We start from the raw sequence: 262,258 nt of genomic DNA, 5'->3' as shown, positions 1-262,258 counted from the left end.
ATACTAAAATAGAAACACTAAATCTACTGGAAGACAAGGTAGGCAGAAATCTTGAAGACATGGGGGTAGGCAAAGAGTGCATGAACAAAACTCAAACTACACAAGAAGTACTTCCCAGAATCAACCACTGGGATCTCTTCTTGTTAAAAAGATTTTGTGCTTCAGAAGAAATTACCAACAGAGTGAAAAGAAAACCCACAGATGGGGAAGAATATTATCCAGCAGTCTCTCAGACAAAAAAACTTATATCTAGAACTGAAAAAAGACCAGCCCCCCAAATTCAAAAGCCCAGTCCAAAAATGGCATATGAAATGAACACACATTTCTCACATGAAGAAATATGAATGGCAAATAAGTACATGAAGACATGCTCAACATCACTGGTCATTTGAGAAATGCAAATTAAAATAACATTGAGATTTGATCTCACTCCAGAAAGAACAGCTGCCGTCAACAAATCAACAGATACCAAATGCTGGTGGGAGTGTCGGAGGGAATGAACCCTTCTCCACTGCTCATGGGAGTGTAGACTGGCCACTGTGGAAATCAGTGTGGAGATTCCTAGTCCCGTTTCATCCAGCTATTCCCCTTCTAGGTATTTTCCCAGAAAAATTGAAAGTGTCATTCCACAGCAACATATGTGCACCCATGTTTATAAGAGCACAATTTGTAATAGCTAAATCCAAGAGGTAACCTTCTGAGAAAGAGAAAGGGGAAAAGTGGGACTGAAATTGTTTAAGATACATTGAATGTAACTACCAGCTTTCCTAAATAAACCCCATCATCCTGTAATATTAATGTGCAGAAATAAAATATCATTTTATAAATTAAGTACAAATTAAGACTTTTTAGAATGACACAAGAAATCAAAATCACATGAAATACAAATTAATAAAAGTGTGTAGCAATCACAATTCTAGAATTATTAAATTTCTAGTAACTTGAAACTTTAATCGATTAAATGACCCAAACATCATTAAAAATATTTTCTATATTACTCTACCTTCTTGATAATAATATAAAAATACCTGATTTTTTACTTATGTTAAAATTGACACAATTACTTTTATTACATTAGTTTACTTAAATTCTTTTACTTTCAACCTTTTGAAATCTTGTTTTTACTCCTCTTGTTAGTCTACAGGAATAGCTGAGTAGCACTCCATTGTATACAAATACCACATCTTTTTGACCCATTCCTCAGTTGATGGACACTTAGGTTGTTTAATTTGTCCTTAAAAAAAAAACTTTGTCTTCTAACCGCAGCACTTTGTCCATTTACATTTAAAGAAATGATTGATTTGACTGACTCTGTTTTGTTACGTCACATTTGGTTTTATTCTCTTCAAAAAAAGTAATAAGAACTGTGGGAGTAATAAAACTCAAAATGTGTAATTGTTATTGTAAAAAAGAGAGGAAAAGAAAGTGCTCTAAAGGATACAACTGCAAGTATGTTTAGGTGTGTAAGATAGATAACCATATTACTGAGTTTTTGTTGGATCATTGACAGAACTGTTTGCAGTCTCACTGTTTGAATGTCCACTTTGTATGCTTTAATTTTGTAACTTGAACAACTCTAAGATGACAATATGCAATCTATTAACTAGTGATTTCTTACTGTTTATTTTTTTGAAATTCTGTATTACTTGCACCCTTTTTCTGTTTTTTCTTTTTCTCTTTAAATAAAATTTTTTTAAAAATGATTAATATATTTGAACTTAAATCACAGTATTATGCATTTTTATTTAAGCTATTTGACCTATATAACTTTTTTGCTCCTAATATTAAGGAGATAAGTTTTAATGTCATTCATTAGTACCAATTACACTGATGAGATTTTTTAAAATTTTATTTGGAATGTAGTAAAAATACAACAAGACAGAACAAAGCCAATAGAGACAATGTAGTGACACTGATACAGAACTTAACAGCAGGATACTGGGATGGTAGTAATAGGTACTATAATATATCTTGTTATCTTCATAATAGTTGTCCATTCAATCAGGTATAACGAAATCAAACCAATAACAGAACATTGTAAGACCAATTGAAAGAGAATATTGAATAGAGCAAAACAATCATTACAAAACATAAAAGTGAAAATAACCTTTGCCTTCAAACAGAAGATAGAAGGAAATCCCCCACATTTGCTATATTGCATATGGTCATCCTCCCAAGAGATGCTCAGACCTCTATCCCCAGTTGCTGGGGGGGGGGGCATGTTTGATTCTGAGCATGCGCGCTGGTAGGCTCACGGGAACAGCTGACTGGTTTTTCTTCCGGCCCACACCAGGGCCTATGGGAAGCCCTGTAATTGGCTGCCACCTTACATCTGCAGGCAGCAGCCACCTTAACCTCCTCTAGGAGTTAAGTCTCCATTTGGTAGTTAAGCTTCTCTCCTTGTCTAGCCTGTTTGGCCCATTCAGGGATTATGCTAATCAGCCCACCTTATGAGCCCACACACAGGAGATTTGAATTACCCTATAACCCTAGGTCTTGCCACTGTTGCTAAGTTACCTGCTGACATCTCAGAACCCAACTCCCTCCTCCCCTAAACCCCATATATTCGTTACTCTTTCTTTGAATAAACGAGACTTGATCAGAGCACTGTCTTGTCTCCATTCTTCACATCTCTTGTGTCTTCTCATCCCCACTCCCCCTCTAGTATCTACACTGATTCACCCACGGGCCAGGACAAGTGGTGCCTAAAATGGGGCACGAGAACTGAGGACTCTGTGAAGGATGCTATTCATGGGCCCAAAGTATAAAAAAGAAAAGGAAATAGAGGACCTGACAACATAGGAACCTGCCACACCTTGCTGAACCTCAGTAAGTGAATAGAGATTATGGGACAAGAAATTAGCATGAGATTTTTGTTGAAAATTTAGTAAAAACTTTAAAAGCACAAGAGGTAAAGGTGAATATTGAGCAATTGTGCCAATACTTTGATTTTATTAAAGAGGTTTGCTCTTGGTTTCCTACTCAAGGCACTATTAATCCCAAACAGTGGAAACAGGTTGGCACAGCACTTAAAGATCATTGCAACTTCTTTGGACACAAAAAGGTCCTGGAAATGGCCTTTACTTCCTGGGATTTAATAGATGAAATTTTATCTCAGGAGCAAAGTGACCCCATACTTGCTAATGCCCAGCCCCCCTCCAGGCTTAGCACACTGCAGCCCCGCCCCACATCCGGCGGCGCAGACAAAGCCCTCAGCACAGTCTCTACCATGCTCCCTCCCCCATCCTGTACCACCCCCGCTTCAGCTTTCAATCCCAGTAAAGAACTAAGGAAAAAATTGAACTTTTAAAAGAACAGATTGAACTGGAAAAAGAACATCAAGATTTGATTGCTCAATCAGAAAGGCTAAAATAGCAAAATTTAAAATGAAAAGTGAAACTAATCCTGAAATTCCCTCCAGAACCTCTCCCATTCAGCAACACCTCTTGGCTTGACCCCGTATTGGAGTTAAATGCTTTCCCTGAGACTGAGACAACAGGTGCAAAAGACCAGGTTATCCGCCACTACACCACTTTTAATTTCAGACAGTTTAAAAGAATTAAAAACAGCGGTGGCACAATACAGCACTACCGCTCCGTATACTCTTGCTGTCTTGGATTCTTCGGCATTGGCAAGGATTGGCCTGAGCAATCTTATTGGGTGGGGACTATCTTTTGTGGGAATCGGAATATATAGAAAATTGCAGAGACCACCAGGCACAATACACAAGCCGACAATAGGTGGGACCTTGATATGTTAATAGGGGAGGGCACCTATCCAGAGAGGCCCAAAAGCAATTTAACCCAGTGCTTTTCACTCAAGTTCAAACAGCAGCTACTCAAGCATGGAGAAAACCATCTACAAAGGGTGATGTGAGTTCCTCTCTCATGAGCATTAAGCATGGCCCCGATGAACCTTTCTCAGAATTTGTCAATCATTTGATTACCACCGCTGGCAGAATCTTTGGCCACACTGACGCAGGCACAGATTTTGTAAAGCAATTAGCTGTTAAAAATGCTAATGCTCCCTGTCAAACCGCTATTAGACTTCATAAAAACAAAACAGACCTCACAGCAATGTCACATTGCTCTGACATTGGAACTGCTTACCAGCAAGGTCTTGCTATGGCTGCTGCCTTGCAAGGGTTTACAGTTAAACAATTCTTTTCTCAAAAGCATAAACAAAACTGCTTTACCTGTGGAGAAACTAGTCATTTTGCAAAGAACTGCAAAAAAGGACTCCAAAGATAGGCCATCTTAATATTCACCATACAAAAGGCATAATTAAAAGGGCACATCTCTCCCTGAAACTCACTGTTGATAAAATAAAAAAGGGGGGAATGGTATCCCACAAGGGGGACACCTAGAAATATTCTGTCTCATGCCTTATTCATCCTTAATTTTTTTAAATTTGGATGCTGGTGGACAATCTGCAGCCACCGGTTTTTGGCATACTGAAACACAAAAACAATTTGCCTCTGTACTATGGAGAGAACTCCTGACTAACTCATGGCATGGTCCAGACCCAGCCCTTATCTGGGGATGAGGACCAGTATGCATATACTCTAAAGAGATGAAATCTACGAGATGGCTACCAGAACGACTGGTTAAACAAATAGATCAAATGCACCAAATAGAGGATAATGTTACAGATGACTCCAGGAACAAAAATGACCCCTGAGAGATTTTTCCCAGCTCTTGTTTTTCAGATGATGGAACTGACAGCCTGGATCCTGTCCCTTGGAATGATGATGATTCTACCCTGCCAGAAAAGGGAGGCTTTGGACCCCTTGGTTTGCAAGGGATCTGAGTGCCACTCTGTTTGGTTCCCACGTGATTGAAAGGGAGGTATAGTTAAAACTAAGCCCACCTCTTACACTAGAATGACAGATTACAATGATAAGATGGCATACCTTTGATATAGCTCAAAAGTGGGAAGAGGCAATGCACAAAAATGGGTATGTCTCCCCAAGCCTCCTATAACCCCCCAAAATAAGGATCAGTTAGACCCGTGTCCTGACTTAAAGTGTAGTGCCAGCCTTCCCTTTAGAGTGCAGCCTATAGATTTCAGAGGTTTCCCTTACCTCCAGGGAAGTTCTCATAACCATACCTCCGACATTGATATTGGGTTTGTCACCCTCGCTAACTGCAGTTCTATAATTAGTTGGACCATTGTTTGGACTGTTGGTTTTACTCTCATTAGGCCCTTCTCTTTTTTAATAAGTTGATGGCTTTTGTCAAATGACAGATGGATGCCATAAAAATGCAACCTATACAGGTGTATTGCTACAGACTTAAAATGGCTGATAGAGAAATTATGCAGAGCCTGCAAAACCATATTATGATAATGCTTTGTGAAAGCATGCTGCCTGCTCCATTTCTCTTACCTTAGTGTGACAGACTGGATAGACAGAGACAGGCAACTGGGCCTCACATGGGACGCCCACCACCACCTAAGACAGGAACTGGGCCTCTTGCTGCCCTGCCTTCCAATGATGGGTAAGGTTAGATTGGCCCCCATGTGGAGGTGCCCAGACCCAAGACGGGCACAGTCTCCTCAAGGACGCAGCCTCTTATAAACCTCTTATATTTTAAAGTAAAGGGGAACCTGTGGGAAGCCCTGTAATTGGCTGCCACCTTACATCTGCAGCCTGCACCACCTTAACCTCCTCTAGGAGTTAAGTCTCCATTTGGTAGTTAAGCTTCTCTCCTTGTCTCCTTGTCTCCTTGTCTAGCCCGTTTGGCCCATTCAGGGATTATGCTAATCAGCCCGCCTTATGAGCCCACACACAGGAGATTTGAATTACCCTATAACCCTCAGCCCTGCCACTGTTGCTAAGTTACCTGCTGACATCTCAGAACCCAACTCCCTCCTCCCCAATACCCCATATATTCGTTACTCTTTCTTTGAATAAACGAGACTTGATCAGAGCACTGTCTTGTCTCCATTCTTCGCGTCTCTTGTCTCTTCTCATCCCCACTCCTCCTCTAGCATCTACATTGACTCATCCGTGGGCCAGGATAAGGGGCGCTTACCAAGATGGGGGGCAAACTGCCTTCTTGTGCAGCAGCCTAAGTCCCACCAAGGCTGGATCTCAAGTAGCCTGTGGTTCTCCTCCCAGCCCGCACCAGGGGCACTTACCAAGAGGGCTAGCCCACTGCTGAGATTTTTAAGTACTGATTTTGTAACTCCATGACTGTAATAAACATAGTACTTCTATAATCTATAATCTGATAGTTTCAAATCTAATATTTCTGTGGGTCAATTTATTCTGCTGATTCTGGTTTAAAATTACTTTATCTCGTGTATCACATTGTATCTGATTTTTCTCTGGCTGTTTTATTTTTAATTACTTAAAAACAATTTGAGTCCTTAGATGGTATTAGTTTCCTTCAGAGAGGTCTTTGCCCTCTTACCATATATTTGAGGGTCTAAGGGGGTGGGAGGCAAGATTTTCTGAGTCAAAAACTTGGCTTTATGATATAATCCTTATTCCCATTTCCAGAGCACATCTATCTTGGTTCAAATTATTATAGCAAATTACCAAAGACTAGATGACTTAAACAACAAATATTTATTTTTCACAATTCTTGAAGACAGAAAATCCAAGACCAAGGTGCTTGTGGAACCAGTGTCGCGTGGGAGACCTTTTTCCTGGCTTGCAGATAAAATATTGTTTTTGGAAGGAAGCGTCATTATCAAAGCCAGAAGATTCCAATCTTCATTTCAGTAATATAGCTCTTGAAGTAGTAAATGAAGGAGTATTTTTCTTTATAGACATAATCTAAGTTTTAAAAGAATGGAAAATTCTAAATGTTATTGCTTTCAGCATCTAATGAAATTATGAATTAATGCCTACTAATAAAAAATACAGGAAAGTAGAAGGTAGATGGCTGAAGATGTGGAGAGGGATTGGGGAAGGGCAAAGACAGACACAGACAGTAATGGGGATGAAAGCAGTCAACATATGTTTTACAAATACACCAGTATGCCAAAATTAATCATTGCTATGTATTACTAATATGCAATAATAAAAATAGTTGCAATATCACAAAAAGACAATCATACGTCACAAGCCTCCTAACAGAAATATGCAATGCTCCTTATGAAATAATCATTTCCTGAACTACCAAGCCTGAATCTAGTCAAGTTTCTAACTGAATCAATTAATCTATTAGAAATACTGAAGAAAAGGGGACATGTTAAACCACAGAGAAGCCTCAAGCAAAAACTAGACTGTGAGACGTCCAGAAGAAAAATTCAATTTGTTTAACAACTAAATTGCAAAACTAAAAATAGAGTTAGGGGGACCTAGAACCTAAAGTCCAGTTATAGTTATTATAAAAAAATTACAATGCAGAGATCTTGTTTGAATCTCAACATTTTAAAAACTGTTAAAATTATGACATTTATGGTATGGTTCAGAACTTGAACACTGACTCAAACACAGTTAATATTTCAAAATATTAAAATTTTAAGGGCAATAATATTACAGTGGTTGCATTCACCAAAAAGGAATATGTATATATGTGTGTATATATGTATCTATACACACATATTTAATATTATATAATATTTATTATACTATATATGCCCACATAGACACCCATGTATAGTATCATAGTTAGAGATAAAAGGGTTTAGATGTCTGATGTTTGCTTAAAACTGACACAGGAAAGTAGGAAGTAGACGAGAGAGTGGATCCAGGGCAGGAAAGACTTATTTAAAGAATGAGAACCTGGGTTGGTGGGAAAAAACAACATGAACAAGGAAATCATTTAAGACACTGTGTCCAGATGAACTGGACTAAGATACTGAGGAAGTGAAGGTGAATTTTAGACATTTTAAAGGTAGGTGTAATAGTGAATTGAATGTCTAGGTCAAGGAAAGGAGGAAAAAAGACTACTTCTAGGTTTTCCACTTGAATAATTGAGTAAATGTGTCTCTGACAGAGCTAGAGCAAATGCAAAGGTAGGCATTTTAGTTACTTTTCTCTTTGCCAAAACAAAATACCTGACACCCAAAGTTAAATGAAGGAAGGTTTACTTAGCTCACCATTTGTAGAGGTTTCAGTTCATAGTTGGCTGGCTCCAATGCAGGATGGCATGGCAGAGGGCATTGCAGAAGAGAAACCATCTATGGCAAAGCAGGGCAGGCAATAAGCAACAAATGACAAGCTACAAGCAATGGCAAGCTACCCACCAGAGAGCAGGTGGCACTCACACTCTTAATCCTGGTATAGCACCATGAATCGATCTTAGCATCACACACCCTAGATCCAGCCGTATTCAAAATGCCCCACCTATGACTGCAGGAGGCTTTGGGGGAATGTCTAGATACAAGCCATAGTATTAGGTGTCGGTGTTGCCTGTCTGCCTAGGGTTCTTTGGCTTAATTCAGATGCAAATCATGAATCAACAAAGTGCAGACATCATCTTGCAGTGCCAGTTTGTGCCAGATACCATAGATCAACTCTACCAGGTACTGGCCTCTTGCAGCCACCACTTTCTGGTGCCAGCTTGTGCTGGACACTGTATGTTAACTCTACGAGGTGCTGGTCTCTGCTGATGCCAGTCTCCACTTTCCAGTGCCAGTTTTTGCTGATACCATAGGTCAACTCTGCAGGGTGGTAGTCTATGTCACTGGTCATCATTGGTCTCTGGAGCTCTTCAGTGCTAATGGCTCTAAGTGTTTATTGCTCTTTCTTTAGAAACATCCACTGTGTCCGTACTACTCAGGATTAAAATCTTAAATAGATTTACAGGACTTTTGGAGCTCACATTATGAGAGAAATAAATCACAAGCAGGTTTCCAGAAACACCAAAATGAATCTTTATTTCAACAGGGCCTGTGTTGCAGTACAAGGGTTCAGTACAGTAGAAAGCCCTTCTAAACTAAGTCCAAGAAGTGGCTGGAGACTGCTGCTTACCTAGCAGCTGCAAAACCTGTGTCAGTGAGGGGCAGAGCTAGAAGCTTACTGTGAATGTTAGATATGCAAATAAGGAGTACAGATCCTGCTTTCTGCATCTTAGCCGCTCCAGGGTACCCCCTCCTTTAAAAAAGCAACGTTGTCTGAGGCAGGGGCACCATGCTAACTGTCCTGCTGTACTTACATCGGAATGAAGAATGGCAGTTTTATAGCCAGGGACAACACTGAAGCAAGCTGTCCCAGTCCATTGTCGCCTGGAGGAGGTCTGAGGCAGTACAAAGGGAGACAAAGAAGAGGGTCATGCTGGCCACTAGCCAAGCAACATCTCCCTCTCACTGCAAGGAAAAATGCAAGTCAGGCCTTCTCCTCTGATCTTTCTCATCAGGAAGGGCAGGTGAGTGAAGATAAATGTCTGATGAAATGTTTGGCATTTTGCTTTTGAGATCTGTATGAAAGATCAAAAATATGTCTAATAAACAATTACCAAGGAGATATCATATAATTTGAGAAAAAATTAATTGACAAAGGATGATGTTTTAATGAAAAGATGATTTTTAAATCTAGGGGAACTGATGAGCCCACTCAAGTAGAGTATATACAGGTGAAAATTTGTTGAACCCAAATATACCAGACACTCAATAAATTTACAGTCTACATGGAGGAGACGAATCAAAGGCCAACATTCTGATCACATAGGGCAAAGTAGAATGCAGGGTGGGTGCAGAAGGAAAATATCTCTCTACTCTTTCTACCCAATCACAAAGAATGGACCATGAACCAGAGTCAAGAGGCTTACACTAAATGACGTCAGAAAGTCAATGATCATTTTATTCATAACATCATGCTTCTAGCCTCCTCTTCTCAAAGAACAAATTAAAGGGCTTTGAGCATTGGACAAAATGCCATATCTAGTATCTTGGGGGTCCCCTAGATGAGGCCTGAAGTTGTTTGTCCGAGCAGCCATCAACAAACTAAAATTATATTGGTAGAGGGACCCTGGGACAGTCTAAGGAGAAAGGCCAGGCCTAAAGGTACTCACTGGCTTTCAAGGACTATTTATTCAACTCCTCGGTGCTCTTCAAATTTTCTCTCACCCTGAATGGGCAGACTGTGAGTAAGCATAAGTTTATAGGCATGGTTGATTCCAATCTCTTCTTTGTGCTAATGTTTTACGATGTGTTGAGAAGACTCCTGGCAAAAAAAAAGACTGCATAAATGCCTTTTATTATTTTCTTCTTTCTGATACATAAGGCCAGAGAATATGTGTAACCTGATCAACCTAGTAAAAAGTTTAATCTCTTCAATTTTATGGCCTTCCAAGGGGGAAAAAAATCCACTTAGGGGAAAAGTACATAATGATTTTCAGAACTAATGCTCAACATCCAAACAACATTTAACCAAAAATGAGACCTAGTCCTGTCAGGAGTCTTAACTGATCTGAACATTTACCCTAATAGGTTTTGTGTGGAGAAAGGCACAATTCAAGTGCTTGGAAAGGCTCAGGCAATGGAATGGATGGAGGGTTACTAAGAGGGTGTGTATCGTATGCAGGAAGCATGGGGGTGGGGAGATGTGGGCATTAAGTTTATTTAGTACACTGCTGGGATGCTATTTTCCAGTGCTTTTGGCCCACGAAGACTAAAGGTTTTGCCAGGTCTCCCAAATAGTAGTCACAGCTAAACTCACAATCTTGGCTGTTTCTCACAATAAGCCTATGCAATAAGTATACCACAAACTGTATTCCCATTTTGCAGACAGTGACTATGACCGGAAAGAGATAAGTAATTTGCCCTAGGTTCACCTAGCTTAATGGGAGATAGCTTTGACCTTCTTGTATGTGACCCATCTGTCTTCTTTGTACCCAGATGTAGATGCACACACACACACACACACACACACACACACACACACACCTACACACCTCTTTTTAGAGAACATGGGAACCAAAAGAGAGGAGATTTGGGAGCAACACATACACACATTATGAAACCCTTCTGTATAATGTCCTCAGAGCAGTGCATCTTACCTTGCTTCCAGCCTGTTTTCCTAATAATGAATGCACACCTAGTAGACTGCAGCGTTGGCCACCTATAGCTCCACTTTTTCCCTCTCACTTAAAAAGGAACATATTGGAACCCAGATAAGAGCCATTTTATATTTTCCTCCAACTCATTTTTATGTAAGTCACTTACAACCATCCCATTATTAGTATAACAGATTATGAGTAGCACAAACTCCTTGCGATGTGCTTTCAAACTGTCACTGGAAGTCACAGCTGCTACTCCATCTCTGAGCCAACCTCCTCTTTCTCCTTGAAGCTACAGTTGTTCCCTTCTCCTAACACACCACATTCACCTGTGTCTACTGACCTCTAAGCATTTCATAAGTATAAAGAGCACAGGATTTGGAGTTAGACACACTTGGGTTGGCAAATTGGCTTTGACCATTAGAAACTTCATCATTTGGACAATTACTGGGTTTCTCAAACTCAGTTTCCTCAAAAATAAAATAGTAGTATCACACCTTCTGAGAATTGGTCATGTTGAGACTGGGGGGACCCACCAAGGAGCCAACTAGCAGCCTTTCTGGTAAGCTGTGCAAGCCATGCCGAGTCCAGGAAGAGAAAGGTCAGCTCCTCCAGAGAGCCTACTGGCCTGCAGGCTGAGAATCAGCACACCACACACATCCCCTCCTCCTGTAAGCAAGCAGCTGGTCCAGAGGACAGGCTGGGTAGATAGCAACTGAGGTATAAAGAGCAACTGAATGCTTGTATTGTTTGGTTGATTTAGCAGGCCTGGGGCCAGCAGTCTGAGCATCTATTGGGAGGATGACAGTATGCAATATAGCAAATATGGGGGGATTTCCTTTTATCTTGTCTTTGAAATCCAATATTGTTCTCACTATTTTGTTTTGTTCTGATTAATTGTTTTGCTTTATTCTGTGTTGATTGGTTTTATTCTGTTTTGTTTGGTTTTGCTATATCTGATGAAAGGGACAATTATTGTGAAGATAACAAGATACACTTTGATGACTATTTCTGTTTTCCTAGTATCCTGCTTCGAAATTCTGTACCAATTTCACTGCTTTGCTTTGCTGTTTTGTTTTGTTGGATTTTTTTATCTTCAAAATAAAATAAAACAATAGTATTGGCTTTTATATACTACTGTGAAAGATGGATGATGTATTAGATAGATTGATAGATATAGATAGATGATGGATAGATAGATGATAAATAGACAGATAGATGATAGATAGATATGCATACAAGTTATCACAATGTCTGGCATATACCATGAGTAAATATTAACTATTACTTTTATTACTTTATTCTAAATATCTGTTTCACATTCTCTCTTCCTTTTTCTGTCAAGTTTTCATGGGCCTGTGTTTTAATGTGGAGAGCAATTTTCTGAAATCACTAATAAAGAAAACAATAGCTGTTATAAACAGAATTGGAAGAGGGGCCTCAAAGTATCACCATTATTTAATTCCTCTGGTGATCTAACCATCTTAAACATGTCCAGTTTAACAAGAAATGTCGTAGTAGGAGGAGTGGGTTTTACTTAATCATCAGGCTGCATTTGCGGTATAGTTAAAGCACTAGCTCCTCAGGTCATTTCAGAGATGACATCCATTTGGTCGTCCTCTGGACTGTTTCCCTACACTTTGGACAAAGACCACCCAAAAACCTAAGCCAAGCCATGTTTTGTTTACTCTCCACTTGCCAGCACCTGCTCTCTGGGTCTAGGCTAAACATTTTATGAACTACTCTCCAAGCAAAGAGAAGCTTCTCAGCTATCAAGAAAGTACTTTAAAAACCCTGAGGGGGATCAGATCACATATCGATATCATTCCAAGAGGGAAAAGAAAACTGTCCGAGGAGGAGGCTGTGCACAGATGTCAGAGGAACCACAAGGGTAAATGATTGACAAACTATTGATCTCAACATGCAGGGCAGATAAATCAGTGCTGGGCCAGGCAAAAGCCCAAGGAAGAGTAAGATCAACTCAGAGTTACATTAGTGGGTCATCAAAGGTGACAGGACTGCAGAACTGTAGCCAGTGCATCACCTGTGAGTCCATTTTTAAAGTCTTAAATCCACCATCAACCTTCAGTGCTTACTTAACATCTGTATGGTATCAGCATTTTATAAGGAATTCTCTGATGTTTTTGTATTAAAAGTGCAGATACGCAGAGCAGCCTCAGAAGGGCTCCAGGGCCGCCCCCCTGCACCCCCTAACTCTTTTCCAGCCCAGCTATTTGATCACCACTCCAGACTCCCCATTCTCTTTAAACCCTCAAATAGCAAGCAGCACCCCACTTCCGTATATGCCACCTCACAGTCACCTGTTGGGAGGTTTAATAAAGCCTGAAATTCATACAATGTGAAGAGAGTTCTTCAAGGACAATAGTACAACATTATGAATATAAAGCTTTATGCTTTTAAGAAATAAAAACAAAGCAAAATATCTTTCAAAATTACAAATACCATAATATGACATGATGTAGTGATTTTAGTAATTAACTGCCTGGCATATCTCTATATTATTTCTTAAAAATTCTTCTCCCACATACTCTTTGATCATCTCTTTATAGGACAATAATTTTATATCATTTTCTATGGAAACAACATTTGCTTCCCCATCTCCAGTCTCTCTCCGCCTTCTGCAGCCAGCAGAGTGGACAACTGCTTCTTTTGTCTGCTTGTATTTATCCTTCCTTTCTTATTTCCAGTAAAAACACTCTATTCTGTTGTTGTAGTTAAAGATTTACCTTTCTCACACACTCAGTTCATCCATGGGCATAAGGACAAATGTAAACAATGTCTTTTATTTCCCTAGTCATCAGTTCAAACATGGGTATAAATGATGTAAGCCATGCCAGTAAAACTCCATTTTGAGTTTTGTTTGTTTGTTTGTCTGTTTGTTTGTTTTGAATTACTGGAAATGAAGAAATAGTAGGGATAAATCTTACCAGTTCTTTCCTTTATTAGTGAGATAAATCAGATCTGAGATGCATATTCATTTTACATTTGTATTAGTCATGATTTTACCATTTTTTATTATCTCTTTGGAGGTCTTCCACTAAAGCGACCAATTAATTCACCTGACAGGAGCCAGGAAGCTACACTGCCAGAAAAGTGGGACTAATGGGTGATTTGAGTCCACACATCTATTTTCTTAGCTCCCAGAGACGAATGCTAAGTAACAACATTAAACTTTAACTTTGCTCACTGTCTATTTCTCTCAGTTTCTACTAACTGGGAGGCGGGGTTCCCTGGGAACTTCATTCATCTTTGATAAATTTCCTCCCATTGGTGTCTGCAAAGATTAGAAACTTGGTTTAATTCATACAGAGATTGCCAAAACTGAGTCAGTAAACTATGACTATCTGTTTGTTTGGGTTTTATTTAAGTGAAAATACAGAGAATTGGGTCTTTTTTGTTTATCTGTCTGTTTCGAGCTCAGACTAGTTAAGATCAGGCTCGCTGGAAAGAGAATAGCTCTATGATATCTAGACTAGCAAGTTTTGGTATTTCTGTATCAACTCTTATCCTGTGGGTGAGAATGCAAAACCGAAGCCTTAAACTCTCTGTGTGTATGTGTATTTGTCATAATTCCCATAAAGTTGGACCTGTATTTGTGACTTTATACTGTTTTTCTATTTATCAGGAATATCTCTAAATTAGATTATGAAGCCTCTTAAATTAAAAGGTCTGTTTTGATTAATTCACACAAGAGGTAAATACACACTTAGGTAAATAGGATATTCCTAAATTGCATGAAAATAAGAATACAAATACATTATACTTAAATAAGTTACTCTTACCAAAAGTAATTCAGAAATATATTAATAACCCATGTACATATAATTACGGTAAATCTTTGGCAAACAACATGAGGTTAGTTTTGGTTCAATAGAAAAAGCTCTGTTATCTCTAACTTACTAGTATAAAATAGAGTTCAAGTATACTTGTCACTCACTGGGGTATGTTTTTCCTAAATTTATACAGGTTTGCTGACCAAACAAACTAAAATTACTTCTATATGATACTTGGGATAAGAAAAGTGCAAATCAAAGTTCAACTGTATCAGATCATTCTAATTGTACGCAAACGATTAAGTTTTATTGTCAGATAACTTGAAGTTAACTTCCAGTACCTTTAGCTAACTTAAAACCCTGGACTGATACTAACTTGCGATAACTCACAGAAAATCGTTAAACAAAAAACGTTAAACAGAAGACTGAAATATTGATTCTAAGTATAATTGTAGGCTTACTTTTATTTTTATATGCTATAGAAATGTGTGTTTCTTTCCCAGCTGAAGAAGACATAAAAATGCTTGCTATTTTAAGATGCAAAAGGAATATGGAGCTATAGAAAGTTTTACTGTGTAGCGCCTGCCTTGCAAGCAGGCAGTCGTGAGTTCGATCCCCGGTACCGATAAAAAGGAAAAAGACAAAAAAAAAAAAAAAAAGAAAGAAAGAAAGAAAGAAAGTTGTACTGTGAACTTTACGAATCTGCTAAAATTCTAAATATTACAGAAGAGTCTCAGTTATCTACCCCCCAGCACTGTTAGACAGTGTTAAATCATCCTCCTGACCACCTGCTGTGGTTTGAATGTGGGTCACTCAAAGGTTCATGTGCCAAGAGGTTAGTCCTCATGTGCTCATTCTGGGAGTGGCTGAACCTTCAAAAGATGGGCGTAGTGAAAGATGATTAGGTCCTTGTGGGTGCTCCCCTCAGAAGGGATTAATGTGCTTCCCACAGGACCCCAATTAACTCCTGTGAGACAGCTGTTATTTAAAGAGCACACCTGGCCCCTGCATTCCCTCTGGCCTCCTGTCTCACCACACAGCCTGTCCTGCATGCTTTCCCAGCAGTGATTCCAGCACCCATGAGGTCCTCACCAGAAACTAAAGACATGGACCCACTCCATCCTGAACCTTCAGCCTCAAAAACTGAAGTTAAATGAACTTATTTTCTTTATAAAGTACCTAACCTCAGGTATTTTATCAGAAAACATATTCAGATACCTCCCTCCTTCTGAATTAATAAACTCTTACTGTTTCTTTACTTTCTATGGCAAAGTAGTTATTTGCATAGGTATAAGAATTTTTTCCCATTTTACCAATATATAATGAGCTAATTAATTATGAAATCAAGTCTGCCTTAGAATGTCACATTTTGAAAATCATGCTTGTTTAACCAGATAATACAAGCCTTTTAAAAAATACTTCTCTTTTGTAGTACCTACAAAATCCTCTCAAGAAAATAGGCTGGCCAGGCAAGGCAGCACACGCCTATAATCCCAGCACTCTGGAGGCTGAGGCAGGAGGATTGTTGCAAGTTGCAGGCCAACTTGGGCTACAAAGTTAGCTCAAGGCCAGCCTAAACTGCATAGTGAGACCCTGTCTCAAAAATAGCAAGAATAAAAAAAAAAGAAAAAGAATGAAAGAAAGAAAAAGAAAACTGGCTGGTCCCAGCCTTAAAGGCACTAAGAAGTGTTCTTTCTGACTTGGCAAGGAGACTTAGACTGGTTTGGGATCTCAGGAATAGAGAAACCCCTGAAAATTATAAATACTTCAAGCAATGTCTTAAAATAGCCAGTGCCTGGTTCTGTAAATTCTAGATGACAAAAGTGGCTTTTTAAAAGCCATCTCAGGGGCTGGAGATTTAGTTCAGTGGCATAAGCGCCTGCCTTGCAAGCAGGCAGTCGTGAGTTTGATCCCCAGTACTGATAAAAAGGAGAAAGACAAAAAAAAAAAAGCCATCTCGGTATTAATTTTAAAAATCTACAAATGAAAATTAATTTTGTAACACTACAAAAGAAAATTAATTTCTTTAACACTATGTGTTTCATGATTTGGAAAAATAAGTTTAAGGAGATCTATATAATAAACTAACATCTTGTCTTACCTATAAAAAATAATCGAGCCAAATCTAACAAGCCATAATTATTTTGGGATGATCTCTTTCTTCTCCATAATTATTATTAATTATTATTATTATTATCATGGTCACAGGTGGAGATGTAAGGAGAATGGCAGAAGAAATCATGAAGATTTAGAAATGGAAAAAAAGATAATAGATATTTTGCCTTGCTCACCTATCCAAATCGTCTCAGCCTTTTTGTATCTTTTGCTATCTTATTCTATGTTATAAATAACAAAGAGCAATACAGACAATGTTTTTCCATATTCATGCAAAGTCTATGTAGTGGAGGGATGATTGGTCCCCAGCATGGGCCACTGCCCCTCTGTTAGAAAAAAATCAGTTTTCAAACTTCAGAATTTTTTTTCTAGCTGTTTTTCCATGTCTCCCTTTCCATCTAAACATTAGACTTAGTATGTCTGGTTTTTATAAGTCTTTTTGGCGTTTCCATTGAAGTTTCACTAAATTTATAGATTGATTTACAAAGTTTATATCTTCATGAAATTGAGTCTTTATATCATATCTAAGAACAAAGTATGCCTTTCCATTTATTCAAGTCCCTCGGTAGCATTTAGAATTTTTCTTTTTATGAGGCTTCTACAGTCCTTGTTAGGTTTATTTCTTTGTATTTGATTGTATTTCTGCTACTGTAAATCAGACCTTTCCCTTCCATCCTTGGAGATATAAGTCATAGTTTAAGCCAAGCAGGATGGTCCCATTTCCCTTCTCAGTTTATACCCATTTAACCAACTGAGATATGGAAATAGATCAGGGGGAAGTTTTGCTTACTGATTTAATACAAAGCACATGGAAAGAAAAAGATTCCATTTTATAAAAGTAGAGTGGATTTTTCCCCCATAACTTGTAGCTGAGCATATCTGACAAAATAACTAAATTTTTATGAATATACATTGCCTTTTGTCTGGCCTTGAATGCTATCTCTTTAAACAAGACCTATACTATTCTTCAACAATGACATTAGTACATTTCCACTAAGGCTTGGTATTCAAATATATACACTGCGTAAATGAGAATAGGCAAACACTGTTCAGAATATGTAGTAGCAAGGGCTTCTGCCATCAACTCTTTTCCTCTGGCAGAAACTCAAAAGCTGTCCTGGTTAGACACCATTGGTCAGGAAATCTGTGGGTGGGCTACTAGCAATGGAGTAGCTTATGGGATTGGCTAGGGCTGCTCATTTGGCTTCCTCTGATTGGTCCTAAATTGTAAGTGGGAACAAAAACCAAGGAGGCTGTCAGTGATTAACTAAGTCTTGGTTATTTTAGCGCTGTTACAGGGGTTATTGCTGGGTTCCAAGGCTGGTTACTGTAGGTAATGGGTTGCTTTCTTGGGCTGTTTGCTGAAGATCGTTTGTCAGAGTCTATGTTTTATATGTGGTCTGGTCATTGTATAACCTGCCTCTCACTGCTATAACTATCATAGTGGTTCATGGTGTATACTTTCATTACAGCTCCAGAGTATCATCCCCACCACTCAAATTACCCTGTTGTTTTTCCTTAGTTTAGGGACTCTAGACTTTCCCCCACAACAAAAGCACATGGTCTCAAGGATCCTACTCTAACAATGTCAAATTGTTACCATTTACTAGATAATATACAACTATGGGATTGGCTAGGGCTGCACATTTGACTTCCTCTGGTTGGTCCTAAATTGTACTGTTAGGATTTAAAACACTTCAACAAGTAAACAATGCTGGACATTGTCCAGGTAATGGTAAGAATCCAAATGTTAATTACAATTCCCGTCACCTTCCTCATTATTGTTAAGTAGAAATATTTGAATGCTAACCATGAACAGCACTGCAGTAAATCCTGTTACAGTTAATCTGCATTGATCCATGTTAAAATCTACTGCACCCAATAACAGTAAATATGTAGGTGGAGCAGGGAGAGGAGAGAGGAAGACAAAGTCAGATCAACAGATGGTTGTAAGACTATAACTGCAGATCACGGAGTGAATGGTGAAATTTTTTTATTTTGTGTCATTCTGTTTCCAGTTTACTTAAAAGCAAATGTTTAAAATTTTCCACATGGTCCTGGTTGCTGGTATGTGAGGGTTTAAATTACACTTATTGCAAACAAATGCAATCAGGAGAGTGTAATGCCTGTCCAACTAGACCAGTTCTGATTGTGGAAAGCCCTTTTTCATGTGTCTGCTTCTCTGCTTTAGTAAACAGAGCACAGAGAACATAACAGAAGATATGATGACTGAAAATCTCAAAATGGCTCTGATTTCTCATGCTGAATGTTAATTCTCACCACACAGCCCATAGGCGTGCCTGTGATTACAGACACTTTAATGGCCTTTAAATGCTCCCCTAAGGTTTCTACTTCCCCTTACTCTCTAAAAATTAAAAATTTCTGGGCCAGAGATATAGCTCAGCAGCATAGTGCCTGCCTGGGAGACATGAGGTCATGAGTTCAATTTTGAGAACAAAATATTTTTTTAAATTTCACATTAATTAGCTCAGGTTTTCTTTGTACATTTTTCTTTACCTGATTGAGTTTTGGGAAATTTCATTTAATATTTTTTAAATGAGATTCATTCTCTCTCTCTCTCTCTCTCTCTCCCTCTCTCTCTGTCTCTCTCTCCCCTCCACTGTCCCTCCCTGTGTCCTTCCCTTCCCACATAGAATAAATAAAATTTCTAAAATCACCTAATTCTGTTTTCTATTCCTCCTTCCATTTTCCACTACCAAATTTTATATCATATTATTTTGCTTGACTCTTATACTGTAGCAGACTGGCCGAATTCATGGTTCAATTCCTCACCTCCCTTTGCAGGCACTCCCTTCACCTAGGAATACAGTTTGTTCACATTAACAAGTCTATGTTTCCTTCCCTTTAAATCTGGGATTGGCCATGTGATTTACTTTAGCCAGTAAAATGTTAGCAGATTTCACACAAGTAGGCAAAGTACTTGTGTGTTTCTAAGCTCTCTCTGCTTCTGTTCATTTGCTACAAGAACCATGACCAGGTTAATCTGCTGGCAAAAATGCTGGACACAGGTACATTGAGTAATCCTATCCAAGACTTTCTAGATCCTCCATCTTCCCACCCACCAGCCAAAGGCAAAAGGCAAAGAGAAAGCCTGCCCACATCAATAGAATAACCTAGACAACATATAGATTCATTCATAAGATATCATAAATGGTATTTTAAGTTTCTAATCTGTAAAAGATTGTGTTGTACAGCAGTGATTCCCCAAACTTTTTGTCACCAGAAACTGGTTTCATGGAAGACAGTTTTTCCACATACCAGAGAGGCGTTAGGGGTGACTTCCAGGTGACTTCAATGCATTACGTTTATTGTGCATGCTATTTCTATGATCATGACATTATAATATATAACAAAATAATTATACTACTCATCATAATATAGAATTACTGGGAGTTCTGAGCTTGTTTCCCTGCAAATAGATAGTCCCACCTGGAGGTGATGGGAGACAATAACACTCGAAATGTGTTGCTTATGTCCCATCTGGGCTGATGTCAGCACAAAACCCTGCTTTACAAAGATAGGATATTGTAAACAGAAAAAATCTTTTCAGTGCTTTTGTGACATCTCAGGATGCTCCACTTTGACTTTAATCCATGATGTATAGATATTTGAAGCTATCTCAAACATACTTTTAAGGATGACATCATTTATAATCCTAAACAGTTGGTCCTCAACTAGCGTGAACAAATAGTTTACCCTTTTCTAGTACAAACATCTAACAAGTGAATCAATTCAGAGGTCTTGTGTGGTTGAAAAGTAATGTTTACATTCTTGCTTGAAAGTGGAGGTAGGTGATGAAGCACCTTATGGGAAAAAGAAGACTTTGGCTCAGTCTCTTTAAAAATCTCTGGTGATGTTTGAAACATATCAAAAATACCAGTGTTCATTGATTTTAAGCCTGCCACGAGATGTAGTTTGTCACATGCCATTCACTGACAAGGTTTTTATATGAGTCTCTGGGCAATTGACCTATTAAAGGTCTCTGTGCAGCCAAACCTCTCTGCTAATGTTAATCTGTATTTTCAGCCATACCTTAGCACTAGCATCACAGCCTCAACTCCACTAAAGATCATCAAACCCTAGATTCTCATAAAGAACATACGACCTAGATCCTTCACTCGGGGAGCTCATGGTAGGGTTCACACTCTTAATGCTTCCCTGACCTGCCAGGAGACAAGCTCAGGCAGTAATGCAAGTGACAAGGAGCAGCTGAAAATACATGTGAACATAAATATACAGTACTAGTCTATGGCCTCGGGTTTGAGGACCCCCATTACACAGCAATAGCACTAAATATATATGCCTTTATTTAGACTCTGTTTACCAGACATGAGCATACTTTTTGATCCCCTAATATAAAAGATTAAGAAGTTATATCTACAGTACCTCCTACCTTTTATTCCTGGACTTTGGTTAGTTTTATCAGTTCTATCATTTCACAAATTTTACCTAAGCATAAATGCTCGTATTTTCTTTGAGCATTGTGAGCACTTGAATGAGTTCTGTGAAATCTTGTGATATGTTGGTCATGATTTTTAACTTTAAATGTCAAAATTTCTTTTGAATGGGTTTCATCTTTCATGCTTTTCTTCTTTCATCATTTTTTTCTTGTATATGTTGTGTGCTGTTCCTTTAAAGATTACTCATTCTTTTTTTAAATTTTATTTAAAAGTAAAAAGAGAAAAAACAAAACAAAACAAAGCAGTGTAAGGGTACAAGTAATACAGAACTACAAAAAAAAAAACAGTAAGAAATCACCAGTTAATAGATTACACATTATCATCTTAGAGATAGTTGCTCAAGTCACAGTATCAAAGCATACAAAGTGGACATTCAAACAGTGACACTGCAAACAGTTGTGTTCAATGATCCAACCAGAAACATTAATATAGTCATCTATTTAACACCCCTAAACACACTTGCAGTTGTATTCTTTAGAGCACTTTTTCCCCCCTCTCTTTTTTACAAAACAATTTACACATTTTGGGTTTTATTACTCCTTGGTTCTTATTACTTTTTCTTGGAAGAGAATAAAGTCAAATATGGCAAAACAAAGCTGTCAGTCAAAACCAAGGATAGACATAGCACATGATGTAAAAACAGAGTACAAGGTTATCAACAATGGTTACCATAATGCCTCTTACTCATTCTAAACACGATGAGTTCTTCCTGGATTAGTAACTTGTGAGAAATTTTACCTGAAAAGATTCCAAGGTAGTCCTGAGTTAACAGGTACAGTATTTACCCTGAATTTCAATATAACTTTTTGTTATCCAATATACATAATTATGAACGTGTTGGGGGGTGGTCTGGGTGTGGACATGAGACTTGCTTTAGCTTTTATTTCTCCCTTAACAACAGAGATGCACATAAGAGAATCTCTTTTTTCTATTTTGTCTCACTAATGTTTGTCACAAAAATGTGCAGGCTGTTTCCTAATCGATTCCATATCCCCTCACTTCTTTCTCTGTAGCTTACGTACTTACACCGTGGTGTTCAATGAGATTCTGGGACTTTTCTCTCTCTGGGTGAGGAATCCCATTGCCAGTCTTCCAAGTAGGTATGCCTCACTTTGTCGTCCACATTGCTCAGCTATTCTGTGAGATCAGCCATGGTATGAGATCTGTAGCTAGATATGTCCACTTTGAGAGTCTTTCTGAACATCTGTTAATATTTTTTGTTTTGGGGGGTTGTTTTTTGGTTTTGTTTGTTTTGTTTTGTCTTGTTTTTCTTGGCATCAAGGATCAAACTCCCGACCTCATACTTGCCAGGCAGGGCTCACATCACTGAGCTAAATCCCCGGCCCTGCCTGTTAATATTTTAACAGTTTTCTTTAGGTATAGTCATTGTGAACCTCAACATATTTGAAATTAATTCTACTACGTTGCTTTTGTGCATATATTTTCTTCCACTTTTTCTGTACTTCACTTCTTTGGCCTCTTTCAGCAAGGAACCACCCCCAAAAGCACACTGAGCCTCTGAACTCACAGTGAATGAACACGCAATGAGTATGGCACCCTCATGATCTAACCACCCTCCAAGAGCCCACCTTTGAGCACATGAGAGTTTTGGGGGACAATGCAGATCCAAATTACACCTAGTAACATTATGATTGTTTCTTTGTCATTTTAGTTTATTAATATATGCGTGTAGTACATAATGCTTACATTCCTTGTGTGGAGTTGGAACATGTATAACAATCTTAATTCCTTTCTTCATCCCTTTTCCCTTCTCTCTTTCCCTCCTAATCACTTTCCTTACTGCTACTGCTGCTGGCTTAGTGGACCTGTGATCAGCTTCCCAAGGTATTAAAGGAACAATTGTACATTTTTCTATTACTTTTCAGCATCTTTCTCAACTTTAAAGAACAGTTTCCTCACTCTTCAGCACTCAACTATTAAGCCAATAATACACACTTTAGGATTTTGTAATAGTGGTAACTGGCCTTTTGCCTTCATGTGATAAGCTAAGCTCTATGATGGCAAAATTAAACCTCCAAGTTTCAGTGTGATAATACATAAAACTTTTGTTGTTGTTTTTGTGTTGCTACACAAGTAATGTTGTTGTTGTCATCCAATTGCATTCATGCAGCTCTCCTCAGGCTTACTTCATGCTATGATTCACCGTTTGTGACATGCACATGACAACACATGACAACCACAGAGTGAAAAATGAGAAGACTCGCTCACGCTTAACTGTCTTGGTCTGAAAATGACACGCCACTTCTGCTCACACTTCACAGGCAAGAACTAGTCATCATCAGTCCCACACTGAGTGAAAGGCCCTGAAGATGCAGTTTACTGATGGATCTAGGAAAAGCAAAGCAATGTAGGAGGACTTTTATGCAGTATGTTCCATGCATAAATTTCTAGTATAACCTGAAAAGTCAGATACCAAATACTCATTAACATACAATTTAGGAATGCCTGTTCCCAGGTTAAATAAATGAGCAAAATGAGTCATCCTGACAGCCACCCAGATATTTCCAGGCCTTTATTAGCACAATTTGAATCTGTTCGGTCCCAGCTGTGGTTTAGCAGCCATGGTTTGCAGATGGTAATTGTCTTCTCCACTATAAAATGATGGGAGTTTTGAGAACAAGGAGGGAGAACAGAAAAAATCATGTTATATCCAAATTCGTGTTATCCACAGAATATGTTGTCAAGGAGTTTTGCAATATTTTGAAAATGTGACTCACATGATTCTAATACAACATTCCAATATTCCTTTCCTTCAGGAAAAACGTGACTTTTTCAAAGTACAGATCTATTTTGAAACATATTTCAGTTATTATCACAGCATTAAAAAAATTCCTCATAAACTTTAGTGGTTAAAAATGTGCAACAGTTGTTTGGCTTATAAATCTAAAATTTGGGGAGAGCATAACTACAGATTCTAGTGAACCCATCGTGTGCAAGAGTCCAGTGAGACTCACACAAAGTACAAGATAAGTGTGTAATATCAAAGACTTAGAAGACCACACCGTTCAGTCCAAAACTTGCTCTCATGCAGAGTGATGACAATGACCTTCTAAGAAACACTAACAACCACTGAACTCTATCACAGGTTTTCTTATTCTATATTAAACAACTATTTGTGCTGAAAGATGTATGACATTGAAAGAAAATGAAAGATAAGACGACACATAATTCCTCATCCTTTCAGACTTTCCTTTCTGACTGACCTGTCTTACTTATCAGTAAGTCACAGATAGAAACTATCTCTGGAATGTGCACATATTATGAAATAAATCAGACAACTGAGTTTGTGCATCATTTTTCACTGTCCCAGTAAAAACTAAATGCATACACAGGAAAGAGCTACAAAATAGAAACTGCATGATTTTGGTGATACCATATATGTTAAATGTTTTTATGTTCATACTAAAATAGTTGTTGAACAACACAAAAACAAATGGTAAAATTCATGGTAGCAATTTAAGTTTCTAATTTTTCTTTACTTACAAAGACATTAAGCAGCAAATTAAAACTCCATGACAGGTTGAGAAAAAGATTGTGGAAAAAAGAAAAATCACTTTTTTCTTTCTTTCTTTCTTTTGAGACAGTGTCTCATTATGTAGTTCAGGCTAGTTTTTTAACTCACTATGTAGCCCAGGCTGGCCTCAAACTCAGAGATCTCCTGCTTCGGCCTCCGGAGTCCTAGGATTACAGATGTGCATCACCATGCCCTGCTGTTTTTTTAACCTGTATTTTGAGTTTTTAATTTCCTGGTGGTCTCTTTGTATCTGCTTCATGTGTTCTATATTTTTTTATATTCTTCAACAAATGGTTCTCTCCTTTGTTTGAGTTCCTCCCTTCTTCCGTCTGTGTCTGCTTGAGGGGTGCTTAGTATCTCTTTTATTAATCTTCTTATATCTTGCTTTACTTAGCTAAATATTTCACTTTTGAACTCGTCTATGAGGTCCTGAAGATATCTCTTTATGTCCACTGGTGCCGTGTCTGATATTGCATGTTTGCTGTTCTCATTCTCCTTTGTATTTACCTGTTCCAGGTCAATGTTCTCAGGGTTGGGACCTGGGGACTTTTTGTTGTTGCTTCCTCTTCCCGTCTTTTTTGATTCTTCCAGGAGGCCCCAGTTTCTTTCTTTGTTGGTTACAATTCTTCTGAAATGTGCTGGCTACATTACCCTTCACACCGCTGTGTGCTAGTGAGTTGCAGACAGGGACAGTGTATGCCAGCCCCTCCCCTCCAGATCAGTCAAGCTGCTGTGGCCTGCACCGTATTACTTTGTGCTGCCTCCCCTCCAGGTCAGTCAAACTTCTGATGCTGGGTTATTGTGGTTAGTGTGTGCCACCACTGTAGGGACTTGATTTCGGATAACCTAGTGGGCCTCAGCCAGGTCACGTGACCCGGGCCTAGCTCACTCCACCAATCCCGTTCAGGAAGGAAACAACTGACTGAAGCCACTGCTGAACCTTATACTTGCCAGTCCTGCCTGGTCCCAGATGTCATCTGCCGAAGGCCCCCTTTCTATGGTATGGCTCCACTCCCATCACTCACCACAGGTTGATGTAAGCACTCTGCCATCTCAGCTCTCTGTTCAGCCCGCCAACCCCGAACTCAATGTAACTACACCTCTAGTGAGTTGAAGCACGGGACCTAGGATGGCTTGGTAAGTCACTGCAGGACCTCGGCAAGTTGTGGCGGGACCTTGGCAAGTCACAGTGGGACCTCAGATGGTCAGCAAGTTGCCTGCTGTGGCGGGAACACTGAACCTTTAGCTGTTCCAATAATAGCACCAGGACTGTATGTTTGGTTGGTTCTTCTCACTTTGATTTCTCCTTAGGACAAGAGAATTCATATCCCTTTGTTTGGGGCTCCCCACTCTGTATTATGTTGAATTCTAAATTTACTATCTCAGGGAGCCTCTGTAGCTGGTTGTTATCTATCCACCATCATGGCTCCTCCCCCTCACTTTCCTTTTCACAAAACCCCGTACATCAAGGTGCTGATTTCCAATCTCAGTTCTAGCCCCAGAGGACGGTTCATCACTAATGAGAACCTATTATCTGGTCCCTTCCCTACTGCTCTCCACCCAGCATGGCTTATCCATCATTCTCATTCTATTTTATTTTATTTTGAAAATATACAACAGAACAAGACAGAATAAAACCAACTAAGATCATACAGTGAAATTGGTACAGAACTTCACAGCAGGTTACCGGGATAACAGTAATAGGTATTACAGTATATTTTGTTATCTTTATAATACTTGTTCTTTCAATCACATATGTCAAAATGAGATGAAATATAGAATACTATAGAACTTATCAAAACAGAATATTGAATAGAGCAGTACCATTAATCAGAAAAGATCAAAACAGTAATAAAAATATTTGCCTTCAAAGAGATGGTAGAAGGAAGTCCCCCTTATTTGCTATGGTCAACCTTCCAGGAGATGCTCAGACTTCTGGTTCCCATTTGATAATGGGGGACAGAAGAAGGAGGGTAGGGGAAGTGGGATATTTGACTCTTGGCCATGCATCAGTAGGTGCACTATCACTTAGCAGGGAGGCAGGCTGATTGTTTGGTTTCACAGCATCCTAAGTTCCAACATGGTGTGGATCTCAGGAGCTGCTGCTGGTTCTCCCCTGGAAGGGCCACAGTCTGCCACACTGCCACCAGTTACCAGGGAGAGGAGGTGCTTGCTTGGCTTCCCAGTGTCCTAAGTTCCAACATGGCATGGATCTCAGGAGCTGCTGCTGGTTCTCCCCCTGGAAGGGCCGCAGCCTGCCACATTGCCACCGATTATCAGGGAGGGGAGGTGCTTGCTTGGCTTGCGTGTGTCCTAAGTTCCAACATGGCGCAGATCTCAGGAGCTGCTGCTGGTTCTCCCCATGGAAGGGCCACAGTCTCCCATTCTATTTTTATTCCAATAGCATATGTCACTATCTATACATTTCACTCATTTATTTCTTCCCACTAGACAATAAGGTCTGTGAGTTTTGTCTGTTTTACCATCTTAGATTCCCCAGCCTTTAGTGACACATAGTAGATTCTCAAACATGCAAACAGCTGGACAAGTGAATTAATTCCTCTTGCCAATGACTGACTTTGGACAAAGAGACATGAAGATGTTACTGTGGCTTCTGGGAAAGATTCTATTATTGAATAAGTGGGGCCTGGTGGCGTACTCCAGTCATCCCAGCATTCTGGGATGCTGAGCCAAGAAGACAGCAAGTCTGGCACCTTATTAAGACCCTGTCTCAAATTTTATAAAAACTGCTATGGATGTAGCTCAGTGTGAAAGGTCTGTGTTCATTTCCCAATGCCAAAAGAAATTAAAGAAATGCAAGAGAAGTGACAGTCACTTTATCTCCACTGGCTACACAACTACCATTTTTGCATAATGTCACAGATATGAAATAGCCTCTAATGACCACACAAGGAGTCTACAAAAAATAAAATTATTTTATCAATTGTAATTTTTTCCTATTGTATGTAATTGAAGCATAAAATTGGTTGTGGAAGCAAATAAGAATTTAGTATTCTTTTTCTCTTTTCTGCATTGCAGAAGTCTTTGGTAGACCACCAAGTTTGGCATGCAGCTCCATCTAGGATCCAAAACAATTTCTCTGCCCCTGGTCTCAGCCACCTCATGCCCATAAGATAACTGCTGCATTTCTCTACATCACATCCACAGCTCATGCTAGATAGAGTGGGAAAGTGAAGGGCAAAATGACACATAAGCTGAATTTCCCCTTTTCTATTAGGAAAACTATACTTCTTAGATTTTGCAGTCAGTAAACTACTACAAAAATGTTTAGTTGCCAGAACTGGACACATAACCGTCATTAACAGCAAAGCCACATATGGGTGAGTGTTGTTAGCTCCCATTCGACCTCAGGCCTGGGATGGCTTTCCTTCCAGAGCCTCCAGAAGAAGCCAGTCTCTTAATGCCTTGAGTTCAGAATTCTGGGTCCCTGTCTCTGGACATCTTCTGCTTTCTTTTCTGTATACACTAAGACTCAGAGGAGTGAAAGAGGTTGGCATGGCAAAAGGAAATAAGAACAGTTGTTAGTTAGTTTGTTCTTTTGTGCCATGTAATTAGTACAGTTGGGACTAGACACTGCACTTTTACAGAGCAGGAGGGAGTAGTGAAAAGTATGCCAGAGAAGCAGACAAGGTGCAGCCAGAGAGGAAAGACATAAATGCAGCCTGTGAACACTACAACTTGTGTAAAAAGACATTATTTTTTTTCCTGAGGAAAAAATTCTTTTTATTAAGTCTGGAAAAGTTGAAATAGAATACAAACTATGTTACAGCCCTTTTTAAAATTTTTATTATTTTGAAGGTAGTAAAATACAACAGAACAAGACAGAATAAAGCCAACTGAGACAGTGCAGTGAAATTGGTACAGAACTTCACAGCAGGTTATGGGGATAACAGTAATAGGTACCATAGTATATCTTTTTATCTTCACAATAGTTGTTCTTTCAGTCAGGTATAACAAAATCAAGCCAAATACAGAACATTGTAGAACTTATCAAAACAGAATATTGAATAGAGCAATAATCAGAACAAAGCAAAACAGTGATAACAATATTTGCCTTCAAAGAGATGGTATAAGGAAATCCCACCTATTTGCTATATTGCTTATGGTCAACCTCTCAAGAGATGCTCAGGTCTCTGGCTCACATTTGCTAACAGAGCGAGGGTCAGGGATGTTTGACTCTCAGCCCTTGAGTCTGCAGGCTCACGGCTGCTTACCAGGGAGATGAGTGGGTTGCTTGATTTCCCAGAACCCTCTTCCAGCCCTTTTTAAAAATTCAGTGTATGTTGGCATAGATAATACTTTTAAGTGCTCAAAAACTAATAAATGAAACTATCATTCTTCTAATCCATTTTTTTTTATTTTATGGGGACAAGGTAAAACAAAACTTCATAACATGATGATGGAAGAATAACAATAGTTAATATATTACATATTATTATCTTTAAGGTAGTTACTCAGAGTAAAACATATGGGCATAACAAGTTTTCCAACTTTAGCGTAAAAAAGAGAGAAAGGAAAGTGATCTAAAGGATATAACTGCAAGTATATTTAAATGTGTAGGATAGAGAACCATATTGCTGAGTTTTTCTTGGATCATTGAACAGAACTGACTGCAATCTCACTGTATTACTGTCCACTTTGTATGCTTTAATTTTGTAATCTGGACAATTATTTCTAAGATGACAATATGTGATCTATTAACTGGTGAATTCTTACTGTATATTTTTTCTCTTGAAATTCTGTATTACTTCTAGCCTTTTACTGTTTTGCTTCATTTAGTTTTGTTTTTCTCTTTAAGTTAAAAAAAAAAAAAAGAACAAGAAGTCACCTACGAGCAAGCCCTCCTGCAAATCAGCACCATGCATGGGCTGCTGGGGAGACAGCCAGATGCCGGCTCCCTCTGGTGCACAGGCTGGGAAATAAGAAGAGCCAATCCCCTTCCCCCGCCATAAGTGACCAGCTAATCTGGAGAAACACAAAATGCAGTGACAGCTATTGAGGTAAAATACAATTTAATGCTTGTCGTATTTACTGTTTCACTGACTTGCAGGTCAAAAGCCAGAAGTCTGATCATCTATTCAGAGGATAACAATACACAATGTAGGACCTATGAGAGATCTTCTTCTGAAGGTGAAAGCCATTGTGAATTCCTTATCATCTTGTTTTCAAGTCCTGTATTAAAATTTTCACTGTTTTGTTGGGTTGGGTTTTATTCTGCTTTGTTTTGTTTTATATTCTTTATACCCCATGGCTTGGGCAGCTATTTCAAAGATAACAAGATATTTTATGGTAGCCATTTTGGATTTACTCTTACCTTGTTTTGAAGTCCTTTATTGTGTTCATTGTTTTGTTTTTATTGGTCCTATTCTGTTCTGTTTTGATTTTTACTATGTCTGAAGGTATTTTCAGCTATTTTGAAAACAACAAGAGGTATTATGGTAACCACTGTTGATTTTTTATTGTTTTGAAGTCCTGTGTCACATACACTGCTTTGTTTTGATTGACTTTTTGTTTTGTTTGGTTTTATTCTCTTTAAAATAAAAATGGAATATAAATCATTCTGGTAGCCTGAGCAGTTACTTTGAGGATAACAGCATGCAGTATAACAAGCATTGTTAAATTCCTAGCATCTTGCTTTGAAATCCTATACTGCCATTGTTTTTATTGTTTTGTTTTGCTGCTGTCATTTTTTTGTTGTTGTTGTTTTTTAATTGTTTATTTGCTTCTTGATTTTTCTGGGTTTGTTTGGGGTTTTGAGGGTTTTTTTTTTTTTTTGGTTGGTTGGTTGGTTGGTTTTTTGTTTGTTTTTTGTTTTTTGGTACTGGGGATCTAACTCACAACCTCGTGCTTGCCAGGCAAGCACTTATGCCACTGAGATAAATCTCCAGCCCTTTCTGGGTTTTTTTTTCTTTAAAATAAAATTTAAAAAAAGAATGACCTCGAGTTTCATCCATTTACCTATAAAAGTCTCAAGTGTACCCTTCTTTATGGCTAAGTAGTGCTCTATTGTATTAAAAGGCCACAACTTTTTATCCATTCCTCAGTTGATGGACATTTGGGTTATTTCCAAGATCTGGCTATTACAAAAAAAAATGGGTGCACATATATCACTGTGGCATGATGTTTTAATCTTTCTGGGAAGATACTCAGGAGGGGAATGGCTGGGTTAAATGGGACCTCTAATCCTAGATTTTGAGGAATCTCCACATTGATTTCCACAGTGACTACACCAGTTACACACCCACCAACAGTGGAGAAGAGTTCCTTTTTCTACACAGCCCCTCCAGCATTTATTATTGATTGATTTCTTGATAGTAGCCATTCTGTCTGGAGTGAGATGGAATCTCAGTGTTGTTTTAATTTGCATCTCTCAAATGACCAACGATGTTGAACATCTTGTCATGTATTTATTTGCTGCTTGTATGTCTTCATCTGAGAAGTGTGTGTCCAGCTCAGATGACCATTTTTGGATTGTATCTTTAAATTTAGGGGGTCTGATTTATTTTTAGTTTTTTATATAGTGTAGAAGTAGTGCTTTGTCTGAGGAACACTTAGCAAAAACTTTCCCACACTATGGGTTGTCTTATAACTCTGCTGGTGGGGTTTCTCTTGCTGTGCAGAAACTTTTAAATAAGATGGAACCCTAGTTCTTGGTTCTTTGTGATACTTCTTGTGTGATCAGGGATTTGTTCATAAACTCTCTGCCTTACACTAATATCTTTAAGAGTTCTACTTATTTATCTTCCAGAAGATTATTTCTGTTTCAATATTTAGATCTTTGACCCATTTTGATTTTAGTTTAGTGGATGGCAAAACATATGGGTATAGTTCTAATCTTCAGCATGTGAAAAATCAGTTTACCCAGCCACATATATTTAAGAGGCTATCTTTCCTTCAGTGAATGTGTTTGGCATCTTTGTCAAAGATAAGGTGGCTTAGTGTGTCTGGAGTTGTTTGTGCGTCTTTCAATCTGTTCCATTGATCTTTGGGTCTTTTTCCAGCATTGGGCTGTTTTTATCACAGTAGTTTATAGTATAATTTCAAGTCAAGGGTTGTGATGTGCCCCACCTCGCCTTTGTTGCCCAGAATTGCCTTTGCTAGTCTAGGTATCTTCTGGTTACAAATGAATTTTTGGATTATTTTCTCTAATTCTGTGAGATATGCTGTTAGAATTTTCATAAAGATTGCAATAAATCTGTATAACAATTTTGGAAATAATGACATTTTAACTGTATTGGTTTTCTTACCCAAGAAATGAGATACTGTTCCATTTTCTGATATCCTCTCCTTTAAAAGAGTCCTTCCTTCTTAGACTGATTCCTAGGTATTTTGTTTTATTAGGTGTTATTGTGTTTTGTATTTAGTTTTAAAGACACTGAAAACAGTAATAACACAGTAGGAAATCTAAATACTGTTGTCCTCTAAGTAGTTGCTCAGCTTTAGGCTTGCAAAGTCAATCAAACAGTACAGTTACTCTAAGTCAGCTGGTTGCTCACCGGGAGAGAGGGTGAGGCTGGGAGAACTGTTCTCCTCTCCCCAACCCATGTGCCAGCAGGATCCTAGGTGGGGGCTTAGCTTCCTTCCTTGTCCTTCCCAATTGGATGTTATTGTGAAAGGTGTTGTTTCCTAAGTTCTCTCTCAGTGAGTCTGTTATTCATGCACAGGAAGGCTTTTGATTTTGAATGTTGACTTTTTATCCTGATATGCTGAACTTGGTTCTTAAATACAGGAGTCTTTTGGTAGAGTTTTTGGATCTTCTATGTAGAATATCATGTCATCCCCAAATAAAGATAAAGCTAACGTCTTTCTTTCCTATCTTTATTTCTTTTCTCTCTCTCTCTCTCTCTCTCTCTCTCTCTCTCTCTCTCTCTCTCTCTCTAATTGCTCTGGTCAATGTTTATAGAACTGAATATGAATAACAAATAATGGACATCCTTCCCTTGTTCCTGATTTTAGAGTGAAAGCTTCTGGGTTTTGTCCATTTAATATGATTTTGGTTGTTGGTTTGTCACAGATGACTTTTGTCAGATTGAGAAAAAAAGATCATCTATTCCAATTTTCTGTAGGGTTTTACCATAAATGGTGTTTAGACTTTATCAAAAGCTTTTCATGAATCTGCTGAGGCAACAGTATCAATTTTGTTCTTGGCTGTGTTGATATGGGATATTGCATTTATTTATTTGTTTGTGTTGAACCATTCATGGATGAATCACACTTGGTCCTGGTGTATAATCTTGTGATTTTGTTTACCAGTACCTTACTGATAATTTTTGGGGGAGTTTTTTGCCTTTTTATTTTTTTAAAAAAGATTAAGATAAAAAAGGACATAACAAAACAGGTCAGAACAGAACAATTTAAGCAACATAGTGTTTCACCACAAGACAATCCGACATAACAGTAGCTACCACAGTGTCTCTTTCCTTGAAATATTTGAGTATACCTTCATATACTATGAAACATAAAAAGACAATGTAAAACCATTCAACAGAAAGAAACTATTACAGGGTACTCAGAATCAAATAACATAAAACTAACAAAGGTTACTAGATTATCTCCTTGTCTATATTACTGATAATTTTTGCATCTGTGCTCATTGAAGAGTTTGGCCTGTAGATGTATTATGTGGTTGGTTTCTCTAGTTTTGGTTTCATGGTAATGCTTTTTTTCCATCAATAAGTTTGTGAGTGTGAGTTTCCTTCCAGTTTAATTAAAGAGTTTGAGGAGCAGCAACATAATAGGTCTTTCCTAAATTTCTTGTAGAATTCAGCAATGCATTCATCAGGTCCTGGGCTTTTCTTTGTTGGTAGGTTTTAATTATATCTTCTCTTTTTTATTTAAAGAAAAAAAAAGCAAAAAACAGAAAAAAAGAAAGCAATAATACAAAACTACAAAAAAATAATAAAATGAACACTAAGAAATCACTAGTTGACAAATTACATACTGTCATCTTAGAAATAGTTGTTCAAGTTACAAAATTAAAGCACACAAAGTGGACATTCAAACAGTGAAACTACAAACAGTTCTGCTCAGTGACCCAACAAAAACTTAGTAGTATGGTTATCAATCCTACACACTTATACACACATGCAGTTATATTCTTTAGAGCACTTTCTTTTCCTCTCCTTTTGACAATAGCAATTACACATTTTAGGTTATTACTCTTACAGTTCTTATTATTTTTTACACTAGAGACACAATGTGATATTTATAAATATGATTCTTATTTACTTCATTTATGAGAATAGGCTCAAGTTGCCACCATTTCAACATGAAGACCTCAAGACCATCCTTTTTATAGCTAAGTAATATTCCATTGTATAAAAATACCACATCTTTTTCTTTTTTTAATTTTATTTAAAGAAAAAAAACAAATCAGTAAAAGGGTACAAGTAATACCTTTGTATTACTTGTATACAGTAATACAGTAAGGGTACAAGTAAATACCCTTGTATTTTGAATACAGAATTTCAAAAAAAATAAACAGTAAGAAATCACTAGTTACTAGATTGCATATTATCATCTTAGAAATAGTTGTTCAAGTTATAGGATTAAAGCATACAAAGTGGGCATTCAAACAGTGAGACTGCAAACAGTTGTGTTCAATGATCCAACAAAAGATTCCTAATATGGTCATCTATCTTACACACCTAAACACACTTGCAGTTGTGTCCTTTAGAGCACTTGCTTTTCCTCTCTTTTTAACAATAACATTTACGAGTGGGGATTTAGCTCAGCGGCAGAAGTGCCTGCCTTGCAAGCAGACAGTCGTGAGTTTGATCCCTAGTACCGATAAAAAGACAAAACAAAAACTAACATTTACACATTTTGCGTTTTATTACTCCCATAGTTCTTATTACTTTTTTGGAAGAGAATAAAACCAAATATGACAAAACACATCAGTCAGTGATGGATATAGCACAAAGGATGGATATAGCACATGATGTAAAAACAGAATACAAGGTAATCAACAATGGTTACCATAATGCCTCTTGCTACCTTAAAAAGAATTGCCTATATCATTAGGTATAATAAAGTTGAACAAAACAGTACAGAACAAGACCAATAAAACTTAAACATTGGCGACATTACAGGACTTCAAAAGAAGATAATAGTCAAACCAGAATGGGCATCATAATGAATCTTATTGCCTTCAAAGTAGTTGCCTATACTCTCAAACTTGATATTATCAAATAGAACAGAATAGAAAAAATCAGTCAAAACAAGATGGTGAGAGAAATACAGGGCTTCAAATCGAGTTAATAGGAAATCAAAAAGTTACTATCATATATCCTGCTAATTTTTTAAACACTTTTCCCTTAATTAAAAAAAAATAATAAAATAATAAATTAATTTTAAAAGGGGGGAATTGAGATAAAAAAGGAAATATCAACATAACAAATACAGGTCAGAACAGAACAATTTAAGCAACATAGTGTTTCACCACAAGATAACCCAACTTAATAGTAGTTACCATAGTGTCTCTCTCCTTGAAGTATCTGAGTATAACTTCATATACTATAGCATCAAATATATCAAGACAGTGTGAAACCGTTCAAAAGGATGAAAGTATTACAGGATATTTAGAACCAGCTAACAGAAAATGAGCAATGGTTTCTATATTATCTCTTTGCCTATAAAAACTTTTGCTTATACTATCACATATAATAAAATCCAGTAAGATACAACATGATAAAACCAATGGAGACAGAAGAACAACAGTTTGGTGGGATTCAAAACAAGATGATATTAAATCAGCAGTATTATGATGTCTTGTTTTCTTCAAAATAGCTGTTCATATCATCACAGACAATAATATCAAACAGCGCAGAATAAAACCATTCCAATTAATGAGTGAAAACTTTATAAAGCTTTAAAGCCACATGATGGGGAATCATGATTACCACATACTTTTATGTATTTGTATGATTTGTTACACTAGGGAAACTATTCGGTATTCCTACATGTGAGTTTGATTTTTTTTCACTTATGAGTATGGTCGCAAGCTGTGCCCATTTATTTATAAATACCTCAATGTGGTGATTCTTTATTGCTGAGTAGTACTCCATTGTATAAAATACCACAACTTTTTATCCATTCCTCAGTTGATGGACACTTGGGTTGTTTCCAAGATCTGGCTATTACAAATTGTGCTGCTATAAACATGGGTGCACATATATCACTGTGGTATGATGCTTTTGGTTCTTATGGGAATATGCTTAGAAATGGAATATCTAGAACAAATGGGACTTCCAATCCTAGCTTTTTGAGAAATCTCCAGACTGACCTCCACAAAGGTTGCACCAGTCTACACTCCCACCAACAGTGCAGGAGAGTTCCTTTTTCCCCACGGCATCTCCAGCATTTGTTGTTGGTGGTTTACTTGATCCTGACTATTCTTTCAGGAGTGAGATGGAATCTCAGGATGGATTTAATTTGCATTTCTGTAATGACTAATGATTATGAACATTTTTCATGTATTTATTTGTCATCTGCATTTCTTCATCTGAGAATTGTGTATTCATCTCAAATGCCCATTTTTGGATTGGATCTTTGAATTTTGGGGGTCTGATTTTTTTAATTCTTTATATGTTTTAGACAGAAGTCCTTTGTCTGAGAGACAGTTCACTAAGGTTTTTTCCCAAGTTTGTGGGTTTTCTTTTCACTATGCTAGAGAATTCTTTTTACATGCAGAAAAAGAAGAGGTGATTCCAGTTATTGATTCTGGGAAGTATTTCCCATGTGGTTTGAGCCCTGTTCATGAATTCTCTACCTACCCCTATGTCTTCAAGATTTTTACCCAATTTGTCTTCCAATAGATTTAGTATTTCTTTTTAATATTCACATCTTTGATCCATTTAGATTTTAATTTAGTACATGGTGATAGACGTGGGTCTAGCTTTAGTTTTCAACATATTGAGAGACATTTTTTCCAACACCATTTATTAAAGAGACATTCATTCTTCCAGTGAACCTGTTTGACTCCTTTATCAAAGATAAAGTGGTTGAGTGTATTTGTAGTTGTTGTTGTATCTTCTAATCTATTCCATTGACCTTCGGCTCTGTTTTGGTTCCAGTACCATGTTGATTTTACCATGGTTTCTTTGTAGTATAACTTCAAGTCAGGGATTATGATGCCTCCTGCCTTGCCTTTGTTGCTTAGAACTCTCTTTGCTTTTCTAGAACTCTTCTGGTTCCAGATGAATTTTAAGAGTGATTTCTCAAGATCTCTGAGGTATGTTGATGGTATTTTTATTAGGATTGCATTGAATCTGTATAAGAGTGTCAGAGAATGGCCATTTTCACAATATTTATTCTTCCTAACCCTGAGAAAGGGATGCCTTTCCATTTTCTGAGATCATCTTCAATTTCTTTTTTCAGTGTATTATAATTATCTTTGTATAGGTCTTTCACTTCTTTTGTGAGAGTAATTCCTAAATATTTCATAATTTTTTTGGTTGCTAGTGTGAAGAGTGTGGCTTCCCTTATTTCTCTCTCTGTGATTTTGTTGTTAGTGTATAGAAATGCTATTGATTTTTGAGTACTGATTTTGTATCCAGCCACATTACTGAATTTATTTAGTATATCTAAGAGTCTTTCAATGGATTTTTGGGGGTCTTCTATGTAGAGTATCATGTCATCTGCAAACAATGGTAATTTAACTTCTTCTTTTCCTATCTTTACCACTTTTATTTCTCTCTCTTGTCTAATTGCTCTGACTAGTATTTCCAGTACTATACTAAATAGGAGTGGTGATAAAGGACATCCTTGTCTTGTGCATGGTTTTAAAGTAAAGACATTCAATTTTTGGCCATTTAGTGTGATACTGGTTGTTGGTTTGTCATAGATGGCCTTTATTATATTGAGGTAAATACCATCTATTCCAACTTTCTGTAAAGTTCTTATCATAAATGAATGTTGGACTTTATCAAAAGCTTTTTCTGCATCTATAGAAATGATCATGTGATTCTTACTTTTGGCTTTATTGATATGGTAGATTACATTTATTGATTTACATATGTTGAACCATCCCTCTATGCCTCGAATGAATCCCACTTGGTCATGGTCTTGGTCATAATCTTCTTGACGATTTGCTGCATCCTATTTGCCAATATTTTATTGAGGATTTTTGCATCTGTGTTCATTAGGGAGATTGGTCTGTAGTTATATTTTTTTAGTTGGGTCTTTCTCAGGTTTTGGTACTAGAGTAATATTTGCTTCCAGGAATGACTTAGGAAAGATTGCTTCCTTTTCAACTTCATTGAAGAATTTAAGGAGTGTCAGCATTAAGTCTTCTTTGTATTTCTTGTAGAATTCTGCAGTGAATCCGTCTGGGCCTGGGCTCTTCTTTGTAGGTAAGGACTTAATTACGTTTTCAATTTCATTAATAGAAATTGGGGTATTCAGCAGTTTTACATCTTCTTGACCTAGCTTTGGTACTTCATATGTTTCTAGGAAACTGTCTATTTCTTCTGTGTTATCAAACCTTTGAGAGTAGAGGTTTTCGAAATAGGTGTTGATGATCTTCTGTATTTCTATGGAGTCTATAGTGATTTCACCTTTTTCTTTTCTTAATGCATGAATTTGAGCTTTTTCTTCTCTTTTTTAAATAAGGTTGGCTAGGGGCATATCAATTTTATTTATTCTTTCAAAGAACCAGCTCTTTGATTCATTGATTCTTTGGATTGTTTTCTTAGTCTCTATTGCCTTGATTTCTGCTCTGATTTTTATAATTTTCTCTCTTCTTTTTGCTTTGGACTTGACTTGCTCTTCTTTTTCTAGATGTTTGAGATGTAACATCAGGTTATTTATTTGTATTCATTCTGTTTTCCTGATGTGGGAACTCAGTGCAATAAATTTTCCTCTGAGGACGGCTTTCATTGCATCCCACAGATTCTGGTAAGTTGAATTTGTATTTTCATTTGCTTGTAGGTATTGTTTAATTTATTCTTTAATTTCCCCCATGACCCACTGATTACTCAGGAGTGTGTTATTCAGTTTCCATGTGGTTGTGGGATTTTGCAGTATCTCATCATTAATTTCTAATTTCATAGCACTATGATCCAATAACACACAAGAGATAATTTCAACTCTTTTTCATTTATTTAAATATGTTTTGTGAGCTAATATATGGTCTGTTTTAGAGTACACCCATGTACTGCTGAGAATAATGTGTATTGTGATGTTGTTGGATGGCACACTCTGTATATGTCTATCAAGTCCATTTGTTCACAGGTGTGATTCAGTTCTGTTATTTCTTTGCTGATTTTCTGTCTGGCTGATCGTTCCCTTGGTGTCAATGGTGTGTTAAGGACTCCTGTTATAATTGTGCTATTGCTTATTTGATTTTTCACTTCTGTTAATACTTGCTTTGTATAACCGGGTGCTCTGGAATTTGGTACATATATATTTAAGATTATCTCTTCCTCTTGAAGTTTTCCCCTAACAGTATTTAATGACCTTCTTTGTCTCTTCTGATCATTCTTGGTTTGAAGTTCATATTGTCTGCAAACAGAATGGCTACTCTCACTTTTTTGGGGGGATCCTGTTGCATGAAGTATTGTTTTCCATCCTTTGACTTTCAGTCTGTGAGTATCCTTTTGGGTTAGATGAGTTTCTTGTAGACAGCATATGGTTGGATGTTGTTGCTTGATCCATTCTGCCAATCTGTTTCTTTTAATTGGTGCATTGAGATCATTTACATTAATGGTTATAACTATTATATATTGTTTTATTGTTGACATGTAATCTTTCTGCTGTTGCATCTTTATCTTTCCATTCTGTTTAATTGTCTGCTTTGCTTAGTGGTTTTTTTTCCTAAGTGTATCAAAACTGTCTTTCAATATTCTTTGCAGGGTTGTCTTGGTGTTCATGAAGTTCTTCAGCTGTTCTTTGTCATGGAATTATCTTATTTCCCCATCCATTTTGAATGACAGTTTTGCAGGGTACATCAGCCTAGGTTGGAAATCATTTTCCTTTAGGATCTGAAATACTTCACTCCATGCTCTTCTTGACTTTATTATTTGTGCTGAGAAGTCTGCTATGATTCTGATAGTTTTTCCTTTACAAATGATCTGTCTTTTTTCTCTGAAAGCTTTTAATATTGTATTCTTATGTTGGATTTCTGGGGTGGTGATTGTTATATGTCTGGGTGTAGTTTTAGTTTGGTTATGACTATTTGGAGTTCTATATGCTTCATGATCCTGATATCGGTTTCCGATCTCATGTTTGGGAAATTTTCAGCTATTACTTCTCTAAATAACCTGTTGACATCCTTTATGTTGTCCCCTTCTTTTTATTAATCCCTATCAATCTCATGTTATTTTTCTTTGCTTCATCTTGAAGTTGTTGAATTGTTATTTCTTGATTCTTGTTATTTTTAAGATCTTTCCTTTCCTGTTCACTAGCTGCAATCCCATCTTTGAGGTCTGAAATTCTGTCTTTACTTCCACTGAAGTGGTTTTTACAGCTTTCAGTGGAATTTTTGATTTCCTGTATATCTCTGTGCATCTGCTTTATGTATTCTGTTTGTTTCTTATATTGCTCATCCAGGGATTCTATCTTTTGTTTAGTTCCTCCAATTTTTTAATTGTGTCTTTTTCTTTTTTTTTTTTTTCTTTTTTTCTTTTCTTTTTTTTTTTTTTTATCGGAACCAGGGATCGAACTCATGACTGCCGGCTTGCAAGGCAGGTGCTTATACTGCTGAGCTAAATCCCCAGCCCCTGACTGTGTCTTCTTTAGATATATTCAGCATCTCCTTCATTTCTTTTATCATTTCTTCTTTTGCCTGGGAGATTATTTCTAGTTTGAATTCCTTTAAAGCTTCCCAGAGTTGGGGCTGGGGATTTAGCTCAGTGGCATAATTGCCTACTTTGCAAGCAGGTAGTCATGAGTTCGATCCCCGGTACCAATAAAAAAGGAAAAAGACAAAAAAAAAAAAAAAGCTTCCCAGAGTTACTTCTTTATTTCTGTTGCTATTATGTCTGATATTTCATGTGTAAGGCATATATTTTCTTCTATATACATCACTCCTAAGGTTTCTTGGGATGGTCTGGAGGTTTGAGATTGTAATTTGGTCTTTCATTTTGTCATTTTCCTATATTTCTGTGTTTCAGGTGTTATTCTAAGGCTTCCCCCAGGGTCTGTTGGAAATCCTCCTCTTCTATGCTCTCAGCTCCTGGGACTCTGCCACCCAGTTTCCTAGATTGATAGAGGGTCACTGGGGGTGGAACAAGCCAGCTCAAGCCCAGCCTTTGGAACTGATGGCACCCACTTGCTTGCTTAGAACTCCAGAGTCCACCAAGCACAGCCAGGATTGGGGAGGCCAATGCAGGCACTCAGGACATGCTGTGCTGCTGCAGTGCACCCTGAAGCCATGAAGTTCCCTGGCCCAGGCCAATCGAGGGTCCCAAACTAGCTGAACTTGGGAGAAAGTACGCTGGGCACATATACCAGGTCACCTGACCTCTGGAAGCAATGGCACCCGCCTGCTTGCTTAGAACTCCAGAGTCCACCAAGCACAGCCCATACCACATCTTTTTCATCCACTCTGCAGTTGATGGGCATTTTGGTTATTACCAAGATTTAGCTATTACTAATTGTGCTGCTATGAATATGGGTGCACATACATCACTGTGATATGCCCTTTTCATGTTTTCTAGGAAAATACCCAGGAGGGGGATAGCTGGGGTGAATGGAATTTCCAATCCTAGTCTTCTGAGAAATCCCCATGCTGATTCCCATAGTGGCTGCACCAGTCTGAACTCCCACCAACAGTGGAGCAGGAACAAGTATTCCTTTTTCCCCCAGTCTCGCCAACATTTGTTATCAGTTGATTTCTTGATGGCAGCTATTCTTTCCGGAGTGAGATAAAATCTCAATGCTGTTTTAATTTTCATTTCTCAAATGACCAGGGATGGTGAACATTTCTTCATGTATTTATTTGCCATTTGTATATCTTCATCTCACAACTGTGTGTTCATCTCAGATGTCCATTTTTTGGAGAGGATCTTTGAATTGGAGGGGCTTGATGATTTTCAATTCTGAATATGGTCTGGATATAAGTCCTTTGTCTGAGGGGTTGCTGGCCAAAATTCTTTCCCATTATGTGGGTTTTCTTTTCACTCTGTTGGTGATTTCTTTTAAAGTGCAGAAACTTTTCAATAATATGAGATCCCAGTTGTTGATTCTTTGAAGTGTTTCCCATGCAGTTTCCATTTTGTTTATGAATTCTCTGCCTACTCCTGTGTCTCCAAGACTTCTACCTACCTTGTCTTCCAGTAGATTCAGTGTTTCTGTTTTAATATTTAGATGTTTGATCCACTTCAATTTTAGGTTTATGCATGGTGATAGGCATGGATCTAGTTTCAATCTTTGGCATGTAGAGAGCCAGTTTTTCCAGCACCATTTATTAAAGAAGCTATCCTTCCAGTGAACATGTTTAGCCCCTTTGTCAAATATCAGGTGGCTAAGTGTCTTTGTAGTTGTACTTGCATCTTCTAATCTGTTCCAGTGGTCCTCAGGTCTATTTATTTGCCAGCTGATTTTATCACTGTGGCTTTGTAGTATGGTTTCAAGTCAGGAATTGAGATGTCTCCTGCCTTGCCTTTGTTGCCCAGAATTGTCTTTGGTATTCTAGGTTTCTTCTGTTTCCAAATGAATTTTAGGAGTGTTTGCTATAAATCTGTGAGGTATGTCAATGGTATTGTGATTGGGATTGCATTGAATCTGTATAACAGTATTGGGAGTATGGCCATTTTCACAATGTTGGTTCTTCCTAGCCAAGAGCAAGGAATATCCTTCCATTTTCTAATATCTTCTTCAGTCTCCTTTTTTATTGTAGTTTAATTTTCAGCATATAGGTCTTTTACATTCTTAGGTTGATTCCTAAGTATTTCATTTTTTAAAATGCTATTGTGAAGGGCAATATTTCCATAATTTCTCTCTTGGTGAGTTATTTGTTTGTGTACAGGAATGCCATTGATTTTTGAGCATTGACTTTGTATCCAGCTATACTGCTGAATTTGTTTATTACCTCTAGTAGCATTTTTATGGAGTTTTTATGGGCCTTCTATATAGAGTATTATGTCATCTGCAAATAGTGATAATTTAACTTCTTCCTTTACTATCTTTATTACTTTTATTTCTCTCTCTCTCTCTTATTTGATTGCCCTGGTTAGTGTTTCCAGAACTATATTGAATAGGAGTGGTGATAGTGGACATCCTTGTCTTGTTCCTGATTTTAAAGTAAACTTTCAGTTTTTGTCCATTTAATATAATGTTGGCTGTTGGTTTGCCATAGATGGTCTTTATAAGATTGAGATAGACACCAAATATTTTGAGTTTCTGAAGGGTTTTTATCATGAACAGGTGTTGGACTTTATCAAAAGCTTTTTCTGCATCTTTTGAGATGACCATGTGATTTTTGTTTTTGGCTCTGTTGGTGTGGTATATTACATTTATTGACTTGCATATGTTAAACCATTCCTGCGTTCCTGGAATGAATCTCACTTGGTCATGATGTATAATCTTCTTGATGATTTGCTGCATTCTATTTGCCAGTATTTTATTAAGAATTTTTGCATCAATGTTCATTAGTGAGATTGTCCTATAGTTCTCCTTTTTGGTTGGGTATTTCTCTGGTTTTGATATGAGAGTAATACTTGCCTCCAGGAATGATTTAGGGAAGATTGCTTCCTTTTCAATTTCACTGAAGAGTTTAAGGAGTATTGGCATCAAATCTTCTCTAAATTTCTTTTAGAATTCAGCAGTGAATCCATCAGGACCTGGGCTTTTCTTTGTTGGCAAGTTTTTAATTACATTTTCAAATTCAATAGCTGTTATTGAGTTATTTAAAATTGCTATATCTTCTTGATTGAGCTTTGGTAGTTCATATGTTTCTAGAAATCTGTCCATTTCCTCTGTGTTTTCCACTCCAAGTGAATAGAGATTTTCAAAGTAGGTATTCATGATCTTTTGAATTTCCATGGGATCTGTAGAAGTTTCCCCCTTTTTAGTTGTTATTGCATGAATCTGGGATTTTTTCTTTCTTTTTCTTTATGAGGTTAGGTAGAAGTTTGTCAGTTTTGTTTATTCTCTCAAAAAACCAGCTTTTTGATTCATTAATGCTTTGTATTTTTTTAGTTTCAATTGCATTGATTTCTGCTCTAATTTTTACAATTTCCTCTCTTCTATGAGCTTTGGGTTTGACTTGTTCTTCTTTTTCTAGAAGCTTGAAATGAAGCATTACGTTGTTTATTTGTGCTCATTCTGTTTTCTTGATATGACAATTTATTGCTATATATTTGTCTCTTAAGACTGCTTTCATTGCATCCCACAGATTACAGTATGTTGTTTCCACATTTTCATTGAATTGTAGGCATTGCTTTATTTCTTCTTTAATTTCATCTGTAGCCCACTGGTTGTTCAGAAGATTGTTATTTAATTTCCTTATATTTATATAGGTCTTGCAATTTGTTTTGCCATTAATTTCCAATTTCAGTGCACTATGTTCAGATATTACACATGGGATAATTTCAATACCTTTGCAGTTACTTAAGAATGTTTTATGGGGTAATATATGGTCTATTTTGGAGACTGTCCCATGCACAGGTGAGAAGAATGTGTATTCTGATGTGGTTGGGCAGAACACTCTGTAAACATCTTCTAAGTCCAATTGCTCACAGGTATGGTTCAGTTCTATTATTTCTTTGCTGACTTTTTTGTCCAATTGATCTATCTCTTTGTGACAATGAGCTGTTAAGATCCCCTGTTATAACTGTGTTCTTATGCATTTGGATTTTCATGTCCATTAGTATTTGTCTACTCGTTGGGTGCTCCTATATTTGGTGCACATATATTTGTAATTGTTAGTTATTCCTCTTGAATTTTTCCACTATTGAGTATGTAGTGACCTTCTTTATCTCTTTTAATCATTTTAGGTTTGAAGTTCACATTGTCTGCAAATAGCACAGTTACCCCTGATTTTTCCTGAGTTCTTATTGCATGGAATACTGTTTTCCATCCTTTGACTTTTAACCTATGAGTTTCCTTTTGGGTCAGATGTGTTGCTTTTATACAGCATATTGTGGGATCATGGTTCTTGACCCATTCCATCAACCTACTTCTTTTGATAGGTGAATTGAGGCCATTTACATTTATAGATATCACTGGTATGTACTGGCTCAACTTTGCCGTGTTATGTTCCAGTTGTTTGTTTTCTGCTTTTCTCCCTTGTTTAATTGCTTGTCTTATCTGGTGATTTCTTTCTGTTGTTGTTCTGAGTATTGTGGTCATTTGTATCTCTACCTAGTATGTCTTTCAATATTCTTTCTAGGGTTGGATTGGTGGACATGAATTTCTTCAGATGTTCTTTGTCATGGAAGTATCATGTTTCTCCATTACATTTGAATGAAAGTTTGTTGGGTACATTAGTCTGGGTTGAAAGTTGTTTTCTTTCAGGGCTTGAAATACTTCACTCCAAGCTCATCTTGACTTGAGGGTTTGTGTGAAAAGTCTGCTATGATTTTAATGGGCTTTCCTTGATAAGTGAGCTGTGTCTTTTCTCTAACAGTTTTTAGTATTCTGTTTTTATGCTGTATGTCTGAGACCTTAATTATTATATGTCTGGGTGTAGATTTATGTTGATTGTGACTATTTGGCTTTCTGTATGCCTCCTGTATCTACATATCAGATTTTTTTCCTCATGTTTGAGAAATTTTCTTCTATTACTTCTGTGAATATTTTAGTTATGTCATTTGCATTGACTCCTGCATCTTCACTGATGCCTATTTCTTATACTTTTTCTCTTGGCATCATCTTGAAGCTGCTGGATTTTCACTTCATGCTGCTTTGTTATTTCTAAAAGTTCTATCCTTTCATGATCACTAATTGGAATTCTGTCTGCAAGATCTGAAATCCTATCTTCAGGTTCATTTAAATCGTTTTGCCAACTTTCAATAAAATTTTTTGTTTCTTGGATGTCTCTTTTAGTTTGTTTCATGAAATCTGCATGTTTTCCGTATTGTTCATTCAAGGTTTCAATCAGTCTCCCATGCTCCTATACTTTTTTCTCTATTTCTCCTTTAGCTGCACTCAGCACTTCCTTTACTAAGGTTGTTATTTCTAGCTTTACATGAGAAAGTACTTCTATTTTGATTTCCTCTATAGCCTCATGGAATTGGTTTTTTTCTCACTCACTATCTTCTCAGAGATTTCCAGTATGTTACTTTTGAATTCCTCTATTTCCGTGTCTCCTGTATTTGCTCTGGTGAACTAGATGTTTGAGATTGCATTTTGCTTTTTCATTTTGCTATTTTCCCCTTTTGAGTTAATAGTTGGTCATTCAATCCCACTAGTATCAACTGTTGGTAATGTGTATCTTGAGGTTCTAATGTAAGGTTGATGTTTATCCAATTGCTGGGTCCCACAATGAATAGGTGGGCCAGTCACCTGACTTCCCACTGCAGGGCCTGTTGTGTCAGTATTATATACTTCCTGGGTTGTCAAGCCTAGTAGTATTGATGTAAGTTGACTTTTAGTTTCTGCTATTACTTTATCTTCAGGTTATTCCAGGTCACCAAATCTCCCTGTCTATAGTATTTGTGTCAGCTGAGGCTCTGCTGTGTCCCTATTGTGTGCCTGTGTGTCTCATATGCCCTTTTGATTTTTTCCAAGTCAGGGGAGTCCTTATGGCACACTCCTCACTCTGCCTGATGTTTTCTGTGTGCAGGAAAGAGTCACCCACACTCTTGTCAGACTCACAAAGGTCTTACAGTTAGTTGGAGAGAGCTTTACTACTGGCCTATTTACCCACTGTACACCTCTATTTTGGGGGCATACTCACTGCACTGACTGGAACCTGCCAAGATCTTCCATTTGAGTGAGGCGGTCACTTAATCTCCCCTCAAGCTACCAGTTAATCCACTGTAGTTCAAGATTCTGGGAGAAAGTATAGGCGCTCTGCTGGAGTTCTCAAGTGCCAACAAGGTGGTCTGCAGAAAAGGTGGAGTCACAGGAGAAGACCACATGGAGGCTGGCCTGGGCGTGCCCTTGGCTGGAGTTCCAGGGGCCGTAAGGTGGTCTCACATCTCTTTCATCAATATTGGCTTACTTAAAATTTTTCTATCTTCTTGATTTAGCTTTAGTAATTCATGTGTATCTAGGAATCTGTCCATTTCTTCTGTGTTTTATATCTTATTAGAATATAAGTTCTTGGAGCTGGGAGAACATGGTGGACAAATAACAGCAGCCACTTTCTGAGATTACCAGTTTAGAATCCAGGAGCGGTGCCATGTGAGGAGTCCTCAGCGAGGGGAGATGTACCCTGCCAACCCAGGAATGAACTAAGCTGAGAGAAACCAAATGGAAATGCAATCCTGATGCTATAACAGGAACAGATAAAATCTCAGTGCGAAAGCTGGATCCCATGCCATTGGAAGCTGCAATTTGAATTGCCTGCTGCCGATACTGCATCCCAATCCGCATGGCAGGGAGACACACGAAAGCTCTGAGAGCTGGAATTGGTGAACCAAACAGCATTGAGAGTGGGACTGGCAGGGAGCCCTGCATCGACCTGCAGTGACTGAGAGAAATGGGGACCCTTTCATAGACTAGGAGGCTCCACCAGAGGACATTCTGGGAATGAGCAGACTAGCCAGAACAGGGCCCTGCAGTGACTTTAGTCACATATTCCCCTCTCAAGCGGGAGTGGTGGGGAATGCCTGGCCTGGTGACGCCATGGACTAAGATACAGTAGGCTAGCCCAAATCAGGTCCCTGCACCTAGTGGTGCACCCTAGCAGTGAAGCATTCAGTAGGTTGACCTGGAGGGGCGGGCCCAGCACAGGCTGCCCAGGTCTGTGTCTCCCTAGTACACTGCAGTGGGCAGGAACACCTAGCGGGCAAATTCAAACCAACTGTAACAGACAAAGAGAAAAAAAACTGGGCCTCATACATACGTTTGCATGGAAGGAACAAAAACTATGGGAAAAGGGAGCAACAAGAAAGGGTCCTCAGTCCCCAACCCTGAGAACACAGATCCAGGAAAGATAAATGCAAAAAAGAGAATGAAGACAGACAACACACAATATCCAACACAGCACCTATAGACATAAAGTGGTATCTCCAGAGCCTCATAGACGAGTTCAAAAACGAAGTATTTAATTAAATAAAGCAAGAAATAAGTCCAATAGTTAGAGAAATGCTAAGCACCACCCAAGAAAAAAACAGATGGTGGAATGGAAGAACAGAAAAAAAGGGGAGAATTGTTTGATGGAGAAAATAGAGAAAACATAGAATACGTGTAGCAGGTTCAAAGAGATTACCAGGAAACTAAAAACTCTATTGAAAGCTGGCATAACAGCTTGAAAGAAACTAAGGATAGATTATCAGAACTGGAGGACAGACTTGTAAGGTGGGAGCATGAAATGAAAAACTTCTTTAAAATAACAAGAAAAAACAGCAATAATACAAAGACTAGAAGATGGTAAGAGGATCTATAACTTAAGAATTAAGAACATAAAAGAAGAACTAGGGACTCAAACAAATGAACTACAAAAGCTATTCACAGAAATAATCCAGGAGAATTTCCGTAATTTAGCAAAAGGTAAAGATACTCAGATGTATGAGGCATTCAGGACCCCAGCTTCCTACAGCCCAAACAGGCATATAATAATCAAAATTTCAGAAATCCAATATAAGAACAGAATATTAAAAGCCATCAAAGACAAGAAACAGATCACTTACAAGGGAACACCCATCAGAATCACAGCAGACTTCTCGGCACAAACCATCAAATCACAAAGAGCGTGGGGGGAAATAATTCAAGATTTGAAAGATAATAACCTCCAGCCAAGATTGATATATCCTGCACAACTGTCCCTAGAAATTGATGGAAAAGCAAGGTGCTTCCAGGATAAAGAGGAACTAGGGGAATTTGCAACCACCAATTCAACTCTACAGAAAATACGGCAGGACATTCTAAGAGAGAAAAATACCAAGATTCCAGAAACAGTGGCAGAGAGGCCACAACGAGTGGAGCAGAAAGCGAAATGAAGAGGACAAACTGATAATTAATGACAGAAAAGGAGCTCAACAGAAATGAGGCAGAGAAGGTTGGATGATAGAAACAGCCATTTTGGAGAAAACAAGACATCATAATAGGTAGTGCTGATTTAATATCCTCTTGTTTTGAAGTCCCATCAAGCTTTTGTTCTTCTGCCTCCATCGGTTTTACCGTGTTGTATCTTATTGCATTTTATTATATGTGATAACATAAACAAAAACTTTTATACACAAGGAGATTATACAGAAACCATTGTTCATTTTCTGTTAGTGGATTCTAAATACCCCGTAATACTGTCATTCTCTTGAACGGTTTTACATTGCTTTGATATGTTTGATGCTACAGTATACAAAGTTATACCCAAACATTTTAAGGGAAGAGACACTATGGTAACTACTATTATGTCGAGATTATCTTGTGGTGAAACACTATTTTGCTTAAATGGCTATGTTTTGACCTGTGCTGTTTTGCTGTTATGCCCTCTTTTTTATCTCAATCTCCATTTGTTATCTACTTTTTCATTTTTATCCTTTTAATTAAGGGAAAAATAAATAAAAAATAGCAGGATATATTATAGTAACCCACTTTGATTTCCTATTAACTTGATTTGAAACTCTGTATTGCTCTCACCATCTTTTTTGACTGATTTTCCTCTATTCTGTTGTGCTTGATACTACCAAGTTTGAAAGTATAGGCAACAACTATGAAGACAATAAGATTCATTGTGACACCCATGCTGGTTGACTATTATCTGCTTTTGAAGTCCTGCAATGTCTCCAATGTTTCGGTTTTATTGGTCTTATTCTTACTGTTTTGTACAATTTTATTATAACTGAAATTATAGGCAATTCTTTTAAGATAACAAGAAGCATTATGGTAACCATTGTTGATCACTTCGTATTTTGTTTTTACATTATGTATTATGTCCATCCTTTTGATTTGACTGACTCTGTCCTGGTATGTCACATTTGGTTTTACTTTCTTCAAAAAAAAAGTAGTAAAACAGTGGGAGTAATAAAACCCAAAATGTGTAATTGTCATGGTACAAAAGAAAGGAAAAGAAAGTTCTCTAAAAGATATAACTGCATATATATTTAAGTGTATGAGATAGATAACCATATTACTGAGTTTTGTTGGATCATTGAACAAAACTGCAGTCTCACAGTTTGAAAGTCCCCTCTATATGCTTTAATTTTGTAACTTGAACAACTATTTCTAAGATAACAATATGTAATTAACTAGTGATATCTTACTGTTTACTTTTTCTGAAATTCTATATAACTTGTATCCTTTTTCTGTTTTTTTTTCTTTTTTCTCCTTAAATAAAATTTTAAAAAAAGAATATAAGTTCTTCAAGTGAGCATTAATAGTCTTCTTGATTTTTTTTAATCAGGAATCAAACTCAGGACCTCATGCTTGCCAGGCAGGTACAGCACCACTGAGCTAAATCCCCAGCCCAATTTTTTCTGGATTTCTGCAGGATCTGTTGTGATTTCAACCTTTTCATTCTTAATTACATGAATTTAAGCCTTTTCTTTCCTGTTTTTGATAAAACTAGCTAAGGATTTGTCAATTTTATTTAACCTTTCAAAGAACCAATCCTCGAGTTCATTGGCTCTTTGTATTACTTCCTTTGTCTCCTTTGCATTAATTGCTGCTCTAAACCTCATAATATAAGCTTTGGGCTTGACTTGCTCTTCTTTTTCTAGAAGCTTAATTTTCAATGTTAGGTGTTTTATTTGAGCTTGCTCTGTTCTCTGATATGGGTATTGACTTCTATAAATTTCCCTTGTAAGGCTGCTTTGTGTTCTATAAAGTCTAGCATATTACATTGGAATTATCATTTAATTGTAGAGACTGTTTAATTTTCTTTCATGTGTGACCCATTGTTGTTCAGTAGTATGTATTTAATTTCCATGTATTTATAAGGTTCTCATGGTTTCTTTTGTCATTGATTCCCAATTTCATTGCACTATGATCTGATAATATACGTAGGACAATTTCAATTCTTTGCATTTCCTTAAATATGTTCTATGATATAGTACATGGTATATTTTGGAGAATGTCCTAGATGCAGTTGAAAAGAATATGTAGTCAAATGTTGCGGGATGGAACACTCTGTAGACCTATAAGTTAATTTGTTCAAAAGTTTGGTTCAGTTCCAATATTTCACTTTTGATTGATTATCTAGTTATTCTGTCTGTTTAATAGCGTGGTATTCAGGTCTCCCATTACAACTTTATTAGTGTTCATTTCATTTTAAATGCCTGTTAATATTTGTATTAAGTAGTTGCATGCTCTGGTGTATATATAGATATATAGATATATAGAGATAGGTAGATAGATAGATAGATAGATAGATAGATAGATAGATAGATAGATAGATAATTGTTACTTCTTCCTCTTGGATTATTCCTTTTACAAGATTTGGTGACCTTTGTTTCTCTTAATCAATCATAGCTTGAAATTCATATGTCTGCAAATAGTATCGCTACCTCACTTTTCTCTGGGTGCCTGTGGCATGAAGTATTGTTTTCCATCCCTTAACTTTCAGTCTATCACTATTTTTATTAATTAAATGTATTCCTTGCATACAACATATTGTTGGATCTAGCTTCTTGATCCATTTTGCTAGTCTGTTTCTTTTGAGTGTTGAATTAACCATTATCGGTGATGGTTATAAGTGATATGTACTGAATTATCGTTGTCATGTTATTTTCCTGTTGTTGGCTCCTATTTTTCCCCCTCTATTTAATTCTTTGCCTTGCCTGGTGGCTTTAATCTATTGGGGTTCATGGAGTTGTAATCCTTGTTATCTCTTTTTTTATTTTATTTAAGGAGAAAAAGAAAAAAACAGCAAAAGGGTACAAATTATACAGAATTTCAAAAAACACTAGGAAATCACTAGTTAATAGATTACATATTGTCACCTTAGAATTATTTGTTTAAGTTACAAAATAAAAGCATATAAAGTGGACATTCAAACAGTGAGACTGCAAACAGTTCTGTTCAAAGATCCAACAAAAACTCAGTAATATGGTTATCTATCTTATATGGTTAAATATACATACAGTTATATCCTTTAAAGCACTTTCTTTTCCTCTCTTTTTTACAATGACAATTACACATTTTGGGTTTTATTACTCCCACCGTGCTTATTACTTTTTTTGAAGAGAATAAAACCAAATGTGACATAACAAAACAGAGTCAGTCAAATCAAAAGGATGGACATAGTACATAATGTAAAAACAGAATACAAGGTGATCAACAGTGGTTACCATAATGCCTCTTGTTATCTTAAAAAGAATTGCCTATATCATCAGTTATAATAAAATTGAACAAAACAGAAATGAACAAACCAATAAAACCAAAACATTGGAGACATTATAGGTCTTCAAAAGAAGATAATAGTCAAACCAGAATGGGCAACATAGTAATCTTATTGTCTTCACAGTTGCTGCCTATACTCTCAAACTTGCTACTATCAAGCAAAAGAGAATAGAGTAAAATCAGTCAAAACAAGATGGTGAGAGCAATGCAGGGTTTCAAATCAAATTAATAGGAAATCAAAGTGGGTTACTATAATATATCCTGCTATTTTTTATTTATTCTTTCCCTTAATTAAAAAGATAAAAATAAAAAAGTAAATAATAATAAAGGAGATTGAGATAAAAGAGGACATAGCAACAAAACAGCACAAGTCAGAACATAACCATTTAAGCAAAATAGTGTTTCACCAAAAGATACCCTGACATAAAAGTAGTTGCCATAGTGCCTCTTTCCTTGAAATCTTTGAGTATAACTTCGTATACTGTAGCATCAAACATAGCAAGACAATGTAAAACCATTCAAGAGAATGACAGTATTACAGGGTATTTAGAATTAACTAACAGAAAATGAACAATGGTTTCTGTATTATCTCCTTGTTTATAAAAGTTTTTATTTGTATTATCACATAGAGTAAAATCCAATAAGATACAACATGCTAAGACTGATGGAGACAGAAGAACAAAAGCTTGATGGGACTTCAAAACAAGAGGATATTAAATCAGCACTACCTATTATGATGTCTTGTTTTCTCCAAAATAGCTGTTCCTACCATCCATCCTTCTCTGCCTCATTTCTGTTGAGCTCTTTTTCTGTCATTAGTTGTCACTTTGTCTTCTTCATTTTGCTTTCTGCTCCATTCATTGTGGCCTCTCTGCCACTGTTTCTGGAATCTTGGTATTTTTCTCTCTTAGAATGTCCTGCAGTATTTTCTGTAGAGTTGAATTGGTGGTTGCAAATTCCCCTAGTTCCTCTTTACCCTGGAAGCACCTTGTTTCTCCATTAATTTCTAGGGACAGTTGTCCAGGATATATCAATCTTGGCTGGAAGTTATTGTCTTTCAAAGCTTGAATTATTTCCCCCCACGCTCTTTGTGATTTGATGGTTTGTGCCTAGAAGTCTGCTGTGATTCTGATGGGTGTTCCCTTGTAAGTGATCTGTTTCTTGTCTCTGATGGCTTTTAATATTCTGTTCTTATACTAGATTTCTGGAATTTTGATTATTATTTTCCGGGGTGTAGTTCTGTTAGGGTTGTAGGTGGCTGTGGTCCTGTATGCCTCGTACATCTGAATATCTTTACATTTTGCTAAATTAGGGAAGTTTTCCTTGATTTTTTCTGTGAATAGCCTTTGCAGTTCATTTGTTTGTATCTCTGCTTCTTCCTTTACATTCTTAATTCTTAAGTTATAGATCCTCTTATCATCTTTTAGCCTTTGTATTGTTACTGCTTGTTTCCTTGTTATTTTTAAGAAGTTTTTCCTTTCATGCTCCCACATTACAAATCTGTCCTCCAGTTCAGATAAACTATGTATAGTTTCTTTCAAGCTGTTATGCCATCTTTCAATAGAGTTTTTAGTTTCCTGGTAATCTCTTTGAACCTGCTTCATGTATTGTATATTTTCTCCATCAAACAATTCTCCCCTTTCTTTCTGTTCTTCCATCCCACCATCTGTTTTTTCTTGAGGGGTGCTTAGCATTTCTTTAACTTTTCTACTTATATCTTGGTTTACTTGGTTAAATACTTCACTTTTGAACTTGTCTATGAGGTCCCAGAAATATCGCTTTATATCTATTGGTGCTGTGCCTGATAGTGCATGTTTTCTGTCCTCATTCTCCTTTGCATGTACCTTTCCTGGATCGGTGTTCTCAGGATTGGGGACTGCGGACCCTTTCTTGTTTCTCCCTCTTCCCATACTTTTTGTTCCTTCCACACAAGCATATATAGGAGGCTCAGTTTCTTTCTTTGTCAGTAACAGTTTGAATCGCACCAGCTAGGTGTTCCTCCCTACTGCAGTGTACTATGGAGACACAGACCTGGGCAGCCTATGCTGGGCCTGCCCTTCCCCGTCAGTCAACCTGCTGAAGGCTTCCCTGCATTAGGGTGCACTGCCAGGCATGGGGACCTGGTTTGGGCTAGCCTACTGGGTCTTAGTCCGCGGTGTCACCCAAGTCAAGCACTCTCCACAAATCCCACTTGACAGGGAAATATGTGGCTGAAGTCACTGCAGTGTCCTGTTCTGGCTCGTCAGCCCAGTCCCAGAATGTCCTCTGTTGGAGCCTCCTAGTCGATGGAAGGGTCCCCATTCCTCTCACTCACCGCAGGTCGATGCAAGGCTTCCCACCAGCTCTGCTCTCAATTTGGTTTGCTGATTCCCACTCTCAGATTTTCACTTCTCTATCCTTGCTGTGCCAATTAAGATGGAGCAGTGGCAGCAGGAAATTCAAGCAGCAGTTTCCAGAGGCACGGGTTCCAGCTTCAGCACTAAGACTTTAGCTGTTCCATTTGTAGCACCGGGATTGCATTTCCAGTTGGTTTCTCTCAGCTTCATTCATTCCTGGGTCGGCAGGGTATGTTTCCCCCTGCTTAGGACTCCCCACACTGCACCATTCCTGGAATCTAAGCTGGCTATCTCAGAGAGCCTCCATAGCTGCTGTTATCTATCTGCCATGTTCTCCCGGAAGTTCTGTTATCTCTTTTTAGAATGTCCTTCAGGCATTTTGGAGTACACTTTCAGTATTCATGAACTTCTCCATATGTTCTTTGTCATGAAACTATCTTATTTCTTCACCAATTTTGAGAGACAGTCTGGAGGCATACAGTGATCCAGGTTAGAGGGATTTTGGGAGGAAGGGGTTTGAAATACTACAAGCTCCTCTTGACTTGAAAGTTTGTGGTGAGAAATCTGCTGTCATTCTAATGAGCTATCCTTTATAGGTGATTTATTTCTTTTCTCTATTAACTTTTGATATTCTTTTCTTGTGTTGAATTTCTGAAATTATAACTATTATATGCCTTCATGTAGATTTTTATCATAATTAATTGCAGTCCTATATGTGTCACTTATCTGTATGTCAAATTCTTTTTCCCTGCCAGTGAAGTTTTCTACCATGATGTCTGTGAACAGGTTTTTATGTCATTTGTGCTGTCTCTTGCTCTTGTATTTACTCCAGTAAATTTTATGTTACTCTTCTTTGCATCATCTAGCAGTTGTTGGATTGATTTTTCATGATCCCTGATACTTTTAAGAAATTTTTATTTTCAAGATTTCTAATCAAAATTCTGTCTTCTATATCTGAGATTCTGTCCTCACATTGGCTCATTCTGATGCATATACTTTCAATGGAATGTTCATTCTCCTGGATATCTGTTTGAATCTGTTTCATGGATTCCATTTCATTCCTATGTTAGGCTTTCATGGTTTCCATCATTTTCCTAAACAACTATTTTTTATCTGTATCTGCTTTAGAGTTACTTACAATGTCTATCCATATGGTCACCATCTCTGTAATTATCTGAGAAATTATTTCTGATTTCATTTTTTCTAAAGCTTCATTCATTTGCTTTGCTACTTCTGGTGTTACCACTTCAGTGAATACAGAGTATCTTTTGGGTTGTCACTTCCTTGCCACTTGGTTTACCTTTGTGAGCTACAAGTCTGAGGATATATCTTATTCAAATGTCTTTTCAATTTACATAATTTTTTAGTTTAATTCCTTGGTTTATGGTTGTAAATTGCCTGTAGTGGGTAGCTTTGTTGCTAGTATTTAGAACCCTTAGGAATCAACTACTTCTCAGAGGTATCTTTCAGAGATAGCTGGCTTTGGGTTTTGAGTCTGTTGCAAGAGCCTGTCTCTTCAGTTTACTGGGGATGAAAAGTTACTGCTTGCTTGGCTCATCCCATGTTTCTTCAACACTGGTCTATAATATTGTTTCTGACCCTTAGGCAGTTTCAATCATGGTACACCAGGAAAGACAACTGATTAGAACTATTACATCACCTTGGCTAAAGTGGTACCATCAACAATAACAATAGCATCAAACAAAGCCTACAAAGTGACAGACTATGGTAACTATTAATTTGCTATCTTTAAATGTGGCTACAAAACAAAATCTAAAATGAACCAGAAAATTACATACAGTAAATAAGCAACTCCTTGATGTGGAAATTTTACTGTCAAGGGAGAAAATTTTAAAAAGCTTAGGCAAAAATGGAGAAAAAGAAAGCAAGTCTGGAGGACAAAGGAAAATTATGCAAACTTTGAAAATCTGGTGAAAAAGATAGATGGGAAAGAGAAGAAAGAAATAAAAATATGAATACAACATCAGCAACAGAAACTAGAAAACCTATCACATTCATTTAAAATTAATATTGAATCAATAAAAAAAACAAAATAAAAACAAGGGAAAATAAGAAAAATGAGTCTTCAAGGTGTGTCTATGCTGTCACCAGTAAATAGTATAAGCAGACAGAATCCAGATCCAAGTTGATTAATCCCAGCAAGCTAGCTGCAAATTTATAGTAGGCTGTGGATAGTCCTAGAAAATCTGAAGTTCAGGTCAGTTTCTAGATGTGAGGCTAGACCACAGTTTGATCAGCCTGTAATACTCCATGTGCCTCCTGCTGGTTTAAACTCAGCCTCTTGACCCTCTGCCAAATTGGCAGCCTCATCCTGACCCTGAGGGTTGCTAAATGGAGCCACTCTATGGTTTTTCTGAGGTTTGAGCTCAGTTGACCCCACTCCAAGATGACTACCAGCCAATTGCCCTCTCCTGGGGGAACATCTGAACCCAAATAACTCACCAGCCACTGCTGTCAGCTGCACCACTGCTCTGTTTCACTGATGCGTTTCTCTTTGGAGGCCTCTGAGGTTGTCTGTAGTCATCACACATCTTCAGGTTTCAGCCACCCTCCCATGCATTGTCTGGGCTCAGGAGAATGTGCCACCTGCCACCTCTTTCTTCATTAAAGTTTCTCTCTTCATCCTCCCCATGGGCTTCAACTCTCATTTGAAATCCTTCCTGGGTTCCAGGGGCTCACTTCCCTCCTTTTTCTCTACTTTATGTTGCTATATTCTAGCAACTGGACACCAAATCTCAGAGAGGCTCTTTCTCTGCTGTTCACCACTCACTCTGCCATCTTCCTGGAATTTGAGCCAGATTTTCTTTTGTATAATAGATATTGTGAAATTGGAAGAAAATGTTCAAGAGGGAAGGGATACTAGGAAAGGGAAAGAAGGGAAGAAAAATGATAAAGTAAGGCAAAATGGAAACAAAGCTTTTGTAAATAAGTCAAGAAAGAGGAGTTGAAGAGAACATAGAGGAATGGGAAAAAGCATCAAGATATATCATGCACAGAAACAAATTCTTTATGATGAATGTGATCATTATATATATATCTAAAGTGTACCAATAAAATTAATTGATTTTTTAAAATTGTGTAAAACTGATCTTTATATCTGTCTTTATAGAAGTGTCATATTGTGCTGCTACAAACATGGGTACCCATATATCACTGCGGTATATTTTCAATTCTTCTGGGAATATGCCCAGAAGCAAGACAGCTGCATGAAATGAGACTTCCTATCCCATCTTTTTGAGGAACGACTACACTGATTTCCACAGAGGTTGCTCCAGTCTACACTCCCACCAACAATGGAGAAGCATTCATTTTCTCTCACAGTTCCTCCAGAATTTATTATTGCTTGATTTCTTGATGGTAGCCATTCTTTCTGGATTGAGATGGAATCTCAGTGTGGTTTTAATTTGCATTTCCCAAATGACCAATGATATTGAACATTTTTTCATGTATTTATTTGCCATGTATATTTCTTTAGCTGAAAAGTGTGTATTCATCTCAGATGACCATTTTTTTTATTTAAGGAGAAAAAGAAAAAACAGAAAAAAGGGTACAAGTTACACAGAATTTCAGGAAAAAATAAACAATAGGAAGTCACTAGTTAATAGATTACATATTGTCATCTTAGAAATAGTTCTTCAAGTTACAAAATTAAAGCATAAAAAGTGGACTTTCAAACAGTGAGACTGGAAACAGTTTTGTTCAATGATCCAACAAAACTCAGTAATATGGTTCTCTATCGTATACACTTAAATATATATGCAGTTATATTCTTGAGAGCACTTTCTTTTCCTTTCTTTTGTACAATGACAATTACACATTTTGGGTTTTATTAATCCACAGTTTTTATTACCTTTTTTTTTGAAGAGAGTAAAACCAAATGTAACAAACAGAACAGAGTCAGTCAAATCAAAAGGATAGACATAATAGATAATGTAAAAACAAAATACAAGGTGATCAACAATGGTTACCATACTGCCTCTTGCTAACAGATGACCATTTTTAAGTTGAGTCTTTTAATTTCTGGGGTCTGATTTTTTAAAATTGTTTATATGCTCTAGGTAAAAGTCCTTTATCTGAGGGGAAGTTGGCTAAGATATTTTCCCAATTTGTGGGTTTTCTTTTCAGTTTGTAGGAGATTTCTTTTGACATGCAAAAACTTTTTAATAAAATAAGATCCCAGTTGTTGATGATGGGAAGTATTTCTCTTGCAGTTTAATTTCTGTTTATGAACTCTCTGCCTACACTTACAGTGTCAAGAATTCCACCTACTTTACCTTTCAGTAGATTTAGTATTTAGATCTTTGATCCATTTTGACTTTAGTATAGTGCATGGGGATAGACATGGTTCTAGCTTTTAATTGGTATATGGAAAGCCAGTTTTTCCAGCACCACTTATTAAAGAGACTATCTTTCTTCCAGTGTACATGTCTGGTCCCTTTGTCAAAAATGAGAGGGCTTAAATGATTTCCAACCGAGACTGATATATCCTGCAAAACTATCATTCAAAATAGATGGTGCAATACGATACTTCCATGACAAAGAACAGCTGAAGAACTTCATGAACACCAAACCAACCCTGCAAAAAATATTGAAAGACAGTTTAGATACACAAAGGAAAAAACCACTAAGCAAAGCAGAAAGATAAAGATGCAACAGCAGAGAGATCACATGTCAACAATAAACCAGCATTTAACAGTAATAACCATTAATGTAAATGGTCTCAATGCACCAATCAAAAGAAACAGACTAGCAGAATGGATCAAGAAACAAAATCCAACCATATGCTGTTTACAGGAAACCCATCTAACCCAGAAGGATACTCACAGACTGAAAGTCAAAGGATGGAAAACAATTCTCCATGCAGCAGGAATCCAAAAAAAGGCAGGAGTAGCCATTCTGTTTGCAGACAACGTGAACTTTAAACCAACAATGACCATAAAGGACAAAGAAGGTCACTACATACTCGTAAGAGGAAAACTCCAAGAGGAAGAGATAACTATCTTAAATATATACGCACCAAACTCCAGAGCACCCAGTTATATAAAACAATTAATAACAGAAATGAAAACTCAAATTATCAGTAACACAATTGTAACAGGAGACCTTAATACACCACTGACACCAAGGGACAGATCAACCAGACAGAAAATGAGCAAAGAAATAACAGAACTGAATCACATCTGTGAACAAATGGGTTTGATAGACATATACAGGATGTTCCACCCAACAACATCAGAATACACATTCTTCTCAGCAGTACATGGATCATTTTCTAAAATAGACCATATATTAGCTCACAGAACATATTTAAGCAAATGCAAAAAAGTTGAAATCATCCCTTGCATATTATCGGATCATAGCGCTCTGAAATTAGAAATTAATGACAAAAGATACTGCAAAAATTCCACAAACACATGGAAACTAAATAACACACTCTTGAGTAATCAGTGGGTCACAGAAGAAATTAAAGAAGAAATTAAACAATACCTAAAAGAAAATGAAAATGCAGATACAACTTACCGGAATCTGTGGGATGCAATGAAAGCCGTTCTGAGAGGAAAATTTATTGCACTGAGTTCCCACATCAGGAAAACAGAACGAATACAAATAAATAACTTGATGCTACACCTCAAACAGCTAGAAAAAGAAGAGCAAGTCAAGCCCAAAGCCAAAAGAAGAGAGGAAATTATAAAAATCAGAGCAGAAATCAATGCAATAGAGACTAAGAAAACAATCCAAAGAATCAACGAATCAAAGAGTTGGTTCTTTGAAAGAATAAATAAAATCGATAAGCCCCTAGCCAACCTTATTTTAAAAAGGGAAGAAAAAGCTCAAATTCATGCAATAAGAAATGAAAAAGGAGAAATCACTACAGACCCAATAGAAATACAGAGGATCATCAACACCTATTTCGAAAACCTCTACTCTCAAAAGTTTGATAACACAGAAGAAATAGACAGATTCTTAGAAGCATATGAAGTACCAAAGCTAGATCAAGAGGATATAAAACTGTTCAATAACCCAATCTCTGCTAATGAACTTGAAAATGTAATTAAGGCCTTACCCACCAAGAAGAGCCCAGGCCCAGATGGATTCACTGCAGAATTCTACAAGAAATATAAAGAAGACCTAATGCCGACACTCCTCAAACTATTCAATGAAATTGAAAGGGAAGCAATCCTTCCTAAGTCATTCCTGGAAGCAAATATTACTCTAGTACCAAAACCTGAGAAAGACCCAACTATAAAAGAGAACTATAGACCGATCTCCCTAATGAACACAGATGCAAAAATCCTCAATAAAATATTGGCAAATAGGATCCAGCAAATCATCAAGAAGATTATACACCATGACCAAGTGGGATTCATCCCAGGAATGCAAGGATGGTTCAACATAAGCAAATCAATAAATGTAATCCACCATATCAATAAAGCCAAAAATAAGAATCACATGATCATCTCTATAGATGCAGAAAAAGCCTTCGATAAGAACTTTACAGAAAATTGGAATAGATGGTCTTTACCTCAATATAATAAAGGCCATTTATGACAAACCAACAGCCAGCATCATACTAAATGGCCAAAAATTGAAAGCCTTTACTTTAAAATCGGGCACAAGACAAGGATGTCCTTTATCACCACTCCTATTTAATATAGTACTGGAAGTACTAGCCAGAGCAATTAGGCAAGAAAGAGAAATAAAAGGGGTAAAGATAGGAAAAGAAGAAGTTAAATTATCATTGTTTGCAGATGACATGATACTCTACATAGAAGACCCCCTAAACTCCATTGAAATACTCTTAGATACAATAAATAAATTCAGTAATGTGGCTGGATACAAAATCAATACTCAGAAATCAATAGCATTCCTATACACGAACAACAAAATTACAGAGAGGGAAATAAGAGAAACTGGACTATTCACATTAGCAAGCAAAAAAATGAAATATTTAGGAATTACTCTTACGAAAGAAGTGAAAGACTTATACAGTGAAAATTATAATACACTGAAAAAGGAAATTGAAGATGATCTCAGAAAATGGAAAGACATCCCTTGCTCATGGATAGGAAGAACAAACATTGTGAAGATGGCCATTCTCCCAAAACTGTTATACAGATTCAATGCAATCCCAATAGAAATTCCATCAACATACCTTATAGATCTAGAGAAATCACTCCTAAATTTCATCTGGAACCAGAAGAGACCTAGAATCGCAAAGGCAATTCTAAGCAGCAAAGACAAAGCAGGAGGCATCACAATCCCTGACTTGAAGTTATACTACAAAGCAACAGTAGTAAAATCAACATGGTATTTGAATCAAAACAGAGCCGAAGATCAGTGGAATAGATTAGAAGATACAACCACAACTACGAACACACTCAACCACCTTATCTTTGATAAAGGAGCCAAGCAGGTTCACTGGAAGAATGACAGTCTCTTTAATAAATGGTGCTGGAAAAACTGGCTCTCCATTTGCCGAAAACTAAAGCTAGACCCATGTCTATCACCATGTACTAAATTAAAATCTAAATGGGTCAAAGATCTGAATATTAAAACAGAAACACTAAATCTATTGGAAGACAAATTAGGTAGAAACCTTGGAGACATAGGAGTAGGTAAAGAATTCATGAACAGGACTCAAACCTCACGGGAAATACTTCCCAGAATCAATAACTGGGACCACTTCTTATTAAAAAGTTTCTGCATGTCAAAAGAAATCTCCAGCATAGTGAAAAGAAAACCCACAAACTGGGAAAAGATTTTAGTGAACTCTCTCTCAGACAAGGGCCTCTTGTCTAAAACATATAAAGAATTAGAGAAACTCAGACCTCCAAAATTCAAAGATCCAATCCAAAAATGGGCATCTGAGGTGAATACGCAATTCTCAGATGAAGAAATGCAAATGGCAAATAAATACATGAAAAAATGCTCATCATCATTGGTCATTAGAGAAATGCAAATTAAAACCACACTGAGATACCATCTCACTCCTGAAAGAATGGCCAGGATCAAGAAAACCAACAACAACAAATGCTGGAGAGGCTGTGGGGAAAAAGGAACTCTCCTGCACTGTTGGTGGGAGTGTAGACTGGTACAGCCTTTGTGGAGATCTGTCTGGAGATTTCTCAAAAAGTTGGGACTGGAAATCCCATTTATTCCAGCTATTCCACTTCTAGGCATATTCCCAGAAGAACTGAAAGCATCATACCACAGTGATATATGTGCACCTATGTTTATAGCAGCACAATTTGTAATCGCCAGATCTTGGAAACAACCCAAGTGTCCATCAACGGAGGAATGTATAAAAAAGTTGTGGTATTTCTATACAATGGAGTATTATGCAGCTATAAAGAAGGATCACATTGAGATATTTATCAATAAATGGGCGCAGCTTGAGACCATACTCATAAGTGAAATAAATCAATCTCGCATGTGTGAATACCGAATAGTTTCCCTAATGTAAGTAATGATTCAAATATATAAAAATATGTGGTAATCATGATTCCCCATTAGGTGGCCTTGGAGCCTTATAAAGTTTTCACTCATTAATTAGAAAGGCTTTATTCTGGGCTTCTTGATTTGAAAATATTTGAAGCTAGAGTATATGAAGTTTTATCCAAATATATCAAGGAAAAAGACACTATGGTAACTACTATTAAGTCAGGTTATATGGTGGTGAAGTACTAGGTTGTTGAAACAGTCATGCTGTGACCTCTATTGTTATATTGTTATGTCCTGTTTTATCTCAATCTCCCCCTTATTGTTTTAAAAAATTATTTAGTCATTTATGTTTGTCTTAATTAAAGAAAAAATTCAAAACATTAGGATATATAAATAGTAACTCTTTTTGATTTCCTATTAACTTGTTTTGAAGTCCTGTAGTACTCCCACGATCTTGTTTTGACTGATTAGACTCTGTTCCATTCTATATGGTAGTATCAAGTTTGAAGACATAGGCAACTACTTTGAAGACAATAAGATTCACTAAGATACCCATTCTGGTTTGACTATTGTCTTCTTTGGAAGTCCTGTAATGTTTACAATGCCTAAGTTTTATTGGTCTTGTTCTCTACTGGTTTGTCCAACTTTATAATATCTAATGAGATAGACAATTCTTTTTAAGGAAACAAGGGACAACGTTGATAACCATTGTTGATAAACTTGTACTCTGTTCTACATCATGTGCTATGTCTATCCTTGGTATTGACTGACAGCTTTGTTTTGCCATATTTCACTGTATTCTTCCCCCCCCCCCAAAAAAAGTAATAAGCACTAAGGAGTAATGAAATCCAAAGTGTGTGAATTTTGTTGTAAAAAAGAGAGGGGAAAAAAAAAAGAAAAAGAACTCTAACGGATATAACAGCAAGTGTGTTTAGGGGTGTTAAATAGCTGACTGTATCAATGTTTTTGGATCATTGAACACAGCTGTTTGCAGTCTACCTGTTTGAATGTCCACCTTGTATTCTTTGATACTGTGATTTGAGGAACTATTTTCAAGATGATAATATGTAATATACTAACAGGTGATTTCTTACTGTTATGTTTTTTTTTTGTTTGTTTGTTTTGGGTTTTTTTTGTTTTGTTTTGTTTTGTTTTGTAGTTCTGTATTACGTGTACCCTTACACTGCTTTGGTTTGTTTTGTGTTTTTCTCTTTTTCCTCTTAAATAAAAAAAAAAGAAATTTGAAAAAAGGGACAATTCAGCAGCCAAGAATTTCTCAAATGCCCTTGGCGTTTTAAAAAAAGTGACATAAACTTGAGCGTGTCATGTCCATGTCTCTTTACAAAGATTTTACCTCCTATTTGATAGGAATTACTGTTTCTTTGAAAGGTCAACCTGCACTGAAATAAAGATAATCCCTCCTTTCCTCAAAAAAAAAAAATGAGAGGGCTGAATGTATTTGTAGTTGTGGTTTATCTTCTAATCTATTCCATTGATCTTCAGGCCTGTTTTTATTCCCATACCATGTTGATTTTATCACAGTAGCTTTGTAATATAGTTTCAAGTTGGGGATTGTGATGCCTCCTGCCTAGCTTTTGTTGGCCAGAATTGCCTTTGCTATTCTAGTCTCTTCTGGTTCCAGATGAATTTGAGGAAAATTTCCCCTAGATCTGTGAGGTATGCAAATGGTATCTTTATTAGAATTTCATTAAATCCACATAATAATTTTGGGAGAATTGCCATTTTCACAATGTTTCTTCTTCCTATCCATGAACAGGGAATGTCTTTCCATTTTCTGAAATCCTCTTTTATTTCTTTTTTCAGAGTAATGTTATTTTCCCTGTATAGGTGTTTTACTTCCTTTGCTAGATTGATTGATTCCTAAGTATTTCATTGGGTTTTTTTTTTTTTTTTTGGATGCTATCGGGAAGGATGTGGCTTTCCTTATTTGTCTCTCAATGAGTTTTGTTTGTGTACAAGAATGCTACTGATTTTTGAGTGTTTATTTTGTATACAGCTACATTACTGAATTTGGTTATTACATATAGAAATCTTTCAATTGAATTTGGGGAGTCTTCTATCTAGAGCACATCATCTGCAAATAATGATAATTTAACTTCTCCTTTCCCTATCCTTGTTCCTTTTCTCTCTCTTGTCTAATCACTCTGGCTAATGTTTCCAGAAGTATACTGAATAGGAGTGGTGATAATGGACATCCTTGTCTTGTTCCTAATTTTACACTGAAAACTTTCCATTTTTGACCATTTAATATGATGCTGGCTGTTGGTTTATCATATATAGATTTTGTCAGATTGAGATAGAGACCATCTATTCTGATTTTCTATAGGATTTTTATCATGAATGAGTGCTGGATTTTGTTGAAAGCTTTTTCTGCGTCTATGGAGATGATCATGTGATTCTTGTCCTTGGCTCTGTTGATGTGGTGTATCACATTTATTGATTTGCATGCATTGAACCACCCCTGTAACCTGGGATAAATCCCACTTGATCATGGTGTATAATCTTCCTGATGACTTTTGCATTCTACACGGCAGTATTTTATTGAGGATTTTTGCACCCATGTTCGTTAGAGAGATTGGTCTATAATTTGGGGAGGAGTGGAGGTTGGTTTTTCTCTAGTTTCAGTATCAGGGTAATACATGCTTCCAGAAATGAGTTGGGAAGACTTGCTTCCCTTTCAATTTCATTGAAGAGTTTGAGGACTGTTGGCATTAAGTCTTTCCTAAATGTCTTGTAGAATTCAGCAGTGAATCCCTCAGAACCTGGGTTTCTCTTTGTTGCTAAGGTTCTAATTATGCTTTCAATTTCATTAACTGAAATTGAGTTATTCAGCAGTTTACACATTCTTGATTCAGCTTTGGTAATTCATAAATATCTAGGAATCTGTCCATTTCTTTGTGTTATCAAACCTTTGAGAGTAAAGGTTTTTGAAGTAGGTATTGATGATCTTCTGTATTTCCAGAGAGTCTGTAGCAATTTTACCCTTTTCATTTCTTATTGCATTCATTTCTTATGGATTTGAGTTGTTTTTTCCTTTTTTTTTTTGATAAGGTTGGCTAGAGACATCAATTTTATTTATTCTTTCAAAGAACCAACTCTTTGATGCATTAATTCTCTGTATTGTTTTCTTAGTTTTAATTGCATTAATTTCTGTTCTGATCTTTATAATTTCCTCCCTTCTTTGGGTCTTGGGCTTGACTTGGTCTTCTTTTTCTAGAAGGTTGAGGTGCAGAATTAGGTTGCTTATTTGTGTTCATTCCATTTTCCAGATGTGGGAGTTTAGTGGTATAAATCTCCTTCTTAGGATTGCTTTCATTGTGTCATGCAGGTGGCAGTAATTTGTATTTGCATTTTCATTGGATTGTAGATATTGTTTAATTTCTTCTTTAATTTTTTCTGGGCCCATTGTTGTTTAGGACAGTGTTATTTAATTTCCATGTGTTTATGGGGTTCTTGTGTGGATTTTTGTTGTTAATTCCCAATTTTATTGTACTATGGTCACATAATATGCATGGAATTATTTCAATTCCTTTGCATTTACTTAAGCATGTTTTCTGGGCTAGTATATGGTCTATTTTAAAGAACAACACAAGTGCAGCTGAGAACATGTGTCGGGGTCGCTCCCGGCCGGCAGGAAAGACACACGACAAAGTCTGGCGGTGTGCAACCTTGCCTTTATTTATCTCCGCGTGGGCCCCGCGAGGCCTCCACTCTGCCACCAGCCCTTTCTCGCCGGTGGACTTTTTCTATCTCTCTCTGTGCTTTCTCTGTGCTTCCTTTCGTGGCGGGAAAGGCATTCACTTTTATAGGGCAACAGTAGCCAATCAGTTCAAAGCGCGCGATGCGGGCTGACTGGCTAACATCAGCTGTTGCTAGGCAGACTATCTTACAGAGCGGGTTGTTTAAGTCGCCAGCACAATCAGGGGGCAGGAAGCAGGCGCCAACTTGACTCACTCGATGGGAGGGGCAATCTAGCTCAGGCTCCGCTCCCACCTACAGGCCCTACGTCCGCCAAGTAAGGCGACCAGTGTAGGCCGCGGCTCCCAACATCTCCCCCTATTTTATTTACTTTGAATGAATGTATGCATCGCAGCCCGCCCTGGATCGAGTGCAGAGGCTTATGCCCTGTGTTGAGGCCCACCGTAGGCCCTTGGCTTGGACCCTGGTCGGCCGCCCCCGGGTCTGCCAAGGCCTTGAGACCCTCGTCCTTTTTCCAGGGCCAGGAGTGAACTAGACGGAACCTGGATGCACATAGGCATGCACTCATGCCCCTCCGTGTGATCCCCTCGGAGAGGCATCTAGATCTGGGCAGATTCTAGTAATCCAGTGGCTTTCGTGCAGTATGGGGTAGGGCCTGGCTTAGGTCGAGTCGTGCTGGGGAGGCACGCTCTTACCCGTCATTGACTCACCTACCCTGCTGTGTGGTGTCAATAGGGAAGGAATGCGGAAGACCCGCCACACCTAGACCCAGTCGTAGGCCAGTCGAGCGAGCCATGCGTAAGCCTGGGGGTCATTGTGCCCATCACGGGCTGCTGCCAGGGCCGCATGGGCAACCAGGCGTACTTGACGCCAGGCCGCCGCAAGGCGCCCATTAATAAATGATGTAACCCATCGGAGCAAGAATGGTCCTACAAGTAAGAACAGAAGCAAGGAGCACAGGGGACCTAACAATGGTAAAACATAGGGGAGCAAGCCATTCCAGGCTCCCCAAAAAGGGATTGTCCTGCAGTTCTTTTAGGGCTCATCTTGTTGTTGGGTCTGCGGTTGGCCTCTGGTGGAACAGGCCTGATCTTCAGTCGAGGGACTTGTCGCATGTCAACCTCTCTGGGACCCACAGTGGTTCTCGTCCCGATTCCTGCAGAAAAACACAAACCGCGCCTCGGTTCCAGCTAACCACCGGATCCGGGCCCATCCATTGTCATGCCATAGATAACCGTGCCTTTGGAGGCAGGCCTTGGCTTACTCCCCCTTTTTATTTTTTATTTTTTATTTTTTTTATTTTTGGTCTTTTTCGTTTTTTTTTTTTTTTTTTTTTTTTTTTTTTTTTTTTTTTTATCGGTGCCAGGGATCGAACTCGTGATTGCCTGCTTACAAGGCAGGCGCTTATGCCACTAAGCTAAATCCCCAGCCCCCGTTTCCTCAACCGGCGTTTTTCTCAGCCTGCTCGGCAGAGTAGCCGCCCATGAAAATACCGTCCGCCCCGCGGCGCAACGTCATAGGACGGCGGTCGCGACAGAGTGGAACGGGGCGTCACTTCCTGTGCCGGCTGAGAGAAGGGAGGGTTCCCTGTAGCGGCCTCTCGGCGGGGAGCCGCTTCTGGAGAAGAGCTCCAGGGCAGAGCGGATGGCTCTCTATCTCCTCCCCGCCAGAGAGCGCTCGGGGGCCCTTTTTCCTCTCTCTGCTTTTTTCGAGCGGCGCACGCACACAATTCGCGGCGCAACTCGGCATAGGAGTCAAGGCACGCATGTATCATTTCCCACAGGGGGCGAATAGCCGGCGAAATATCGCCTCCCAATTCCGCCGAGGCGAGGTCCCCGCCTAACTTCTCCCATGACGGCAGGTTTAAATGCCCTGTGGGTAAAAACCAGGGAGCCACCCTATCTACCTCTGCTATGAATAGTTTCAGTGTTTTTTGACCTACCCTGAGGTCTCTAGCTTTTAAAAGCTTCCTAAGGGCCTTTACCAAGGGCCGCACCTCTGCGCTCGGTAAATTACCCATCCTCAACCTCTAAGGGCTGTAACTCACCGCGTGTGACTTAGAGAACCCGTCACCTACGCGTGAGCCTGAGGGGAGTCTAAAAGCCCTGTAGGTGCGCGCCACCCAGAGCCCAGGCTTATCCCCAACTCACCTGTCCGGCAGCACCACGCTGGAGCGTTGCACACCACCGCCGTGTCTCGGGGTTGATCAGTCCCCGTACGGGCCACCAAATGTCGGGGTCGCTCCCGGCCGGCAGGAAAGACACACGACAAAGTCTGGCAGTGTGCAACCTTGCCTTTATTTATCTCCGCGTGGGCCCCGCGAGGCCTCCACTCTGCCACCAGCCCTTTCTCGCCGGTGGACTTTTTCTATCTCTCTCTGTGCTTTCTCTGTGCTTCCTTTCGTGGCGGGAAAGGCATTCACTTTTATAGGGCAACAGTAGCCAATCAGTTCAAAGCGCGCGATGCGGGCTGACTGGCTAACATCAGCTGTTGCTAGGCAGACTATCTTACAGAGCGGGTTGTTTAAGTCGCCAGCACAATCAGGGGGCAGGAAGCAGGCGCCAACTTGACTCACTCGATGGGAGGGGCAATCTAGCTCAGGCTCCGCTCCCACCCACAGGCCCTACGTCCGCCAAGTAAGGCGACCGGTGTAGGCCGCGGCTCCCAACAAACATGTATTCTGATGTTGCTGGGTGGAAGACTCAGTACACATCTACTGGGTCCATTTGTTGACAGGTTTGATTCAGTTATTTCTTTGCAGATTTTTTTTTGGTTGATCTCTCTCCGTGGTCCCCATTATAATTGTATTTCTGCTTATTTGATTTTTCACGTCTATTCATATTTGTCTTACATAGTTAGGTGCTCCTATGTTGGTGCATATATATTTATGATTGTAATCTCTTCCTCTTCAAGTTTTCCCTCAACAAGTATGTAGTGGCCATCTTTATCTCTTTTAATCAGAAGACCAACAGACAACAGAATAGCTACTCTTGCTCTTTTCTGAGTTCCTGTTGCATGGAGTATTGTTTTCTATTGTCTGAATTTTAGTCTATGAATTTCCTTTTGAGTTAAATGTGTTTCTTGTACACAGCATATTGTTGGATTTTGTTTCTTAATCTATTCTGCTAGTCTGGTTTTTTATTGGTGAGTTGAGACCATTTACATTGATGGGTATAACTGGTATCTACTGACTTATTCCTGTCATGTTACCTTTCTGTTGTTGTTCTTCTACTTTTTCTATTTAATTGCTTGCCTTACTTAAATAGTGGTTTCCTTCTGCTGTTGTTCTTGGAACTGCTGTTATCTTTGTTTCTTTCTGGAGTGTGTTTCAGTATTTTTTGTAGTGTTGGTTTAGTGCTCATGAATTTCTTCAGTTATTCTTTGTCATGGAAGTATATTACTTCTCCAACTATTTTCAAAGATAGTTTTTCAAGATACATCAATCTGGGTTGAAAGCTGTTTTGTTTAAGGACCTGAAATACTTCACTCCAAGCTCTTCTTGACTTGAAGGCTTGTGTTAAGAAGTCTGCCGTGATTCTGATAGGCTTTCCTTCATAGGTGATCTGTTTTCTCTGACAGTTTTTAATATTCTGTTCTTGTGCTGAATTTCTGAGATCCTAATTATTACATGTCTGCATGAAGATTTATTTTGGTTATGGTTCCTTGGCATCTGTATGTCTCATTTATCTGCATATCAGATTTTCTTCCCATGTTTGGAAAATTTTCTGTTATTGCTTCTGTTAATAGTCTTCATATGTCACTTGTGTTGACCCCTACTTTTCCGCTGACACTTATCAATCTTACATTGTTTCTCTTTGCATCATTTTGCATCTGTTGAATTATTGTTTTCTGGTTCCTTCTTATTTCTAAGAAATCTTTTCTTTTGTAATTGTAAGCTTCCATCCTGTCTTCAAGGTCTGAGAGTCAATCTTCAGCTCCATTCAGGAGCTTTTGCCAGCTTTAAATGGGATTTTTAATTTTCTGAATATACATTTGAATCTGTTTCATGCATTGTAATTCTGTCTTATACTGTTCATTCAAGATTTCCTGTCTTTTTTATGTAGATCTTCTTTAGATACACACAGCATTTCTTTCATAATGTTTGTCATTTCATCTTTTACCTGAGAGATTATTTCTGATCTCATTTCCCCTGTAGCTTCATGGAGTTGTTTCTTTATTTCAGTTGCTATCATTTCAGAAAGTTCAGTTGTAATTTCCAGTGACTTCCATTTCAGCATTTCTTGGGTTTGTTCTTGTTGGGCTGGAGGACTGAGCTGCATCTTGCTCTTTCATTTTGTCATTTTCTGCTTGGACCTTTGAGACTGGCCAGGTACCTTCCCTAGGTGGCTAGGCAAAAGACACTCCCAGAGTGTGAAGCTGCCAGGGAGCAGCTTCTGGCTTGTATATGGCTGGGAAGAGTTCAGAGCCTCTCGATTGCTAGGCTAACTGGAATATGCCCCCAGGATATGATGTCAGGGCCTTGTTCCTCTCTGGGTTGAGTCTGAAATCTCCAGGACCCACCACATTGTTAGCTGGACTGCACCCCTGAACTATAGAACAGGAGCCTTGTGCTCTGATGGGCAGAGATCAAATTCCCCAAGACCCATTGGCTAGGCTAGTCGCTCCCTGATGGGCAGCTCTGGGCCTCTAGGCTAGGCTGGCCTTGGTATCTCTGTGACCTGTGAGGCTGGCTAGGTATTCCCCTGATGAAATGTGCTGGGACACTGGGCTGGGCAGAGCTTGGATCCTCTGTGCAGCTAGCATGGATGCACCCCTGGAGTGTGGTCTCTCGCTAGTATTTTGGAGAATAATTTTTGTGTCTGCAGTCAGAAGATCTGTTGACTTTGTTATGGCTTGTAAATAGACATCCTCCTCAAAAGCCTCATGCACTCATAAGCAGAGATTTTGAAAGGTGATTGAGGGCGCTCGGGCCGGACCCGGGGGCGCGGACGGAGCTCGTGAGGGTGCCGGGCGCCGGGCGTCAGGCTGCGGGCTGTAAAGCGCGGTTGCGCCGCTGGGACGGCGCGGCTGGACTTCCGGGAGAACATGGCAGACAGATAACAGCAACTACCGGAGGCTCTCTGAAAAACTAGGCTCAGAAGCCAGATATGGTGCGGACTAAAGAGACATAAAGCAGGTGGAGTTATGCTCTGCTGACTCAGGAACGAACTCGGCTGAGAGAAACCAACTTGGAATGCAGTCCTGGTGCTAAAACAGGAACAGAAAAGTCTCGCTGCTGAGGCTGGACCCTGCGCCATTGGAAGCCGCGATTTGGGTTTCCCGCCGTGCGGCAGCTGGCTGCCTCTACATCGGCTCGGCAAGGAGAGAGACGCGCGGAAACTCTGAGAACAGGAGTCTGCGAACGGAGTCGAAAACAGGACAGGCAGGGAGGCATGTTCTGACTTGTGGCGAGGTGAGTGAGAGAAACTGACACTCCACCACAGTTTGACTCCAGCGGACTTTCTGGGCCCGAGCAGTCCTGCGGGAGCAGGGCGCGGTGGAGACTCCAGCCACACATTCCCCTCTCGGGTGGGATTGGTGAAAAGTGCCTGGCCTGCGTGACGCTGCCGGCGGACCCCGTAGGCTGGCCCAAACCAGATCCCAGAGCCTGACGGAGGCCGGAGGGGCGGACCCCCGCGTAGGCTGCCTGGTGCGCAGCGGTGAGTGGGAACACCTAACCGGCGCAATTCGATCAGGCTGTGGCTGACAGGGAGAGAAGCTGGGCCTCTCATATAAGCTTGCATATATAAGGAACAGAGAATATGGGAAGAGGCAGCAACAAGAAAGGCTCCTCGGCCCCCAATTCTGAGAAACAGGCAATAGCGGACACCGCACCAATACACATAAAGCACCATATAGAGAGCCTCATAGACCAATTCAGGAATGAAGTTATCAACGACCTGAAGCTAGAAGTATGCAAAATAGTTAGAGAAATGCTAAGCCCCACCCAAGAAAAAACAGATGGTGGAATGGAAGAACAGAAAAAGAGGGGAGAATTGTTTGATGGAGAAAACAGGGAAAGCATAGAATATGTGAAGCAGGTTCAAAGGGACTACCAAGAAACTAAGAAGTCTATCGAAGACTGGCATAACAGCTTGAAAGAAACTAAGGACAGACTATCTGAACTGGAGGGCAGAATAGTAATATGGGAGAATGAAATGAAAAACTTCTTAAAAATAACAAAGAAACAAACAGCAATAATACAAAGACAAGAAGATGATAAGAGGATCCATAACTTAAGGATTAAGAACATAAAAGAAGAAGTAGGGACACAAACAAATGAACTACAAAAGCTACTCACAGAAATAATCCAGGAGAATTTTCCTAATTTAGCAAAAGGTAAAGATACTCAGATGTATGAGGCATACAGGACCCCAGCTACCTACAACCCTAACAGAGAAACACCCAGGCATATAATAATAAAAATTCCAGAAATTCAATACAAGAACAGAATATTAAAAGCTGTCAGAGACAAGAAACAGATCACTTACAAGGGAACACCCATCAGAATTACAGCAGACTTCTCTGCACAAACCATCAAATCACGAAGAGCGTGGGGGGAAATAATTCAAGCTTTGAAAGATAATAATCTCCAGCCAAGATTGAGATATCCTGCACAACTGTCCCTGGAAATTGATGGAAAAACAAGGTGCTTCCAGGATAAAGAGGAACTGGGGGAATTTGCAACCACCAATTCAACTCTACAGAGAGTATTGCAGGATATTCTAAAAAAAGAAAAATACAAAGAATCCAGAAATAGTGGAGGCCACAACTAATGGAGCAGAGAACAAAGTGAAGAAGACAAACTGACAGCTACTGACAGAATAAGAGCTCAACAGAAATGAGGCAGAGAAGATTGGATGATAGGAACAGCTATTTTGGTGAAAATGACATCTTAATAGGTAATACTGATTTAGATCATCTAGTTTTGAAGTCTCATCTAGCTTTTGTCCTTCTGTCTCCAATGGTCTAAATAGGTTGTATCTTACTGGATTTTATTATGTACGATAGTATAAGCAAAAACCTTTTAAAGACAAGGAGATTATACAGAAACCATTATTCATTTTCTGTTAGTCGATTCTAAATACTCTGTAATGCTGGCATTCTCTTAAATGGTTTTACATTGTTTTGATATACTTAATGCTACAGTATACGAAGTTGTACTCAAGGATTTCAAGGAAAGAGACAATATGGTAACTACTTTTAGGTCAGGATTATCTGGTGGTGAAACACTATTCTGCTTAAATGGTTATGTTTTAATCTGTGCTGTTTCGTTGTTATGCCCTCTTTTATCTCAATCTCCACTCCATTATTTACTTTTTTAATACTTTTTTAAAAATTTTTATCCTTTTAATTAAAGGAAAAAAAATAACAGGATATATTATAGTAACCCACTTTGACTTTCCATTACCTCGATTTAAAGCCCTATATTACTCTCACCATCTGGTTTTTAACTGATGTTCCCCTATTCTGTTTTGCTGGATAGTATCAGGTTCGAAAATTTAGGCATCAGCTGTGAAGATAATGAGATTCATTATAACGCCCATTCTCGTTGACTTTTATCTACTTTTGAAGACCTACAATGTCTCCAATGGTTTGGTTTTGTCGGTTTTGTTCTTTACTGTTTTGTTCAATTGTATTATAACTAATGGTATAGGCAATTCTATTAGAGATAGCGGGAGGCATTATGGTAACCATTGTTGATCACCTTGTATTATGTTTTCACATTATCTATTATGTCCACCCTTTTGACTTGACCAATTCTGTTCTGTTATGTCACATTTGGTTTTACTCTCTTCCAAAAAAGTAATAAGAACCGTGAGAGCAATGAAACCCAAAATGTGTAATAGTCATTGTACAAAAGAGAGGAAAAGAAAGTGCTCTAAACTATATAACTGCATGTATATTTAAGTGTATAAGATAGAATATGATATCACAGAGTTTTATTGGATCATTGAACAGAACTGTTTGCAGTATCATTGATGGAATGTCCACTTTACAAGCTTTAATTTTGTGACTTGAACAATTATTTCTAAGATGACAATATGTAATCCATTAATTAGTAATTTCCTACTGTTCATTTTTTTTCTGCAAATCTGTATAACTTGTACCCTTTCTCTGCTTTTTTTTTCTTTTCTCCTTAAATAAAATTTAAAAAAAAAAAAGAAAGGTGATTGAGTCATGTGAGCATCACAGCTACATATGATGTTAGGAGGTAGGGCCAGGTCAGGTGTGACCTGAAAAGGTATGTATTCCACCCCAGCTTTTCCTTTCTCTCTCTGCTTCCCAGCCACCATGGCTTCAGCACCTTTCTTCCACAACAGCCATTCCCAACACCCCTAGAGGAACCAGCTGACTGTGGACTGAAACCTTTAAAAGATGCAAGGAGCTGAAGATACAGCTCAGTGGCATAGTACCTGCCTGGCAAGTGTGAGGTCGTGAATTCGATTCCTGGTACAACAACAACAAAATGTGAGCCAAAATAAACCTGTCTTCCTCTAATTTGTTGGTGTCAGATACTAAGTCCCAGGAACAAAAAAATAAAATAAAATAACTAAAATCTGTGGTTTTCTTGTGATATCTTTGGATTCATTATCAGGTTAATACTGGCCTCAGAGAATGGGCTAGAAAATGAGCCCACCTTTTTTAATTTCTAGAACACTTTGCCAATGAAACTCTAACCTGCCTGATATTAAGAGTAAACATTTCATTTTGTTTATGTTTGAAGTGCTTGCATTTTTGCCCATTCTTTCATTTCTAATCATTTTGAAATACTTTATTATAAAATATCTCCTATTAAGAACTGTCTTAGTTACTTTTTACTCATCACTGAGACAAAATACCTGAAGCCCAAAGTTGGGAAAGGAAAGGTTTATTTCTTACAGTTTTTGGAGGTTTCAGTCCATACTCAGTTGGCTCCAAGGCAGGCTGGCATGGCTGGGCCCCAGTTAGTGGTGGCTGCAAACAGCAAGCAGGAATCAGCAAAGAGCAAGACACACCTTCTTCCTGCCATTACATCATATCCTGGCTCCACCCCTATGTGGGTGTAGCACTGACACCATCAATCCAAGCACTAGACAATGAACCATCACAAATGCACAATGCAAACTCTTGAGGCCTGAGGGACACAGACATAAACCATGACAAGAACACAATTAGGCTTTATTTTGTGATCTAAATAACAATCTTCTGTTCATGGTTAAGTGAAGTTGAAAACTATTGTGAATAAGTTGCATGTCAATTCAGTTTTGAACAGTGAATGTTTGGCATAGATTTTCCACATACCACTGGATGTCACTGTGTTAATCAGCTTTCTATTACTTTGTCAAATACCTGCGATAATTAACTTCAAAAGAGGAAAGGTTTATTTTGGCTCCTCATTTCAGAAGGTTGCAGTCCATGGTCCACTGACTCTTCTTTTGGGGCAGAACATCACGGCAGGAGCATTTATCTGAGAATATTTCTCACCTTGTGTCAGACAGGAAACAAAGAGCTCAACAGTGAGGTTCCACTATCTCATTTAAGGTTACATCCCAACAACCTCAATTCCTACCACTAAGTCCCACCTCCTACAGGTTCTACCCCTTCCTAACAGTGCCACACGCTGGGGACTAAATCTTTAGCACACAGGAATCTGGAGAAACAGCTATCTGAACTCTAGAATTCACATAAAACATTGATTCAAAGAAAGAGACTAGAGATGGCTTTTACTGATTTAGACATGCCTGCCTCTTGTGAGTTCTGTCATGCCACACTAAAATAGAAATCACTCTAGTGAAAAAATGGGAGCTAAAGAAATTTTCACCTAGAGTTGAACATGCTGTTAAGCTAAGTAGGTACAAAATAGGGGAAAGGACAGAGTAGATGTATTTATACCTGTGACAGTCCTGCTGTCTGTCGGGTGACTTGCCTCACTGACACATTTAATAATCCTACCAATCTTCCCAGTAATGATCACCTATTTTCTCACATATTTTACAGAAGAGGAAATTAAGACTCAGATAAGATTTTGGTTTTTTGTTTGTTTTTGTTTTTGTTTTTCTATCACTCACTGTGTATATAAGCATCATCAGGGAGCTTGTTAAAAATGCAGAATCCTAGCCCCAATGCAGACCCTACCAAACCTGAATCTATATTTAATAAGATTCCCAGGTGATTTGTCTGTGCATTAAAATTGAAAAGTCTCTAGTGAATTTCCAGATGCCACCAACATAAACAGGAGAGGTTAACTCCAAAACCTGAGGTGATTTCTTCACAACTGCTAGAGACTCCAGTCACTTGGAAGTCAACTACACTCATAGCTTTGGCTAAGTAGAGAAGTTCATGTCATAACACGGGTCTCAATTTTCTCATAGGTTGAAGAGTTAATTACCATCCCAAAAATTGACTCTGTCTCTCAGAATAAATAAGGTGCTTTGAACATCTAGAACAACAAATAAATTCTAAAACAATAAAACTTTGTCGTGTTAATACCGTTTGAAATTTAAATGCCACCATAAATCCAAAACCTTGTTATACAAGATTTATATTGGTTGCAATGATATAAAAGCTTACTTTTGAGAGTTACTGGCAGCTTTATATGTGGTACATATCCATCCAAGTTTCTACATACATTCAGACTGAACCGAGGAGCTTGTTGTACCAAATACTGAAATTAAATGCAGATAACAAAGGAGAGCTTGTTTCATAGAATTTTACAGGGCTTTACAGTAATTCCTTGTGACCTGGGCTTAGTCTTTAAATGTAAGTGAAAGTTAAAACTGATTTGAGTTCAAATTTTGATGAAAATTCTGTCTGTATCTGTCTGTGTCTGTGTGTGTCTGTGTGTGTCTGTGTGTGTGTGTCTGTGTGTCTGCGTGTGTGTGTGTGTGTGTGTGTGTGTGTGTGTGTGTGTGTGTGTCTGTGTGTGTGTGTTTACTGGGCATTGAAGCCAGGGCCTTCACATAACCAGAGCCCCACCTACCAGCCCTTTTGTATTTTTTATTTTGAGATAGGACTTCACTAACTCACTAAGTTGCTTAGAATTTCCAAACCTCAGTCTCCCAGAGTGCTGGGATTGTAGGCATAGAGTTCAATTCTTTAAAACTCCACTTCTTTTTTATCCTATGTATCAGATTATTTCCCTCCTTAACTTTTATTTTTCAATTTTAGAGAAAATATTTATTTTTGCCTTGTTTTGCTAAAAATTAAAAACAAAAGGTAATGCAATTTTGATCTAGCCCTGGTGCTCTCAGATAAGCCAGCTTGTTCTACTCTGTGGGCCTAAAAGAACTTTTTAAGAGTAAAATCATAAAATAACTCAGCATCATAATGGCTCCCAATGAGACCTTCTAACTTGAGAAGATCGGATCGTCAACTTCAGAGAACAGTGCATACTGTACCTCTCCTGGCTTCCTTTGGAATTTTAGAACTGAGGACCACTTCAGTATGAGACTCATAGATAATTAATGCAACTCTATTAGTTTAATTGCAAAAATTGTCCTTGATTTTTGTTATTTAATCCCCCCATAAAATTTAGCTGTTTTTGAAAGCACCGGTTTTATGAGTACACAGTGTACTAACTGATGCTATGGGGTCTTTGGCAGAGTTTCCTCAATGACATGTTAGGGATGAGACACTTAGACAGATCACATCTCAAGATTTATATGGGAAATAAATCCTTTAAGCATTTGCCCAAGGCTAGAATACCTTTTGAGCAAGAAGGCAGCGGTGAAGGAAAATATAGGAAAATATGATTGAGAGACAAAATGTTTAACAGGTCTTAAGTAAAACATACTTGGGTTCCAATATTCTGTCATTAACTCTGTTGCTTTTTTGCAAGTCCTAAGACTTAATTAAGTCTTACTTTTCCAACCTGTAAAATAGTATCTTGCAGGGCTGTTCTGAGAATTAAATAAGTTAGTAGATTTAAAGCACATGGCATGTATCTGCTTGTGACACACACTATGGGGTTGGTTATTATTTTATGGGACAGTTTAAATTTCCCCTGAAAAAAGAAACCTGAAATTTAGAGGCAAAATAAAACTGAAGCAATTCCTCTTGTCATCAGACAGTGATGAGTCCTAAAGCTACAGAACAATCCTTCTTCTCCTAAAAGAGGGTGGGACATCAGCAGACTCATGCAGAGGACACTGGCCTGAAATAACAATGGTACTCTCTCTGAATTGGTTTAGAAACATCTGTAAACACTGGCTCTGAGTTCCCGTGTACTTTTCTGCAGTACACCTTTTACTGTATCATCCATGATAGCTGGTTATTAGCACTTGGCTTCAGCAGAGCCCCAGAAAATATGGTCGGGGTATAGAATAGCAGAAAAGGAGCCAGACAAGTCATTCTCCTGGCCAGCTCACAAACACACAACGGAACCTCTTTGGGTTCACCCTGCACAACGGTACACAGAATAGAAAGCGCAATGAAGGCTACTGGAATATCCTTGCACAATTACATAAGCTGTTTGCTTGCACTCTAAATTACGAGCCCTGGCTATTCTCTGAAGGAATGTGGAAAGTTACAATCACTTGTGCATCATGTGAGTGAGGAACTCGCACAGATCACCTTGGCCAACCCTCACCGTATCTCTACAGAAAAGGTGAGCACTATAATTTTTCTTACAAAGAAGACCCAAGGCTCAGAAAGACAAGTCAGTCCAAAACCACACTAATATCAGAGCCAAAACAGAAATTGAAGCACAAGTCTGTTTGATATTTTACAAACTGGTAGGTACAGGCTGCTCTATTTTGATGTGCACAGTATTTTTATTGGTGTAAGTTTGTGTTTCTGTTTGGTCAGGAGAGTTTTCTTTGATTCTTATTCTCCCCTAAACATTGTTAAAATAAATCATAGGCATTAAATACAACCCACTGCTTTCTAAAGACTTTCAATAAGATAATTTAATTGAGTTTGATGTTAAATCCTTCCTGGAAAGTCTTCATGTAACTAGTTCTTTATTATTTTAAGAAATCTTTGGCATTCAAGGAAATAGAAGTTCTAACACTATTGGGTTCTTGTCAACAAATGCCTCATAATTCTCTGAAACAACTGACTAACTTCTCCATTGTTAAACTATATATTATTAACCTAAGAACTGAGAAGTCTAGAAATTATCATCTAACCCTCCAGGCTGGACAGAGGAAAAGCTGCAAGGAGTCTGTAGCCAGGACATTCATTTAAAGATGAGATGTGTTTCTATATGCTTTATGTTTCTTCTTACCCTTTTTATATCAAATTAAAATTTTTTTCACCCACAGCAGGAGACAAATTGCCACATTCCTTTTTGTTTGGTTGGTTGGTTTTGGTTTTTTTGTTTGTTATAGGGCCTTGTTTATTTGGATTTTTTGTTTTGTTTTGTTTTGTTTGTTTGGTTTGGGTTTTTTGTTTGTTTGTTATAGGGCCTTGCTATGTAAGTTAATCTTGAACTCTTAATCCACCGCCTCAGCCTTCCAAGAGGTAAAAAATAACAACATGCACCACTGGCCACACTTCTTTAAAGGCTTTCAGATTTCCACGTAGTCTAAATCATGAAAACAAAAAAAAATGAATGCACAAGGCAAATGACATTGTTGAGAAAACTGAATGATTTCACATGAAATGGGCACTACCTGCTAAGGGCATCAGTTTGAAATGTAGTTTTGTGTCATCTGCAACTAATGATAGTTCAACTTCTTCCTTTCCTATCATTACTCCTTTTATCTCTTTCTTTTATCTAATTGCTCCAGCTAGTGTTTCCAGAACTATATTGAATAGGAGTGGTGATAGTGCACATTTCTGTCTTGTTACTGATTTTAGAGTGAAAGCTTTCAGTTTCTGTCCATGTAGAATGGTGTTGGCTGTTGGTTTGTCACAGATGGCTTTTATCAGATTGAGATAAAGACCTTCTTTTCCAATTGTCTATAGGGTTTTTATCATGAATAGGTGTTGGACTTTGGAAAATGCTTTTTCTGCATCTATTGGTATACTCATGTGGTTTTTGTCCTTGGCTCTGTTACTGATTTGCGTGTGCTGAGCTATCCCCACATCTCTAGGATGACTCCTACTTCGTCAGTGTTATAATCTTCTTGATGATTTGCTGCATTCTGTTTATCAGTATCTTATTGAAGATTTTTGCATCTGTGTTGATTAAGGAGATTGGCCTGTGGTTCTGGTTTTGGTGTCATGGTAATGCTTGTTTCCAGGACTGACTTTGGAAGTCCTGCTTCCCTTTCAATTTCATTAAAGAGTCTGAGGTGTACTGGCATGAGATCTTCACTAAACTTGTAGGATTTGGCAGTGAATCCATCAGGACCTGGACTTTTCTTAGTAGTCTTTAAATTATTACTTCTCCTATTTCATTTACTGAGATTGTTGTAGCCTAGTTCTAACCAATGCGCCTCCTTCCTGTTCTGTATGAGCCGTTTCAATAGAGATTAAAATTCCCTCTCCAGTAAAGACTTAAGTCTCAGCTCTTTGTAAATCCCCCCTCCCCTCCCCATTCTTTTTAGGTTAAGTCTCCATTTCCCATAAAAGCCTTAAGTTTCAGTTTCTTGTAATCCCACCCCCACCCCCTTCAGCCTATCTGTAATAAAATGTGCTGCTCCTTAAGAAATGTTTAACTACAAGGAACTTACAAGAAATACCAAGAAGCCCAGATGTTATCAAACTGTGTCAAAGTTCACAACATTCCTGTGGTTTTTCGGTTTTAAAAATCCAACCCTTTAGCTGTAAGGCACACAGTCTTCCATATTGGCTCCCGGAGGCTGCATCACCAGGCCTGGCCTATAATAAAGCCTTTGCTCCCTAAATTTTAATTTCTTGCTTCCTTGGATTTTATTCCGGGGTCCGAGCTATCACAAGATCAGGCTATTCAGGATATTTATATTTTCTTGATTCAGCTCTGGTAAATCATATATACCTAGGAATTTATCCATTTCTTCCAAATTTTCTATTTTATTAGAATATAGGCTCTCAAAATAGTTATCAATGATCTGCATTTCTGCCCAAACAATTGTGATTTTTGACTTTTTCATTTTTAATTGCATGAGTGGATCTTTTCTCTCCTTGTTTTAACAAGCTTTTGACAAGACTAAAGGTTTGAAAATGGCGGCGAGCTAGGGGATCGAGCGAAGAGTCTCTTCAGAAAATTCAAACTCAAAGCTAAAAAAAAGACAGCATGGAGAGGACCAGACAAATTGATAGCGATTCTTATTAACCAAGACAGTACAGCTGGAGGATTTAAAGTCGTGCTGAGACCGGAGGCTGCAAATCCCGCGCCCTTAAATCAACAAACAGACTCGTGGACCCAGCATGAAAAGCTGAGTTGCTTTTGGGGACTGCGGGAAACTGAGACCCAGATCGAGACTCCAAGTAGCAGCCAGTTCTGCACCGCTGCACCAGAGCGGATGTACAAAGCTCTGGCATTTCAAATCTAAACGGTGCACAGAAATCTGACCGGTCAGCGCTGAGCCGCGAGTGGGGGAAAAGTGGACAGCTTGATGTGCGGCGGTCCCGGAATGAGGACTTGCACCGGACTCTGGTGAGTACAGAAAACCCCGCGGCTGCTGGGTTTGGCCAGAGAACAGCTGGCCCGCCACCACGGGGAAATCAATAACACAGAGTCTGGTGCAGACATATTAGCCTGGCGGCAGAAACCGCAGCTTGGTGACATCACCAGGTCCCCCTGTAGGGAGGGCTGCTGGAAGACATCTTGAGTCCTGGCAGAGCCTGATTACTTGCTGGCTTCAGCTCCACACAGAGAACTTAGTGGGAGCCATCTTGGTTTTGGGCAGAGCTGCTTTTCTGGTGCTCCTGTCACAGAGAGGTTTGCAAGAGAACGGCTGGGACTTGGGCAGAATCCTGTGCCATTACTCAGCTGCTTCTGATTCAAAGAGAACTGGCAGGAGCCACTGGGGCTAAACCAAGCCTCTGCTTGGGGCCCAATAAGCGGATACAAAATAGTCACAACTCAGTGACAACCAGAAAGTACAGCCTAATTTAGGAACTAACTGGCACAGAGGCTAGAGACTAGACTGTACCGCCCCTGCATCCCAGCCTACCCCAGATAACAGCAAATTGGGGAGGACAGCAAAAACTCAAGCCAGCATGCTTCTGAGAGGCCCTAAGCAATTCGGAGAGGGCCAGAGAACTCCGGGACAGTCTGAAAGAAACCAGAAACATGACAAGAGATAAAAATTTAAAAAAATCTCCAGCTGTTCAACAGGAGAAAATAAACCCAAGAGAACTAAACACTGAAGAGAACAAACACAGTAACCATCCTCTACTCCACACAGCATCAGCCGAAATTAAAAAGTACTTACATGATCTCATAGAGGAATTTAAAGATGTACTCCTGATCCAAGTGAGGCAAGATATAAAGAGATTAATTAAAGAAATGACAAGCCCCGCCCAAGAGAACACAGATGGAAGAACTGAGGAATTCAGAAAAGAAAGAGAAGCATCTGAAGAAGAATTTAAGCATAACTTAGAATACATGAAACAGATCCAAAGAGAATATCAGGAAACTAAAAACTCCATTGAATATTGGCAAAATGCCTTGACAGAAACTAAAGACAACCTTCTGAAACTTGAAGAGAGATTTAGGGCTTATGAACGTGAAAGAAAAAGCCTCTTAAAAATAACAAGGAACCAGAAAGAAGCAATTCTAAAACTGGAAGATGATAAAAAGATACATAACCTAAGAATAAAGAATGTGAGTGAGGAAGCAGGAACATCCAAAAATGAAATACAAAAAATATTTACAGATATAGTAAAGCAAAATTTCCCACGTATAGCAAAAAGAAATGATATCCAGATAAAAGAAGCATACAGAACGCCAGCTACCTACAACCAAAACAGATCTACGCCTAGGCATATAATAATCGAGATCCCAGAAATCCACCAAAAAAACAGAATATTAAAAGCAGCCAGAGAAAAGATGCAGGTTACCTATAATGGGAAATCTATCAAAATAACAGCAGACTTATCAACACAAACTCTTAAGTCAAGAAGGGAGTGGGGAGAAATATTCCAAGTCCTGAAGGAAAAAAATATGCAACCAAAGTTCATATATCCGTCAAAACTCTCTCTAAAAATTAATGAAGAAATAAGATACTTTCAAGACAAGGAGGAACTGTGGGAGTTCGTGGCCACCAATCCAACCCTACAGAGAGCGCTGAAGGACATTACAGAGAAAGAGAGGAAGAGAAATCAGGATTACAGCTACAGTGGCAGAGAGGCCTCAGTGAACGGGGCAGACAATGGAATGAGGGAATAAGGTGGACAAATTATAGCAGAAAAGTGGAGTAGCAGACATGAGGCAGAGACGGTAAGCTAGTCTTTGGTAGAGACAGCTCTGAAACTATATGTAAAAAAAAAAGCAGAGGTCATTGCTAATGGTGTATAACGATTTAAAAGACACAGTAGTCCTAGTGCCATATTTAGATTGAATTAAATTTGTTCTGGTCTGTCCACTCATGTCAGATTTGAGGACACAGACCTCTAGAACCAAAAATAGCAGGTTATACCATGGTAACTATCCTTACTTTCCTATTGACTTAGGCTGAAATCCTGTATTACTTACATTGTCCTACTATGACTGATCTTAATTGTATCTGAATCATAAGACTATTGGTTGGCCTTGACTGATCCTATTTGAAATCGGTATGTGTGTTAGAATCAACCCTAAAAGTAGAGGAAACTACTCTGAGCATGACAAGATGTAAAGGATATCCATACTGGTATGAATCAGTAACAGCTCTCAAATACTACAATGCAGTCAAAGATAAGTTTTTATAAAAATAGGTGATAGTATGTTTAACTATAATAAGCCAGTGTTGTGGACAAATCTATTGAAAATAACAAGAGAAAACATAGTAGCTATGGAAGATCATTTATATTATAGTTTTATAAGTCTTATCCATTGCATGTTTTTCTAGGAAATTGTTTCGCTGTCTTGTTATGACTTGGTTTTCCCTATAATACAGAGAGGATAGGAACAAATACTCTGAGGAAGAGACCTGAAAAACCCAAGGCTTATTTTGTAGCATTATAATATAAATTCTAGCAATCTATTGCTTGCTGATTAGAATGACATTGGACTGGTTTCTTCAGCTCAACTTCAGCATATGCAGAGATGGGGACGGCTATCTCAAAGAGAATGAGAGATGCGATGGTAGTTGCTATTGTCTTCCCTAATTTGGAACTTGAGGACCTAAAAAGACTCCATCATCCTGTAATGATTTGATTAGTTCTATAATATGCAATAAGTATATAAAGTGGGTGAAGTTAGGGACAACTATTTGTGAGAAGCTAGAGACAGTTAGATAAGGTAGATCTCCAGTGGACTTGCTTTGAAATCTGTATTTCTTTAAATTGTTTTTTTTTAATTTTTTTTAAATGTTCTGTTCTGTTTTGATATGGTTAACCTTACCCTCTTAGAGATGTAAAACAAATAGGTGGGACTGATAATCATATTACGGAGCTTTTGTTCGACCATAGAGCAGAATGGTTTGTAGGGTCACTTTTTTGAATGTCATTCTAAATACTTTAATTCTATAACCTGAACAGCCATTTCGAAGATGACAATTTGTAACTTATCAACCGGCAATTTCTTACCTTTTGTTTGTCTGTAATTTAGTATTATTTCTACCCCTTTTTTTTTTATCTCCATGTATTTTTTTTCCTTTTTTCGTTTCCTTTTCTTTAAATTAAAAAAAAAAAAGACATCATTTTCTCCAAAATAGCTGTTCCTATCATCCAATCTTCTCTGCCTCATTTCTGTTGAGCTCTTTTTCTGTCATTAGTTGTCAGTTTGTCTTCTTCATTTTGTTTTCTGCTCCATTCATTGTGGCCTTTCTGCCGCTATTTCTGGATTCTTTGTATTTTTCTTTTTTTAGAATATCCTGAATACTCTCTGTAGAGTTGAATTGGTGGTGGCATATTCCCCTAGTTCCTCTTTATCCTGGAAGCACCTTGTTTTTCCATCAATTTCCAGGGATAGTTGTGCAGGATATATCAATCTTGGGTGGAGATTATTATCTTTCAAAGCTTGATTTATTTCCCCCCACGCTCTTCGTGATTTGATGGTTTGTGCCGAGAAGTCTGCTGTAATTCTGATGGGTGTTCCCTTGTGAGTGATCTGTTTCTTGTCTCTGACAACTTTTAGTATTCTGTTCTTGTATTGGATTTCTGGAATTTTAATTATTATACGCCTAACTGTAGCTCTGTTTGGGTTGTAGGTGGCTGGGGTCCTGTATGCTTCATACAACTGAGTATCTTTAACTTTTGCTAAATTAGGAAAATTCTCCTGGATTATTTCTGTGAGTAGCTTTTGTAGTTTATTTTTTTGTGTCCCTACTTCTTCTTTTATGTTCTTAATTCTTAAGTTATAGACCCTCTTATCATCTTCTAGTCTTTGTATTATTACTATTTGTTTCTTTGTTATTTTTAAGAAGTTTTTCATTTCATGCTCCCATATTACAAATCTGCCCTCCAGTTTAGATAATCTGTCCTTAGTTTCTTTCAAGCTGTTATGCCAGCTTTCGATAGACTTTTTAGTTTCCTGGTAGTCTCTTTGAACCTGCTTCACGTGTTCTATGCTTTCTCTATTTTCTCCATTAAACAATTCTCCCCTCTTTTTCTGTTCTTCCATTCCACCATCTGTTTTTTCTTGGGTGGTGCTTAGCATTTCTCTAACTATTCTGCCTATGTCTAGCTTCAGGTCATTAATAACTTCATTCCTGAACTTATCTATGAGGCTCTCGAGATAGCGCTTTATGTCTATTGGTGCTGTGTCAGCTGTTGCCTCTTTCTCAGGACTGGGGGCCGAGGACCCTTTTTTGTCCTGCCTCTTCCCATATTCTTTGTTCCTTATATATGCAAGCGTATATAGGAGGCCCAGCTTCCTTCCCTGTCAGTCACAGTCTGATTGAATTGTGCCAGCTAAGTGTTCCTGCCCACTGCAGCACACCAGGAAGTTGCAGACCAGGCAGCCTATGCAGGGCCTGCCCCTCCAGGTCACCTTCAGGAGCTGGGACCTGGGCTGTGCTAGCCTACTGGGTCTCAGCCAGCAGCGTCATGTGGGCTAGGCACTGCTCACCAATCCTGCTTGAGAGGGGGATTGGTGACTGAAGTCACTGCAGTGCCCTGTTCTCACAAGTCTTCCCAGTCCCAGAATGTCCTCTGTTGGAGTCTCCTAGACCATGGAAGAAACCCAGTTTTCCCTCACTCACCGGAGGTGGATGCACGGCTCCCCGCCCGTCCCGCTCTCAACTCCATTCACTGATCCCCGTTTTCAGAGCTTCCGTGTGTCTCTCTACCTGCCGAGCCGATGCAGATGCAGCGGGGGCGGCAGGAAACCCAAATCGCGGCTTCCAATGGCGCAGGCTCCAGCTTCCACACTGAGGCTTTCTCTGTTCCTGTTATAGCACCAGGATTGCATTCCCAGTTGGTTTCTCTCAGCCCAGTTCGTTCTTGGGTCACCAGGGCATATCTCCTCTTGCTTATGATTCCTTACTCAGCACCATTCCTGAATTCTCAGCTGGGTGTTTCAGAGAGCCTCCGTAGCTGCTGCTATCTGTCCACCATGTTCTCCCAGAAGTCTCCCACTTAGTTTTTAAACCACAACCCCAGTTTCTATATGGTAATTTGCAAAGCCAGGTAATCAATAAACTTCCATAGTAATTGATTAATGCTAGGTCTTCTAGAAGTATGCTAAGAGGGAGCTAGCTTCATGCTCATTACAAATCAAGTATCAGCTAATCACTGAGAAAAGATAATTCCATTGTTATTAAAAAATACTCTTTATTAATGGTTACATGTTGTTATAGTTTAATACTGTTTATTGAAATTTTAGTTTATAATTCATATCAGTCATGTTTATCTCACAGACTCAATATGAATTTGAGTAAATCCTGTTTGAGTAGACAACTTTTGGAGTTGTGGAATCTACATCATCAGTTATATTTACCCCTGCTACTAACATTACCAAAATTTCCCCTGCTTGAAAGCACATGTGCATGTGTGTGTGTGTGTGTGTGTGTGTGTGTGTGTGTGTGTATTCATCTGGCGAAAAATCTCATAGAATTCCCGTCAAGTTTCCAGAATTTATTAACTCAACATTAAAGACTAAGGTCCACTGAACAAAATATTCAAGGGGAGAATTTTAAACTATGAGAGGGATTAGTGTACCCACCATATCCATGAAGAGAGGCTGAGGGTTCTATGGCCCAAGAGGGAGCCCAGCGCCTGGATGGTGAAGATCTCAGTTTCCTTAGTCCAGGCCACAGTCCAGGCTGTGAACAAAAGGAAACTGCAGCCGACACATGCTGCCCTCATGCTGACACCTCTTGCAGTAAACAAAATAAAACAGCCTGAGCATGTAGATTTGCAAGTTGGTGTCCAAACCAGGGGCTTGTGATGGCCTTTCTTACACACTGGAGTCCACAAAAACAAAAGGAGATGCTGATGAAGAAGTTGTTCAAGACCGAATCAGAGTGTTCATTGCAAAGAAGGCACGGTGGACACTTTTAGGAACAGAAATGGACTATGTTGAAGACAAATTATCTAGTGAGTTTGTCTTCAGTAACCCAAACATCAAAAGAACCTGTGGCTGTAGAAAAAGCTTTAACGTCTGAAACCTTAGGACTCTTCAGGCTCTGAAGTGCTCCAGGCAAACTCCCAGGAGCTTTGCAGCTTATTGAAGAAATCATGTAACTGTCAGTGCTTAAGGCTTATATCGTGTGGCCACCAGGTGGGGAAATAAAGTGATGCATTTTAAAAATAAATAAACTAAGAGAGGAATGGGAAGTAGTTTAGTCTTGTCCTTGCTCAAGAGATTTTCGTGTTAACTGAATTATGAAATCCCAGAAAGAGCAAATTAACATTATCTTTCTTATGCTTCAGTTGTCTAGATGCACTGTTGTCTTAGTTACTTTTTACTCATTGCTGAGACAAAATACCTGATGCCCAAAGTTGGGAAAGGAAAGGTTTATTTCTTGCAGTTTTTGGAGGTTTCAGTCCATATTCAGTTGGCTCCAAGGCAGGGTGGCATGGTGGGGCCACAGTTCACAGTGGCTGCAAACAGCAAGACAGAAACCAGCAAGAAAGAGAGACATGCCTTCTTCCACCCATTACATTGTATGCTGGCTCCACTCCTAGGTGGGTGCAGCACTGACACCATCAGTCTAGGTGCAAGACAATGAACCAATAACAAACGCACAATGCAAATGCATGGGGCCTGGGGACCACAGACATAAACCATGGCAACTATGCTCACCCAATAGGCATTTACAGAGCAACTATGACTATTAGTTAAGTCATTAAAGTAAAATAGTTTGCAAGCATAGCATTTGGAGTCAGGTAGCTGTGTAGGAATTCAGTTCTGTCACTTAATGATAATGAAAACTCAGTAATCATGTTGACATCATTTGCTTATTTTTATGACTTTTTTCTTTTACTATTCTTCCCCTTATTCACTCTAATCACATTGTTCTTTTTAATCTTTTATTAGTGAAGCCTATTAATTTTATAAAATATTGGGTTTCAATGCATATATTTCAATAATATTCATGCCCCTTTACCTTGCCTTGTGTGTCACTTCTGCTTATTACCTTTCTCATATCTAATAATAGCATTCTTTCTATTTTTTGTCATCTTCTTCAGTATCCATATATCAGGAAGAACATGCAGTGCTCCTCTTTCTGAGTCTGGCTTATTTTACTTCACTTGATATTCTCCAATTCCATCCATTTTCCTGAAAGTGACAGAACTGCATTCTTTCTTTAAGACTGAATCATATTCCATGTGTATAGATACATCTTCTTTATCGTTTCTTCTGCTGGTGGGCACCTTATGCTGGCTCCATGTGTGGCTATCATGAATTGCACCACGATAAATGTGGGCATGCAGGTATCCCTATAGTATATTGATTTTAATTGCTTGAATTATGTACACAGTGGTATATAACAAAAAAATAGCTACTTTTTGTTAGAAACCTTTATACTGATTTTATGGTGGCTGCAAAAATTTACGTTCAGCAGCAGTGTATAAAGGCCTCCTCCCAATCCACATCCTCACCAGTACTTACTGTTTTCTGCATCTTTGATGATAGTCATTCTGGCAGAAGTGAGATAAAATCTCAATGTGGTTTCCATTTACATTTCCCTAATGGCTATAGATGCTCTCTTTATTGAATTTGTGTGTGTGTGTGTGTGTGTGTGTGTGTGTGTGAGAGAGAGAGAGAGAGAGAGAGAGAGAGAGAGAGAGAGACCAGGTCTTGCTGTGTAGTTCAGACTGGCCTTGAATTCACTACAGAGCCCAAGCTGGCCTCTAACTAACTCATGGTATTTCTCCTTCCTCAGCCTCCCAAATGCTGGAATTACAGGTGTGTGCCACCATGCCTGGCTTGAAATTGTTGAAAACACCAAGAAGCATCCCTTCTCCAGAGTTTTGTTCTTGCTATCTGTCGATGTCGCTCCCGGCCGGCAGGAAGGACACGACAAAGTCTGGCAGTGGACAACCTTTTCTTTTATTTTCTCTCCGTACAGCCTGCCCTGGGATCGCTCCCAGCCGAAGCCTCCTCTGGTCCGCTCCCCGCGGCTCCTTCCGTGCTTCGCTCCGAAGCCTCTACCGGTCCGCTCTCCGCGGCTCCTTCCGTGCTTCGCTCCGAAGCCTCTACCGGTCCGCTCTCCGCGGCTCCTTCCGGGCTTCTACTTCCCCCCAGGGGTGGCACCAGTATATATACGGATACAGTGTCCAATCATATTAAAGTAAGCAAGGCAAGCTGATTGGCTAACATATTATTGAGCGGGTTGTTTACGCGGTAAGCAGGAAACTAACGTGCTCGATGGGAGGGGTAATCTAACTCAGGCTTTACTCTTTACCACAGGCCACATGGTCGCTATATGCGGCGGCTCGGCAATGTGGTGGCTCCCAACATCTCCCCCTTTTTTATTTTAAATAAGTCTACGCATCGCAGCCCGTCCTGAATTGAGTGTAGAGGCCTATGCCCTGATAGGAGGCCCACCAAGGGCTCTCGGCGTCGGCCCGGGTCGGCCGTCCCCGAGTCTGCCGAGGCCCCGAGGCCCTCGTCCTTTTTCCAGGGCCAGGAAGGAACCGGACAGAACCTGGATGCACACAGGCATACACTCATGTCGCTCCACATGATCCCCCCGGGGCGACATTTGGTTTGGGCGGAACCTAGTAATTCAGCGGCTTTCGTGCGGTATGGGGTAGGGCCTGTCTTAGGTTGAGTCATGCTGGGGAGGCATGCTCTTACCCGTCATTGACTCATCTACCCTGCTATATCATAATTTTTTAGAGGAGGAGTGTGGGAAGCTCACCGTCCCTAGACTCGGTCGTAGGCTAGGCGAGCGAGCCATGCATATGCCTGAGGATCTTCTTGTCCATTTCGGGCTACCGCTATTTCTATTCATCTTGTTGGTTGGTCTGTGATGGATCTCCGGTAGGGCAGGTCTGATCTTCAGTCGAGGGCTTTGTCGCCCGTGTCAGTCTCTCCGGTACCCACAGTGGTTCTCGTCCCGATTCCTGCAGAAAAACACAAACCGCGCCTCGGTTCCAGCTGATTACCGGATCCGGGCCCATCCATTGTTATGCCATAGATAACCGCGCCTTTGGAGGCAGGCCTTGGCTTACTCCCCCTTTTTGTTTTTTATTTTTTATTTTTTATTTTTATCTTTTTCGTTTTTTTTTTTTTTTTTTTTTTTTTTTTTTTTTTTTTTTATTGGTACCAGGGATCGAACTGGCGATTGCCTGCTTACAAGGCAGGCGCTTATGCCGCTAAGCTAAATCCCCAGCTCCCATTTCCTCGACCGGCGTTTTTCTCAGCCTGCTCGGCAGAGAACTCTGTGTACCAGGCTCGCCAATCCAGGTAACTACCCGAGGGCAGACACGCCTTTGCCAGCTGAATCCAGTCCGCGGGGGTGAGGGGCCCAGAAGACAGGTTCTCCAGCATGGCAATGGTGTAAGGCGCAGTCGGCCCAAAGGTTGTAACTGCATTTTTAAGTTCTCTAATCTGCTTTATCTCAAAAGGCTCCCATGCATTACGTCCCTGGCCCATAGCTACTTGTACAGGAAATATCCCGTAGGGGCCACTATCTATCCCAGGTGGTGGATGTACCTCATGAGACAAACGTCCCCCCTGCCAAAGCCGCCTGTAAAAATACCGACCCACCGGCGGCGGAGCATAAGACGGCGGCCGTGATTGGGCGGAAAATGGGGGCCCGTGCATCACTTCCTGTTCTGGCGAAAGGGGAGGGAGCTCCCACGCGGCCGCCTCGTGGCGAGGGATCGCTTCCGGGAACAGCCCCCAAGGTGGGGGCAGAAGGCTTCGCCTCCCTCTCGCGCCAGGGGGCGCTCAGGAGCTCTCTACTCCTCCGCAGACCAAGTTGAGTGGAGCGCAATTCGCGGCGCAACGCTGGGAAAGAACCCTGCGACTCCTTATCGAGCGGCCTATCCTCTTGGCATCTAGGCTCCTTGGTCTCATCGTTGTCTAAGCCTTCCTCGTTCTCGGAGTCAGACGACTCCGAGGCCTGAGCCCCGTCTTCCTCCTTTATATCTTTGTCTCCTTTGATGGACCCCTCCCGGGAGCTCCCTGACTGGGCCTGTTCGAATGCCCTACGCACTTTAATGAGCTCTTGAGAACCTTCCCTACAACCACCCTCGCTCTTCAAGCATGCATATATCATTTCCCACAGTGGCCGAGCGAAGACCGAAGCCCCGCCCTCCCTTTCCGCTAGAGAAAGATCCCTGCCCAACTTCTCCCACGAGGGCAGGTTTAAGTGCCCTGTGGGCAAGAACCAGGGAGCGAAACTATCAATCTCCTCAAAAAAGCTCTCCAGCGTTTTGCGTCCCACCTTGAGGTCTCTGGACTTTAAGAGCTTCCGGAGGACCTGTACCAAGGGCTGGGTGTCGTTACTCGGTACGTTACCCATATTTAATATGTTACTCACCGCGTGAGGCCCAAAAATCCGCCACTTACGCGTGAGCCTGAGGGGAGTCTAAAAACCCTGTAGGTGCGCGCCACCCAGGGCCCAGGTTTATCCCCTACTCACCTGTCTCGCAGTGCTGTATCAAGGAACGTTGTCCACTACCACGTCTCGGGGGTGATCAGTTGTTCCCCGTGCGGGCCACCAAATGTCGATGTCGCTCCCGGCCGGCAGGAAGGACACGACAAAGTCTGGCAGTGGACAACCTTTTCTTTTATTTTCTCTCCGTACAGCCTGCCCTGGGATCGCTCCCAGCCGAAGCCTCCTCTGGTCCGCTCCCCGCGGCTCCTTCCGTGCTTCGCTCCGAAGCCTCTACCGGTCCGCTCTCCGCGGCTCCTTCCGTGCTTCGCTCCGAAGCCTCTACCGGTCCGCTCTCCGCGGCTCCTTCCGGGCTTCTACTTCCCCCCAGGGGTGGCACCAGTATATATACGGATACAGTGTCCAATCATATTAAAGTAAGCAAGGCAAGCTGATTGGCTAACATATTATTGAGCGGGTTGTTTACGCGGTAAGCAGGAAACTAACGTGCTCGATGGGAGGGGTAATCTAACTCAGGCTTTACTCTTTACCACAGGCCGCATGGTCGCTATATGCGGCGGCTCGGCAATGTGGTGGCTCCCAACAGCTATCTCCTTTGCCTGTATACTTTTTCTTTGAAATCCTGTGCCTAAATGTCATCACATCAGAGGACTTTTTCCTAGTCACTTTTTCCTATAAAACAACATTCATTCACATTTCCCTTATTCCTTGTCCCTTCTACCTCACTTAACTTTTCTACATGGAATTGACATAGATTTATAGTTTTTATTGTTTTTAAAAAATAACAGTGACAACTTAAGCACCATGAAAATAGAGTATTTGTTCAGTCCACTATGTATCCCCAATAGTGGATCAAAATAAGACATCAATAAATACTTATTAAACAATAGATATTGAATTAATGAAACAGCATATCTTCCTGTCTGGCTTAACTCACTATGGACCCCAAGTTGGTGTCTAGCTCACTTTTGTAGAATTATAAAAATGAAAATATTTATAACACTTTGTAGAGTGCTACATAAATGGTATATACTTCCTATTTTAAAATAATATTTATGTCAGTGTGGATCATTTTCACAATGCCAAATAAAATTTTCAACTTAAAACATCAAGAAGAAATTCACATTTCATATATTTAATCCTTAATATAGAAACACTGATTGACTAGGAGATTAAAAGTCAATTACATAACCCTACATAACTGAAGATTTTCAGAACTTTTTAAATTTTTAATATCAAAGTTAATGTTACAAAATTAGCTTTTTCTCTATTCCAGGATAAATGTAAATTTAAATAGCATCTTAAATTTGTTATAAGAACAAAGTTACATAAGTGATTATAGGTGTGAAAAGCCAGTATTCATGCCAGTCCAATTCTTATATTGGTATCTAATTTCCATCACTGCTACTCTTTAAAAAGTTTATAGAATCATCAAATATTCTAGATAGTACAATTTTTTATTAGGTGAGTGAACAGCTTTAAACTTTACCTCTTAATTTGTTTTGGCTATTCATTGATTCCAGAGATCATGAAAATTAATACTACCTTTCTGACACTCTCAGCAGCATCTAAAGAACAACATTGCAGTAAAACTAAAAACAAGTTTAAGCTCCCTTTTAACTTCTTGTGTCAATCTGCAATTAAATCTTTGTACTTGCATCTTAAGCCATAAGAATTATTCTAGACTAGCTCTTCTAGACTAGAAGAGCTACTACTTTGCATGCAAAGTAGTGAGAAAATACATGCAAAATTCAAAAGTCCATATAAAAATGCTACTTTAAGTATTACTGCAATTAGACCAAATATTCAGATTTATATTAAATGATTGAAAGTCTGATTAAGGGAGTTCAAAGTTTTTTTCCCCCAGACTCATCCTAAGAGGATCAGCATATACTATGAAATATAATGGATTATGTACTCTAGATTAATCCTATCTTGCGATAGGATCATAAATGGTATTTAAATAGACACAATCAATTCACAATAAGTTTTACTCAAGGATAATTTTCTTTTTAAAAATTGAAGTTTCAAATCAGCTAAAAATATGCTCAGTTCTTTCATTCTTTAACTGTGTTTCTCATTGTTTGCTGAATGTATAGAATCATAATAATGGCTTACATTTCAGTAGTCTCTTTTAAAAATATGTATTTCTCAACTGACACTCTGATAGATGACCTTGTTTAGATAAGACTGGTATTATCGCCATGACTAATAGGTAGCAAAGGCACTACTCAAGCACGGTTCTTCCTGGAAAATACTTCAACTGACTTCAAACCTAAAAGTAAGAAAAATGCTGGCATCCTGGACAAACACAAGATTGGGCTTAATTTCTGATACAATGAACTTATAAAGATCATTGGTGTGTAGTAGCCTAAGCCAGAATAGTGTTAGGCTCTTCTTTTGCGATTTTAGGCTTCTGACTATCCCAGTGCTGCTTAAGAATCTTTCTGCTCCAAAACAGATCATCTTGAGTACCCTCTACATAACTCAGGGTAGGCATTTTGTACACTTCATTTGAAGCACAAGACTGACACCTAGTGTACTGACTGATTTCCTTCTTTCTTTCTTTCCTTCATTTTATCCTGCCTGGAAAGATTGTTAAGGTATAGTTAATAAAAAAAAATTCGATGGTAACTTAAATGCTAAGTATTATTCTAAGCACCTTAAATGTACCATCTCATTTATGTTCATCTATGAAGAACACCTTATTATCATCCCTACTTCACAAATAAGGAGGATTTTCAAACTTGATTTTTGAAAAAGATAGGATTCAAAACCAGTGCCTGACTCTGAAGCTAATTGCTCACTAGTTTTAAGCAATCAACAAGAATTGTTTGGTTAGATGGTTAAATTAGTACATACATGTTCCCTTTGAAGAAATGTTTGTAAAGAATGCCTGTTAGAGTTTGGGTAGAAAATATAACATATCTGAGGCTATAGCTTTAAGCCAGCCCTTTTGTGGCCCTTTTCTACAGCAGAATGTCAGCCTCAAAGTTGTCCAGGTCCAGACTTCTGGGAAGATGGCAGAACAGTAAGCAGCAATAAATCAGCCTTTACAAGATTCAGAATCCAGACATTGGAAAACACAACTTGGAGAAGAAAAACAGGATCCCTGGGACCCAGGAAGACGCTGACGGGAAATTGAAGCCTACAAAGAAGCTGAAGAGAGAAACCACAGTGCAGAAAAGGAGGAGCAACCTGCACGTCCACCAGGCTCCTGGGCAGGACAAAGAGAAAGGAAGACTGAATCTGTAGAGACACAGTGAAAGCGTGATGCTGGAGGCCTCTGTGGAGAAACACACTACGGAACAGAACATGGATGCTATACACAGCAGCTGGTGAGTGACTCCAGCACCAGTGACTTCTGTGCCGAGCATGGTGTTGTGTGCCTACAATCCCAGCACTCAGGAGACGGAGACAGGGGACTGCCATGAGCTCAAAGCCAGCCTGGCTACATAGTGGGTTCAAGGCCATACAATTACCCAGCAATGACCTGTCTTTTCATAAATAAATAAATCACAAATGACAGCCATATTGGCGGGAGAGTGTGCTTGATCAGATGCTTTTTAGGGAAGTGCTAAGTGAATGTGAGGCTCAGAGCAGCTGCAGGCTGGTCTCATCTCAGGACTCCAAGTATTAAACTCCTACAGTGACTGGACGAGGTGTAACCATGGGAGATGTCCCTGGTCAAGGAGCCATGGTCAGTCTCACAAAATTCACACAGAGTGCTATAAGCTAAATGACTCAGGCCTATCTGAATGACTGAAGGCCAGGTTCAAGTGGACCTTCTGTAGGTTTGAAAGTCCCAAAATCAGTGTCATGACACTGTCTTGTAGCTAGTTTTCTGATCAATATCCAGCATGGAGCTGGGCTCTGATGGCCTCCCTTGTCTACAGTGAGAGCAGAGTCATGCCTTAATTGAACACTGCCACAAAACTATAGGCCCAAAAAGATAACAGGCTTGAAAATGCAGAGGAAAACATTTTTTTCTTTGCTGTTGATCTTCTTTGGTTGCTGTTCATTTGGGGTTTGTTTGTTTGTTGTGGGGGTTTTGTTTGTTTGTTTTTAATTACTTCTTTTTGGGGTGTGTGTGTGTGTGTGTGTGTGTGTGTGTGTGTGTGTAAGCATTCTTTTTAGTTTTTAGTTTTGTTTTGTCCCCGTTTTTGTTTTTTCTCTCTTTCCCTCCCTCCTGTTATTTTTATCAGTTTCCTGAGGCTTGGGGAATCTTCCTTTGTCATTCAGTTGTTTTTCTAATCTCTTTTTCTTCTTCCATTTCTCTATTTTCCTTCTTTTCCCTTATAAATTTTCTCCCTTTACGGTAAAATTGCTCTACTGAGTGAATATTTATTGTATATAATTTCTGATTTTTCTTAGCTTTTGTTACACAACTATAAATATTTTACTTAGTATTAAAGGTGGCAAATTACTGGTTATCACAGTTTGTCGTTTTCCATTGTGTATTTGATGCCATTGTTGTTACTGATTGTACTATGTTAGTCAAGGTGACATAGTTTTTGCGATCAATTGATCTTAGTTGTTTGTGAATACCTAGATTGTCTGATCATAAGAAATATTACAGCCTAGTACCAAAGAACAGGGCTGTAAGTCAGATAGGCCACTATTGTTCATCCCTAACAAACAGAAGAGTTGGGTTACTGGGACAGACTCAAAGGCCAAAAGCCAACTACACTAGAAGTCATCTCTGAAAAATAATCATTTCCTTAAGTGGTCTTGATACTAGTAAAAAAGGTACCTACCATAAGCAATTGACAAAAATCTAATTTTAAAAAATAGAAAATTAGAAGACATGGGAGCAAAGTACAACCCAATTCTCCCAACTTAACTCAACACAGATCCAGGGGACACTGAGGTAGATGGAAACAAAAACTACCCTGCTAATTTTCTAAAATAGTAGTAGAACAAGTAACAGATGAATATGTCTCTGAACAAAACCAAAACAGAAGTAATCACATATATAAGTAAAAAGATGATGACCATCATGAAGGAGATGGTTAGTGAACATAGAGAAGTTACAGATTTTAAAAATAGAGGAGCATAAGAAAAACACAGAAACTATGAATGTCCAATATAGGAAAGAACTGGGGTTCGCAAAAGAGATTCAAATTAAAATCTAAAAGATCGAAAATTTTGTTGAAAGTAAATGCAGCAGAATCAGCCAATGGGGAGGCAGAATATTGGGTCTAGAAAACAGGGTTGTGGTTAGTGGGCATCAAACGAAAGATTTCTTAAGAATAGCAAGAGATTCAGGGCTAGAGATTTAGCTCAGTGGTGTAAGTGCCTGCATGGCAAGTGTGAGGTCGTGAATTCAATCCCCAATACCAAAAAAAAAAAAAAAAAAAAAACAAAAAAAACAAAGAACACCTGGAAAACTTCATGATCACCAAATCAGTGTTCCAGAAAGATGTGAAGGCATTTTAAAAGACAGTGAAGGTCTGTTCGGAGTGATATTAGTCTAGTCTCTTATGTTTAATTTCAGCATACGTAAAGGTATGGACAGCCACTTCGAAGAGAATGAGAGAGATTATAGCAGCCATTGTTGACTTCCCTAATGTCAGGTCTTGAAGACTTAAAAAGCCTTCATCATCCTGTTCTGATTAAATTAGAACTATAATGTTCAGTATGTAATCACTGTGTGTGAAGAGGGAGACAACTATTTGGAAGAAAACAAGAGACATTATGATACACAGTGAAGATCTCCAGTTGACTTGCTTTGAAACCCGTGTTTCTTAAAATTGTTTCCTTATGATCTGTTTTGTTATGTTTAATCTTACCCTCTTTAAAATAAAAAAAAAGAATGTCAGTTACCTTGAAAAGTTACTGGAATCAATGGAACTTACAGAACAATAAGTAAGTATTTTAAATTAGGGTGCATCAAAAATAATATGAATTAGTCACTTTGTGTAATTGTTCTAACCATTATTAATGTGGGAATGGAATGCACACATTGTCGTATACTAAAAACTTACCAAGGTGGCTATTGATATTTTATGAGTGATTTTTGTGTTATGTCAGGCCAAAATCACTTTGTTTTTTACTTTAATCTTAGTTTTTCAAGATTGGATATGAATATAATTTAAATGCAAAGGTCATACAATTCTTGTTAGCAAAACAACATTAACCCATTTTTCCTTTTCCCTTATCCCTTGGAGTAACCATTTTGATCTCCTTTAGATGACACATATATTTCTAAAGATGCTATTAAATGTTACTCTCTGATTTTTCATTTTGCCATTCTTTATTGAATTTACATTATGTACAATAAAGCTTTTCTTTCTCTCTCAACTATGATTAACCTCCCCAAATATTGTCATTTTGCTCATATGAGTGTTCAGTGTTTATACTATGATATGTACAAAATTAATTTGCAGCTGAATCATGTATTAAACTATTATTTTTTTCTTTTGCCCTACAAAAAAAACAGTGAAGGTGACAATCCCAAGAATCCCAATGGAATGAATCAACCAGGAAAGGCAAGTAATTAAATAGAAGGGAAAGAAAGGGAACCAAAAACAGGAAAATTATATTATAACAAAGATAAGTCAATACTTATCAGCTATAACCAACATTGTGAATGGTCTAAATTCACCAATCAAAAGAAACACATTGGCAGAATGGGTCAACAAAAAAGATCCAACAACATGCTACATAAAAGAAACATTTAACTGAAAAATAAATTCAGAGACTGAAGTCAGAGGATGGCAAATAATACTCAGTGAAACAAGAACCCAAAAAAAAAAAAGCAGGGGTAGCTATTTACACACAAACTTAATTTAAAGCTAAGACAAACTTAATTTAAAGCTAGGACTAATTAGAAGAGACAAAGAAGGTCAGTACATACATACAAGCAAGAGCAAAACATAACAGCCATAAATATGATCACCAACCTAATGTTGAACTTCAAGGTTCTAGAAAGAAAAAAGAGAAAAGACTCAAATCCACACAATTAGGAATGAAAAAGGCAAAATCACAAAAGATCCTGCAGAAATCTAGAAGATCACCAATACCTGCTTGGAGAACCTGTACTCTAATAAGATGAGAATCTCAGAAAAAAATGGACAACAGATTCCCAGGTACCATGAATTATTAAAACTGAATCAAGTAGATATAAAAATTCTAAATAGCCCAGTATCCATCAATGTAATGAAGATGTAATTAAAAGCCTACAAAGAAAATCCCAGATCCTGAAAGATTCACTGCTGAATTCTATAAGAAATGTAGAGAAGATCTAATGCTGTTACATATTGAACTCTTTAATAAGAGGAAAACAATACTCCCAAACTCATTCCTGGAAGCAAGAATTATCCTGACAGCAAAACCTGAGAAAGAGCCAATCAAAAAAGACAACTACAGACCAACTTCCCTAATGAATGTAGACACAAAAGTCCTCAATAAAATACTGGCAAACAGAATGCAGCAAGTCATCAAGAAGACTGTACATATTTACCAATTAGATTCATCCCAGCGGGGAGCAGGGATGGTTCAACATACACAAATTAATAAATGTACTTCACTACATTAACAGAAACAAAGACAAAAACCAAATGATTATCTCAATAGATGTAGAAAAAGCATTTGACAATGTCCAGCACATGTTCATGATAAAAGCCCTACAGAGCCAGGTATTTAGCTCAGCGGCATAAGCGCCTGCCTAGCAAGTGTGAGATCATGAGTTCAATCACCGGTACAAAAAAAAAGCCACCTTACCGAAAATTGGAATAGAAGGTCTGCATCTCAATGTGATTTTTTAAAAAATCTACAACAAACCAACAATAAACATCATTCTAAATAGTCAAAAATGGTAAGTTCTACTCTAAAATTAGAGTACAAGGATGCCCACTATCACCACTCCTGTTCAGTGTAGTTCTAGAAACATTAGCCAAAGCAATTATATAAGAGAAATAAGAAAAGAATATGGATAGTGCTATGGATTAAATGCTGGTGGTCAATTTAACACCAACTGAATTAAATCAGCATGATGTTGAATGTAGATGGCCCACCTGAGGACTGTCACCAGCAAAAAAGGAGATGTGGAAAGGAAGAGTTAGACATTGTGGGTTCTCCTGAGAGTTGATATTTGGAGCCATTGGTTCTCCTGGAGGAGCTTGTCATGCTGGCTTCCCTGATATGAATTCAGCCATTATCATTGGAGGAGCTCAGGACCTTGACACTGAGAGTTCACTTTAAGAGAGCTCTGGTCCTTACATTGAGCATCACTTCTTTGCTCCAGAGGGGAAGATGTTTGCTGTTTACTCTCCAGGAGAAGCTTGTCATGCTGGTTGCCTGACATGTACTCTACTTCTCATCATCGGAGGAGCTCGGGACCTCATTGTTGCTGAGGATGGCTGTGGTAGTTTTCATGGGAGCCCTGGTCCCTATCTTGAGTATCATTTTTTGGCTTTAGTGTAGAACCTTCAACCTACTGGCACAGCTCCTACACCATGCTGGCACAGACTTTCTACCTTCCACTGCTGACTTTTGGGCCTTCCCTGCACAGATCCATAAAAAGGTTTGTCTGAGTCCTTGTTGTGGGCTCTAGGTCTCCAGTTGGACTCACAGGAGGCATTGTCATGGGCTCTAAGTCTTCAGCTGGACTCATGCAGGACACTGCTATGGGATTCAGGCCCTTGACTGAATTTTCTAGGTCTTTAGTGTTGTGAACAGATTTCCTACACTTTCTTATATTTAACACTGGTTGAATGTCATAAAATAGTATTATAAATTCTGTGTCCTGTATGTAATTGTTCTTCCTATAATCCCTGACAATAACAGATAGGAAAAGAAGAAGTTAAATTATCATTATTTGCTAATAACATAATACTCTATATACATAGAAGACCCCAAACACTCCATCAAAAGACTCCTAGAATTAATAACCAAATTCAGCAGCATAGAAGGAGACAACACTCAAAACTCAATAGCACTTCTGTACACCAGTAACAAACATTGAGAGACAAATGGGGGGGGGGGGGAAGGCCAGCTTTCACAAGAGAAATGAAAACGTAGGAATCAATCTGAGGGAAGTGGAAGACCTTTACTTTGAAAACTACAGTACTCTAAAAAAGGAGATCAAATAAGATATCAGAAAATGGAAAGATATCTCCTGTCCTTGAATAGGCAGAGCCAATATAGTGAAAATGGCCATGCTTCCAAAACCGTAATACAGATTTAATGCAATCCCCATTAATATACCTCATAGAACTAGAGAAATGAAGCCTAAAATTCACATGGAACCATAAAAGCCTTAAAGTAACAGGAGCAATCTATGGCAACAAGGGGACGGCAGGGGCCATCAAAATCACTGATCTGAAGTCATACTACAAAGCTACTATGATAAAAACATCATGCTCCTGGCAAAGAAACAGACCGCAAAGATCAATGGTACAGAATAAAAGATGCAGAAACAACTCCAAACATAGTCATCTACCTCACCTTTGAAAAAGGCACCAAGTGTTTTCATTGGAAGAAAGCACTTCTAATAAATGGTTCTGAGAAAACTGACTTTTCACATGCCAAAAAAAGATTAAACCGAGGCCAAATCTCTCACTATGCACTTAACTAAAATAAAAATGCATCAAAAATCTAAATATTAAAACAGAAACAATATCCTGGATAATGATCCAAAGGTAAAACTCCCAGACATAGTTGTAAGTAAGACTTTATGAACAAAACCTCAACTGCATTGGAATTACTACAAAAAATCAACAACTGAGATCACATCAAATTAAAAAGCATTTGCACAGCAAAAGAAACCACCAGAGTGAAGAGACAACCCACAGAATGAGAAAAAAATTTTACCAGCTACTCCTAAGACAAAAGACTAACATCTAGAATATACAAAGAACAAAAAAATCAGACCCTTCATATTTAAAGACAATCAAAAATGGGCATCTGAAATGAACAAATACCTCTCAGATAATGAAGTGCCAACAGCACATAAATACATGAAAAAATGTTCAACATTCTGGGTCATTCAAGAGATACACATTAAAACAACACTGAGATTCCATCTTACCCCAGAAAGAATGGCTGACATCAAGAAATCAATCCAAAACAAATACTGGTATGACTGTGGAGAAAAAGGAACTCTTCTCCATTTTTGGTGGGAGCATAGGCTGGTGCCACCACTATGGAAATCACTATGGTTATTCCTAAAAAACTTAAAACTAGAGGTTCCATTTGACTCAGCAATTCCCTCTCTCGGTATCTTCCTAAAAGAGTTAAAATCATCATACCACTGTGATAGCGTACCCATACCCATGCACACCCATGTTAATAACAGCATAATTTATAATAGCTAAATATTGGAAACATGTCCAGATGCCCATAAACAGATAAATGGATAGAGAAAATATGGTATTTACATATGATGGAATACTACTCTACCATAAAGATACATATACCTCATTCATTCTTAGGTAAATGGATGTGCCTCAGAGGCCAAAATCTTAAGTAAAATAAATTAGACACACACGTGTAGATATCACACTGTTTCTCTTGTGTGAGAAAGCCAAAGGATAAAGAGCAAAATAGAAGGCAGATATCAGAAAGTAGAAAGAACAGGTTAAAATGGAAGAGGATTGAGAGGGAGAGAAAGGGTAGGAAAGAAATTAGGATTTCTTTAAAAAGAGAATGGAAGGGAAAACATGGAAACTGAGGTTTTACAAACGGGGAGGGAAAGAAGGGTTAGAGGAGAGAAGTGGAATGGAAAAAAGAATTAAGACATTATGCACAGGTATGAATTCACTGTGATGAATGTGATCATTATGTATGGCAAATGCATGCTAGTTAAAATAAAGTTATCCTGGTCCTTTGTCTTCTCATCTCCTCTGAAGGCAGAGCAAAGTCAGTCTTCTGGGTGGATTCCAGTCACTTCTCTAAGCAATACAAATCTTGGTGAGTAAGCTACCTTAGCTCAAGTTACCTTGTTTCCTCTTCTACCCCTCGGGGAAAGTAAACTGGGTGTCATTTTCATTTTTAAGACAAAATACTTGGTATGGAATGGGTACTCAATGATGTGTTAAGTACATTAACAAGAACCTGAATTTGTTCTCTTATATTATTTTCTTGGCACCTTTTAAGATACACAGATATTTGAGTTAAGTTGTTTACCCTAAAAAAAAAGGGTATGGCTGTGACTTAAGTGCCCAAGAGGGCCGCTTAGAGTTTTTGTGTGAGAAAATACGGCTTACAAGCTGAACAGCGTCTCCCTGCTACCCCACTGTCTCGCGCAAGGAATTTCTCAAGAGGCATATTTATTTATTTATTTATTTATTTATATTTCTTTCTTTTCTCCTATAGCATATTTCCTTCCTTCTCAGCCCCACCGCTTCATAAGATAGTGTTAAGGGAAGAGACAGAGACAGAGACAGAGACAGAGACAGAGACAGAGAGACAGAGAGAAAGGATGTGCCTTCAGGCAGGAAGTTGGATAAGCACCAAAGTAGCTGTTGTACTAAATGAGGTCTCAGGTTACATTTGTATGATTCTAATTCACCTAATTCTTTCTCGGAATATACATTCCTCAGAGGTCACTGTTCCTGTACAAATAAATGGGCTGTGTTTACCTGTTTCAGAAAGAAGTAGGTCCCTGGTCACTAATTAGATGCATATCTCTGTTAGGTTTGTTTTGAGATCCTGAGGATTTTCTGACCTCTGACCCATCATCTGGACTTTGTACAGGCTCTGGACCTTACTTAGCAGACTTAAAGGCTATATCCTTTTGAGCTGAAGTTGGAAACCACAAGCTTGAGTGGATCCTATCTACAACTAATGATTTAAAAAGTGAAAGAAAAAAGATCATGTTTTGCTTTTCAAGTAACCTATCCCCAGCCACCTGTTTCTAGCCCACTAACAACTTTTTGTCTAACATAATATAAATAGATTCTCAGTGAATGCTAGTTTAATATTAGAATAATAAAAGCTGACATCTGACATTAACTGAATACTTAGCATGTGTAGGTTCTTACCTGTACACACATTATCTCTTTTCAAAACACAAAAAGAAAATTATTGATTATTTTAATTTTACATTGTAAGACTCAGAGAAATTACTTCAAATTACTTCCAAAGCCAGGTCCCAGATTCACATCCTGCTCTAACTCATCACTCATAACTTAACACTCATCACAACAATGAATTCCAAGGACAAAACTGTTCCTTTTATTTTTCTTGTTTGAAAGAAATAAGCCCGTGGGAATGTCAGGGGTGGGCTACAGTTTGAAATTGTTCTCTTATTATCCACTTGAAACCAGACTTACATAGTACGACCGATTTAGACTCTATTCAAAAATTTCCCCCAGGGGACTTCTGGGAAGATGGTGGATTGGTGAACAGAGAAAGAGCCTTTCCAAGATTTGGTGTCCAAACACTGGCGTATAGCAACATGAAGAAGAGAAAAAAGATGTAATTCCAGCAACTCAGGGAGGCTGAGGCAGGAGGATCGTTGTGAGTTCAAGACCAGCTTGGGCTACAAAGTGAGCTCAAGGCCAACCTAACTGCATGGTGAGACCTTATCTCAAAAAGACAAAAAGAGAGAGACAGACAGACAGACAGACAGATAGAAAGAGAGAGAAGGGAAGTTGGTCCTCTGGACCAAGAAAGAATTTGAAGTGAGACTTGAAGCCCATGGATAGACATAATCAAGAATCCAGCAAAAATAAGAAAACCAGGCCTGCTGCCACAAACTCAAGGAAAAGCCATGCCTCCCAGGCACAGAGAGGAAGTCTCACACACACACACACACACACACACACACACACACACACACACCATCCCTGTGAGTCAGTCACGTAGGCCTGGAGAGGAAGACCCCAACATCACCACCCACCACCACCAAGACCTAGACATTGCAGGCCTAAGGAGAAGACGCCATGCCCCATGGAAAGCCCCACTCAAAACAAGTCCAGGAGAGGTAGACACAAAAGAAGTTGTAAGTCACACACCTGAAATTTCTGAAATAATAGTAACACGTGAAAAAACAACTCAGTACTTATATTGTTTGATTAACTTTGTGTGTCTGTATCTAGTAGTCTGAGCAACTACTCAGAGCATAACAATGTGAAGTATAAAAACTATTGTTGATTTTCTATTGTCTTGTTTTTGAAATCCAAGGTTATTCTCCTTGTATTGTTTTTTTTCATTCTATTGTTTTATTTTCTTTAAAATAAAACATAAAGAAGTTTCTCCCCTTTTATGCTGGATGCATAGCATCCTGAACCCTTCCTAAAATCTCTGTAATAAATTAACTCAAATTAAAACTTGTGACTGGTGTGTTTGCTTGGTTTATGGATCTTTTACATAAAATAGAAAAACATTTAAAGATGGTTTTAATACTATTTTATGTAAGAGACAAGCCCAGTGCATTAGTCAGTTTTTTGTTGCTGGGATGAAATGCCTGATATGCATAATTTAAAGAAGAAAATGTTTATTTTGGCTCACGATTTCAAAATATGCAGTCCATGGATGGCTGGCTGGAAGGCAGTAAAAACACTGTGGTTCATGGTGTGATGGGCAAATCTGCTCACTTTATGGCAGCCGGGAAACATTAGAGGTGAAACGGACCAGGTACGTGGGCCCTAGTATGACCCCAGTGACCTGCTTCCTGAAACTAGGCCTCCCTCACACACAACACGTACAGCTATGAAATTATCACAGAACTAATCCATTGATGAGGTTAAGCCTTTATGATTTAATCACCTTTCAAAAATCTCATGTCTAAGTCTATGAAGATTTGGGGGGACTTTTTTTTATCCGAGCCACAATAGTCTCATCCAGAAATATGGCCTCTGCTCCTCCAACACAAGCACTGGAATTTTGACACTCCATGTGGGCAAACAGGCCCATGTAGGACGCACACACACACACACACACACACACACACACACACACACATGACCCAAAGCCAAGACAATCCACCAATTTCAAGCCTGCTCTACATTTTTTCCCCCTTGGTACAGAACAGCAGAGGCAAAAACTAGCCAATCAGCTTGATCCTGGATGAGAACAACATCTTGGGGAAAGAATAGATCAACCAGACCTTCCCTGTGGACATGAAGTCCAGAAATCCACTTGAACACCCTGCTCCATGATCTACACCTAGCAGAGGCCCAAGGACTGGTCATATTTTCCATCTATCAATAGGAACAAAGACATACCTGACTTGCACAGTAACCACAGTCTGACGTAAATGAACAGGGAGGCCTCCAGTACAGAGAGAGCACCTCAAAAACCCATTTGCCCTAAAACTAAGCAGAGAAAAATTCTGACTTATTCAAACCACTCATTCAAAAGCACCGTAGTTTTTTTCTTTGATGCAATTTTTTAATTTTATTTTACTATTTTTTATCTTTCTTCATCAAGTTTTTTAGGGGAGACTAGTTTTTCTCCCTTTTTTCTTTTTCTCCGTCTTTTACATTCTTTTCTTTTTTCAATTTTTTCTCTTCTTTCTAATCATTTCCAGGTTTTTGTACTGTGTATATCTTTTTTAACTTTTTCTTGTTTTTTTCATACTCCAGTTCCCCACCCCTCTCCATTTACTAGTGTAACTACTAAACTCTGTTAAACTCTTGATAACTAGTTAACATTACACCTTTGATGTTGAATACTGTTCTGTTGTTAGTAAAGTTGTTCATTTAGTAGATATTTAGAGTAGGTCAGTATTTTATTTGTCTTAGTATTTATACTACAATTATAAACCCCTTTTCTATGGCTAACAGTGATAAATTATTGGTCCTTAAGGTTTGTCAATACTCAGTTTGTATTTGATGCTATAATTGTTGGTAATTTTATTACCATAGCCACGGTAGCATAGACGGTGCTACCAATTGATTTTTTGGGGGATGCTAATCCCTGAAATGCCTTCAGGTTATTAATGATACTGTGGCCCAATCCTGCATAGATGTGTACTGGGCTAAATAGCCTGAAGCATCTTAGGAAAGAGGCAAAGTACAAGAATTAGTTGTGTCCAGGAGACAATATTGAAAAGTAAGCATTAACTAAAGATACCTCTATAAAAAAACACATTCTACTACAATCAACCTATAAGTCTCAACATAAAAACCAAAAAGTAGAAACATGAAGACAAACCAACAAATGTCCCTCCAAAGTCCCAACTCTATCAAACCTGATTCATGAGATGTCAAAGAGGAAAAAACAAAAGTCACACACGAAGATTATTTGAAATGGTATCAAGGCAGACAACAAAACAGAGCAATAAGGCATTGGGCAAGTTCACAGAAGACACAGTAAACTGATATTGAGCCAAAAAAAAACGCAAAACAATCAGTGAGTCTATAGAAGACACTAATAAGAAGCCAGCAGAGCTAACAAAATGATGAAAAACATGAGTCACCAGCAAAGAAAAACTTCAGAGTCCATGAACACGCTCCAAATAGCTATACAGGAAATTAAAAATTCTATCAAAAGGATAGAAGCAGGAACAGCAAGCAATGCAAGAGCTGAGTGTCAAAACTAGGACAGGGAAGTTGTCCGCAATTAATGAGAGAAAATGTAAAAATCAAGAGAACATGAAAAATGGACCCAACAGCTCATAAGGAAGGAAGACTAAGACTAGTTGGAATTAGTGAAAAAATCAGAAGACAGTGTAAATGACAGTAAAAAAGTTTACTAAAATAATACTAGGAAATTTTCCACGTAAGAAAAAGATAAATGAGGCATATACAACTTCAAATAGCCATGATCAGATAAGAACTTCTCCATGACAGATCACAGTCACAATTCCAAAATCCCCACACAGGAATAGAAACTTTAAAACCATTAGAGAAAACCAATGAAATTCTTCAAGGGAAAAGCACATTAGAATTATAGCAGACTTCAAAATACAAACCTTGAAGACCAGGAGAGATAGAAGTAAAGTGCATTAAGCCCTAAAAGAAAACAGTTTCCAACCAAGACTGATTGATATATCCTGAAACTATCTTTAGAAATTCATGGATAAATAAGAAATTGTCATGATAAAAAGCATCTAAAGAGATTCATGACCACCAAATCAGTACTCAAAAAAATTCTGAAAGATATTCTAGAAAGAGACAGTGAAGCTAATAATGACAAAAAGTCTAATAGAAGCCAGCATGGTGGGGCACTCCTGTAATCCAGCACTCAGGAGGCTGAGGCAGGAGGATTGTTGTAAGCTCGAGACCAGTCTGGGCTACAAAGTGAGCTCAAGGCCAGCCTGAACTGCACAGCAAAGATCAAAAGTCAATTAAATTGGGACCCAAAAAAAGCCAATATAAATAATCAGTGAATCAGAGAGTAAGTTTTTCAAAAGAATAAACAAAATAGACAAATCTTCTGCTAAAATAATCCCCTAAAAATGGAATGAAATGTCCCAAATTGATGCAATTAGAAATAAAAAAGATGAGATCACAACAGACGATGCCAAAATCAAACAGATTTTTAACAACTATTTTGCAAACCTGAATGGCAGTAAGTTGGAAAATTCACAAGAACTGGATAGAGTCAGAGACACATATGAATTACCAAAACCAAACCAAGATTATAAAACCCTAAATAATCCAATTATTGGCAATGAAATTGAAGTGGTGATTTTAAAAAATCTATCAGCTAAGAAAAGCTCAGGTCCAGATGGATTCACTGCTGAAATCTACAAAAACTTCAGGGAAGATCTACACTAATATTCAATATCTTCAATGAAATTAAAAGGAAAGAAGTATACCAAAAGTCATTCCTAAAAGTTAACAGACAAAAAGAGAATTACAGACCAATCTCTTTAGTACATAGGGATGCAAAAATCTTCAGTGATGTACTGACAGAGTGCAACAAATCATCAATAACACTCTATATCTTGACCAAATAGCCTTCACCCCACAGAAGCAAAGATAGTTCAGCATATCCAGATTAATAAATATAATATATCGCATATACAGAAGGACAAAAATCATATGATCACCTTAAGAGTTGCAGAAAAAAAAAGTCTTTGAGAAAATCCAACATGTGTTTATATCAAGAAGAAAATAGGTATGGAGAGACCTTAGCTCAATCTGATAAAACCCACTTAGGACAAACCTACTGCCAACATCATATTAAATGGGGAAAAACCGAAATCCTTCATACATCATACTATTACAATATGCTATTAGTATGCATGTATGAAAATGCCACAGCAAACCCCAATTTTGATCAGATCCATTCCCCCATAGTCCTGCCATACATCTACACCCCTTTTTCTTCCCTTCATCTTGTTTAATAATCTCCTTTCTACTTTCATACAAACTTCTTGTTTGTAGATTGCACATATTAGGGAAAACATTTGAACTTGTCTTTCTGAGTTTGTTCTACTCAATCTGATGATTCTCATTTCCTGTTTTCTTAATAATGACAACATTTCATACTTTTAGCTGAAAAATATTCTTTATTCATTCATCCATTGATGGTTCCATAGGCTGGTTCCATATCTTGGTTATTGAGAATTATGGGTATATATGCAAATATCTTTATAATTACTGACTTTATTCCTTTATAATATATACCAAAGAGGGCAACAGCAGGATGATATGATAGCTCTACTTTTAGCTTTTTTAGAAACCTTCATACTGAGTTCTGTAGCAGTTATACTAATTAACATTATCACCAGCATCCTCACAAGTATTTATTGCTTTTTATACTGTTGATGACAGCCAACAGGGGTGAAATAAAATAATGTAGCTTGGAGTTCCATATTCCTAATGGCTAAGCATGTTGAGTATTTTTCATATTCTTATTGGCCTTCTACTTTTGAGAAGTGTCTGTTTGATTTTCTTGCCCATTTACTGACTGAGCTAATTTGCAGGTTTTTTATAAAAAAAAGGTAAAATAAAATGCCATAACAAAATGATAGGAGAATAACAATAGTTAATACATTACATGTTATTATCTTTAAAGTAGTTGCACAGGTACAAGATATGAGCATAAATTTTCTGCAATCAATATTAACACAAACCTTTCTCTTTTTTTGGTACCAGGGATCAAACTCACCACCTTGTGCTTGCCAGGCAGGCACTTAGGTCATTGAGCTAAATCCCCAGCCCACAAACCTTTCTTTTTAATAAACTAAAAGATACTAATATTACTACTGATGTCCATGTTTTTCCTTTGCCCTACTATTTTTCCCCTTTCGCTCATCCTAGTTTTTTTTTAATCCTTTTGAAAGATTTCTTTCCATTTCACAATATTTATTGTACATTTTAGAACTTATTTATTTTTTCAGTTTCTCACACTGGGGAGACAATACAATATTTACACATGTTCAGGTTTTTTTTGTTTTTTTGGGTTTTTTTTTTTTTTAATCAGTACCGGGGATCGAACTCACGACCACCTGCTTGCAAGGCAGGTGCTTATGCCGCTGAGCTAAATCCCCAGCCCTCATGTTCAGTTTTTTATATTGTAGATATTAATCCTCTGTCAGAAAATTAACTGAGGCTCTCTCCATACTGGTGTGCATAAGCTTTTTAATTTGATATACTCTCTTTTGTTCAGTTTTGCCATTATTTCCTGTACTATTGGAGTTCTATTTAAGAAGTCTTTTCCTACCTATGACTTTGAGCATCTTCTCTATATTTTTCTCTACTGATTTCAAAGTTTCAGATCTTATATGTAGGTCTTTGATCCATTTTGAATTTTTTTTACAGGGTGAGAGGGATCTAGCTTCAATATTCTACAAATGGATATCCAGCACCCAGCACCATATATCAAAAGGATATTTGTTTGTTGTTGGTGGTGGTTTATTGTTTGTTTGTTTGTTTGTTTGTTTTTTACTTCCAAAAGTTTATTACAAAAAATGTAGACTTTTTTTTAAAATCCCCACTGTCACGAACAGAAATTGTCAGCTAGGGTAAAGTTGAATCAAAAATAGAAATGAAAAAAAGCCCAATAATGTGTTAACATCTTTTCATTCATTTGCCCTCCTGACAGTGCAAGTACAAATCTGGTCTAAATGCACAGATTCCCAAGCAACAATGTACAGCTTTTTTCATTCTCCATACTAAGATGTAAAAAGCTTTTTGAGGGATGGAACTCATCAACTTGCGCTTGCCAGGCAGGCACTTATGTCACTGAGCTAAATCCCTGGCCCAGTGATATAAAAGCTTACAGACCAAACAATACCAAATGTAAAAGCTTCAAAAACCAACTAAATTAATGTCACTTGTTTTAACAAAGACACATCTGAAACACTGATAAACGATCACTGACATACAATAATTTGAAGTAAATTTTTTGAAAAATAAACTTTAGTGGAATAATTCTTAAAGGTACACCAGAGGAATGGCAGGTTATCAGTTTCAGGTGTCAAGTAATTTGAGCCTATAAATAAAATCTAAAATTTAGTTATCTTTTGCTATGCTGAGAATTTTCTATCACGTCAGTAACTATGTTATGAAGTAAGACAGACTTGGGTGAAATTTTTTTTATTACAACTGCTGTATCAGTTTCCTAGGACCTCAACAGCTCATGAAAATGTGGAACATGTTCATGCATAAGGATAATGCCTCAGGTGGCTTAAAATTGCTCATATGATTGTACATTATCTACCCTTAGTGAAGCCTTAAAAAAACAGATTGGAAAAATGAGTTAAATGAGGCAAATACAGCATCCAGCTTTACAGCTATCAACTCAGGAATCCTCTCAATTATGAAATCCTACAGCAAAGTTATTTTCTTTTTCAAAATTCAAGTGAGGACATTTGCTTACTCCAGATGTGGCATTTTTCATCATCACTGTCCTGTGAATCATTACCGGCTCCATCTACTTCCGGTAAATCTACACCCTCCTCACCACCCATGTTGTTCACCATCTCAGAGAAACAAAATGAGCTTCAGCGGAATCATCCTCCCAGTCTTTCCAAATATCGAAGTTCACACTAAGCCAATTAACCTTTGCCACTATTTGGGACTCCTGCACCTATTTGGGACTCCTGCACCTCACCATCTATGTGCATAGGAGGGGCTGGGCAGATCTGGGGTGCCTGCATCAGCCTTCCCGTGTGTCTAGAGGACTGTGGATATCTCAGCAAGCAGGGGAGAATCGCAGGATCCAGAGGCCCTGCGGGCTGTGGTAAGTGCTCAGCGCACTCTGCCCAAAGCCCAGACTGTTCGGGACCCTCCAGGTTTCCGGGTGCAGTGAAGTGGAGAAGTGGGTTTAAGGCACCTACATCCACCTCTCCATCCCGGCTGCGCTTGGAGAACTGTGGAGCTTCCAACAAGCAGGTGGATGCACAGTGTCCCTGAAGCCCAGCTTATCTGGAACTACAGAGTTCTAAACAGGCAGAAGAGGGCCATTGGTTCTACAGGCCCAGTGACTTGGGGTAACGGGGTGCCAGAGTCTCAGGAGCTGCGAACATAGAAGGGGATTTCCAACAGACCCTGAGGAAGCTTTCAAATAACACTTGAAACACAGAAATATAGGAAAATGACAAAACAAAAGACCAAATTACAACCTCAAACCTCGAGCCCATCTCAAGAAACCCTAGGAGCGATGTATATACAAGACAATATATGCCATTCACCTCAAATATCTGACACAATAGCTACTGAAATTAACAAGCAACTCCAGAAAGCTTTGAAGAAATTCAAACTCGAAATAATCTCCCAGGTAAAGGAAGAAATGATAAAAGAAATGAAAGAGATTCTGAATATATCTAAACAAAACACAGTTAAAAAATTGGAGGAACTAAACAGAAAGATAGACTCCCTAGATGAGCAATATAAGAAATAAACCGAATACATAATGCAGATGCACAGAGATATACAGGAAATAAAAAACTCCACTGAAAGTTGTAAAAACCGCCTTAATGAAAGGGAAGATAGAATTTCAGACCTTGAAGACAGGATTGCAGCTAGTGAACAGGAAAGGAAAAATCTTTTAAAAATAACAAGGAATCAGGAAACAACAATTCAACAACTGCAAGATGATGCAAAGAAAAATAACATAAGAATGATAGGGATTAATGAAAAAGAAGGAGACAACATAAAGGATGTCAAGAGGATATTTAGAGAAGTAATAGCTGAAAATTTCCCAAGCATGAGATCAGAAACTGACATCAGGATCAGTGAAGCATATAGAACTCCAAGTAGTCATAACCAAAATAAAACTACACCCAGACATATAATAATCACCATCCCAGAAAGCCAACACAGGAACAGATTGTTAAAAGCTGTCAGAGAGAAAAGACAGATCACTTATAAAGGAAAACCTATCAGAATCACAGCAGACTTCTCAGCACAAACAATAAAGTCAAGAAGAGCATGGAGTGAAGTATTCCAGATCCTAAAGCAAAATGATTTCCAACTGATGTATCCTGCAAAACTATCATTCAAAATTGATGCTGAAATATGATACTTCCATGACAAAGAACAGCTGAAGAAATTCATGAACACCAAACCAACCCTGCAAAAAATATTGAAAGACAGTTTAGACACACAAAGGAAAAAACCACTAAGCAAAGCAGAAAGATAAAGATGCAACAGCAGAGAGATAACATGTCAACAATAAACCAGCATTTAACAGTAATAATCATTAATGTAAATGGTCTCAATGCACCAATCAAAAGAAACAGACTAGCAGAATGGATCAAAAAACAAAATCCAACCATATGCTGTTTCCAGGAAACCCATCTAACCCAGAAGAATACTCACAGACTGAAAGTCAAAGGATGGAAAACAATACTTCATGCAGCAGGAATCCCCAAAAAAGCAGGAGTAGCCATTCTATTTGCAGACAACGTGAACTTTAAACCAACAATGACCATAAAGGATAAAAAAGGTCACTACATACTCGTTAGGGGAAAACTCCAAGAGGAAGAGATATCTATCTTAAATATATATGCACCAAACTCCAGAGCACCCAGCTATATAAAACAACTATTAACAGAAATGAAAACTCAAATTATCAGTAACACAATTGTAACCCGAGACCTTAATACGCCATTGACACCAAAGGACAGATCAACCAGACAGAAAATGAGCAAAGAAATAACAGAACTGAATCACACCTGCGAACAAATGGATTTGATAGACATATACAGAATGTTCCACCCAACAACATCAGAATACACATTCTTCTCAGCAGTACATGGATCATTCTCTAAAATAGACCATATATTAGCTCACAGAACATATTTAAACAAATGCAAAAGAGTTGAAATCATACCTTGCATGTTATCGGATCATAGCGCTCTGAAATTAGAAATTAATGATAAAAGATACTGCAAAAATCCCACAATCACATGGAAACTGAATAACATACTCTTGAGTAATCAGTGGGTCACAGAAGAAATTAAACAATACCTAAAACAAAAATGAAAATGCAGACGCAATTTACCGGAATTTGTGGGATGCAATGAAAGCCATCCTCAGAGGAAAATTTATTGCCGGGGTTCCCACATCAGGAAATCAGAACGAATACAAATAAATAACGTGATGCTACACCTCAAACAGCTAGAAAAAGAAGAGCAAGTCAAGCCCAAAGCCAAAAGAAGGGAGGAAATTATAAAAATCAGAGCAGAAATCAATGCAATAGAGACTAAGAAAACAATCCAAAGAATCAACGAATCAAAGAGTTGGTTCTTTGAAAGAATAAATAAAATTGATAAGCCCCTAGCCAACCTTATTTTAAAAAGGGAAGAAAAAGCTCAAATTTGTGCAATAAGAAATGAAAAAGGTGAAATCACTACAGACCCAATAGAAATACAGATCATCAACACCTATTTTGAAAACCTCTGCTCTCAAAGGTTTGATAACACAGAAGAAATAGACAAATTCTTAGAAACATATGAAGTACCAAAGCTAGATCAAGAGGTTGTAACTGTTGGATAACCCAATCTCTGTTAATGAAATTGAAAATGTAAGTTCTTACCTACAAAGAAGAGCCCAGGCCCAGATGATTCATTGCAGAATTCTACAAGAAATACAAAGAAGACCTAATGCCGACACTCCTCAAACTATTCAATGAAACTGAAAGGGAAGCAATCCTTCCTAAATCATTCCTGGAAGCAAATATTACTCTAGTACCAAAACCTGAGAAAGACCCAACTAAAAAAGAGAACTATAGACCGATCTCTCTAATGACCACAGATGCAAAAATCCTCAATGAAATATTGGCAAATAGGATGCAGTAAATCGTCAAAAAGATTATACACCATGACCAAGTGGGATTCATCCCAGGAATGCAAGGACGGTTCAACATACGTAAATCAATAAATGTAATCCACCATATCAATAAAGCCAAAAGTAAGAATCACATGATCATTTCTATAGATGCAGAAAAAGCCTTCGATAAGAACTTTACAGAAAATTGGAATAGATGGTCTTTACCTCAATATAATAAAGGCCATTTATGACAAACCAACAGCCAGCATCATACTAAATGGCCAAAAATTGAAAGACTTTACTTTAAAATCAGGCACAAGACAAAGATGTCCTTTATCACCACTCCTATTTAATATAGTACTGGAAGTACTAGCCAGAGCAATTAGGCAAGAGAGAGAAATAAAAGGGGTAAAGATAGAAAAAGAAGAAGTTAAATTATCATTGTTTGCAGATGACACGATACTCTACATAGAAGACCCCCTAAACTCCATTGAAAGACTCTTAGATACAATATATAAATTCAGTAATGTAGCTGGATACAAAATCAGTACTCAGAAATCAATAGCATTCCTATACACGAACAACAAAATCACAGAGAGGGAAATAAGAGAAACTACACTCTTCACATTAGCAAGCAAAAAAATGAAATATTTAGGAATTACTCTTACGAAAGAAGTGAAAGACCTATACAGTGAAAATTATAATACACCGAAAAAAGAAATTGAAGATGATCTCAGAAAATGGAAAGACATCCCTTGCTCATGGATAGAAAGAACAAACATTGTGAAAATGGCCATTCTCCCAAAACTGTTATACAGATTCAATGCAATCCCAATAAAATACCATCAACATACCTTATAGATCTAGAGAAATCACTCCTAAAATTTATCTGGAACCAGAAAAGACCTAGAATAGTAAAGGCAATTCTAAGCAGCAAAGGCAAGGCCGGAGGCATCACAATCCCTGACTTGAAGTTATACTACAAAGCAACAGTAGTAAAATCAACATGTTATTGGAATCAAAACAGAGCCAAAGATCAATGGAATAGATTAGAAGATACAACCACAACTAAAAACATACTCAACCACCTTATCTTTGATAAAGGAGCCAAGCAGGTTCACTGGAAGAACAACAGTCTCTTTAATAAAAGGTGCTGGAAAAACTGGCTCTCCATTTGCCCAAAACTAAAGCTAGACCCATGTCTATCACCATGTACTAAATTAAAATCTAAATGGGTCAAAGATCTGAATATTAAAACAGAAACACTAAATCTATTGGAAGACAAATTGGGTAGAAGCCTTCAAGACATACGAGTAGGTAGAGAATTCGTGAACAGGGATCAAACCGCATGGGAAATACTTCCCAGAATCAATAACTAGGACCACTTCTTATTAAAAAGTTTCTGCATGTCAAAAGAAATCTCCAGCACAGTGAAAAGAAAACCCACAAACTGGGAAAAGATTTTAGTGAACTCTCTCTCAGACAAGGGACTCTTGTCTAAAACATATAAAGAATTAAAAAATCTCAGACCCCCAAAATTCAAAGATCCAATCCAAAAATGGGCATCTGAGATGAATACACACTTCTCAGATGAAGAAATACAAATGGCAAATAAATACATGAAAAAATGTTCATCATCATTGGTCATTAGAGAAATGCAAATTAAAACCACACTGAGATACCATCTCACTCCTGAAAGAATGGCCAGGATCAAGAAAACCAACAACAACAAATTCTGGAGAGGCTGTGGGGAAAAAGGAACTCTCCTACACTGTTGGTGGGAGTGTAGACTGGTGCAACCTTTGTGGAGGTCAGTCTGGAGATTTCTCAAAAAGCTCGAATTGGAAGCCCCATTTATTCCAGTTATTCCACTTCTAGGCATATTCCCAGAAGAACTGAAAGCATCATACCACAGTGATCTATGTGCACCTATGTTTATAGCAGCACAATTTGTAATCGCCAGATCTTGGAAACAACCCAAGTGTCCATCAACTGAGGAATGGATAAAAAAGTTGTGGTATTTCTACACAATGGAGTATTACTCAGCTATAAAAAAGGATCACATTGAGATATTTATCAATAAATGGGCACAGCTTGAGACCATACTCATAAGTGAAATAAATCAATCTCACATGTGTGAATACAGAATAGCTTCCCTAATGTAAGTAATGATTCAAATATATAAAAATATGTGGTAATCATGATTCCCCATTATGTGACCTTGAAGCCTTATAAAGTTTTCACTTATATATTGGAAAGGCTTTATTCTGGGCTTCTTGATATGGAAATATTTGAAGCTATAGTATATGAAGTTTTATTCAAATATTTCAAGGAAAAAGACAGACACTATGGCAACTACTATTAAGTCGGGTTATTTGGTGGTGAAGCACTAGGTTGCTGAAACAGTCATGCTTTGACCTGTATTGTTATATTGTTATGTCCTTTTTTATCTCAATCTCTCCCTTATTCATTAAAAAATTATTTAGTTATTTTTTATGGTTTTTTTAATTAAGGGGAAAAATTTTAAAAATTAGCAGGATATATAATAGTAACTTTTTTTAATTTCCTATTAACTTGTTTTGAAGTCCTGTAATACTCCCACGATCTTGTTTTGACTGATTAGACTCTGTTCCATTCTGTATGATAGTATCAAGTTTAAGGGTATAGGTAACTACTTTGAAGGCAATAAGATTCACTAAGATGCTCATTCTGATTTGACTATTGTCTCCTTTGGAAGTCCTGTAATGTTTTCAATGCCTAAGTTTTATTGATCTTGTTCTGTACTGTTTTGTTCAACTTTATAATACCTAATGAGATAGACAATTCTTTTTAAGGAAACAAGAGACATTATTGATAACCATTGTTGATAACCTTGTACTCTGTTTTTACATCATGTGCTATGTCTATCCTTGGTTTTGACTGACAGCTTTGTTTTGCCATATTTGACTTTATTCTCTCCCCAAAAAAAGTAATAAGAACTAAGGAGTAATAAAACCCAAAATGTGTAAATTTTGTTGTAAAAAAGAGAGGGAAAAAAGTGCTCTAAAGGATACAACAGCAAGTGTGTTTAGGGGTGTTAAATAGCTGATCATATTAATGTTTTTGGTTGGATCATTGAACACAACTGTTTGCAGTCTCACTGTTTGAGTGTCCACTTTGTATGCTTTGATACTGTGACTTGAGCAACTTATCTCTAAGATGATAATATGTAATCTATTAACTGGTGATTTCTTACTGTTTTTTTTTTTTTTTTGTAGTTCTGTATTACTTGTACCCTTACACCGCTTTGTTTTGTTTTTGTTTTTTCTCTTTTTCCTTTTAAATAAAATTTAAAAAAAAAAAACCTTTGCCCTTTCTTTGGTTAACCGAGACCATGAGTGGCCAGATTCTCCTTTATGTAAACAGCGTAAGATTTATCTGTCTGTTCTTTTATGCTTGGAGTCACTTGGATCAGTGCAGTGAAAAAAGACCTATTTCATTTAATATTTAAAATTATCACTTCCTCCAAGACAACTGAGAGTAAGTTTGAATTTTTCATTAACATCTGTACTATCTCCAACACACAATTCAGTGAAGACATAGTCTCTTAGATCAGACCACTTTGCAGAGGCTGGCTGCATTGTGAGTGGGCAGGAGGATGGAAGAGCAGGTGGGTGCGCTTCTTGCACTGGCTGCTGGGGAGCTGACTCCTCTCCAAGGGCAGCGTCCATGTTGTCTTCCCAGTTAAAGGCCTCTTCTCGCTCCCCTAGGGCAACTCTGAGGGAGGGCTCAGCTGGGCCCCCACAATGCACAGAGCAAAGAAAATAGCTCCTCCTTCCAGCTATCTTGGTGGAGCATCCAAATGATATGCGACCTCCAAACAATACAAGCTGCTAGATGTCCAATATGAGAATTCACATTCCCCAAAGTCAAAGAATGCTTTCTAAGGAACATCAGAGGTTAAGACTAGGAAAATGTATTGAAGGAAAAGCTAATAAGGAATAGGAACAGTTCCTGAGAGCTTGGAGGGGTCCCAAATGGGTTGCCCAAGTGTTTTTTGTTTTTGTTTTTGTTTTTGTTTTTTGTCCCTTTGACAAGAGCCATAAAGCCACAGTTGTGTTGCATTGTTTCAGTGTCCTCTATTTGATTGCATTGTTCTATATGTAGGCTTTTGTGCCAGTATCATGCTATTTTTGTTAATAAGGTTTTCAGGTATATTTTGAATCAGGTATTGTGATGCCTCTTGCATTGCTGTTTTTGTTCAAAATTGTTTTTAGTTTTTCTGGGTCTTTCATTTTCCATTTAAACTTTAGTATTTTTTTTCTAGTTCTGTGAGGAATGTCATTGGCATTTTGAATAAGTAATAAAACCCATAAGGTTTGCATAAGGTTTGAATAAGGACTGCATTGAATCTGTAGATTTCTCTCAATAAATGACCATTTTAACAATATTAAATGTGATGATCCATGAACATGGTCTAACCTTCCCATTCTCCACATATCCCTCTTGTAAGTATCTCCCACTGAGTCACTGATAGCAAGAGGCCCCCAAGAACCCTGATGTACACTTGGTCTTCAACTTCTGATCCCCAGAATAGCTCAGTTCCAAACAATTTTCTGTACCTTAAGCTCCTGCTTATACCACTCTGAGATCTGGTGAGCACTGCAGTGAATTCCTTTCTCCAAAGCCAGTCTGCCACACCGAAGCCACTTTTAAACTAAATTCTCCCACTAGATTTATGGTTTGTAATGACTGTACGTTTCACGTGTGGATAGGGCTACCAGCCCACTGTTTAGTACTGGAAGGGCAGGCGCTCTGAAGGCTTACCTTGTGCTTTGTGAGTCAGCTCCCCTTCCCCGCCAAAATAAGCTGGGTTTGTCTGTGTGACACTATTTTGTATTTTTCTCTGCATTGCCTATTTCTCCTAGGATTTAGGTCTTTTATCACTTGTTTTTGATTTCTAGAATTCATCCTCTCTTTCTGTCCTTGAGTGTACTTTTTTCTAACTCTTAATTTTTCTCAGTTGGAAACTCACATGAAATATACTTCTATTTTACTGTCTTCTTACCTGGAAGTTTCCTTCTGCATTTGTCTTTTCCCTAAAACCATTTGTATCAATCCTTCTTAATTATGACAATTTTGGCCATTCTTTATCTTCCTCTTTACATCTACTTCCCTGCCAGAACCTCAATGAATCAAAAAGTTCATTCTTTGAAAGAATAAACAAAATAGATAAACCTTAGCCACACTTATGAAAAGAAAGAAAAAAAACTCATTCAATAGCCTTGAAATGAAAAAGGGAAACGGAAGCTGTCAAAATCCAGAAGACAGTAACTACCATGAAAAATTATACCACAACAAAATGGGAAATCTTAAAGAAATGAAGATTTCTAGACTCATAAAAATTACCAAAACTGAACCAAGAAGACATAAAAATTCTGAACAATCCAATAAAAACCAATGGAAGCTGTAATTTTTGGGGGGGTACTGGGGCTCAAACTCATGATTGCATGTTTACAAGGCAGGCACTTATGCCACTGAGCTAAATCCCCAGCCCAGGAAGCTGTAATTTTAAAAAACCTACCAACTAAGAAAAGGCCAGGATCTGATGGATTCACTGCTGAATTCTACAAGACCTTTAAGGAGGTTACAATGTTCCTCAGACTCTTCAGTGAAATTGAAAAGGAGGGAATACTCCCCAAATCATTTCTGGAAGCCAGGACCATGATGATCCCCAAACCAAACAAACTCCCAGTTAAAGGGAAATATTTAAAGGCATCACATTACACCAATATTCACACACCCATGTTTATAGCTGCACAAATCATAGTTGCTAAATCAGTAGGCAGAGAAAGGAAGGAAAATAAAAAGAATCAGGACATGTTAAGCTCATGGGCCTACTTTATGAATTAAATGCAAATGCAGATAGTGCAAATGTATACTAATGAAAACATTAAAAACTCATGACTTAAGATATTCTGATCACTCCCCCAAATTCCTCCTGTATCCCTTGCAGGCAATACTTTTCTTCCACTCCCAAAATCTAGTAATCACAGTCTGCTATTACTGTACCTTTCTTATTCAGAAATACAATAATTCAGTAAGAAGAATCAAAAGACTGACTTTTTACCTAGCAAAATCATTATGAGATTTATTCACATTGTTGCGTGTGCATGTGTGCACATGTGCACATGTGTGAAGTTTTCTTAAGAAAAATTTAAATGGAGACCAGGCCTGAGGAAGCGCTGAAAAAATTAGCAGGTCTCCTAAGTGATGTTAACCATGCTTCATGGCAAATATAAATGAAACTTCACTTGGACTATTTCTTGTAAATGTCTATATTAAATAACACAGAAGTTAAAAGCAGCCAACCAGAATAGTCAACAAACATAACTATGTGGCTAGATGCTTTCTCCAAAAGTAAAAATTGTAACTCTAATCAATCAAATAATTTCTTTTCTTCTGTATTTACATCATACATGTTTGCTTGTGATTGTCTGACATAGAAACACTAAAACATTTTTACTCTGATGTTCTTCAATTGATGAATTCCTTCATAATCAAATTTTTAAAAAATTCATTTTGACTCCATATTGTTTTTAATAGTTTATTCTTCTGATGATTACCGTAGGTATTCCAAAACTTCTAATGATTTCTTCCTGCCTGTGACTACTATAAATAAATCTGCTGTAAACATTTGTATATCATCACAACTTTAACTGTAAACATTTAGTAAATCATAATAACATCTCATTTCTCCTAATTACTTGTAAGTGGAAATGCTAGGTTGAGTGTCAAGTATAACTTCAACTTTTTAAGAAAGCAATAGGCAAAATATTCTCTAATATTTTACATTCACATCAGCAACTTATAAGAATTCCAGGTTTAGCTCAGCAGTGTAAGTGCCTGCTGACAAACGTGAAGTCATGAGTTCAATCCCCAGTACTCAAAACAAAAAAAAATCCAGTTGTCTAACACTCTTACATCACTTGGTATTATTGTTCATATCTCCCTGAAATGTCTATTTAAATCTCATTCATGTTTTACACTGCTGTATTACTAAACTCAGGAGTTTTCTTACAAAGTCTGGACACAAATACCTTATCAGATATCTTTTATAAACATTTACTTCCATCCTGTGACTCATTTTTTCATATTCAAAACAATGCATATTTTAAAGACACAGAGTTAGAGCTGGGAATATACCTGAGTGGCATGGTGCCTACCTGACAAGCACGAGGTCCTGAGATTGATTCCAAGTTCCAAAAAAAGTAAAAATAATAATAATAAAAGATGAGTTTTAATTTTAATTAATTGCAACTTGTTTTTTTATAATGAGTGTTTTCTGTGACCAAGGAAATCTTTACAAGGACACAAAGTTTTAAAGTATGTGTAGTTTTCACTCTGTTAGGTCTTTGGTTATATTTTTAAATTCTATAAAAATTCCTATATCCTTATGGAATAAATTATGGTATATCAATACATGTAAACAATAAGTAATGGTTTACAGCTTGAAATTTACTAAATTTATTTTAAATTCTGACACTCTGGGACGTGGTGGCACACACCTGTAATCCCAGCACATAAGAAGCTGAGGCAGGAGGATTGCTGTAAGTTTGAAGGGCTACAAAGTGAGTTCAAGTCAAATTGTACTATATAATGAGATCCTGCTTCAAAAAAAATTCTGACACTTTTTAAATGAATACTTTAGGCTTTCCTTTTTATAAAAACAGGTGATTTATAAATGTTATGGCTTAAATATGCACTGACCCCAAAAGACTAATGTATTGGCAGCTTGAGGGCAATGCAGCATACTCACAGGCAGGCCTAAGAGAAGGGATTGGATCATGACTCCTTTAACTTCCTCAAAGGGCTGACATACTGATAAGATTATAAATTCATGGCATTATTGGGGGGTGACAGAAACAAGTAGTAAGACCTACTTGAAACTAGACCTACTAGTTGAAAGGAGTGGATCATGGTGGCATTACCACGTGCCCCACATGGCATTACCACAGCTCCATGACCACATGGAACTGTGTTTGGTCCTTAGCTATTCCCCGCAAGCTCTTATCTCCTCACTTCCAGGTGCCACCAAACGAGCACAGGGGCTGCTGGTGTCTGTGGCAATGCAAATCATGGCCTCAAGGTTTTGGAACATAGAACTTTCCCTAAGCCCACAGCAGTTGATGCTGGAGCTTTTAACACTATTAGCTGTCTTCATGGGACTGTGGAACCCAGATGATACTTTCCAACTGCAACAGGACAAACATAAATGGTACCATGTCTTTTGGTACCAGCACCTGTGGTCCAAAGTTCATGGCTATGGACATGTTCCCAAGGTCATCCAAAGCCTATGCACATACATGTGGTCAATGGCACTGGTATCCATGTCTCTTGAAGTGTAGGATGTCAGGCAAACCTTTGCCAAATTCTGTAGATTCAATACAGGTGGTGCTAAGGATTGCAGGCTTGGTATCTGTGGTCCTGGAGCTTCAGAGTGTGGCTGGAAGCATCCCTATGCTCCATGGGGAAAGCTCTGGTAGGGCAAAGGAACTGAAGATAGGCGGGCCCTTTCCCTGGTCCCTAGGAACAAGCTTGAGTGATGCAAAGGCTTTTCAGCACCAATATTTCCAGTCCCAAGACCATGGGCTGGTTAGAAGGCTTTCCCCAAGATCCTGCCAGACTAGTGTGGGTGTTGGTAGGGGTTGGGGCCACTGGTTCCAATGTGAGCTGTGGGATCTGGTTGTATCCCTGGAGCAGCAGGGCTCTTCTGGCATCTCCCCAGCTCTGGAAGCATGAACATGGATGAAACTGGGGTAATCACAGTGGGTCTCAGGCTTGTGGCCCTGACGGTCTCTGTTGCTGATGCAGCAAGACGTTTTGAGGGGACTGATCTCTGATACTAAGGCACTTAGTGGCCCAAAGGTTTTGACATGGCATGACAAAGTAGGTGCCAGAAGGAGATAAGATGACTTTTAGAAGCATCTTTTATGGTAGTGTGAACCCAGGGAATTGGAGGATTCCAATTGTTTCGAAGTGAGTCACTTTGGAGCACAGGAGTTCCCTTTAGACTAACTCTCCAAATTGCATTTAAAGCTTGTAAGTGCTATGTACATTTCTTAAAAGTGACAGCCGCTAGTCTGTGGCTATTAGCAGGTTTGTTTGCATTTTCCCAGTTTGTGCCAAGAGTTTCCAGTTTCGCATTCCATTAAAGAAACTAGGGTTTAAATTATTAATTGCTTTCTTTTTCTCTCTAAATTGATTTTCCGATTCTCAGTGCTGTTTAGGGTTCCTGTCACTTCTTGGCTTATTCCCAGAGTTCTCCATTTTTCATTTTTCTCAAAATATGTTTTATGTTGTGTTGCCATAATTCTTCTCATTCACAGTTTTGTAAATGGTATTTTTATTCAGCCATCTCAGCTCCTTCAATCTATGATTAATTGTAATATACAATGTAAGATAAGGCTCAAGGTATTTTCTTTTGTGCAAGAAAAATGTCCAGCTGATATAGATACAATTATTGAATGTATTAATTACCCCCAATGAATATCCTTGACATGTTTGCTTAAAACTAAAGATGTATAAGTCCACTTCTAGGCCACTATTCTATTCCATTATTCTCTTTCCTTAAGTTAATACCACTAAGTTGACTGAGGTCTTCAAATCAGGTAGAATATGCCTTAAATCCTTAAATCAAAAGGCTTGGGCTGTTCCTATTCTTTTCATTTCAATATAAGTTTTGGTATCACATTGCCAATTTCTATTTTTAACAGTGTGCTAGAAAGATTGGGTGTGTAGCTAGATGGAACAGTCCTTGCCAACATTTGCAAGAATTCAATTCAATCAGTAGTACCACAAAATAAAATAAAAAATACAGTCCTGCTGTGATATCAAGAATGAATTGAATCTACACATAAATTTAGGTAGAATTAACATCTTAATAAGATTGTCTTCCAAAACAAAAATATGACAGTCATTTCTGCCTCATCACCAATATATGAGTTTTCAGTGTACTACAGAAGAACCGTAAATTTACACCAAAGTATTTTACACTCTATACTGCCTTACATGATATTTTAAAACACTGTATATTGACTTTGGTCCTGAAAGCTTGGTAAATTATTGCTCCTGCTACCATTTGCCCCAAAATTTCTTAGAATAGTCTAAAACAGATGCCATTTTCATAGACACTTTTACTCCCTCCTTTGAGTTATGCTTATTTTTCTGCCTTCATTATCAAAAAAATTCAATGTAATGGAAAATAAACATAATTAAGAGGTAATATTCTTGCAATTAAATCTTTCTGTAGACACAGCTTTGGCTTTGAGGTAAAGCATTGTCTTTCACCAATAAGTATCACAGTAACTGTAGGTTTATCAAAGACATTCTTCATCAAACTGAAAAAATTACTGTATCTACTCATTTTTCTTAAATATGTATCAAATAGTTTTCCACATCTAATGAGACTGATTTTTTCTTTGTTCTATTAATACAGTGAATGGAGTCTCAAATTTTAAAGTTTACATTCTACAGACACTATCTTTTTGATATGTTGTGTTCAATTTTCTCAAATTTGTTTAAGGTTGTCTACATCAGTGCTCATGAAAGATAATGATCTATAGTTTTAATTTCTTATAGTGATATATTCTGGGCTTTTGCTTTGCTATTAATGTTGGACTCAAAATTGGGAAATGTTCTATCTCATGCTTTTGCTTTTTTTTTTTAATCAGAGTCATGTTGGACTCATAAAGTTGGAAAATGTTTCACCTCGTCCTATTTACATGTTACTTGCAGGAAGATGGTTGGAAATAAGTAAGTAAAATAACAAACAGGAGCTGGGGATTTCACTAGTGGTACAGCACCTGCCTGGCACGCATGATGCCCTGAGTTCAATTTCTGGTACCTCCTCAAAATAAAAAATAAAAATAAAAATAACAGAGGGATGAGAGGAAACCAGAAGCCAAACTCTTAGATAGCAAAGAGACTCAGGGGAAGGGGAAGGAAATGTAAAAGGAAAGGAAGTGAAAATGATAAACACACGGGACATCCACACAGCATTTCCTCAGAACAGACATCACTATTCTGTCCACAAACATGTGCTAATTTTAAAAAAAAAATGTATGTGCTTAAGGAAAGGAGAATAAAGAATTAGTTAAGGCAGTTGTGGGCCAAGAGCAGAACCAAGAAGCCAAACTACACCCTTTAGTGATCCAGCCAGTGCCCAGGCCAGGCCCCACCCGCACCCACATCCCCATAAGTAACCAACTGATTCGGAGGAACACAGGCTAAGATGATAGCAACTGAAGCAAAAAACAACTTAATGCTGGTATTGCTTGATTGACTTTGCAGGCTTAAAGCCGATAGTCTGAGCATCTATTTAGAGGATAACAATATGCAGTACAGCAACTATGGAAGTTTTCCTTCTGTCTTGTTTTTGAAATCCAGTATCATTGTGCTTTGTTTTGTTCCATTTTGTTTTGCTTTATTCCCTTTAAAATAAAGAAAATTTTAATGCAGGGCTCCAAGTGTATTAGTCTTAAGGAGCAAGACTTGTACAGTAGAATGTGTCCTAGATTTATCTACCAGAATGTGCAGCAGGATGAAAGTGAATCAATATGTATATTTTGCTTTTAATTCTGGGGCCTCTAATAAGTTTTACTAGTCTGGAAAAAATCTGACAAATGTATTCATCTGTTTAGTCACGATCTGAAAGAGAGACAGGAAATTTCTACAAGAGTCCACTGACTGCCTTTTGTAATGAACTCATAAGTCAATATCCACAACCCTCCCCAAACCCCAGAGTTCCTAATATGCTTTCACACATTGTTGATTAACCTAACAAATTACAGAAACCATATGAATTAACCGACTTTTTTTTTTTTTTTTTTTTTTGGTACCAGGGATCGAACTCACAACTTCATGTTTGCCAAGCAGGCACTTATGCCACTGAGCTAAACCCCCAGCCCCAGACATTTTATATACTCGGTGTTTTTTTTTTTTCACAAAACAAGTTTTTATTCAATATATTTTATCATTAGTTTCTGCCCTTTGCTTTCCAGTTGGATACTTTAAGCTAATTTGTTCTTCCTTTCCTAGTTTTAAAAAGAACTTGGATAATTACAATATTTATTTCCTAAAATGAACACTAAATCTTTCTCTAGACAATGCTTTTTTTTTTATTGTAAAAGGAATCAAACTAAGAACCTTGCCCTTGCCAGGCAGGTGCTTATGCTGCTGAGCTATATCCCCAGCCCCTAGACAATACTTTGGCTAAATTCCATCAATTATGTTTTATTTTTCATTCACCCATATTTTTCACTGACCCTTAGTTATTTAAAAGTATGTTAATTTACAAATATTTAAAATTTATCCAGATAATTTTAATTTCATTGTGACCAAAGAAAATACTTTAAAAGATTTCATCCCTCTTAAACTTACTGAGATTTACTTATTGACCCCAGTATATGTTTTTTTCTTGGTGAATGTTCCATTGGGTCCTGAAACAAATGTCCATTGTACGATTTGGTAAGATACTTATCAGTATCAATTAGATCAAACTGTTCAGTGCTGTAATTTCCACCTGCCATTAAAGTCAACTTTACTCATAGAAATAAGCCAAAATTATAACGGCAGGAGACAATGAAAACACTGTTTTACAGAATCTTCCAAATCTCATTTAAGAAGCTGAGGATATGCATTTTGGCAATTTGTAAGAGATAACTGTTCAAAACATAACAAAATTTCACTATTATCAGTGCATAACTCCTAAGTAGTTCTTCCCACAGAAAGCACTGAATTAGATGCTTAAAAACAAAGAATTGGATTCAGAGGACTCTTGGCAGAGTCATATTTTGATTTCTACTACTGAGAAATATGAGGTTCATTCCTTCAGTCCCAAAAGCTCTGCTTTGAGTTCTCTCAGCTTTGGTGGAATTTCAAGTATGGTCAGGTTAGGACAGCAGTATCTCCAGCTAAGTGTCTTATGATTTGTAAAACATGATATTTACCATGACCCAATCCCAAAATAAGTCAAAGGATACGTAAACTTGAAGACACTGTCATAGTTTCTGATACAGAATCACTTGTTATTTTTATCTTTACTGTTGGGTACCTACAGTGGTTTTTTTTTTTTTTCTGATTTTAAGATTTTATTTCCATCAGTGATTTTCAGCAATTAGATTAAGGTATGTCTTCCCGTGGTTTTATGTTAATAATTAACTGTCCATCTTGAATCTGTGAGTTTCAGTAATGGAAAATTTTGGACTTCGAGCAGAAACTAGCTTTTGTCTGGTTGGTGATGAAGGAAGCAATTTATCATTGATTTTTCAAAACACTTGATAAAGCCAATGCTGAAATTAAATGGCCAGACATTTAAATTTGTAGAGAGTAAAGGAGTTGGGAATTTTGCATGAGTCATGATTTGAAAACAATCAGTACCATAAAAACAAAGCCATCCAGTGTTAAGTTTTAGTTGAATTTTGGGCTGAGTTCATATCCTGAGGAAAAGCACAAAGTTACTAGTTCTACTAAATACTGAATACAAGGCAAAGAACTGTCGAGACGATAAAAGCACTAACTTTTTTTCTTCAGGCTAAGAAAATATCACACCAAAAAATAAACAAGTGCTAAAAATTGGATTAGATATAGGCTATGAGAATTCAGAGAAAAATGCTAATTAAAGGAAGGCAAAGAGCAAAAGGGAACTTGTTTGAAACCATGTTCCATGAAAAATGATACAACAGTATTGGAAACCAGAGAGGAAAACGGTAAAATAAAGCAACATTCAGCAAATCAGATAAGATTCACAAAGAACAAATTCTTAAAAGTTCAGGAAAAAACTGGTACAATCTAAATGATCATTGCCTTTACAGGAAGATACGTGGCATCACTCACAGGCGGTTGGTCTTGAATATGTGTGCTTCCCCTGAAACACTTTTCTAACTTGGGGAAGAAAGCAAGTAACTTAAAACGGAAGAGCTCAGCGCAAAGGCACACACCTGCAACACCTGCATTCAGGAGGCCACCGAGGACAGCTGCCAGCTGGAGTGCAGCCTGTGTACACAGTAAGTGCAGGCCAGCCTGGAATACACAGCAAGAGCCTGTCACAAAAATTAACTAAGTAAGTGAATCAGTGAAATGGAATTATTGTGAAAATTAAGTAAAAGTTTGAGTACACTAAATTGCAGTTTGTATAAATAGTGGCTGAATACCAGCAGTTACACATAATTTATAAAGATTTATAAAGTTGTACCTTTCTAAAGATGTATACTTTGCCATGTGATAGATGCTCAAAAGAAAAACTGTTTTCTACACAAATTTTGAGAGCTTAAACATGTCTGGCTTCAGCCACTTAATTGAGTGGCAATAAATAAGCTATCTCACCTTTCTAAAGGTGTAAAATATGACTTTATATTTAAGGAAAAAACACTGGTACTGAGTAGGCTATCAAACTAGCTACTATTAAGATTTCTAACAAATATTTAGCACAACTAATTGGAAGATATTCAGCAAAGTGAAACGCATTCTAAGTTGAAACAAAAACATATTGAAGTTGACAAAATAGACTTTTATGAGCATGTGAAGAAAAGAACCTCAAAATGATATTTATGTATAATGTGGCATGAGGGATTCTTTTGGTCACGGCTACTTGGGGTTCTGTACCCCGCAGCCATGTTTATAATTTTTCCTGTAATTTCAGAAGTGTCCTGCCACTGTTTCTGTGAACAGGTTTTTAAGCCATCTATGCTGTCTTTGGGTTTCACACTTACTCCAATTATTCTTCAGTTAGCCTTCTTTGAATAATCAAGGTTTTTTGTCCATTTTAAATTGTTTATTGGTACATTACACATTAATCATAGGGGACTTGTACCTGTACCTGATATAATTGTATTTTTTTGTCCATTTTTCATGTTCTCTGTAAGGTGTCCTTCAGTGGCTGGTTTTTGAAAGCATCATTGTTTTCTAGTTCTGAAATTCTGTCCTCCCTGGTTGGTTCTGTTCCCCATACTTTCAATAGGATTTTTTAATCTTGGGGATTTCTGTTTGAAACCTTTTTCATGGGCTCTCATTCTTTGGTAAACTGGCCACTCATATTTTGGATCATCTTGTTTAGTGTATCTAGCCTTCTACTGGTGTCTTTTGAAGGCCCCTTCATCTTTTTCATTATTACCTCCATTACCTGTTTAGTTACATATTCTCTAATCCTACTGAGTATCTCTTTGAGCTGTTTCCTAACCTCCTGTTTTTAACTAATTCATTGTGGCTTCTGTTCTCTGCACTTTGGCGACCCTTGACTTGGAACTGGTGGAGCTGGGAGCTCTGTGAGGTGTCTTGTTGCCTGCCACCTCATTATTCTATTGCTGTTGGTTTGTTTTATGCTGAGGTGTGTACGTACTTAGAGTCTAAAGACTTTGTTGTTATACAGATACCTTTAGTCGCTTTTCACTGATACACTTGAGCATGACTCACTGTAATCCTTTGCCAAAGCCCTGATATGATTACCTTGGTTAGTTTAGGGAGAATACAATGTCATTAGCCCAGCAACCATGTTCTCTGGGAGTGCACTCAAGTGTTATTAATGTACAAACATAATTAGAGCACTGGCTTACAGACAAATACCATGAACTATATAACATTGTTAATATCAAGCCAATCAGCTATAGTAGTAACATCCAAGAAACATTACATATTAACATACCATAAGAACTAATTACATATCATGCTTAATCCCAGAGAAGATATCCATGAGGATGTAAACATTTAGACAAGCCAGGTCAGAACTAACAGCTAATATGTACTAACATGACAGCTGTTATCTCCCTGAATAGAATTCAATAGTAATTTAACAGTTACCTATCAGATTAATGAAGTTTTACAGCTTATACTATTAAAGATATAGGGCCTAGGAATGGGAAAACACAAGAAGAAAGCCTTTAAACCTTACACTGTATGAGGAGAAAAAAGTGATACAAAAAGTCTTACTGGGGAGTAGAGGTTGTTTACAGAATTAGGTAAATGTAGAAGAAAAAATGGCAAGAAACAGGGTAAAAGAAAACAAGGGGCAAAAATTATAAAGAGTAAAATTAAGAAATAATTAAAGGGAGAAAAGGAAAATGCAAGGAAAAAAAGAAAATGAAATAAGCAAAGCAGAAGGACAAAAATTTCCCAAGCCCTAGGAAACAGGTGGAGAAAAAAATCAAAAGAAACTAAAAGCCACACCCACACACGAGAGAGAAATTTCTCCATGATTGTGGAGAAATATACAGTTTTCTTTTAGGATCTGTACTTTTAGGTTTGGAGCCCGTATTCAAGAGTGTATCCCTGCTCATGCTGGCAAATAAAGCAAGCAGTCAGATCACAGGTCCATGTTGCATGCAGTCAGTCCAGTCAGCCACAGGAGTGAGAGTGACAATTTTGTGACTTTCACATCCAGAGTGACTGAGGATGAGCCTGATCTCTCTGGCGTTGGGTGGGGCCTGAGTCCTTGCAGCTCATCAGCCTCACCACAGCTGCCTCCCCATGGCTGTCGAGGTGGAAGCATGATAGTAGGAATGCTAAAATGAGCTCACAGCTGCTTTCTGGGTTCGGTCACCCTCCCCTGGAGTGGCTTCCAGCATCCTCTCCAGGGGACAAAGCGGGCTAGAATCGCTCACTGGCTGCTGCCGCATATAGCATCTGCCCGTCTATTCCGGTGCTGCATTTCTCACTGAAGACCTCTGGAGTCCCCTCTTTCACTTTGTACACTGTGTTCCCTTCTCATGAGTCACAAACTGGTAGTCAGAAAGCAAGTGCACAGCGCCCTTTCTTTTTTTCACATTTAGTTTTGCATCTTCAATTTATGGGCTCAAATTTCCCTAGCGGATCTTTCTTACATCCCCAGGATTCACCTCTCCCCTTTTCTTTCCCACGTTATTTTCCAGTACCTGCATTCCAAATCTTGGAGAGGCAGAGCTGACCACTTGACCATTTCTCACAGCCCAAGAAAAATATCTTTCTTATTTAAAACTAGTTGGATTTTCCCAAGTACAGGTGAACCAGCCCACCCAAATTTCCTACATATCCCATTTCCTGTATTTCCAACTTGTGACAATGAAAAATTATCCCCACCCCCAGCTGTGAAGATAACTAAAAAGTGCGAAAGCACTCTGATACTACTCTCTGAATAGGTATGACGGGCTGAAGTTACTGCCTCAGAAGTAACTTGGAGAAGACACGAGGTCTCACTGCTTGACAGACACATCTTCTTCAAGTTGCATCAGCGCAAACCAAACTACATTCTCTTTTACTGGAAGCCCAGGATTTGTATACTGCTTAAATTGTGTTATGTAGACTTTGCATTTTTGTCAGGTCAGAGTTTATTTGTATTTGTTCTTCCTATGGTAGGAGTTGACCTGTTGTACAGTCTATACAGAAGTTGAATACTACAATTATTTTCAATTACAATGTGTATATTTAAAATGCTAAGTGTTAAGAAATATTTTTAAATTACGGGACATTTTAAAGGAAATGTTAAAGTATTGTCAAAAAAAGTTTAAGTATCCCACTATTTAAAAAGCATAGCCTTTGCTTCCAAACCACCACCAGCATGCGTGTCTGTCCCTGCACATTGCATACAGCCACAGTGGCCCCCTTGACCGAAGCTGACCTCAGAGGACATGGAGATTTACAAAGTGGCCAAGAAAGGACTGACTCCCTCACTTATCACTGTGACCACAAGAGACTCCATGGTGTTACACAAACACATTTTGTGACAGGTACTATAATCTGGAGAATCCTAAAGCCTAAAGGACTCACTCCTGATCTCCCTGAGGGATCTCTATCACTTAACTAAGAAAGTAGTTGCTGAGGCCGGGTACATAGTTCAGTGGCACAGTGCCTGCCTGGCAAGCACAAGGTTGATTCCTGGTACTGAAAGAAAAAACAAAAAGAAAGCAGCTGTTGTTCCATCTTGAGAGGAACAGAAAGGATCAGGAAGACAAGTTCTCTCTGACCTTCATCAAGCCAGATTCACCATCAACTTGATATTATAGAACCAAGCAGGCTCTCCCCAGCAGGAAGAGTCATCCACAGCCTCCATCCTGGTGGCATGAATTTGTTTATGTACTCAAGCAATAGGGTCATGATTTAACTTAAAAAAAAAAAAATATATATATATATATATATATATATATACATACATACACACACACACACAAACATATATAACTCACACATAAATTACCTAAGAAATGCAAATACTTTATCTGTGACAGATTAAGGAAATCAGTTTATTACCAAAGAATAAAACTTAACTTCATTTTTTAAAAATTTTAATAAAGTTGAAAGTTTTCTGTATCAAGACTACAAATTCAGATTTTCCCTACAAGTGATCCTAATTCTAGTTACCAAGAAATGTTTTAAGTTTGTATTTCAAAAGCTGTAACTTTTATGTAATTTATCACTTGGCACTGAAACATCTAAGGGTTTCGTATACATAATTTTATTTTGTCCTGTTTATATGGACTCAGTGTCTTCCTGATGTTAACTACCTTGCTTAGCAATTTGAATTTAAGATAAAAGCAATGAATTCAAAATTTTCCTGAGACACTTTCTTGGTTCCTGCCTATCCGCATACCCACAATGCACAAGTCAAAGAATGGTTGTTACATTACCCTTACTAGTAAATTCTACCATCCCACTCTAAACTAAAAGCAATTTCTAAAGATCACATAATCTATGAAACTTTCCATAGGCAGAAGTATCTAAACAATTCCTGAAGTTATCTCCAAACTGTTCACCCAAAGTTCCCGTGATTGAGAAATCTGCTACATTCCTTAAATTAGATGAATTTAGTTTCTTCTTCAGCATCAGTTTCATTTGTGCCTGTTTACTGACTACAAAAACAGCACCTCACCATTACACAGAATAATTCTTATATCTACAGATATGATCTGATCTCTCCATTTTGTTTTTGTTGTCTGTCTTTTGGAGACAGTTTCACTATGCAGTTCAGACTTGCCTCAAACTTGGCAGTGATCCTCCTGCCTCAGCCTCTGCAGTGCTGGGAATACAGGTGTGTGCCTGCCTCAGCCTCCCAAGTGCTTGGGTTACAGGTGTGCACCACATCTGGCTCTCTCCATTTTGATTCAAACATTTTCTCAATTTCCCTCCCCAATCTTTATTTCCTCATATTATTGTCATTTACCTCTACATTTTTATCTATACAAAACTTTATAAAATGATGTCAACCAAAATGCACAAGGATCCTGCTAAACAATGTTAATAATTAGCACTTTCCTCGTCCAAAAATGATGCTATGAGTTCCCCAAGCAGAAAGTAATAAGAAGTTATTATACTTTCAAAAATTTTCATTTTTCTTTTGAGAACTCTTGATTTGACAGTATATAAATGGTAGGTAATACATTATAAAAGAGACGACCAACCATTTTTCATTAGTTTAGCAAACTACTTTGGTCAGGTAGTCTAGACATTTAACTCACCCAAAAACATTTTAAAAATGTAATTCTATAGGGAGATGGGGAAAAAAACAAGTTATATCATGTGCAGGTACAAACTCTATGATGAATGTGATCATCATATATATGTGTGTGTGTAAATGTACATATATATATATATATATATATATATATATATATAAAATGTACCAATAAAATCTAATGGGAAACAATTATTTCTTAGGAGAAAAGTAAATCTTTGATTAAGATACAGTAACAAAATTGATACATAAAAGGAACCAGATTAAAATATTATTTCAGACTTGTACAAAACCATTTCATTCAAGGGGAAATTTCTTTTAAGAAAAAAAACTTTTATTAATCATTTGAGAAGTGAAGAAAACATACATGCATGTTTACAAAGTTGTATAGAATTATTTTTTCCCTTTTAAAAGATTTGACAAAAGATCAAAACATTATTTGCCATAAGCAATGAAACTTGGTACGTTTACCCTTTTTTGTTTTGTTTCGTTTTGTTTTTGAATGGCACCGAGCACTGAACACAAGGGTTCTCTACCAGAACAGCTACACCCCCAGCCCTCTTCAGAGACAGGCCCTTGCTAAGCTCTCCAGACTAACGTCAGATCTGTGATCCTGCTCCTTCTGCATCCAAAGCAGCTGGGCTACAGGCATGTCCCTGCACACTAAACCAAGGACTGGGTAAGGGTAGGGTGACTGACACCTAGAAAGTTCCGGGACCTTATGATTAATGGTAGAGATACTATGCTAGGAGGCAACACTAAGGACACTTGTACTAACGAACACAGTAATTTTCTCCCTGGTGTTTTTCAAGGAAAGAGAAAAATACACAAAAGAGAGGATGAAAAGGAAAAAGGGAAGGAGTTTGGTGTTTACTTTGGAGGGAGGAGTCCATAAAGGATCCCGGAAAATTACAAATGGACAATGTGCAATATCCCATTCTTGTAATCATGGGGCCATTTGGTAAAGGGTATAAATTCCTTGAACTCCAGTCTCCATTTTATAAAATAATGTCTAAGGATACTAGAAAATCAAGATATCAAGTATCAGAAAAAACAGGCTTAGAACTGGCTTGAAAAATAAAAACCCAAGTTCCTCCCATATATTCTCTTCAAGATTTCAAAAGCAGGCTTTGTTGTTTCTGTATTGTTTGATATCCAAGGGGAAAATGCAACAGAGGGAAGTAGAAATAGATCAGTTTCTTTCATTAACAGTATCTTCTATGTTAGAGGAAAAAAATTTTTTAAGACAGGGCCTCACTACGTAGTTTAGGTTGGCCTCAAATTCACAGCAATCTTCCTGCCGCACCCGAGTGCTGAGATTACGGGCATGCACCACCAGGCCTGTCTACAAGAAATTTCTTTTCAAATGTTCACAAGTAATAGCATTATAGAGTTTTAATCAGTAATAATGTACTGAATTACCTGTGTCGATTAACTTAAAAGTGAGAGGCAGACAGACTTATTTTCTCCTTTAGACTCTAAACATATAGATCACTAAAATATGCTGATGCCTTATCTAGGGATAACCAATTTAGTTTAATCACTAATAGATTTTTTAAAAACATTTTGTACTCATGTTAATTTTGCTGTATTTTTCCATTTCAGGACCTCATTATCTTCAACTGACAGAACGTCTTCACCAAACATGACAAAATTCTCACGTTCAAAAACCTCAATGTCTCTATTTTCTCACAATCCATCTGTTACTCTCTTGAGGGTGTTCTTCAAGTGGTCTGCATATGAGTACAAAATTTAGTAAAGGTTCAATTTTTAAAGACTAATGTTCCAAACACTGTTATGAGAGAATTATATCACTTTATACTGTTCATCAAGCTTGCTATTATCCTGTAATATATTTAAATTCATATAAAATTTCTGCTAAAAATTTTTTATAATTTATAGGAGGAATAACGTCTGTCAGATAAGTAGGGCATAGAAACCTCAAGCTACTATACTATGGACAACTCTCTCTTCAGTTCAAACAATAACAATCTGAGGAAAACAAAAAAGAACATACAAGCTGTAACATACAAAAGCTAATGGGCAGGGGATACAGCTCAGGGCCAGGAATACAGCTCGGCAGCACAAGTGCCTACCTGGAAAGCATAACATCCTGAGTTTGTTCTTGGTACAAAAAAGAAAGCTGTTATACACTGAATAAAAGTAATAATAACAAATATAATTATAACAATATAACAATATAACAATAATAACAAATATAATTAAAAAAGCATTTTAATCTCTACTTCAAAACTATGTATAAATTATAAAAATATTTAAATTACATATATACATTATAAATGCAAAGATATTTACATTACATGTAAAATATAAATTACAATCAAGCAATCTGAATCTAGTATTAACTTTCGTAAATACATGAGTAAAGAGTGATAGCCTTCACACAAACTCCATGTTACTTAGCATCCGTGAAACACCAGACTGAAATTTCAACGTAAACTATTTCAATACTAACAACTGGTTCAACTTTCATATTCAATAAAGTTAGTTAAGTTTTTTATAAGCGATAATAAAGATGAAGAATTATTTAAATGGCAAAACCCAAAATGAACACTTCAAGGACTAGATTACTGAAAAGTACAGTGTTTTCCTAAAACAAAAAATGAAAAGAAACAGAAATATGACCATTTGGGAGATCTGCTTTTTAAAATATAGATTTATAAAATAATTTAACTGTTAAAACAGGCAGTATTGTTTTACCTGTTAACTTTTCTGGACAATTACATAAATAGGAATAAAGTAACATCTATAACATTCATTAACATAACCAACATCCACAGACACGACATTGTCAAATATATTAGCAGAAGGGAATTCTTTTTAAACCTAATAAAGATTTGGCTGTACCTTAATACTTAGTACAGAAGTATTGCATAAGAATTTTATTGTTTATGGAACACATGTACACTTTCAAAAAGAGATGAATTTTTTCAGGCATGTTTTACACATTTTAAAATTGTTCATATTTAACATTCATATTCAGCTTCTAGTTAGTAAGATTCTAAAAGAATACTTCTCATTTTAAAGAATACTATTTTAATACTCCTTATAGTGATGTTCAGAAAATAAGGTAGTTTTCTGGACAGATCTTAAAGATTAGTTTTTAAACAAATTTTCAATTCACCATATTGGGACATCTGAAATGTCAAAAGCCTTGACTAAGAGTTTGGCAATATATTAGGCAGCTGTATGGATTATGTCTAAAAACCACCACCATTTTTTTTCTATTCACACAAGTGTATTTACAAATCATTACCACAGTGTAAGCTTATTCCACTGTGCCACTGCGGAGATCTGAGGTAGCTGGTCACAGTGGAGCCAATTCATTTTCTCCCTCTAACCTGTGTTATCCCATCTAATCACCATGCTGATCTTTGGCCATTTCTGACAACTACAGTCTCAAAGTCAAGAAATGTCCCACCACATATTCAAAAGTATATAGCAGAGTCTGAAGGTACCATAAGACAACCAAGTAGACTCTATACTCTCTGGTATTTTTGTTTAAAATGTAGATAGACAGACAGATAGATAGATAGATAGATAGATAGATAGATAGATAGATAGATAGACACACACACAGAGAGAGACAGATGGAAAGGCTTACAGATGTTACTTACTAATTGAGATAACTAAAATATACTCTTTAAATGTTACTCCTTGAGTAGATTTTTGTGCAGGCTACTCTTAGAATAGCTATAACATCTGTTTAAATTTCATCTAGGTTCTTTCCCATCGATAAAATCAAGAGTGCATTGGAGACACACACGATTTTTACACAGAAAAAGAAAGATGATTGATAAGGGGCCACATTCCTAAAATGAAATACACATTTGTCACATAATTTTAAAAATAATTGTAAAATCTAATACTTGTACTTTTTAAGAAAAGACAGTATTGAAGATCTGCAAAAGATGCAAGAGACACAGGCAACAGAAGTAACAAAACACCCAAAAAAAACCAATCTAAACACAAAACCAAGCAAAGAACTGATTGGAATATCCTGCTCTCCTTTTCTGTACTTACAGTGAACTACAAAAAGATTCACTTTAACAAAAACCACAGTATAATGTTTATGAAAATTATTCAGGCACTAAATTTTTCATTACAATCAGTGATCCGCAAGGTTAATACTAGTCCCTGATTATTAGTAAGTAGTCTTGGTAAGAAAATGGAAAGTATGATTCAACTACCAAATAATCTCTAATTGTGATTAAACAAAATTCCCTATTTTCATTAAATTTCTATAAAAAAAATCCATAGCCCATTGGTTTGGTCCATAACTCACTTGTAAAATTACTCTATGGCTCTTTAAAAAAGACTGAGAAGAATTTCTACCTAAGACCTTTAAATTTTTACTTGAGTTTTAATGTTGAATCTCTTACTACAAAAAGCAGCAAAGAAACATAAATGTGATCATATAATGAAGTAAAATAGAATATTCAAATACTGGTTTCAAATTTTGATTATTTTTAGAATTTCTTATAAAATATGAACATTATTAGTAAGTCATTTCTCTAATCAAGTATGTGTTTTGTCCCAGAAACAGTCTCAGAGACCAGGATTCAAAAACAACAGGCTTATTTAGGAAGAAATCACAGGTAACACAGTGATACGGCAAGTGACAGAGAAGAGGAGTAAAATAAACATCAGCTTAACACTTTCCTGCTTCGGAGAATGAGAATAGTCCTTCTGGTAACTTTAGGAGATGGAGTGAAACAAGGTTTAAACTATCACTAGACAGATTTAAAGGCCCAAATAATTATCCTCCACTCCCATCCATCACTAGCTGACAGGTACTCTCTGGGTGTTATTTATCCAGGACTTCCAACCTACCCTTCAGTGTATGACTGAAGAATTCAAGGCAGAATTGTAGATGCTTGCAGAAACTTTACACTTCAACTGGAACAGAGAGAGTCATGTATCTGACACAATCTCACCCTCAGACTCACACACCAAGTAACTTCCAGTTTCACCTGGTCATTGTCCTACTACACATATTTTAATGATGTAAGTAACAAAGTAGAATTTAAAGATCTCAGCTAACTTCACCAGCAGAGAATATAGGAGTCTGTAAAGATACCAGTATTTACATTCACATACACAAAAATATTTTACCTGAATTAATCAAAATACACATTTCCATGAATCATTTCCATTTTAATTGAATTTATAAAAAATTACTTTTATAATCCAGTAAGTTATCACAAACAGCCAGCACCAAAGACAAAATGGTTTAGTATTGAAATACACAAAAATAAAAATCAGAAGAACTGGATTCTTGTTAGTGCTGATACTACCTATGTATATAAAGTTAAGAAAAGAATGCAGGGGCCTGGGGTTCAGCTCAGTAGCATAAGCACCCACTTGACAAGCACGAGGTCGTGAGTTCAGTTCCCAGTAGCAAAAAATTTTAACAAATGCAATTTGTATGTGTCTCAGCTACTCCGTCAGTAAAAGTGAGATAATAAGGTGTAGACTGCTGCTGCTGAAATTAAGGAAAGGAAAAAATGCAAAATATTTAAAATTACAATGACAAAGTCTTTTTGTCTTGTCATAAAAAGGGATAGAAGGGTCAAAGAAGTCATAATATTCAATTCTAATTTACATTAATAAAGCAAAGTACAGTGATTTTTTTTCCCCCATAAACAAACCATAACTCACCTGCAAAGCTGAAAATGGACTCCAGTCCAGTGCTTCTAGCACCTAATGGTGTCTTTCTGCATAAGCACTGGCTGGAAACATCATTGGGCATTCAGCTAAGGCACATTTTAATTGACTTTCAAAAGTTTTACAATACCATTAGGTAATATTCAATACCACACTGCTAAAATACTGACTCAAAATTGTAAGCTAGGACTTTCAAATTTACCAAGTCACTTTATACTTCCATGCACTTCATTTAACATTACATTAAATTTGACCTTTTAAATCTGTGAGGTGGATTTCCACAATTAACTGACAAACGGAAAGAAGTCAGTTAATTAAGGTGCTTCTAATTAAAAGGTTTATGTTTTCTGGCCTTTCTTAAAACACTTTAATGAAAATTGTCTTTTGTCTTTGTTTCAACATTCAATTCACAATTTTATTTATTTTTCTCTTTTTGAGACAGGGTCTCACTATGTACTTCAGGCTGGCCTTGAGCTCACTTTGTAGCCCAGGCTGGTCTCAAATGTGCAATGATCTTTCTGCCTCAGGCTTCCGAGTGCTGTGACCACAGGTGTGTGATCCCACCACATCCGGCTCAATTCACTAAAAATGAACATTGAATTCTATTGTGTACTAGATTCAAATGAATAAATTTAAAATAGAAAAAATTCCCAGAAAAAATTACATTTATGAAATAGTTAAAATACTTTTATTAATTCTAATTTTACAGTTCAAGTATTTAATTTTTAGTAACCACAAAACTCAAGTCAATATGACTTAATATTCTTTAACTTTCAATTTTTTAGGACTTCTTAAATTATGTAATACCACATTTAACAAATAATTCAGAGCATCATCTTCAGAAAAAAATAATGTACGTACTTTCCCAAAGTTTACATTGCCAAATTGAAAGATTAGAACTCAGGTTCTCCTTACAGCTGGATGTACTTGGCCTCCAATAGTTTTTAAATAATGGCATTTATATTCTATTTGGTTTCAATTCTTAGGATAATAGGGGGAAATATGACTATATCATATAAAGTCAAACCATACTTTAAAACACAAAACGTGCATTTAAACATAATTTACAACATAAGAAAAACTAACTGGGACTGAGGACATAGTAACTCAGTGGCACAGCACCTGCCTGGCCAGTGTGAGGGCCTGAGTTCAATTCCCAGTACCAAAGAAAAAGAAAGAAAGAAAAACTAAATGCATCACATCGTAGCTTCCAAATAAGAAGAACTGGCTTTTATTTTTCTCCATTATTCTTATATGCTAATAGCCAAAATCTTGTGTTAGAATTAAATAAACGTGTACGTGCATGCATGCATGCACACCTGTACATACACACAAACACACACAGAGTAACATAATACATAAATACAAACTGCTCTGGAATCATCAGAGAACTCTGGAATAAATGGAAAATCTAAACACTCAAGTTCTTCACATAGTACTAACGAACTCATGAAGACACCATGGGCAAAAAAAATAATTCATCCACAACAGCAACCTGAAGGAGGCAATAATCTCAGTCATCAGCATTACCTGAGGGAACCATTATAAAATGTACAGCATAATCATCGATGACAGCATGCCTTGCTACTCAGTTATTTTATAGGTAGGTGCTATAATAATGCAAGATGAGAGGAAAAATTCTTACCTACCAGTTGTGTCCTGTTTCCCTTCTAATATTCTGACATCAATAGATACAAAAACAGCAAGCACTCTCAATGCAGTAATTTTTTCAGCTACCGGTATCTTTTAGACTGAAGAAGTACCTCTGGTCTAGGAACTAGCTACTTATTCAAAGATCAACTTAAATTTTATATTAGGAAATAGAACTTTATGCTTAAATGTTCTAACAAAGTATTCTGAGGTTCCATCACCAATGACTAAGCAATATCATGTTACCAATTTATAATGTGTATAAAGTTAGTATCAAGTGATCAAAATCAATTATGATTTGAAAATACTTTAAACAGTTTCATACGAGTGAAATAAGTTCAATTTGTTAGCTTAAGCTTGGTGATCTATAATTATTATAATTATATATGAAATTACAAAATATCTACAGGTGATAGCAATGCTGATAGTTTAGGTACTTTGAGAATCACTCATGAAGCTTTTGTTTGAATACCTCCCATAATTTTGAGGACAGAGCCAATTTTCATTATGAGAAATTCTAATATAGTACATTAAATATGGAAGCAGAAACTGTTTCTAATTTTCCTACCAAGAAACAACAGAACAATTCTATTCCTTACTTATGATAGTCATTCAGATATGTGAAGAAAATTCCCCCTCCTTAAATTTATCTTCTCCAAAATAAAGATCATTTTCTTCAAACACATCCCACTCTCCATCTCCACATGTCTTTCATCACCACTGTGAGGCACGTTCCTCCTGTCACATCGGTTAGTTCATGATACGCCTCTTACTATGCGTCATGTACAATTTAACACAGCAACATACAAATTTTAATCTGAATAGTACTGATCAGTAAGTTTTACAACTGCATCTCTCTGTCTGCAACTGTATCACACTACTTCCCCATGCCAGCTTTCGACTGACACTTCTACTCAATGAGGCATTCTGTAATCTCCAATAAAAAGTAACACTACAGTAATTTTTCATCAATGTTAAATTATTTTCCATTATTGAATTTAAATACTTCTTTGATATTTGGGGGATCATTTTTGAAATTAAATGATGATTATAGAAGATGGTAGTTATTTTTCCAAAAGTCTCTGCATAGCAAAATGAAACCTCCCATATTTCATAAAATTCTTTAAAATAATAGTCTATTATTCTGAAATACTCAGGTAAAGCTTATCATTATTTAGATAGCCAAGCACTGAGAATAATTTAAAGAATTTGCAACAAGCTGAGATGCAGCTTAGTGACACTGCATGTACTTAGTATGCACAAGGTACTAGGTTCAATCACCAGTACCAAAATGTAATAATAATAATAATTAGAATTTACAGCAACCTATCACAACCTACATTGATCAACACTTTTGATTAATGTAAGCAATGAAAGCAATGTAAATTCAACAGCTCTCAGCAAATAAAAGGACTAGCGTACTTTAACACTAATTCCTAATTTTCTGCTTTTCCTTACTTCCTAAAGTTATGACCATAAATAGTATTTAAACCAGCCAATTATATAAGAGTATGTGAAACTAAGGGAGGATCAGAATGGAAGTTTAGATTAATTTTAGCCAACTGTGAACTACAAGGAATATATACCATCTAGGTAAGAGACAGGAAATTAGGGTCTGCAGATCAAATCCAGTGCATCGTCTTTGTGTAAAAAAGTTTTATAAAAACATATTCACATTAATTGATTATACATTGTCTATCCCTGCTTCAGGGCTACAATGGCAAAGGAGAAGAGTTGGGACTAGAAACCGTATGACCTGTGAAACCCAAAGTACTTATTCCTTCACAGAAAACATTTGCCAACCCCTAATCTAGGGGGAATTTGCTACCAAAGCAAAATTCAAGACCTTTACCAGTGGCCAGTAGATGAGGAAATCAACCATTCTGGCTAGTCCTTTATCCTGTTCTGTATAAAGACTTGCTGTTCACCCACAACAGAGCACACACTTACCTACTCACTGAGCTAATCTTTATCATAAGTTTCTCAAGGACTCACTAAAAGACAGTGAAGAATACATGAATATTCTGCTTGCATAATCTAAGGTAAAAAATGAAAGTTGCTGCAAATAATTCAGAAGAATATAATAATGAAGCAATTTTACAGACTACATAAAAATTTCCTTTCCATTTTAGATTCCAAATACAAAATTTTAAAGGCACTCAAAATAGGAAAGCTTAAATTCAACAACTTATGTAATACCAACTCCATTAAATAAGGTGATTTATTAACTTCCTTTATGTTAAACAGCAAGATTTTGATTTGCATGCATATAGAGTAGAAATAAAATACCTCTAATCTAATTTAATCATGTAGGAATTAGCATAAGCAACACCAGAAACTATTTTTAAAAACTCACCACTTCAAAGTATTTTGAGACCTGAAAGTATTTAAGATACTACTTCCATGTTCAGGTGAGAAAGTTTCAATTTGATGTGAAACATTTAAATTCAGGTAACCAACTACTAGCAGAGCCAGAACTAAAACTCAACACTCAAGTCTCCTCATGAAATTCCTTCTACTAAAAGACAGGTCCACCTGGTATGAAAGGGTGCAGTGCTGCTGAGACATTCTAGTTTTCATAATGCAGTATGACATATGCCTAGGACTACAGTCCAACCAACCTAGAAAGTCCTTGATTTTTTTTAAAGTAAGTCAATTATGAAATTACAGGACAATAAATGATCAATTAGAAAGCAGCTCTTTTTTTAAAAGATCAAAAATTAAATGATTAACAAATTGCCAAAGATTAAAAATAGGATGTTGGTAAACAGGCAGTATGATAGATACTTAACATTCCTCATTTGGAACAATCATTCTGAAGGGTAATTTGGGAAAAGTCTAAGAAATTCTCATCATGCAAACCACTTATTCCATTTCCATTGCTGTATCTTAGAGAAGTTTAACACAGAGTTCAAATTTTACATACATATAAGGATGTTCATCCCATTATAAAATTGTGCAAGATTAGAAACATCCATAAAGAAAACTGGTTAAATTATAATATTTTCATACAATACCACAGAATAGTAGGCATCTACTTTAAAAAGTCACATTTTCAATGTGATGGATAGGGACTTAAGATACTATGTTATAAAAAACAGGATATACAACTATATGGTTGGTATAATAACTTTGTTATTACACACACATACAAACATTCATACATACATATATGTATGAATAGCAGAGATAACAACCAAAAAGAAATACAGAAAAATATTAACAATGTTATTTCTTTGCTGAGATTTTTGTTCTTAAAAAAATTTTCAATATTTTTCAAATTTCCCATAATACTCACGTGATAACTTTTATAATCAGAAAAGACTATTTTAAGAATTCACTAAAGCCAATTGAGAAATTTCTAGGCTGTGTTAAATAAGAAATAAATATTTGTATTACTCAAAAGTACATCGAAATAATGGGAAATAAGCCACTAATGTCAAAGAGTATAATTTATACACACACACGCACACACACAGGCAAATGTGAATCCAAAAGGTAGTATTATTTTACCACATTTTTGCTTATGGAAAGTTGATACAGCATTTAATAAAAAAGAAATGCAAATCTTTAAATAAAATTGATGCAAGGTGTCTAAAAATTGTGCTACTTGGCTTAACACTGAAGATATATAAATATTTCCCAATGTAATATAGGTACCCATTCCAGTACTACAATAAAATTGGTAAAAACTGAAAACATACATAGTGGCTAAATAATTAACTGACTGAATTTTTTTTTGGGGGGGGGGGGGGGAGAAGGTCACAGTGACCAGAATTTTGGGTGACGTTACAGAAGGAAATAATACAACACCATACCATTATTTTAGCTGGAAGAGCCGCACCAAATAACATGAGAGAAAAACTGTAGAATTGGAAGAAACCCAGCAGTTTTTGTTGTTGTTGTTGTTGATACTAATGATTTCTTCCTAAAAATTCAAGTAAAAGAGTCAAATTGCTTAAAGCACCAAAAAAGCCTAGCAGTATACGGTCTGCAATGATTTGAAAAACACTGAGAATACTCTTCAATATTTCCTCATTTGCAGACTATCAAACATCTTTGAAGAGAACATCAATGTTCTTTTACCAATCTTGAATTCATATTCTATAAGATAGTAATGACATGAAGGGATGTCACACACAAAAAGGCAAATGAGTGTAGTTTTAAAAGTTAACATTAAAGTTATTGTTATATTTCTGTAATTAAAAAATCAGATAAATATGTAAAATATAAAATACAACCTTATATACTTTTATGTAAGAACTGAGGCTTGCCATTTTTAACAAAAATTCTGAGATAGAATAAAAAACAATTTTCAAATATACCACAGAGCAATAAGTTTAAATCAGACTATTATGAGTTGTGTAGCCCTTTATTAGCAACTAAAATAGAAGGTATCTGTTGTACAACACGGGTAGTAATTGTCTATAACTTGAGATTTATTATATTCTAATACAGATCATTTATAAATGCAATTTCTTTATTAAAAAGCTTCCACCCTTTTTTTGTTTGTGTACAATTTGCAAAACTATTCTGAAAGCGGGATATATGTGCACAAGTCTGCAAAGAGTGCAAATTTAGGATATGGTAAATGCTTTACAAGTTACTTTCAAAAAACTGTCTGCCACAACTGGGCCTTTACATTGCTGTTTTTAATCAAAATATTTTTGATCCCAACCTGCCTTCCAACCACCCAAAACTATAAAGCATTTTTTAATGAGTTGAAATTAAGGAGGACTACACCTACTAGAAAAGAAGAGAAGAAAGTTCTATTAGTCTGAGGTTTCAGAATCCCCCCAAACCAGAACCAGCGTCTGGTAAAGGCTAGGCTGGGACCCTGGGCAGAGTATGAGTATGTGCAGGTGGCCTCCCTGAGGATTCGAGCTTCAGTGGACCGTGAGGGCTCCCGCTGCATAACTCACTGAGCTGTCTTGCCAGTTTCTACACTGGCTTGACTGGGCATAATTCAAAAAGGAAAAGCTCATATTCATTCCATTCTTCTGGAGCTCTGTAATAGCCTAGGGAAAAAAAAAAAAAAAAAAAAAAAAAACGTGGTTATAACAGACGTCATAGAGAAAAGCAGTGTGAACACATCGGTAGTCTGGCTTTGCCTACTTGACAACTAAGGCCAAGAATTCTTTCACTTTGTGTCTTGCATTTCTCTGTTGCCTCATAATACACTGCGGAAAAAGAAAAACCCTCACTTCATTTTTTCAAAGAGCTCTTAATCTACCTTCTTGCTATTTAAACAGTCATCATCCCTCCTACCACTCCCTGTAATTAATAAAACTGCTTTTTGAAAATCCATAATAATTTCTCTCAATTTTCTCAATCAAACCATGGCCACTCTTCTCTTCATATGTTGAAATCTTTTCTTGGTAACTAAATTTGAAATGAATATACCATTTGAGTTCCACACCTAAGAAGTATGCTAGGGTTTTTACTCTGACTGTAAAGGCTCATCATTTATAAAAACTTTCTTTTATTCAATTTCAGCTTTAGGAAATTGTACCTATTTATTCTAACTTGCTTCAGAAATTAGGTTTTTCTTTCAGCCAATCCATTCTTCTCAAAAGAGAAAAACTTTCCCCAAAACTACAATATACTATCTTTAAAATCACATAATGAGAAAACTGGACTCCAGTATCCTACCCTAGACTATTCTGGACTCCATTATCTTTTCCATGTATTTTTCTACCTTTCCACTGAAACATCCTGAATATACACCTCTTCTTTTCATTTTTAAAGAGTGTTCCATTTTCCTTCAGAAAATCTACAGTGTTTTATTTGTTAAGGGAAAATTAGTATTATTATCTCTTTCGAAAATTAGCTAATTTCATTCTTTAAATGAAATACTACCATTTTTGCTTTAAAGAGGAAAATGTATACATCAACTGTCTTGTTATGAACATCTAAAGTTCAAGAGCAGGAGCTTTAGAAAAAATTATTTTTCTAAAAAAGTTTTTTTAGAAATTGTCATCCTCCCCCACCCCACCCTATCAGGTATCAAACTCACAACCTTGCACTTATACCAGGCAAGTGCTTGAGCCACTAAGCCAAATTCCCAATTTTTTAACAATGCAAAATCCTATGGTAAAATGTCTTCCAAACTGCTTTTGTAGTAGAAAATTAGTCCTAACAGGTATTGCACCCGCACATACACACACACATACACACACACACACAGAGAAACTCTATTAATTACAAAATATACCAGAGTCTTCCCTTTAATATTATAATGAAAGCAGTAATTTGAAGCAAGGAAGGTTTCAGACAGTCTTGCTCTGTAGTCCAGGCTGGTCTTTAACATTTCATGCAGCCCAGGCTGGCCTCCAACTCACAGCAATCCTCCTACATAGTCCTCTCTAGTACTGGAATTACAGCCATGCACTACCATATCAGGCAATGGCAATTTTTTGAGAGATAAAATATGCAATATTTTCTTTTTTAACTCGAGAAGTTTCCAACAGGACCTCTACTAATATTGCTTAGAAGCAGTGTTTCATGAAACACACTGATTGAGTAAATGTGGTAAATGTCCATTACTTTTCTTTTTTAATTAATTTCATGAGAAGTCACCTTGACTTATATACTTAAGGACTGTACCAGAACTGAATGAGAATAAAGAGAAAATAGGGTTTTCTATATAATTTTCCATATTAGTTTGTATTCCAGTGATAAATTTACTAAAATAACCAGAACGATAGAAATCTGTAATTATATTAAAGATCCCAGGAAGGAAATTGACATTTTGGACACAAAACAAATAATGATAACAACATATCACAAAGATAACATATATTGAAACATGACAGGATCAAATGTAAAAATCAAGGCTTCCTAAGAATACTTACATTTAATAACACCCCAATGGGATGTCTTCCACATATAGTATTATGGTATTTCTTCAAGTAATTGCTAAAGGATACAGGATCTAATTGTTCTATAATACTCATACCCTAAAAAAAAGAAAATGACAATATTTATTATTTCCTTAATCATGTTTTAAAACATTCTCATAGCTTACAAAAAAAATACATTACTCATGGAATATCAAACTCATCCATCAAACTCTCATTATAGTCAAATCTCTATTGACAGAAAACTTCTAATTCTAATTTATTTTTTTCTTACACCTCCAGATACATTTCTATGTCACCGTCACCAGCTATCTTTTAGCTTGCAATCCTCACATTTCATAATTTTATACTTTCTTTTTAGCATAAGGAGTATTTACAAAAGCAAACCTGCTATGAAATTTCACATAAAATCTAACATTACATTTGACTCATGGCTTCTTTACCCAAATCATGTTCTTCCTATTACTGATAATGAAAAACCAAAAGTTAATTGTAATTTAACTATTTCCATAATGAATACTTAAATTATAAGTGTATTTTAAATTATCAACAGTTATCTATGTATCTGGTAAAAAGAAAACAACACAAACTGAAACTATTGAACTCTGTTCATCTTTTTAAAGACAAGATCTCACTTTGCAGTGCAGTCTGGGCTTGAACTTTTTATACAGCCCAGGTTGGCCTTGAACTCATTAGCAATCCTCCTGCCTCAGCCTCCTCAGTGCTAGGATTAAAAGGGTGCACCACCATGTGCAGCTAACATATTTTGATTAATTTAAAATTCACAAAAAATTGATGAGGGTCTGAGTACCACAAATCATTTATGAACCAAGGTGTTGTGTTATGTTGTGTTGTGTTGTTTGTGTTGTGTTTTAAAGATAGGTTTGCACTATGTCGTTTGGGGTGGTCCTGAAGTCAATTTATGTAGCCTAGGCTGGTCTGGAACTCAACAGGGATTCTCCTGTCTCAGTCTCCCAAGTGCTGGGATACTACATGTGCACCACCAAGTGCCAACTATGAACTACTTCTTCAAAGGAAAGCTTTTAATTTTTAATCTTTTAAGCTAGAATGTTTTATTTATAGGATTTTAATTCAATGTTTTAAAAAATAACATTATTGAACATTTGTCTACACTACAGGGTGACTGAAAAAATATAGTGAATGTTTACTTTTTTTTTTAATAGGACAGTAAAAGACACACCGCCAAAAACAATGGGATAAGTATGTTCATAGTGAGGGGGAGTACTTTAAGTATACTAAGAGGAAAAAATAGCAATGTGTCCTTTATTGCAATAGTTTTAACATTAACCATAAATTTTTAAATCTCATTTCATTTATCAATTATTTATGTCAATCTCCATCAGAAACATTCTAGTGTGTCCTCATCCACCTTCTTCACCATCTGGCACTGTGTGATTTCGAGTTCTTCCCCAAAGTCAAAATGACCGTGAAATGTAAACATTTTAAACTGACTCAGGACATTAAAGCAACCTCAACAATATAACAAAAGGCACTCACAAAGAGAACTTTCCAAATCACTTCAGAAAGTGCCAAGAGCTTTCTGTGAATAGGTGTGTTCCAAGCAAGAGGAGTATTTTGAGGAGAATAATGGCAATATGGCTTTTACTGCAATAACTTTTTTTAATGTAAACATTCACTGAATTTTTTTGACACTGTGTATATTCCATACTCTCCAAATACATTCAGATGGTGTATTTATAATTCACTACTATTCATTAATATAATTCAATAATGCATATAGTTTAACTTTTACTCACTAAGGAAAACAAATCATTGATTTTAACTACCTTATATATCAATTACCCTATTTTTTTTTTTTAAATTCAGGCCATACAAATTTTGTGTTCAATAAACTAAGTTAAAGTCAGTCCTCTGGGAGAAATGTAAACAGTGGTCTAACAACACTTAACTGGTGTATTCTGCATGATTTTTAAATATTACTGTACATTTTTCAACAAAATAAACATAGTGTAAAAACACAAAGTAATCAGGACTGCCATAAATAAAGTCATCTGAAAAATGACAGCAATCAGTACGTAACATATAAATTTCACAGTAAACTTCAAATTTTAATTTTGTAAAGAAATCTTTATTCAGAATATTGATATTCCTCATAAACATTACCAATTTTCCTACAAAATCTATCTGAATCATAATCCTATGCATATAAAATCACCTGAGTTTTGTTCACATCAATTGTCCCATTTTAGATCTGTCTACAATCAGTTTTCAGTGCTACACTGGTTTTCCCAACAATCAGGGAAAACAATTTCCCAACATGTTAGGAATATGCAACTAACTTGAAAGTCAAATCAAAGATAAATAATTAATACAATTCTGGTACAAAGAAAAGCACACAGTATACTCCTAAACCAAGAAGTAGAAATGCAGACATGCAATTATAAATCTTCTATGAACATGGATAATCAAGAAATAATTCCCCTAGAGATGAAAAACCAGTACATAAAAAGATCCTAATCTTAGGATCTTTCTTACAGACTACTCTGATGCATTTATACTGTAACAAGAGTCAGTAATAATTCTTGGAACACTCAAGTAGTTACAACTCATACTTTAGGAAAATGTTCAGTGCTTGAGTGAAATCTAGGACAGCTTACCTTATAGAGATTCATTTTCTATAATAAATTATGTGACACTGAAGTTTCAACATATATTTTAATGTTAGAAATTTCAATCACAAGTGGAATAAACAACACATTTACATGTTGATAGAAATTTAAAGACAATAAAAAGAAAACTAACGACCACAATGAATTCTAGGTTATCAACCAAGAAACTTTTCTATAGGATAACGACAAGTTATTAATGTATAAAAGATACTACTAAAGACAGTTCAAAATGAAATGTACTGGCTAACTTACAATAAGAAAAAATACAAAATCAAGATAATAGAAGCTCAAGGATTAAATGTGTTAAAGTTTTAATTCTGAGCCTACTGTGGCAACAATCAATTCTATTATACTCAAACGTCTGACAAATGTGATAATTCAACATGTATGTCTTTTTATAAAGGAGGGGTAATGGAAATAAAAGCTTTTCTCATGAATGAGCCCCTACAAATGGAAAATACATAAAGTGTGCAAAAAAAGCAATGCTGACAAAAATGAAAAATATGATATCCACTAACTAATACAGAATTCTGGCAAATATATTTTTATATAGATTTCTCTGATACAAAGGAACAAAAGAACCATGAAATTACTATTAACAAATACCAAGAAGACAGAAAAGCTAGCTGAATACTATTACCAAACATCTAAGAAAACAAACAAAATCTGTCCCCACATATGCCCTCTTAACTTTGTATTCCTAAAAATACTGAAAAGTATGATCAGTGAGTGAGTCTAAGGCCCAGGCACCTGAAAGCACCCTGGGACCTAATGTAGTAAAAACTTAATTGTTCACACAAACTTTGCTAATTCTCTGAGTAAATGGGTAAACACTTGCAATGTCAAGTCCCAAGGGTCAATCCAAACTGAAGAGGCAAATTTAGGGAAGAGATAATATTCTATTTCTTGAAGAGGCATCAAGATAAAATGGAAAAAAAAATTAAGATAAATTATTCTAAAGATAGTAATACTGACAGGCAATGTAGTAATAAATAACTATCTTACAGGTAATGCTTTAAAATCTACCGAAGATACTGGTGTAAGTTTAAGAGAATGAAGTATGATTTGGCAAATATAAACAAATTTCCTTTCAGGACAGACAGAAGGAAAAAATCTAGCTGACATTCAAATTAAAAGAAGGTGACTAATAAACTATAATGACATTTTCAGATTTTCCCTATCAAACTGTAATTTATTATGGTCTGGAATAAAATATCAGTGTGCACAACAATGGAATAGTCAAAATAACACATGATCGTATGTTAACAATATACATAATATGGTTAATATTCCAAGGAAACTGAAAATCACAAAATCAGTACCTTTACATTCTATATTTGTCACTGTAATTAGTGAAATTGCAAAGTACTAATTAAAAACAAAAAGGTCCATTTCTTATAGGTGCTTATTTTTATTTAACTATATTTAGAAGATACACTTTGTTTTCCTACAGCTATTTCTTTGTACTTTTTGGCATAACAATTTCCAAGATAGCCAAATGTTAGCAACATAAACAATTTTCAGTAAGATTGGCTATTTTTTTTTAGCTCTTGGAACTTAGAAGTGGTTTTTCTCCCCTAGCATTTTAATAACTACATTCAGTTTTCTCATGAAAAAAAGAATCAAAACTTATACTAATGCTGAGCAGATATAAAGTAAACCATCATACTTTGAAATAATCTTACTCTATTAAACTTTGAAAATACAGCTTGAGCATCCTTTTATTTAAAATGCTTGGCAACAAAAATACTTCTAATTTAGTAGTTTTTAAAAAGAGTCAGGAATATCTGTATGTATACATGATGAGCTACTTTAGGGATGAGACTCAAATCTAAACATGAAATTCATTTATATTTCATGTACACTTTACACACAAGGCCTGAAGGTAATTTTACACAATGGTTTAATTTTGACTGTAATCCATCACATAAGGCCAGGTATGGAATTTTTCACTTGTGGCATCATGCCAGTGATCAAAACTATTTACAGTTTGGAACACTTCATGTTTTAGATTTTCAGATCAAGAATGTCTAACTAGTATTGCAATACAGAACTGCGAACATTTTGGTAATATCCAAGTTTATTTCCACTGAAAAAATAGGAATGAAAATATGGCTTTTCAAGGGAAGTAAATTTTTATATATAGCATAAAATATCCTCTTAGGAAAAGAATATGCAAAAGTATACTCACACCTTATTATATAAATCAATTAACCACTTTCCAGTCCAATTATTTAAATACAGGATAATCAAAAATTGCGTATTTTGTTAATTTTAATAACACAACAGGAAATATAAAAATGACTAACTGAATTTATTTAAGAATTGACTGGTTGAAATAACACAAACGTGTTTCTTGAATGACAGAGTCAACTATTAAGTGGCTAAGACAACACCTTATACAACTTTGCCTAACGGCATACAGATAGAAATATATAACGTATATAGAAAACACGTTGAGTTTATGTCCCTAGCTAATCCTTATAATTTTGATACACAAATTCTAATTCCAAGTTGAATTATATCCTAATATAAGAATAACACACTTCTAAGCCATTTTAAAATTCTGCACTCATTAGTTGGAATGGTTTTATCCTAGTTTGTTTGATTTTATTATCTGTGATAGTATAAACAGCTATTTTACAGAAAAGAAGACATTAGAATAGCCAGAGCCGATTTAGTCCTACTATGCTTTTGTTTTTCTGTTGCCTTTGGTTCTATCCTGTTATATCCTATTGGATATTATTATGTGTGATAGTATAAACAAATTTTCTATGGAAAATGAGATAATATAGTAGCCATTGTACTATTTGATTCTGAAAGCCCTGTAATGCTTTCATTCTCTTGAATGGTTTTATACTGTTTTGTTATGCTTGATACTATTGTATATGAAGCTATACTCAACTATGTCAAAGAAAGAGACATTCTGGTAGTTCCTGTTAATTATGGCTTGTCTTGTGGTAAAATGCTGCCTTGCTACTTGCATTGCTCTGATCTGATCTGCTTTGTTATGTCCTCTTTTGTCTTAATCTCTTTAAAATAAAAAATAAAAAAGTAAAAATTCTGCACATAAATAAATCCTATATAAAATAAATATGAACAAATTCTATATATAAATAAAAATATTTCAACAAACAGACCAAAAAAAAAATCCCAGTCAGATGTTAAGCATTAAATTCAACACACTAACATGAAACAAATACTCAGTGTTTACTCTCAAATTATATCCAAGGCTATTGAAATTTAGTAATATAAAGTAACACTGATAGTTTTGAACATCTAAAGAAAAATAAATCAGATGCAGACTTAAAAGTCACACTGAGTGTTCACTTCAGCACACATATAATAAAGTCAACCTGAGCTTTCTGTTCTTAATACACAGTTTATTTTCTTTAATGACAAACATTTCTAAGCTAGGCAGAAAAGGCAACGATTTCAAAAGAAGTTCAAAGAATCATGCCAATGAGTACATGCTACTCTTTTTGTTCTATTTCAAGACAGGATACCACGGTTGATCTATTTTGTACTGGGAATCGAACTCATGACCTCACACTCCCAGGCAGGCACTAACCCTCTGAGCTATAATTCCTGACCCAATGCCCATCTATCTTGCTGACCATGTACTGAAGACCAACACAGACAGCCCCTTAATGTGAAATACCAGTTGAAACAGAAATCTGAGTTAAAAAAAAGAACTGGTTGACATGGATGTTTATATAACAGGCTAACAGAGATCGTTAGAGATAGTTAGAGATCGTTATACTAAATGTAACCACAATTTCAGAATTGCAAAGGATGATACATTGAGTGACTTCAGAGCACAGGGTACATAAGGAAAGCATCTCTGTTGTACTAGAAGCATTTATTTCACTTGATTTATAAACTCTTACATTTGCAAAATTAAGTGTTGCTTGGTTTGCCTGATTAAAAGCACACAAGTGGTTTTAAGGGTTGAATGAGAAACAAGGAAAGAGAAGATAATTAGGAAATACTGTTCTACTTCAACAGATCAAAGATTTAAAACTAAACTAGGGGAAAGGACACCGGGACTCTGTCCATGCAACACTGAAACGGATCTTCACGGGTGGGTATGGACAGTCCTATTTTGAAAAAGTTCTGTAGGTAATTTCAATTGTAATGTTGAGGGTTACTAATTACACAATTTCATTATCCGTGTGGCTTTCATTACCATCAACATACTGAGAACTTCACAAGTTACATGTCCTGCCTTGACTCTCCAAGCTCCAAATCAATATAGATGACTCTTAGCACAGCTGTTGACTCTGATTAAATGATCAACTCTATTCATTTCTTTCCACCTCCACTCCAGTACAAGTCATTATCTCTTTCCTAAAATACCGCCAATGGATCAATGTTGCTACTCCTGATCCTCTTATGGAATTCACTCTCCACGAAACCACCAGCGTGACCTTTTAATTATCATGTTAAATCTCCATAGTTGTACTTACATAAATTTCTTACTCTGAATTATAAAGCCCCACATTTCCTGATTTCTCTGTCACTACTATGTGCCCCTACCCTGACTCCCTAAACTCATATAACACTAGCTTTACTTCTAACACACAAATATACCACCTTGCTACAGTAGTTTCTTCGTCTAGAATATTCTTTCCTATGATCTTTGCTCAGATTGCTCCTTATCGTTCAGATCTCACTTTAATGTTCCTCCTCAGGGGAGCCTTCTTTCAACCACTCAACCTAAAGAAGCTTCAAATTTACTATTTTGAAAAATTTTTAACATTTTCTGGCTAACAAACATCTTTACCTGAAACTACCATTCCTTTATCTGCAGTTTTGCTTTCTGGTTAGGCATACATCAATGACAGACAGAATACATTACACTTAAAATTACATAAATAAGTTTTACTTCTTTCTGTGCTTAATTTATAAATTAAACTTTATCGCATGCATGCACAAATAGAAAAAAACATCATTAACATATCAGGTTTGATTCTATCTGTAAATTCAGGGAACCACTAAGAGCTCCTGAAACATCTCCCATGACTCAGGAGAAACTACTGTGTGTTTTTTTTCTTATCCTTTAAAAAACAATGTATGTCCTCCCATTAAAGTAAACATTCCATGACATCATGGGCCAGGTTTTTAGTTCACTGTCACATCTCTAACAGTGCCTCAGATTATAAAAACACTCGAAAAATAGCAAACTGAAAAATCCAAATGCCTATTTGATTATTTCTCTACTTGGATGTTAGAATGTCAACAGTGAACAAAGTGTCTTTAAGAGTATTTATGATCTCCTTGCCCCCTCAAAAAAATCTGGCCCTAGCCAAACATGGTGGTACACACCTATAGTACCAGCACTCTGGAGACTAAGGCAGGAGGATCACCAAGAATTTGAGGTCAGCCTGGATTAGATAGTGAGTTGAAGTTCAGCCTGAACTAAAGGTGGAACCTTGTTTCAAAAAAAAAAAAAAAACCACTGGTCCTCTCTTCTTGTGCTTCTGCCCTAAATGAGCAGAACCACCCAACCAGAAGAATAAGCCAGAAATCTAGGAATCATCCTCAACACATCCTTCAATACAACAAAACTCAGGGTGATCCCCCTGCCTTATCCTCCTAAGTGCTGAAGTTACAGACATGCACTTCTGTGCCTGGATTAAGTTGTTCTCCTTTTAATTTCACTTTCATATTATAGTAGAGTGCTCAATTGTTAACTATGTGTAGGAAGATTATGTTCATTAATCAATCCGCTTATCTAAAATGTATTTCTTTAGTATAGTACTTAGTCACTACTCCAGGCCCTTTGGATGCCATTAGTGAACAAAACAAAAACCCTGACTGACAAAAAAATTAATAATCATTTACCATTTTAATTATTCATCAGAAGAAAATGTGGAGCAGGAAAGGGGGACTGGGAATGTTTAAAGGGTGCATCATAGAATGCAAAGGTAAACAGTGGTCAGAGGCTCTATGGGGTTGGGGGGGTTTACAAGTTGTGGTGACTGAGACAGTTAGGTGCACAAAAGCCAAAAAAGCCAGATACACACAGGGTGTTATCAAGGAACAGCAGGGACACTGCTCTCGTGGGCAGTGTGAATGAAAGGGAAGAGCAAGAGAAAGTGGTCTTCGTGGGTTGCAAATCATGTTGGTCTTCACAGGTCACTCATTATAAAGGCCCTAGCTTTACTCTGATTGAAATGAGGCATTATTATAAGGATTTGGGAGCAGAAGAGGGACATAAGCTTATTTAGCTTTTGAAAGGCTTGTTTTGGGTTTTCTGCTTTTCAGTTACTCGGGACAAAAGACAGGAAAAGCAAGTCTAAAACTACAAGCCACCATCAACTGAACTGTAAAAGTGTTAAGTACAACACAAGAAGAAAATCAATTCATTTGTCAGTATGTTTAGTTTGAGCTGTTAATAAGACAGCCCAGTGAAAACGTTAAGCAAGTAGCTAGTGGTATGGGGTTATGGTTTGTGTCTAGATGTCCCCCCTCCAAAGCTTCACACAGTCATCAGGGGGTGGCTTTTGAGAGGTGGCTGAATCTAGAGTTTGTGAGTAAAGCGAGCTCCAATACAGGGATTAAGGATGTGAGTGCACACTCGCCCTAGGGCAGGTAGCCTGCATACAATATGAGGACAGAAAAACAGGCTTTCCCTTCTCTTCCCTCTGTTGCTTTGCTACAGTCTACTCACCATGAGCTGTTCTCCTCCGCCAAGCCACCCTGCCTTGGAGCCAGCTGATTATGGTATGAAACCTATATGAACCGTAAGCTGAATAAATCTTTCCGTTTTTTTGGCAGGGAGGGGGAGGGTTGGAGGCAGGGTTTCACTATATGGTTCAGGCTGGCCTTGGATTCACCTGGTAGCCCAGGTTAGCCTCCAATTTACAGCAATCTTCCTGCCTCAGCCTACCGAGTGCTGGGATTACAGGCATGCACCATCACGCCTGGCTAACCATTCCTCCTCTAACCTTGGGTGTCGAGTATTTTGTCTCAACAATGAGGGAAAAATATCTAAGACACACAGATTTTGAGAGAGCAGTCCTAAAGTTATTTTTACTTGGTTTGGTACAGAAAGTACTACTTTCATAAGTACTACTATCATAAAATTTAGTGTAGACTTGCTAAAAATCACCTCCAGAAAGACTTTACTTTGGAAACCTCCAAATATTATTTTCTGCTGGGGATTTAGCTCAGTGGCATAAGCACCTGCCTGGCAAGTGTAAGGTCATGAGTTCAATCCCCGGTACCAAAATAAATAAACAAATAAATATTGTTTTCTGTATAGGGAGACTGGCAAAATGAAGAAAACTGTAATGAGAAGGGAAAAAACCTAAATGCATTCCACTGTGTGTGTGTGTGTGCATGCGCGTGCACAGGCACATATTTTTCTGGGATTGAACCAAGGCCTTAGCCCTGAGCTACACCCGAGTGCTTTTGCTTTTTCTTTTTATTTTTTTATTTTGAGACAAGGTCTTGCTAAGTCACTTAACAGCCCAACCTGGGCTTCAACTTGCAATCCCCTTGCTTCAGCTTCCCACAGTGCTGACACTACATGTCAGCGCCACCATGACTAGGCTCCACAAATATTCTATGTGTCCCCTATGGACAGCCAATACTCCTCCTCGGGTCCTCCTCACTTCCCTGCTTGCTTTGACTATGCTTCCCTGCATCTCCTCCACCAAACCGATATGAACACTCAAACACTGCTCTTCTTACTACAATCCACTAGTAGAGAACAATTTTTGGCATCTGACAAGTTTTTCCCTTCTTTACTGTAACTGTAAACTACTGTTCTGAACCTGCTCAGAGAAGATTCTTGCCAGATGTGGTGGCACACACCTGTAATCCCAGCACTCGGGGGCTGAGGAAAGTGGACTGACATGAGTTCAAGGCCAGCAGAAGTACGTAGCAAGGCCCTGTCTCAAACAAACAACAACAACAACAAAAAAAAAAACTGCAAGAAGATTCTCAGTTCATCACCGCATTTGATAACCCTTCCTCTCTCTGTAAACGCTCTCCGTTTCCTGCGGTAGCTTCTTGTTTTCCTAAACACAGTTTTTTTACTGACTCCTTTATCTCCTCCCACCTATGCCAGCTCCGGCCCTGCGACCTATGGCCCCCTTTCCCCGCTGCATAGCCCCTCTGGACACCCACACGACTCCTTCTGATAAGGCACGAACTCTGCCTGTCTCCCCTTTCCTTACCCTTCCGCCACATCTGCAGCGACACTGGCCCCACTCCAAGTCCTCCACAAACGCACGTGACTGGCAAGTGCAGTTCCACACATACCACAAAATCCGAATCTGAAACTGAACAAGCACATCTTTCTCCTCAGAAATGTACCTCCACATTTCTTTATGAGTGAGTAACAGCGCATTCTACCTCCAAACTCTTTCTCACATCTCTGCATAAGGGCTTCCTGTAAGTCTTTGGATCAGTGCACGTAAGTCCCCCTAACGTACTACGTTTCCTCTTTTCGGTATTGTCAACACTTCAGAGAGTACCACACATCAGTAGGCAATCACGAAGCATTTTCATTATGTAGAAAATAAATGACACAATTCTAAAAGTTTTCTAATGCAACTGAAAACTAAGGCTCACAATAATAAGATTAGAACAAGAAGTCAACAAGGAGCTAAGCAACTGCAGTGAAAATACCATTAAGCCAACACAGTAAAATCCAAATAGAAGTCTAAAGGTATTATGCAACAACTAGATTTAAAGTAACACTGACGGTAAATTTAAATATAATAAAATATCCTTAATAGAAAAATTTGTACTCTTTACATTTGTCTTCAATAAAATATATTATAGATTCTTTCTGTTAGCGCAGATCTAGATTTTTTTACTAGAAAACTTCAACTACATTAGACATCCATTTTAATGGAAAAAATAGAACAAGGTTTCATAAAATAATAGAATAACAATGGTTATTACATTGAGTATTATTATATTTAAAGTAGTTACTCAGAGTACAAGAAATGGGTATATTAAATAATCATGTGCTAAAATACATGCATAAAGTTAATTTGATCAGACCACAGACTTTCATCTGTAAAAATTTTACAGATGAGAAGCTGAGAACCAGAGAACTAAAATGGTCTGTCCAAGGTCATACAGCAAATTAGTGATACTCCTGTTGTATTGGAGAGTAGAGGTTGAGAGAGGGCCTCCCTTTGTAACCCAGGCTAACCTTGAATTCTTGGCAATCCTCCTGACTCAGTCTCCCAAACGCTGGGATTTTAGGCATGTACAACCACGCCCAGCTGAATGCTACTGTATTTAATATTCTGTTTATGAGTTAATTCCAAAATTATTTGTATGATAAAAAATTAAAAACAATGACTCTTATAGTACTTTAAGAAAAAGTAAAAGTTATGTTCAAGGTCTGTGATACCACTAGGTTACGTAAAAATACAATTATATTTTTAAATTCCACACTTAAAGTAAAAAATTTCCAATTAGATAAAATCCAAATGGTTAAAAAATAAAACAACAAACAAAGAACTTATAGGAAAAGGAAAGGTCATGAAAAGAGAAAAATTATTTGCACTTATAAAAGTAATTTTGCTTTCTTCAGTTTTTAATCCTCTCTTAATACACTTTAAGGCTACAAAGTGCTGAAACAAAACTCAAGTCTTAATATGCTTAGAATCAATGAGAAATGAAAATCAAAACAAAATACAATTTGATTTATAGACTTTATAGAAATACACCAATGATTCTAAATTATGCTTAAAATTATTAATTTCACTAAATTTATATTTACTTTGAGAAGTTCTGAAAAATGTGAAGTCATATGTATTTAACATAACTGAAATTTATAAATTAAAGTATTTGTATAAATTCCTTTAGTGTGGCAAACACGATTTAAATTACTGGATTTTATGTATACTGGAATTCCTACATTTGATCATCCTAAGGCTATTTTTCATTATTTCCAGAAGGAAAAAAAAGATAGCTGAAAAAATAAACACTTTCAATCAACTTAACTTAAATATTTAAGTTATCTACACATTTCATGTCTCCACATATTTTCTGCCACTAGTTCATAAAATCCCCAGGATCATTCCAAAAAAGTAGTTTGGCCTACTACCAAACCAAACCTACAAAAACACTAAGTTATTTAGTAAACCGTAAAAAACAGCAAGACAGTTCAGAAGGAGTCAAAATAAGTTATCTTGGGTCGCCATCAAACAGAAATTACAGTCTGTATCTCATCATACACTACGGTTATTACAGCTTACCAATAAGTAATGGCATTAGTATCTTACTGTTCCTAAAGCTGAGACACTTCTCCAAAAAGGGATTAAAATTTGTATCCAATTACTTTTTGGTGTTCTCATTAATCAAATAAAATCATGATGAAGGAAATTTCTACTGAAACAGGGATTATTCTTACAGGCAATATTCATGTGAGGATACAATGCATTTTGTACTTTTAATTAAAGATAGGGCAAGAACTGATAGTCTATGTATACTTTAACATAAAATTCTGAATTACTAATCTGAAATTTTTTTAAAGTCTTACAGCATTAAAACCCCACACCTGAAAGACTTACCATTTTATCTAGATGTTCAATGGATCTATAAATCTCCCCCTGGGATTCATCATAGTAACTGTAACGGAACCTTTGACCTTGAAACAAATATCATGTACAAAATAAAATAGGGAAAAATTAGAAGCTAAAACGAAAGCAGGCGCTTACCAAATAATTTCAGTTCTCATGAAAGGCAAAGCACAGCTTAAGCCTCTGAGAGAATCATTCCCAACAGCCCTCATGTATAAAAATCAAAGGCATATTTGGGAAGCAATAAAGAATAATATTATCACCAATGATTTACAATGTTAAAAACTTTTGCAAATTGTAGGAACCTTAGTCACCAGTAATACAAGATTAAGGAAACAAACAGCTTAAAAGTTAGAAGCATTGTTAAAACACTGTATCAGTCTATCATGGAAAATAAACCCAAAAAATATAATTTAAGAAAACTGAGCTGAAGAAAACTATCTCAGTAAAACAAATCAATGGAAGTTCAGCTCCCTACTGTGCAAATGCAAAGACCTGACCTCTACTGCAGGAAAAAAAAAATACGTAGATAAGCAATACCTTGTGGCTTGTGTGAGTTTTACGACCTCAATGAAAAATAAAAAAAACTACCTCAATTTCACACTATATGAAAAAGATGAATACAAGGGACTTAAACAAGATACCCAAAAAATGAATATAATAAATAGTCCTACCCTGACATAAAATCTCAGTAAGACTACAAGCACAGAATATTCAATATTAAGCTCTTCTCTAAAGAACAGAGAAGGTAAAATGGAAAAACGTAAAAGAGACAGAAAACAAAGGTTCAGAAAATAGTTTCTTACTATATGAAAATCAAGCTAATAATATAATTACAGTGTAATTGACTATGATGTATTTCAGATACACCTACATCTATCTTTCAGCAATTCCTTTCTTCTACCTTGAAAATTTCACCAAAATAAATTTTATAATGGTACCAGATATACTGTGTACACACACTGTCTTATGATTCATGTTTAAATCACTATTAGTATATCGAAATACTATCCTCACTTTTGAAAAACTGAATTTCTTTGACTGGATAACTGCAATTTTTAAGTTTTCTATTCATCTTATTAAAAATGCTGTCATAAATACTGGGTAGTGCAAAATTATAAAACCCTCCTTGATATCTTTTTTAAAAAAATATCATAAAATGTAACATTGCATTCATTTGCTGTTAATCAGCTTTGACCTTTACCTTCCTGAAACATACTGTTTCCTTAATTTTTATATATTCAATAATTTAATATATATAATTAATCAATGTAGCAGTTAATAATTTCCCAAGAGCATTAAAATCAATATTACGTCTTTTAACTGATGATATCCTGTAATTGAAGCTGTGCAAAATTTCTACTTTCTAAATGTAACAATGAAAATTACCACATGTTGTCATACTTATGTGACCTACTGCAAGCTTTGAACTAAAGGAATTCTTAAAATGAGCTGACCATCTGTCACTCAAACGCTGCTATACTCAATAATCCAACGGATACTTCACTCATACTTTAAAGTTAGGTATAGTTTTATCTTTCTTTGAAGCGTACAATAGAAACTAACAGGAATTACCTAATGTTAAGAACTATAAAACTGATCTTGCGGGTGGTTGTCAGAAGGGCACTCAAAGCCAAACCTAAAGTTCAGTCATAATCACTTACAGACTCAACTCACTGGTGCTAAATTTTTACCTGTTTCAAAGTTTTTTAATAAAGCTACCCAATATCTTTTATAACACAAATTAACAATTAAATGACTATCTTGGGCAAGAACATTTTAGAAAGAACCCTATGCTTAGAGGAAACCAAGTAAAGAAATACATTTCTTGACTCTGATTTAAACTAATACATTCTGTTTTTCCCAGCTTCTGGTAATCGCTGCTAGTTTTAGCTACTGTCAACTAACCCTTATGACTGAACCATAATTTTCCTACCTGAAAACTGCTACTTCCCAGTACAAAGAAAAAGGTATATACTTTGTGATAGCTGTTTGCTGCTCAGAAGTGTTTTCCCCTTATTTCCTAGTTCAGAGCTGCTGTTTCAAACAGCAACACTGCCTGGATAGTAAGTGGAAAGTTTAACAATATTTTAAAGTGCTACTCTGTTTATATGGGCAATTTTCATTGTAACTTTCACTTAATTACTTCCGAAGGAAACATACACAAAATATTTGAAATATCTGAAATACTGATTTAATGTATGATTTAATGAGAATGACAAAATGAAAAGGAAACTAATTTGAGCAAATGTTTACTATATTTTGCTATTCTACTTTTTTATTTTTATAATCACCTCACATTTAGGATCTAAATATTGAGCATAACTATTTGAACAGCTCTAAAGAATATATGAGCTAAGTCAAAGCCTTACTACATACAGCTACTATACTGAATATTTTGTTTATAATACCTCATACTGTCTCATAAGTTTTAAAAAATTATACAAATACATAACACATTGTCATATATATACAGATATAGGAATTTCTGTGTGTACACACACTGAAATACATCTAATTTTAAGTGCATAGTTGCCATCATCTTACTTAGCCTGCACGTTATGCACATGTTTATTATGTTAAGTGCACATGCATGTGCACAGACCCCCTCAGCCAACCACTGCTTAGAAATTGAGTTCAAAAGACAAGTTTGTTTCATATTAAAAAAATAAGTTTCTCAATATTTATTCATTGGATGAAGGAAATGCCAGGACTGGCATAATATACTGATCCTAATATAATCTTATTATTTATTTAAAATAAATTATGACTTCATGTATTTCATAAGCAAACATTTTATTCTACAAGATTTTTATATTTCTGATTTTCAGGAAAATTATGAATCTAAACTGTGAACAAATACAATTAATTGCCTCTGTACCTGGAGAACCGGACTTGGGTACTTTTATAAGAATGAATAAAACATATCACATAGTAAGAGAAAATTACTTACCTGAAACTTATCCTTTCAGAAGGTACACTGGGAAAATGGATTCTTTGAGCCCCTGTTTCAACTCCAAGTATGAGCTTTCTAGCTTTAAGAGCCATTGACACCGCCCCTAGGGGCAGTACAAGCTTTGGAACTCCCCTAGTGAGTATGTCAGTAGTTTCTTCAGGTGCCTTCCCTCAGTTCTTTTCAAATTCAAAAGATGAGAGGAAAAATAACCCAAGAAAAAAAATCCTGTAAAGCAGAAACCTTACTCTTTGAGGGAAGGAGGGTAGCTCATTTGTGAATCCATTCCAGAGCACGCTTTCTGAGAAAAAGAAATACAGGTAAGTAATTTTCCCATCTCCAAAGGTGACTGGTGATTAATGAGTGGATTCACAGAGTGTGGAGAGTAAGCTCCAGGAATGTCTGTTTAACACACACAATCAACTAATGAGGACGAACAACAATGAATGGTACAAGAACCAACACTATTTTTTAACTACCTTGAAACAAAAAGTTATAAAGTATTTCAGTATTAAGCTATGCGCTAGACTGCAGAAGTAAGTTGGAAAGTTACTGACTTACTAAGCCCCCAAAAGATGAAACAGACTTTCAGATGTTCAGCCCAATAAAAAATTGCATTGCACACTTACTTATTCACTTGGTTTACTTGTTAAACCACTTTCAAGTATTTTGAGGTAAGTCTCACCAAAATCTTTGAGAGATCAGGCAACTCTATAATGAGGCCCCAAATGAGGACATTTATAAATGAAATGGCAACAGAAGAAAAATGTATTTCATATTTCTAAGTAGCATCAAATAAGGTTTTTAAAAAAAAAAAAAGCTTTTTTGAGACAAGGTCTTGCTATGCAGCCTAGCTGGCCTAGAATTCTCAGCAACCCTCTTGCCTCAGCCTCCCACATCCTGGGATTAGAGGCATTCACCACCACTCTGGGCTAAAAGAAATCATTTCTAAAAACTAAACGCTATGGTCCTTTCATTCTGAAGTTAGTTATATGTAAAAGACCAGTCCTATCTCAACCCTGCAAATATCAAAAACCTGAATTAGTGGCTCAAGCGCTTGCCTGGTAAGTGTTAGGTCATGAGTTCGATCTCAGGTATTTAAAAAAAAAAAAAAAAAAAAAAAAACCTGCGTTAGTGAAACCAGTATGTACAAATATTTGAGAAGACAAATATGAAGGTTTGGATAAAGTATATTTTATTAACATATTCATATCAATGTATGTATTTTTTTAAAAGTGGCACACGTGTACCCAAAGACTACCAGGAAAAAGGAGTGTAAATAATCATTAATATATATATTTTTTAAAAACCTGAATAAGTATATATATACATATATATGTGTGTATATATACAGAGAGAGAGAGCGCCAATAAGTGGCACATATTTATAAAATTATATAAACCTAAATTCAAAATTCTGGGATCTTAGCAAACTTTATTTATATTTTAACAAAATAATGTATCACAAATATTTACCAAGTTTATGCAACTCATCTGCAAAATCTCCAAAAAAGGCCAATTAAATAAACGCATGACTCCAGGGGTTTTTTGGTTTTTTGCTTTTGTTTTTTGGTACGAGGAATCGAACTCATGACCTTGCACTTGCCAGACGGATGCCTGTGCCACTGAGCTATACCACTGGCTCATGACTCCATTTTTAAATAACCAATTTCTTGTAGACCAAATCTCACTTTGAGACTTATCACAAGTTACTAAAAATCATGTGAATATAAATTGTTAATAATCTAAATTTGGAAATAAATATTTCAGAAAAGAAAAATATAAATACTACCACTACATATAGAAACAGGGCATAATAATGCATTGCTATGAGCCCAGCACTCTGGGAGACTGAAGCAGGAGACAGCAGGTTCAACTCCAAACTGGGCAGCTCACTGACATATTGTCTCACAACAAAATATAACATGGCTGAGGATATAGCCCAGAGTAAAGGTCCTGAGTTCAGTCACCAGTACTACCACTACTACCAGTACTACCAGTACTACCACTCCACCCCAACCCCCTAAAAAGCATAAAAATTTTACTAATCAGAAAAATTAAAATAGTTCCCCAAAATTCTACAGGATAAAGATTTTGGTAAGGCACCAAGTGTGGTAGTGCACTCTCTAATTCCAGCACTCAGGAGGCTGAAGCAGGAGAATCACTGTGAGTTCAAGACCAGGATAGGCTACATGGTGAGTTTAAGGCCACCTTGGACTACTTCAAAGACCTTGTCTCAAAAACAGCAAACAAAAAAAGAACTTGGCAAGGACAGAAAATGCCTTTCATTGACTCCCATAACTCCTACAAGTAGCAAAGGAGAAAGGTAAGACCATTAGAATGAGACACATCATCCTCTGCCATGAATAATGCATTTCCATGTAAGAGTGATCATGATGTAAGAGGCAGGAAATAAAATACAAGATTTCGTTCTGGGAAGCTTAAATGACTGGACAGAAAGAAGGACAAATAACAGAATCCAGGCTCTTCTCTCTCCCTTGCCTTGGTTTAACACAAAAAGTAAACAGTATTTTAGTCTTTCTACTTTTAGCTTCCAGTATCTCTTTTTAAGTCTAAATAGAATTGAAATGGAGTCTGAAAAGAAAATATCTATAAAGTAAAACACATATAAAAGTCGTCTTTATAATGGACACTGGCTACCAAGTAAGATCAATAAGTAAAAGTATCTCTAGTTTACACGTTAGATCCTAATGGGCTCCACTGCTAAGTTTTCACTTCATTTTTTTGTAGAGCTGGACCAACTATAAAGAGAATAGCTAGAAATGAAACTATAGACACTGTCAACTAGTCTAACATAATGTTGTTCAACAAAAGCAAACCTTCAATGTCAGAGTAATACATCAAATTATTAATTACGTGTTTTTTCTTTAAAAATCAGCTATTTGAAATTGCAATGTGTTAAAAGTCTAACTCAATGAGCCTTGTAATATCTCTGTACACTTGAAGAAATTAATCATTTCTGTGAAATTCTTTAGAATTCAGTGTTATACTTGTTTTCATATGGTTAAAAAAATCAACTTAAAAAACAGAAAAAATTACTATGTTCTTCATGAGAAGCAACTAAATTTTTGAAATAGTATTACAGCACACTAATTTGGGATAACAAACACTACTACAGCATACATTTGAGAAACATAAAACTTAATTGCTAATAACCTATAGCTAGCCAAGGGTTCATATTAACTTCAATAAGCATGCATTCAGAAAACTACCTTACTTCACAAGAATATTTACTATGGTAGAGATGAAGCAAGGACACCAGCAATTTTGGAATATTATCCATGTTACATGATTCACTAATTCCCAGACACCATCAAATTTCTGAGAAAGAATTGGCATAGTGCTTTGCACAGGTATAAAGTAAAACATCTAATGAGTAGTGTTAAGGATAGTGTCTCTAAAAATTAAACACCTGGAAAAGCTCTACTTAACCACCAAATGTAAATATAAATGTTTTACTTTCTACAGAATTCTCAGTTACTGTAACTCTGATAACTGAGTTCTTTTCTTAAAGTTAACACCTAGAAAATCTATCTTACAACTTAAATATCAAAATTTTCAAGAAATCAGGAGATAAAATGGCATAAAAGGACTTATGAAAATCTAGGTAGACTGTAACAGAAAATGAATTTCTCTCTCAAAAATTACAGTACACAGAAGAGTGGACTAAAGTTTGTTTGTTTTAGAATTCTTTAATGAGCTAACAAAATAATGTTTCCACAGAAAACAGCATATTAAAAATCTCCTGCTATTTAAATGGATTTATGTTGCAGTGGTACAGGCTGCCCACCTAGAGAAAGAGCCCAGATTCCAAAACAGTATTACAGGGACTAATTATTTAAATTAAGTCATTCATAAGAGCCTTCAAAATGAAAACTAACAGGGTACTTGCTTCAAAAAATTTTGATTTGCAGCTGGATGTGGTGGTATAGATCTGTAATCTTATCGTTTGGGAGTTGGAATGCTAAGGACAAGGATCACCACGAGCTTGATTCCAGTCAGAGCTACAAGGTGAACTCGAAACCAACCTCAACTACATAGCGAAACCACATCTCAAAAAATGAAAAACAAAGCCAATATATCAACATATATTCCTTGTTATCAACACAAACATAATACTAAGAAAAGTGGCCCTTTTTAGTAAAGGTATTTGATAATCTGTTTTTAAGACTTATTATATTTCTAAATTCCCAAGAAAGAAGTTTTTTTTATCTGGGCCCTCAGATCTAATACATTTACATCCATTTTTTTAAAAAAGCACTTCTGCCAAATGCAGTACTACCAATTAGCCAATGGAATCTTCTGTGAGAGTTTCGTAAGAAGCTTAACTACTTGTGCACCCCAAATATAGGGTCTCCAAACTTAGCACTATTGACATTTTGAGCTAGGTATTTTCTGAACTGTGGGGTGACAGGTAGATTTTGTGCTGTGCATTATACAATATGCACTTAGCAGTTTCCCTGGACTCTACTCATTTGATACCAGTAACATCACCAGCCCTCAAACCCCATGCCACTTGTGATGATAACAAAATTTCCAGGTATTTTTAAATACTATCTAATTGGAAAATTATCCCTAGTGGAGAAACAGTACCTTACATACACACCCAAAACACCTGTACTATCATGAAAGATAGTTCTCTTGAACTGAGATCTGAACGTTAAGATGGCCATTCAGAGAAGAATATAAGAGAAACCCTAATCAAGCCAGATACATGTTGAATCAACTCTGGCAATCAAAGGATAAGACATGTTAAAAAAAAAAAAACCACAGTCCCTATGTCTTATGTTTCTCTGGACTTTAGCATTCTACCTTAAAAATTATAGTCTTATGGTTCATATTTTCTTATAATTAAAGTAATAGCTGATGAATGAATAAACATTGGCATCCTTAACCCAGTAAATAAATAAGCCAAAGAGATGTCCTAAGAGCAAAGATATCTATTTCTGGGTAATGGATAAATGAGAGCAAATAGCAACCAAAGAACATGAAAATAAAATTTACTACAAGAGGAATCCATGATGTCATCATAGTTTATTTATAGAGAAGTAGCCTTACTCTTTACTATTCTAATTCACAATAATCACAAAAATCACCTAACAGTCTTTACCATCATTTCCAAGGAAGACCATAGTGCTAATGCAGATAGCTTTAAGATAAAGGCAATTGTGCGTAAAAAATAAGCACCAAAAGAAAGACTAATTACAAAAAAAGAAATCTGGAACAGACTAGCATAGCACACAGAACTCTTCTACATTCCAAAGAAGAATATTTGTTTTATTCACTAAAACTTCAGAGAATCTACCATACACACATAGGTGGAAATGGGATTCAAAGGTCTGAACTTCCACTAACATAAGTAAAGCAAGGATGCCCTCACAATGTGAATCCAATTATACCAGTCGCCTTTGGAAATGTATCTATAATACACTACTATCATCTGACCTTTTATGACCCAAAATCTTTTTTATTCACTGTTAAACACTGCAGCTATACGTAAAACTTTCCAAGGAGAGTGATAAAGAACTGAAAATTAGAGCTTAGAATGACACACATATATAATATCTACCACAATATGTTAAAATCTAGAACTTACCCCAATGGCAGAAATCAGAAGAAACCACAAAGAGATTACTAGGATCCGCTAGATATTTACTGAAGAGTTTTCCGAATTCCTGTTCTTTTGACTCACTCAGAGCTCCAACCAGTACAGGAATAATGGTAAACTCATCCTTATGGCTTAAAGAAAACAGGAAAAAGAAAAAAAAAGGTCATTTAAGATGTCCAAGAATAAAAAGTTTTCCAAATGTATTGACACTGGAAAGTGGAATATTATTAACGGTGGTTATGGTAATATATAAAATATTACTGCTGAATTCTTTAAGTCTAGAGATTAAATGTTGAAAGAAGATGAGTTAAAGATATGAGGACAGAATACTGAAAGTATCTATTCAAGTTACAGAAATTACTTCAGGTAAACAAAATTATTTACAGGTATGATAATATCCTCAAAAATGAACACTCCCCCTAAATCTATCATGAACTCTAGATCTCAACAACTCACCAGGTTACAATTAGCAATCCAATGCTTCTGTAATATTAAGAGCATTAAACTCTTCCTCGCCTATTTTAATCAGATGTTATAAATGTTGTCATTTCTATCACTTGTTCTATAACTGCCAAGTAAAGCCTACTAAACTTAACCTGGCTCCCGTAAGATTTATTACCTGCACTTTTACTCCTATCTACTGATCAGACAGATATAAGCGAGGCTGAAGTTAAAACTCAAATTTCACTGGCATCCAGGATAAACAAAGAATTCAAGATGTACCGATTGCTAGCAGCAAGAAAAGAGACCATTCCCATACACAACATTTGTGATATATCCATAAGTCCCTTTTATTATACCCTACAGATTGATAGATTTATACAAAAGGAAAAAAGAATAATTAATAAAGAATATCATATGCTATGCTTACCTAAAATCTTTAAAATGTCTTATTGTGAAAGCTTATTTACATAAATTGTCTATTATTAATATCCTAAATGATCCTAGATTTAGAATTTTCGAAGCATGAATCTTATTTGTCTGATCTGTTCAGAACAGGACTTTTTAAAAAAATTCTAATAAATGCTTTTTAATATGTAATGTGACAATCAACTGATATCAGACAAACAGAATTCATAAAAGAAACTTTTTAATACTAAATTTAACTAATTCCAAAATAAAGTTTGGCTAAGCTACATAAAACTAAATTCAGGGCACCCAAGTACCTCCCCCAGAAAAAGACCCCCTTACCCTTGTCAACTGCGAAATAAACAGAACATACAGATCTCCAGTCCCTCTGCAATGCAGGGGCTTCTTGGGCAGAATCTGCATCTATGAAGTAAGAAAAAAAAAGGAAGCTGGCAGAGGAAGCTGCCACGGGATATCTCTCATTCTCTGATTCTTGCTAGTTTGCTAAATAACTGCCTGCAACCAACAGGGGCTATAGCGTGCTAAACAGCTGTCTTCAACAAATAGGAACTCTTCATTTAGTTAAGCACCATTATTAATTTAAAAAAAAGAATTTCAATTGAAGTAAAAAATTCAGAAGATTGTCATGAATTAGTCTAACCTCAAGAACTACCTAAATAAATACACTAAGACCATCAAAGAATGTGCAACTAATTATGATATGGTAGAGAAACAGTGTTCTAGAGTGTAAAGAACAAGGAGAAGTCAAAAGAAGTGGGCCCAAGTCCCACCCTACCAGACACAAGCTTCTCAGGTCTAACCTGAGAAAGTGTTTCCTTATCTCTACAATAATCACACTTTACAACCTATTTCATAAAACTGCTATGAAGTGAAGAACACTTCACTCAACGGTGTTTTCATCAATAAGAGCTGACTTACTCTAAAGAAACAACAAATCTGCTCTCCTCTAGAGCCATCAAACCCTTTAATTAACCTCAATATGTGCTTGCAAATCCATCTACACAGAGGTGAGTCTTAAATCAACCCTCTTTGTCATCTTATTTTTTTAAGTCACTCATTCTCTATCCCTAAAAGCATGAATTAGAGAAAAAAAAAATTTGGAACTGAAATCTAATATTCCTAGGTTTTAAAATCCAAGTTCTGAAGTTGGGCTTCCCAGGGAAACACAAAATTTGTCCTCAAAAAACAAAGATAAAGCTGGATAAGACAATTAAAAACAATGACTTTTGTGCTCTTAATGCAATCAAAGGAAGGAAACAAGAGTTTAGTCATGTCAAACAACAGAACTTCTGGGCAAGAATGGTGCAACCCTTGCCATCTTACTAGGGAATGGCTTCATCATCTACCCTAAATGTGGATGTTCCATCAAAGTGATTAAAAACCAGCAGCTTCACTGCCAAAACAGAAGTCTTGACTCTGACTTGGAGTACCAGGGAGGAAACTCACAGGAAGTGGGAAAAAGGAAAATATGAAGTTCTTTAAGCTTGAAGTCATTAGAGCAAGACATAAATCAGAGGACTAGGTAGAAATTAAACAGGGAGAGCCTGGAAATAGGATAGCCATAGAAGGACCTGATTTTCTCTACAAATCCTGAGAAAAGTACTAGCCATATACACAACTCTGGCTGACAAGAACGCTGCACGTACATACAGGCTAAATCCCAAATGTCAAAGCTCATTACAAAACGCGAGCTAATTGGGAAGCTGAGAATATAGAAGCAAACTCACAAATATGAGAGACAAGTTTACCACACATCTCTGAGCCAACAGAAAATCTGCCTCCAGGCACAGGGGTGTAGATCAGAGATAGAGCACCTGCCTAGCACTCACCAGCATCACAAAACAAAAGCAAAATACCACCTACATGCACACACAGGAAAACATGACAGCCCAACAGAAAAAAGTGGCAAACATAAAAATGTACAGCACTTTGAATGTGATCCCTAAAAACACATATCCACAACAAAGGGTGTAAAGCCTATTGGGTCAAAGTGTTTGTATACAACCTGAAACCAATCATTAATGAAGCACTCAACTCTGCAATCATAGGTACAGACACAAAAGGCAAAGTAAAAATAAAAATAAAAATAAAAATTTCTGAGAAGCTGAGGAGGGCTGGCATGTGGCACATGACCATAAACCCAGTATTTAAGAGACTGAGGCAAAAGGATGGCTATCCCAGCTCAGCCTGGACTACACAGCAAGCCCCTGCTGGGGGAAAATGAAAAATTCAGAATACAGAGGTACTATGATTTACAGCATACTATGTAAAATGTAAAGCTCTACAACAATTTATAAGCCAACAAACAACAAACTGTGACCAATACAAAGAGGCAAAAAAAGGAGCTACCACAAGGTGTATCTGAATAAAAGTGGATCTTAGATTTAGCAAACAATTATTTCCAAAAAGGTTACCATAAATATATTCAAAGAACTGAAAGGATTTATGCTTAAAGAATACATGATACAATTAAATAACTGGTGATGACTAATTTAAAAAATACAAACTTTTACGTGGAAATTTCAGAGGTAGAGAAATAAAATTTCTAAATATGAGGCTAAAAGCAGAACTCACTCATTAAAAAATAACTAATTCATCTGAATTAAAAATTGTTGCCTTTCAATAAGAAAATAAAGATGTATCATACAAAGGGAAAGAATTACACTACATAGTTATGAGAATGATTATAGAAAAAATCACTGACAGAAACAGCTATCTGCTGAGGCATACAAAACAGAACAATCATGCGGTGCTCTGGTGCTCCGGAATATAAAATGATACAGTTGTTTTGTGAAACTGTTAGTTTTGGAAACATGTAGATGTATATGAACAGTGATTCCATCCCTAACTGCCTTTTCTAGAAAAATAAAAAATATACGTTGACATAAAGATTTTTACAAGAATATTTTAACACTATTATACTATCCAAAAACTGGAAATAATCCAATTGTTCACCAACTGATGAAGGAATAAATAAACTGTGATATAACCGTACAGTGAAAGAATTATCTGGCAATAAAAAGAAACGAACTGATACATGCTGCAACATACCTGTGTTTCCCAGAAAATAAGACCTAACAGGAGAATAAACTAGTCATTAGCTAATTAACAGCTAGTCATTAGCAAGCATAATTAACAGCTAGTCATCAGCAAGTGGTGGCCAGTGCCATGCAGACTGAACGTCACCACTCTCTTGCCCAGGGGCCTCTCAGCAACAGTAGGTAAGGCAAGGATAGGCTGACTGGGACTGGCACTTTTGATCTCTAGTTAGGTTGTATATTTGGAGAAACACAGGATGAACCTCAAAAGCTGTAAGGACACTAAGAAAGAACATACAGAAAAGATTACATATTATGTGATTCAATTTATATGGAACTACCAGAAAATCTAACTCTAAAGACAGAAAGCAGATCATACCTCAACCTGAAGTTGAAAAGTAGGATTAACATTAAATAGATGTCACTTTTCCTTTTGGGTAATAAAAAGGTTCGAAAACTAGACTGTGGAAACAGCTGCCCAACTCTGTGTATTTACTTTAAAAATCACTGAGGTGAACACTTAACGGTAAGGTCTATATCTGGACACCCCCGCCCTGCCCGCCCCCGCCGATTGATGCCTAATGCGCACTCACAAGTGGTACTTTGGAGAAGCTACTGGGTCACAGGAAGATAATCCACCGATAAGAATGGAGTTAAATGCGATGCTGGGAGATGAAGTCTGGTCGGAGAAGGTGGGCCACCGCGGGTGTGTTCTAGAAGGGTCCACTCCTTCCCTCCTCCCAGATCTCTATCTGCTTCCTATGTGCCATGTCATAAGCTATTTTCTGCCATGCTACCTCCCTTGGAGCCAGCTGACTATGGGCTGACGAACTGTGAGCCAAAATAAACCTGTCCTCCATTAATTTGTGGGTGTCAAACACTGTGTCTCAGTGGATGAGAAAGTAAGACACTTATACTAGCGAATTTCACAATGTGTAAATCATACCTCAATAATGCTAGTAAGAAAGAAAGGGGAAGAGGAGTATTCACCTCTGGCACTTGCAAACTGTGCCAACTGTAACAGACGACTATTCTAAGCCTCAATTCTGTCATGTATAAGAGTCAAACTAAAAATACCACAAGGGACTCTTGTGAGCATTTCAGTAATGACAAGGAACATTTTATCTCTTATTTTTCTATTCCATACCTTAACCAGGATGCAGAAAATGTGTACATCCAAGCTCTGAATCTGACTAAAGAGTTGAAATTCCATAAAAAATAATGGAGCACTCTTTTTAAAAACAAACAAAAACTCTCTATCACCAACACTGTCACCAGTACACACTATGAAAACACTCAACATAAAATTTTTAATTCTAGTGTAAAAATGTGTTTAAAATACATTCTAGTTGATTTGAAAATATAATTTAACGGGATAGTTGTTTTTAATTAGGGGTACAAAAAATTATATAATGGTATTTTTTTAGTCTGAAATACAATCTCTATTTTTTTAAAGTTAGTATGTCTATTACAGGAAACAAAAAAAAGTCATTCGCAGTCATAAGCAACATAATTGTTTTTCTAGGTCTCATGTGTGACTGACTCGGTTTGTACAACATGTGTCATGCTATTCCACACATCATGAGTATTCATCAATTCAAAATCTCAAAGCTATGGCAATATTGATAAGAAAGAATACACTAGAACAACTGAATCTGTCTGGAAAAAAATTGTAATCCTGGATTTCTTGGGAACAAAGCTTTTACTAAAGGTAAGAATAGCAACAGGCTTCTAGATAGAAGTATTGGCAAAGTTACAATTACAATATTACATTTCCTTAATACTCAATTTAAAATAAGAAAAACAAATGGTATTTTAGATTATATGAAATACTTTATGTTTATTCTTTCTCTATTAATTTGAATACATCCACACTGAACAACATTGATGAATGACAATTTTCATTCTTATGTGAATTCTTCCGACTTCCCAATGATTCCAGAAGTATCCCTGAGCTTAGCAAAATTGAGAGAATTAAATCTTAATAAAGACAGCCACAGTTAGCCAATCAGGAAGAAATTTATCATTACTCCTAATAATGCCAAGGCTGTTGCCAAGTAATACTGCTAAAATTTATTTTCTTCTAAAAAAAAAAAAAAAGAGAGAGAGAGAAACACAGGCAGAATAGATCAGGAGGTAGAGTCCACCAAGATGCTCTTTATAGGAAATATAATTAACCCAGAAAAGGGTTTATGGACTGAAAATCAAATATGAGAAAACAATGGAGCAACGCGACCAGTATTTGTAGATAGGTTGGCAAGACAGGCTTCAATAGGTAAAGGAACACAACTAGAGATCAAGTCCAGGAGGGAGAAGGTTCGGAACCACTTAGGTAAACAGCAGGTTGCCACCCCCCCCCCAATCTAAACACTGAGGGTGGTGGTGAGACCCCAAAACTGCACAATGCACACTGGGGGAGTGAAAGGGGAGGAAAAATCTTAAAAAAGACAGCAGAAGATATTGTTAACAGTGTATCAGGATTTAAAATCCATGTTACTCTCACTCCTCTGCTTAGATTTTATTCTGTCCCAGTTTGTCTACTTGAACTAGAAAGGAGGGCATAGACAGCTATCCCAAAAATAACAGGATATAGTACAGTAATCATCTTTAATTTCCTATTAACTTAATCTGGAGCCCTGTATGGCTTACATTGTTTTATCATGACTGATCTTAGTTAAATCTGGTTTGTTTGATTGTTGTTTGGTATCAACAGATTTTATTCAAAACTGTTATGACTGATAGTATCAAGTCTGAGAGCAGAGACAACTACACTGAAAATGACAAGATTCACTACGATACCCATTCTGGTTTGATTATTACCTGTTTTTGAAGTTCTACACTATCTACAAAGTTTTGTTTTTATTGTTATGCACTGCTATATTCAATTATACTATGTCAGATGATATAGAGAATTCTATTGAAGGTAACAAGAGCCAACACAGGAACCATGGTAGAACTCCTTGTACAGTGGTTTTTCAATGTCTTTTTCGTTTCATGTGTTTATAGGAATATATTTTGTGTTGCTTTGTTTCGTTTCTCCCTCTAATATAGAAAGCATAGAAATACATGTTAAGACTCATGCATGTGTAGAACCTATAAACAGTTTACGAGAACTGATCTTATAATGTATGATGTAATGAACAAATACTTTGAAGAAAGAGACACTACAGTACCCAGTGCTGATCCTGGAGTGTCATGATGTGAAATCCAGCAATACTATTACTCTTTGTTCAGAGTGATTTTAGCCTGCTATGGTTTGTTTAATCTCAACATAAATGAAAATATGGACAACTGCTTGTATGTTTAAGTGTGTATGATTGATAACCATATTACTTTTTGTTGGATAGTTGAACAGGACCATTTGCAGTCTCGCTGTTTGAATCCCCACTTTGTATGTTTCACTTTTGTATTTTGAACAACTATTTGTAAGAGGACAATACGTAATCATCAACTAGTGATTTCTTACTATTTATTTTTTCCTTGAAAGTATGTATTATTTCTTCTCATTTTCTGTTTTGTTTAGTCTTCCTTTTTTAAAAAAAATATTTCTTCTCCCCTTTTAGTTAAAAACATTCGTAGGAAGATGAGGGGAACAAAACATATACACATAGATACAAAAAATCTTTGATAAAAATACATTCTAATCTTCTGAAATGTCTTTTGATACTGTGCATCCTTCACAGTCATAAAAACTTAAATTGTTCCACTACCACCAGTAAAGAATTTTTACCTCTGAAAACGCTTTCCCACTGATGTATAAGTAGCACTTAAGGGGAAATACTATACAGGAAAAAGAGAAACTCAGAAAAAATATAAATACCACATTTTCTGTAAAATCTCAATAAATGACAAGTAAGGTTTAACTTATCAGGAGGGGTGGCATATGCCTGTAATTACAGCACTCAGGAGGCTGAGGCAGAAAGATCACTGTATGTCACACTTAAGAGACATTTATGAGTTCCAGGCCAGCCTAGACTATGGCCAAAAAAAGAAAAAATTAACTATAAAGCCTACACATAAACACACAAATAGCCATGAATATAAAAGTCACAGAGTAAGAACACATTTGAAAACGGCACTGCTCTTATGACTATCATTAAACTGGGCAGACGTAGACATCTCAGATTTTTGTTTACTACTGAAATTAAGCCATTCCATTCTCTTACAGACTACCGGATCAGATCTTTCTTTTCTGTCACTACTTCAAATATTTAGAACCTTCACTGAGGCCATAATCAGACTGTAAAGTAAAATCTTAGGGTCTAATTTAAATCTAAGCTACACCTGCATAAAGCTCACACTGAAGAAAGGCAAAACCCGAGAGCCTGGGAACTGCAATACAGTAGGCTGGAAATGCAGAAGATGAATGGGAGTTTTACAGAAGAGTTTTAATGCTGCAGGTCTGCAGCTGTAATTTTGAGAAGTTGAAAACTAGTCCTTGGACAGCATCTGGAAGCATGACTTTTAGAATATTTATTTGGCAAGTCGGATTCTCTCATGTGAGTAACTGAATTCTGTTATGCCAGGTTGCCAAAACTGTTTATAAATAATGTGACTGCTTCGTAGCAAACACACTCCTTGTGAGAATCTGGAGTTACAGCACCTGCGGGGAGCTACACAGGCAGAGTGCTACATGACTGCTCCCAGTAACACATTTGGATTCGGAATGTGAACATGGGTATCCAGGGCAGAAACTCTGCTTTCTTTCTGTGGAGTCCATCTGTAGGGGGAGGCGAGGGGAACACGGGACAAAACAATAGGAGGTTGAAGCTCAATTCCTCCAGGTTCTGTCTGATCTCTTTTTCTTGCTGGTCATGCTGCATATCAGGTTTTTCTAATAAACCACAGATTTTTCAATAAACACCACATTTCAGTGACCTGTGGATTCTTCTGGAGAGTTCCCAAATGTGAAGGTGGTCATGGAACCCTTGAAACAGGTGTTTAAAGTGATATGAAGAATCGTAACTAAAGAGTTTTACCGAGCCCTACAAAGAATTTCTCTCATCTTTCCCTCTGAATCAAATTAACCTTTAACCAAAAGGATATGCATAAAGAGTACTCTAAGCTAAGTACAAAGACGGAGTTCAAGTACAGCCTGGGTTACCCAGTTCAAGGCCAGCCTGAACTACAGAACAAGATGCTGTCTCAAAAAAGCAAAAACAGAACACTCTGAATCACTATGAGAAAGAACAGGCTGCAAAGAACAACAAAACATCAGGTAGAGCAAAAGAACTGTGTTGGTACAAAGAGGATTGAGACTGTTAAGCTAGCTATCAATATATTAACTAAAATTAATATCTAAATCAATACAAATTTTTACTGTTGGATCCATAAAATTAATAAGATCTCAAAACTTAATCAAACAGATAATTACTTTTCTAAATTTTTATCAAAAAATAAAATAAACTTTTATCCAAGTAGGAATATTGGCAGAAACGTTTTCTATGGAAGAGCACATTTCAAGTACAAGAGAGTCATACTACACACTATTATTTTTATACCAAGAATCAAACACAGGACCCTGCACTTGCCGAGCAAGTGCTGATGCCCTGAGCTATAACCTCGTCCTACACACTATTTTAGAAACTCAACTATCTAAAGCTATTATGAAACAAAACAATTTTATCAAGTTGGAAACTTTTGTTGGCAAAATTACAAAATAGTTCTAGTTTTTTGATAAAAACAAATCAATGTTTCCAATTCCCCACTTTTTTTAAGCTTAAACCCATTTCTAGCTTTTATTACTTCTGCTGATTATGGCTATGAGACTTCTATGCTTGCGTTCACATCAAGGAGTCTTACTATCCAAGAGAGAAGTGTTTTTGTTTCTGCATTTACATCATTCTATGTAGAATCCTGTTAATTCTAAACTTTGTCTCTCATGTATACGTAGACTGCTATCCCATCCTCCACTCCTATAGCTCAAAGCCCGTCCTAACCTTGTCTTTGAATTACTACTGGCAGTCTCTTTTAATTCTAATCCATCTTTCACACTGCCAACCACACCATTAAGAAGTAACACCAATTCTAATTATCTCCCACCTTCACTGAACAACTTTCACTAATTCTACACCAACAGGGGCTGGGGGTTTAGCTCAGCGGCATAAGCACCTGCCTTGCAAGTGTGCAGTCATGAGTTCAATCCCTGGTACCGATAAAAAAGAAAAAGAAAAACAAATTCTATACCAACACCAGAATAAAAACAAGTATTTTACAATGTCATTCAACACCTTCCATAATCTTGTCACAATCCATTTTGCAACTTTCTAATCCTACCTCTCTTATTTTCTACTACCTACTCAAATGTCTCGGGATCAGATGTGTGAAAAAGTGGCTGAGGTATAAAATAACAAGAAGTGGTAGAAGCAATATTCAACTATAAGATACATATGCAAGAAATTTTAACTATACATACCAAGCAAAACATCTACAGACTTTGGATAGTAAACAAGCTTTTACAGTTCCTACAAGCTATACAGTGAACAGCTTTCTGCTCTTAAACCCTGGTTTTTCCCACTGCTATACTGCATATTTATATTACCCCTTCTTATGTCCCATTCTATGAAAATCATGCTACCTTACAAACCACTCCAACAGCATCTCCCCTGAAACCACTGTGCTTCCTCATCCCAACCACACTGTCTCCTCATACTTCGTTTTTCTATTTCCTTAAGTTCAATTGCACATGTTACATTGTGAGTCAATTACTGTACATGTCTAGCTTTCAACAAAAAAATTACAAATCATGGCACAAAGACAAAATACAAAGTCTGAAGAGACCAAGAAAATATCAGAAATAGACTCAAATACACTGAAGAGTTCAGAATGGTTAGATCAGGAATTTAAAAAAACTACTATTTATATGCTAAGTACTCTAATAGGAAAAGAACAACATGCAAAAACAACTAATACAAGCAGAAAGAAAAACTTTAAGGAAGAATCAGAAGAAAATAATTTATAGTAGAGGCACTGTAATATAAAAAAAGAATGTCTTTGATGACCTCATCAGTAAAGCAGATATGGCCAAACAATCAGTGAGTTGAAAAAATATTAATAGAAATTTTCCAAACTGGAAAGAGAGGAAAAGTGAAAAAATATGTAATGAAAATACGAACTATGAATACTATGTATCAGAAAGGTGTAACATAAGCCTTCTGGTACTGTCAAAAGGAAAGAAAAACATAAATATTTCAAGTATTAATTATTAAGAAGTTTTCACTATGACAGACACCAAATCACAAATCCAGAAAGCATAAAGGACATCAAGAAACATAATAATACTAAAAACTGTACTTAAGAATATTATATGAAAACTGCAGAAAATCAAAAATCAAAAACAAGCAAAGGAAGCCAAAGGGGTTGCCAGCGTGATGGCACACACCTATCATCCCAACTGAGGGAGCGGCAAAGTGGGCGGATGTGAAGCAAGGAGGAGCAGCATGCTTGGGGCAAGCCCAGGCAATTTAGCAAGACCCTATCACAAAATAACGCAAAATAAAGGTGTCTCCGGAGACGCAGACCAGCGCTAAAGCACCTGCCTAGCATACGGGAGGCCCGAGGTTAATCCCTAGTAGTACCACAAGACAACAAGCGTGCAAACACACGAGCACACACACACACACACACACACACACACACACACACACACAAATTTAAAGGAAAAAAATACCTTTTAGATAGTCATGGTTAAAAATCACACCATAGTTGTCTGTAGAAATTATGAAAACAAGTGACCAAAAAAATGTGGACCAACATAGAATTCCGTCCCCAGTAGAATCTTCCCTTAAAAGTGAAGGAGAAGAGTTGAGCATAGTGGTACACATTCATGATATCAATTACTTAGGAGGTTAAGGTAGCAGGATTCCAAATTTATGTAGTGTCATTTAAAATTTGTAAATCAGATAAAAATATATGTTGTAAACTCTAGGGCAATGTCTAACAAATAGTTTAAAACATACAGGTAAGTAAAATGCTAAGAGAAAATATTGTCATCAAAATAATGCACAATTAAAAACAGAAAAGGCATAAAAAATTTAAAGACAGGGGCTGGGGATTTAGCTCAGCAGCATAAGCGCCTGCTTGTAAGCAGGCAGTCGTGAGTTCGATCCCTGGTACCGATAAAAAGCAAAAAGACAAAAAAAAAAAATTTAAAGATAAGAACAAAACAAAAGCTGGGGATTTAGCTCAGCGGCATAAGTGCCTGCCTTGCAAGCAGTCGTGAGTTCGATCGCTAGTAACGATAAAAAGGAAAAAGACAAAAAAAAAAAAAAAACCCAGAAGGGTTTTAATAAATAAGGTTACAAATATAGTAGAATTCAACCTAGCAATGATCCCTCAAAAAGTGAAAGGGTAAGCAAACTAAAGCACTTTAATAAAATGAAATACTATTCAATGGTAAAGAGAAATAATCAATCAAGCCATAAAAAGATATGAGGGAATCTTGAAAGCATATTATAAGTAGAAAGTACGCAATCTGGAAAAGGGGTGGTTATGTAGCTTAGTAGTAACACACTTGCCTAGCAAGCACAAAGCCCTGGATTTGATCCCAGGAACCTTTAAAAAAAAAAGAAGTGCACAGTGGTACTCCAGCACTCCAGAGTCTGAGACAGGAGGATCTCAAGTTTATGCCCAGTATGGGCAACTCAGTGTAATGCTTCTCAAAATAAAAGTTAAACAAACAAACAAAAGAGGACGATGGATGGAGCTCGGTGAGAAGGCCAGTTCAATCCCCAGCAAAGCTGAAACATGAGAGGAGGGGAAGGGGAAACAGCAAATCTGGAAAGCTATGTAAAATATGATCCCAACATTCAAGAAAAAGACAAAACTTTGCTTAGCATGTGCCTAGCTCTAGGTCCAATTCCCTACATATTCTCCTCAAAAAAAAAAAAAAAAAAAAAGATATACAAAAAAAGGCAAAATTATGGAGACAGTATAAAGATAAATGGACACTAAAAAAATGAGATAGGGAAAAGGATAAACAGAAAATTTATAGGTCTGTGAAACTGTTCGCTATGGCACATTCTGACAGATACATAACAGTCACTGGCAAAAACAAAACAACTGTCTAACACAAAGAATGTACTCTAAACAATGGACTTCAATTAATGACAATGCAATAATACTGCTCATCACTGGCTCACCCATTGCAACATAGCACTATAATAATATAAGACACTAACAATAGGAAAAAAAACCCACTTAGTTAAGACTAGTATTAAAGGGCTTGTAAACCAGGCACAGTGGTGCACACCTGTAATCCCAGCACTCAGCAGGCTAAGGCAGGAAAATCATAGCACGTTCAAGACCAGCCTGGGCTACAAAGTGAGCTCAAGGACAGCTGAACTACATAGTGGCTCAAAAAGACAGGCAGGCAGGCAGGCAGGCAGACAAGCATGCATGTTCAGTGGTAGAGCATTTTACTTAGCATGCACAAGGCAATGAATTCAACCCCTAGTACTGCAAAAAGAAAATAGTAGTATTTAATACCATATTAAGATAATTGAATGCAGCACTGAACTCAGGAAACACTATGTATAAACTTAATAATAAAACTTAAAAATTCATTATCTGAACAGATTATGCAAAAACAACATTTCTTAATAACTAAGCATCACCCAAGAATTACCAAATCTTATTCATGACATTTTTTTTCCTTTTGGCAGTATTAAGGATTAGACTCAGGGCCTTTATACTGTGCTACCTATGTTGGATTCCCTTTTAAGTTTTTATTTTGAATCAGGGTCTTGAGAAATTGTCTTGGCAGAGTTCAAGCTTTTGATACCCCTAACTCAGTCTCCCAAACTGTGGGGATTACAGGTATGCACCAAGATGCTAGCTGCCTGATTTGTTTGTTTCCCCTTTCAATACTTGGGATCAAATCTAGGGATACTTTACTACTGCACTACAACGTCACCCCTTTTTAAAATTTTGGGTGTTATTTTGTTGTAGTTGTGTTGTTTTGTTTTGTTTTGTTTTGTTTTGTTTTGTTTTGTTTTGTTTTCGGGCTTACCTTGAACTCACTATGTAGCCCAGGCTGGCCTTCAACTTGTGGCAATTCATCTGCCTCAACCTCCCGAGTGCTGGTATTACAAGCATATGCTACCACCAGGCCCAGCTTAAATCTTATTTTGAGATAGGCTCTCAGATCAAATTTTCCATCTGCTTGCCTGGCAAGGTGGTGCAATGCCTGTAATCCCAGCGCTCAGGAAGGAAGATCACTATGAGTTCGAGGCCAGCCTGGGCTGCATAAGCAACTTCAAGGACAGCCTAAACTACATACCAAGACCCTGTCAAAAACAAAACAAAAAAACTTGCTATCCTCCCATCTCAGTGTCCCAAATAACTGACACTGAGAACCAAGCAACCATGCCTGGCTTTCTATCGCACATTTTAGACTAAATGGAACCAATGCAAGCAAAGGACAGAACAAATCTAAATACTGTATGTCATACTATGCTCTCAAGTTGCCCATGTTCCAAAATAACTGCAGGAACAAAATGATATTAACATTTTTCAGTGCACATAAACAGTTTTAAAGTGCCATATTTTTCAATAAAATACTTTCAAAATTACTAAAAGCATTCTATTATTTCAATACACTCTTCTGGGGAAAAAGTGATGACATTGAGACAAAATAACTGTTCTATGGAAAGAATAAATTTCACTGTCTGCACTTGTAAACTTTAAACTATACCACAGCCAATGTATCTAAAGATGTACCTTGACTTCACAAAATTGTTTTATGTGTTTTATATGTTTTTTGGTCTGTTACTCTGACTCTTAATTTGCGTTTATGACAAATTAACTTAATATTTTTTTTAAATCTGAAAAAAGATGTGTTATAATATATATATATCAACTTCCCACACTGAATATAATTATTACCTATTGCAAACATGCACTTATAAAAATAAAAAATGTTTTAAACATATAAACACATTGCAAACAAAATTGTAAGCTCTAAAAATATTGAACAAGAATAACAGAAAAGAGGGAAAGAAATAAACTATAAAGAAAACTTGTGATTTAATGCTATTAATTTTAAGCATTAACCTTTTTCAAGATATACTTTCTTGTTTTTGTGGTGCCAGGAATTGAACCCAGGGCCTTATGCCTGCCAGGCAAGAACTCTACCACTGAGCCACAATCCCAGTCCCTTAAACTGTAATTTCTATATATTCTAACTTAACCTTCCTCAAAAGTAATTATATGTAATAGTAAAAATTAAGAATTTCAATATGAAAGATAATACAGTATAAAAAAGAACAAAACAATGTATATGACACAGTTTCATTTACAATGTTTTAATTGTAACAAGCATATGTTACATAGGTATGAAAATTTACAGAAACAAATATATGTTGATGTATTCATAACCTTTTTCATGGGCAGTAAACACTGATTCAATTAAACAAGACAGACATTCACTGTTTGCTTTGTATTTCTTGATTGCATTCGTATTTGCAAACAATGCACACATATTTCTTAACTACCAATTGAGTTAATTAAGTAACAGGATGAGTCACTTTATGTTTCTTTCTTTATACTATTTTCCAGAAAGTTCTAAAGAATATCATTTTTTTAAAAATCTATTTAATAGGGGCTGGGGACTTAGCTCAGTGATATAAGTGCCTGCCTGTCAAGCATGAGGGTCATGAGTTCAATCCTCAGTACAAAAAAAAAAAAATCTATTTAATAAGATGGATTTGGAAAATAAACAAAAATTTAAAAATCTAAGATAAAAGAATTATAAACATCTTAAACATTCAGTTTTTAAAAATCATAATTAAAACAGTAAAAAGGCCAGGGAAAAGTTTTAAACTTACATGTTAAAAATGTATTCTAAAAGGTAGTATATAAACATACTAGTGGCATATATAGTCAATGAAGTAGAGTTAAAATGATAGTTAAATATTTCATGATATGAAAAGTAGTACTTAGAAACTTTTACCCTATTTTGGGGAAAAAAGTATTAAAAACGGGAAGATAGTGACTACTGCATTCAACAATGAGTGACTAAAATGCTTCTGCCCAATGCTGGGCACAGAGACGACAGTACAGACGAGCTGCCATGGGCAGAGGACAGACCAGGGAATCACCACGCAAAGGAAACAGGCCTGTACCGCATTCAATGAGCATCTGCTTAAGCAGCCAACATTAGACCTCTAACCACTCAATGGCACTCCTCTCATCAAAAGTAGAGTCAATGTCTCCCTGACCTGGAATTTCATCTTGTTAACTGCTTTGGTCAGTAGACTATATCATGAAGTGAAACTGTACCAGTTCTGGACTTAGATATTAAAAAGCAGAAAGTTTGTTCTTTTGCCTAATTGCTACCCTCAACTGCTGTACAAGGCAGTCCAAGACTTTCCTGCTGAAGAGGTTAGACCTTGTGGAAACAGGCCCTAAGGGTGAGTGTCATGTGGAAAGAGATGAGAACCCGGGAGAAATGAAGTGCCTCAGGAGAAAACCACCACCAGGACCCAGACAGGAAGTGAGGGCAGCCCGGAGTCATCAGCCTGTATCAACCTACCTCAAATGATGGCATTCACCACCAAACCAGAAAATCATGAGGCTGAAGAGACTTGTTATGTTACAACACATACAGTCAAACCCGTATCTCTGTGCTAGGTGTGGTGGCACATGCCTGTAATCTCAGCACTCAGCAGACTGAGGCAGGAGGGTCACGGCAAGTTTGAGGCCAGCCTGCACTACATAGTGAGTTCAGAGTCAACCTAAACTACAAGACCCCGTCTCAAAAAACCAAACCAAAACAAAAAACTAGTATTTGGATGTGGGGTGCTTCCATAAGAGAAACTTACAGCACTGGCTTCTGGGACTCAGGAAGGTAGACACTGCAAAGGCAGGAAGGAGCTCCGGGACTGCAAGGAAGACCACCGCTGTGACGCTGATGGTCATCAGCTCTCTTGATAGCACAGTGATAAGAAACACTTACTTTATAACCCAGAAGTTCCTGGTTAGAAGTGTTTTCTTTACACTCTGCTTGTGTTATTCAGGAACACAGAACTGATACAGGTTGTAAATCCAAGTATTTACAAGGTGTTACCTATCTAAGAGCAGTAGTATTAAAGATCCTAATGTAACGCAGGAGCAGTTTACCACCTTTAGAGGTGGGCACTAGGTAGCACACAATGATAACCCAGTTATTTGGAAAGCTAAGGTAAAAGGATCACAAATAAAGGGCATCCTAAGCAACTCAATGAGACCCTATTTCAAACGTTTTGGAAAAGAAAGGGCCCAGGAAATAGCTCAATAGTAAAACACTTGCCTAGCATATACAAGGCCCTGGGTTCAACTGCCAGGATTGCAAGAAAAATAAAAGTGGAAGGATTATGAATATGAATTGTGTTTGAGGGCTCCAAGTTTTTATTTTCCTAAATTCCCTAAAGTTCATATATTTTACTTTTGAAGTAACAATAAAAATGTTATTTTGCTAGAATCTACCTTCAGATATTATTGTTAGTTTACTGGGCCTATTGTATTAAAATGTATTAGTATAAATTTTATTTTTTTATTTCTTTATTTTTAAAATAGGCAAATATTTCAGCAAATAAAAATTTTCTATAACCTTTAGAGAATAAAGAATGGGAAGTTCACACCAGGCATAGTGGTGCAAACCGATAATCCCACCACTCCAGAGGCTGAGGCAAGAAGATCGCTACCAGCTCAAGCCTAGCTGGGACTACACAGAGTTTAAGGCCAGCCTAAAAGACATAGTAAAAAGCTGTTGTCGCAGAAAAAAACAAAAAAAAATGGGGGTGGTGTTTCTGATTATACTACAGTCTAAAATACATATGGATTCACAATTTCTGGAGAAATAGAATTTGTTTGTTTGTTTGTTTGTTTGGTCTTTTTGAGACAGGGTCTTGCTGTGCAGTTCATGCTGGCCCAGAGTTTACTTTTAGCCTGGGCTGATTTTGAACTTGCAACAATCCTCCTGCCTCAGCCTCTACAGTGCTGGGATTATAGGCATGAGCCACCACGCCAAGCCTGAGAAACAGAATTATTAAAAGATTACCTAAAATTATAATTTAATATTACACTTATTTTTAGAAATTTCTTAAAAGCTATATATTTCCTCATGGTTAATGTGAACATGTGAACAAAAGGCTAAGACAAGTAAACAGTACTTTGAATAAAAACACCTGAAAAGATGATAATAATGGCCTACACCAATAAGAGAACACTGCATTGAAATAAAAAGTCATACACATTTAGCATTAAAAAGATATCAACTATCCCCGGTACGGATAAAAAAAGTTAAAAAAAAAAAAAGATATCAACTACATAAAATTCCAGGAGGAGAAAACATTCCATCTTAATAATATAAAAAAGCCTTCATTTTTACTGGTCGTAAATATGGCCAACAGTTAAGTAAGCCACATCAGCATATAAAATGCTAATATGACTTTAGACTTCATTAATATATTTAAATGATATGTACTGAGGACCTACAGTGCACCACATACTTTTTAAAGAGAATACAAAGAACAGGCTCACTAAGGGTATATTTCACATATTCAGAACAAGTCAAAGTATGTTTGAAATACAAAGTGTTTATTAAGGAAATGATAGAAAAACTTAAAGAAATGTGACTTACAAAAGAGAATAGTTTCTAGTTCAAATGCCATGCTAAAAAAAGAAAACACCTGAAACAACTTTTTCATTTTACCAAAATAAATGACAATATTCTGGACAAAGTGCTAGACGTGGAGTACACAATGTAAAGCGAAATGGACATTGTGCCTGTCCCCACTCTGCTTTTAAGTCTAATGAGCACCCTATTATAGGAAGACCTTCAGTAAGTACAAAACAATCTGTCATGTACATCTGTCAAGCATAATAAAAGAGATTTAAGTATGTCATATAAGGTTGAAATAAATGACCTCCAAAGCTATTTCCAAATATAAAATTTTAAGATTACTGCCAGCACTGTACAACAAAAGAAGGCAGTAAATATTCTGTGATACAGAAATGTCTAAAGAATAAAATATTAAGCAAATCAAGATACAAATAATCGGGGCTGGGGATTTAGCTCAGTGGCATAAGCACCTGCCTTGCAAGCAGGCAGTCGTGAGTTCGATCCCCGGTACCGATAAAAAGGAAAAAGACCCAAAAAAAAAAAAAAAAAGATACAAATAATTACAAGCCTACCCACATAGTTTTTTCATATTTCCACCTAAAAAAGCATTAATTGCTCTGTTCAATCTTTATAGACTTAAAGTATTTAAAAATCAATTTATATATTTAAAAACTTAAAATCCCAATTTTTTACTTCATTTCTAAATAAAATTTAAAAATTTTAATCTCCTTACCCTAATCATCATCTTACCCTAGGTGAAATAATTCCACGGAAATCAGTGTCTATGACTTCTCTGAGATTTCTTATATTAAATCAACATACCTTTCCATGGCTTTAGCTGTATAAGGCAAATGCATTTCAATACTGTGTTCATCTTCATCTGTCTGCAGAGACATACGTTCAAACATTCCTGTCTTCCATAGCTCTCCATAAACTAAAGATATTTCAAAACATATTAAAACAAATATATCAATGTATATCTTTGTCCTGCGAAATTCCACCCAATAACACAAAACTTCATGCTTAGGCAAGCAACAAAAGCAACACATTACTGTCCTTCATTATTAATGAGGAGATGCTAATTTTTATATATCAATTAAAATACATGTAAAAACTTATTCACATTTGTGTATGCTACATAATTATATAAAAATAGCTTTATAATCAGTAACTTTCAATATTTCTAAAGTCGTATCTAGATCTAGATTTTTCTTTGACTTTAATCAGTGTATACTAGCAAAAGCATAGCTAATTAGAATTCCTACCAAAATATAAGAAAGCCACTGGTATATTCATAGAGGAGGTTAATAAAAGTCTTTGGGGTTTGTTTTTTAATAGTATGTGTGATACTATTCCACACTTCAGATTTCTACCGTATGAAAGACAGAAAACCTCTACTTAGAATGATATTTCCCTCAAAATTAAGCTTATGGCATAGATCAAAACATAAATGCAGGTAGGCACAGCAACATACACCTATAGTCCTGGTACTTGGGAGACTGAAGCAAGAGGATCACTAGTTCAAGGTCCGCCTGGTTTACAGAGAAAGTTCAAAGCCAACCTGGACTACATAGTGAGATACTATCTCAAAAAATAAAAAGTAATTTAAAAAAATTTCTAAACAGTTTAATAGACCATAAATTCACCGCACTACCATGTCAATTTAAAATGACCTAGTAGTCCAGGCCTTTCTAATAGCCGAGCATGGTGGAGTACACCTGTAAGCCCTCAGCACCCAGGAGGCTGGGGCAGGAGAAACATCACAAGTTCAAGGACAGCCTGGGCTTCACAGAGTTCGAGGCCAGCCTGAACTACACCAGACCCTGTCTCAAAACAAAACAACAGATCGTTCTGGTAAACTGTACTTAAAATGGATATTGTAGAGCAAGAAAAGACGAAATTTGGCACATAAAAACGAGATATAAGATTATTTTAATGAAGTCTTTAAATAGGTTTACCAGTATCAAAGAAAGAAATAGTGATATGCTCTTCTCCATAAAATTATACTCAGTTAAAAATTTTCCATTTCTTTATTTGCTGGCTATCCAAAACCACAATTTTCTGAATGGCCCAACAAAGTTTTAAAACGAAAGTATATGCCCTAAAACCATCTCAAGGTATAAAGTTAGTAAAACTCTAGCTTCATTAGTAGAATATATTCTAACAACAAATTGTTAACACTCTATGATACTCATGGGCTGGGAATTTAGCTCAGAGGCATAAGCACCTGCCTGGCAAACACGAGGTCATGAGTTTGATCCTCAGTACAAAAAAAAAAAACTACTCTACAGTACTCAAATATTCATATATAGAAACCAAGGCTTAAAATTTTTAAAAAGCTAGTGATTTTTTTTTGTAAATGCAATCTCTCATTCTATAGAAGAAACTGCTGCAAAATTAATTCAAACAATAATTGCATTCCTAACATAAAGTGAACTGAAGGATACATAACCAAGTTCACAACAGTAGTTAGTTTGGTGAACGTAAACTAAGTTCAAGCTGAAAGAAAGCTCTAAGATAATAAGTACATCAGTATTTGAGGTACTGTTTTCTCTATCAGTGATAGCAAACCTTTCAGAGGTTTCAATGATACAAACAACTCAATGTAGCACACGTGCCATAGGTTCACAACCCCTGCCCTACGCTGCTCTGTAATTTTTAATTTATTCTCTCTAGCCTGAACAATACCTTAATAAGATCAAAAGGTTTTGTAACTGTAGTGTAAGAAAAACTAAACAAAAATTTGACTTCTAGGATCCTATGGTAAAAACATAAATAAATAAAATCAAAATGATAGCCATGCATAAAAGTAAGGTATAAGGAGCACATGGCGGTACATGCCTATAATCCCAGCACTCTGGGAGCCTGAGGCAGGACATCACAAATTAAGCCCAGCTTGGGTAACCTAGCAACTTAGATCTGTCTCAAAATAAAAAAGAACTTTGGAGGTAGCTCAGGTCAAAACCTTAGGTTCAAATCAAGAAAGACAAAGGCCAAAAAAAAAAAGCACTAATAAAACAAAAATAAGGGAAGGAAAGAAAGGAGACAAGAAGGCAGGGGAGGACTAGGGAAGGCAGGGGAGAGAAAAGGAGCACAGAGGAGGTCAGAAAGATTTCTATAGCACCTTTCAGAGTTTCACAACGACAGTCTCATTTTTTCCCATAAAAATCATATAGAGGAAACAAAGGCATTATCGTAACTATTTACAGTGAGAAAATTGATATATACAGAAGTAAAATATCATAGCCGGTATCTTTCATCAAACTAGTATGGATACTCATTTCTCCTGTCAAGGCACCATGAATACACAGTACTTCCCTAAGTATAAATTTAACCACTACAGTCTGGAGACTAGTGGGAGTGGCAGATTTTTGTAGCTAGCAAGAAAACAGTAATTATTGCTTTGTTTTGGTATAACGTGGTATGGTGCGGTACGGTGCAGTGCGGTGCGGTTGACACAGCGTCTCACTATGTAGTAGAAGGTGCCCTTGAACTTACTTACGCAGCCCAGGCTGGTATGGAACCATAGCTATCCTCGTCCCTCAGCCTCTCCAGGGCTGGGATACAGGCATACACCACCACCCCTGGCTCAATACTAGTTAGCTTTAAGAATATGGAATATTTTCTTTGTTTTCATTGAATACAGATTAGTTACAACAAAATTTATTTTTAAAACTGAAATATAACATCACTTTTTTTTAAGTTTTAAATTAAATTACAGTTGGGTGTGGTGGCTCATGCCTGTAATCCCAGGACACAGGAGACTACGGCAGGAGAACTGGTAAGAGTTCGAGACTGGCTTGGACTACACGTCCAAGTGAGCTCAAGGCCAGCCAGAACTGTATAGCGAGACCCTGTCTTAAAAATCTTTAAAAACAATTAAATTACAATTCCTACTGAAAGAACGTAGCTGTTTGAAAACCGTAAGATCTCGGTATACTTACTCTTTTGGTCAATACGCAGGTCATACAGAGGTGTCCTGTATATATCCACACTGGACAGTGCACATCGAGAGAGGGGCACATGATGTGAAGGCCCGAGGATGAAAATTCTTCGGCTAGAACACACAACAAAAAACACAGAATGATTACACTTCTGCATAAGTCTTGCTAAATATAAGAAAAAAAATAAGTAATTCTAAAAAGTTCCTTGTTCTTTCTTGACCTGCTTTCATTACCTACTGTTATTATAAGGGCTAAAACTATGTTCTCCCAAAACTCATGTATTAAAGTCCCAATGCCCAGTTCTTGCTTATGTAATCTGACGTGGCAAGAAGATCTTTAAAGAATTTATTAAGTTAAATTAGGTCACCAAGATAGGATCCTAATCAGTATAACTGATGTTCTTATATAAGAAGAGAAAACACCAGGGGCATTCCAGAACAGCATGACAATCACGATTTGAAAAGGTAGCAAGAGGTGACCAAAGGAAAGGCTCAGAAAAACCAACCCTACCAGCACCTTAACACTAGACTCAGCCTCTAAAACTGTGAGAAAACAAACTTCTCTTGTTTGAGCCACCCAGCCCATGGTACTTTGTAATGGCAGCCCTAGCAAACTAATACTCTACTAATTTGCTCCTCGGTTATTTTAAGTTCAACTCCTTATTCCTGTCTTTGTAGAAAGCTTTTAACAGAATCATGCTCAATACTTCAAAACACCAGCTATTGGTTTTTACAGTAAACCGACTTTTGTGCATAAAGTCATTTCTGTATTCATAACTAAGATTTTCAATAGCCATCTTTTATTAATTGAATTTTAAAGATTTCAGCTACTAAAAAGTTCAAAATTCTAATACCTACTAAGATCTACCACCATTTTAATAACAGAATAATGGTATAAAATTCTAAAAAATCCATTTGAATAGTACTAAAATTATTTCCACATTTCTTCCATGGCAGAGGAAAAAAAGCATCTTGTTGAGAAGAATTCTGTTAACAAGCTTGCTCTATTCTCACTCAAATAGCAGTCATTCTCAAAAACAAAGACACTTGATTATGTGTTATCTACCCTACAGTCTACCTTAAAAAAGAACTCAGGGCTACCTGTAGCTTACATCTTTCCAATCCTTTTTCCCTTATAGTAGGAAGAAAATTAATATCCTTTCATTTTACCTAAAACAGGCAAACCAGGCCTAGAATCTGAATTCCAAAGCTATCAATTTTCTTTGTTCTCTAAGATTCATACAAACCAATCTTACTTCACTACACACAAACAAAAACACTTAGACTCAGAAAATGTAACTATAAGAAGAAGAAAACATGTGATAGGCTATGGACCTACAAATTAAGTACCACTCATTGCTCAGTTAAAGACTGAAGACCAAGAAATAACCCAGTCCTTGACATTAAAAATTTATAATCCAAGGAATGTATGCTTTAGCAATATATTTATTTTTATAAAATTTCTATTACTGGGGCAAGAAAATTAATATATTTTTTGCTACATGTTACTTCCTATGCTGTGGAGAAAAAGAGCAGGCTGAGAAGTATGGATGAGAAGAGCCAAGGCCCGCCCTCCCTCCCTCCCATAAGCGACTGGCTGGTGCAGAGAAACACAGGCTGCGGGGAGGGCTAGTCAAGTAAAACAGAATTTCACACTTATAGTGTTTAGGGTTTCACTGACTGGGCAGGCCCAAACTCAGTAGTCTGAGCATCTATTTAGAGGATGACAATATGCAATGCAGCATCTATGGGAGATCTCCTTCTGAAGGTGGTAGCCATTGTTAATTCCCTATTATCTTGCTTTACTGTCCTGTATTGTTTTCATTATTTGGTTATGTTTTATTTTGTTTTGTTGATTTTATTATATCTGATAGCATAGGCAACTATTTCGAAGAAGACAAGATATATTATGGTAGCTTTTGGGTTATTTGTTTGTTTATTTTGCTATCGAGGATCAAACTCAAGACCTTGCATTTGTCAGGCAGGCACTTATGCCGCTGAGCTAAACCTCCGGCTTATGGTAGCTATTTTGGATTTACTATTATTGTTTTGAACTCTTATATTGTGTTCATTGTTTTGTTTTTATTGGTTCTATTCTGTTCTGCTGTGTTTTGTTTGCTTTTCCTATGCCTGATGGTATGAGCACTATTTTGAAGACAACAAGAGATATTATGGTAGATACTGTTGATTTCCTGTTGCCTTGTTCTGAAATCACATATTACTTATACTGTCTTGTTTTGATAGGCTTTATTCTGTTTTATTTTACTTAGCTTTATTCTCTTGAAAATAAAAAAATTATTTAAAAAAGTATGGATCAATGATTCACAGTTTATGGAGTTCTAAAATCTTTTCAAGAGATTACAGCCAGCAAGCAATATAACATTTTATTTTCAGGTCATTTCTGGTCTCTTCTACTTTTCTCCTTCCTATGTGTTATTAGCACTGTAATAATCACTTCTTGTCATCACTTTGATCATCAATTAAATAACCATTTCAGAAAAACAGACCAAATTTACAGATCTTTAAATGAACAGAACTAAGAAATACCATTCTGTTCTTAACAGCATATATACACACACATATATATACCTGCACATGTACACAAATTATATATATATATATATATATATATATATATATTTACACACACAAAATTGATTTTTTTAAAAATCTCATCAGATGATATAGGCAATTCTTTTTAAGATAGCAAGAGGCATTATGGTAACCATTGTTGATCACCTTGTATTTTGTTTTTACATTATGTATTATGTCCATCCTTTTGATTTGACTGACTCTGTCCTGTTATGTCACATTTGGTTTTACTCTCTTCAAAAAAAAGTAGTAAGAACAGTGGGAGTAATAAAACCCAAAATGTATAATTGTCATTGTACAAAAGAGAGGAAAAGAAAGTGCTCTAAAGGACATAACTGCATGTATATTTAAGTGTATAAGATAGGTAACCATATTACTGAGTTTTATTGGATCATTGAACAGAACTGTTTGCAGTCTCACTGTTTGAATGTCCACTCCATATGCTTTAATTTTGTAACTTGAACAACTATTTCTAAGATGACAATATGTAATCTATTAACTAGTGATTTCTTAAGTGTTTATTTTTTCTGAAATTCTGTATAACTTGTATCCTTTTTCTGTTTTTTTTTTTTTTTCTCCTTAAATAAAATTTTTTTTAAAAAATCTCATCAGGGGTCTAGTTCACACTTCTATCCCTAGCACTCCAGAGGCTCAGGCAAAAGGACTGCAGTGTACGAGGCTAGCCTGGGCTGCATAGTTAGTTCAAGGATAGCCTGAACTACACAAGGAGACCCTATCCAAAAAGCACCCGCCCATTAAAGTCTAATACATATGTAATGGTAATTAAGAAATGTTTAGGACTCTTGAATACATGTCAAGCATAAAATGAACTAAGAACCAAATAGGTAGGGCAGGATGCAGTGGCCTGAGTCTGGAGTCCCAGCTACTCAGGAAGCTGAGGCAAGAGGATAGCTTCGGCCCAGCCCAGGGGTTCAAGGCCAGCTTGATGAAACCTCCATCTCCTTTAAAATATAAATTTAAAGGAAGGAGAAAAAAGGACTCACATATGAAAAATGGCATTTTTCTGATAGAGAAATGACTTCTAGGCCTAAGTTCCGTGCACTAACCATTTGTGCCACTGGAGCTCCTGAACTATGACAAGACAGAAGGACTTAATATTTAAAATCAGAACCCTCCCAGATGATCTAAGAAATATAAAATACTAAATATCTGTAAATGTCAATCTAGACTCCCACAGCACAGAAAAATTTCATAAGTAATACCAATATAGAAATGGCTAAACGATGAACACTGCTCCAAAAATAAACACTGGTGGTCTGTTGGAAGCCTGATTAACTTCTCTGATACCTGACTACTTTCCTGGCTTGCAGTTTTATATAACCCACCCTACATGAGAGAAAAAGAGCCCCTACCAATCTGCTTTCCCAAGAGATTCTTTCCAATTTAGTGGAAACTTACCCATGGCCAAGATAGTGAAGTTCCACATTTCATTTAAAGAAATACTGAGAAAACACAGTTTAATCTCATCAATATTAAATCCTTAGAAGTGATGTACCCATCAGGGGCTGTGCTATATTCCTGTCATTCTAGCTGCTTGAGAAGCTGAGGCAGCACTGCCAGAGTAAAGCCACCCTGGCAACCTAGCTAGACCCTGTCTCAAAAAAGATGAAAGTAAAAAGGGCTGGGATAAACCAGGCATGGTGGCTCATACCTGTAATCACATCACTCAGGAGGCTGAGGCAGGTGGATCCTTGCAAGTTTGATACCAGCCTAGGTTACAAAGTGAGCTCAAGGCCACCCTGAACTGCACAGAGACCCTGTCTCAAAAAAAAAGGACTGGGATACAGCTCAGTGGTAGAGGGCTCCTGAGTTCAATCCCCAGCACTGACCCCCCTACAAAAGTGATACTTTAACATTCACAAATAGCTAGATACCATTAAAAAGGAAAAGGGGGACATGTTAAGTCAATGATAATCTCAAAATAGGTTTCTTTCTTAGCTAAATCCTAACAGCAGTATTAGGTAGGGTACACTAAAGTTCATGTAATTTTGTTTTTTGCTAGATTGCTAGATCCACAAACACCAAGGCCATAGGCATATGAGTACTATGGGTAGTAAGAGCATGCCATCTTCCCTCTAATTACAGTGTGCTTTGTCTTTATCTTCAAAGGAATGCTTCTCAATATTAGCATATCCTGGCTGTTGCTACATAAGTAAAGTAAAAGAAACCTTTAAAAAAAAAAAAAAAACCTTTGATATGAAATAATGGGAGGGATCACAAGCACTGTCCTAGAGGTAAATGTAGTTTACATGTGAACAGCTCAAGAATTCACATTTATCAAACTACTATGATCAGGAGAATCTGTGTGCTTAATATATAAACCTCTGTATACAAGATACTTAGTATTTTTTCACTACTTATTCCAACTATTGGAACATAGGTAATATGTTCCAGTATAATGACATACGGCCCCAAATGAAAATTCTCTTCTTCTGTCCTGTAAACCTTTCCGGAAAATATGAATTAAAGTCAAACTTATAAGTACTGAATTCTAAGTAACTGTACATCCTGAATTTTTCATTAAGTTTAGGAGTAGTCAGGAAAAGATTTTACAATCATCAATTCACAAGAGAACTTAATTAAATGTTCCATTTAGAAATTTCTTAAAAGCCAAGTGACCTTTTTGACTACAAATCACCTCATTTCACTTTCATTCTTTTAAGCCTTTCATGATTTTTCATGGTCGAAGGGTAAAATCTAAAATGCACAGTTTTAGAGTCCAACATGAATTGGTACCTTCCTGTGTTACTCTCTGCACCATTCCCCATTATGAACCTCTGGGTATACACTGGTTTTCTACAGCTCCTTGATAACATTAACAACTATGCCTACTTCACACATGGTACAATTAATTCCCTGTTCTTTGCTAGCTTGGCTTAAAAATCAGTTTCTGAGATGTCTTCTCCAATGTTCCCATAATTTAAATCAAATCACCCTCTTAAGATCTATCACAGCAGTAATCAAAGTGTGAATTGTTACTCCTGTTATTCCCAGTGCTTTACAGTATACAAAATTAAAACTACTTTCATCAGGAAGTTACCTGCCTCACACTGTATTAGGATTTGCACATAAAGTGCAAAAAGGAGGGTGGGGAAAACTGCTGCTACACTAGAAAAATGATTAAAGTGAAACTAACATACATTCGTAGTTTTATGTTTTCCCTTTATTCACAGGTTTTTGTTTTTGTTTTTGGTACCAGGGATCAAACTCACAACTTTATGCTTGCCAGGCAGGCACTTATGCCACTGAGCTAAATCCCTGGCAGCCCCGAGAGGTTTTTTTTTAAGGCCAACTTTAACTAATTTCATTAAAAAATCTTGAGCCTTTAGAATGCAATTTAACACTTTATATGATAAAAAAAATTAGGTATTTTGCAGAATTTCACCAAAAATGAACAAACTGAGCCTCCCACTTCAAAGAAAAACTGACATATTTAATGCCAATGATAAAACTGTAGCTGTCAAGTGAAGATAAAAGGTTTTTAAAATTCCGTACAAATTTCACTGCTTTGTTTTGATTGGCTTTGTTTTGTTTTGTTTTGCTGGGTTTTATTATCTTTAAAATAAAAAATAAAAAATAAATCAAACTTGTGCCCAGGGATATAGGTCAGCAGCATAGTACCTGCCTGGTAAGCACAAGATCCTGAGTTTGATTCCCAGTACAATAAAAAAAAGTCATACTTGTACCCCACTTCTTGTGTTTTGTTTTGTTTTGTTTTGTTTTGTTTTGTTTTGGTTTGGTTTGGTTTGGTTTGGTTTGGTTTGTTTTGTTTTGTTCTGAGACAGGGTCTCACTACATAGCTCAGGTTGATCTTGAGCTAATATTGTAGCCCAGCCTGACCTCAAACTCCCAGTAATCCTCCTGCTTCAGCTTCCCAAATGATGGGATTATAAGCGTGTACCATCAAGGCTGCACTGTGTTCCACTACTTTTAAGTTCTAAAAAGTAACAGGATATCATTTACATTTTTAGAAGGGGATATCGACTGGCATGGAGAAAATGGATTACTATGCAAAATAATAATGCAAACTAGTCACACAGAATTTAAGCTTCTCTCTTGGATCAACTCTCATATTTTTCTCCTCTATAGTTGTCAAACTTCCCAAAAGGACGTTTTTCCTCCATTTTTCCAAAAGACTATTAGAACCCTGCAGTTCACAGAGAGGACCACTTGCAAGAGTCAGGGTATTTTTGGCTTTTGTTTTGCCTTTTTTTGAGACAGGATTTCATTATGCAGTTTAGTCTGGCCTTCAACTCACTTTGTAGCCTAGATTGGCCTCGAACTGACCACAGTCCTCCTACCTCAGCCTCCTGAGTGCACCACCATGCCAGCCTTGTCATTATTTTTACACTTAAACCTTATAAATTTATTTATTTACACTTAGACGTTGATAAATTTATTTATGCAGGGTCTGACTATTATATAATTACATGAATTATTTGATAACATATTACCAATTAATTTATCTGCTTCCAACTACATCCCTTATCTTCTATTTAGTCCTTCATCAGCCTTCAGTGTCTTTTTCCTCCCCCATTCTTTTTTCTTTTATATCAATTTATTTAATTCATATTTTACACTCTACCAACATGGACTCCACACTACTTTACACATTTCTACTTTAAGTCTAATTCTAGGGGAATACCTCTAGTAAATGATATTATCAAAATTCTTCCAAAAAGAAAGATATTGGAAAAGCTATTATTTAAACTAACTTTGATTATAGCTGGTTAATAACCTCAATTGAAAGAATCTTTCAAAAGTCTTCAAAAGTTTCAACTTAATCCCTCATTTCTGCTTAATTTATGAAATACATTAAGTTGCATATTAGGTAATTAAGATATATTTGTTAAAGACACTTCCCAAAAACGTCATGTGTAAGGCAGGACTAATCAAAGCTTCACTACTTGGCAATTCTATTTTACTTCTTTTTAACACAAGTATAATATAATATGAAGAGAATATTAACATAAAAATTAAAAAGCAGGATTTTTTTCCCTTTAGTTTAAATAATTATTCAAAGGTAAACAAGTGGGTTACGGGTGATTTTTTTGAACTTACACCTGCTGTGAGTTACTTATTTTAAATTACTATGTTAGTTTTCTACTAGTACAGTTTACCTAACAATGTACCTTTGATAGAATCAAGATGGTCATCTTATCTATTCAGTTAAGTATTAGATATTCAGTTTAAATATCTAATATTATATATGGTAGCCTATATAAGTAAATAAACTATTTAAATAAACTACTCAGCAAAGATATTTGGGTGGCTATTCAGAGCAGGAGCATTTGAAATCTGCAAGCTTGTTATTTTCAAGTAACATATTACTTAGTCCATCTTAACTTCTTAGAAAGTGTTTTTAAAAAATTAATTTCAGGGGCTCAGCGGCATAAGTACCTGCCTTGTAAGCAGGCAGTCGTGAGTTCGATCCCTGGTACCGATAAAAAGGGAAAAAGAAAAAAAAAAAAAATTAATTTCAGAGGATTGCAAATTCAGTCCTACCCTGGGCAATTTAATGATTTACCAAAACCTGGTCCCAAAACAAACGTAGGGTCCCAGGGGTGGGTGATTCAGTATGAAGTCCCTTAGTTCAATTCCCACTAACCCCATACACACACACCAAAAAAAAGCTAATTTCAAAGCTAACAGTGAAATATTAAGAACTAACACACTTCAAATAATTCACTGCCTAATTCTTAAAATATTTCAAGTATAGTACCTTACACTGTCAATGAAAAATTATTCTTTTAGTGATCACAATTTTAAAATATAACTTATTAACTTGCAATAATTAGGGCTTTGCATTTTTCTTAAAATGCTCATCTCTAGATTTTCAAAGAAAAATAAAAAACTAAAATAACCTTCTAATAGATTCAGAAGGAAACAATTTACTAACCAAAGCAGAGTTCAAGTCATAATTGAGTACATAACAGCAACAGAAATAAAAAACAAATTACTTGTGTAATAAAGCAATTATTACATAATTCCCACACTTCTCCCACTTAAAACTAAATAAACTGGGCCAGGGATTTAGCTCACTGACCTAAGCATCTGCCTGGCAGGCATGAGGTCATGAGTTCGATCCCCGGTACCAAAAAAAAAAAAAAAAAAAAAAACTAAATAAATTACTTACGTAATAGATGGATCAACTTGTTTGTAAGCATGGGCAGCACATGACCCACAGTATGTATATCCTGCATGGCTACGAAAGAAGCATAATTTTTCCATTAATTATGAGTTTCAAAATCAAGATATTCTGATTAAAAAACCTTTAGAAAAAAATATAGTAACTATGGCAAACGTAGCAAAATTGGTACATGTATTAAAAACCATGCAAAGATCACATAATTTGTTCCATTTTAAACTTTAAAAGTATTTTGTTCTCTGCATCTTTTTTTTTTAAATTATTCTTTTCTGTTTGTTTTTTTGACATAGGCTCTTACTAAGTAGTCCAAGCTGGTCTTAAATGTACTAACCCAGGACAGCCTCAAACTTGCGGCAATAGGCGTACACTACCACACCTGACTGTTCCAGGACCTTGTTACCCACCACGCTGTCCGCTACTTGTCTTCCGCCTTGTACCACTGCCATGCTGCCCTATCCTGAAGACAGCTGACTATGGACTAAAACCACTACAAACTATAAGCCAAATCAAACCTTTCTTCCTACAATTTCTGGGTGTCAAGTAGTGAATCTCAGCAAAGACAAAGCCACCAAGACAGATTTTGGTACCAGAGAAGTGGGGTTGTTGCTGTAACTACCTGAAAAATTTGAAGACACAGGCTGCAGGAGCAGCGCTAGAATACTGTAAACCAAGCTTGATGGGAGATTATGGTGGAAACTCAGATGAGAATGCTTTGTTTTGTTGTTTTCTGTTTAGTCTTTAAAAAAAAAAAAAGCAATCCAGCCAGGCGTGCTGGTGCATGCTTGTAATCCCAGGACTTGGAAGGCTGAGGCAGGAGTATCACTGTGAGTTCAAGGCCAGCCTGAACTGCATAATGAGACCCTGTCTCAAAAAAGACCAAAAAAAAAAAAAAACCCAATCCAAAATGGCCAGGCTCAGGGGTTTTCAACTGGGAACAAAGACTTCACTGGCAGTTGTACTCTGGACCATGTGTTAGGCTCTGACAGAAAATTTGTATTCATTTTGCTCCTGTCCTAAAATTTTCAGGAAGACTGAGATAAGGAGTGGCAACGTAAGAAATCTGGCACTGAAAATTTCAAAGCTGTCTACTGTTGAGGCCAACTCCACCTTGAGAATCAAGAGTAAAAACCTCAACTTAATGACTTTAAAACTTTTGAGTTTAAGGCCAAGGATTTAGCACAGTGGCAAAAGCACCTGCCTGGCAAGTGTGAGGCTATTAGCTTTTAAAAAAAAAAACAAAAACAAAAAAAACTTTTGAGTTTGGCCAGAAAGTAAAGTTAGGGCCTGCAAAGATAGAGCAGAGGGAAGTTTGATTGATAAAATAATCAGCATTTTAAAAAGCAAAGTCTTTTGGAATAGGCACTAGGAAAAATACCTCATGAGAATATGAGAAGCCACTAAGGCTCCATCCTTTACAAACCTAAAAGTGCAAAAGGAAAAGACTTTGCTGTGAGAAAAGATTCCCAAGGCACGCCGTTGAAGAGGCGATACCTAGAGAACTGATTCCCAACGGGTTTCAGTTTGTATGAGCGCTCAGCCAGCCAGGCAGGCACTCTGCCTCCGCAGTCACCAACAATATGCAAAAGGACTTTGGTGACTATTCCAGCAGGCTGGCTGCACACTTTTGTGTCATTCATGTGGTGCTACACAATGCAAGTGGAGTCAGAAAGGTTTACAAGCGGATTTCAGAAGAGCGCCTGGGAGACCAGGCAATGTGCCCCAAAGAGAGCAGTTAGTAAAGCTGTGAGTGTGAACCCGAAAGCACAGGGGAGACCCCAGAAAGTTGAAAAGCCAGAAAGGTGGAATGTCTGAAGAAATCACAAGCACTGAACAAAGCCAGCAGTGTCATGGAGGCAGGGCCACGCAAGCCCTTTAAGTTCACATATCACCACCACTTACCCCGAGTGCTGGACACGGACCTACTGGAGTTAACGTTTGCCCCTGGGGGTTTCAGCACTGCTTTGGTCCTATTCCTTTTTATCCCCTTACTTTTTTTAGAATGGAAATATTTACTCTAGGGGCTGGGGATTTAGCTCAGCGGCATAAGCACCTGCCTTGCAAGCAGGCGGTCGTGAGTTCGATCCCTGGTACCAATAAAAATGAAAAAGGAAAAAAAAAAAAGAAATATTTACTCTCTGCCTTTGTATGCTCAAAAAGTGTTTAATTGTCTTTTTGATTTTCATAGGAGTCCACAGAAAAGAGCTTGCCTGAAATCTCAGAGGAAACTTTCTACTTAAGACTTTTCAGCAATGCTGAAACTATTAGAATTTTGGCAAATCTTTAATATTCTGCATAAAGAGATGCACATGAGTCTTTTGGAGACCAGGGGTAGAATGTTATGGTTTGTATTAGATGTCCTCCACCCAAAGCTTCATACAACCTTATTTGGATGTCCTCCACCCAAAGCTTCATACAACCTTCATACAACCTTGATGATGACCTAATCATCAACCTAGGGGATGATTAGGTCATGGGGGCTTGATACTCAATAGTGGACTAATCAATCTATCTCTCCCGATTCTCCATTGATCTCCTTGTATTCTGCCAGCCACACTGTGAACCGTTTCTTCTCTGCCATGTCCCACTGCCCTTCAACCCTTCTTGGAACCACCTAACTATGAACTGAAACCGCTACACACTCCAACCCAAAATAAACCTTTCCTCCTCAGCACTGAAGGTGTTGGGTATTAAGTCTCAGTAATAAGATGGGAACTAAGACAGAAAATGTAACACAAATTTAAATTGAGCTGGAGATTAACTTACTGGCAGAGAAGGTAAGAGGCCTCAGTACCACAAAAACAAATAAATCAGGCTTATCAGTCTAAAGATAGGACTAGTAAGCAAAAACAAAATATTTGATATTATCCAATCAGATGAGTAAAAATAACAGAATGAACAAGAATAAATTCTCCTATCAAGAGATATAATCTATGTATAATGTAAATTAAAAGAAAAAAAGAATCCAGTAATTTTTTTAATATTTATGGTTGAAAATATTTATAGGTAAATAATTTTCTAACCTGAAAATATATGCTAAGAATTAGCCACAGGAAGAGGTAGCCAATCAAAATAAAATAAATCCAATCAAATAAAATAGAATTCACTAGGATACAATACTTCAAAAGAAGTAGTACAAGTGACCACTAAATACATGGAAAAAATGTTCAGTGTCACTGGCCATTAGAGATGCAAATAAAAACAACACTGAGCATTTACCTTACTCTAGAAAAAATGCCCATCAAGAAATCAAATAATAACAAATGCTATGGGCTACAAGGAAAAAGAAACCCTTCTACAGTATTGGTGGGAATGTAAACTAATACACTACTATGGAAATAAGTATGGAGAGTCCTCAAAAAAAACTAAAACTGAAAATTCCATCTGACCCAGCTAGTCCCCCTCTAGGTATCTTCCCAAAAGAGTTAAAGATATATTACAGTAATATATGCATACCTAAGTTTACAGAAACACAATTCATAGGTGAACGTGCTATTGGCACGGGGCCGGATAGAGGAGGCAGATCAATGGGGGCACATCCTGGGGACAGTCTACCATGCTGGTGTTCCTCCCCTGGGAGCACTCTGGATCCAGCTGTCACAAAGTGAGCAGCTTTGCTCTCCCATGCCCTTCCATCCTAACATTCCTAACTGGGAAACAGCCACAATCACTGAAGCTGAGCCACAATACACTACTCCTCCTTTAAGTTCAGGTATTTTGTACTGGTAAGAAGAAAGCTGACCAATATATTACCAAAATTAATTTGAAAATACTGTATTTGAAGAAATCATGAGGCCAACTGCTTTAAGTGAAAACCACATTAATTGCGAAAACTAAGGTCTTCAGCTCATCAATACAGCATCTTTTTTGTGTGTTTAATTCAACTTACAGATAATTCATTTTATGTTTAATTCAACTTTCATAATAATAAATACCTTCTTGGTGAATAATCATTTATTAATAATAATGAATGATTTTTTGGTGGAAACACTTAAAACTTACGGTGCAATAATGGCTCTAGCAGGTCTTTTTGTAGATTGTACTTGTGAAAGCCAACCTTCTAGCTGTGCATTCAGCTGCGGGCCTATAAAAAAACAAAGAACAAAATTGGAACCAGTAAAGCAATGTACTGCAGACACCTCCTGCTCCTCACTCCTAACAAAGCAAACACAAAATTATACTAAAATTGGGAAAAAACTGAGAGCACTGTTCCTAACATCAAAAACAAGACAACATGAGTCCACTCTCACAACTCTTGTTCAGCAATAACAGTTAGGCAAGAGAACGAAATAAAAGGGATACAAATAGGAGAGCAAGAGATCAAATAATCTCTACTTGCAGACAATATGGCAATCCCCACTTAAATAACCCTGAACACTCCATCAAGAGTTTTAGGGGTCATAAACACTTTCAGCAATGTAACAGGATAAATAACAATATTTTTAAAAATTGAAAATTTTTCTATACACCAATAATGAACTAGCTGGAAAGGCAAACATTCCATTCACAGAAACATTAAAAAATTAAATTAAATTAAATTAAATACCTAGGAATCAGCCAATCAAGGTGAAATATCGCTACATTTCTAAAGAAAATTTCAAAAACACTGAATAAATAAATTAAAGACATCAGAAGACTCAAAGATGCAATCATATAACCAAATACTATAAAGGCATAAACAATGCTACAGATCTATCTTTACTGCACACAAAAAAGTCCATCAATGCTAACTGAGCTAACAAATCAATGTTAACAATAATATCCATTATTAAAAATCTAGATTAAGATAAACAAAATCAAACTATTAAAAATTATGATTTGACCAGTAAAACTCATACTACAGAAAATAGGATATATACAACCAATCTGGCAAAGTTCCTCTATTAGCAAAACAGGATTTCCTCTTCTACTTCATTTTTCCCAAAGTGTGATACTCATTACTGAATTTCTGGTAGACTAAATCAAAGAAGAACACATTCCAGAAAAGCTATCAAGAAAAGAACAAAACATTCACCAACTAACTAATATCTTTCTTTATAATTCTTCTCCAAAGAACCAAACGTACTAGTTTCAATAGTTTTTGCTATTTTCTCTATGCTGATTGCTTCAGCACTTACCATATCTTCTAGAGAAGTCACACTGGCTTTTAAAATAATTAATATAAAGCAAATTTTGGGACATGGTGGCACACATCTGAGAGGCTGAGGTGGGTGGATTGCTATGAGTTTGAGGCCAGTCTGCGTTATATAATGAGTTCAAGGCCAGCTTGAATTACATAGCAAGACCCTCTCTCAAGAAACCAAAAATAAAAATAAAAAATCCTTTATACCTACTGAGTAAACCTCATACTTGAAGATGAACACAAAAATTCCCCATTTGTACCACAATGCAAATTTAGTTTTTGAGCATTTGTTCCAGTTTGTTTAAAACCTGATTCACCAAGCACTACTAGTACCACATTTGCAGTTCATCCATCTAAAGAACTATGTTTCTGGGCTGGGGAAGTGGCTCAGTGGTAAAGCTCTTGCCTTGCACACATAGGGCCCTGGTTTGATCCCCAACATCATGAAAAAAGAGGGGAGGGAACTGTTTCTGATTGAACCACCACGTAATGTAGACAATAAGAATCCTAGCAAGCTCTTCCAACTGGCCAAGAAACACACCTAATATCGACTAAGAGATAAACAGGAGTAACACAGGTATCAGATATGCAGTAAACTTTAAAAAGCCAGGTAGGCATAGCAGTTTTCACAATAGAAGGTTCAATCCCTAGTAAAATACATGGAAAAAAAAATAAATAACTGGGTATTTATACTCAGCTATTCGGTAAGCTAAGGTGGGAGGATCTCTTGAGGCCCAGGAATTCAAGGTAATGTGGGCAACATAGCTAGGCCCTGTCTTTAAATAAACTCATGTATTTATAAAAATAAAATAAGGGGCTAGATGGATGATAGTGTCAGCACCAAAGACAATATGAAGAAAAATCATAAAATTTTATTTCTAAAATGAAGACTTAATTCAGACAAACTGAAAGTTATAGTAACAAGGCTATCAAATAAAATAGCTAGAAAAGAGAGCCTTAAGTTTAGATCAAAGAAAGAAACATAGATTTCAAGGTAATGAGTTGCAAAATCAAGAAAATGAATAAACAGCCTCCTGGAGGTGGACAGACTGGCAGTGGCAGTACAAACGTTACAACAGTCTTGAGATAGAGACACAGTAGAACATAAACCAATAACGGAGAAAAAGACCTGCCACTCAGGAGATAAAGGGAAAATACAGTACAAAGGAGGTAAAGAGATGACATCCTTAAGAACATGAAGAGAACTTACATCTGTTTATATCAGATAAATACAACAAGAAGAGAGTTACAATGACAGTGAGTGGATTTTTGTTTTTTGGTGGCTGGAAGTAAAAGCTGAATTACAGGTAGCTACAGACAAACTGAGTTATAGAAAAACAAAAAGAAAATGAAAAGTATGCCATATGTGGGTCTCCCAATTTGAAGTCCATAACCCCTTAAACAGAATTTATTAACTTTATGAAAACAACACTAGGCATTAACAATCATACTTTAAAGCCCACACAACACATGCGGTGGCCCCCAACCCATACCAGAGATGGAACTCACGACCTGGCGCTTGCCATGCGAGTGCTTATGTCACTGAGCTAAATCCCCAGCCCTGCCATTTATTAATGTCACATGAAAGTCAACATTGACATATTCAGTAACATGTTTCTTAAACTGTAGCCAAATAGGAAATAACCTAAATTTAAAAGTGCATTTTTCAAAGATAAGTAATTTCTATGCTTTTTCTCTACATATTCACATTAAGCATACAGGCTAATAATACTTATAGCTTGCTCCATGGAATTCAAACCAGTATTTCGTGTTTTAAAGGAGAATGGAAGGGTTGGGGGTGTAGCTCAGTGGTAGATCACTTGCCAGGCATGAGCAAGGCACTGGGTTCATTCCCTAATACTAGAGAGACAGAGACAGAGACAGAGACAGAGACAGAGACAGAGACTGAGACAGAGACTGAGACTGAGAGACAGACAGACATACAGAGACAGAAAGAGACAGGGAGAATGGAATTAAAAACATTAGCATTTGGTATGGCAGCACAACTTTCATCTCAGAACATCAAAGCTACTTCTAAACATCTATTAATTTTGGCCTTTGTAAACATGTTTACTGCAACAGAACACAAGCATGAACATGAGTATGCTGCATCATTACAACACACAAAACAATTTAGAATATTCGTGGGGCTGGGCATTTACTTCAGAGACAGATCGCTTGCCTAACTCTTGACAATGCCACGTACGTCAATAAAACCAGGCATGGCATAAATACATACACATATAGATATATGTGTACATACATGTTCAATATATGTTCAATGCTCAGTAATTACAGTAAACTGGAATAACAGAAATTATTTTGCATAAAGAACTTCAGGATGAAAAGCAGGTTTACTTGTTACTTGCTTTTTTTTTGAGGTATTCAATCTAAACTTCAATAATTGTAATGCAGAAAAAATTCAAAGTATCAATTTTTTTATTCTATTAGGGAAAAATAATTCTGCTAAAGCAAAAACTATGCACAAAGTAGCCAATACAATAAAACATACCATTTTCAATTAATTTATACCTGATGTTTGATTCAAAAAAGTAGCAACAATATACAAGAAAACACTGCAAAGTACAAAGACAAGAAAACTCAAAATATATAGTATACCTAAAATGTGTTAAGCACACTATTGGCTTCTTCAAAATAGTCTTATGGGGCTGGGGTTGTAAATCAATAGTACATCATGCACTTAGCATGCATCTGTCTCTTTCACAAACACGCATGCACACACGCGCGCACACACTATTTTGGCTAACTCATAGTAACCTTATAACATCATCTTTAGCTTACAGGTAAATAGAAAATGAATTTCTGCAAGGGAATAAAGCTAATACATGACAACACTAAGAGCCTGAGTCCTGCTGGTCTGATTTGGTATTCTCCCACTACATCACACTAATCTAAAAGGTAAGTGGCTCGGGTTCTAGTCCAGCTTTCCTACTAACCAGAACTGAGCTTTGAAAGGGTTTTGGCCCAGACAAGACTCTGTAGCCAGAAAAGCCTCAACCGGAACCAGGGAGCTCCTATCTCCCCCGCCCCTAGGGATTTACCTGTGACTCTATCTCCCCCCACCCTTAGGAATCTGCCCTTGGCGCCAAACGTGTGCCAATGAGATGCCTGTGCATCTCTAATGGCCTTAAGGCATTACCCTAAGCTTAGGCTACTTATATACCCCCCCCTCCACACCACGTGTCCGCCACAGAGAAAGCCGGACTGCAGCCGGGGGCAGGGGTTTGCTGGTTCTCTCTCTCCGTGTTCTCAGGCCTCTTTTGTTTTATACTTCTCATCTTTTGGATGTAATCCTATCAAGCCTCAATTTCCTTTTCTGTGAAATTCAAGATGGTAAAACTCAATGATGTCAGTAATTCTAAGTTAAGAGGTAGAATTATTTGTGTTTATGCTTAAAGAGAGAATCATAAACATATACAAGCATTTTTCTAAGTATGCCTGCACCATCAGCTTTTATTCTGTATTTCTCTCAAATTTTATCACAAACTAAGCCAGACATGGTGGCACACACCTGTAACCCTAGTATTTGGGAAGCTAAGTCAGAAACAGCACCGCAAGCTCAAGGTCAAACCAAGACCTTGTCACTGTCATTAATAAGATAATTTAATGACTATTAAGAAATTACCTTTCCTGATGAAACTCCAGAAATAATCACTCTGAAGAATAGCTTTAAAAATTACTAATCTCAGTATGTTTTGATCATCAAAAGAATCATCATAGGGCATTTATTAACTGACAAAAATATTTCTAAGACTTTATTTAAGGTTGGAGTTCCAATGAAAAATGATGGGTCCCCTATGTGGTATGGTAACTGCACAAAATGAGCCCAGAACATGTTATACCGGATATGCTAGTTAATTTTATGTACCAATTTGGACTCGGCCACAAGGGCTCCCAGTTATTTGCTCAAGTCTTACTGTGAGGGTATTTCTGGAAGAGATTAACATCTGAATGGATAGGCTGAGTGAAGCACTTTGCCTCTCTAATGTGGGTGGATTTTATCCAATTAGTTGAAGGAAAGAATAGAACAGAAAAAAACGTTGACCCCCTTCTGCCCAACTGCTCAGGAGCTAAAATAGCACATTTTTCCTGCCTTCACGTTCAAACTGGGAAGTGTCCATTCCTAGGTTTTCTGGCTGGGATATGAACCTTCATCACCCGCTCAAGGCTAATGTGTTGAAGTCTTGCTCCCCACTGCAGCAGTAGACCACATCCATTGCAAAAGTGGGCCTCAGGAAGATGACTGAATCATAAGGTCTCTCCCTTCAAGAGTCCATTAATCCATTAAAGGAGTCACAGCTTAATGGGCTACTAAGTAGCAGTAGTAGTAGTACTAGTAGAAATTTTGGAAATGGGGTATGGAGGCATACCTTCAAAGGATATATTTTGTCCCTGGCCTGTACATACCAATACATACCATATTGATTCTGTTTTTCTAAAGAACATTGACTAATACACCTGGATGCAAGAAAGCTATCAGGACCACCTCAAAAGAATTCAGAAGCAACCTTAAAGACACTCCTACTGGCTAACCAGGGGGGAAACTATCTTTTAAATCCTGACTTCACAATGACACTTGAAAAAAATACAGTAAAACCTTGCCTTGCAAGTAACCTGTTCCACAAGTGTTCTGCAAGATGAGAAAACACATCTAATAAACTTTCACTTGGATGTTTTCCAATACTAACGCATGTCACCGAACATCACAGGATCACAACTTAGGGGTTCTTCCCTTTCTTCTCTGTCCCTGCTTGACTCTGTCTCTCTCTGCCTGTCTCTCTGTCTTGTTATTCTCTCGGGCGAGACTGTAAGTGATCAAGAGCTTACTAAGAAGATCTGCAGAGGAGGAGGAGGAGGAAAAGGCAGAGAAATCCCTCTCTTCAAATGAGATTACAAAGATGTGCAGAATGTGGTAAGCAGAGCAAAATTTTGTAGAAAAGCACCACCCAAATAAGGCTCTGGCAATGAATCTGTTTGACGACAATGCAATGTCACATTTCTGAGAAATCCTCAAAGGAAGGCAAAAACAAATGACATTTGATAGATTCATTATTAAAGTTGCATGAAAAGAAAAAGATTCAGCACTGCTTCCATTAGTGACAGTAAAGTCATCCTATACAAAACTCTCCTCTCTCGCCTCCCGCCTCCCAAACACCAGCCGCAAAGGTTTTCAAAGGTTAAAAAAAGTAATTTATTTTTCTATATATTTTGTATTTTCTTTATTATTTTGTTTTCTACAACCGTATTGCAATCATTTTCAAATGAATAACTATGCCTGTGGAAGGAATATCTGAGTTTCCATTATTTTTATGAGGAAATTCCCTTTGATATACCATTGCTTTAAATTACAAGCATGCTTCTGGAATGAATTATGCTCACAAGCCAAGATTTTACTGTACTCTTTCTTTACTTCTTTAGAAAACAGCAGGGAAAAAAAAAAAATTTTTTTTTTTTTGGTCTTTTTCCTTTTTATTGGTACCGGGGATTGGACTCATGACTGCCTGCTTGTAAGGCAGGCGCTTATGCCACTGAGCTAAATCCCCAGTCCCCGGAAAAAATAAATTATTTAGAAAATGGTAATAAAAATGATTGATCATTATTTATCCTACTTTTACTTTTCTATATGAATTTAATTTGGTTAAGCAAATTGTTGAGGATAGGAAATAACCCTGGAGAGAAGTATTATATTTAGCAAATGAAGGTAAACTGATAAAATATTATCACTCTGCAAGTTCTAATGAATTAATGGATCCAAACAAGCATTGAGTAAGCTACAATATCACCAAAAAGCAATAATCAGGTACTTCCTATTCTGTGACCAAACAGGAACATAAAAAAGTTGAGTCTTATCCAGTGTCTACATCTGTATGCTTGTTCAACTGAGGAGCCACAGGCAGCTCCTAAGTGCCTGAAATATAGAAAACCCTAATTGTGCTGTAAGTGTAAAATATAAACCATATTCCTAAAGTTTAAAAATAACAGTATGGATATACTCAGTCAAAACACATAATTAAAACCATTTTTACCAGTTTCTTTTTACATTCTTAAAAATAATTACCAAAAATATTCAAATTTCATGGGGATAGGTGGTATAGCTCAGTAGAATAATCCATGCCTAGCTAGCATGTATAAGGTCTTGAGTTCAAACCCCACTAGTCCCCTAAAAATTCCAATTTGGTATATGGTTTACATTATATTCAGACAAAGATGCACTAGATCAAATTACTAGTTCTTAAGAAAAATGTGGACAGAAAAACATGAACCCTGCAACAAGGATGCAAATATCAAAACCCAGGTTTTATCTAACTCACCACCACTGGATCAATGACTGTGCCCCTCAGCTCACCATTGCAGGCCCTCACCAGACGAGCAGTGCCAGCCAGGCCTGAACCAAGAGCATCCCCATCTACCAAATCCAAGCCAGCTTCTACTTTTGCTTCCCCAGAAATAAGGACCAACCAACTGGCCTGATCTTGAAGACAACACCAGAAGAGAGACGGGAGTCATTGGACTCCACAATTACAAACGTTAAACCCAACTGCCTACTTGAGCCCATCCTGCAGTCTACACCCAGGAAGAAACACAGGGCTGATCACACTTCCCATTTACTAACATGAGCAAGGGTATGCCTTGGCTTCAACAGTGACCACAGTCTGGGATGAACAGACAGGGGTCTCTGGTGAAGGGGCACCTCAAAAGCCCATAGGTCCTAAAGATGAGCACAGAAAGTTATGGCTGGCAAGATTCCAAGACTGCAGAACTAGTTTTTAAAAAATCAAATACACAGGAATGTTTTCTTGGAATTAATTTTTTTCCTATCTTGCATTATTTTTATCTTTCTTTCACTTGCTTTTTTGATAAGTTTTTTTCTTTATCTTTTAGTTTCTTTGCTCTCCTTTTCTGTTTATCCCTTTCAACTTTTTTTTCTCTTTGGCTTTATTTCCTGTTCTTGTTCCATTTATCTTGCCTTCTTTCTCCTGAATCTTTTTTCCTGTAACTGTTTTCTAACACCCCCTCTTACCTTCTCTCCTCTTTTACATATACCACTGACTAATTTTTCCAGTGTTTTTTTTTTTCATTTTCTCAACCTTGCTGCTTTTATGAGTATAACTAATAACTACTAAGCTTTATGAATTTCTAGGTAGCCAGTTAACTTTACACTATTGCTTTAGATACTGTTCTACTGTTAGAACAGGTAAAGTTGTCCCATTTAGTATATATTTACTATAGGTTAATAACAGATCAATATTTATTTTGTCTTTGTGTTCATACTATAATTATACATCCTTCTTTTATAATTAAGAGTGACACATTATTAGTCTTTACGGTTTCACAATATTCAGTTTGTATTTGATGCTGTAAGTTATACTGATTTTATTACGATACACAAGGTGACACGCTGTTTCTACTAATTGCTTGACATGGAATGTGAATATCTAGATTGCCTTGGGGTCATTAACAATACTGTGGGCCATTCCTGGAAAAGTGGGAATTGGGCCAGATACAATGCAACCTCTCATCACAAACAAGCAGACTTGGATCCCGGGACAAAGGAAAAGACAAATAATTAGCCATGTACACAAGACACTACTGAAAAACAGACATTAACTAAAGAGGTCTCCATACAACAAACAAAATTTCCACTACATCAACAGAAAAACCTCAATACAACCAAACAAACAAAAATAGAACCATGAGAAGACAAGCCAACAAAATGCTTCCAAAATATCCAACTCCCCGAAAGCTGATTCACGGAGTATCAAAGGGGAGGCAACCAAAACTACACACCCAAATTACACCAAATGATATCAAGGGAGATAATAAAACCTCCAAAAGGCATTTGGCAAGCTCACAGAAAATAATAAGCTATTGGACCAAATAAAACAATCAGCAAGTCTCCAGAAGACACCAACATAAAGCTGAACCACAAGAGGCAAAACATGAAACATCAGCATAGAAAAAAAAAAAAAAAATAGGGTTCATTAAAAGGCTCTAAATAGAAATTCAGTAGATTAAAACTTCTGCTTTAAAAGAATGGTGAGTAAAAAAGACCAATGAGAGGACAGTGTCAGAACTATTGTCCAATTAATAATAAGACATACTTTGAAATAAGAAAACATGAAAAATAGAGCATACACTGCAAGATAACGCAGACTAAGATAAACTGTAATTAGTAAAAAATCAAAAGACAACACAAATGGCATTAAAAAAAAAAACCTGTTTATCAAAATAGCAGAAAAGCTTCCAAATAAAGAGAAAAAAATTTAACATATATATAAGTGAGGCATACAGAAAAGAACTTCTCTACAACACATCATAGTCAAAATCCCAGAAGTCCACCATAAGAATAGAATCTTAAAAGCTGTTAGACAAAAACAACAAATCATTTCTACAGGTAAACCCACTAAAATTAAGGCAGACTTTTCAAAACAAACCTTAAACAGCAAGAGAACATGAGTGAAGTAAAGTGTTTCAATTCCAAAAAAAAAAAAAAAAAATCCAATCCAGCTTAATACCTTTTTTTCCAGGTTAATATATCTTGCTAAACTATTTTTCATAATTAATCAAGAGTCGGGCATGGTGGTACAAACCTGCAATCCCAGCACTCAGGAGTTTGAGGCTGGTGGAGCACCTCATGTTAAAGGTCAGCGTGGGCTACACAACTGGTTCAAGCCCAACCTGAATTACAGAGTGACTGTCTCAAAAAAAAAAAAAAAAGCCAAGGATTTAGCCCAGTGACATAAGCACCTGCCTGGCAAATGTGAGGTTGTGAGTTCGATTCCTAGTACAAAAAAAAAAATTTACTGGAGAAATAAGACATTTACAAGAGCACCTAAAGAAATACATGACCACTAAACTAGCACTCCAAAAAATCCTGAGGGATACCCAACAAAGACACAAAGAAACTAACAATGACAAAAATCTCAGAGTGAATATATGAGATAGGTAACCAGTTAACTCAAAGGGAATGACTGGGAATCAGCAAAAGAAAAATACCGCACTACCAAGAATGACTCAATATTGATCAGTTACAAACTCCAAATGTGAATGGTCTCAATTCCCCCAATCAAGAGACAAAGACTTGCAGAATGGGTGAAAAAATAAAATTCAACAGTGTGTTATGCACAAGAAACACATTTAAACCCCAAAACAAACCCGGACTAAACACTCAAAAGATGAAAAATAATACCACATGCCAGGGGAACCCAAAAAATAACAGGTACACCTATCCTAACAAAATGAACTTCAAGCCAAAACAGATCAAAAAGAGACAAAGTTGGTACATGTTGATTAAGGGAACAATCCAACAGAGAGAACTACGAATTATTAACATACATGCACCAAAAAATCAGGGCACCAAATTTCATGTACAGTTATGTACAGAGCCAGGGATGGTGGTGCGTATCTGTAATCCCAGCAGTAAGGAAGCTGAGGCAGGAGGATCACTGTGAATTCGAGGGCAGCCTGGGATACATAGTGAGTTCAAGGCCAGACTGAACTACATAGTGAGACAGTGTTTCCAAAACAATAAAACAGGGCCAGGGGTTTAACTCAGTGGCATAAGCGCTTGGTTGGCAAGCGTGAAGTCATGTGTTCAATCCCTGGTACCAAAAAACCTAAATAAATAAATAAATACATACATACATACATACTACTGGAGAGAAAAATCCAGATAAACATATTAAAATTATAATGGGTGGCCTCAATATCCACTATCACAAATGAATAGATTCATTAGCCAAAAAATATCAAAAACAATTATTTGAGTTGAACAAAACCATCAAACAAATGGACTTAACAGATTATTCAACAGTATAAAAATACTAATTCTCCCTTTTCACTACCACATGGAACTGACCTTGAAATAAGACAACATAATAGCCCATAAAGCATGCTTAAGTAAATGTAAAACAACTGAAATAATAATATGCATGTCATCAGATCACAGTGCAATGAAATTAGAAATCAGCAATTAAAAAAACACAGTATGCATTCACATGGAAACTAAACAATATACTCAAACAATAAGTTACACAAGAAATCAAGGGAGAAATAAAGAGTTTCTAGAACCAAATGACAATGCCAGTACAACATACAAGAACTCACAGACCAGGGGCCGGGGATTTAGCTTAGCGCCTGCCAGACAAGCATGAAGTCGTGAGTTCGATTTCCAGTACAAAAAAAAAAAAAAAAGAACTCATGGAACACAATGAAAGCAGTTTTGAAGTTTATGGCTGTGAATGCCCATAGCAGAAATGGAAGGAAAAAAAAAAGGCAAGTTCAAATAGCCTACTAATGCACTTCAAGATCCTACAAAAACAAAAACAATCCAAACTTATAGCTAATGAAAGAAGAAAAGCATAATGTTCAGAGCAGAAATCAATAAAATGAAGACCAAAGAAAGAATACAAAGACCGAATGAATCAAAGGGTAGAGTCATTCAAAGGGTAAACAAAATAGACAAACTCTTAAGCCAATATAATCAAAAAGGGAGAGGAAAACCCAAATTAAGGCAATTAAAAATTAAAAAGGTAAAATCACAACAGACACTGCCAATACCAACAAGATAATTAACATCTACTTCACAAATAGTACATCAATAAACTGAACAATTCAAAAGAAAGGGACAGATCTGTTGATACATAAGAATTAGTAAAACTGGTCCTGGCAACTACACAGCCCAGAGGCTCTGATCTCCACCCAGCCAGGCACAAGGAACCAACACCATACACCGAAGGTCCTGCTACAGCTAGCTGCATGCGTTCTGGAGTTTCTGAACTCTGCCCAACCAGGCACAAGGCTCTGGCACTGAACTCCGGGGGTGCATTCCTGCCAGCTGCATAGAGAACCTGAGCTCTGCCCAGCCCAGCATCCTAGCGCAATCTACTGGGGAAACACAGGATCAGCCTCACAGGTCACAAAGATGCCACGCCCTGCACAACCCTGCCCTGCCCAGAGTCCCACAGCCATCCATCAGGGAGAGACCAGACTAGCCAATGGGTCTTGAAGATTCTAAACTCTGCCCATTACAGTGCAAGGCTCCAGTGACACAGTTTGGGGGAGCTAGCCACATGGCTGTGGGAGGATCAAAGCTCTGCCCAGTGCACTATTCCAGTGCAATCCATCTGGAGGGTGCCTGGCAGCCACACAGGTCCCAGAGGAAAACGACAAAACAAAGCAGCAAGATAGTCTCAGTCCTCCAGCCCACCAAGAACAAACCCAGGAGACACTGAAATGGAAGGCACTGGACATCACACAAGTGAACTTTCTGAAACGACAGCAACTGAAGTAAAGAAACAACTCGATGAAGCTATAGAGAAAATCAGATCAGAAATAATCTCCCAGGTAAAAAAGGAAATGACAAACATTATGAAAAAAATGTTGAATGCTATCTAAAGATCTAGATTTTAAAAAATTGAGTAACATAAACTGATGGAAATCCTGAATGAACAATTTAAGAATTAGAATGCATGAAACAGATTCAAAGGGATATTCAGGAAATTAAAAATTTCATTGAAAGTTGGAAAAACTGCTTGAATGAAGCTGAAGATAGACTCTCAGACCTTGAAAATAGGATGGAAGCTTATATGATCACAAAAGATCTCTTAAAAATAACAAGGAACCAGTAAACAACAAAGAGAAACTATATAATGATGCAAAGGAGTGATAGGTGTCCACAAAAAAGCAGGGATCAATATAAATGACACAAGAAGGCTATTCACAGAAATAATGGCAGAAAATTTTCCAAACATGGGAAAAGAATCTGATACACAGGTAAGTGAGGCATATAGAACCCCAGTTAGTGACAAGCAAAATAAATCTTCACCCACACATATAATAATTAGCATCTCAGAAATTCAGCACAAGAACAGAATACTAAAAGCAAAAGAAATTAAACAATATCTACAATTGAACAAAAATGCAACTGCAACTGCAACTTACCGGAACTTGTGGGACACAAAGAAAGCAGTCCTCAGAGGGAAAATTATAGCACTAAACTCACAAATCAGGAAAAGGCAATGAACACGAACAAACTGATGCTGAACCTCAAACTTCCAGAAAAAGAAGACCAAGTCAAGCCCAAAGCCCAAAGAAAGGAGGAAATTATAAAGATGAGTGCAGAAATCAATGCAATTGGGGCTGGGGATTTAGCTCAGCGGCATAAGCACCCGCCTTGCAAGCAGGCAGTCGTAAGTTCAACCCCTGGTACCGATAAAAACGAAAAAGACTAAAAAAAAAGAAAGAAATCAATGCAATTGAAACTATGAAACAATACAAAGAATTAATGAATGGAAGAGTTGATTTCTTTGAAAGAATAAATAAAATTGATAAGCTCCTAGCCAACCTTATCAAAAAGAGGAAAGAAAAAACTCAAATCCACACCACAAAAAATGAAAAAGGTATGAGCTGGGCATGGTGGCTCACGCCTGTAATCCCAGCACTCAGGAAGCTGAGTGAGGTAGGAGGATTGTTGCAAGTTCCAGACCAGCCTGGGCTACAAAGTGAGCTCAAGCCCAGCCTGAACTGCATAGCGAGACCCCCGTGTCAAAAAAGACAAAGAAATGGCTGGGGATTTAGCTCAGCGGCATAAGTGCCTGCCTTGCAAGCAGGCAGTCGTGAGTTCGATCCCTGGTACCGATAAAAAGGAAAAAGACAAAAAAAAATTTTTTTTTAAAAAGACAAAGGTGAAATCACTACAGACCCTGTAGAAATACAGAGGATCTTCAATACCTACTTCAAATACAGAAGACAATACCTACTCACATTGGTTCCACAACACAGAAGGACAGATTCTTAGAAACATATGAATTACCAAAGCTAGACCAGGAAGATATAAAACTGCTGAATAACCCAATTTCAGTTAATGAAACTGAAAATGTAATTAGAACCTTACCAACAAAGAAAAGCCCAGATTCTGATAGATTCACAGCTGAATTCTACAAGAAATTCAAGAAAGACTTAATGCCAACACTCCTCAAACTCTTTAGTGAAACTGAAAGGGAAGCAATTCTCCCTAATTCATTCCTGGAAGCAAGTATTACCCTAATACTGAAACCAGAGAAAAACCTAACCAAAAAAAGAGAATTTCAAAAAAAAAGAGAGAATTTCAGGCCAACTTCCCTAAAATGAACATGGATGCAAAAATCCTCAATAAAATACTGCCAAATAGAATGCAACAAGGCATCAAGAAGATTATACACCATGATCAGGTGGGATTCATCCCAGGAATGCAGGAGTGGTTCAACATATGCAAATCAAATAAACCTAATACAGCATATCAACAGAACCTAAGACAAGAATCACATGATCATCTCAACAGATGAAGAAAAAGCTTTCAACAAAATCCAGCACCCCTTCATGATAAAAACCCTACAGAAAATCTTAAGACATGGTCTTACCTCAATCTGATAAAAGTCATATATGATAAACCAACAGCCAACATCTTACTAAATGGACAAAAACTGAAAACTTTCAACCTAAAATCAGAAACAAGACAAGGATGCACATTTTTGCTAATCCTATTTAACATAGTTATGGAAAGGTAAGCCAGAGCAATTAGACAAGAGAGAAATAAAAGGAATAAGGATAGGTCAGGAAAAAGTTAAATTACCAAAGTTATTTGCAGATGATGATACTCTACATAGAAGACCCCAAAACTCCATTGAAAGATTTCTAGATGTAATAAACAAATTCAGTAATGTAGCTGGATACAAAGTCAGCACTCAAACATCAATAGCATTCCTGTAAACAAACAACAAAATCCATGAGAAAGAAATAAGGAAAACCACATCCTTCCCTATAGCATCCAAAAAAAATGCAATATTCAGGAATCAATCTAATAAAGTAAAAAATCTATACAGTGAAAATTACATTACTCTGAAAAAAGAAATTGAAGAGGATTTCAGAAAGTGGAAAGACATTCTTTGTTCCTGGATAGGAAGAATGAACATTTTGAAAACGGCCATTCTCCCAAAATTATTATACAGGTTTAATGCAATTCCAATCAAAATATCATTTGCATACCTCACAGATTTAGAGAAAATTCTCCTAAATCTGGAACCAGAAGAGACCTAGAATAACCACGGCAATTCTCAACAACAAAGGCAAGAGGATCATGATTCTTGACTTGAAATTATACTACAAAGCTACTGGGATAAAAATCTGCATGGTACTAGAATAAAAACAGACCTAAAGATCAATGGACTAGACCAGACTATAGCCACAACACTCAAACCATCATGGTGTATAATCTTCTTGATGCCTTGTTGCATTCTATTTGGCAGTATTTTATTGAGGATTTTTGGAGACTATAGCCAAACACATTCACTAGAAAAAAATAGCCTCTTTAGTAAGTGGTGCTGGAAAACATGGCTTTCCATATGCCAAAAACTAAAGCTAGATCCGTATCTCTCACCATGCAATTAACTAAAGTCAAAATGGGTCAAAGATCTAAATACTAAACAGAAACACTAAACCTGCTGGAACACAAAGTAGGTAAAAATCTTGAAGACATAAGGGTGGCAGAGAGTTCGTGAACATAAATCACTATGAACAGGAAATACTTCCCAGAATCAACAACTGGGATCTCTCTCATCTTATTAAAAAGTTTTTGCATGTCAAAAGAAATCTTCGACAAACTGAAAAGAAAATCCACAAGTTGGGAAAATATCTTACCCAACTGTCCCTCCGATAAAGGGCTTCTATCTAAAACATATAAAGAATTCTTAAAAATCAGTCCTCTGAACTTCAAAGACCCAACTCCAAAGTGGACATCTGAGATGAATATACAGTTCTCAGATGAAGAAATACAAATGACAAATAAATACATGAAAAAATGTTCAGCATAGGGGCTGGGGATTTAGCTCAGAGGCATAAGTGCCTGCCTTGCAAGCAGGCAGTCGTGAGTTTGATCCCTGGTACCGATAAAAAAGAAAAAGGCAAAAAAAAAAAAAAAAAAATGTTCAGCATCACTGGTCATTAGGGAAATGCAAATTAAAACCACACTCAGATTCCATCTCACTCCAGAAAAAATGGCTACCATCAAGAATTCAAGCAACAACATGCTGGAGGGGCTGTGAGGAAAAAGGAACTCTTCTCCACTCTTGCTGAGAGTGTAGACTGGTGCAACCACTGTGGAAATCAGTGTGAAGGTTCCTCAAAAAGCTAAGATTAGAGGTTCCATTCAATTTAGCTATTTCACTTCTGGGCATTTTGCCACAACCAAAAACATACCACAGTGATATATGCGCACCCATGTTTATAGCAGCACAATTTGGAATAGTCAAATCTTGGAAACAACCCAAGTGCCTATTAATGAAGGAATGGATAAAGATGTGGTATTTTTATACAATGGAGTACTACTCTGCTATACATAAAGATGGCATCAAGGCTTTTGTAAGAAAATGGAAGCGATTTGAGACCATACTCATAAGTGAAATAAATCAAACTCACTTGTGTAAATACCATATTGTCTCCCTAGTGTAAGAAACTGAAAGAGCACATTCAAATATTTCTAGGAAAAAGACACTATGGTAACTACTATTAAGTCAGGTTATTTGATGGTGAGGCACTAGATTGCTGAAATTGTCATGCTTTGACCTGTATTGTTGTTATGTCCTCTTTTATCTCAATCTCCCCCTTATTGGTTAAAAAAATTATTTATTTTTTTAATTAAGGGGAAAAAATTAGCAGGATATATTACAGTAACTTTTTTGATTTCCTATTAACTCGATTTGAAGCCCTGTATTTCTCTCACCATCTTGTTTTGACTGATTTTTTCTATTCTGTTCTGTTTGATAGTATCAAGTTTGAGAGTATAGGCAACTACTTTGAAGGCAATAACATTCACTATGATGCCCATTCTGATTTGACTACTGTCTTCTTTTGAAGTCCTGTAATGTCTCCAATGTTTAGGTTTTATTGGTCTTGTTCTGTACTGTTTTGTTCAACTTTATTATACCTAATGATATAGGCAATTCTTTTTAAGGAAGCAAGAGGCATTATGGTAATCATTGTTGATAACCGTGTACTCTGTTTTTACATCATGTGCTACGTCTATCCTTGGTTTTTGATGGACAGCTTTGTTTTGTCATATTTGGTTTTATTCTCTTCCAAAAAAAAAGTAGTAAAAACTATGGGAGCAATAAAACCCAAAATATGTAAATTTTGTTGTAAAAAAGAGAGGGGAAAAAAAGTGCTCTAAAGGATACAACTGCAAGTGTGTTTAGGTGTGTTAGGATAGATGACCATATTACTGAGTTTTTGTTGGATCATTGAATACAACTGTTTGCAGTCTCACTGTTTGAATGCCCACTTTGTATGCTTTGATCCTGTGACTTGAGCAACTATTTCTAAGATGACAATGTGTAATCTATTAACTGGTGATTTTTTTACTGTTTTTTTTTTTTTTTTTTTGTAGTTCTGTATTACTTGTACCCTTACACTGTTTTGTTTTGTTTTGTTTTCCCTTTTAAATAAAATTTTTTAAAAAAACTGAAAGAGCAAATACGATCCAAAATGCACAATAAATATTGTGTAAGGGTAAGAACGACTCAAAAAGGAAAAGTAACTGGAATAGGGGAAAGGAGGGGAAAAAAAGACATAAACATGTATTATATATATGTAAAATATATATGTATTATATATATATGTAAAAAGACATAAACATGTATTATATATATATGTAAAATATATATGTATTATATATATATATGTAAAAAGACATAAACATGTATTATATATATGTAGACATGTATTATATATATATGTGTAAGATAGCTGACTATACTACTAATTCTGTTCTTGGAAAAGAACAGTTAATGCTCATATGATTAGATCAATTTTGCATGTCTACATTTGGCAATCTAAGCAATCCTTTTGAAGGTAACACTACGTTATTATTAAATCTCTATCATCTTGTTTTGAAAATCTATACTATTACTGTTTAGGGCTTCTTGTTTTTTGTTTGTCTCTTTTGCTTTTTGGTTTTCTTTTCTGTCTTTTTTTCTCTTAAATAAAGAATTAGTAAAACTGAACCAAGATTTTTAACCTAAAATAATAATAGTGAAATTGAAACAGTCAATAAAAAATAAAAATAAAAAACCTATCAACTAAGAAAAACTAAACCCAGATAGATTCAGTACTGAATTCTACAAAAACTTCTGGGAAGTTCTAACACCAACTGTTGAGGCTATTTAATGAAACTAGAAAGGTTCAAGACTCAAAAATCATTCCTGGAACCTATCATTACCCTAATTCCAAAATAAGATGCAAGCAAAAAAGGAGAATTATATACCAATATCTTTAATAAATATTAATGTAAAAATCATGAACAGGATAGTAGCAAACAGAATGCAATGAATCATCAGAAAGATCACACATCATGACCAAGAAGGCATCATTCCAAGAATGTAAGGATAGTTCAAAATGAACAAAGCCGGGGCTGGGGATTTAGCTCAGCGGCATAAGCGCCTGCCTTGCAAAGAGGCAGTCGTTGAGTTCAATCCCTGGTACCAATAAAGAAACGGAGAAAAAAAAAAATGAACAAAGCAATAAATATACTATCTCATATAAAGAAAAGTTGACAAAAATCACATAATCATCTCCATGCATGCAGAAAAAGCCAAAAGAATCCAAAGTTCTCTCATGATAAAAACACTGAAAAAAATAGATACAGAAAGACCTTATCTCAAATAGATGAAATTCATTTATGACAAACCTACTATCAGCATCATATTAAATGAGCAAAGGGCTGGGATTTAGCTCAGAAGCATAAGCATCTACCTTGCAAGCAAGTGGTCATAAGTTCGATCCCCAGTACCGATTTAAAAATAAATAGGGCTGGAGATTTAGCTCAGCGGCATAAGCACCTGCCTTGCAAGCAGGCAGTCGTGAGTTCGTGAGTTCGATCCCCGGTACCGATAAAAATGAAAAAGACAAAAAAAAAAAAATTACATTTGACTTAGTTATTCCCCTTCTAGTTATTTTCCTAAAAGAGTTGAAAACATCTTACTGCAGTGATACAAGCATATTGTTTATAGTCAATTCATGTTAGCTAAATCTTGGTAACAGCTAGTGGTACACACCTGCAGTTCCAGCACTTGGGAGGCCAAAGCAGAGGATTACCATGAGTTCAAGGCCATGCACTGGATTAGACATATAAGACCACAATATAGGTGATCTTCCATAGTTACTATGTTTTCTCTTGTTATTTTCAATAGATTTGTCCACATCATCTGCTTAATATAGTTAAACACAGTATTACCTATTTTTATAAAAACACAACTTTGAAAGTATTGTAGGAGAGCTGTTAATAATTTAATACCAGGAGAGATCGGGAGAACATGGCGGACAGACAACAGCAACTTCTGAACGCTCTCTAAAGGCTCGGTTCAGAGGCCAGGAATGATGCGGACTAAGGAGATACGAACCAATAGAGATATGCTCTGCTGACTCAGGAACAAACTGGGCTGAGAGAATCCAACTTGGAATACAGTCCTGGCGCTAAAATAGGAACAGAAAAATCTCGGTGTGGAGGCTCGACTCCGCGCCATTAGAAACCGCGGTTTGGATTTCCCGCCGCCGCCCGGCGGCCGGCTACCTCCACAGCGGCTCAGCAAGGAGAGACGCGACCGCCGAGCTCTGGGAACGGGAGTCTCCAAACAGAGTCCCCACGCCATGGGAAACCGCGGTTTAGATTTCCCGCCGCCAGGCGCCTGGCTAGCTCCAGAGGGGCTCGGCAAGGAGAGACACGCAGAGGCTTGGGAACGGGAATCTGCGAACGGAGTTGGAAACGCGACGGCCAGGGAGGAAGGCTGACTGGTGGCGAGGTGAGCGAGGAACTGACTCCCTACCGCAGTTTGACTCCAGCGGAGGTTTTTCTGGGCGCGGGCAGTCCTGTAAGAGCAGGACGCGGTGGCAACTGCAGCCGCACATTTCCCTCTCGGACGGGATTGGTGAAAGGTGCCTGGCCGGAGGGACGCTGCTCGCGGACTCCCTAGGCTGGCCTAACCCAGATCCCAGAGCCTGACGGTGGCCCGGAGGAGCGACCGACTTCCGCGTAGGCTGCCTCCTCCGCAACTCCCTGGGGCGCAGCGGTGAGCGGGAACAACTAGCCAGCGCAATTTGATCAAGCTGTGGCTGGCAGGCAGGGAAGCCGGGCCTCCTGTGTAAGATTACATTTTATAAGGAACAGAAAATATGGGGAAGGGAAGCAACAAAAAAGGCTCCTCGACCCCCAATCCTGAGAATCAGGCAATTGTGGACACTGCACCATTATACATTAAGCGCCATTTAGAGAGCCTCATAGACCAATTCAGGAATGAAGTTATCAATGACCTGAAGCTAGAAGTATGCAGAATAGTTAGAGAAATGCTAAGCACCACCCAGGAAAAAGCGGATGGTGGAATGGAAGAACAGAAAAAGAGGGGAGAATTGCTTGATGGAGAAAACAGAGAAAGCATTGAGTATGTGAAGCAGGTGCAAAGGGACTATCAAGAAATTAAGAAGTCTACCCAAGACTGGCATAACAGCTTGAAAGAAACTAAGGACAGACTATCTGAATTGGAGGGCAGACTTGAAACATGGGAGAATGAAATGAAAAACTTCTTAAAAATAACAAAGAAACACACAGCAATAATACAAAGACAAGAAGATGATAAGAGGAGCCATAACTTAAGGATTAAGAACATAAAAGAAGAAGTAGGGACACAAACAAGTGAACTACAAAAGCTACTCACAGAAATAATCCAGGAGAATTTTCCTAATTTAGCAAAAGGTAAAGATACTCAAATGTATGAGGCATACAGGACCCCAGCTACCTACAACCCTAACAGAGAAACACCCAGGCATATAATAATAAAAATTCCAGAAATTCAATACAAGAACAGAATATTAAAAGCAGTAAGAGACAAGAAACAGATCACTTACAAGGGAAGACCCATCAGAATTACAGCAGATTTCTCTTCACAAACCATCAAATCACGAAGAGCATGGGGAGAAATAATTCAAGCTTTGAAAGATAATAATCTACAGCCAAGATTGAGATATCCTGCACAACTGTCCCTGGAAATTGATGGAAACACGAGGTGCTTCCAGGATAAAGAGGAACTGGGGGAATTTGCAACCACCAATTCAACCCTACAGAAAGTATTGCAGGATATTCTAAAAAAAGAAAAATACAAAGAACCCAGAAATAGGGGCGGGGAGGCCACAACGAATGGAGCAGAGAACAAAATGAAGAAGACAAACTGACAGCTACTGACAGAAAAAGAGCTCAACAGAAATGAGACAGAAGATTGGATGATAGGAACAGCTTTTTTTTGGAGAAAATGACATCTTAATAGGTAATACTGATTTAGTACCATCTTGTTTTGAAGTCTCATCTAGCTTTTGTTCTTCTGTCTCCAATGGTCTAAACAGGTTGTATCTTATTGGATTTTACTATGTACGATAGTATAAGAAAAAACCTTTTAAAGACAAGGAGATTATACAGAGACCATTGTTCATTTTCTGTTAGTCGATTCTAAATACTCTATAATGCTGTCATTCTCTTAAATGGATTTACATTGTTTTGATATACTTAATGCTACAGTATATGAAGTTGTACTCAAGGACTTCAGGGAGGGAGTCAATATGGTAACTATTTTTGGGTCAGGATTAGCTGGTGGTGAAACACTATTCTGCTTAAATGGTTATGTTTTGATCTGCCCTGTTTCGCTGTTATGCCCTCCTTTTTCTCAATCTCCACTCCATTATTTACTTTTTTATTTTTATCCATTTAATTAAAGGGAAAAATATAGCAGGATATAATATACTTTGACTTTCTATTATCTCGATTTGAAGCCCTGTATTACTCTCACCATCTTGTTTTTGACTGAGGTTCCTATATTCTGTTTTGCTGGATAGTATCAGGTTCGAAAGTTTAGACATCAGCTGAGAAGATAATGAGATTCATTATAACGCCCATTCTCGTTGACTTTTATCTACTTTTGAAGACCTACAATATCTCCAATGTTTTGGTTTTGTCGGTTTTATTCTTTACGGTTTTGTTCAATTGTATTACAACTAATGATATAGGCAATTCTATTAGAAATAGCGGGAGGCATTATGGTAACCATTGTTGATCACCTTGTATTATGTTCTTATATTATCTATTATGTCCACCCTTTTGACTTGACCGATTCTGTTCTGTTATGTCACATTTGGTTTTACTCTCTTCCAAAAAAGCAACAAGAACCGTGGGAGCAATGAAACCCAAAATGTGTAATAGTCACTGTACAAAAGAGAGGAAAAGAAAGTGCTCTAAACTATATAACTGCATGTATATTTAAATGTATAAGATAGAAAATGATATCACAGAGTTTTATTGGATCATTGAACAGAACTGTTTGCAGTATCATTGTTGGAATGTCCACTCTACAAGCTTTAATTTTGTGACTTAAACAATTATTTCTAAGATGGCAATATGTAATCCATTAACTAGTGATTTCCTACTGCGCATTTTTTTATTCTGTAAATCTGTATAACTTGTACCCCTTCACTGTTTTTTTTTCCTTTCTTTTCTTTTCTCCTTAAATAAAAATTTAAAAAAATAATAATAATAATTTAATACCAGTATGGATATCTTTTACATCTTGTCGTCTTCACAGTAGTTGCCTCTACTTTTAGGGTTGATACTAACAAGCATACCAAATTCAAATAAAATCAGTCAAGGCAAAACCGTGGTCTTATGAATCGGATTCAATTAAGATCAGTCATAGTAAGACAATGTAAGTAATACAGGATTTCAGTTTAAGTTAGTAGGAAAGTACAGATAGTTACCATGGTATAACCTGCTATTTTTGGGTCAGATGTCTGTGCCCTCAAATCTGACATGAGTGGACAGACCAAAACAAATTAAATTCAAACTAAACATGGCGATAAGACTACTGTGTCTTTTAAATCCTGATACACTATTAACAATGACCTCTGCCTTTTTTTATAGTGTTCAGAGCTATCTATACTAAAGACTATAGCTTACCATCTCTGCCTCACATCTGCTACTCCACCTTTCTGCTATAATTTGTCCACCTTATTCCCTCATTCCACTGTCTGCCCCGTTCATTGAGGCCTCTCTGCCACTGTTGCTGGAATCCTGGTATTCCTTCCTTTCTTTCTCTAGAATGTCCTTTAGCACTCTCTGTAGGGTTGGATTAGTGGCCACCAACTCCCACAGTTCCTGTCTTGGAAGCATCTTATTTCTCCATTAATTTTGAAAGAGAGTTTTGACGGGTATATGAGTCTTGGTTGCATATTATTTTCTTTCAGGGCTTAGAATATTTCTCCCCATTCCCTTCTTGACTTAAGAGTTTGTGTTGATAAGTCTGTTATTTTGATAATTTTCCCATTGTAGGTAATCTGCTTCTTTTCTCTGGCTGCTTTTAATATTCTGTTCTTTTAGTGGATTTCTGGAACTTTGATTATTATATGTCTAGGTGTAAATCTGTTTTGGTTGTAGGTAGCTGGTGTTCTGTATGCCTCTTTTATCTGGATATAATTTCTTTTTGCTATACATGGGAAATTTTGCTTTAATATATCTGTGAATATTCTTTGTATTTCATTTTTGGTTGCTCCTGCTTCCTCACTCACATTCTTTATTCTTATGTATCCTTTTGTCATCTTCTAGCCTTTAAATTGTTTCTTTCTGGTTCCTTGTTATTTTTAAGAGGTTTTTTTTCTTTCACGATCATGTCATAAATCTCTCTTCAAGTTTCAAAAGGCTGGCTTTAGTTTCTGTCAGGGCATTTTGCCAGTGTTCAATGGAGTTTTTAGTTTCCTGGTAATCTCTTTGGATCTGTTTCATGTATTCTAAGTTATGTTTAAATTCTTCTTCAGGGGGCTGGGGATTTAGCTCAGCGGCATAAGCGCCTGCCTTGCAAGCAGGCAGTCATGAGTTCGATCCCCGGTACCAATAAAAAGGAAAAAAAAAGACAAAAAAAAAAATTCTTCTTCAGAAGTTTCTCTTTCTTTTCTGATGTCCTCAGTTCTCTTGGGCAGGGCTTGTCATTTCTTTAATTAATCTCTTTATATCTTGCCTCACTTGGATCAGGAGTACAGCTTTAAATTCATCTATGAGGTCATGGAGGTGTTTTTTAATTTCGGCTGATGCTGTGTCCCGTATTGGATGGTTACTGTGCTTGTTCTCTTCAGTGTTTACTTCTTCTGGGCTTATTTTCTCATGTTGGGCAGCTGGAGTTTTTTTTATTTTTATCTCTTGTCATGTTTCTGGTTTCTTTCAGACTGGAGTGTCCTGGGGGTCTCTGGCCCTCTCCGTATTGCTTAGGGCCTTTCAGAAGCGTGCTGACTTGAGTTTTTGCTGTCCTCCCCAATTTGCTGTTATCTAGGGTAGGCAGGGATGCAGGGATGGTGCAGGCTAGCCTCCAGCCTCTGTGCCAGTCAATCCGTAAATTAGGCTGTACTTTGTGGATGTCACAGACTTGTGACTATTTTGTATCTTATTGGGCCCCAAGCAGAGGTTTGGTTCAGCCCCAGGAGATCCTGCCAGTTCTCTCTATGCCAGAAGCAGCTGACTAATGTCACCGTGGCACAGGGTTCTGCCCAAATCCCAGCTGTCCTCTTCCAGCCCTCTCTGTGCCAGGAGCCGCACCGGGACAGCGGGTCTGCCCAATTCCAAGATGTCTTCCACTAGTTCTCTCTATAACGCTGAAGCCAACATGGCACCAGGCTCTGCTCAATTTCAAGATGTCCTACATCCTCCACCAGACCTCTCTATGCCAGGGGCAACTGTCTTATGTCACCGAACAACAGGTTCTGCCCAACTCTAAGATGTCTTCCACCAGACTCTCCGTGTTATTGATGTCGCCGTGGTGGCGGGCTCTGCCCAATTCTAAGATGTCCTCTGGCCAACCACAGCAGCCGCAGGACCCAATCCCTAGTACTCACCAGGATTCAGTGCATGTCTTCCTCTTGAGTCTACTGCACACTACGCCACTTGCCTTCACTTTATTCCCAGCACAGCGTGGAATGGTCAGAAAACTGCACGGCGTTCGGCTTCGGAGCTCAGAACTTTTCACAATCTCCTCTGGTGCAGCAGGGCAGTCCTGACTGCTTCGCAGGGTCCCGGGTCTCAATTTCCAGCAGTCACCAAAAGCCAATACAGCTTTTCCTATTGGATCCACTGGTCAGTTTGCCACATTAAAGGCGCGGGATTTGCAGCCTCCCGTTATCAGCCTTTACAGTTCTCAGCATGAATTTTTTTTTTTTTTTTTGGTCTTTTTCGTTTTTATCGGTACCAGGGATCGAACTCATGACTGCCTGCTTACAAGACAGGCACTTATGCCACTGAGCTAAATCCCCAGCCCCCTCAGCACGACTTTAAATCCTCCAGCCGCACTGTCTTGGTTAATAAGAATCGTTATCCGTTCCTCTGGCCCTCTCCATGTTGTCATATTCTAGCATCTAATATGATTTCTCCGGAGAGACTCTCCGCCCAATCCCCTAGCAAGCCGCCATTTTTGAAAACTCCATATGTACTTATTTTAAAATTAAAGTGAGACAGAGGTGCTTTGTATAATAAAAAAGACCTGAAAATGTTCTATCAATTACAACTTACAGCACTTTATATGAATTCCAACAGCTTTAAAAGAAATTATGATTATGTGTTTTTTGTTTTTGTTTTTTTTGGGTTTTTTTGGTTTTTTTGTTTGTTTGTTTGAGGCAAGGCCTCACTCTGTAGTACAGGTTGCCCTGGCACTCACTCATGTAGCCCAGGCTGGCACTGAACTCATGGCAATCCTCCAGTCTTAGCCCTTGAGTGCAGGGATTACAGGTATGTGCCACCACATCTGGCTTGCTTTAAACCTTTAAAACACAGTTTGTACTTTGGCCATAGGATAAGTAGTTCAGGGACTGGAAAATGAGGGTTCATTAAACTATTCACTTCTGCACAATTACAGAATCTTAAGAGTTGGAAAGAATTTTATAAATCACCGCACAATAAATATGAGGGAAACAAATAGAAAAAAAGGTTAAAATAAAGTACCTGGAGATGTGACCTAAACAAAATTCTTGAATTTGTTTCCTCATCTGTTAAAATGAGGTTTGCTGGGCATGGTGGCACACACCTGCAATCGCAACACTCAAGAGACTGAGGCAAGAGGATCTCTGTGAGTTCCAGGCAATCCTGGGCTACATAGTGAAGTTAAGGCCACCATGAACCACATAGTGAGACACTGTCAAAAACAAAAAAAAAATCCAGCCGGGTGTGGTGGCTCATGACTGTAATCTCAGCACTCTGGAAGCTGAGGCAGTAGGATCACTGCAGGTTCAAGACCAGCCTGGGCTACAAAGAGAGCTCAAATTCAGCCTGAACTGCATAGTGAGACCCTGTCACAAAAAGACCAAAAAAAAAAAGTCTTTACATATTTATATATCTTACATTAAATGTTTCTCTTGATATATCACGTTTATACTAGCACAATTTATAATATAGACATTCCTTATCTGACTGAGTTATGGTCCTGCAACCAGATCACTAAATTATTTGCTACCTAAGCAACTGTATAAGCATGTATATAACAATATTTAGAACAAAACATGATCAAAGGAAACTCTTAACTTGATGACTTTGCTTTTATTTGCATAGTACTTACATGTAGAACTGTAATGTGTAACAGAAAATAAAACTACAGTACTGAGGCTGAGGCAAGAGGATTGCTGAGAGTTTGAGGCCAGCTTGGGCTACAAAGTGACTTCAAGGCCAGCCTGAACTGCACAGTGAAACCCTCAAAACAACAGAGATTTAAAAAAAAAAAAAAAAAACTACTTTTCTGTATAGTAATATCGGCAAAAATTACGGCATCCTACTGTTGAAGAGGCTACTAAATGGCCACAATGCCACTCATGTTTCTGACTAGTGTGAATGCAGATCACAAGAGTGGCAGGTGCTAAGTCCAAACAGCATGCCTTGGTCATAAGTCTGAACTGACTTTAAACAGGGAAGTCATTAACTGAGAACCGTCTGTAGCTAAACCTTGGAAACAGCCTATATGCCTGCCCACTGTCAGATGAATGGGTAAGGAAAATATGATATTAATACACAATGGAATACTACTGATATGAAAATGATTAAGGTCATTTGCAGGTAAATTAATGTGGCATGGAATCACAGTGGGGGTTTTTTGTTTGTTTTTTGGGGGGTTTTTTGGGTTTTTTTGAGATGGGGTCTCACTATGCAGTTCAGGCTGGACTTGAGCTCACTTTGTAGCCCAGGCTGGTCTCGAACTTGCAACGATCCTCTCACCTCAGCCTCCAAGTACTGGGATTACAGACGTGAGCGGAATCACAGTGTTAAGTGAAATATATCAGACACGCAAGCTTCAATAACATATGGTTTCTCTTATGTGGAAAACACAAAACATAAATAAAGAACAAAATAAAGGATAGAGGGAGGGAAATCTTTTTCAAATGAAAAGGGAACAAGAGATGGAGGAGGGAAGGACGGAAGATAACAGGGATTTTTAAAAAAGACAATGGAAGAAAATATGGAAATAAGAACTTTTTAAAATGAGAAGAAGCCTGTAATCCCAGCACTTGGGAGGCTAAAGGAGGTTTACCCCAAGTCTGAGGCTAGCCTGGGCTACACAGTGAGTTCAAGTGTAGCCTGAACACCACATTGAGAACCAGATCACAAAAAAACAAACAAAAAACAGTGATGACTGACACCACTGCCCCTAAAATCAGAAATAAGGATGCTCACACAGTTTTATTTGTCACTTCATTCAATATTTAACTTGAAGTTCCAGCCAAAAGTTACTCAAGGGGGTAAAAAAAAGCACCCAGGTAGGAAGAAAGACACATTAACTATTTCCATTCACAGGTGACAATTTATGGATAAAATAAATTTTTAAAAACCCTAAAAGAATCCATATAAAGCCTTTAAAGCTAAGAAAGAAATTCAGTAATGGTACAGGATATAAGATACAACAGAAATCAGTTTTATCTCTATAGGAAAACCAATCCAAAGAAATTGAATAAAAAATTCCAGTTATGATGAAATCAAAATATTATTATAATGCTTCAAATAAATTTAACTAAGGAGATGAAGGATTTACACATTAACAACCATAAGGCAGTGTTGAAATAGACCTAAACAAAATTATCAACTGAAAGACTTAACATTGCTAATACTTCTCCAAGTGATTTTTCTACAAGTGATACAGACCCAATGCAACCCCTGCTAAAATCCAAATAGCTGTGCTAGGAATGCAGCTCAATGTGCTATGTAGTGGGTCTTAATACTAGCCTAGCTAAAAAACACAGTAAAATTCCAACAGCCTATTCTATACCTATGAATGAGCCAATATTCAAATCTGGTCCTCAAAAGCCCCTGACAAAGCAAGGGCTCCAGAATAAATCTTGAAAAAGAATGTAGTAAAGGACTCATACTTCTCAATTTTAGAACATTATAAAGCAACAATTGAAACACTGTAGTACTGGCATAGGATAGAGGCCAGACAATGAAAGAGAACTGAGAATCAAGACAAACTCAAACATCTATAACCAGCTGATTTCAACACTCAATAAACAAAGGCTAAATCTCTTACAAATGGCGCTGAAACAAGTGAATACCCACAAGCAAAAAAATGAAGCTTCAGTGTATACCATATTAAGAAAAATTCAAAACAGATCAGCAATCTAAATATAAGAGCTAAAACTATAAAATGTTCAGAAGAAAACAAAGCAAATCTTTATAGCCTTGGATCTGGCAATAGTTTCTTAGATATAACAGTAAAAACATATGCACCAGAAACACAAAACTAGATAAAACTGGACTTCATCAAAATTAACTTTGAAAAAAGCCAGGTGTGGTGGCATATGCCTGTAATCCCAGCACTCAGGAGGTTGAGGCAAGAAAATCGTTGCAAGTTCAAGATCGATCTGAGCTACAAAGTGAATCCAAAGCCAGCCTGAACTGCACAGCAAGACTCTGTCTCAAAAAGACCAAAAAAAATTTTTTTTCTTTTATGAGGGGTGTGGTGACACAACCCTGTTGGGAGACTGAGGCAAGAGGATCTGAGACCAGCTTGGAGTATACAATTTAAAGGCCAACTTAAGCTACACAAAAATAGAGAGAAAAAGAAAAGAGAGAAAGGAGAGATAAAAAAGAAAATTAATAACTCTGTGCTTCAAAATATATTAACTAAGAAAGTGACAACAACCTGTGGAATGGGAGAAATATTTGCAATTCACATAATCTTATATATAGGCGATCAGTATACAAATTGTATACAGAACTTTTATAATTCAATAAAAAGACAATCCCATTTTAAAGTACGCATACTTAAGCACATATTATTTCCAGAGATACAAATACCCATTAAGCACATGAAACTATGCTCAATGTCTTTAGTGAATAGGGAAATGCAAATCAAAACAGAATGAGATATCATTTCACACACTCTAGATTGACTACAGAAAAAAAAAAAAGAAGAACAAATGATAGCTAGGATTATAGACACTAGAACCCTTACATGCTGTTTGTGAGATCCTAAAATAATGTTTTATGATCTACATCTAGATGTTCCCCAAGAGTCTCATGTGCTCATGGGTGACTGAATCATGGAAGTCCTACAGGTAAATATGTTAGCAGGTGGGGTCTGTTAGAAGAGGCGGGTCATCAGGGCATTACCTGGAAGGTTATCTTGCTCCTGGCTCCTCCCTTTTCACCCTGCTTCCTGGCCACCATGTAGCTTTCCTTGGTCCAGGTCCAGTTTGTTTTAGTTTGCTGAACATGGTCTGAAACTTCTAAAATGTGAGCCAAAATTAACCTCTCTTGCCTTAAATTGCAGGTGTCAGGTATTTATCCCAGCAGCAAGGAAAGTGATGCCAACACTACAGAAAACAGTTTGGTGTTTCCTAAAGACAATATAACACCAATAATTCAAAACCTCAGTAATGAACAGACTCACCAGTGATTCATACCTAACCCTAGGTATGTACCTAAAAAAAAATGAAAACAGGTATTATACATAAATGTTCATAGCAGCACTATTCACAAATGTCAAAAGGTGAAAACAATCCTCTGAGATGTCCATCAGCAGATGGATAAAAAAACTTGGGTTTATGCAAGCAACAGAGTATCATTCAGGTATAAAAAGAAATGAAGAGCTAGAGATTTAGCTCAGTGGCATAAGCGCCTGCCTGGCAAGCATGAGGTCATGAGTTCTATCTCTGGTTCTAGAAAAAGAAAAAAAAAAAGGAAAAAATGAAATAACAACACATGTGACAACATAGAGACAAATCTTGAAATTGGTGCTGAACACCAGTTTTAGTAGAAAACTATTAAAAAACTGAGTCTGAATTTCAAAAACAAAAACAACAAGGTAAGACAGTGTGGGACTGGAATGCCAAGCCACTGATGCAGCTGATGACTGCCAGCCAAGTCACAACTAAAAGACAAATGGGAAATTAACCTCCAACTGTTGTTGGATCATCTGAACCTTATGAGGGAGGGCTCTGGTATTTATTTCTTATTTTCCAAATTCTTAGTGAAATACTAAGTACTTAGTAAATACTTACTGGGTAACTGATATAAGGAAGCATTCACATTGATATACTATGTGATGGACAAACTGGTGGATGGATTTTCTTGAGTCCAAAGCAGATACTGTCTTAACCAGGCACAGCGGCACATACCTGAAATCCCAGCCATTCAAGAGGCTAAGGCAGGAAGACTGAGAGTTGAAGGCCAGTTCCAGGGGACACAGGGAGGCCCTGTTTCATAAACAAACAAATACAAAAGCTAGGAATATAGCTCAGTGGTACAGTACTTGCCCAGCATGAGTGAGCCCCTGGCCTCAATCCCCACCACAGAAAAGAAAAAAAAAAATCCCAAACAGAAAAGCTGTCTTAACACAGGTTTTTTGTTTGTTTTTGTGGTGGCCAGGGTCTCCTATTTAATAGGCACGCTTACCACTGAGCTATGCTCAGCCCTGAAGCAATAGTTTTAAATATTAAAAGAATGAGCGCTGGGCGTGGTGACTCATGCCTGTAATCCCAGCACGCAGGAGGATCGTTGTGAGACCAGCCTGGACTACAAAGTGAGCTCAAGGCCAGCCTGAACTGCATAGCAGGCCCCTGTCTCAAAAAGACAAAAAAAAAAAAAAAAAAAGAATGAGGGAGCTGGGCTTGGTAGCACACACTTGTGCCTCCCAGCACTTGGGAGGCTGAGGCAGGAGGATTAACATGAATTTGCAGCCACTCTGAAACCAGTGAGTTCAAGGCTAGTATGAACTACATAGTGAGATACTGTATCAAAAAAAAAAAAAGGAAACTAATGGTTAAAAGATATTGTCAAAAGTCGCTAACATAATTTTTAAAAATTTTAATAACTCTTTTTCTTTTTCTTTTTGGTTGAGACAAGGTCTTACTTTGTAGTGCAGAATGACTTGAACTCCTGCCTCAGCTTCCAGGGTGCTGCTATTATACATGTGCTTTTTTTTTTCCTTTTTTAAAATCAAGGCTCTTCAATTGATGTTTGTTTCATTATAAGCATTTTTTTTTTTAACAGACTCCGTCTAGTTATGCAGTTCAGGCTGCCTTTGAGCTCACTTTGCAGCCCAGGCCAGTCTTAAACTCTCAACAATACTCATGCCTCAGTCTCCCAAGTGCTAGGATTACAGGCATATGCCACCACACCTGGCCACTATAGGCATTTTTAATACGTGACTTAAATCCTGAATTCTCTGTGCCGTTTCATATAGGTTCCCATTATAATTACAGTAAAATCTAAACTATTTTATCAGCTTGACCAGATTCTATATAATGTAATTTTAGCCTCCTTCTCAAACATTCCTAACTATTTTAGCCAAATATTCGATCCAAGTGGAAATTTTTTCCCCCACAGAACTATAGAGAATTTGGGATTTTAATTTTTACTGCCACAAAAGGGTCACTTCTGACATCTAGCTTTTGCAGTTACATCCTTAGTCATTTCTGTATTACTGGTAAACAACAGTGTGAGAGAAGCCCACTGTCCAGACCCCAAAGGCATGGATTCAGAGATATGAAGTACAGCACACAGAAACTTTAATGATGATTCTGAAGAAATGATATCTGTCTAGAGGGAGGCACACCTGCTTCAACAAGCGGTGGCTTTTTTTTCTTTTGTACCAGAGACCGAACTCACGACCTCACCTGCTAGGCAGGTGCTTACCCCACTGAACTAAATCCAAAACCCAGCAATGGCTTTTATTAGGGCTCACAAAGTCCCTTCCCCTTTTCTCACTGTCTGAGAGTGGAAAAGTACAATCCTCTTGATTGTCAAAATAAATTCTTCTTGATTATTCAGTAAACTGAACCTTCTTGTGCACTCTTTCGCTAGTGGAATGTTGCTTATCAATTATGTGGTTCTAACATCTTGTTCTGGGTGTAGGTCATTCTTTGTTGTTAGGCCTCTTGCTGGAAATAACTGCCTTAACTATCTACGGACCAGTCAGGAAATGTCCATGCAAACTTAAAGCTAAATGAAAAGGGACTATTTCTTCCACCCAGTCAAATGCAGGGGCAAAAGCTGGGGATTGTAGCTCACTGGTAAAGCCCTTCTCTGGTATGTGTCAGGGTAAATCCTGGTGGGGGAAAGAGGAAGGGAGGGAAAGAGGGACAGAGAAAAGGAGGATAAGGGAGAGGAGGTGGAGAGAGAGACAGAGGGAGGAAGGCTAAGAAAAGGAGGAAGGAGGAGACGGAGAGGGGAAAGAAAGAAGCAGAAGCAATGAGACTATAATACACAGCAAAATGAATGACTGAATACAAGAAGAGCCAATTCATAGGCTGGTCAGCAGCCAACAAGTAGCCTCAATTACCAAAACGTTCCTCACAAAACAAAAATGGTGACAAGATACACTAATAATTCAGGGTCTGACTTTCCATCCTCCTTATCTCTCTCACAGTTTTAAATGAAGTCAACAGCACTAAAGGAAGAGCAGCAAATCTCCTGTCACCTAACATCAAAGTACTGGAGTAAAACTATTCATGAGGCTCACCTATGTAAAGCTTCAGAAAAAATCCACAAGCCCCTGAATCACTACTCCTAGAGAAGGTTAGTGATTTGACAGATCTGTGGGCACCACAGACTACTCTCAACAGAGCTAAAAACCATCAGAGTAAAAGGTAGTTTCAACAACGCTTCCTAAATGGCTGCCCATTTCAACCACACTCTCTTCCCAGCACGTTGGTATGCAGCAGTTGAGATCTGTGTCCCTTTCTTTCCGGTAATAAATGTTCATTACTCAAAGTAACCTAAACATATCTGTAATGGAACAATATACCAACTGACTTGTGGTATAAGAGCTACTTTCCTGGATGTTAAAAATAATCACCAAACAGATGTTCTTTCTTACTACATTTTGCATAATTTTCTAAAATATTGTGATGTCTATCAATCTTGTACTCAAACTTCAAATTTTGGTCCAATACAGTCACAAACAAGAACCAACAAAGAAAAGCAGCTACAGCAACAAAATCAGTGCTTATTCCTACATGGAAAACTCTCACATTTTACTCTAAAGAAAGTTCCTGAGAATTCAATTTGAGACTTACTTCACTTAACTGTAACAAATTTGTTCCCCAAAAACCAAACAGATGAAACAACAACTCAGAAGGAGGAAAGAGATGGATTGTTACAAATAGACTCTGAGACATCTCAAAGAAATGACACACAATGATTTGACAGATCTGGTATTGTGCACCACAGACTATGCTCAACAGAGCTGAAAAAGACTTTACATTTAAACAAACACTTTGTATTCAAAGATGAAAAATTATTTTAAAATTGAACTTCAATGAAAGCTAAACAAACGAAAATTTTATATAGCATGTCAGGATATTCCAGGATGAATACAGATGACAACAAATGAAAGCAACTGTACAATAAAAAAAACTCAAGGGACAAGGATCAGCTGAAAAGTTTAGTAGCCTTCCAAAGTTATTTAACTTTGGAAAAACAAAACTGTAAGTCTAAAGACACAAGGCACTACATATAAACCTATAACGTAGCTGGCAAATCTGTTTCACACTAAGGTTTGGGTTAATAACTAAGCTTACTTTACATGTAAGTGGAGTTGAACAAATTAGCAAATGGTGGATGAGAACAAGGTTTCTTAGGATTGAAAGAATCATGAATAAGTAAGGGATCAGAGTTGGAGAAACGAGTAGAACTCATTTTTAATATATACATGGACAAAGAAATTAGTATAATGAAACAACTTTTAGAAGCAGTGACATCAAGTAGCTATAAACAGCCAGTACTCAAATCTTAGGTTCTAAATAACATTTTCCAATAAAAACAAAGCAAGACTCCTAGCAGAAATGGTATACTCTACAGATAGGGCAATAAAACACAAAATGAGCCTGCAACATCTTGCAGACATCAAGAATGTAGTAATAGGGGCTGGAGATTTAGCTCAGCGGCATAAGCGCCTGCCTTGCAAGCAGGCAGCCGTGAGTTCAATCCCCGGTACCGATAAAAAGGAAAAAGACAAAAAAAAAAAAAAAAAAAAGAATGTAGTAATAATCAAAAAAATGACATGCAAAGAGGATGCAAAAATCTAAATGAAAATCTTCCTAATGGCTAAAGCTAGAAAAATTTGAGGAACAAAACAATATAGGATTGGATTACTTCACATAGTACAAAATAAATATATAGTACACACACACACACACACACACATACATATGAATGAATAAATGATTGAGTAAATAACTGGGAAACAGGAACAAATCTTCCTTAAAGAGGAACTCAAATAATATATGTAGCTATTTCCCCCTATAAAAGTGGGGGCTGAACTTTAATGATTCATCTTCAGAGAACAGAATATAGAAATAAGAAGATAGTAATTTTACTGCAGAGAAAACTGAAAAACACTCCCTATCTTAAAGCAAATGACCAAGTATAACCTCATAGTTTATATCATGTACCCCCAACATTTAATAAGAAAATTTCACTTCCATGGTTTTCATCCCCAAAACCCGTAATCCCAGGATAACCACTAAGGAAAGAGAGAGAGAGAGAGAGAGAGAGAGAGAGAGAGAGAGAGAGAGCGCAACATTCTATAAAACTATCCCAGGATGATCACAAGAGGAAGAAAAAAACACTCAAACTGTAGCATGTCACAACTCTCTGGGCAACAAAAAGCAAAAATACATAACCAGATCAGAAGAGACTAAAGATAGGATCATGAACTGTAATGTGATACCGTGGACTGAATTCTAAAACAGAAAAAAACATGAGTATAAATACTGATGAAATCAAGTAGTGTGGAATTGCCTGTACAGACCAATTACTATTTTGAGTTTTAAAAAATTTACCACAGTAATGTAAGATATGAACATTAAAGAAACTGAATAAAAGATAAGTATAATCTCCTTGCAACTTTTCAGTAAAATCCAAAATTATTTCCAAGTTAAAAGGTTACTAACATAAACATAACTAGCACAAAAATCAGGATTTTAGAATAAGGGCCAATATCGCCACTAAACCTTGAGTGTCACTATTTTCCAACACAATTATTAAAGTACTATGTGGTCTCCATGGGTCATTTAAGAAAAGAGAAAATATGACATTTATTTTTTTTAAATAAAAAGTAGATCATATAGTTCTAAATCTCTAAAATAACATATTAACACTGAAAATGGCAATTTAAATAAGTAATAACCCACTTTTTAAATAGTCTTATAAATGGTACATATTTTAGCCTTATTTATTGCATACTTATTTTCCATCAGAAATTAGAGCTGCAAAAAAAAGAAATTAGTGCTGCAAACTTTTTTAAAAAGAAATGTTTTGTATTCTACTGGTTCTAACAACTGTTTAGAATCACTTAACAGTAAACTTCATATTCTAAGGGTGATTTTATATGCCAAAATCCTTAGCATATTAATTAACAACAAAATACTTTATGTAAAGTCTTTATTCATAAATATAACTGTTACCTTCACTTTTTTTCTCTTTTTTAAACAAGGCTCAAAAACAATCACACTGCTAAGCAGTGGAAAAGTACTCCAGTGTCCCTCTGGTCACAAGCAAGTCACCACAAAGCCCTCCCCAGGTAAGAAGCACCGTGGTGTGAAGGAAGGGCCTCACAAGGCCAGACAGGCCAACGGGCCTCACCAAAGGAGACCAAGCCTCAGCTGTCCCTGAGGTGCCCTGCTGCATCTCCAAGGGTTAAAGTACCAGTGGTGGGCAATCTCAGTGTCCTACGCTTTCTCAGGTCCAGTACCTGTGTAAAGCTCCTCTGGAGCTCATGGTCCTCTCTGCATGGTAGCGTTCCTGAGGCTTTGCAGGGGCAGCACCTGCCTGTCATAGACATCACCAATGTTCACTCTGCCAGCAGGCGGTGGGTAGTTGTCAGCTCGGGCTGCAAGGCCTCAAAGATCTAGTAGATAATACTCACAGGCAGCTCTGTTGGTGTCCTGTCAGGCAGTGTCCAGGACCATGACCAGTGTGTGGTACCATCCTCAAAGTGCCTACCAACTACCTTGAGGCAGCACAGCACCTCCATCAAGGGTGTCAAGGACCTCTGTCAGTTCCTGGTTCTGAAGGAGGAGCATCTCATGCCTCTGTTAGGAGGCCATTAGCTATAGTGGCTCCTGCTCTCTGCACATGAGGAACAGGCTCCTTCTCAGCCTTCTTTTCCTGCTGTGCTAAAAAGTTTGGGTCACCATCATCTCCAATGCTTCAGATACATCCAGGCTCTTCCTCCGTGGGCCCTTTACTGGATGTTGGCTTAGTTTTCCTTGACTTGGTTTTCTTTTCTATCTGTGGCATCTTCCTGACCATGCTTTTGTCATGAAAGGTGGCCAAGTCTAGCTCAGGTGGTACTGCATGCACTGTGTCTCTCCAATGAAATGGCCTGCATGTCCCCTACCTGTGCCACTGCCAACCAGGGCTCCCTCAGGCAGTTGGCTGACTCTCCTTGACTCTGAGGGGTCTGCAGCAAGAGTCTTCCTGGAAGCTTTCCTCTTGTACTGCAAGTAGCAGAACTCCACCACTCTCCCACCTTGTCGTACTCTTCCTCTTCTGGCCCTGGACACAGTGGGGATGCTGGGCCCCGACTGCAGGGGGCAGCGCCTCCCTGCACCACACCTAGAGGACGCCACCATTTCCCACCTTCCTCTAAAGGCCCAGCTCACCAATTCATTATCTTGAGTGACCAAAATCATTATCTGTTCTTTGAGTAACCAAAATCATTTTCTTCCACACATTCTTTACACTTACTCATCAACTTACAATGAATTTACTTAACAAAATTTGCAAAATGTTTACGATACACAGTACTAGGGCTATTTCTGGTTTGGAGGATATAATAGTTACTAAGACAGGCAAGTCTATGTTCTCACAAAGCATATGTACTAGAGAGAGAGATACTAATTAAGTAAACAAACAAGCATGTCTAGGAAGGGAGAACAGGAAGCTCAATGGCTTTCAGGTAGGAGTGAAGCATACTGAAGGAACCCAAAATAAAAATGTGCCAGTGTTTCCTGAAAGTTTCTTCAATTTTGGTGGTTACTGTTTGAATTAGAATATCAAAAATAGTTATTGCCAGGCATGATGGCACAATCCCATAACACTGAGGAGGCTAAGGCAAGAGAATCAGTGAAATTAAGGCCAGCCTAGACAACATAATGAATTCAAAGCGAGCCTGAGCTCCTGTCTCCAAAAGGGAAAAAAAGTAACTGAGTAAAGTAAGTGCCATATTAGCAGTTAGCAAACTACAGCAGTAGTCCCATTTTTCGCTTACAAAATTAAGACAAAGCAAATTTCACTTAAGAATGTCCTTGATAGGGGCTGGGGATTTAGCTCAGCGGCATAAGTGCCTGCCTTGCAAGCAGTTGCCCCGGTACCAATAAAAACGAAAAAGACAAAAAAAAAAAAAAATGTCCTTGACAGAACTGTAAATATTACACATTAAGTCTCAATCCTTCAGTAGACAGTTTTTCATATTCTCCACAATAAAATGGATACTTCAAGGAATAGCATTCATAAGACTGAGATGCAAACTAAACTGACGACTTTTCTTATGGAACCTAACTCCTCCTGAAAGAACTGACAAATACTGTTAATTAATCTTGGGTATCTCAGGCTGGGGATTTAGCTCAGCAGCATAAGTGCCTGCCTGGCAAGCGTAAAGTCATGAGTTCGCCAAAAAAAAAAATCTTGGGTATCTGACGATTATTTCCAAAAAAAGGAACAGCAAGTTTATCACATCAAGAAAAACAAACAAATCAGGCACAGTGGTGCGTATCTGTAATCCCAGGACTCTGGATGTTAAGGGTAGAGAATTGCACCAAATTCAAGGCTAGCTTGGGCTACCTAGTGAATTCAAAATCAGCCTGATCTACATAGGGAAATAATGTCTCAAAAAACAAATACAAAACAAAACAAAAGGCAAGAGGACAAGGGGCTGGGGATTTCGCTCAGCAGCATAAGCACCTGCCTTGCAAGCAGGCGGTCGTGAGTTCGATCCCCGATACCGATAAAAAATAAAAAAAATAAAAAAGACAGGAGGACAATAGGGGCAGCAACGAATAATATCTGCTAACTATAAAATTCAAACTTTGAAAAAATTAGAATTTTGTGCCTGTGTTTACCACCATGAGTTTAACAGCTTCCCAAACCAAAAAGACTTTTTTGAGGAAAATGGTGATATTAACAAATGTGATTCTTTGACAATAAATAATGTAATGTATAAACAGTTGATAGACCTATGTAATTCAAGGAACAAATATTTTCCAAATGACTAATGAATGCATAGTGTTTTTAAAAATCCTGCATAGATAAAAGATCCAAAGTAGAGGATAAACCAACCTGTAGGAAAATAAGAGTACGAAAAGATCAGCGTTACGGTTTCAAGTTCTACATTGTAATTAACGTTTAAGAAACTACCTTTAGGGTTTTACCATCTGGACTATGTTGACAGATTCACAGGTGTACTAAACCATGTGCAACTTAATGTATGTTAGCTGTGTCATTGTTAGCATTTCAGTGTAGTAAAGAAAGATAACCATGATCTGAAAAATCTATTAAAACACTCTGCCCTTTTCCAAATTTCTGTCTGCATGAGACCAGATTTTCTTAAAATGCTGCAAGCAAAACAGTATCACAAAACAGTACCACACATAAGAATCCAACTGTTTTCTATTAAGCTAGAACATTTAAAGTTATCTGCAAAATGTAATAAATACCAAAATTTTCATAATCCTTATCAGAGAAGACAATTCTTTTCATTAAAAATGTCACTTATGAGGGGCTGGGGATTTAGCTCAGCGGCATAAGCACCTGCCTTGCAAGCAGGCAGTCGTGGGTTCAATCCCCGGTACTGATAAAAAGGAAAAAGACAAAAAAAAAAAAAAAAAAAAAATGTCACTTGTGTTAACAAGCAATGAGTTTATGTCGGTTGGCTGGCTGGCTTTCTGGTGCCAACAAACCAACCCACAGGCCTCCTGTATGGTAAGCATTCATTCTACCACGGACCTGTACCCACAGTCTATTGTCCCCACCCCCAAACCCTAACCCCTTCACCCTTGGCACTAGGGACTGAACCCAGGGTCTTCACACTGAGTTACAATCCCAGCCCTTTTTATTCGGAGTCAGGATTTCACTAAAACACTAAATTACCCAGGTAGGGCTCAAACTTAAATTCTTCCTGCCTTACCACCCCAAACAACTGGGATTACAGACATGCACCATCATACCTGGCACTATTGTTACTTCTAAATGAATTTAAAGTAAACATTTTGCCTGGAATGATAAGCACAAAACTGTGATCCCAGCATTCCTTTGTAACCTCAGAGCCTCACTGTCACTAGTTCAAAGCCAGTCAAAACTACAATAGCGAAATCCACTCACCTAAAAAAGAGAAAAGAAACATTTTTAAACTTTCTCAGTTTATTGCTAAATTGGATAACCATTGATATATATAGTTCGGGGCTGGCGATTTAGCTCAACGGCATAAGCGCCTGCCTTGCGAGTGTGCGGTAGTGAGTTCGATCCCTGGTACCGATAAAAAAAGAAAAAGATATATATAGTTCACAGACACAAAACCTCTTTTAGAGTTGTCAGTAATTTTGAAAACTGAAGAGAGATTCTGAGACTGAAAGTCTGAAAAAACTGCTACAAAACAAACTACATTTTATTTAGTTATGCAGCTCTGGATCAGCATAACTCTCTTCCACTGAAGAATCACAATAAGGAAGGAAAAAAATATGATAAGCAGAATGACTTCCTATGTTATAATGTAAAAAGATCTCACATTTATATATTTGTTAAGTTCAAACAGGCAAAATTACACAAATGGTACCATGTGCTAGAAAAAGGCAATGACGACCATGTTCACATCTTCTCAAATATGCATAAGCAGCACACAGACACTCAACAGATTAGTAAAAGCCACCACCTAAAAAGGAACAGGGAACAGCATAATGGAGTTTCTCCAACCAGGTGTAGGGTGCATGCCTGTAATCCCAGCACTCAGGAGGCTGCAGCAGGAGAATCGCTGTGAGCTCAAGGCCGGCCCAGGTTACACAGTGAGACCCTGGCCCAATAAATAAATAAATAAACACATACATACACAAGTATTTTTTTAAAACAAGGAAAGGAAAGCAAAAAATAGGTGACAGAGAAGAGATGTTACCTAGAAAAATTCCAGATTTCACTTATACTATCTTATCTTTAGGAAATAAATAGTACAGAAAAATATACATATCTTCTAAATGAAAAAGGTACATAAGAAAGTCCAATCTATCTAAACTTAGAAGCCTGCATTATGCATAGTGAGCATTTCCACTACAATTCACTGTCATCATCACTATTTTTCTTAATCTATGTACTAGACAATACTATTGGGTGAAAAAAAAATTAGAAGCCTAAAATTTGGGAAGGAGGTAAAATTATTAAAGCATGCAAACGATACGACTATATTCCTGGATAAACTGAGGACAGCCAACCAGAAAATGTTATAAATACAATAAAACTAAATAAAGCTATCATATACACAGCTTTCAAACATATAATTAGGAGGAAAAATATACACTGTACTAAGCAATACAAGAGATAAACACCTGGAAAAAGAGAAACTTTAAAATATAAATTCTCCCAAAATTCATTTATAAGATTCTAATAAAAAATTTAATAATGTTACTACCTCCATTGATAGTTTTACTTCCCTTCCTAATTTTAGGCTTCTAATCTTTTTCTTACCCAACAGGACTGGCTAGTACACGCATCAAGAAGAATGCTTAAAAGTCCAATAAACAAATCAGGAATGCTGACATATGCCTGTAATCTGAGAACTCTGAGAGGCAGAAAGATCACAAGTTCAAATGGCAGAGTATCCTCTTAGCAAATACAAGGCCCTGGATTCAATCTCTCACTCCAAAAAACACAGAAAGAAACAAGAAAGAATTGCAGAAATCTGCACAGGGACCTGCCAAAGTGGTTGCCTTAATGTCAACCTGCACATGTATAAGGTAAAACTATATAAAACTAGGGGCTGGGGATTTAGCTCAGTGGCACAAGCGCTTGCCTGACAAGGTTGAGTTTGATTCCCCGGTATAATAAAAGCAAAATACAAAGCACAATGAGCTACATTCCCAGTCCTTTAAAAAAAATTAAAAAACTATATAAAACTAAGTACGGAAAGGGCCAGAGACTTAGCTCAGTAGCATAAGCCGCCTGCCTGCCTGGCAAGCGAGAGGTCCTCAGTTCTGATCCCCAATATGAGGGTGAGGGGAAGACAAGGAAAACCTCCCGGAGAAGGGGGAACTGGAGTGGAGAAGGGAAGGGAAGCAGCAGGCAGACCACATACCAAGCTCAATGAGACCTCAGTGGATAGAATTTACAGTCCAAAAAAACCCAAATATCTACAGCAAATAAATTAATTTTCAAAAAGGGTGAAAAGATCGCTCAATGAGGAAAGAAAAGTTTCTTCAAAAAATACTGCAGTATAGCACATAAGAGGCTTAGGTAGGGTGCTCCCTTGAGCCCTCTGGTTCAAGACCAGCCTTGTCAACATAATGAGATCCATCTCAAAAACAAAACAAGACACTGCTGAAACAAGTGGACAGTCATATACAAAAGATGGAAGTTAAACCCCTGCCTCACACCACAACTCTACATACAAAAATCAACTCAGCCAGGGTCAGCGCCATTCACAGGCCACAGGGAGGAGAACAAGAAGCCAGACACTTCCGGTGAGTCAGCACCATGAGCAGGCAGCTGGGAGGACAATCAGACACCTACCCCTCCCCGGTACATGGGATCTGGGGAAATACAGGCTGAGATGACAGATACTGAAGTACAATACAACTTAATGTTTATAGTCTTTAGTGTTGCACTGACTTTGCAGGCTTTTAAAGCAGGTAATCTGATCATCCTCCCAGAGGGTAACAATACACAGCGAGCATCTAGGGGGGTCTCCTGAAGATGGTAGCCACTGCTAATTCCCTATTATCTTGTTTTAAAGTCCTGTATCATTTTCATTGTTTTGTTTGGTTTGGTTTGGTTTTATTCTGTTTTGTCTTGTTTGACTTTATTATATCTGATGGCATGGGCAGCTATTTCAAAGATAACAAGATATATTATGATAGCTATTTCAGATTTACTATTATTTTGTTTTCAAGTCCTGTATTGCGTTCATTATTTTGTTTTTATCGGTTCTGTTCTGTTTTGTTTGCTTTTCCTATGTCTGATGGTATGGGCAGCTATTTTGAAGACAACAAGAAGCATTATGGTAGTCATTGTTGATTTCTTGTTATCTTGTTTTGAAATCCTGTATCATCTACACTATTTTGTTTTGATAGGCTTTGTTGTTTTATTTTGCTTGATTTTATTCTCTTTAAAATAAAAAAAAAATGTAAAACTTATCCATGTGTGGTGGCACATACCTATAATTCTGGGAGGCTAAAGCAGGACTGCTGAGTTCAAGGCCAGCCTGGACTACACAGCAAGACCTTGTCTTAAAAAAAGAAAAAACTCAAAATAGATCACCTACCTTAATGTAACAGTTCAAAGTAAGAAACTGTTAAAGGAAAACAGAAGCAAATCCTTTATTTTGTTGGACTTAGCAATGATATCTTACATATGAAACCAACATCACAAGCAATAAAGGAAAATTAGCAAAACTGATCTTCACCCACATTATGAACTCTTATAGATCAAAAGATATCATCAAGAACATGAAAAGCACCAACTGCTGTGGCTACTCAGGAATTTGAGGCATGAAGAATGCAAGTTTGAGGCCACTCTGGGAAACATAAAAAGATCCGGTCTCAAAAAAACCAAAAAAAAAAGCCAGGCGCGATGGTGCAAGCCTACGATGCCAGAGGATCATTGTGAGTCAAGACCATCCTGGGCTGTAAAGTGAGCCCAAGGCCAGCCAGAGCAGCATAGCAAGACCCTGTCTCAAAAAGACAAAAGGGCAGGGTTGGTAATGGAGCTAAGTGGCAAAACACCCCTGGATGGAAGGGGAGAGGGTTAAGAATCCATAGAATGAGAAAAAATACTCACCAACTACATACCTGATAAGGAATTAATACTATATTCACAATACACAGTGTTTAAAACTCAAAAACAAAGCAAAGGCCTTGAACAGATATTTTTCCAAAACTGGCAAAAAAATGGCTTATAAGCATATAAAAAGATGTGATATCATTACAGAAATTAATCAACACCACAAGGTCACAACTTCACATCATGATCAAAACTTTTTTTTTTTTTTTTTGAGACAGGGTCTCACTATGCAGTTCAGGCTGGCCTTGGACTCACTTTGTAGCCCAGGCTGGCCTGGAACTCACAGCAATCCTCCTGCCTCAGCCTAGCAAATGCTGGGATTACAGGTGTATGCTACCACACCCAGCAATAGCTATTATTTAAAAGAAGAAAACAGCAAGTGTTGTCAAGGGAATTGAGAAACCGGAATGTTCATGCACTGGCACTAGGAATGTAAAACAGTACAGCTGCTAAGGCCAGCTGAGCAGTGAGCAAAAGGTTAAACATAAACAGGGTGCGGTGCGCACCGGTCCTCCTAGTATTCTAAGAGGCAGAATCAGGAGAATCATTTGAGCCCAGCTTGGGCAATTTACCAAACAACCTATCCTGTCACAAAATTAAAAAGGACTGGCAATGTAGCTCAGGGTGAAACTCTGAGAAGGAAAAAAAGTTAAATGCAGAATTACCGTATAACCCAACAATTCCAACCTAGGTATATATTCCTGAAAGAATGTAAAACACAGACTGAAAATACTTGTGCATCCGGTGCATACCAGCACCGTTCACCATAAACAAAAGATGAAAGACAATCCCAGTATCCATCAATGGATGAATAAACTACAGTGTATACCTAAATATTATTCACCTCAGAAATGAAATTATAATCCAACATGAATGAACCGTGAAAATATTATAATAAGTGAAACCACACTCAGAAGGATTTTAAGTACAATGGTGGTCACCAGGGGCTGGGAGAGTGGACGCGGGAGTGTTCAGTGGATACTGACTTTCAATTGGGGAAAGTGAAAAACTTAAAGATGAATTAGTGAGCATACACTGACTATACTCAACACCACAGATTGTATACTTAAATACTGTTAAACTGGTAAATTTCATTATATATAATTTAATACAAAATTTTAAGTCTCTTTAAACCTAGAGCCTTGCCAGACAGCTTATGCTAAGAATATGAGTGCGTTCTTGTTTTTATTTTCCTGGTACTCTAACTAAAAGGTAGGTAAGTTTCCCTGGTTTGCAGTACTTTGTACTAGTCACTGAACCACTCACTGATGGAGAATTAAACAATAGCAGAAGGCTGCTGGACACTTCTTATCTGATTCCTTCTGGCCTCCATCTTATGTGACTTTCCTTTGCCTAATTTTAATATGTATCTTTTGTCTGTAATAAATTGTACCCTTAAGGATAACAACTCTTCTGAGTTCTTTGGGTCTAACAAGTCATCAAACTTGAGAGTGTAGTTTTAGTGAACCCTGCCTGACACAGTCATAAAAGCATACCCCATGTAAAATCAATCATGAGAAAGCTAGATTTGTCTTAATTAAAACAAGAAACACCTTAGAACTAGAAATATTATCAGGTATAAAGACAGATATACACAGCTTGGTGACACACATCTAATCCCAGTACCCTGGGAAGCTGAGAAGACTCACAAATTTGAGCCCAGCCTGGGCAACTTAGGAATTAGTGAACTCTTTCAAAGTAAAAAAATTTTAAACGATTGAGATATAGCTCAGTATGAAGGCCCTGGGTTCAATCCTCAGTACTGTTTTTTTTTCCAAGGAGGGGATGCACAATGATAATTCATCAAGAATACCAAATTTAACCAGATGCTGTGGTACTAAGTACTGAGGAGGCTGAAGCAGGAGACAGCAAGTTCAAGGGCAGCATGGGTTATATATTTAGACCTTGCCTCCAAAAAAAAGGGGGGGGGGACCTTACTTCAAATATATATACCAAATGATGAGATTCAAAATACATGACAGAGTGGGCCAGGGAGTATTAATCTGACTTACATTTTTAAAAGATCCCTCCCTCTGTGAAAAGTATAGAAAAACAGAAGGAAAGTAGCAGCCAGGAAGAAGTTCTGGCAGTGACAGAAGAAATGGCCAAAGCCAGAAGTTATGGCACAGAACTATAACCCCAGCGCTCCAGAGGCTGAGGCAAGAGGAACTGCAAATTCAAATCCAGCCTATGCGTTCAAGGCTATCCTGGACCACAATGCAAGATCTCACGGCCAAAAAAGGGTGTGGGAGAGAAGAGGGAGGAGGAGGAGAGGAAAAAGAAAAGGAGGAAGAAGAAACTGGCTAAAACCACAGGTCTTAAGCCAAATTTACATGTATGTGTCCCAAAAATGCTCAATATTTACATCCATTTTGAAATGCCTTTCCCCCTCTAAGTCTGTAACTCCATTCCTACAATGGCTCAAGCATACACTGAGGAGATAGCTGTGACTCCTCTTTTTTTCTTGTGCCCTATTTCAAATATATCAACAGATTCTCTCAGCTCTACCTTCAAAACACATCCAGAAGCCAATCATTTCCCTCGTCTTCAGGGGTACCACTATCATCTATCATTTGGATGACTTTCCTCCTTCCTGGCCTCCCGGATTCTACCTCTGGCACTGCCTTTACCAGTCCCCAACCTTAGAACACTTAGTATGCAGCCAAGTGACTCCACTGCTTAAAACTTTCCAATGGTCTCTCCCACAAGTCAAGGCCTTTCAGTGGTTAAGAACCAGTATTATGGGATGGGGACTTAACTCAGAAGCACAGTGCCTGCATGGCAAGCACAAAGTCCTGGGTTCTAATCCCCATAACCAGAAAAAAAACCTAACATTGTCCGGCCACAACCCATCTGTGCCCACACTCCGGCCACGCGATTCATCACACTACCTATTTGGTTGGAAGTCTCATCTCCTTGCTGTTCCTCAAACATCCCATGTCCCTTCCACCCTCACAATCTATAAGCTTGCTACACCCCTTGCCCAAAACTATCCATTCCCAGACAATCTGCAAGACTTTTTATTTTTTCACCTAGTTCAATTTTTCACTCAAGGTCATCGCAGTGAAGTCTGCCCTTTCCATGGTACTTAATACTGCAAACTCCACACCAAGGCCTTTTCTGTCCCCTGTACGCCAGCCTTATTTAGTTATCCTCCAGGGCGCTTTTCTCCACCTCGCCTGCTATACTACATTTTACCTATTTACTGCATTTATTGTCTGTCTCCCCAGTTAAAATATAAACCCTGGGAATGCTGTCTGTTTCGGTCGCTGTTATCTACCTCTAACCTCTAAAGCAGTACATTTCACAAAATAAAAGTCAATTTGTTCATTAGAGTCACTAAATGTTAAAGCCTCTTCAGAAGTGCCAAGTTTGTTGGGTCCAATTCACAATCTACGACTAGCCTAATTTAACTATGCCAATTTTTTTACATTAATACCATTCAATTCTTGTTTTAATTATACTTTTTTTTAATGTTATAATCCAAGACATTGACTTGACGATTATTAAAAGCGCTTACTGAATCCACACAGCTCAAACTTGTTCCTCTTGCTGGGCAGGGTTGCACACTCTTGTAATCCCAGTACTCTGGGAGGCTGAGGCAGGAGGATTACAAGTGAGCCTAGTCTGGGTGACTTATCAAGACCCTGTCTCAAAATAAAAAAGGGTTGGCATTTGTAGCTCAGTGTGAAAACTCTGGATTCAATTCCCAGTGCTGCAAAAATGAAAGAAAAAAGCCTCTTATTCTCTTTATTCTTACTTCAGCTACAAGAGTCCTAAATTTAAATCTTAGCTCTACCATTTACTAGTCCTATGCCTCAGGCAATGAACCCTCCTCCTCCAAGACTTAGTTTCTCTTCTATAAAAGGCAGGATATGGGTGGATCAAAGACTTGCTTGTCTTATTCTACAGCTAATCATGGAATTGTAAAAATCAAAACTACATGATAAAATGCTCTGTAAGCAACAAATGGCTTGTACAAGCACAAGTTAAACATTCACAATGCAGTTTAGGGAAATCTCTGAAGTGAGGGAGAAAAGTCCTGTGTTTGGGCAGCCTATCTTGGTACTCCCTGCCTGCGTAGCAAACTCTAGTCAGAGTCAGACTGGCTCTTCCACTTACTTGTCCTACCTTAAACAGGTTACTCGACTGAGTTGTTATTTCCACATCCGTAAATGGTGACAACACCAACATTCTAACATCCTTCTGAAGAACAGTGATTCCATCCCAGTGTGTGACCCTGTGGCACACGTGCTGCAGCTGTTGGGATCACTGAAAACTCCAAAAGTTTCACCGTCACTCTTACATAAATACGGATAAAACGTACCTACAGAATACACTTAATGAAAGACAATTTTCTTGTCATTTTCATCTTCTTCAAAGGGACAAAACTCTCTAACACCAGACCGTATATACCACATGACTCAGACAAGCAGGACCTGACTTTTGACTACAGATTGTATGCGAAGGACAAGAAGGGAAATGAGAACCTGCAGGCACCAAGCAGCAGCGTTAGCAGTTTGCCTACTGAATGTGTCTTTTCCTTCTCACATTTCTCCAAAGTAAAATAACAGGATGAAATGTAAAGAAAAATCAGCATGTCACATTTGGTTTTATTCTCTTCAAACAAAGAAATAAGAACTGTAAGAGTAATAAAACCTAAAATGTGTAATTGTGATTATAAAAAGGAGAGGAAAAGAAAGTGCTCTAAAGGATATATCCGCATGTACATTTAAGTGTATAAAACAGATAACCGTATTCCCAAGTTTTTGTAGGATCACTGAGCAGAACTGTTTGCAGTCTCACTGTTTAAATGTCCACTTTGGATGCTTTAATTTTGTAACTTGAACAGCGACTTCTAAGATGACAATATGTAATCTATCAACTAGTGATTTCTTACTTTTTTTGAAATTTTGTATTATTTCTACCCTTTTTTCTGTTTTGCCTTTTTTCTCTTTAAATAAAATCCTTTAAAGAAAAAAAAGAAAGAAAGATCAGAACACAGAAAACTCTAATAACCTAAAAGAATTCATTTTAGCCAGGCGTGGTGGCTTACACCTGCAATCCTAGCAGTGGGGAGGCTGAGGCAGGAGGACCCTTGGGAGTTCAAGACCAGCCTGGGCTACAAAGTAAGCTCAGGGCCAGCCTGAACTGCATAGAGAGACCCTGTTTCAAAAAAAAAAGAATTCACTTTAGCCAGGTATGGTGGCTCTCAGCTTTAATCCCAGCTCTCAGGAGACTGAAGCAGGAGGATCACCATGACTTTAAGACTATCCTGAGCTACCTAGTGAGTTCAAGGCCAGCCTGAACTACAAAGCAAGATTTAAATGGTGATGTGTTCACACAACAGAATACAACATTTGAATGAGCAACATAACATGGATTAATCTTGCTAATGAGAGTGAGTAAAGGAAACTCAAAGAATGTGTACTAAACGATTCCACTTATGTAGCATTCAAAACACGCAGAAGTTTTCTAGAAGAAACTTGTATGAGAGGGGGAGTTCTGACACTAATAAATTTGGGGAGGCTGGGTCCTAATCACATAATGTGTTTATTCTGTAAAAATTTACGGGGCTGGGGATTTAGCTCAGCGGCATAAGCGCCTGCCTTGGAAGCAGGCAGTCGTGAGTTCGATCCCTGGTACCGGTAAAAAGGAAAAAGACAAAAAAAAAAAAAAAAAAAAATTAAAAAATTTACCTAGCAGTACAACTTTTCAAAATGCAAATAGGTACCAAATGGGGACATCAGGACTTCTAGTCCTTTCCTACCACCCATTCTATGCTCAGAAACTTGAGTGACAGTTCTACATCAGTGGTGGCAAGCCTACAGCATGCATGCCACAGAGGGCTATTTGTTAACACAATAGCTCTAAGAGCTATTGAGCTGGGTGTGCTGGAGTGCGCCTGTAATCCCAGCACTCAGGAGGCTGAGGCAGAAAATTACAAAGTGAGCTCAAGGACAGCCTGAACTGCATAATGAGACCCTGTCTCAAAGGACAAAAATAAAAAACAGGAGGGTCCTTGAGAGTTCAAGACCAGCCTGGGCTACAAAGTGAGCTCAAGACCAGCCAGAATTATTTAGTGAAACCCTGTTTTTAAATATAATAATAATAATAATAATAATATTCAGTCAATAAATTATTCAGACTGTAGTGGACAGAAGAAAAATTAGCAGAAAGAAGTCTGGTTAGAAGCCGGGCTCAGCAACCCATGCCTGTAACCCCAGCTACTAAGGAGGCTCAGGATGGAATATTCAAGTCCAGTCTGGACAACAAAGAAAGGCAAGAGTGTCTCCAAATAGAAAGAAACAAAAAGAGCCAGCAAGAGAGAAAAAGAGGAAGAAAGTGGGAGGGAGGAAAGAAGGCAGGCAGGCAGACAGACAGACAGACAGGACCAGCGATAGGTCAGTGGTAAACCACTAGCATAACACACTCAAGGCTCCAGGTTCAATGCCCACTACTGCAGGGGGGAAAAACAGTAGTCTGATTAGGACTCAGCTGTACCTGTCTTTAAAAAAAAACAACAAAGGTCCTGAAATAATGAAATGAAAACTACACCAATCCTAAGAAAATAGACTACAGGTACTGTCTACTAGTGGTCACAGTTAGAATCACCAACTATACCCTAGAGGTCAGAAAACTTTTTCTATAAAGATCCAAATACTGTAGTAAATATTTCAGGCTTTATGTTCCAAATATAGACTCTATTATATCTCTTGTTTTTGTTTTTTAAACAATCCTTTAAAAATTAAAACTATACTTAATGAACCATTTTTTAAAAAACAAACAAAAAGCCATAAGCTGGATTTAGGATGTGAGCCAGTTTGCTTATCCCTGCTAGACACAGGTAAAGTGAGGATTAACCTTCTTATGAGATTAATATTCCTAAAATGCTACTTGTATCATATTACTCCCCTACTCTGAAATCTCCATTGGTCCTCAAAGACCAATAAGTAAATTCAGTCTCTATGATGCCTAGCATTCATGGCATCTATACTCTAGCTCCAACCCACTAGTCTAAGCTCATGAACTATATTTATCAGAAACATTCCATTCTTATTAATTTGAGTTACTTATATTTACCTGCCTGTATCTTTGCAAAATTCCTCAACCCAGTTCCTTCTACAGCTCCAAACTTACCCAAACACCTTTCCTTCAAATCCTTCATCAAAACTCCTAAAAAGCACTATTTAAATATTTAATCACAGCTTTGAATTCTTCAAATAAAGTGTAAATTCCCCGTGAGTAGGAAACAATTTACCGCCTATTGCTGAATCTACCATACAAGGGGTAAATAAAATAGTATTTGTGGATATGTGACATGTATGCACACACTTTTTTCTCAAATACCTAGGTATCTATTTTTTTTTTTTTTTTTTTGTCTTTTTCATTTTTATCGGTACCAGGGATCGAACTCACGACCACACACTTGCAAGGCAGGCACTTATGCTGCTGAGCTAAATCCCCAGCCCCATAACTAGGTATCTAAAAGCAAATAGAAAAAATGAAATAAAAGCAAATAATGTTTCAATATTATGTAACTGAACACCTAAATTCTATGGACACAACCTGAACATTGCAAAAACCAAAGAATGACAGCCCACAAACACCTCTTTCCCATTCTTCACATGGTTTGAGGTCTAGTTACTAGACCAATCTAAAGTTTACTTAACTGTTAACTTTGACGGTTTGGTTTGGTTTGGTTTGGTTTGGTTTGGTTTGGTTTGGTTTGGTTTGAGACAGGGTCTCAATAATTTGCCCTGGCCGGGTTCAAACTTTCAATCCCCGGTCTTAGCCTGCCAGAGTACTGGGATTACAGACATGAGTCACAGCACCTGGCTTACTTCATTTATTTTTGAAGTACAAATTAAGCTTTTACAGTGACATTGCTTTAAATTCACCTTCAACCCTTCAACTATTACTCAAATTTAAAAAGTCTTAAAAGTGTACACACCCAAAAAGTCACATATATGGTCTGAATTTTAGTGATAAGTTTCTCCATGACAGTTCACATTACCAAAATGGTATTACTGAGATCATTCACTATTTAGGGATAGAAGAATTCTTTATTTTCATATTACATGAAAGTTTTAAGAAAACAATCCATTTTAGTTTAGTGTTGATAAACAACTACAATCACAGAATTTTTTGAGCTAAAGGATTCATTTTTTATTTGCAAACATATACTCAAATCTAAACCCAAGATGTGACCTATTACCAATTTAACTCCCCGAAGAATGGTCAAGAATCTATACAAATTCCTCCATAAATACTTGCCCACATTTCAATACAAACTATACCAAAAATTTGTAACATTTTAGCTGGCAATGCAGCTCAGCAACACATTTGCCTACATTACACAGGTCCTGGGTTCACTCTCTAGTACCTCCAAAAAAACAAAAAAAGTAAGGTACTATATACAAAACCTCAAGGAAAACACCAAAAAATGACTGAAAACAGACATTTTACTCTAATTTTAAACATAGTGGAGAAAAGCTTGTTTATAACCCACAAAGGGTATTATTATTCACTGAGTCACAGTATTAACAACTAATTAGAAGACAAGACTAGGAGCCAAAGACTCCCATTTCTCAATTTCTGTTCTACCACTGGCTTAGTTCACACAGAACGTGAAGAAGTGAACTGACATTCCGAAGCTATAAGACCTGATTGTTTATGAACTACCTTAGGACCATGAAGGAAAGCCACTGTAATTGTAAAATGTCCTATGTGCTTAATCCGAAACTATAGCTACCAGTTAGCAGTAGTTGCAAATCCAAAACTATAGCTACCAGTTAGCAGTAGTTGCAAATACAGCCATGGTTAAGTTTTTGTATCCTACAGCAAAACTGTTAGGAAGGTTCACGTATTAGCAAACTAGAGAGAAGATTTCTGTCCTAATCTTTGTTTTCTCAAAAACCGTGTTATTGGCCAATGCAACCTTTTGCGAGAGAAATCCAACTCAGACTAAGAAATCAGCTGTAGATATTAATAAGCTCACACCAAATGAATGAAAGCTATCAGGAATCACAAGAACTCACTGATAATAATAGCAAAAATGGGAACCTTGAAAATAATCCTAGAAAACAGTCACTTAACAACAGTTTTATTAAAAGACAGATCCCCACTTTTTTAAATTAAAAAAAAAAAAACTCCAAAATATTTTCAGGCAGGAGACAAGATGAAATGTGTTTAAAACCTGAACTAATTCTCTAGGTGGCTCTAGCACCTGCTTGGCGCTGAGAGACACGAGGGACTGGAGAGGCTGCTCAGGAAAAGTGCTGATGCCATCTCCAACTGCCCCTGAACGACAGTAACAATGCAAACACTGACAAAAGAGCCGGGAGGACACCCGAAGTCCCTGCCTGGCAGGACTTCCATCCGAGCCCCAACATACAAAGCGACAAGTCTCCGAAAGGCCCTTCCCTGACAGGTCTCGCGGGCGCAGACCTTCGGTCCACGGGCTACAGTGAGAAAGTCCTGCCCTCAGTCCTCCCGGACACGGGCACCGCGGCCAGCCTCCCACGAGCCGGCGGACCGCGAGGAGACCGCCTCTCGGGCTCCGAACGGCGCGGGGCCGCCGTCCTTCCCCGGGCAGCGGCGGGACGGCTGCCCCCGTGAGCCTGGCAGGCGACAAGTGCACTCAGTCGGAGCCCATACTGCGCCCGGGTGGGGGCGGCGCGGCGGCCCGGCCCGCGCCCTCCCCACGCGGTCCGCGTCCGGGTCCCGCCCGCCGCCGCCGCCGCCGCCGCCGCCGCCACCACCACCGCTGCGGGCCGGGCTGCAGACCTCGGCCGGCCGGGCGGCCTGGGGCCCTACCTGAGGCTGTGTACCAGCTCCCGGCGTGACTGGCTTCCCGGCAGACCACTCGGTTGGACATCTTGGTGCCTGTGCCGCCTATGGTGCACGAGGATGAATGAGGAGGTGGCGGCGGCGGCGGCGACAGGAGCGGCTCCGCGAGGGGACGAGACACCGCGGGCCCAGCCCAGGAGGAGGAGGCGGCGGCGGGGAGGGGATCGGCCCGGCCCAGGAGGAGGAGGAAGAAGAGGAGGCGGCGGCCCAGGAGAAGGCGGTGGCAACCGGGGCGGTGGCGGCAACAATCACCACAAACTCCGGCGGCCGCCGGAAGATGGGGCCCGCGGCGGCCTCACCCGAGCCCGGAAAGCCTGGCCCGGCCCCACAGTCGCCGCAGCAGCTCCCAGCCGGGGCTGGTTCCGCCGAGCCGCCCTCCCGGCCCCCTCCCCGCCCGGCCGGCCGGCCTCCCTCGCCACCGCGGGTGACCCCACCCCCGTGACTGCGCGCCCGCCCCGCCCCGCCCCCGCCCCCGCGGGGCTCCCCGCACCCACCCCGCCCCCGCCCGCCCCACCCCCACCCGGCGGGGCCTCTGCCGTCCGCCGCCCGCTGGCCCCGCCCCGCGCCACCTCCCGCCGCCGCGCGGCGAGGTTAACGGCGGAAACCGGGCAGGCCACACGGCATCCGGGGTCGGGCCGCCCCGCGAGGAGGCACGGCAGCGGCGGCTCCGCGCGCACGAAGCCCAGGGCCGGGGCCTGAACCGGGGAAGCCAGCCCCAGAGCCGCCGACGCCGCCTTACTCGCCACTCTCGCGGGTCCGGCCCACTGAGCATGCCCAGCACCGCTGCCGGGCCGCCGCGGACTCGCAACGCGCGCGCTCCGCTCTCCGGGCTTTAGCGCCAGCAGAGGCTGGGGGCAGGGCGCGGGCGCAGGACGCAGCCGCGAGGCAGCCCCTTTCCCCAGCCCGCCGCCTTCCCCCGAGCACGCCGCTGCGGCTTGGCCCGCAGGGCCCGGCCCTCGGCCCGCCGCTCCCGCGTCGTCGGTGGGCTGGCTCCTCGGGCTTTCAGCGAGACGTTTGGAGTCTGGCCGCGCCGCCACGAAGTTCGTTTGCAAAAGAGGCACATTGTAAAGTGTGCCTGCGGTACTGCTAGCGAAGTTCTTGCTTCGCGGGGTCACCCTTACCACCGTATATTTAACTTGTTCCGTGTTACATTCATGTAGGTGCGCGTCTCGTCTTCCTAAACTAGTATGCAAGAGCTAGCCTCCATGATTCCCAGCCGTAAAATGGAGCTAGCACTCAAGCCCTGTACCTAGGCTCACAAGAGTTAATGTGAAAGACGTGCAAGGTAGACATACGGCAGTGTGCCACGCTTCGCTTACATTTTACAAATCCCAGTACTCCCCATAAATGTCAGTACCAAGTCCATTAGCTAGGTGTAGTGCTAGGGCCTAGAATTTCAGCTACTCTGGAGGCTGAGGCAGGCGACCAAGCTGGGAAATTTAATGAGACGTCTCAAATTTTAAAAAATAAATTTAAAAGTGCGGTGTGGCACAGTGGTAAAAAGGGGCACTTCGTAATTGTGGCTGGAGGGGTTGGGGATTTAGCTCAGCGGCATAAGCTCCTGCCTTGCAAGCAGGCAGTCGTGAGTTTGATCCCTGGTACCGGTAAAAAGGAAAAAGACAAAAAAGTAATTAAAATTGTGGCTGGATTGCAGTAAAGGAGAGTACACCCAAGAGGTGTTGTGGCTGTGAGGTGCATCAGTCTTCAATGAAAGATCTAGGAGCTGGGGATTTAGCTCAGTGGCATAAGCGCCTGCCTTGCAAGCACATGGTCTTGTACCGATTTAAAAAAAAAAAAAAAGTGGAAGATTTAGGGCTAAAAACCATAAATTTTTTTCTATCCTAATTTCACAGTAAGCTTCTCTGGTAGAGTCCAACATAGATGGCTGGCTACCTAATATTCCAGCTTTAGGTTTCCCTAGTGTCATAATAATATACTGTAGTCTAAGGTTTTTTAAAGGCATTTTTCGGTTCCTTCTCCCACATTTTCCAACGTCAGGGCTCAGACTGCAACAGCTTAAGTCTAAGCCCTTCAGTGGGCCTATTAATGATACTCGACATTCTTTTTCTACATCGTTGTTAGGCTAAAATCTCCACTAAA

At 37.4% G+C, this 262,258-nt stretch overlaps 1 protein-coding gene, 1 long non-coding RNA gene and 2 pseudogenes across 5 annotated transcripts; 2 read left to right on the top strand and 2 right to left on the bottom strand.

Annotated features, from left to right (window-relative positions):
• The first annotated feature begins 88,030 nt into the window (after positions 1–88,030).
• On the top strand, positions 88,031–88,415 carry LOC100733989 (iron-sulfur cluster assembly 1 homolog, mitochondrial-like; annotated as a pseudogene).
• A 1,866-nt stretch (positions 88,416–90,281) lies between these two features.
• LOC134471413 (uncharacterized) lies at positions 90,282–93,254 on the top strand. Its single transcript, XR_010040891.1, has 2 exons — positions 90,282–90,548; positions 93,020–93,254. It is a non-coding gene; the product is annotated as an uncharacterized LOC134471413 (long non-coding RNA).
• Positions 93,255–112,521: 19,267 nt separating this feature from the next.
• Positions 112,522–119,851, bottom strand: LOC100734269 (prostaglandin E synthase 3-like; annotated as a pseudogene).
• Positions 119,852–147,092: 27,241 nt separating this feature from the next.
• Positions 147,093–260,968, bottom strand: Memo1 (mediator of cell motility 1). Of its 4 annotated transcripts, none has more exons than XM_063230205.1 (10): positions 260,898–260,968; positions 260,126–260,203; positions 206,601–206,682; positions 202,590–202,658; positions 193,842–193,954; positions 190,720–190,831; positions 171,376–171,518; positions 162,798–162,874; positions 149,594–149,698; positions 147,093–147,757 (listed from the first exon to the last, which is right to left on the bottom strand). In XM_063230205.1, the coding sequence occupies exons 2-10, from the start codon at positions 260,184–260,186 to the stop codon at positions 147,626–147,628; spliced, it is 894 nt and encodes a 297-aa protein (XP_063086275.1). In that variant the 5' UTR covers positions 260,187–260,203; positions 260,898–260,968; the 3' UTR covers positions 147,093–147,625. The 4 variants fall into 4 exon arrangements, with proteins under 4 accessions (XP_063086275.1, XP_063086258.1, XP_063086269.1 ...); XM_063230188.1 differs by lacking the exon at positions 260,898–260,968 and adding an exon at positions 260,728–260,864; XM_063230199.1 differs by lacking the exons at positions 260,126–260,203; positions 260,898–260,968 and adding an exon at positions 237,439–237,469.
• Positions 260,969–262,258: the final 1,290 nt, after the last annotated feature.

This window comes from Cavia porcellus, unplaced genomic scaffold (assembly GCF_034190915.1).
Source record: "Cavia porcellus strain 051 isolate PalLab524CR breed Dunkin Hartley unplaced genomic scaffold, mCavPor4.1 scaffold_1, whole genome shotgun sequence".
Taxonomy (NCBI): Eukaryota; Metazoa; Chordata; class Mammalia; order Rodentia; family Caviidae; genus Cavia; species Cavia porcellus.
The sequence above is the reverse complement of the archived record's forward strand: the minus strand, read 5'-3'. Positions and strand labels throughout refer to the sequence as shown.

What these genes read in the sequence shown, in the direction of transcription:
- Memo1 (XM_063230205.1), bottom strand. Translation starts at nt 260,186, where the DNA reads ATGTCCAACCGAGTGGTCTGCCGGGAAGCCAGTCACGCCGGGAGCTGG. An exon ending in GAGCTGGTACACAGCCTCAG is followed by an intron (nt 206,683 to 260,125) that starts GTAGGGCCCCAG and finishes GTTTTTTTATAG; the next exon opens with GCCCGCAGCTGAATGCACAG. An exon ending in TTGAACATCTAGATAAAATG is followed by an intron (nt 149,699 to 162,797) that starts GTAAGTCTTTCA and finishes TCTTTTTTTTAG; the next exon opens with GGTATGAGTATTATAGAACA.